Source organism: Bolinopsis microptera, chromosome 7, assembly GCF_026151205.1.
Source record: "Bolinopsis microptera isolate Bmic1 chromosome 7, MBARI_Bmic_1.0, whole genome shotgun sequence".
Lineage (NCBI taxonomy): Eukaryota > Metazoa > Ctenophora > Tentaculata > Lobata > Bolinopsidae > Bolinopsis > Bolinopsis microptera.
Window position 1 is genome coordinate 16747459 of NC_087078.1, and position 285116 is coordinate 17032574.

A 285116-nucleotide genomic window follows, 5' to 3' on the forward strand; every position below is an offset into this window, starting at 1 on the left:
CGGAAGCGGGGAGACTGCCTTTCAATGTTCGTATTGAGAATGACTCGGGCCGAAAATTTTAAACGTATTCCTGGAAACTACTTTTCTCTGCAGTTCATGTCACCCTAATCAATTTATTAGCCGAAAATATTTTTCAGGACATAGCCCTCGAGAATTTGTCCTGGAAATTAATGAAATTATCCGGCCAATCACCTTCTTAACTGCTTACTATAGTCAGATATCCGATCAATTTCTAAATTTTATCACTATCAGAGTGAAATTGAGTGGAATTTCAATTAAAATATTGTCTAATTGTTATTATTCTAGAGGGTAAAAAAGAAAATGTTGATTACGTTATCAACGGCCAAACCCAAAGTATAAATTAAGTATAAAATTCTTAGATGTCTATTTAACTGAACCTTCATACAGTGGACCAACAACCATTAACGTTTACTCTTGTTTCATTTTAATTAGAAGAATCGTAATAAATGAGATTAAAATCAGAAATAAAAAGGGATGATACTAACCTCCCGTTAGAGTCGAATCTTCATCAGCGGCGCATATTGTCCTGAAACAATTAAAATTTTATGTTAGCTAACTTTCGAGCACAGCGATCCTACATTTATTTTTCAAACATACGGTCCATTCTGAATCAGAATTAAGGTGATACAGCTTAAACGGTCGTTTAAAAATTGGGACTAATTTAAATGTGGGAAAATGATCATCATTATATCATCGTGAAGGTAATTAAATTGAGCAAGATAATAATACTAATTAATATTATTGTATAATTTATTAATTAGTATTAATATTATTACTATAATTATACAATATAGGTAACTACTGTATTATGTATGAGAACTCACCCGAGAAGTATGAGTGTTGCCACTATTATCAGCATAATGTCGCCCTGTCTATTGAGATAGAGAAAAAGTTTGAAAACTGGTACTGTTGAATAAAATGGAAATGGTTTTAGAGGCACCAGCCCGTTAAATTAAAGCTGTTTTCCGCTTCGTTTCTAGAATAATGCTCTAGCACGTGCAATTCTTAGAGCTAATGAAAACCCTTTCAATCTTGTTCCAGTCGAGCAAGTTAGAAAAAAAGTATAGTGGAGCTGCACATGCCGGCTTTACAAATTCACTCACCCATTGTTGTTATGAGTCCGGCTATTGAAACAGGCTTATGATCTAATACTTTTTTCGTCTGACTACTTAAGATCTATTTCAGACAATAATCCAGGGTACAGGTGTTTTACCTACCCGTGTTTCTTTATCGGCCATCTGACTACGGTTTACGTATAGAATTTCTATTCCGCCCAATTTTTGCAGGTGCACTCTTTTTTTTGCTGTCTTTGTTAAAGCCAGAACAAGTCATAAATTTCTGGTTTACGAAGCGATTCGTCAATACGGCCACGGCAAAATTTAATTTCCCTGACTGAAGTTCTCTGCCACCAAACTTCTCCTTTAGGAACCAGAACAGATGAGACATTTTAAATGCAGCATCGTCATTTGTGGTCGGATTGACCACCAGGGAAATAGCTGTGCATAACCACTTTCTGCCACTCACTGCATTGCTTAATACGGTCATAGCAAGGATTATGTAATTAAAATCAAGAGAATTAAACATATTATTGGAGCTTTACTGATTCAAATTAATGAAAAACATTGTGTATCCGTTTCAGCGTCTCGTAGTAAATAAAGTAGTAAAACCAAGTGTACAAAACGGAACAATGGACGTCCTGTATTAGGAACTATAAACTCCGGATCAAACTATGAAGTAATTTGTAAAACTAAACAGGGATTTACTTCATCTGGATCCCACTATTGGGCAACTATCATCATTGCCTACCTGCACTGAGAATCCTTGTGACAAACTGCCGATACAAAAAACGGAAAAGTCATCCCAGAAACTGAAACAATAGAGTCAGGGACTGAGTATACAGTGCGCTTCTCTGAGGAATTCAAAATATCAGGACTTGCTACAATCAGGTTCTCTGACAAGATCTATTTACGAAACAAATTGTTGAGGAGGATCTGAATGAAATCGGCGAGAAGCCTTTAGTTCCTCATCAACAGCTCAAATTATATCATGAAACTATACTATATGAAACAAATTGTTGATTGGACTCAAAAAGGATGAGATTCAGTGTCATATGTTTTAATCATGTGTATGCGATGATATTTAGCCGCAAAATCATTGCAACAAAAAGTAATTTATTGATTCAAACCTGCATATCGTTATTTGCGTTATCAATAGCCTAACTATTTTTACTTACAGCTTAGCTTGAATTTATTTTAGACGCACAATCATTGCAAAAAGTGATTTATTGATTTAAACCTGCATATTTTAGGTTATTTGCGTGCATATATCAGGGTGGGCCAAAAGTCAGTGGGCATACGTTGGCCTTAATAGCTCCGCCGTGTTTTATATTTGAGAGCTGTTGCTTTGCAGATGGCATACTGTACTTACTGGTTCAAGGATTCCGTCGTCAAAATTTGAAAATTCGAATATTTTAGACCACGCCCATTCAATATCAAAACACCTATATTGTTTTCTCTGAATATGCTGAACGCCTAATGTTTTCAGATACGGTAGATTATTAAATGTTGCATATGATCTGAAAACATGAGGCAAAACGAATTAGAAATGACGAAGTTATCAAGCATTTTCTGTATCTCGTTAACAAAATTGACTGGGTGATTATGTGACACCGTGACACGACACTTTAATTGGGCACCCTTAACAATTCGCATAATGTTTAACGGGGTCACTTAATCTTGGTTTACTTAATCACGTGATTAGGTAAACCAATCACCTGATCACACGTTTTTTTTTAAATTTTTTAATCTAGACACTTATTTTACTTCGGTGTATTCCAACAGCCACAATGTTACACAAGTGCAACCAGCCAATTACAGGAAGCCGAAGGATCTTTTTGGCCAGTGACGGTTAAGGTAGTGTGTACCATACTTTCTTCGTCCGAGACTTTGCTGCAATGTGCAGCTTCTCATTTAACCCTCACACCCGATTTCTCGAGTATTCGGCTGAGTAGACCGGGGGGCTGCATAGACCACTCATGATCCTTAGCTGAACGTCGACGACGCTCACCCCACGACGATGAATAAACTCGTTATGCTTCATATCTCGGTCATCTGAGAAGCTACAGTTCTAATTTTTTCAGGACAAACGTAATTCGAATGGCCAAATACAATTCAATAAAATTTAGCTCGATCCGACTATCAAAACTATCAAATAAATGCAAAAATGAAAAAAATGAACTCGAATATTTTTCGATTTGACAAATTCCTCGAACCAGTGATGGTAGTAAGTCATACCAGAAAGAATTATTTCAACTAGGCACTCAGTCACTCAGTGACTGAGCTATTAAGGCCAACGTATGCCCACTGACTTTTGTACTATAAGTATATAGGTTATTTGCCTTATCAATAACCAAACAATTTTTATTTAGCTTGAATTTATTATATTTTTTGATGATGTAATTGATAAGTGAATTTATTTTGATTATTGGATTTATTTTATATGAGTAAATTTTGTATACATGATGTTGAAAAGTATGTTCAATTGCATGCCGAATTTTACTAATAATAGATGTGGATTCTGGTGTAGTGTATTACTAGACACAGATGTTATTGTTTGGTTATCATTAATTATTATTATGAGTATTTTAACTAATTATAATGAGTGTAATCATTAAATATTATCAGTATTTTAACTAATTATCTTACTATATATAAAGCGAGACGATATATATATACAGGGTGGGCCAAAAGTCAGTGTGCAAACGTTGGGTCTTATACCTCCGCTGAGTTTTATATTTGAGAGCTGTTGCTTTGCAGATGGCATACTGTACTTACTGGTTCGAGGATTCCGTCGTCAAAATTTGAAAATTCGAATATTTTAGACCACGCCCATTCAATATTAAAACACCTATATTGTTTTCTCTGAATATGCTGAACGCCTAATTTTTTCAGAGACGGTAGATTATCAAATGTTGCATATGATCTGAAAACATGAGGCAAAACGAATTAGAAATGACGAAGTTATCAAGCATTTTCTGTATCTCGTTAACAAAATTGACTGGGTGATTATGTGACACCGTGACACGACACTTTAATTGGGCACCCTTAACAATTCCCATAATGTTTAACGGGGTAGTTAACGGGGTCACCTTATCACGTGATTAGGTAAACCAATCACCTGATCACACGTAATGAACAAGCTTGTTATGCTTCATATCTCGGTCATCTGAGAAGCTAGAACTCTCATTCTTTCAGGGCAAACGTAATTCGAATGGCCAAACACAATTCAATAACATTTAGCTTGATCCGATTATCCAAACTATCAAAAAAATATATATATATATATGGATGGATCCGTACCATTTTACTGACACCACGGCCTCAACTTTAACGCGACTTTCCGCAAAAACCGTAAAAGATATACAATTGAACATTTTTTGACTGGGTCAAATGTTTTAATGGCCTTCAAATCAGCATGAAAAAATAAAAAATAGGCCAAGAAATAGAAGATTTAGAGCCCAAAATTTGGACCCCCAAGTGGTGTCAAAAACGCGAATTAAATAGGTAATATTTATTTTAGTCTCTTGAGTCTTGACACCATTTTACTTTTAGTGTTATACTTGACTTACTTGACTTAAGGCGGGTAGTATTCCCGAAATCCATTGACAACAGTTCTCCACAGCTTTCTGTCCTCCATCAGTCTAGCTATCTCATCTACTGATTTCAGTCCAGTATCTGCTTTTAGGTTATCTAGTAGTGTTAAGTAAGGTCGCCCCCTGTTATTATGCCCATGACTCGGCTTCCAGAGAATCAGTTTGTTCAGTGTCAGCTCCGGATGTCGGTGAGCATGACCTGCAAGTCTGAGCCTTGAGCCTTCGTTGGGTTATCTTGGAGCTGACTTTGGGAAGATCACCGTACAGGCTGTGGTTAATGACATGGTCTCGATATTGATTGATGTTAAGGGCCATTCTTAACATTCGTGTATACTGTATAGCAACCATCAACGATCTTCTCTAGCCTTTTCGTCATAGTCCAAGTCTCGGAACCGTATAGAAGCACCGACTCGACTAGTGCTGTGAACACTCTGGTCTTGATAGACTTTCTAAGGTTAGATTTCCAAAGTTTTTTGAGAGTGCGGCATGCTCCCCATGCTCTTCCTTTCCTAACCCTGATATCACTCTCACTGTCTCTGATTCTAGAACCAAGATAGGTAAAATCTTCCACGTTCTCTATTGTGTTGTTATACGGGGTTATACGGGTTCCTGCTAGTTAATACAAGTCATCATACGTTTTAATCCCTGCAAAATTTCCTCCGTTTCTACGCAACCTACATAACCAGTGGATAATAATTTAAAATCACATCAGACACGAGTAAAAACTAGAGTTATTAACCTGGTTGACAGGTTCAATTAACTGATAAGATATCGGCTCCGGTAACCGCCCCCCCCCCCCCCCCCCTGCATGAAGTATGACCTAAAGGTTTGTGAATACGGGCCTTAAATCACCAATATTTGTAGTTAGAGTTCAGGAAATCTCGGCAGATTTTAATAATCAGGAATTACTAAGTGGAAAGGTCTGAAACTGAAAAACTTTAACCATACGATATTAGAGTTTCATAACTAAATACAATATAATACAGCCTTATCGATTTTCACAGAAACTGCACCAATGGCAGTATGGCACAGTCAAGATCGAACCGATATCTTGCAGTACTATAATTTTATTGATTTCAATGATGAATCATGAAACCTCCTGTACCGTCAATTGCGCTAATCTAAACCTGAATTACCAGACCTCTTATTTTCTCTTCGTTGTAATTGTCGAATAAAACTCAAACATTTTACATTAAGGATGAAAAGAAACTAGAACATAACTGATTTTAAATGTCCTCAAATAAAACTTTCGACTAGCGGGTTTCCCGTTTCTAGTTTTATATACTACGAGTTTCTACTCCTTCTAACTATATATTAACTAAGAATATGTTCATGTTCCGAAACTAAAACATACATATTGCACCATCATGAAACTGTATAACAACTTGGCAGCAGTCCCCATTAAAAGTACCCTCACAAGCAGCTGTAGTACACTCATGTTTTGTGTAGTCCGCAGGGTCAGTCATAACACGGCTACATGTTTCACCCTTTTCACAGGGATCTGGGTCGCAGGGAGTTCTGAAATTTAATAAAAACATCGTTAATTGCTGTTTACAAAACTTAAATATAAAACAAAAGATATTACGAATATTGATTGCAACTATTAGAAGTTAAATGAAATAAAAATTGTGAGTCTCGAAATTTACAATAATCAACGCTATTCAATAAAATGAATACTTGGTGGTTATTGAATAACATGAATTATACTGAATATCAATTTTCAATCACCACCATGTATAAATCTTTACTTACGAGGTAAATTGTTCACATGTATCTCCTTCTGTTCCTTGTGGACAGTCACACACCAGTTCAATATCTCTAACAGAACACTCGCCCCCATATGAGCAGTATTTTTCAGGACAAGTAACCTCCTCACAGACGTTCAAATCATCTTCTCTCTAAAATTATATAGTAAATTGATGATTGGGCGAATTTATTGAACTCAAATTTTGGACAGCACATCTTCGCAGTGTGGACAGCTCAAAAATTAAGAATGACATTTTTGGTGACTCTTCTGCATTTCACAGGGTCTCTCAAAATATACTTACCAGCTTGTAACCTGCACTTGCATCACATTCACATATATTGTAACTATTGCATGTCCCATCAGTACAATCATTATCGTCAGCACACACTGAATGAAGATAAAATAACTTTTAAACGAGTGACCGATTTTATGCTATTCGAATTTCGAATAAATTGATACTACTACATACTAAAGTTTCATTCACCAAATTAAAAGCATATATTAATTGTTGTATACACTATAAATATACATATTATACTTTTAGCATTTTGTACTCACCGACACACGGTTCAAGGAGTGGGTCAAAATACCCTGTACTGCCACAGATCAAAGTTTGTACATTAACATCGTAAGGTCCTCCTGGGACATGATATCCAGCTGTACACGTGACAGTGACCACATCGTCTACATTATACGGTCCGTCCGCACTAGCTTCTTGATTGGAGAGAACAAACGCATCGCACTGAATAATAGTACACAGTCTTGGATCATCGTAAGACTTCTCATAACCATCGTTACATAGGCACTCTCCGTATTCTGTGCATGTTCCACCTACACAGTCCGCTACATTATCAGCACAGGCTGAAGGATACAATTTTTATCAGAATATATTATAAAATATCTTAATTTAAATTTAATATCCAACAAACTAGGACAACTGAAATGTAACATAGTTCTCAAAATCTGTAAGCTTCAACAAACAAAAAAGTATTAATCTAATTCTAAAAGATATCGTACAAATAACGAATCAAAGAACTTTGTGAAAATCGGTTGGGGATATTAAATAGGATTCAGGTCGAAATCCAAAACAGAAGCATCAACTCATTCTTCATCGTATATGGGAAACAACAATATTTTCAAGGCCCTTTCATGGATTGTCTTTATCAAATGCACTTACCCACACAGCTAGCTGTACCGATACCACCTACAGCGGGATCAGGAACAAAATTACCGGCGTCACACTCAATGTTTCCCTCGACATCATTTATTGATGTACCCCAGGAAATGAAGTAGTTCATATTACAATATATTCTTGCTTTATCACCATCTGTGTAACTGAAAGCATAGGGGGATATACTCCTCACGTTTATCCTTTCTATGTCGAAGCCGTCGCACTCTGGATTATCTGAAAATGCAACAGCGATTAGGAACCGGGCCTAACAAAAGCCGCTCTTACTAAATCGCTCGCCCAAATTTTAAGAAAATTCTTGTGAAAAGGCCTTTTAGGGATGAAATTGATCTTATTCGGTGTATTTTTGGACGCTGATTCCGAATCAGCCCCCATGACGTAGGGTAAAAATGCTTCCCTGGAGAGTTATGGGCAAAAAAACCGTTTTGGTCACGTGACAGGCTAGTAAAACATGAATTCGATTGTTTAGGGCTCGGGTTAGGTTACCGGAAAAGTTACCGGCCAGCGGGCGCGCCACCAATATGATAGTTTCGATACAGCTGTAGACACCGCGCGTGTCTGTCAAGTATTTAGCCATTACAATTCATGTTTAGATTGCGCGCGCATAGGAATTCTGTCAAGAATAGTTAAATTTGACCACAAAATGCCATAAATGTATTCACAATGATTGGATAATGATGGTAAAAATTTAATCTTTAAAAGAATTTTTGAATTTTTAGTTTTCGTTCAACAAAACCGATTTTACAGTTCAAAAGCAGAATTTTCAACTTTTTAATAACAATCCCTTCACGCCGCGCCGATATGTGTTTCTGTACTAATTTGCGCTCTTATTTCGCGTTGGATACTTTTACCTATAGATATGTCATTTTATAATTAGGATTGTTTCTGGGGCTCGCTTGCAATATATATATTCAACATTTTCTTTCCTATTTCCGTACATTTTGTATTTTCCTCGTTCGTGGTAATTAGTTTTTATTAGCACAATGAGCAAACGATCACGTACCGAAATAGAAGTTCAATTTCTTAGCGACTGTGTATACTCTGCGTTAGTCAAATCTGGATACTCAAAGCTTCCTTTCTGTAAGTACATTTTGGCACATTTTGTATTGTCAGAATTTGACGGACGCGTAGAAGACCATGTGAATCAATTTCCCCATTATTTTGGTTACGTTCGTAATTACTTGGATTCGCGAAATTTTCGTCGAATTATTGGTCAAGCCAAGTGTATCGCCGATAATAAAGAGGTTTTAGATTCTCTTAAGCAGACTTATAGGAGTGATCAAATTCGCATTTCACATGAAAACAGTAGGCCACAAGTAGAAGGCGTCCCTTGTAGTGTTTGTTTTAATATGTCAAACAATGACGGAGGTGATAATTTGAAAAGTAGATGCAACAAAATTTTATCCGGATTTGCTAATAACGAGTTAGGTCGTGGAAAGAGTTTTAAGGAAATCCATGAATGCATTTGCAGGACTTCCTACGAAATTCTTTCTAGCTACGATAAAAGTGTCGAAAATTTCGAAATATCTTTGAGCGAATTAAAAGTGGAATTTGAGCGGTACAAATCGGAACTAACCATCAATGTTGCAAAATTCAATGATCATTTAACCGAGGCTAGTGCGCTTATCCACTATGGCAGTGGTCTTTCAGGAAGTCAGGTCGAGAATTTAGACCGTACTATATTTTGCACTGAATTTTCTAAAACAGACATCGAGCAACATCTGTCTAATCTACCAGATTATCGCCACATTAAGTCATCCGATCCAAATATTGAGCTTGGGGACCTGTTTAATGAATACTGTTCGCACGTCCTTACGTACCATTTCGAACCAAGTTTCTTTAAACTGGGTACAAAATATAGTTTAACTGGCCCTAAAGGAGGGAAAAGATTGTCCGATTATGCACAATCTGTCTGCTTAAATTACCTTTTACTTCCGAGAAATCATGGTATTTACAGTGAGTTAAGACCCATACTTGCTGTCCACAGTAATGCTCGGACACGCTACAAGCCCCACTCTCTAGTTGACGATCTTTATATCCCAAGAATTCCTCCAGCTAGTGTCGCTGATGAAAAAGTTGAAATACTAAGAGAACTCCAATCAATTTTGCTGGGGACTCCCCAGATACCACTTTTGTATGAAGGTTGGGATTTGGTTAAATCATGTCCTAAACAGGTAGCAGCTAACTCACGATTAGTTGACCTTATGTCAATTAGAGAACATTACCTAAGTTTCCAGTCTGGTAATAATTTCTTGAAGGCCAAACCAAAAGAGCATTACCAAAATTTGTCGATTGACGAGGTGAAATGCACCTTAAAGAGTTATAGTTTGATTTGTGAGAGCGACTTCCAAAAATACGACGAAAGTTTTCTTAGAAAAAAACTTGAAGAAGCTGAGTCTACAAGGAGCTTTGCAATGTGGTATGATCACGCCGTTATTTTAAACAGAAGTTACATCCTTTTTGTCGTTTGGCCTTTATACAGCAAGTCCCTTTACCAATCAAATGATCTATGTGAAGGGGATTTACAAAAAGCTGTCGAGCAAATTTACATCCATTACATAGCTATGTCTCCTTCGACAACCAAAAGCGAAGAGGCATTACAAGAATTTAGAACTAACCAGTTAGCTGCCTTTAAAGTTACAATTAAAACAAACTGCGGAATCGAATTCACGGACAGATTAAAATTTGTGAATGGCGATGCGCCTGTAAGGAGTGTTGAGAATGGTTCAAACAAGAGTGGACCGTATCGTAATCCTACCTTATTAGAATGCTTCCCTATAGATCATTATGAATATTACGAAATTGTAAAATTTGAACACATGACATTCGACAAAACTACAAAACATGCTAATAAAGGTGGGTTCTTCGAAAATCCTGAAAATCGCGGAAAATCGCTACAAGATTTAAAAGATAAACCCGCCTCAGCATTAGAACTAATGAAAATAAGATGGCCACATAAGCGTCTTGATAATATGAATAGCGAACAGATAAAAGAGTTTTTGAAAAATGACTTAGGGGGTATAAGGCGACCCCCTATTCTATTCATGGCTACTCCTGATAAATCACCTGAAGAAATTGGTCTTGAAGGGGCTGAACTTTTGGGAAATGAATGTCTTCATGGTCTCAGAGGCGAAACCCTCAAATCATTCAAACACATTCCAGGACCTCAAGGTGACGGACCATTAAAATTAGTACATGAGATTATATCCAATTGTTGTAATTTTGATTACGGATCAAAACACGAAAAATCTGGCGAGTCAGTTTTTAAGAATTTAATTGAAATTGTCCAGAAACTAGAAATGAAATTATTTCCAGACGGGTTGTCCTGTAATATTTGCGGGGATATTTTTACTTTGTCAATTGTGACCAAATGTCCTAAATGCCTTTATTATACTTACTTCAGAGCACTTCTAGAAATTCATATATTTGGATACAAAGATGAGTCTAAACGGTCAGGTGCCTCCACATTGCTGCTTCATAATATAATTTTTGTATGGTTTAAAACTTTGAAAGAAATACAGATTACGATACCTACTGCTCTTAAAGTTATTAATTCTATTTACTTCCTCGGCATAGTTTACTACATGGGTCCAACATTCGAACTTACTAACTTTTTGTCAGTGCATGCCGGACGCATGGAAGATATTTTTCGGCAACTGAAGGTCTCTGCTCACAGTTTTACCAATCGAAAACACTTTCAAGAGAGTTTCCTGCTTAATGTCCTAAAACGTCAAGAAATCTCCAGATACTTTAAAACTGCAAACAATTTCAAAACTTATCGTAGCACAGTTTCTTCTGCCATCACTGCATTTCATCAAAGAAGTCCTATTCCTGACATTGTTTTTACCAAAGAATTTATAACGTCCAACATCCAAGACTTTGCAGGACACGTTTATCGCATTTCAAATTTTGTCGTTTCCAATACTAATGAACGATATATGAGTTTGTCCTCGGAAAACGACCTTAAATTCTTTTCCTCTAGAGAATGTCGCTCAGAAAACTGTCTGTCATCATGCCCACCATGTTTATCAAAGTTATTTCCTGATTTCCCAATCCACAATATATTGACATCAACGATTGAGATAATTCTAAATACCAAAGCTGCTATCTATCAGAAATTTGCTTGCAACATTTTTGTCAATGGTGGGGTAGATTTCTCCAATTTGCGTAAACTATTAGGTCAGGGCCCACTATTAACACCTGATATCATAACGTCAAGCGAAATAATAGAAAATATTAACATTGATAGGGAAAATCCTAGCAGACAAAAGCTGCCAGCAAACTTTTCGTCAATGTTGAAATTATTGATTGAAATGTTTCCCTCTGATCCTGAAAAATACGATAAGCTTAAACACAGCAACATGGCTAAATGTATTTCCAAAATTCTTAACGCTGTCCCAGATGAAATTATTCATTTAGACAGTAGTAGTCGCAGATTAGCCTTGGCATCATCTAGTTGTATTAAGGATCCAAAAGACAGTAATAATAATAGACAGCATAATGAATTAGCATACTATACAAGTAGGATTACGGACTCAATTGAACTCATAAGCACCAAATTGTTATCTTACCAAAAAGACATCGACAAACTATCAGGTGCCGTAGATAAATTAATTACTAATAGGCAATCAACCGATTCCATTGAGGACAATCAGTTTGTCAAGAAACTTAGAGAAAAACAAAAATTAAAGCTCATAGCTCTCGAAGTCTTGAACAAGCTCACCTATGAAATTAATACTCACAATTATTTTATGTACAGATCACTATAAATATTAGAGCAAGCAAGTCCTTGTAACCTATTTTGTATCATTCAGTATGATTTATTTTGTGTCGATTTCAAGTATTATTTATTTTGTGTCAATTGTTCGGTGTAAGTATTAAATAAGTCAGATTGATTCTATTGCAGTTATTTTATGTATCGTGACAAATTTATTTTATGATTGATTTATTCCAAGTTAAGTCATTGCATTTATATTATTTTTATTACATATTTTTATCTTGACTAAATTCAACAAAATTCAACGAAAATTTGTCGAGCAAAACATGTTTACATGTTTTTGAATCCAAAAAGAGTAGTTGCGAAAATTATTTGTTTATTATATACATTTTTAACATTATTTTTGAGAGAAAGATTGAGAAATTGACTGTTGTGTGAGGAGCCATGAAGTACTCATTGAGTTAAGCTCACCTATTCGATCCTGCTAGTTGTGTGGTTGAAAAACACTGCATTAGGCTAGATTGTGGATCATAGTGTAGAGCTGGCTCAATGACTGCCTTGGAATTCACACCAGGAAGGAAATGAGCTACCAAATTTAGTTATGAAAGATAGGGAAGGGATTTGATGTAGTAACTTACATTTTTACAAAGTAGTTGGGAAGTAGTTGCTAAATAAATGCAGGGTAAAGTTTAGTTGGTGTAGTAAAAGTATCATGTTAAGCTTGTTTTCTTCTGGAAAAGGTCAGTGTCTCGTTTTATTATTATTTTATCGTCTGTTATTGTAATTATAAGAATCATAATTTTGTAACGTTTTAAATCATTTGTAAAAACATAACAAATATCTGATGCTGCTTTAATAGGTAAGACCTCCTCGTTGGTAAGCAGTGGGTGATGCAGATTTTGTTGGCTATGATTAACCGTTTGTGGGATAATGGCAGGGAGTTTATCCTTATTTTCACGTTTCACAGTAATCGAATTAACATTTTGCTCTTAGAACATTCGCTCGAGAAATATATTCCCTGCCATTGCTCATTTAATGCTGTAAAACATCATCTACAAGCTTGATGTTTTACAGTATGTTATTTTTCCAGCTACAATTTTTGTATTAGCAGACTATACCTTATTTTATTTTAAAATATTTTAACTGTATTTTAAGTGTGAGTGCAGAATTGAACTGTGTTGATATGTTCCTACAAGATTACAACTGGTTGTACTGTAAGTCTTCTGAGTACCAGCTCAGTACCCCTCACCTTCCTGGTTATATCGTAGAGAAAATCTGACTTTGCCACAACTACGTTCATATTTTGTACAATACAAGGTGATTTTCATTCAGTTTTAAGTCTGTTTAGTAACATTTTAACGTGAATATGACATCACCTGACTATCAGCTCTGTTCTATGCTCATTGAGAACGTTCAAATCAAATTACAACAAAATTGTCATTTTTTCCGATTCTTGGAATATAGTTTAATATTTCATATCCCTTTTTGAATGGTGATTATGTTATTTAAAATAATCTTATCTTAACTTCAGACAGTGTTTCGGAGGGTGACAGTTCCTTCGCTTAAGTACACCAAGACTTCTTTTGAGATGAGGATAAGAATTAGGACCGGTGTCCAGCTTTCCCTGTACGAAAGGTAAGTTATGTCTATCTCTGAGAGCACGTTTCCTTGATGTGTGTAGTGGATTTTTGTTCCGGGGTAGGTGAGACATGTTTTGGTGGTTTAATAGTTAGCACCTGTCCCAAATGGTGATTATGTTATTTATAATAATGTTATCTTAACTTCAGACAGAAATTCGAAGGGTGACAGTTCCATCTCTTAAATACACCAAAACTTCATTTGAGATGAGGATAAGAATTTCATTTTGGACCGGTGTCCGATGGAAGGGAAGTTATGTTTCTCTGTCAGCTTGCCAAATGTTTTCTATCCTTCACTGCAATCGTCAAAAACACGTAAGTATTAATATGATCTTAAATTAAGAATTCTATAACAGACGCGCGCGGCCCTGAATCTTACAGTGCCTCTATGTCAAGGTGACACCCTTTTCCAGCCATTCCATATAAAAAGAGATAGCTTAATTCACATTCTTCTACTGTTCTAGCAAGTTTTTGACTACTTATGATGTATAAAGCAAATAGCGTCAGTTAAGTAAAACAGAAAGCGCGCGCACATACGCGCATATTTTCTTTTTGGTTGTATTGTCGATATTATGTATTATTTATGTCTACCCAAATTTTTTTCAGGGAGTCTACTTAAAGATCATGAACATTTTCAACATTCGTCTGAATAAACTGAAGGAACTGTAGCGTAAATATATCTGCAAAGACAGAACATTCTAACTTACTCACCGGATTGGATCGAGCTGTTTTGAAATGTGAAACAAATGAGTAACCTATAAATATTTGTTTTATTAGAATTGGTTTAACCCCCCAGTTCCATGGCCAGATATTATGCCAAATTATTAGACGGAGGTCCATTTCCCGTAGATCATCTCCGGAGATGATTCTCCGGCTCCGTCAACTGTATTAGACGGAGATTAAGCTCTGAGCTCTCCGGGAATTTCTCGGAGATTAATTCATACATAATCATACAGAATCAACAAAATTACCGTAGATGGTCTCCGGTCATGGAACTGCAAACCGGAGAAATATCAGTAGACGATCTTCGTCTAATAATTTGGCATAATATCCGGCCGTGGAACTGGGGTGTAAGGAATTGCTTTCTTATGATTTAAATTATTTATAGCGTTGTAGGGCCCTGAAAGTAGATGTTTGGGGCCGTTCACATTACGTAATCGGAGCCCAATCGGAGAGAGAGGCGGTGTTTATATGATAACGTTTGTGTAATTTTAACACAATAACTAACTTGTAACTGTAAAACTGGTTATATAGGGAGTAAGGGAGCTAAAATAGGCTGAAAAGTGATGTCTTAACATATGATCGGAACGACTCTCAGCTGTTTTATTGTAATTGGTGTATCTTGCTCTTATTATTTAAATTTTAGCGTTGTCATGTAGGCCCTGAAAGCAGATGTTTGGGGCCTCGGGCCATTTACATTACGTAATCATTGCGAAGAGAGAGGCGGTCTTCATATAATGTTTGTTTGTGTAATTTTACGAGCCAGATGTTTTGTGTTTGAGTCAAAAGTTCTAAATATTCTGTTACCAGTGCACAGCAAGTTCATCGAGTGTAGTATGAACTTTCAGCACATAAGATAAGAACTACTGAGCAGCTGGATAGTTACTCATTCAGATGTGAAATCATTGTACATTTGTTTAATCGAAAGACGCTTTCAATTTTGTTCAAAACAGTGTTCACTTCAATTAAAATTAATGGGATCCACTTGATTATCCCAAAGCAACAAAATGGACAGAAAAGACTATAACAGTTTTGGAAACTACTTCGTAATAAGTGCTGCAGGCGATCGGCAAAATACGTACTCTTATCACTTATCTTCACGCGCATTTCCAAATATGGTCATGCATGATGACGTCACACGCATAACAACGGGTTTATTTTGCAAAGTTATTTTTCTAGCTTGTTGCGCGCAGCATCAATAACAGTTTTTCTGTAATAACTTTTTAAAATGAGAAGCCCCAATTTTCCTCCTGGGGAGGTAACGTTATTTTTACAAGACGAACATTTTGCAAAAAACCGGAAGTCTCTATCTTTTTTACTTCCGAAGTTAGGCCCCTAACGGTTAGGTTTCCTGGGAACATTGACGACCGTGCCCTCTACGAGCACTCAGCCTTATCAATGCATTGTTACGATGTACACAAGGACACTTTCAGTTTTGACTGTTTCAAATTCGGGATTGTGAAAAAGACTAAACCTTCCCTATTAGATAGGGAAGAGGCTAGATTTTGTGCAAAGTTTAGAACTAATGTTTGGGGTTTAAATAGGATGGAAATTAAAAGGTAGTTTTTTGTGGTTTTTACCAATATCTGTAATTAATTAATTTTAACAATTTTGTGCCAATTTTGCGTCATTTTTCTTTATAAATTTTATCTACCACGCTATCAGTGAAACAATTTTATCGTATTCCAATTTCTGATCGACTTTCATGATATTCTCTAATCATGACCTTTTTATAAATTTTTGAATCTCTTTGACTGAGTATTATGATTGATTTTATCTGACTAATTTATTTCTTTTTTGTAGGCTCTAGCGATGTAATAAACGAAGTTTCCAAGCCAAATTTGTGTGTTTCCCTTCGTGTCCAAAATCAATCATGATATAAATAATAATAGAATAAACATCTCTTTTATTTCCACACTAATTCTCACACCAAGCTTTAATTCACACACCAAAACTTTAAATTTTATCATATTACAAATGTCCTAAAATATACGTATCTTATCTTTAGTTAAAAAGTCACGGGGTGCAGCCGTTGAAACTAAAATAATTGATCACGCCGATGTTATTTTATCAAAATCAGCTGAAAATTTGAAATATATGTTAATCTTAATCGATACCAGTATGCAGTATACACTTCAAGCTGAGCCTCAACAGTCAACACTAACAGATGTCTGACGTCTGTCAAAAACTTATGAATATGATGACGGCTGCACGACTTCCAGGCCCCCCTATTATTAGGGGTCAGATCATATGACGTATAATTAGTGATGTGACGTATAATTAGTGACGTGATCCACCAGCTACGATTTACAGAACATGTGAACTCTACCCTACATCTTTTTTTACCCCTTACTTTTGATTTAAATTAACAAGTCACATTTTTTCGTAGTATAATTAATCAAATCCCTTATGTGATATACGAGTCGAGCAGTCAAATCTTAAAGATCATGTTTACTTCTTAATGAACTGCCATGCTATGATGTACATGTGAATTCTACCCTGTATATAGCCCATTTCTAAGTCAGTTAAATTCTACTGATGGATCACATCACTAATTATACGTCACTAATTAGTGACATGATCTGATCTCCCTGGCCCCCTAATAATGAGGGGGCCTGGAAGTCGGCCTCCCATGATGACAGACGTTCAGAATCCCGGAGGCAGCGCCAAAAATCAAAATGAGTCACCGGGAATAAATAAATATCAGTTTTCCTTGACCATTGACCGAAATGTCAATGCTTTTAAACAATTTTGTCGGAAGTGACAAATTAGTGAGTTTATTATAAACAAGTTGAGGTACTGTGCACTGGAAGCAAATCGGAGACAGATTTGGAAAATTTAAAATCTCTTAAAATTAAATGTCCCATTTTCAATTATAATTATTTGACCAAAACCCATAATCAATTTTATTAAGTTTAACAATGAATTTGAGATAATGATGACGTCCAGGGAATACTTTAAACTTCGTTGTCATTGTCGAATAAAAACTCATACATTTTATATTAAGGATGAAAAGAAACTAGAACATAACTGATTTTAAATTTCCTCGAATAAAACTTTCAACTAGCGGGTTTCCCGTTTCTAGTTTTATATACTACGAGTTTCTACTACTTCTAACTATATATTAACTAAGAATATGTTCATGTTCCGAAACTAAAACATACATATTGCACCATCATGAAACTGTATAACAACTTGGCAGCAGTCCCCATTAAAAGTACCCTCACAAGCAGCTGTAGTACACTCATGTTTTGTGTAGTCCGCAGGGTCAGTCGTAACACGGCTACATGTTTCACCCTTTTCACAGGGATCTGGGTCGCAGGGAGTTCTGAAATTTAATAAAAACATCGTTAATTGCTGTTTTAACGATTTTATTTACAAAACTTAAATATGAAACAAAAAATATTACGAAGAGTGATTGCAACTATTAGAAGTTAGATGAAATAAAAATTGTATAAGTCTCGAAATTTACAATAATCAACGCTATTCAATAAAATGAATACTTGGTGTGTGGTGGTTATTGAATAACATGAATTATATTGAATATCAATTTTCAATCACCACCATGTATAAATCTTTACTTACGATGTAAATTGTTCACATGTATCTCCTTCTGTTCCTTGTGGACAGTCACACTCCAGTTCAACATCTTTAACAGAACACTCGCCCCCATATGAACAGTATTTTTCAGGACAAGTAACCTCCTCACAGACGTTCAAATAATCTTCTTTCTAAAATTATATAGTGAATTGATGATTAGGCGAATTTATTGAACTCAAATTTCGGACAGCACATCTTCGCAGTGTGGACTGCTGAAAAATTACCCACAAAGAAAATTAAAAACGAAATTTGTGGTGACTCTTCATTTCACAAGGTCTCTCAAAAATACACTTAGTCTTACCAGCTTGTAACCTGCACTTGCATCGCATTCACATATATTGTTACTATTGCATTGTCCAAACGTACAATCATCATCTTCAGCACACACTGAATGAAGATAAAATAACTTCTAAACGAGTGACCGATTTTAAGCTATTCGAATAAATTGGTAGCATTAAACTGTCAATCGCTAAATCAAAAGCATATATTTAATTTTATTATTGTATACATATTTTACTTTTAGTATTTTTTCACTAACCGACACAATCTTCAAGGGTTTCGTCAAAATACCCTGTGTTTAGACAGGTCAATGTTTGTACATCCACATCTTTAGGTCCTCCTGAGACATGATATCCATCTGTACATGTGACAGTGACCACATCGTCTACATTATACGGTCCGTCCGCACTAGCTTCTTGATTGGAGAGAACAAACGCATCGCACTGAACAGATGTACTGGTACACAGTCTTGGATCAGTGTTAGACTTCTCATAACCATCGTTACATAGGCACTCTCCGTATTCTGTGCATGTTCCACCTACACAGTCCGCTACATTATCAGCACAGGCTGAAGGATACAATTTTTATCAGATTATATTATAAAATATCTTAATTTAAATTTAATATCCAACAAACTAGGACAACTGAAATGTATTTGGGAAACAACAATCTATTCAAGGCCCTTTCATGGATTGTCTTTATCAAATGCACTTACCAACACAGCCAACTGTACTGACACCACCTACAGCGGGATCAGGAACAAAACTACCGGCGTAACACTCAATGTTTCCTTCGACATCATCTATTGATGTACCCCAGGAAATGAAGTAGTTCGTAGCACAAAATATTGTTGCTTTATCACCATGTTCGTACTTTAAAGCAAAGGGGGATACTCTCCTCGCGTTTATTCCTGTTATGCTGAGGCCGTCGCACGCTGGATAGTCTGAAAATGCAACAGATTAAGAACCGGGCTTATCAAAAGCACTTATTGGGGAAATATGAACTAATTCACATTGTCAATTAATGAATAAATATGGACAAAATAAAATGCTTCAAAAGGCTTTGTAAAAGTTAACAATTTACGCTCCATGTACGTCAAAGCAGTATATTTTTCTTTAAAAAGGTGTTATTAAAAAAAATAATGTGCGGCACCATGAGCGACACTCGAGTGATATGAATAACAGTAAACAGTTCTCTTTACAGGTAGGCTATAAAAAGTTCAGAATGTACAGTTTTGGTAGGACACATCCACAGTCCACCACTCTGTTTTGAAGAAATGAATTAACGAGTGCTATACGCAATACGACACTTCCGCCCGCGAGGTGAGTAGGATATGGATTATTTCAAGCTTCACAGTTCCCAACCTTCGCATTCATAGCATCCAAAAGATTTCAGACAAAAGTTACTGGGCCGCCGCGCTCAGCCTGTCATTCCGCCGAATCTTTATTCGTTTATGAACATAATAGCCTGAGGTCCCCAGGTAAGACAAATTAAGATGTTGCCTCAGGTTTAAGATGCAAAACAGGGCAAAATTACTGATTAGGGATCGTTCACATATTACGTAATCAATATTTAAGCAATTTTTACCCCCCCTCTCCCCCCCCCCCCCCCTCCGTAATCAACCGTAATCAAGACCCAACCGCCCTCCTGACAGCAATATTACGTAATCATGGCCTGACCCCCCCTTTTTGAATTTTTTCTGGAAATAATTTTTCTTTAAGTTTCATGCTACCCTGATCATGATGAGCCGAAATCGTTGTTATACTTAAGATATCCAGCCAATTGCTAAGCACCTTTCAAACTACTTACTTTAGTGCAGACGGGTTAAAGGGGGGGGGGGGGGGGGGGGGGGGGGGCCATGGCATTCGAATTTAGTAAAGGACGAAATAATTCAAATCAAATATTCATCTAGAATCTAAATATCATTTCGAACACCTAAAATACAATAACTAATACTCATCACTCATAAGCGCTGACCTTTGACCACTGACCAGCTATAAATTCGGTTGATTGACGATGTCAACCCTTCCAGATCGTTGCTCTGCAACCATCTTCGATGCGAAACAAGAATGCTAGTTTGCGCGTCGAATCGGCGAAGTCCTCCAATAAATTCGGCTATTTCCATGTAGACACCCCCTTCCCCCTCAAATGTCCTCGAATAAAGCTTTGTACTAAAAACTGTTGACCACGCCCCCCCCCCCCCCTAATTACCTGTATTACCATTATAATCCCCATGTTACTCAGCTCCGTAGTAGAGTGATTAATCATCACTCTTTTGGTGAGGCATATTGATATAGGGACGAATAGAAAAGTTAATATATATATCAATATTTGACTATTTCTTACCTGCGGATTCCGAACTTGAGATTTTGTACTTTCTTACTCCTTCGTCAAAGGAAAAGCTTATCACCTCTTTGTTTTTTTCCCACGTATCTCTCCAAAAAGACGACCATCCCGTGCACACTGCGTCGGAGGGTTCGAAAGTGATCAGCAACTCATCGTTGCAACTGATCTTCAAACCATTTGTTCCATGCATTTCTACTTTGAAGATCCTAAAGCCATCATCATCTTTAGCGGGCAAATCAACAGGAAGGTCTTGACTTGGCTTCATAAAGTCCGTACACAAAAGGAAACCATACTTTGGTGGATCTGAGAATTTTAATACGAAAGATCCCATGTTTTCAAAGTCAGCATTGTTTTCATTATAGTTGATTCTCAAATCTTTGCCACTTCCAATCGCCAGATCAGTCTTCATATATACATCCGCTTGGTTGGGAATGTTGACATCTCGCAGGAACGGTTTGTCGTGCCATTGATCTGAAATATTGGTGTTTTTATTTTTTAAGACACACGACAAAAACATTTTGACACCTAGCCTATAGTGCGATATTCATAGCGAAGGAATAAAGATATCCACACAACACGTGTATATTTGTGGTAAACTGATTTATGCATAAGTTTACCACGAAATACAGAATATGGTATATATAATTGTGTTTAAATAATTGTGCTATAAGTAGTTTAAAAGTTAAGTCGCCCTTGGTGTATTCGTCGTTATTTTATCAGGTTTTAAGTTGTTTAATCTGTATAGTCCTCTTTATTTTTGTAGTATGATGATTAATACACTAGAATAACACGTTCTCTAGATCAAAATGGCCCTGGATAGAAAGATTATTCAAAACCCTAACCCTCTACTAGTACTCTGACCCCAACCCTAACTCTAACACAATCCGTAACCGACGCATATGCTAAAACCCTAACGAGAAATTCGACTAACTTCCTTCATGTATGATCATGCCACGTGAGATCGGTGATATGATAGCGCAACAGAGGAAATAAATCAAAGGTCATTATTGGTACGCTCAATTTTTATACTTCATTTGTCATTGTATAAAATTGTATGAAATTTGATTCTTATTTCGCAAAATATTTAATAAAGTGCTAATGTCGTATATATAAGTAATATTATAACCTGGTTCGACATTGATTGGCGGATCCGCTGCATCACTGACAACCAGACAAAAAGCTGTAAAAACCAAAAACGAGAGGCTCTGCATTTTTATGTCGTCATGAGCTTACTGAAAAGAAAAGGAATAAATACGAATTTATATTTTAAATTTACCTTTTATATTGGATCAGACATTAACATTGTAATTTGAAATTTAAGGAAATCTAGCCTAATAGTAATAGACTCAACTTTCAGAAAATGGAAGAAAAAAATGTAAGTTTCTTGCTTCAAACAGCATTTGATGAGACCGAAATTTTGCCCCATATTTTAAAATATTGTTCGTTAATTATGCTAGCAGGAACCCGTCTAACTCTAAGTCTAACTAAATGTCTAAAATAATTATTACCTATTTAATTCGCGTCAAAAATTTTATTCGAACCCCTGTTTAATTATTCAATACTAAAAGAGGTGAAATAATCAATCACAATCCTCGAAAATTGTAAAAGAAATTTGCATCAAAGTCCTTCCCCGGCCCAGAAAGAAAAACTCTCAGGGCTAAGCCCAAATATCAAACCAAGAGACCCGACACGTATGGATAATTTACGTATAGAATTTCTATTCCGCCCAATTTTTGCAGGTGCTTTTTTTTTTGGTTCGTTTCTAGAATAATGCTATAGCACGTGCAATTCTTAGAGCTCATATGTTCGCTAATGAAAACCCTTTCAATCTTGTTCCAGTCGAGCAAGTTAGACAAAGAGTATAGTGGAGCTGCACATGCCGGCTTTACAAATTCACTCACCAATTGTTGTTATGAGTCCAGCTATTGAAACAGGCTCATGATCTAATAATTTTTTTCGTCTGACTACTCAAGATCTATTTCAGACAATAACCCAGGGTACAGGTGTTTTGCCTACTCGTGTTTCTTTATCAGCCATCTGACTACGGTTTACCCTCCAGTTCAATAGATATATTTCATCCTGGTGGGCGTTTCTAGAATAATGCTCTAGCACGTGCAATTTTTAGAGCTCATATGTTCGCTAATGAAAACCCTTTCAATCTTGTTCCAGTCGAGCAAGTTAGACAAAAAGTATAGTGGAGCTGCACATGCCGGCTTTACAAATTCACTCACCAATTGTTGTTTTGAGTCCGGCTATTGAAACAGGCTCATGATCTAATAACTTTTTTCGTGACCTGACTACTCAAGATCTATTTCAGACAATAACCCAGGGTACAGGTGTTTTGCCTACTCGTGTTTCTTTATCAGCCATCTGACTACGGTTTACCCTCCAGTTCAATAGATATATTTCATCCTGGTGGGCGAGGTTACAATCTAAGTACTGTTCGGTTATTGATTTAGCACGTGCATTTTCCCTCCAACAAAGCATGAGTGAGTAAGCATCGCTGTTCATGACTGCAAGAAGAACCTTAAATTTACGTATAATTTACGTATAGAATTTCTATTCCGCCCAATTTTTGCAGGTGCACTCTTTTTTGCTGTCTTTGTTAAAGCCAGAACAAGTCATAAATTTCTGGTATACGAAGCAATTCGCCAATACGGCCACGGCAAATTTTAATTTCACTGACTAAAGTTCTATGCTACCAAACTTTTCCTATCTTTAGGAACCAGAACAGATGAGAAATTTTATATGCAGCATTGTCTTTTGTGGTCGGATTGACAACCTGGGAAATAGGAATCTAACCACTTTCTGCCACTCACTGCATTGCTTAATACGGTCATAGCAAGATAAATGTAATTAAAATCAAGAGATTCGAACATTTTATTGGAGCTTTACTGATTCAAATTAAAGAAAAACATTGTGTATTCGTTTCAGCGTCTTGTAGTAAATAAAGTAGTAAAACCAAGTGTACAAAACGGAACAATGGACGTCATGTATCAGGAACAATAAACTCCGGATCAAACTATGAAGTAACATGTAAAACTAAACAGGGATTTACTTTATCTGGATCCCACTATTGGGCAATTATCATCATTGCCTACCTGCACTGAGAATCCTTGTGACAAACCGCCGATATAAAAAACGGAAAAGTCATCCCAGAAACTGAAACAATAGAGTCAGGGACTGAGTATACAGTGCGCTTCTCTGAGGAATTCAAAATATCAGGACTTGCTACAATCAGGTTCTCTGACAAGATATTTGCGAAACAAAAATCGAGGGAAACTACGAAAGTAAAATCTTAAAATTTAACCGTTGAGGAGGTTCTGAATGAAATCGGCGAGAAGCCTTTAGTTCCTCATCAACAGCTCAAATTATATCATGAAACTATACTATATCAAACAAATTGTTGATTGGACTCAAAAAGAATGAAATTCGGTGTCATATGTTTTAACTTTTTAATGATGTGTATGCGATGATATTTAGCCGCAAAATCATTGCAACAAAAAGTAATTTATTGATGCAAACCTGCATATCGTTATTTGCGTTATCAATAACCTTACTATTTTTACTCAGCTTGAGTTTATTTTAGACGCACAATCATTGCAAAAAGTGATTTATTGATTTAAACCTGCATATTATAGGTTATTTGCATGCATATATAGGTTATTTGCGTTATCAATAACCAAACAATTTTTATTTAGCTTGAATTTATTATATTTTTTGATGATGTAATTGATGAGTGAATTTATTTTGATTATTAGATTTATTTTATATGAGTAAATTTTTTTTACATGATGTTGAAAAGTATGTTCAATTGCATGCCGGATTCTGGTGTAGTGTATCACTAGACACAGATGTTTGGTTATCATTAATTATTATTATGAGTATTTTAACTAATTATAATGAGTGTAATCATTAAATATTATCAGTATTTTAACTAATCACTAATACAAGTCATCCTTCCTTTAAATCCCTGCAAAAGTTCCTCCGTTTCCACGCAACCTACATAACGAGTGGATAATATTTTAAAATCACATCAGACACGAGTAAAAACTAGAGTTATTAACCTGGTTGACAGGTTCAATTAACTGATAAGATATCTGCTCCGGTAACTGTCCCCCCGCACACACTCGCCCAAAGAACCACTGCTATAGGTTTAATTCAATTCTTATTCGTTTTCAAGTTTTACCTCGTTCCATCATTTAGAGGATTTCAAAGTGTAGTATACAGACAGATCCGTCAGAAAAAATCGATCTACCGCGACCGACACAAGAAGCTTTTTAAGGATTTTTGACGTTTTTGAGTCCCATGAGGTCACGCGATGGTGGTCATTGAAATCAGCTTACTCACATTCGATCGGGCGTTTCTTGGTTAAGACAACTTTGCGGCCAATGGATTTCTTAAGTGGCTGGAGTCGTTTCTGTCGGACCGTCATCAACATGTTGTTCTGAACGGGGTGTCTTCCTTCGCAGCCTTGGTTATCAGTGGTGTCCCCCAAGGAACCGTCCTTGGACCCCTCCTTTTTATACTCTTCATAAATGACATGAAGCTTTGTGTGACTGGTTCAATTATAAGATTCTTTGCTGATGACACCGGCCGTATACTGAAGCACATATATACTCAAACTCAAGCATCTTCTACAAAACTTGCCACTTCTGCTGCAGCTCAGACAGAATCACCATAGACCTCCTGAACGAGCTCCCGTTTAGTGACATCATTAAAGAAGACGAAGTCCATTTGCTTAAAGAATGTCCTGTCTACAAGGAGATCAGACAAAGAAACAGCACAGACCTTCACAACATACTCACAAATAGTCAATTCAGTAAATTATTTAATGAGGATTACATTTTGGAGACCAAAAATTTTGTTTATAATCTATTTCGTGAAAGATTTCCTAAAAGTAAGCTATGACTTAGTATCCTTATTTCGTGCACACTTTGAAACCATTTAATTATTTATTTAAGATATTATGTTTTTTTGTTGTTTGGTTGTGTAACTTTCATTTAACTGATTGGGATCTGACACATGTAATTTTGTAATGATCTTTCTAATTTCTAATTCTAATTCTAATTCTAATTCTAATTCTAATTCTAATTCTAATTCTATAGGCCCTTCACACTTTCTTTCTGTCTAGTTCTAATGTACCGTCACAATAGTGACTTTAATGTATACAAAACAGGATCTGTTATCGTTCCTCAGCAAGATCTCGACCATGTTATTGCTTGGGCCAAACGTAATAACATGGTTTTACATGAGGATAAGTTTGAGCTACTAGTTCACCAGGGGAATGAGAGTCTGTATGAGCTGCCTCATGTCAAACACAAACATACATCTTGACTATTGGCAGTGGCTCAACTCAAAGCACTAAATTTAATTTCGATGCAAAGGAGGAGAGAGAGCGTTAAATTATCATTCACATGTGGAAAATCTTACACCAACGCTGCCCAAATGACCTTGGGATTCATTTTTATACTCCATCAAGACACGGAATCAAGGCCACCATTCCAAGTCTCATCAAGAGCAGTACTCAACGGCAGCAGTCATTGTATGATGGTTCATACTGCTTTTCAAAGCAAAACTATCAGCATTTCTTAAACAGTTTCCAGATAACCCATCGGTGAGCAATTACAGCTGCACTAATGGAAATTCTTTGTTGGACTGGAGTATGAATAAGGCAGCAGCGATGCTGCAAGGGCTGTCCAACTATTCGATGACCCAGTAGAGAAATCTATAAATCTCTCTAAAGTAAGTAAGTGGAAAAGTATTTTCAAGTGTTATGGTAGGTACACGGTAGGTGCATGGTATTGTATGGCCTGTGTAGTGTGTACTGAGTACTCGAGGATGCGGCTGACTTTACAGGTGTCTATAACATCAGCAGAGACGCAGTAAAACAGTTAGTTCTAAAACGAGTGGAATGGAGAATTGTAGTATGTATGTAGCAAGAAACCTCAGTACTCTTTCTAGAGCATTTTAATATTAAACTGTTGCTTGAGATTAAAGTTAAACAATGTTGAATATGTACATTTTTGGAAAAAAAAGGGGGAGTGTTGAGTCACGAGAGTTCTCAGCTATATCCCTTTTATAATAGAGGTGCTCCAGTTTGCTTACATTCACTTGTACTCATGGGACCTTGTGCCTCTGGGATACTGGCGGGGAGGTGACAATTGTTTGTTTACATTAATAGTGAGTACATGTTCAGCAAGCTGAGGAGGTGATAATTGTTTGTTTGCATTTTAGGGCAAGTACATGTTCAGCAGGCTGAAGAGACGCTTATGTAACGCTTTCTTGTAACCCCCCTTTGAGGGCCCCGAATTATTTTCTGAACGAAAGCTCAAAATTTATTCGAAAGATTATCTTTGTATGTACGACCAGTGGCGTAACGAAGGGCACCGCTGACCCACTGTAATTACATGGGGGGTCAATTGTCGGGGGGTCAATTTTCGTACTAAGTAACTAAGCCCTAGATTTCGTGACAATTTACCCCAGTGTAGTTTAGTTACAAGTTAATAACAGGGTGTAACATATTTTATACTTTGCAGACAGGGGATCGTCTAAACATGTAGTGATCATATTTAGTGATATTTATAGGTTTTGTTCACTTTCCCAGTACAATATGGACCACCTCTCACACACGCACACTTCCGCCTTGCATCCAACACACTAACCCTTAACCTCAATCAAACCATATTTGGCTCCCACGTTTCACACTTATCATTGGTCAATACCATTCCCGCCATTTTTGCTCCACACTAAATACATATACCTATAACACACGTCACACTTCACATGATGCACTTGTTCACCGTTGTAGCATTTCATGCTTATGTATCATGTGTAGTATATTTAGTCTTGTAGTAGTTTTAGGACTGTACGGTATTAACTATAAAAGTTTGTCGTCGTATAAACTAATTTTGTTATGAATTTTTGTTATGACTTTTTTGTTACGCAATTTTTGGATAAAGTTGATTGAATTAAAAGTAAATTTTGCCTCAGATATATGTTTTTTACGCTTTGAATTTTTGATAGAAATATTTTTAGATCATGAATACGATGTTGTAACATTGAAACGTTGCAGTAAATTCCTTTCCTGATAAGAGCACTTTTCCTGGTCGCATATTCAAACGGGATCGATACAATTTTACGAGAATACATTAAAGTAAGTAAGTGGAAAAGTATTTTCAAGTGTTATGGTAGGTACACGGTATTGTATGGCCTGTGTAGTGTGTACTCGAGGATGCGGCTGACTTTACAGGTGTCTATAACATCAGCAGAGACGCAGTAAAACGGTTAGCTCTAAAATGAGTGGAATGGAGCATTGTAGTATGTATATAGCAAAAACCTCAGTACTCTTTCTAGAGCATTTTAATATTAAACTGTTGCTTAAGATTAAAGTTAAACAATGTTGAATATGTACATTTTTGGAAAAAAAAGGGGGAGTGTTGAGTCACGAGAGTTCTCAGCTATATCCCTTTTATAATAGAGGTGCTCCAGTTTGCTTACATTCACTTGTACTCATGGGACCTTGTGCCTCTGGGATACTGGCGGGGAGGTGACAATTGTTTGTTTACATTAATAGTGAGTACATGTTCAGCAAGCTGAGGAGGTGATAATTGTTTGTTTGCATTTTAGGGCAAGTACATGTTCAGCAGGCTGAAGAGACGCTTATGTAACGCTTTCTTGTTACCCCCCTTTGAGGGCCCCGAATTATTTTCTGAACGAAAGCTCAAAATTTATTCGAAAGATTATCTTTGTATGTACGACCAGTGGCGTAACGAAGGGCCCCGCTGACCCAGTGTAATTACATGGGAGGTCAATTGTCGGGGTACCTGCAATAATTCCATCGTTTTCTTAGCCAATGCTTGCTAATGAATTGACTTCGATTGATTGAATGTTTGGTAGGTTTGCTTTTTATAATGTATATTGCTGGGTTATTGACAGTTCATCCCCTTTGCAAATTCAATAACAGTTAAATCTTAAGGTTACACTATGAACAACTACAAGAGTGAAGCATCAGACAGTAGTGCTACAGAGCTACTTGAATACCCAACACGTCATGACGATCATGCTCCTCTGATACAGAAAGAAGAGTCAGACACCCAACCTGACCCTCCAAACCACTTCAAAACATCCCTCTTGTGTGTTATCTCACTGACACTTGGCGGAATACAAACCATCCCCCTAGCTATCTTGATACCAGAGTCTCTAAACCTGGGACTCTCAACACAACAAGCCTTCCTTATATTAGCAGCTTGGGCCACCTCCTCTCTGTTAGCGCTCCTCATACAACCAGTAATGAACCGTCTCAACGACTTTTTGTACCTTACTCTCACGGGTCTGGTTAGTTCTGCTGGTTTTTGTTCCTTCTACTACTCGGTTACTGTTCCCCACTATTACCTCTATCTCGCAGTGCTAGCTCAGTTTGCAAGTGGAGCTGCACTCTTTCTCATCAAAAACAAAACAGCAGTAGGGATTACAAATCACCTCCAAGGTAACGTCAGCAAATCTTCTACATTGTGGGAAGCCTTTTTCTCAGGAGGGGAAGCTATCGGAGCATACATAGGGTCCTGGCTTGACGCCAAGATAGGGTTCTCCCTGTCAATGACAGTAGCTGGGATCACACTACTGGTTGCTGTGTCCATATTAGCTTGTTGCTATCCTCGTAACAACAGAAGAACGGAGGAGAGTGATGTAACTTCAACTCGTGATATTTACCTTCTCTACGTGTCTCGTGACCTCTTGGTCTACTGTTGGGGTCCGATGATCTGTATTGGGGCCGTTACAGTGTACACTGAAGGTATCCTCACTGAGTTCTACTTGGAAGAGTTTTCAAAATCCTTGCAATTTGGTGGTGTGATAATCGGCGTGAGTGGTATTGTTTATTGCATTTCTGCGGCCTTTATTGGTATGTTACGAGAAAAGTGGCCCGTACTAACTATAGTAGGTCTAGTATCTGGTCTGTTCGGGTGCGGAGTTGTCCTCCTTTTTATAGGACCCATCATCTGTCCTCCTGGAGGCAACAAACTCGTCCTCTCCATCCTTGCTGCCAACTTGCTACAACTCTGCAGCTGCGCTATTCAGCTCAACTCTCTAACACTAGCAGCTGGTAAACTCACTAAAGTTCTGGATAGTGAACAAGCCATGTCAGTATCTTTAAATGCTGTTAACGTTGCTTACAATCTAGGCTCAATGGTTGGACCTGTTATTGGTGGATCACTTTTAACCAGGTTTCATTTTAAAGAAGTTTTTGCGATGGGGACTCCTTTCTGCATTTTATCAGCACTGGTTGTTGGAGTCTACCATTTGTAGAACAGAAATTTTAAATTTAATTCAAAACTTTTTTGTTTTCCTTCGCCTTACTAATATATGTAACACTAAACTCACTCCAAGCAGATTAACAGGTTATGGACTTAATTGAATCATAACCAACTAAATTGCGAAAATTGAAAAAAAAAACCATCTAACAATCTTTTGAAATTAATTACTAACTTTACTAGTCCCTCTGCTTTTGAGTTATTGAATTAAATGCCTGTAATATCGGGAGTAATGGCAAATAGTTGATACTACTAAAACACGGTCACGATAAAGACCGTATGGTAGAGCATGAACTAAAATTTAACATGAGCTCCTACTAATAAATACAGTGAGGTACTGGTTAGCACAGGCTAACAGGCTGACAGGCTGACAGGCTGACAGGCTGACAGACTGCTTTCTTAGAACTTTTATAGTCCGAAATTCTTGACAAACGTTGCAAAAGGAATATGCAACGTGGAGCAATGAAATTATCATCGTTAATTAGCTCAAAGACGTTATAGCTTAATTCAGCTCTAAAGTCCTTTAGCTAAATAAGTCTTTAGGCTATACAGACCAGAATCCTTCAAGTCTGATTTCGACTCCCTTGACTGACTTTCAGTTCTAGAATTTGTGTCCTGTGACCGACTATTAATATGTCAAGTGGCTCAGACCAACCCACGTAACCGCATTTTAGCACATTTAGGAGAAACTTGATACTGATGAGCCAAGTCTTCTTCAATTTACCATGTGACTCATTTAATCTTTTATATGTTGCTGTTAACTTAACCTTTAGTAGTATTGAGTAGATGGTAGTTAACTTTATGTCAAGTTTGATTCCGCTAAATCACCACCAATAAGTTCCATTTCCTTCTCTGGTGCTTTCGGCTATAGCTAAAAACAATGGAAGGCATTTTTAACTACCATCACGAGTGCAAGGATCCTCATTTTGATAACGTACGACAGAAAATCTACAGGAATCTGGGGGTTCTGTGCTTTACATTCCTGGGAGTATTCACTGCATTTCAGGTAGTCTGAATAGTGGTTAGAGACAATTTGGCTGACAATCAGTAACCAGCAAAACGTTTGATTTTCATCATCTCTTGAAACTTGTTATATTTTACTGTACCTTATATCTCCTCCTATCAGGGAGTGAGTGGTCTACAAAGTACAGGGATAACTGAGGACACTAAGTTCTCTGTAGTCTCTAACAGCATTCCTCCCCTGGTGATATACATCGCTCTTGTTCCTTCCTCTGCATTTCTCACTCACATTGGTTCTGACCGTATTACTTTGTTTGCTATTTACTCTTGCAATCAGTAATTTACAGGAAAACATTTTTAAACCTTATAATTTTTTATGATCGTAACTGCATTTCTAGAGTTTTATCGAGTTTAGGCAAAGCCTTGACACTTGAATAACAAACATCAGGATCTAAAAGAAGGGTATTAAAAGGATTTGTAGAACTGTTTCCTACTGGTCCCAACAGTTCCCTTTTTCAGTTATTGATCGCCTGGGAACCAGATGGACCTTTATATTCTGCCAAATTCCTTACATCCTGTATATCTGTACCTTCTACTACCCACACTTGGCACTCACTGTACCTTTTGGTATACTGCTAGGTACGTGAGAACAACTATCATTATATTACTTTTCGATAAGTGTTCGCTAGAAAATATCTATCTGAATTCTACTACCATCGCGAAAAGAATTACCTCATAATTAATTAATTGATTAATTAATTAATTACCTGCTCATTATTCTCTGATGTCTGCTCCCCCGACCCCCATCCACCTTTACCAGGAATCACTGGAGCACCACTCTGGACAGCAAGTTATCAGTACCTCTGTTACTTGGCAGAGAGGTACGCTCTACTCTTCAAAAGTAACCTCTCCCACTCTTACTCTGTCTTCTTTGGGCTTTACTTCATGGTGTTTTTGTCTACGGGAGCTTGGGGCAACCTTATATATTTCGTCGGTGAGTTTGATTTTGCCTACATAGTGGAAAAATCTTTTGATTTTATTCATTACGGAATTAAAAATCTGACAAAAAAATGCGCATATATTTTTGAATTATAAATAGTTTAAAAACGAAGCAGCCATTAAAGCAACCACTCTATCTCAGTATATACTCTGCAACCACTCTATCTCAGTATATACTCTGTAACCACTCTATCTCAGTATATACTCTGCAACCACTCTATCTCAGTATATACTCTGCAACCACTCTATCTCAGTATATACTCTGCAACCACTCTATCTCAGTATATACTCTGCAACCACTCTATCTCAGTATATACTCTGCAACCACTCTATCTCAGTATATACTCTGCAACCACTCTATCTCAGTATATACTCTGCAACCACTCTATCTCAGTATATACTCTGCAACCACTCTATCTCAGTATATACTCTGCAACCACTCTATCTCAGTATATACTCTGCAACCACTCTATCTCAGTATATACTCTGCAACCACTCTATCTCAGTATATACTCTGCAACCACTCTATCTCAGTATATACTCTGCAACCACTCTATCTCAGTATATACTCTGCAACCACTCTATCTCAGTATATACCTACTCTGCAACCACTTTATCTCAGTATATACTCTGCAACCACTCTATCTGAGTATATACTCTGCAACCACTTTATCTCAGTATATACTCTGCAACCACTTTATCTCAGTATATACTCTGTAACCACTCTATCTCAGTATATACTCTGTAACCACTTTATCTCAGTATATACTCTGCAACCACTTTATCTCAGTATATACTCTGTAACCACTCTATCTCAGTATATACTCTGCAACCACTCTATCTCAGTATATACTCTGCAACCACTCTATCTCAGTATATACTCTGCAACCACTCTATCTCAGTATATACTCTGCAACCACTCTATCTCAGTATATACTCTGCAACCACTCTATCTCAGTATATACTCTGCAACCACTCTATCTCAGTATATACTCTGCAACCACTCTATCTCAGTAAATACTCTGCAACCACTCTATCTCGTATATACTCTGCAACACTCTATCTCAGTCTATACTCTGCAACCACTCTATCTCAGTATATACTCTGCAACCCACTCTATCTCAGTATACTCTGCTAACCACTCTATCTCAGTATATACTCTGCAACCACTCTATCTCAGTATATACTCTGCAACCACTCTATCTCAGTATATACTCTGCAACCACTATCTCAGTATACCTGCAACCCACTCTATCTCAGTATATACTCTGTCAACCCACTCTATCTCAGTATATCTCTGCAACCACTCTATCTCAGTATATACTCTGCAACCACTCTATCTCAGTATATACTCTGCAACCACTCTATCTCAGTATATACTCTGCAATATCTCAGTATATACTCTGCAACCACTCTATCTCAGTATATACTCTGCAACCACTCTATCTCAGTATATACTCTGCAACCACTCTATCTCAGTATATACTCTGCAACCACTCTATCTCAGTATATACTCTGCAACCACTCTATCTCAGTATATACTCTGCAACCACTCTATCTCAGTATATACTCTGCAACCACTCTATCTCAGTATATACTCTGCAACCACTCTATCTCAGTATATACTCTGCAACCACTCTATCTCAGTATATACTCTGCAACCACTCTATCTCAGTATATACTCTGCAACCACTCTATCTCAGTATATACTCTGCAACCACTCTATCTCAGTATATACTCTGCAACCACTCTATCTCAGTATATACTCTGCAACCACTCTATCTCAGTATATACTCTGCAACCACTCTATCTCAGTATATACTCTGCAACCACTCTATCTCAGTATATACTCTGCAACCACTCTATCTCAGTATATACTCTGCAACCACTCTATCTCAGTATATACTCTGCAACCACTCTATCTCAGTATATACTCTGCAACCACTCTATCTCAGTATATACTCTGCAACCACTCTATCTCAGTATATACTCTGCAACCACTCTATCTCAGTATATACTCTGCAACCACTCTATCTCAGTATATACTCTGCAACCACTCTATCTCAGTATATACTCTGCAACCACTCTATCTCAGTATATACTCTGCAACCACTCTATCTCAGTATATACTCTGCAACCACTCTATCTCAGTATATACTCTGCAACCACTCTATCTCAGTATATACTCTGCAACCACTCTATCTCAGTATATACTCTGCAACCACTCTATCTCAGTATATACTCTGCAACCACTCTATCTCAGTATATACTCTGCAACCACTCTATCTCAGTATATACTCTGCAACCACTCTATCTCAGTATATACTCTGCAACCACTCTATCTCAGTATATACTCTGCAACCACTCTATCTCAGTATATACTCTGCAACCACTCTATCTCAGTATATACTCTGCAACCACTCTATCTCAGTATATACTCTGCAACCACTCTATCTCAGTATATACTCTGCAACCACTCTATCTCAGTATATACCCTGCAACCACTCTATCTCAGTATATACTCTGCAACCACTCTATCTCAGTATATACTCTGCAACCACTCTATCTCAGTATATACTCTGCAACCACTCTATCTCAGTATATACTCTGCAACCACTCTATCTCAGTATATACTCTGCAACCACTCTATCTCAGTATATACTCTGCAACCACTCTATCTCAGTATATACTCTGCAACCACTCTATCTCAGTATATACTCTGCAACCACTCTATCTCAGTATATACTCTGCAACCACTCTATCTCAGTATATACTCTGCAACCACTCTATCTCAGTATATACTCTGCAACCACTCTATCTCAGTATATACTCTGCAACCACTCTATCTCAGTATATACTCTGCAACCACTCTATCTCAGTATATACTCTGCAACCACTCTATCTCAGTATATACTCTGCAACCACTCTATCTCAGTATATACTCTGCAACCACTCTATCTCAGTATATACTCTGCAACCACTCTATCTCAGTATATACTCTGCAACCACTCTATCTCAGTATATACTCTGCAACCACTCTATCTCAGTATATACTCTGCAACCACTCTATCTCAGTATATACTCTGCAACCACTCTATCTCAGTATATACTCTGCAACCACTCTATCTCAGTATATACTCTGCAACCACTCTATCTCAGTATATACTCTGCAACCACTCTATCTCAGTATATACTCTGCAACCACTCTATCTCAGTATATACTCTGCAACCACTCTATCTCAGTATATACTCTGCAACCACTCTATCTCAGTATATACTCTGCAACCACTCTATCTCAGTATATACTCTGCAACCACTCTATCTCAGTATATACTCTGCAACCACTCTATCTCAGTATATACTCTGCAACCACTCTATCTCAGTATATACTCTGCAACCACTCTATCTCAGTATATACTCTGCAACCACTCTATCTCAGTATATACTCTGCAACCACTCTATCTCAGTATATACTCTGCAACCACTCTATCTCAGTATATACTCTGCAACCACTCTATCTCAGTATATACTCTGCAACCACTCTATCTCAGTATATACTCTGCAACCACTCTATCTCAGTATATACTCTGCAACCACTCTATCTCAGTATATACTCTGCAACCACTCTATCTCAGTATATACTCTGCAACCACTCTATCTCAGTATATACTCTGCAACCACTCTATCTCAGTATATACTCTGCAACCACTCTATCTCAGTATATACTCTGCAACCACTCTATCTCAGTATATACTCTGCAACCACTCTATCTCAGTATATACTCTGCAACCACTCTATCTCAGTATATACTCTGCAACCACTCTATCTCAGTATATACTCTGCAACCACTCTATCTCAGTATATACTCTGCAACCACTCTATCTCAGTATATACTCTGCAACCACTCTATCTCAGTATATACTCTGCAACCACTCTATCTCAGTATATACTCTGCAACCACTCTATCTCAGTATATACTCTGCAACCACTCTATCTCAGTATATACTCTGCAACCACTCTATCTCAGTATATACTCTGCAACCACTCTATCTCAGTATATACTCTGCAACCACTCTATCTCAGTATATACTCTGCAACCACTCTATCTCAGTATATACTCTGCAACCACTCTATCTCAGTATATACTCTGCAACCACTCTATCTCAGTATATACTCTGCAACCACTCTATCTCAGTATATACTCTGCAACCACTCTATCTCAGTATATACTCTGCAACCACTCTATCTCAGTATATACTCTGCAACCACTCTATCTCAGTATATACTCTGCAACCACTCTATCTCAGTATATACTCTGCAACCACTCTATCTCAGTATATACTCTGCAACCACTCTATCTCAGTATATACTCTGCAACCACTCTATCTCAGTATATACTCTGCAACCACTCTATCTCAGTATATACTCTGCAACCACTCTATCTCAGTATATACTCTGCAACCACTCTATCTCAGTATATACTCTGCAACCACTCTATCTCAGTATATACTCTGCAACCACTCTATCTCAGTATATACTCTGCAACCACTCTATCTCAGTATATACTCTGCAACCACTCTATCTCAGTATATACTCTGCAACCACTCTATCTCAGTATATACTCTGCAACCACTCTATCTCAGTATATACTCTGCAACCACTCTATCTCAGTATATACTCTGCAACCACTCTATCTCAGTATATACTCTGCAACCACTCTATCTCAGTATATACTCTGCAACCACTCTATCTCAGTATATACTCTGCAACCACTCTATCTCAGTATATACTCTGCAACCACTCTATCTCAGTATATACTCTGCAACCACTCTATCTCAGTATATACTCTGCAACCACTCTATCTCAGTATATACTCTGCAACCACTCTATCTCAGTATATACTCTGCAACCACTCTATCTCAGTATATACTCTGCAACCACTCTATCTCAGTATATACTCTGCAACCACTCTATCTCAGTATATACTCTGCAACCACTCTATCTCAGTATATACTCTGCAACCACTCTATCTCAGTATATACTCTGCAACCACTCTATCTCAGTATATACTCTGCAACCACTCTATCTCAGTATATACTCTGCAACCACTCTATCTCAGTATATACTCTGCAACCACTCTATCTCAGTATATACCCTGCAACCACTCTATCTCAGTATATACTCTGCAACCACTCTATCTCAGTATATACTCTGCAACCACTCTATCTCAGTATATACTCTGCAACCACTCTATCTCAGTATATACTCTGCAACCACTCTATCTCAGTATATACTCTGCAACCACTCTATCTCAGTATATACTCTGCAACCACTCTATCTCAGTATATACCCTGCAACCACTCTATCTCAGTATATACTCTGCAACCACTCTATCTCAGTATATACTCTGCAACCACTCTATCTCAGTATATACCCTGCAACCACTCTATCTCAGTATATACTCTGCAACCACTCTATCTCAGTATATACTCTGCAACCACTTTATCTCAGTATATACTCTGCAACCACTCTATCTCAGTATATACTCTGCAACCACTCTATCTCAGTATATACCCTGCAACCACTCTATCTCAGTATATACTCTGCAACCACTCTATCTCAGTATATACCCTGCAACCACTCTATCTCAGTATATACCCTGCAACCACTCTATCTCAGTATATACTCTGCAGCCACTCTATCTCAGTATATACCCTGCAACCACTCTATCTCAGTATATACTCTGCAACCACTCTATCTCAGTATATACCCTGCAACCACTCTATCTCAGTATATACCCTGCAACCACTCTATCTCAGTATATACCCTGCAACCACTCTATCTCAGTATATACTCTGCAACCACCCTATCTCAGTATATACGATTTTCTCAAAATCAACTTCAACCGACGAAGAAGATCTGAATGGAGCTCAGGACACCTGTGGTCTGAACTACGACTACGCTGTGATAAGTAGTGACAATGATTACCTTGGTGGCACCGGCCTCCGCATCAAGTTCAACCTCATATCTTCCTACCTCTCAATTGGTAACCTTCCTTGTGTTCTGCCAAAGTGACTGTTTTATCTTAATTTCTGGCATCACAATAAAAGTGATCATTAGATCAAAAATAAAGTGCGATGTCCACTCCACTTCTTCCTCCCTTAGCGATAGTCTCAGTTATACTACTAGCAATGTACATGGAGGGTAGGGACGATGACGAAGACGATGACGAAGACGATGGCACCTCTGTTATAACTTCACTTCTGAAGACGACAAGCAAGTTAGACCGGAACCAGGGACTCCTTATTCCTTTAACTGTTTGGAGTGGGGTCGAACAGGCTTTTCTTATCTCAGTATTCAGTGGTTAGTGTGGGGAACAGCATACGATTTAGCGACCAACTATTTGATTGTGTTATCGATTAACAATGGTATCTTCATTGGGTCATATTGAAAATGTCAAATAAAGATTCCATTTTCAGTAAATGTTTGTTTCAGAATCATTTGTTGTATGTCACTTTGGATTGAAAACTCACGGGCTGATGATGATAACTTACGGCCTTTCCGGTTCCCTCTCTTCTATTTCTTGTGAGTATTGTGGCTAAAACAAGTGACCGCTGACTGTTTTAAAATTGTATTAGATATTTCACCTGAAGGTGGGTACATCTATATATATTATAGTGGTAAACCTTAGTAGCACTTATATGGTGACTATTATTTGTTTGTTTTGTTTATAGAACCCGTCCCCAATCTCGTATCGGAAAATGACTAAACTCAGGTCTGAGTGTGAATACGGGTGGTACCTGCAAGAGTGTTCATTAAGCATTTAGAGTTCTGTAAAACTGCAGTTACAATTGTGCTAGAGTATTTTTAGTATATGCGATTGGTATCAGATATATATCCCTACATGCTTCCAAAATTTGTGAAGCCGGGGTACATACATATCACATTACACCGGAGCCTACACAGTGCAATCTCCTCCGGTCGATCTGCGCCGCGTATGTTTATATAAGCGCGCGGCGCAGACTGGAGGAAACCACACTCTGCAAGTTCGATCCAGTGCAATGCTACATGTACGTACTACGGCTTCATCTCCAACTTTCTGCACAATGTACTGGAATGTTTTGAAGGAAAAGAAAGAACAAAAAAAGTGATATATATAAATAAAATCAGCGATTTAATGTTAGCCTTAGGAGGGTAAGTGTAACTTTAATTCCCTGGTTTCTAAAATCAGCTTTAAAAAAAATAATAAAGTATGTAACGTCGATACCAAACCGATTATCGAGCGATAATAACTGAGTAGTTGATTCCTGGGTTGCGGAGTCATTCAGATGTTCCAGTTTTCGAATGTGGTTCTTGTTCAATTTTTGACCAGAAGTGTCTAATGAAGTAAGTCAGACAAGCAAACTTTTCCTTAGATGCAGATATAAGTCGTCTCAATCCCAGAAATTATGAATGATGACCCAGTGTAAAAGTGCAGAAATCGGCCGAAAATAACAAAGACTAAAAACAGTTAAAAAGTGACAGGATTCAAACACAAGGAAAATTAATAACTTAGAGCGTAATAAGGAATATCTCCAAACGGAGTTTTTTGAGAGGGTGAGAGATTCTTTAATAAGAGCTAATGATTAAATGAGACCCACTAAAGGTACTAAATTAACCGGATTGCTAGCAAGGAATCGAGAGTGGGAATAAAAATAAAAGCGGAATAAATTTTAAGATAATGAAACAGAAACTGAAAGCTAAAATATATACCGTTCTAGAATGCCTCCGCAAACTATTGCTCCTTTGTAATATGCACGTGTTAGTAAGTGTAGTAAAAATATAAAAATAATAAAGCTGTAAAAATGAACGGAGCGGTGAAAATCTGAGAGGGTGAGAGGTTCTTTAATAAGAGCTAATGATTAAATGAGACCCACTAAAGGTACTAAATTAACCGGACTGCTAGCAAGGAATCGAGAGTGGGAATAAAAATAAAAGCGGAATAAATTTTAAGATAATGAAACAGAAACTGAAAGCTAAAATATATACCGTTCTAGAATGCCTCCGCAAACTATTGCTCCTTTGTAATATGCACGTGTTAGTAAGTGTAGTACTCTGAGAGGGTGAGAGGTTCTTTAATAAGAGCTAATGATTAAATGAGACCCACTAAAGGTACTAAATTAACCGGACTGCTAGCAAGGAATCGAGAGTGGGAATCTGGTGACTATTATAATTACCACAACAAGTTTACTACCTATATAGTAAACACCTTATATCCCACAGTTGGTTTACTGAGGAGATATGTACCAATGAGGATCCTCCTATTTGCTGCTGCTCTTCTCAACTGTGCTGTTCTTGCTCTGTCTCTGTTGGACTGTAAGGGGTAAGTTCACAAGGTAGATACTATCTGAGTAACACTTATCTACTCGTTACTTGGTTTGTTGTGTTAGTTTCCCAGAAAGTTCTTAAATTACATGCAGGATGATTCTAATAACAGTTGAAACAAATGAAATTGGACAACTTTGATCGAGAGTTAGATCTGATATCACTTATGGTTTTACTGTAATGTTTTACGACGATGTAATTTCGTTATATACGTAATAATAATATAATCACAGATCAATGGTAATTCACTTGTGTATAGCAGCCTGGGGAATAGCCGAGGGGATATGGCAGCCTCAAATTGGAGGTAATTCAAGATTTGATAAATTGAATACTTAGATAGAGGTTCAAAATGAATCTTGACAACGTTGGCATACACACTGCAATATACATGAGAAAATTTATTGAACACTTCTTCTATGCTGACCCCACTTTCCCAGTGAACAATTTTTCACAGCTGACCCCACTTCCTCAGTGGTGTACGCCGAGACGTTCCCCGAGGACCAGGTCTCAGCATTTTCCCAGTACAGACTCTGGGAAAGCTTAGGATACATCCTCATCTTCTCTCTGAAGCTAGCTCGAGTTGACGTTGTTGTTATCATCTATATTGTCGTTACAACACTTGCTGCTGGTAATTTATTCCAATATCCAAACACATTGATCCAGATCTTGAGACTATATTTTATTATGAATTGTCAATCTCGTTGAACTACCACTTTGCCCGCACTAATATAATGCTTTTATTGGTTGTTTTATTAAAATATGTACTACAGTCTACAGACGTCAGACAATGATCATTTATAAATTATCGGCTCTATTCAGGTTTGTTTGGCTATAGCACCCTCTTGTGGTGTTGCAGACGGGAGAAACATCTCAACTTCTGTTCATCCATTACGCGGTGAAAGTTAAACTAAGGATGAAGAACTAAAAACAAAACGAACTAAAAACGATCGTTTATCAAGAATATGACACTACCTTGATTGTGAAAACGGTATTTTATTTTTAGATGACATAGAATTAAAATAGCAAAGATTTCGACTCGTAACATGAAATACGAATCATAATTCAATAATATTATAAAAATATATAAATATGTCATTGTTAGTTATGTAAATATACTATGTAGATACTGAAATAGATCATTTGCTTAATTTACCGTATTTTACATTATTTTGTTTCATCCTCTTGTATGTTTAAAAATAGATTGTATTTATTTCAAAACAAAAAGTACGCAGAAAAAATCTCAGCATCTGATATTTCTTCGTTAAACCGTGCCTTTATATTATTATTGAATTAATCATATCTGTTACACATAGAATACTGATGCAATACTGCTGCAGTCTTGCTCATAATTGATTAGTTTGCATTTCAGCGAGCCTGCTTTTGTTTGTGTTCATATTTATATCATAATGATTATTATAATAACTATTGTCAAGATTTTGAGAGGCTAGGTGAAGGATATCGAACTTTTTAGTCGTTTCCTCGGTCATCGCCTGTGTTGCTTTTGGCTTTCGTATTCACTGCGTTGCAGTTTTTCTTTTTTGCGTGTTGATGCTAGGTACGGCCTCTATTAATAGCTGACGGACTATACAATATCAAAAGCTAAACCCAGTCTTATGCTAAAATGAATTTAGCTATGGTCTCATTTTGGCGAAGGCGAGAGTTTTTTTCTTTAAATCAGTCAAGAAGGTCCAGAGAGTAATGTAAGACTTATGTATGGAACTAGAAGCTACTGTACCAACCGTAATATAATAAAGATTATTGGGACGAGGAAGACAAGATTTTATCTGTAACTATTGCAACAACACATTAAGAACCACGCTTTCCATTGGTATTAACGAATGTGAGTGTAATAGTAAACGGATCCTTGACCAAATGCGATATTGAGTAGCAGTGACAGTTTATTTACCAATAATGCAACCTAGATCTTGTTCAGTTGTTAACTGTTTCGTTAAGTGATCGTTACCTGGATTTCTTCCCTTTGCATGAATGTAATAAATTTTGCGATAAAGGTATAACTTCACTGTTTCAGTTTGCGTTAAGAGCCCTTGGCGATATATCGCTTGGTGATACGATCTTAAAGCATTTAACGCATTTCCATAAGCAGTTCACACAAAATTAATAACGAATTGTAACTATCAAATTTTGTCTGTATATTAGATTTTCCACTGTATTAGAATTCTGAACGCAGTAACGCGCAATAATTCCAATTCAAATTATGATATCTTCTAATCTCACATTAAGATCGTGAACGTGAGCCCACTAGAATTTGATTCAAATCAATACACTTTTATTCGGGCTTGCTAGACAGAGACGTCATACGCACATTGTTCATCAAATCACAGTTTTTAGAGTCTGCACCTTCTGCTGCTGGTGACCGTCGCCCACCCAGCTGGTCCAATCACCGTCTGACAAAGCCAGTCTAGCTTTGAATCCTATAAAAGTATTAACGTGTCCTCGAGAAGCGCCCCTTTTGTTTTGTCCGGAACTAGCAAGGTTGTTAGAGTTGTAACTCTACAAACGAGACTGCCGCTCGGCCGTGACGAACCTATCCCGTTAATTGATCCAGGGAAATAGAGGGCACCGGCCAATTAGTTTAGCAGGTTTTATCTTTTGTTAGGAAAATTGCATCAATTTATCATCTTGCTTCCTTGGAAGCGTTGTGGAAATAGCTAAAGGATCGTGAGGTGATCGCTTTTTTGTTATTTTCCAAAATTGTTAATTTCCAAAATTGTTAGATTTAATTTTGGTGGTGTGTACTTCATTGCCTGTAATTTGCCGGGAAGCATTCAACCCGCGACCCTATAATTATATTATGTGGGGTGATTCGGAATCAGCGTAAAAAAATACATCAATCAAAGTTGGTTGACTGCCAAAAAATGTCGAAGTTTCAGTGCAGAGTGATTTAGCACGCTCTAGTTAAGTAGTTAGTTTGCCTCATGGACTTTTATACAGATTACAGGTACACCGCAATCTGATGAGCATTTATTTTTAACATAAATGTTTTTAATAATAACTTATGTTTTATTCATATTATGTTTGACTTTAAGTCACCTTTTGCTTTCGTTTGTGTAACCAAATTTTCTTTCGACCTACCGTAGCCTGTTTGGTATGGGACTGGTTGTGGATAGATGCCGAGTCGCCTGTTAGTGTTAAGCTGTTACCACACTTAATTGTGGTTAAAGTTGAATGAACGTAAAATTTTGTTATTCAAGTAGTAATTTGTGGAATTGAGAAGCAGTAGAGAAGTTATCTGGTTAATATTTTGATAAGAGTGGCAGGTAACAAATTTAGATTCTAATCGAGGACCCCGTCTGGGAAGTGACATGGTTTTATAATTTATTAGTTTGCCCCGTCACTCCACAGCCTTGCTTTTGCTAGCTTTTATCACAATCAACATTTAGCACCTAATAATTAAATAGTTTGCTGTTGAAGAGGCAGGGACTTTTATGAAAGAAAAGTAAGAAGAAGGAACAGCAAAACTAAAATACGCAATAACATTGTTCTGAGCGTTTGATAGAATTAGAAGCTAAAGATTTGGACTTATCAATCATCATGATCATTCCACGAATCTCTAACCGGAACTGGAGCCTACTAGTGATCGGGCTCTGTTCGCTGGGTGGTCATGCAGTAAACCTGATACCTTTCTCGTACGGCATATTGCAGGTAGCTTTTAAACCTTATTTCAATATTTTTTTCAATATTTTTTTCACTCTAATCAATACTCAGACTGACTACTGAGGGATCCTGAAGTTATGATGCGATTGTTTTCTAAACTGAAAGGTTCCATCTGTGATTACATCACGATGCATAAAATCTCCAGGTTTACATTTATTCCTACTTATACGAAGCAGATAACGAGATATTATCTCCAGGTTTACATTTATTCCTACTTATATGAAGCAAATAACGAGATAACGAAAGCTCAAATGCACATGCACGCTCCCTTGGTTCTCGGTATGGCGACTGGAACTGCGTGGTCCTTTGGCTTGTTTGTTGTAAGTAACACAAGAGTTTCACAGTCATGCTACAAACTCTGATTAGTTTATGTAAATTAATTATGGTGGCTGTACCGAGTACATACCTGGTAAAACTGCTGTCCTTAACCTGAGTACTTCAGTTGGCAACGAATAACAGCTCAAGCTAACCTGTTACCAGCAGTTAGTGGTTCAAAACATGTATAATAGCTTTGGTGTAAAAGAGACCCGGTTCCACCAAGTTATTTGTGCGGGAGGCCAACAATAGTTAAATCTCTGGGGCTTGACTGTCGTGCAGCTATTTGTTCTTGCTATTGGTAACTAAACCACCCTCAAAGACTAGCGTCATCAAGAAATTTGTATTGCTAGCCAAATCTATTGCTTACCAGATAACCCTCAGAGGTACGTTCACCCCGTGATATTGCACGTGATCAACGGTGTGGCTCTAAGTGGCTGGATGATTCTCCTCTACTTCTTCACTGACAACTACATCGTTATCACCGTTTCTATGAGTTCGTGCACATTTCTTTTGAAATTTTAACTTTTTTAGTTTTTCCAGTTTTTGTTTGTCTTTAATTGTGGTGGCCATTTTTGTTATTTGCTGTGACTTCTTGAGTTCTAAAATACATGTACATCAATGAAAATTTAATATGATCCACAACCTTGGAAATAATTCTCACAGTTAACATCAATCCCAGCGTTTGTTGGATTCCACCTGGGTCAGTTGCACATCTTCTTCTCCCAACGTGTGACAGAGGAGGGTAAAACTCGCTCCTCCTCAGCTAACGGATTTTACGGCTTCTGGTTTGGTGTGGCTGGAGTGTGGGGTAATCTACTTGGTTTCTTTTATTTCAACCCTAGCAATCTTCCAAGTTCTGACTTTACTGACGCGGATGGAAAAATCGGGTAGGAATATATCATGTATTGTGCGGCTTTATTATTATTGGGCGTTTTCATAGTTTATATTACCGCTTCATTTTAAATCTCCATTCAATAAGTATCATATCAACTTTTTATAACTTTGATTTGTTCCGAATTCTCCCAAATGACTTACCATCGACAGGACGCTGTTCAAACAGGAAGAGATCCTCGACAAAGTACCGACAATGTGGCTCATCCTCGCTGTCGTTTTGTTCTTCTGCTTCCTTCCAGGCTACTTCGTCATCGGTATTAATATTATTTCTAAGTTGGTTGCTTAAAAAAAGTTTCGAAAATTATCGTAACTGAGGCATGAAATCGCCATTATGTCCCATTTTCAGACCCATTTTCAGCGACAATTAACCGCATTTTTAGGAATAACAAGAAAAGGAAGACCTGCCTCGATGAGATCTGCCAGATTCCCTTCTAAAAGGAGAGATAGGTCTAAGAGCATCATTGCTAGGGTTGTAGAGAATTCTTACGGGTTGGAGGAGGAGGACGAACAGGAAGGAACCAGTTCTGCAAATAATACGGGTAATATATTGTGTAATATACACTATGCAGGTGATCTGTGTTATACAGATAATGTGGGTATCATGATTCATGGGATTCTAGAGTCAGATTTGAGTGACAAAAGATTGATAAATAGGTTATATTTTGTAAGCTTATAGTTCTTCCAGATATTTGGAAATAAATGTAAAAATTCTCGGCTGAATTTATTAATTTTCAGCTCCGATACGGATAAGATTAAAGAAAAGAAGCATTGCAACAATCAAAGAAGTGGACGAGCAAGCTAAAGAGTCAAATATCAGCGTTGTATCGGGAGTGGGCTTAGTTCTCTTTACCACAACGGTTATATTTAATCATTTACCTACAGTTCAGTTACAATCTCACTTTCAGTCTTATCTTACAGTTTTAGGGCAAAACTCTCGACTTCTGAGGGTATTGAAGTAAATAATCACGCCTTTATTCGTAGTTCTTACAGTATCATAGTTTCAAATTCCAATATGATAGCTATAAAGTCTATCTATAGTAATTGAGCCAGGAGACTATGCTGACCAGATTTTTCTAAACTGATTCAATCTCAAGGTAGGTATTGGTGTCAGCAGTTTGTGCGCGTTTGAATTGTTCAAAGAGTTCGGCACCAGCGGTGAACACAACGCTTCAGCTGACAAGTTTTATAACCTAGCTGGAATTATCATCCCTGTGGTGGGTGCCCTCGGAAGGATATTGTGGGGGATATTGGGTGACAAGGTCTCGTATAGGATACTGTTTGTAGTGGGGAATGTTCTGAGTGTCATTCTTCAGGTAGGACAGCTCCTTTTTTCTTCAAAAAGTTCGTTAAATTCGATCGCAAAAGTGCATGCAGCTGAAACTAAAAAACGGTATAAGATTAAACGGAATAAGATTAAACGGAACAAATTCCACAAGATTGAGCCTCCAACAATTCCAGGTGAGCATGGCACCAGGTAGAGTAGACAAGTACCTGTATGTAGCGATAGTGTCTGTTCTAGCCATTATGCCGGGGATGATGACTCTTTTACCTCCGGCTATCAAACACTTCATGGGCAATAAAGATATTGGGCTCAAGTTTGGGATGGTACTAACCGGTGAGGTCAGTGTGTAACTTTATATCCACCTGTTAAATGTGGGGATTTCACATCCTTTTTTTTGTTAGAATCCATGGTCATCATGCGATTATATTTATTTATTATTCATCTTGCTACATTCTTCAAAAGATTCTAAATTTAGAAACGCAGCTTATAATTTAATAAGGACGAGAAAGAAATCTCATATGTGGCATTAATTAACCAGCCAAATTAGTAAATTCATGTCATTACTACTCCTAACTTGCCTATACAGGTGTTCGGATGTATGTACTACCTACTGTTTGCGTCCGTACTACGAAAACACATCTCGGACTTGATACTGATGTTAGTTCTAAGTTTACCGAGTGCTCTAGCACTCTTCCCTACACTCTACTTTCTGGGGAGGAGCACAAAGAAGGAGGAGGAGATCACTGTGCTTTCCAACAGGGCTTCCAAATACGATTCTGTTGAAGAAACGAACCACAGCTAAAATCAAATACAATTATAACAATAGTCTGTGGTTATGTACTGTTCTTGCATGTGATTGTACAAGGTGTTTCAAAAGTCTTGCAAGGATGTTCTTTTTGGATAACTTTTAATCCATTTGTCTAAACTTCATTCTATAAAAATGTATCGGTAGTTCTAAGGACTAAGGTTTAATGGTGACTTCTCAAGTTTTTACGTTACCATGACCACCATAGCAACCGCAATCAGTTTGATTCATTTTTATATTATGTGAATTCAACAATACGGTTTTGGATCATTTAACCCCAACCTTTCACTTTTCCCATTCCCTATTTCAAATTTTATCAGAATATTTAGGTGGCAAACCAAATATTGAATACATAAAGATTATTTCATAGGCTGTAGTTTACAATTTTTTCGAATAGAGCGAGTGAAAATATTTGAAATCTAAACAAAAAACATAAAATTGAGTATGTGTAACGGTTTAATTCAATCTGGCGCTCCTACTAAATCGCTCGCCCAAATTTTAAGAAAATTCTTGTGAAAAGGCCCTTTGGGTATGAAATTAATTTCAAACGGTGTATTTTTGGACGCTGATTCCGAATCACCCCCCATGACGTAGGGTAAAAATGCTTTCCTGGAGAGTTATGGGCAAAAAACCGTTTTGGTCACGTGACAGGCTAGTAAAACATGAATTCGATTGTTTAGGGCTCGGGTTAGGGTTAGGGTTGTGGTAAGGGTTATGGATAGCTTCGGGGTTATGGTTAGGGTTAGGGTTGCGGATTAGGGTTTATGTAAAACCGTTTTGTACGGCTGCAAAACCATAAAAACCAAAGTCACGTGAAATTTTTGGGCGAGCGAATTAGTAAAAGCCTCAATCTGGCGCAATACATTTACGAAATAGAACAAAAAAAATAAAAGTGCAGAATTCACAGGTTTGACATGAGAAACAGATTGAGTCTTGTTTAATTCCAGAGTGATCAAATTCCTCAAAACTAATTTAATCATATTGCACTTGCATAAATCTGTACACCAGTTCTTTCAATTTCTGCATTGCTCTTATTTATGCTAGTTCCAAATCACAACTAACAAATATTGTCGGGAACAGTTTGTTGACCACTATAATTACACCATCCGACGATTCAATTTGAAGTGCAAAACTCAATCTCAAATCGATAAAAACTGCTTTGTGAAACATCGTTAAACTCAGATGCACTGCATCTCATTGTGCATCATTTCATGAAATTAGGTTATAAGGCTAAAAGAATAACTTATCTCGATTTGTGCGAGATGCTTTGAGTTACCTTTTATTTCATCTCCTAATTTGATTTTTATTGTTCACAGAAAACAGCGATCCCAAAGACCCTAAAGATCCGATAGAATTCATTGATTTAGTCCTCTTGTTCTTATTTCCCTTGAGGACAATGTTTATATCTTGCCCCTCAGCCGCTTCATAATCCAACATATTCACCGTAAAATTGTACCAACCACTTTCTGCCAACGTGGGATTTTTAATCTTAAACACAAAATACCCGTTGATAAATTTAGGTTGAATTGATAAGAGTTCCTGGTCTTTGTGCAGTCTGATTGAAGCGTTGTTCTTAATGTCCTGGTCTCTGAGTTCAAATCCATGTAGTCGCACTTTGCAAGCGATAGCAAAACTCTTACCTATAACGGGGTCGTATTTAGGCCAATTTGTTTTTAGAAATAGCTTATCTTTTGAGTTGAAAGTGAGATTGGGATCTGTATTCATGGTGGAACCCAAATCATAAGTTCCCAACGAACTTTCGTTTAGAGTTTGAGATCCGGGTGTCTCCTCTGAGTGTCCGTTGGAAGCGATGGTGTGGGGTGTGTCCAGGGTTATTTCATCTGCACTGTGTTGTGTCAGTACGGTGTCTTGACGCGAGGTTTCAGGTACACTCATTGTTCTGTTGTCCATTTCTCTCACATCAACATCCTCGCTGACGACACTGTAAGAGGGAAGGTCAATAATGGGAGGTTCAAGGCTCAAGGTTGGAGGTTCGGGACTTTCTGCTGGAGGTTCAGGGGTTGCTTCTTCATCGATCTCGTCCGGCTCTATAGACGGTGTACTCATGTCATCGGTTAGTTCTACCGAGTGCACTCTCGAATCGTCCGTGGGTTCCGCAGAAGTGGTCCTACTTTCTTCTGTGGTTTCTGAAGGAGGTTCAGGAGTATCACCATCAGCAAAGCCCTCCTCATTCCCTGCAACTGTCGATCTGGAGGATGAGGAAGATAAGGAACGGAGCTCGTCCTCCACCTCATTTTCAGTAACACTGATGGTGCTTCCAGTCATTTGGTCTAGAATTGACTGCATGGCATCCGATTCACAAAATCCTTCTTCTTCAGACAAACTCTCGGAGTCTGAGTCAGTTTCAAGCAGATCCGGGGTATTGATCATCGTAACATAATCTATCATGGGAGACTCTTCTGGAGTATTTACTGATACCATTTTGTCAATTGTTGGAGATTTCTCTAGATCATTTGCCAATGCCATTTTGTCGATCGTTGGAGATTCTTCGGGAGTGTTAACCAAAGTTATTTTGTCGATTGTGGGTGATTCTGCTGATACGGTAACTGCCTGTGGAACATCTATCTCAGCTTCGTCTTCGTAACCCAGTTTTTCTGCCTCAACTAGCTCTGTTACTTCAGTCAGATCAGTTTTACCATCTCCATCAGAACAAGAACTTGCAATGCTAGGCTGAGAGATATTATTTTCAAGAGATAACTTTAGATCAAGGATCGGAGTTTCAGGAGAAATGTCTACCGATGTATCACATTGATTCTCTTCATCTTTATTAGCTGACATAAGATCTGAATTTAAGTTGGGTACGCTTCTTTCTAGCTCTTTTATTTCCTCTGTTACTCTGATGATCTCATTTTCACGATTTTCCGTCTCAGCAGGCATTGATATTTCAACCAGCTTCAGTTCTGTCGTACCATCGACATCAGGACCAGGCGTTTCGTCTGAAGAGGAAGACGAACATGAGATGTTAAGCTGTGACGTATCTTTGTTGAAGTCTGGGGGTTCGGCTAAAACATCCAAACATACAAACGAGAAATGTCTCAATTTGTTATCATCGTCATTATTTGTGGGTTTTTCTTCAGATCCATCTGATGTCTTTAAGGAGAGGCTAGAATCTGAAGATGATTCCAGTTGAGCACTTGTTCCAAACTCAATTGAAGACTCTAACTGCTTTAAAACTGATTCTTCAGTTATCGATTCAGGAGACTGTTCAAGTGATACCACCTTATCTTGAGAGAAATCATATCCTTTAGATCCAAGATGAAGATCTGGAATTTCGCTTTCGTCTCCAGAACTGGAAGCAGATGACTTTCTGCTAACTATTTTGGTCTCAGTGATTGGGATCATTTGAACATCTGGGACATCAGAAAGCATGTTAAAGGTGCTGTTCGTCATGATTATCCGCTGAGATGTTTCTTTACTATCATCTACATTTAATTCTGGGTCGTCGTCCAATTTTAACGTTCTTGCCATGGCTTGTTCTATTTGGGAGTCAACAAAAGCTTTTACATCAATATCTTGAATTGGTTCAGCTGATCTGATACCGATGTCCTTATTGTTTGATTCCGCAATTATAGATGCCGCGAAGGATTCATCAACATCATGTTTCGTTAGTGAAGTTGGCGACTGTATCTCCGGAATTACATAACTGCTTGACGTTGAGGATGAACTGCTAGATTTTCTGCTGGAGTTGCTAGATAGAATTACGGACAAAGGAATATGGAGGTCATCTGGACTAGGGCTGTAGTCTTCGAACGAATCTTTGATAGTAGTGTCTTTTTCAGTCTTTTCAATTCCTACAGTGAGGTCAATGTCCGGAGTTACAGTCTCAAGATCAGCCTCAAAGGTTTTATCATTGTCCTTAACGTAATAATCAACACTGAGGGTCCTCTCATTGTATTGCACCGCTGCATGCTATCTTGTAGATCAGATTCGGAACAAATAGAAGAATCATCACTCTCCATTTCCGCGATAGTTATCGAGTGCTCTACGATATACTCAGAGTGTGATTCTGAACTGGAGTCCGACGAGGATGAAGATGTCGACTCTGCTCGATCTCTTCTCAGAACAGCTTGAGGTGGAGTTATAGGATCGTCGATGCTTGAAACAGTGTGATCTAATTCGGAACTAGGGTCGGTATTTGGAGATGCTTCTTTAACCTCATTAAAAGTTAATTCAGGAGCAAAAGATTTTGTTTGTTCCGCCATTTCAGTATCATCAATCAGAAGATCAGGAGTCCTTTCTCGCTCTGCTCTTCAAATTTAAAGTCATCGTTCAGACAAATCGTTGGAATGATTTGGCCACCAATCTGGCTGATTTCTTGGTCTGTGAAGACTTCGTTAACAGGTTCCTTCGATACTGCTTGGAAGGAAACTAGGTCCTGGTTATCTTGTTCAACTTTATCTAGATCGAAATCTTGGGCCGGGATTGTTGAGGCAGTGTCGCTAACTGTAACGGAGGTAACAACGGGCATATCTTTTTTCTCCGTGCAATTATCTTTCTCGTTGTCGTGATCTGAATCTGAGGAGTTCGAAGATGATGAGGATGCAGAGATTCTTCTCAAGACAACTTCACCTTGCTCCAATTCACTATCGAAAGAAGGAAGGTCATCTTATTAGGTACAATGTCACCAACTTCTACGAGATTAACTATACTATCTCCCTGAATATCATTACTCTCTTGAGCCGACTCCATATTGAATTCAATCTCAACACTAGATAGTGGAACTTTGACTTCTAATTCAGCTTTGTCATCCATTTGATCAAAGAAAACGTTGGGAGTATTTACCGTGGACAATGGTGCATCAGAGATGGGTTCTGTTACATCCTTCTCAGAAACATCTGCAACATCTTTTTCTGTTTCAGTTGGCTGCTCGACAATTGTTTCTTTGCTCTTAGCACTGCTTACATAACTCCCTGTACCCCTTCTTTTCAACTTAATCTTACGACCATCATCTGACGAACTAGATGAAGTGCTTGAAACAGATGATGAGCGAGTGAACTGTTCGTGTTCCGTTATACCTTCCGCTGGCATTTCTGAAGCACCTTGTGAAGGCTGGTCTTTAGTTTCGCCGAAGGTGCTGTCTGTGGGGCTAGAGTTTGACAAGGATAAATCTATATCGACATTCGGAACCTTCTTACTGTTTTTAACGACTTCAGGACTAGAATCCATTTCATCAGGAGTCAGTATAGAGTCGGAGTGGTCTTTTATATCATCATAAGTGCTACCCTTGGTGCTATCTGCAAAAGTATTTTCCCCAGGGTTTGACAAAGAGAAATCAATATCAACTTCTGGAACCTTCCTGCTACTATCAACATTTTCAGGATTAGAATCTACTTCATCAGGAGTCAGCAGAGAGTCTGTAGATGTATCAACTAAATTGTTTTCAACTTTATCTTTTGAAGCAGAGGTTTCTTCAATATCAGGATTAAGTTGGTCTTCCACTCTAAGTGATGTCACAGTTATGGATGACGGAACATCATCCTCATCTCCAGAATTCCTCTCTTGGATATCATCAAGTTGTTTGGGTTCATAACCGTCAGCTTGTTGAGGAGATGGCTGGGTAGTTTCTTCTCGGACAAAAACTCGCCCCAGTTCTGCAAGTATCTCTGCTCTTTTTCCAGGTTCTTCTTCTTCTTCTTCTTCTTCTTCTTTTTCTTCTTGTGTATCTTCCTCTAGTAACCCTGGATGACTTTCTTTTGGGGGATTATCTGTTGCTTCTGGTATGTCTTTTGTCTCTACATTTGAGAGGGGAACAGCAAGTTCATCAGAAGGCTCTAGTTCCAAGATTTGAGAGTTCGTCAGTTCCAAACTATCATTAGAGAGATCCATTCCTTGAACTGCAATGATATGACCAGCATCCACGGTTATATCTATTGTTCCCAAAGATTGATTATCATCCATACTGTGTGCATTCTTAAATCCGGGATCAGTTCCTACCTCGGTTTTATCTGTAAGTGATAACGACAGTAACTCCTCTGTTGAAGAATCATATGGTGTTTTTGACGTTTCTACACCATGATAGGAATTTTGCTCTAAAATCGGAGCAGAATGAACAGCCACCATAGTTTGAGGGGTTATGAGGATAAGAGGTTCAGGATCACTGACCAGAGACTCCGCTGAGAGTTCTTCGCAGGTTTCACAGCCAGTCACTTCTAGAGATATGGTTCCAGTTGTTTCTTCCGTGATCTCATCCTCGTTATTATCCGGCTTCTCCAGTGCGTTTCCACTGTCTTCACCAGACTGAGCTGGCTCTAAAATTAGTTCTACTGGAGAAATCTGAACATCTCCACTATCCAGGTCTAGGATACTAGAAACAGACAATATATCCAGCTCCCGCGAAATATCCGACAGGGACTCACATTCTAATATTATACTCTCTTCTTTCTCTTCTGACTCCATACGATATTCATCGTCTATCAGCTGGAATCCTTCTTGTTCCTCCATTCCAGTCAATAAGTTAGTGATAGAACTCATAGTCTCCACCACCCTATCCGAAAGAGCTTCACTTGACTGCCTCTTAAGTTCCCTTATTTGTGATTCTGGGTCTGTGGGAGGGTTTTATCTCTCCTGAGTAGTAGGACTGGGTGTGGTGGGAGGGGTGTCTGGGTGAGAAAACGTGTTCGTCTCACTTACCACCTGGGGAATATTCTGTCGTTGAAGGAGCTATTTATTCTTACTCAGTAATGTGAGCGATTCAGGTAAATTTACAGTCAATTAATGATGAATTGGATCTGAATTTTGCCTCAATAAGCTGAATATTTACCTGGTAATCACTACTACTGAGGAAGGAGTCAGTGCTACTGTCCCTCAGGTCAGTTATCAAGTTGAACTGTACCATCTCAGTCAGGTTCCTGATGGGAAAGTCCATGTGTTGAAGCGAGTTGGAGTTGTTCAGGGCTCGCTCCTCGTCCGGTGAGAGATCCAGGATAACTTTATCTGGATCAACTGCTGGGTGTATCCTGAGTGAGTGGCAGGTTATACGTTTTATTTTCTGTCCTTCTGCCAGTTTTTGGTTAATTTAAAAGTAAAAGTGAATATTGAGAATTGAAAATAAGTCATACTTATGATATTGAGTTTTGGAGAAGGCAAAATTTCTAAGTCACCCTAAGAAAGTGTATATAAACTACCAAAATATATTTTACAAAATTCGTACTCAAGAAAGAGTCCAAGTTTATCTGTCACCTTCTCCACTGCATCTTCTAAGTCAGAAAGATTGTGATTGTCCGGTTCCATTTCGTCATCTGGTCGGGAACATTTCTTATTTTCTTGTTTAAAGTTGCTAGTGTTTTGCTTGTACATTATTTTATCGACATTCCTTCGATTTATGCAGGGAAATTCACTATTACAGTTAATTTACGGTTTATAAATAAATCCGATTTAAAATACCTGTTATCGGATCTGGGCTTTGCATGTGACCTCCGTTATATTTTGGGAGGGTCTCCGTATTCATATCAGGAATATTTATCCCGGATTCCATTTGGTTGGGCTATCTACATCCTTTTTTCTGATCCTATCTGGATTAGTGAAAAAATCATTAAGTCAGGGACAATTTTCAGGTTGACAATATAAATGAGCGATAGAATGGGGCGTGTAATAAATAATAGTTTTCTTTGAGTGAGTTCTGAAATATATAATGAAATGAAATGAGGTATTTATATCCCGCTCATATGATTAACCAACAACACAAGCAAGGTGGTTAACCATGTCAGAGCGGCTGACTGTGAGTGATGTGAGCAAATGTGTAAAAGTGAACAAAAGTATAAAAAAACTTAATCGTAATATAATTAAAATATGATCTAAACGATATCAAGCTAAAGCAAAACGATTTCAAGCAACATTCGAACTGATACTGGACGGATATAGCTTAACTAAATGGAAACATGACTTAGAGAAACAAAGGGCTTTCAAAGATTGAGCCATCACATGACAAATTTTACAAAAACGAGCGCCAGAAAGACCTTCAATTCAAATAGTTTCCCATAAAATTGATGATAGGTTATTGACAGATCAAATCGCTGCGTGCGTCAATTCTAACAATGCCTTTTTGCTCTGTCAAGCACTTAACTCATTTTACCTGCCTTCGTTCTCTTTAACTTTAAGGAAAGAACAAGTTAGATAACGCTAAAACTAAGAACGCTAGTGCATCCATTAATACGAATACTTGTACGTGCAATATACAGTGCAATATTTTTATTCTATCTTATCTTATATTGATATCCGTCGACATATGGTTTTATATCGTAACGTTTTTTAGTTCTTACCGAGAGTCAACTCTGTGAAGAATTCTTAATGGATTATGCAATGCACGTTCGTTAACAAGTACTGCTTATGGCAACTATAATATAGTACGAGATCGTAACATCTAAGACTAAGAGCGTTAAGATAAATGAACAAATTAGGGCAACTTTGCAGCCTCACATCACTAAAGTTAACGGCGCTAACTTCGTAACTAATAGTTGAACATTGAGTGATGTGCGACTACGAAGTTGCCATAATGATAAATCGTTACTAACATGTAGCAAAGTGACTGTTTCTCGGGTAATGCCCGTTCAAAAGTGACTGTTGCTCGGGTAATGCCCGTTCGTGAGTATGAAATTTTAAGCGAGAGAGCTCAACTCCAGACAAATTACACATAATTTTAGGAGGCTCTGCGACTGTGTAGACTATGTCATATAATTATATGACAACAAAAGTCATACTTATACTTTCAACTTTACTTGTTAGGGTTCGGCTCTGCTCGCTGAAAAGAACAAAGAACAACTCTTGTAAACAACAACATGGACCAACAACTTGGACCAAACCCAGTTACTTGGAGCCAGTAACTTGGACCAATAACTTGGACCAAACCCAGTTACTTGGAGACAGTAACATGGACCAACAACTTGGAGCCAGTAACTTGGAGCCAGTAACTTGGACCAAACCCAGTTACTTGGACCAACTTGTCCCACCTTGTTTACTGGGGGTTTGTTCAGCAGATCAGTAACTGGAACTGGAAGTTCAACGAACATACGGACAGAAAGTTTTGTAGATTTGGTGCTTCGATCGGATACGTATTACGCAACAGGCATACATATTCCAAAGTTACATAAAAGAATTGATAGTCAGATAACAATTATAATGAGTCGTAACACAATACGATGCTCTTACAAAACTAGAATTGTTAAACTTTAATAACTGCATCACAATTCCCTGCGAGAGGCCTGACTATCCAGGGTCTGGCCGTTGGTATCAAATATCAAGGTGCTACTGCTTAACATTAACACACTGTAGTTTGACCATCATGACCAGCTCAGTCAGAAACAAAAGAGCTAGCCACCTGCCACACTCCACCCTGGAGTAGAGCGAGGCTAGCTTAGAAAACTATCTAATTTTAATGGTAGTGGTAAGCTGATCTAATGTGGTACTGTGGTAGTTGAATAGTTCAACATAGAAAACTCGCGACTGACAATTTGTTTGATGAAAATGTTAGGGTATAACCGTCATGACGTCACGACGTGAGCTTGATTTGATGTGGGGAACGGGCGGACAAGTTACGATTTAATTTTAGGGAGTATTGCAACTTCAGGTATAATTATAAAATCGATGCATGATAATTTCGGTTTCACATGAAATCAACTCGCCAGCATTGCGTTTAATTAAAGAGAACCATGAAAAGGACACAGGAGTGAAACCTGTTGGAACCGTGCTACTAAGTTACTAACATGACCAACTACCTGGGTACAATGTAACGAACAGGACAACAACTAAGGAGGTTTATTAGGGAGCCCGAACTGCGGGAGTAATCAGATAAGAGAGTAAGAGAGCGGCCCTGGTGATGTGATCTAGAGAGACACGGTCCCCCCGTACGTAATGGGTCAGTCAGTGTGGTGGAGTTATAATCCTCTAACTTTGTAATAAAGAGAGAAACACCTGCCTGGTAAATCCAACCTGTCATAGGTTGCTGTTGATAATGTTTCTCGAGATGATCTCAAAAAGAATGATCCAGTAGATTTTCGGGAATAGTGGAGGTATGTTATTTCTGACGTTATGTTGCGATTAACAATTTTAGAACAAGAATCAACGAAGAATATCAAGGAATGTGGTTTGTGGGTGGCGGTATGTTCACATGGTTCGGGTCAGGTTACAACTGAGAACATTACTCGATCAAATCTTATCGAGTTTCATAAAAGGAGAACTTCGTGTTATCAAAGGCGACACGGATAGCTGATATTAAGCCGGAAGCCCGTGTTCAGTGGAAAATATCCATTTGCCAAGGACAGGGCGAAATAATGGGAGGAAGCTGAAAGAGAGCCACACTGTATAGTGTATGGTGAAATTGAGTGGACAATAATAAAACGTAGTGGTAGCGAGACACAAAATGCAACCTAGTGCTAATTGGCAAATAGGAGGCCGGAAAACCAGTCAATACTCAGACAAATTAATAAAATTTGAGTGGTGTTTACAAAAGGCGCACCAAGCTGGTTCTATCCACATAATCAATGTTATTATGAGCTGGTTTTACCATGGTGCAACTGTAAAACCAGCTCATAATAACGATGCATCGTTGAATACTTAAAATTATGACCGAACATTTGGAGAAAATAGTTAGAATAGCGTCTAAACTGGTGGCTTGATTCTAACATTTAGCGTAATATGATCTATATCCCCCCGATCAATCGATTTTAACTCCTTGAATTTTAGTATCCTATTAGAGCAATCAATCCTTATATAGCCGTGTGACTATTTAGTACGTCAACTAGCAGCATTACGTGGGAGGATTGAGGAAGTTCTAAGATCTATGAATCCAAGATCCAAGATGATGAGATTATATAAAGCTACTAGAGCAAATATTTGTCATGTTGGAGCCGAAATTTGTCGGGCTAGAGCTGAAATTGGTCAGGTTATAAGAGTCGAGATAAGTAATGCTAAAGCCGAGATTGGTAAATGTAGAGTTAAAATTTGTAATGTTAGAATTCTGATTAGTAATACAAGAGCTAATATTCGTAATTCTAGAATGGAGATTTTCAAAGTTATTTATACTAGGCCCAGAGGCAACATACATGTATATTGTATAAGTGCGGTGGGTGCGGAATCGCACTATTGACCTAATACTGCACTTTATCGCACCATTGTTCGTTATTTGTTCTATCAGATTGAGAATTGCCCATAACTATGATAGTATGGTTAGGGTCGCAGCATCAAAAACATCGGAAAGAAAATATTACTTTAAAAATCAGTAAAACTCTTATAGGACAATTTTCCTCCAGCAAAAATTCGAACGATAATTGAAACAATAAAAGAAGGTGAATTACTCGTCAAGCTGGATTGTAATCTGTCAACAGATTGAAATTGGGTCAGATATATTATTATAATACGAATATAATATTATATAGATATATTATATTAATACAGATATATTATACTTATAGTTAGAGTTATAGTTAGACAATGGCAAGTTATAATATCGAACACTCTGCCTCAATATAATATAACGTTGCATTCAGTTCAACACAACAAATAACCATCTTATTGTAAAAACTAAAAACTAATTGTAAAAACTTGTATGAAGATAATTCTATACGCTGCCTCTGCTAGACTAGTCCTAGATATAGAGCTGAAAATAGAGAGTGTCAGCGTTCCGGTTAAAATATGACCATTTTACTTTTCAGGCCTGAAATTAAAATGAAATGGGTGTGACATTTTCAAATTGTGGTACTACAATACGCATGCGGAAATAACTGTTCAAGAAACTTTAAGTACAAGAATGAAAATAATATGTTAAGCTGCAGTTTCATAGGGCTGGGCTACAGAATATAAATCATATTACCTATGTCAAGAACATTTGCAGGCGTCTGCCGAATATAAGCTTGTGCTAATGGACTATGACTGCAAGCTTGAGCAATATAGAGAGCAAACTGCTGAAAGTGAAAGTTACATCGAATATTGCCTATTTTGTCAGTACAGGGCCTTCGTGTCGCTGATCTAACTTTATTGAGTTCAGCAGAAGAAAGAGAGGAGAGAATTAGGAAAGGTTATTATCACGACACTGAACAATATAAGTATTAATAATGACAACTTGGACCTACTCAACAGGACTGGATCATACACACTACACACTAGTACTACACACTACACACTCTCATTCAGCTAGTGTTGTGAGCAAAAAACAAAACCACTGGTACTGACTACTGGTAATGGAGGGAGTAATTTTATCGGAAAATAGTTACAAAAAAACGGTACTAACTCTAATGAGATAGCAGAAAGTAATTGCCAAACAGCAAACTATACACATTCTCTCTCACTGTGTCTGGCTGAGAAGAAAGTAGAATATATAGTGGTTCAATACATTTATCTCACCGGAGCACTAGAAGGTCGGTGCACTACTAATGCTAATGCCCGCATGGAACAACAACTCATAATTGTGCAAGGCTGGGAGATAATTTGGCTAAGATTCAGGAGCTAAGAACTAAAATTGCAATTTACTAAATTTACTAATGCTCGTTGTTAGTAATTTTACCTTTTAAAAGTTTAAATGACCCACATATTAACTTTATTTACGACTTTTGTAAAATATTAGGACCCTATTTTGTATTTGAGTTCCATTAAAGGGTTAATGGTGGACACCGGCAAGAGAACCACTAGAAAATTATCAACTATTACCATCGCACACGACTTAACGTTAACGGTTCAACAATGTTAATTCCTTTACTTCAAGTGCTATATTATATTTACTAGGCGGCGCTCAGCCTGTAAGTGTAATTCCGCTGAATCTCTATTCGTTTATGAACATAATAGCCTGGGATCCCCAGGTAATATTATATATATATATTATATATATTATATATATTATATATGGACACGTTCATTTGAGTTTGAGGATATTGGTAAATATAAGTGACCCTATTAAAATGCACAGTGTAGTCGAATTTGTCACACTATGAAATTACACAAACCCTTGATGGTTAGGATAATCGTCTCATCCTCTAGGCTAACTTTGTCACATAACGATATCTTAATCAGGTGATAAGATATCGCTTAAATACGGCCGGCACGTAAATGATTACATTGTCACACTATAAACATGTGACGGAGTAAATATGGACCCCTTGCTGCCGTTTTTGACCAAATTTTTGAGTGTCCAGTTGATTGGATGGGTACATATGACCATTACCTACATATTTGACGACTTTTTTCGTTAGATGGTGCACTCAGGTTTACTCTGTCACACATTTAAAAAAATATGTGAAGAATGTTCAGGGCACCCTGGTAAGCAATGCTGAGTAGTGTAGGTTTATTTGATGGCCTGGAAGTGCTAGGAATTGTTATTATATTGCATATAGTCGTAAGGAATTAAAACACAGGAGGCACAAACAAGTTTACTTTGTCACATAATCTTGATGATATCTGAACATGTGTGAAATTGAACAAATAATGATATACCAGCTTAAACCCCTTATATTACGTACTATGGATCAAACAACACTGCTAGTACCATGCGCCAGTCACATAAATCATTATCGGGTGTAATATGTTAACAGTGTCACAATTAAACTACCGCAACATGGTCAAAAATAGGGTAATTTCGTCACAAAAAAATTATTATAACTCTGTTAGCTCCTTGCTGGCAAAATAACTAGTTTATCGAAATTGTTTTGATGATAAAGTTACATAGTATTTTAATAGAGGTATAGATCTTCAAAATAGGGACAAGACATGTTTACTTTGTCACATCAGTTATTATAAGAGTTAGGTAATCGTCATCACCTTAACAGATCTTTTTCGTAGTTTGGATCGATTAATATAGGCAATAAAGCATCCTATGCCAATTTTAACACACTATCTTGATATTTTTGGGGCAGGAAAAGTTAATTTTGTCACATTTTCAGTGACTTTGACAAATTTAACCTAAAATTGTTAAACTTGAGCTCTGATGTTCTGGACAATATTCTACAAATCGTTTCGGAAAGAATGTTGAATTCTAATAGAGTTATAGATATCCAAAATAGGGGCAAGACATGTTTACTTTGTCACATCAGTTATTATTAGAGTTAGGTAATTGTCATCACATTAACATATATTCTTTTGCAGTTTGGATTGATTTATATAGGTAATAAAGCAGCTTATGCTAATTTTTACACACTATCTTGAAATTGTTGGGGCAGGAAAAGTTAATTTTGTCACATTTTTAGTGACTTTGACAAATTTAACCTAAAATTGTTAAACTTGAGCTCTGATGTTCTGGAGAATATTCTACCAATCGTTTCTGAAAGAATGTTGAATTCTAATAGAGTTATAGATATCCAAAATAGGGGCAAGACATGTTTACTTTGTCACATCAGTTATTATTAGAGTTAGGTAATTGTCATCACATTAACATATATTCTTTTGTAGTTTGGATTGATTTATATAGGTAATAAAGCAGCTTATGCTAATTTTTACACACTATCTTGAAATTGTTGGGGCAGGAAAAGTTAATTTTGTCACATTTTTAGTGACTTTGACAAATTTAACCTAAAATTGTTAAACTTGAGCTCTGATGTTCTGGAGAATATTCTACCAATCGTTTCTGAAAGAATGTTGAATTCTAATAGAGTTATAGATATCCAAAATAGGGGCAAGACATGTTTACTTTGTCACATCAGTTATTATTAGAGTTAGGTAATTGTCATCACATTAACATATATTCTTTTGTAGTTTGGATTGATTTATATAGGTAATAAAGCAGCTTATGCTAATTTTTACACACTATCTTGAAATTGTTGGGGCAGGAAAAGTTAATTTTGTCACATTTTTAGTGACTTTGACAAATTTAACCTAAAATTGTTAAACTTGAGCTCTGATGTTCTGGACAATATTCTACCAATTTTTTCTGAAAGAATGTTGAATTCTAATAGAGTTACAGAATATATAGATCTTCAAAATAGGGGCAAGAAATGTTTACTTTGTCACATCAGTTATTATAAGAGTTATTATAAGAGACTATTTCATTCTATAATCATTGTTTTTAACCTATTTACGATTTCGTATCATTTTTTGTGACAATGTAAACATCAACTGATCTTAACTTGCATCAACTGCATTGTCATCATATAAAGTTTTCCCGCCTTTCAAATCAAAATCAGATATAAATAATTCGCCCAAAATTTAAAATTCCATATATTGTGACAGAATTAACCTCATTTCCCAATAACCAAGTGCCTGTATTAGCGAACTATTCGAAAAACATATTTTAGGGCTATGATTGGTAGATCAACCATCAAATAATGAGTTAAAAGGGTTTTGAGGACACCTCACAGAAGAATAGAGGTATGGTATTCTGACTGTGACAAATTTACCCAAATATTGCCTTGTAACCGTTCGATCCGTGCCCTTTAACTAATGTTTTATCATAATTGTTAGATTGACCTAATCTACTATATTTCAGACCAAGGAATGATAATTAGACAACTACAGTTAACTAAGTCACACAAAATGTGACATTTGAAACATTATAGTGCTTAACAACAATAGATTTTCTTTCTGAGCAGTGCATATGGGAGTATGTGTTACGTGGCTAATGTCCAGAACTTCTGAACGTGCTAGGTTAATAGATGTCAAAATTAAGCCACTATCGTCGAAAACGCTATTATTTTTGTTTACCAATATCCTCAAACTCAAATGAACGTGTCCATATATAATATAATATATAATATAATATATATATATTATGAAGTGAACACCTGGTGTTAAATAGAAGCGAATTCAGATAATCAAATTATTCAGGCTCAGCCAGTTTTACGGTTGAACGGTTTTACATGAGGATCTCATTCTTTGTTGCAACTATATAACCACGAGAAACTGGCCGCTAGAGCCTAAAATGTAAAAGCTCGCGAAATTATTAAACAATTGCACTGGAAGCTCGATAGAGAGAGAGAGAGAGAGAGAGAGAGAGAGAGAGAGAGAGAGAGAGAGAGAGAGAGAGAGAGAGAGAGAGAGAGAGAGAGAGAGAGAGAGAGAGATAGAGAGAGAGAGAGAGAGAGAGAGAGAGAGAGAGAGAGAGAGAGAGAGAGAGAGAGAGAGAGAGAGAGAGAGAGAGAGAGAGAAAGAAAGAGAGAGAGAGAGAGAGAGAGAGAGAGAGAGAGAGAGAGAGAGAGAGAGAGAGAGAGAGAGAGAGAGAGAGAGAGAGAGAGAGAGAGAGAGAGAGAGAGAGAGAGAGAGAGAGAGAGAGAGAGAGAGAGAGAGAGAGAGAGAGAGAGAGAGAGAGAGAGAGAGAGAGAGAGAGAGAGAGAGAGAGAGAGAGAGAGAGAGAGAGAGAGAGAGAGAGAGAGAGAGAGAGAGAGAGAGAGAGAGAGAGAGAGAGAGAGAGAGAGAGAGAAGCTGGAGTCGTCAGGTTAAACGGTTTCCGCACAGTTCACCTCGACTGTAGATGTGTCGAATCGTTCAGATTGATGGAACATGAAAGTCACGACACAGGCGCTCACATTACAAACAAATAACTGCTGGCCTACTTGAGGGGACCTGTCTAAATACCAGCTAGTGCACAGTTTACAGTTTCTCACGACCGCCACGTGACATGGTCTAACCAATGAGAACGCTTACCTTCAGGACGTTTAACCAATCGGTTATCAACGTTTGATTACCCGTGCAACGTGAAACTTGATATTTCGTTGATTATAGTTCATCAAACCATGATGGCCATTTACCGATGACGTGTTGTTTAAGTGGTGCAGCTTTTAAGGACAGCGGGGTCAAACAATAGAAACTCGTTGGTCACGGAATATTCGTTTAATTAAACTTAATAAATTAGCATTATAGATTACCAATTATAATACGTATGGTAGCCTTTAGAAAAGAGAACACGAACAAAACAATTATAACTATATAAATATTGAACTCCACCATCCTCAATGGTCATGACAATTATCGTGTTCAAATAATAAGGTTAATAAATGAGGTAATTAAAATAAATATGGAATTGTTCCTCGTTCCAAAAACCGTTTAAAAGTAAAATAGGTCGCACACACTCTTAATTTTAAAACTCGGGTGAAATAAATGTCAAATTTACATCATATCATCAAAAAATATACATGTATTATTAATATGACAACCGCTAAATTACCGATACGAAAAAATAAACATTACCTATTTTCAGTTCTTTATACATATAATACTAAATTTGGCAAAAGATATACTGTATAAATAATATTTAACTAGCGTATCATAGTCAATGAATAGGGGGCAGCGTAAAGAAAGCACTCCTAGCCTAATGGCTCAAAATCAGCGAGAAATTGTCTCCAGCCCTTTTACATAACCAACATGATAAAGTGGAGTAATATCAACCAGTCTGCAAGGAGGAAGACATGTCTCCTGAACTGTTGAGGAGAGAGACAGCTTTGAAGAGAGATGTGTCTCTTATACTGTTTGAAAGACAGTACTATCTCTGATTGAAATTGCTCCAGCTTTTTTCAGTGAGACTCCTACAGCTCCTCATGGAGAATCCTGCCGTAGTCGGTAGCCTGGGACCCAACAAACACTTCGTGGTGCTCAATCACTTCCTGGTAAGACAGAACCCCGTCCTTGTTAGTGTCCGCTTTCTGAAATAGCGACATATTAGTGTCACGTGATATTAGTGTCACGTGATATTAGTGTCACGTGATATTAGTGTCACGTGATATTAGTGTCACGTGATATTAGTGTCATGTGGTATTAGTGTCACGTGATATTAGTGTCATGTGGTATTAGTGTCACGTAATATTAGTGTCGCGTAATATTAGTGTCACGTGATATTAGTGTCACGTGATATTAGTGTCACGTGATATTAGTGTCACGTGATATTAGTGTCATGTGGTATTAGTGTCACGTGATATTAGTGTCATGTGATATTAGTGTCACGTGATATCAGTGTCACGTGATATTAGTGTCACGTGATATTAGTGTCACGTGATATTAGTGTCACGTGATATTAGTGTCACGTGATAATGGAACAGTTTTTACTTCTTTCAAGAAGTATCACTAATTGCGGACTATTTAAGCTACAGAGACCTTTGACCAGCAGATGTTTTAGTAGCAACATTGTCACTGTGGGTGTAGTTCGATACTCGTAGATGCATTCTGGTGTGTCATCTTTGGGTACGCCAGTGTGTAACAGGATCAACTATAATGGCTTCATATACCATCGAATAACCTCTTCATACAAAAATCGGGGGAAAATCTAATTGGTTAAACAGAGAATATATTACCTCTAGCAGTGTTGTGCCTCCTCCAGACTGTAGTTTATCTCAGAGGGCACTATCCAGGCAGCCTACTTCTTCCGTGCTCAGGTAACCATCGTGGTCCTTGTCTTTGTTTTTCCTGGAAACTCTTCTTTCTCGCTCTACCATCTGAAATCATCGATGAGAACCATATCAATTGTACCAGGGGTGATATAGTATAAGGGGCCCAATCATACAGACATTCGTGTGGCTGTATTTAATACAGTGTATTATGCGGTGAATATTTTAAGCGGTTTATGAGGTATTAATTTAAATGGGTCGGTGATAGCTTGACGTTGTTTGAATGAGTATATCTGTCAAAATGCTCGCAGGGAATTTATGGGCGCGCGAATCGTGTTATGCATGATTCATCGACATGTGGATAAAATATCTAACGGATTTAGTTCTGAGATAAATAAGCGGATTAATGTGCAATTTCGCGTGTTATCGCCGCCAATTTGCGTATTATCGCGTTGTTATCGCCTGGAACATGCGTATTATTGCGCACGATTATCTGCCTATACATGGCGAGTATCGTGCTAAAATGCAGTAGCGAGTAATTTCGCCTTATTAGAGATAGTGAGTAATCTGCGTTAAAGATGATATCTGCGGAGTGCTTCACGTGCATTATAGTGGAATTTTATGTAGTGTAATTGTTGACATATGTTGTTGTATATACTGCAGTTCAACTCGATTCTAGATTCACTGCATGAGATCAGAAATTAATGTTTTAGACAGCAAATAAAAAAATTTAGTATTTGGATACCTATATATTAACCTTGAGCCTGACGCGCGACGCAGAGGCGATTCTGCATTTTCATTTTGATGTTTGACCCTTGCCTCACCAGAATATATCTATTTTTTACATCAAACCTAATATAGCCTTAAAGCTTGAATAGTAAGACACAAGCTCAACATTCACTATTTCTATATTTCATTCCTCTTCACCCCTGTTTTAACGGCCGCAAAACTAGCTTATTTACGAATGCTGACCACCTGGCCACTCCTACCGATCAAACCGAAACCATAACATTTAAACCTTCTATTCAATTGTAATTCAGGAAAATTAATCTAGTAATGCCCGCTATGGAAATAATTTTCGTTTCAATGAATAATATATCTGAATCATACACATATGGTTTTCATTCTGTCTGCGATGGCAATTTGTATATCAGATATGATATATTCAAATAGTACACGAGTTTATTACTGTCTCATTTTCAAGTGTTTGACACGCGCGGTGAGCGCGCAGCTTTTGTGGGTGGGATTTGAATTTACGAAATCCCTAGTTATGAATCTGCGCTCTACTAGGCGCTCACTTAGGCTTAGTTACCAGCCAATTGTTACTTGGTTTTGGAGTTTGTACTCTTAGTATGTGGACCTGATTATAGAGTATTTTCTTCGATGCTTTCCGTTTTCAAAAGTGAGAGTGCTGGGATTCGATCATATAGATATTATGCTTCTGTAAGAGTGTATAAGATGTTAGACCTGTGTTACACACAGTGCGTTAATCAGGATGGATCATTAGTCACCAAGTGAACGTGTGTCTATTGTTCGTTTAGCGCAATGGCCCTATCACACTTATTTCACCTGAAGTACCGTAATCATGCTGACCAGCTCTTCGCTCGAAATTAACTGGGAGTTGTCGAATTTGTTGGTTGATATAAGAACGAAGATTAAGTCACGTTATCATATAGGTCTTCTCTAAATAGTGAGCCCGTGAACCCCCTCATGTCAGGACAGAAATGTTCGCAGAGGTTAACGTAACACGACAGTTAAGACCACTTGGTTCCGATGGCTTCCGCAGGAGATGTTGGTTGAAAGTTATTATACATCGAACTTGTTTGTTTCCTCTTACCTACATTTTTGCTGACTCGACCTGCATCTGCAGCGAGTTGTTAAGTGAAATTATATAAATCTTCTAATTGTAGGTATATTAAAGTATATTTAAAAATGTTAGGATTTTTTCCGATTTTGGACCCGGGGATATACTTTAATAGACTTTAATAGGGTTGGCGGGTGGGCCCCCCCCCCCCCCCCCCCCCAAATTTTACTCTTCTGGCACAATGAGAGCCAGGTTCCCTACTCTCGAAGCGGTTCCCGAAATAAAACGAGCTGTGGCACGTTTCTGCCATATCGAGGGTAAATAAGTTTTTATCACTTGCCATTGCCTCACTTCTTATTAGGAACTAGAGAAGTTCTCGCAAAACATCATGGCTTAACAAATGACAACTCTGATCGATATATCTTTTGTAAAAATCGTTCTTTAATCATTAAGGAGATGAATACATTTCAGAAGTGGCGTACACTCTGATTGGGTGAGGGAGGTCCAGCTACGATATAAGAAATATGCTGTTGACAAGAAATGCAAGAGGAAGGGGGCAGCAGTGAAGCAGAGAGCAGCATCGGATCATCCCCCAGTTACTGCTGCTGGTACCCAGACAGATCCACTGCACGCATTGCACTGCAAGGTAAGCTGCACCTGTATCACATATGAACAATCAAATTTCATCTGTCATGATATGAGATCCACTGAATCCCTGTTGAAACAAAGCTGTTAAAATAGTGATATTCAGGATTGTGTGACCAATGCCATGCGGCATGTCCTGGACGAAAAGGCGGCGGAAATTGCGGAGATGAGGACCAATCTCCTCCTCCACCAAGCACCCTCTCCGACCCCAGCACCCGTCAGGTAGCATAGCAGAATAAATATGACCCGGTGTCCAATGTTTTTGAAATGGTTGAAAATCGTCATTTAGTATGCAGTTTAATTCCATTGTAATGTTATTGCCAGGGTTATGTAATATGTTTGTACCCAGGCTAACAATATTTAGTCAAATTTAAAACTGATATATAACACATCTAAATATTGCAGCAGTATCCTGATCAGAACCCCTGACCCCATCCGCTCTCGCTCGCGAACTCCCTCCGTCAGTTCAAATGGGCCAGGGTAAATTTTTAAGCCATAAAAGTAAATGAGTTAATGTATGTGGTGTTTTGGTAAGTCAACTAGTTATTTTATTGATAAGAAAGGACTCTTATGAAGATTGGCGATGCGTTATATCATTTGTGATGAAATCTTAACACCATATTTATTTCAGACCGTCCCGTTCCAGTCACGGTACACCAGTCTGTGCTGTGCAACCACGATCACGGATTAATTCAGCAGCATCCAGGTATTAGGCAGTGAACCCCCCTCCTGGCTCTCCCTCCCTGGCCCTCCCTCCCTGGCTCTCCCTCCCTGGCTCTCCCTCCCTGGCCCTCCCTCCCTGGCTCTCCCTCCCTGGCCCTCCCTCCCTGGCCCTCCCTCCCTGTCCCTGCCTCACTCATTCTAATTTCAGTATCAGTGCGGACAACTGGGGGCCCGAATCTGTCATAGAAGCCAGAGTCCGCATGGCTGCTGAGAGGAAAAAAAAGGCCTCTCAAAAGAAGCTCACTGCGACTGAGATTTTCCGACAGCGTTGGGGAGGTTCAGTTTAACTATAAAACTTGTAAATACACTGAATTTATTATTAATTTTTGAAAAATTATGTGATGTTTGTTCCGTGATACTAACTTTTTTTTGTGACACTAATTCATTAACTCTATTTGTGATACTAATTTATTAACTAATTTTATGATACCAATTTTGTGACACTAATTTTGATAGACTGTGGGATACTGAAGGGAAAAGAAGCAGTTCTAACGAGCTCTTCTCAAACACAAGGATATATCTTGTGAACTTGGCTGGTATATATGAAACATTTGACACGGAGTTGTAGAGTGAGCTATGTGCCTCGCCAGGGCTAAAGTAGTGAATGACCTTGCTGTACGGCAAGTTAAACAAGGATCTGAAACTACTAGGTTCCGTACAGGCTCAACTCTACACCCGTGCCAATATGTTCATATGAAAGCCTCTTGATTTATACTAATAATTCTTTAATTCTTTTTGCTCGCTTTCTTTTCACCCTTCCCCCTCTCTCGATATTTCATCAATTATCACATCCCAACATTTGAAATGTTTTCAAGTAAAGTTTAGCCTCAAGAACTTAACCTTCACGGACATTATAGTAACAAAATGCTTTGCCCGTGTGTTCTCTGTCAACAAGAGAATGAATTGTCCGACCGTACGGTAAAGGAACATCTGCTCTCATTCGGTCACATGAAGAAAACACTGTTGGCTGATTTTATCAAACATACCGATCCGGGAGACAAACTTTTTCACCACGTGCTGAGGTAATTTACTAATAAGACACAGGCTGTCTGCATCTTTGACTATAAAACATCATCAGTCGTAACTTGAGTAGGATCAGAGTGGGTTGAGTGTAGCACTTTAAAAGGATATTTAAGAGCTGAACTTGTGAATATTAAACATCTGAAGGTGATCATCCGTGTAATCCTGCAGGTCGTTACTAGATAAGTGCTTTGAAGAGGGAGCAACCTTTGAGGTGAAGGGTTCACAGGGAAAACCCCTCCTCATCACCACTATCATTAAGCCGCACAAGGAAATAAAAACTCCTGCTGACAGTGTTAAAAGGAAGCACACTCATGTCTTCAAGGATATAGTAGAGAGCCAGGTATCCTGAATAACGTTATCGGTAATAAGTTAAACTGTATATCACTTCCGCAGTTTGCCATCATAGCCATACTGAAACTGAACGAATCCCTACAGGCAATTTAGTTCAATCAACATGAATATTTGCAGGCTGAGTCAAGCTGTTCAAAATCTAATGACTCTGATATCGAATCAGTGACCAAACGGATCCGAACTGCGGAGTTAACATCACTCTCTAAAGAGCAGCGGGAGTATGTACAGGCGTTGGCTGGCGTTGACTGTAAGAAACGAATTGATGCTCTTCATGTTGCTATGTTCAAAGCTGAATGTAAGTTGTTAAGAACGATACAAATTGTCATTATCATTACAACTTAGCGGGTGGAAAAGTTAATTCTTAGTGTGCAATAGATTTCATCGCAATAAATTAAATGCTGACTCAATTTTTAGCTAACACGGGGACAGCCAATGTACGAAACAACCTGCGGCCACTGCTAAAAAAATATGATATAAAAATGGAATCAGAGAAGGAAATCAAGTCAATGGAAGAATTATACACCGTGAGTGCTCAGTTGAACTCAAAACCAATTATATATCATTTTGGTGTCATGGCGTACTAGCATATAGCATAGCACAACCCAGATTTTGAAATATAGAATATATTGTACATCAAAAATTAACATCATTCATGTTTTAAGGTGAACTATATGAGTGCAATGGTTTCTCTTTCCCATAAAGCTGCAGCACATGATAAAAATGAAACTAAAAGTGGTGAGCTGTTAGCAAGACGTACCCCAGTAGCCTACTGTGATGGACAGGAACTGCTAACCAAAACACTTATAACCTTGAAGAATACCGGTATTTCAAATTTCTAGAGATTATAGAGCTGTTTACAAAAAATTAATTTGATTTAAATAGGTCAAGGTGGGCAGTTCTTTTAGCGGTTTTTATCACATAGTTCATTAACAGCCAGCTGAATTCTATATATTCCAGGCCAGTTAGATGTGGGAACTGACAAAACTATACATGTTAAGCTGTTTGTAGACGCAGACACGAGCTCCACTAAAGTGGCAGTCAATGTGCTAAACCAGCCTTCGTGTAACAGCTCGTATGCCCACCCAATGCTGGTGTACACCGAAGCTCCGGACCATCGCAGGAACATGGAGGTCATATTTAAGGTATTTCTTCATGAAATCTAGACTTCAACTTGAGCTTATTTGTATTAACAGCTTACACTTTAAAAACTGGACAGGCATGAGACAGATAACATTACAGGTGGTTAACCGGGACCTACCACAGCTCAAGAACTTTGTCTTCTGTGGAGCACATGTGAAGATGATTCTCTGTGCAGACACAAAGGCACTGTGGGCTATGCTGGGTATGGGCAGCAATGGGACGTTCCCCTGTCCACTGTGCGAGGTACATAAAGACCTGATGCAAGTACCCAGAAGCCAGAGAGCTCTCTGCAAGCCCCGAACTTTTGCGGGAATTATGCAGAACTTTGATGCTAATATGAGTGGTGAGAGTACTCACTCCCTTTTTAAGAATCACGAACACATGACAAGTAAGAAATAACTTGGGCTTTTAGAATTAATTGAGTTTGAGATCAAATTTTGATTTCCACACGTTGAATAGTAGTGTGTAAGGGGTCGTTCATATATTACTTAACCATCGAAGGTGAGGGGGAGTACATAATATGTGGACGACCACCACTTTAATACAGAAATGTAAGCAACATAAATTTTCAGACCATGTTCGTAATGACGAAGACCGAGTTGTGAAAAAGTGCGAGCTAGCAACACGGAAATACCTGTTGAAAGTGAAATCCAAGCTGTGTGACTGAAATGGGTCAATCATGATGGATTTAGTGTTTGGGACAATCTGCTATATGCCTAAAATTGAAAGATTGTTAATTTGGTGATGCTTCACCCTCTGTTCATATTTTCTACTTGATCAATAATGATATTCGCCACATATTATGTAAAACGCCGCTTATGTTTTGCCATTAAAATTTTTTCGTTATAGTAGTGACTGCGACTGAAACCGCGCATCACGCAAGTTTTTGTCGCCGCGCGAGGGTGATTCAATTTTGTCCACTTCGCCATAATTCTCAGAGGATGTAATTTGACGAGTGCGGGACAATTTTGAGCGCAAGGAATCACTTGAATCGAAGATAACGATTGAGCTGACAATTTCTCCGGTAAAAATTAGACCTTAGATAACTGAATTGGGATGACATCGGAAATAACTCTGATGCGAGCAGGAATACACTATGTCATACTCATAGCAGTAATACTTAGACGTGAATATTAATATCCGATGGATCAAATTAGTGTATATGTTATCATTATTATATATATAAAGTGTGCCTCACTGGGGCACCCTTAAGTAACAGTTCCAGCTCGATAGGCCTCGTAACCGGGATGGATAGAGACAAACGAAATACATCATCTCGTCACAAGCAATCAGATCTAAGTTAAACGATAAGGCCAGGACATACTATGAGCATTGAATTAACTGTCAAAATGGTAACCTGAGCCCTAGAGGTGATCACATGCTATAAGCCTAACGGAAAAGTATTCTAAAAATATAAATCTAATCGTTAAGTTAAACACATTTGAAAGCGGCTGTCAGATAATATAAACGGTTCGGGATGATGGCTGTCGAGGTTCGGGCATGACGCGCCCGGCCGCACAATAAGCGGTGACTAGGGAAGTCACAACAAAAAGTCCCCTCTCAGTCTAATCTGAGCTCTCGATATTTTGGAAGAATTCTGGATTCTAGCTAGAAATAGGTAAATTAGTCAACGAACATGAGATGAATCATATATTAACTTAAAGATGAAAACCCGCTAATCAACGTTGACCAAAATTAAATTATGTGGGCTTACAATTGAATCATATAGAGTAACTATTTGATCATTTGACGTAGCCATTTTGTCAACGCAGCATTTTGTCAATTTGTCAACTCTAAATATTCGACTGCTGTTAATCTTTTAACTTTAATTATAAACTTATGTTACCACTGAAAATCTGAAATGGCTCCAGTAGATCTGTAGATGTGGCAGCTAGGTTCTCGTTATATACTGCGATAATCGCAAATTGAGGCGACAATCGCACGATAATCGCATAATGAGGCGATTATCGCACAAGGGGGGGCGATAATCGCAAAATGAGGCGATAACCGCGCGATAATCGCAAAATGAGGCGATAATCGCACAAGGAGTCGATTATCGCGCGATAATCGCGAGGGAGTGCGATTATCGCTGCAAAAATAAAATCTGCGAAATGGCCAACATTTTCCACTGTGTTCTGCGCACTGCGAAATGCTATCAGATTTTAAGGTCCAAAAACTAGTGATAGCTTGCTAGTACTTTTAGAACCTGTTCCGCTATTTAATTACTAAGGCTTTGGATGATATAATTGCAGGCAAATGGTAAAGCTAACGACTGGTGGTTAATACAGGGATGGCGCTTTAGAATCCGTGTAGTAATCGCCTTCTTCGTATTGGCTGAAAAGTGCTAAACGATGCTTCAGACCTGGCAGACATTGATATTCGTAAATAGCTTAAGAAAAAAGATGTTACGATAAATGATTAGATGATAATGGGTCATTAGGTCGATAGCTAGAGAGAGTAAATAAGTGCAGAGTGTCAACTTTCTGGCTGGGTCGATGATAAAATAACATTGTTTGCTACCGCGGTAAGATAAATCATTAGCTCAAAAATGAGGTCCAGATAAGTTGTATTTCAAATCCAATTTGGAGGCTAACATTTTAACAGCTCTGTGCGAATATACAACTTTAACTAAATGGAGATCAGATCTTGCCATGCCATGATTGAGCTTTGAGGCTAATTACACAAAAACTCAAAAGAAAATCAATAATTTGTCAACAAATTTGTCAAACGAATTTGTCAACGAATTTGTCAAACTCGCCTCTAAAATCTATGGAGCAACAAATGAATGATGCCTGAGCGCATATATTTTGATAAATTAATGAATTAAAATGTTGGTAAAAGTCATCACCTTCGTCGTCATCGTCGTCATCGTCGTTTTCCATTTCTCCGACATATTCTGAAAGTGAGATTTTACCATCCTGGTTCTCGTCCATATCCTCCATTGTTTCCGCAATCACGACATCTGAAGAAAATGATTGTTTAATAACATCAAAAAACGGAGTAGTTCGCTGTTTATTAGTCTCATGATTGAAATACTGATATCTGGATATTATCCGGTTGGAAGAGACAAGGACAAGTGAAACAAGGAAGATAGGAGTAAGGGCAAATTTTCGGCGTCAACGCCAGTGGCGTAACGAAAGGCCCTGCTGACCTCGCTGTGCAGGGGGGCGCCGTCTTAGGGGGGCGCCAAATCGTCGTTTGAATGTGGGACAATTTCGAAAACTTAACTAAAGTACTAGCAAAACTGCGCGTTTTGCTCTAGATACACACTTTTTTAGAGATTTTACCGGCGTATTCTCTAAAATCACCTAATTTGTTCAATTTTAGGGAGGGGCACCAAAAGGGGAGGGGGCGCCAACAGGGGGGCGCTTTTTTCGGCAGGGGGGCGCCAACATGCAACGTTACGCCACTGGTCAACGCCATCTTCAGGCTCAATAAATGTATTTAATTGTAGTTGCGAAAAAAGTTTTTAAACTTTTTTCACAACTACAATTAAATACATTTATTGAGCCTGAAGATGGCGTTGACGCCGAAAATTTGCCCTTACTCCTAACTTCCTTGTTTCACTTGTCCTTGTCTCTTCCAACCGGATAATATCCAGATATCAGTGTTTAATAACAGTTCAACATAATTCTGGCATAATTATTAGATAAGCAAGTACCTAATTATTTCGCCATGGGATAAAATTAGATAACCACAATTTTTAGTAAACCGGTCCAGATTGCGTTTGCTACCAGGCCATCTCTAGATTAAGACATATTTCATTGCATCGGAGATACCGATTTTGAAATATATTAAACACGACCTGGCCTGAAGATATAACATTAATCATAACAGTAATCATAACATTAAACTTAATATTAAACATAATATTAAACATTACATTTAAACATAATATTAAACATTATATGTGCAATATTAATAACACACACGTAGAGGGGTGAGGGTGTTTTATTTGGAGTGTGCCGAGTTGTTTGGGACACGGACTGAGGGTTATTGGGATGTGGGGAGCCTTATCATATATAATAGAGGGGTCTTGTATCTCTTGCAACATAGCATCATCATATCACCATATTATACAATTTTCGAATTGAACACGTCATCATTAATTAACGTCTTTCGCAAATTCCGTGTTAAATTAAAGCTAATTACTTATGTACTCATGACATGTGGAACGGAGAGTTGAATATTTCTGAATATTCTGATTCTGAATATTTAAGATACTGTACAGTATTAAAATGCAGCACAGTATTAACTACAGTAAACAATATGTTAAATCAGAGGACAAGCTCCCGAAACTAAATCTCTTATTGGGGTGTATGCACTGTGCAATAAACTGGGGGTAATATCTTAGCGTGGTTATACTAGATATCCCTTCTAATATTACACGAGGTTTAGGGAGTCATTGATCTGTGACACTGTGACACTGTGACACTTGCACTGTGACACTGTGACCAGTAGGCAGTATATACCTAATACCCAAAGACATCACCCTTGTCGAACAAATTGCGTTACAATCTGTAAGAACAGCTGTGATCAGTCCTATAATTAATACCCGAGCACATTACCCCGATTTACCGTACAGTTCGGGGGAAAGGTAAATAGAACGGAAAAATATTGTACAGTAAATCGGGGTTTTGACTTGTGAAACTGGGTCCACTGACTTTTTATCTCATAATAGTCCAGTTGAAATATTAGATATTTACAGATTTAGAGTGTTGAAGAATGTTCCATATGAACATTGAACAGTCATTCTGTGAATGAAACCATTACATAGGATCATGACATTGTGTTTAAACTGCACGTTTCTAATGATGTGTACTGTAAACGATATGTTAAGTTCTGGAGAAACATTGAGCAGCAGTCACACTGTCACCAAGAAACACTGTCACTAAGTAAAACATTAAGAAACACTGTCACTAACTCATCCAACTACAATAGTCTTGATCCTCAAGCGGCCCCTGATACTGTCCGTGATGCTGCAATCATCATTAAAGTTTACACTGACTCTGAGAGATCCGTGTCCACTGTCCATAAATAATAGCAGTTCGCTAAATATAAGTGTAAAAGAACAGAGCACCCCCCCCCCCCCCAGTGAGTGTATTACAAAAGCACAACCCGGAATATGTAGCTTGTCGCTGAGGACTGTGAATTACCAAGATCTTGAATGATGGATCAGTTATTGGGAATATACCAGCATTGTTAACAGAACACAGCGAGTGAGGAAGTTTCTTAACTTACGTGTCCCATGGAATCAGAGTCACTCTTTTGTTGTTTACAAACAGTTACACTAGCTACCCCCCGATTAGCACATATGATACTCTTATAATCTCTACATCCGCCGACATTAATTTAGCTGAAGTGGATATGATACGTGGATAAAATACGTGGATATGATACGTGGATAAAATACGTGGATATGATACGTGGATAAAATACGTGAATAGGATACGTGGATAAAATACGTGGATAGGATACGTGGATATGATACGTGGATATGATACGTGTCCAAACTTTGAGTGCAGCTCTTAAATACAAACTGTTTAAACTCTAGCTTATGAATTACAATTTGAGATGCAAATCAAATTTCAAGAATTTCGATTTCAGATTTCGACACGAATCTTGAAAGAGTCCGTATCTATAGCGGTAAACTTTACTATCCAGCCATACAGTCACTGTGATCTTACTGCATAATAGAGCACTGCAAGAATTACAGTAGATTAGGTATGCAATGTATGATGGTAGGCATTTAATGTATGTCCAGGTCGACTGTCGAGTCTAGAATATTCTAGTTAAGTCCAGGTCTGGTGCTCTGTCTGCATCATCCACGTGCATACAGTACACTAATAACCTCACAGAGCTGCACTCTATTCAATACGATCTGTAGTATATAAACTGACTTTATTCAATATGGTACCTACCCAGTACCCAGTGACCGTACTCAGTACTGATACCATTGAACAGTGGTGATTGGTGAGATTATTATATCGTACTGTTACCTGAATCTTCATCCTTTTATATCTTTAATCATTATAATATGCCAAGTGTGACAGGTTAATGGACCTAGCTGTGACGTCACGTGCTGTATTATATTTTTGTTCGATTAAAGTAATATCTTGACTTGTGATATTAGTAGTACAGTGTACACTCTGTACAGGTTATAGTAGTAGTACTTTAAAGTTATAATAGATATTACGATAACGCCGTGCTACTACAGAGAACTAGTGCTTGGTGCACCAAGCCAGGTTTTAGCTAATAGTGAGTATACGGAGAATAGTGTGAGATACTTACTTACTTACACCATGAAATATGAATAAAGTAAACTAAAAACTTCTGAGTCCTGAGATCTGCCCTAATTCAAAAGTATCCATCGTTTGTGATAATATAAAGTGTGGTTTGTGGTAGATATTTATATAGCGTACTCCACAATCTACCTTATCGGACCTTATTTGGAGGGACATTAAATGGACGCTCGCGCTGGAGGCCCTTACGTTCATCTTAATGTCCGTTCATTTAAGGTCCGTCTAAGTTAAAGTCCGTTGAATTATTTTCAAACATTTTTCCACTTTGAACTTTTTGTCCAAAATATGACAATTATGAGAACTTTATTATGCCTTAAGTTAACGAAGGAAAGGTTCTCCTTGGTCTGCCAGAGGCACAGAAAACCCTACAAGTATATGAGGTTTTCAAGGGTCACTTGGCGGAAAAAGTCAACGGAATTATGGCACTCAACAACATAGTTCATGAGTTAGTCCCCGCCAACATGACAAACTTTTTCCAGCCTCTAGACATTACGGTAAATCGTGTTGCCAAGGACATTGTCCGACGTTGTTATAGTTCATATTACTCAGGGGAGGTAATGAAACAGTGCTAGGAAAACTCCAAGTGATTACGGTTAACCTTAAGTTGTCTAAGATAAAACCACTTCACGCCGAATGGCTTGTAAAAGTTAACACTGAAATGCAGGACCGGGGTAGTTTGATAAAAAAGGTTTCCATAAAGCTAGAAATCACTGATGCTTTAAGCATGGACTATTTCATGCACGAACACCCATTTGATGAAGATGATTATATGTGATATTAGACACTGATCATGTAAACATATTTTAACATTTTTACTGCTTAACGACTGCTATTCTTACTTACTGTATAAAAAATGGATTTAAAAATCGTTTGCTGAAATAAAAAACGTCAAAAAATGAACAAAATTCGGATTTTTGATGGTTTTGAATGCCTTCTAGCGTTCACATTAATGTCCGTTCATAATTATGTCCGATCATTTAATGTTCGTCCGAATAAGGTCTGATTTAAGGTATGTGAATACTGCAACTGGACAATTTTCGTTAATTATGTAATCAAAATTTTCGTTTTTTAAACAAATTTCCGTTTAGTAAGTGTTTTGCAATTACTAATCTTGATTACGTAATATAGGGGGGGGGGGTTCGGTCTTGATTACGGTTGATTACGGAGGGGGGGGGGTAAAAATTGCCAAAATATTGATTACGTAATATGTGAACGACCCCTTAATAGTACAACTTTATTGAAATAATAGAAGAGTATTAAAATATTTTTCTAAGATCAAAATGTTAATAAGTTCCGCGCCGTCTATTGTCCTTTGAACCCGCTAGTACATAATAGTAGCAACAAATGATAAAACTAAGTAAGTAAATTTGATAATACATTTTTGAACTTTTAAAAAGGTTCTATACTGCGGTCGGCTGCCATGCTGTAATGTAATATATTGAGTGTCGAGTATTAAGATGCTTATATTATATGCTATTGTTTTAGTAACAATAAATAGTAGGTTTTCGTAACAAACAAAATTAAAAATTAAAATGGTAGGTTGATTGTTGAACTTAAAACTGTTCTGTATTGCTGTCGGCTGCTGCAATGTAATATATTGAGTATTGAGTATTGAGATTTGAGATGCTTATATTATATATGCTTTATGCTATTGTTTTAGTAACAATAAATATTAGGTTTTAGTAACAATAAAACTACTTACTTGTACTTACTTGATTAGGTCTCCTCAATCATTCGAGTGGCCTGCACCAATGAACTCCCGTTTGTGACGTATCATCTCCCTCCAAAGTTTTCGGTCACTAGCCATCTCGCTCGCTCCTTCTAGGTCTATGTCAGTGTTTCCTGTAAACGATGCAGCATCTTCCAGCAAACATTTCCTCCAGTTCTTTCTTGGACGGCCCCTAGATCTTCTCCCATGGGCAGGGGTCCAGTTAAGCAGGTACTTAGGAAGCCTAGTGTCTGGCATTCTGGTGACATGGCCAAACCAACGCAGGCGGTTTGCTCCTATGTACGTCTCTACTGGATTTATCTTTGCACGCTCCAGCACTTCAGTGTTTCTAACCCGATCGAGCCATCTTATCCTAAGTATTCTCCTCAAGCAACGCTGATGGAACACCTCAAAGCGATGTAGCTGCTTTTTGGTTGTGTTCCAAACCTCACTACCATATAACAATATTGTCAAAACCGCTGCCTTATAAATCCTGATCTTTATAACAATAAAATGTAACAATAAAATGTAAAAATAAAAATTGTACGTTGAACTTAAAACTGTTCTGTATTGCGGTCGGCTGCTGCAATGTAATATTTATATATTGAGTATTGAGTATTGATATGCTTATATTATATGCTATTGTTTTAGTAACAATAAATAGTAGGTTTTCGTAAAAATAAAATGCAAAAATAAAAATTGCACGTTGAACTTAAAACTGTTCTGTATTGCGGTCGGCTGCTGCAATGTAATATATTGAGTATTGAGTATTAAGACGCTTATACTATATGCTATTGTATAAAAAAATGGATTTAAAGAACATTAGCTGGTATAAAAAAACGCCAAAGAAATGAACAAAATTCGGATTTTTGATGGTTTTGAATGCCTTCTAGCGTTCACATTAATGTCCGTTCATAATAATGTCCGTTCATTTAATGTCCGTCCAAATAAGGTCCGATAAGGTAGATCTATAAAACGGAGTACTAGTTATCTCTACGCTAAGTCTACAATTCTGCTAACTAACAATTGAGTCTGAGGTCAAGTAAATGTTCATAGATATGGATTATAGAGATTACGTATAGTACATTCACACATAGTTTATTACATCGTTTATCAGTTATTTGTTGTGCTGTATTTGAGTGGTGATTTCGCTCTGAGAATCAGGGTCAGTAGCTCAATTGGTAGAGCAAGAGACGCGAAATCTCGAGGTTCTGGGATCATTCCCCAGTTGTCCCTAGTTTTTCAGAATTAATCATCACATATAGACAGCATGAGAGTAGGCCTGGCCATCTCGAAGTGATACATCGTTTATAATTAATATAATGACACTACTTTGAAGTTTGACTATTACACGTGTAATCCACTGCTTCTATGCTTTCACATTCTCTTACTTCCTTTTCCCATCAGGCAGTATCTGCATATATTTTAACTCATTAAAGTAATTCTGTGAAACGTCCCCTTCTAGAATTTAGCCTTTAAAACCGCTCCTATTAAATGTTATAATAAACCGTTAAAGTATGAATATGACTTTATGTGCGAAATATTTTCAAAACTAGCTAAATAATGGAAAAACCAAATAGATGGAATGGAAAATGCAAATGGTCTCAAAAAGTCGAATTGTTGCTGACTAAAAATGTGCGAAATTTTTGACTAAAATTATGGTAACCAACATTTTTGTAACCAAATTTATTGGCCTTAAGTTACCTACTTCTCTACTTCAACTGAACAAGTACACGTGTCCCTGTACAGTGTACTGCGTACACTCAAAGTTCACACCAGAGTATACTGTATAGACATGTGTCCCTGTACACTGTACAGTGTACACTCACAGACCACAGTTCACACGAGAGTATAGACATGGTTCACACCAGACATGGACTAGTCCAGGAAGCTACTCACCGCAATGTTTTCTAAAAGCTGGAGTAGTTTGGTTGGGCAGGAGAAAAATGAGAAGTTCATATTAGTTTCAACAGGAAACACAAAAGAATAACCCGGGTTAGCTACTAGCTAGTAAGAATGTCAGTAACTAGGAGCCTCTTAATCAGTTGATAGGCTTACTTGTTACCTGCTGAGCTCACCCCAGCAACCACCCAGGGGGGGGGTAGGTCTAACCCAGGGCCAGGGGGGGGGTGGTAGGTATAACACCTCACAAAGGGTTTTGTAGAGAGCTCCAGTAACTTAGATATACCAAAAAACTTAGATGAGATGTGATTACATACCAATTAGTATGAATCAATCTTACCTGCCATGTGTTCGAATTCCTCAGGGTGGAGGAATGCAGTGAATTCCTCAAATGTCAGCTTCATGTCATCATCCTGATCAGCCAGCTGAAACCTCTGCTTGTCTCGTTTAACGTATCTAGTGGAGCAGTTTCAGAGTTGACAAAAAGCAATTACTTAATATTTGATTACAAGTTAAATCTACACTTTGGATTCATAGTTTTTAGTGCCAGTAAAACTTTATAGTGTAAAGTGATTTACCGGGTTTTTGTGAGTGGTTTTGAGGAGTTTAAGATAAAGTTGTGTGCTTGTGTTCAAATTGTGTATTATAAATTCAATAAACAAGAAACCCCTTCAGATCGAAAATATTTCTAAAGATACCCCAAACTAACCTGGCGTACGTTTCATCGTCATCATCATCATCGTCAACTTTACCGTCATCTTTACCGTCATCTTCACCGGCCTCCCTGTTGAGGTATTGTTCCCCGAATGTGTTTGTAACATATTCCTCCCACGTCACAACACCGTCTTTATCAGTATCTTCATTGGGCAGGGCCTAGATAATTGTGTTGTTGGCATCATGGTTCGTAATAACACCTCAGTACACAATAACGCTATAGTGCACTTTATTCTGCTCATGTTGATTGTTGAATCATCATTAATTGTGTTACGAAGTACGAACTATAATATTTAAGGCTTACATTTTGAGCGTCTTTCTGAACGTAATCCATGATCTGCAACTTGATCCAATTTTTCAGCTCAGTTTCATCAATATCACCATCACCGTCAGCATCAACTCTGAAGGATGTTTTAAAGCTAGAAGGTTTGTGTATAACCCAAAATGAATAGCAAAATATTTAACGGTTGAGTTTACAAAAGGATGGAGTTATCAAAAATCAATCGTAGGTAGATGACTTTTGAAAAACTATATTAATCTTATAATTAGATGGAACTAATGAAATTAATTCGTCTCACTTCGGCAAAAGTGCGGCTAGTTTAGCCTTGCTCTCATCTTCATCCATATCATCGTAGTCATGTCCGTGATCTTTTCCCAGGAATGCTTCATGATCTACATCTGAAATAACCGTTTACATAAAACTTCAATTCAATATTACAGTACATTTTACGTTATGTAAAAAAATTTGGCATCGTGCAGTGTAGATATTATTTTACTTGTGCAAAGTTTGAAGTTAGTGAAAGCTCAAGTTTAGTGAAATGTTTGTCTAAAAAAGGACTAAATATTGTAAATATTCATAAATTTATTTAACGCCTCAAACCAACCTGCTTCATTTTCGTGGTGGCGTCTTTCTTTATCAACGATGTTCTCTCTGTGCTTTTCTTCACCACTCACCAAGATGACAAATAATGCCAGAAATGCAGTACTTTTAAGTAACATCCTGTCGAAATAATTAATCAACTTTTAAACTCGTAAATTAATGACCAAAGTGGTATTGAAAGTGGTAAAGATCCTGGAAGTAACTGCTGAACATTCCCTCTTAGAATTAATTAAAATCGTGCACAATAGGGTTAATATAGGTGGTGTAAAATGAAGTGCCCTACAGACCTTGAGGGGGGGGGGGGGCAACAGAGGGGAACGCTTTTCCCCCCAAATTTTGAACAAAGGGGGGGGGGGGGGGGCAAAATAGCAATGCTACCTCACTGTTACACAAAAATTTCCCTAGATCAATATTTTTAGGGGAGGCGCGGCAGTACACACATGGCACCAGGGGATTGATCTTCAAGAGGGTATGGTCTATGGAAATCCATTATTCTTACAGTTGACAATTGTTGGTAAATTTCAGAAATTTGTAAGATCATTTTCTGTCTATTGGCTGGCATAAAGTAAGTGTTAAACAGATTATTATCAAATCTAACATATCTAATAATTTAACTAATTATTAAATGTCCCTTTCAAGTGGACAATAACATACTCTAAATTATAAAATTATATATGCAAATTCTTGTCTGTTTATTTAATTCTGAAAGTACTGGAAGCACATAATATATTTGTGCACATAATATATTTGTGTACTGCCTACTGTCCCTCAATTCCGTGATCCTCCTTTGAACTGCAATAATTTAACAAGGGCAAAGAGAAGAAAAAATTGTGATAGCCAGTTTATCTAAATTTGTATGTGCTCACTCAAAGTATTGATTCAGCTTCTCATATAAAGGAGGACTAACAAAGCAATTACATTTTAAAGCTTTGCCAGCAAGTGATGATCTGATCTCAGTGGAAGCTATTTTAGAGGGGGTTCTGAATGATCAGTCATCAGACCCATCAATCTCATGTGGTCAACTCAGCTGAATGTTCGGGAAATCTGTGATTGAGGATTTTATGAGGAGGGATCTGCCAAAATATCATGAATTTTGTAAGGGTATCCTTGGCCCTCATCCTTCAGTTTACATACATTGTAGTGCATTGTATAGTACTATTCATATAAGAGGTACTTAAGGTCTTCTAAGAATCACGATATGATGCTCCAAATTAGGAAAAACAAATTTTAGGAAAACAAATTTAAATTTTGGTATTTATTAATAACAATCAAAACATATCATATCATAAAAATAAAGCTGCGCGTTGGTTGACTGCCTCAGTAAGGTGAATAATTTAAGCTTGAGGGTGCCCCGTACATTTACAGAACCTCATGCGGCGATCACATGATCACGAGGACCTGTGAGCGCTAAATTTAATTTAAAGTTTCTAGAAATCATACGTATCACTACGAGTTACTCATGCTTTTGAATTATAGGAGTGCGGATTGTCAGGTATTCCATTCATTCATACTTAGTCGGTTTAAAGCTGTATATTTAGAACTCACTATTGTTTGAACTATGAAAGCAGAACGTGGATAATGGACAATATACCGAAATTTATAAAATATGATTGAGCTTCAGATTTAACCACATTTAATGGATGCCTAAAATGTGGACCTAGATACCTATTCAGTCACCAAGATATACAATGCCCAACGAAGACTGAAGAGGCAGTTTCTGTATTAGATTTGGCTGGAGGATAAAGAATATATCTTTATGCTGTGCGGAAGGATCTAAAAATAGTAATAATTCAAAAGTCGGAATGGCTCCTATTATCAAACTGCACATTAAGACAAATACATCTAAGAGCTGCTGAATGAAAAAAGTATATTCAAGATTAAGATGACTGGGTAAAACAAGTCATTTACTGCTATTATATACGTGTCGTTATTGACTTGATGCACGTTGAATTGCATTTACCTTCACCGCAATTATTGACAGAATTAAGTTATGACACTCATCGGCAGTAGCTAGCGGAAATTTCGGTTATCTAGCGGTAGTTGATAGAGTTGAGACACAGTTAATAAACTGCGGAGTGACTGAAATGCTATACAGCAAAAAACAGAAGGCTCCAACCAAACACTCCACCTACTGATCCTAACCACCCGAACAACTCTAGCTCTCTCTCTCTTCAACCCTCATTCCCTCACTCCCCTTGGTGCACAAAACCATTCTAACCTATGTATGTCCCCCCTACGGGTTCCACAAGCCCAACGGTACATAGTTAGACGAAAAACAGAGAAGCCTTGATTGCCAGATCAAGAACTGCATCAGTAGCAGCGAAATACGGATATACCTTCTCCCTTACAGTCAGCGAGCTGACAACTATCTGACTGTGTCTTTTAGGCCTTGCCACACCACCTTTGCTATATTACATCCGCTCGCCCGTATTCACTGACACATGCCACACCTGGGTTTAGTATGAAGATGTACACATATTCACCCAAGATGCGGAGATGTTTAAGTTTAGCGAGTTGAGATACAACAGCAAAATCATAGGAGCATGGATCAGAATCATCAGTTACCAACCTGACACCGTTTCGGGGCTTTAATCGCAATACGGTTTCCTGTCAGGCGCCCCAGCAGTCCACCCTTGAACCACCATCTGATCCGAGAGTCACTTGAGGAGACCCGTTAGAGCTCGCAATTGGCGACGAGATAACGTTTATGGTACCTTTAGATGTAATAGTGAACTCTCAAGCTCCAACCTTCCTGAACTCCCACTCCCTCCTCCCCGACAACAAGTAGATCCATCTGGAACAGTGAGCTAACTCTTTCCCACTGTCCCGTACCAGCTTCTTCGGCTCTCTTGCTTTAAAACCAATCCTCCTCGCAGCTCTCTCCAAACTCTGCGCAACCACTCCCCTAGCTCCAACTTCGACTGCAGCATTATAACAGCACCAACCTTTCGCCTGAATCTCACTCTGCAGACTTCTGTATCGGTCGAGTTTGTACTCGTGCGATTCAGCGATCCGCTCTTCAGATGGTACTGTTAGCTCCCACCAAATAACTATCTTTGCCGGCCTTGAGAATATCACAAGGTCCGGCCTCAGCCGTGTTTCCACAATCTCACTGGGAAACTTATATTAAGCTGACTTACCTTCACCTTAATTATTTACAGAATTAATTCGGTGGCACGCGCTTCGTGCGCAAAAGTGGCATGCAACATATGTCAAAGCGGTAGCTAGCGGATGACTAGCGGTATACAGTAAGTAAAACAAAATTTTTTTAAGTAAAACAAAATTTAAATTTTATTGCCATTACAATGAATAATGATATCATAATAAATATAAGTAGACATCCGATAATAAACTTGTTACATCCAGTACAACCCAAGATGTCAGCCGACGCGACTTACAAAAATAAAGAAAGCTAGCATGTTATGTTCATTGTTCATAGTTTTTCTAACGAGCATGCTTAGCACTTAGGCTGTACGGAAATAGCTTTAATTCTACGTCATATTAAAAACTTTACATCATTTTTGAGATACAAAAATAAATTTTAAAATAAATAACTCTTTTGCTGTTTAGGCGCGGCACCGCGCTTGACCCACATGCTATACAGTGTGTAGCAACACAGCGCTGAAAACAGAAGCTGAATGAGCTATAACATATAAGCGGCGCGTGCGCCGCGCCTAAACCTAAAACCATAAACTTTAAATATTGTCAAGATATTAAACGAGTTTTGCAAAATAATATAGCATGCTGACTTCGTAGGATATTACAATTATACCAGTGCCAGTTCCAAATGTGAGTCAGCGCTTAAACCAAAAGCAGTTGGCAAAAAGAGCCAGTTGCCTGCAAGAGCTTTACTAGCACCCGATTTACCACTTTTGGAGCACAAACTCAAACCTAAAACCGGCCAAGCACAAAAATATGTTATCGCCACGATTGGGTGGATTGATTCCCAGAATATTTATCAGCACGCGGCACTAATAATATATGAAGTTCATTATCGAATTTTAGATATGCCCTGGATCGTTTAACACATATATAAAAGGTTATTAAAGAATAATTAATGTTTGGTTCGTATATAAATCGATATTAATCAATTATTTAAAATAGTTTTTGTGTTTGTTATTATTAACTATTGAGTTGCGTTCGATTTAAATATTAAAACACTACTACAATACATTTCACAAAACAAAACGACGGGGACACAGAAAGGAGGAGGACAACACATCACACGTAAGGAAACTGCTGCTGTTGACGAGTATCTGATTATATTAATTATGGGTCTTTTGTTCATTAAAATAAGTGTGATCATACTTCTAGGGTATATTGGGCTGACACAGTTGCTGCAAGGTTAACATTGGGGTCCAAAACCGGGAGTGTGATACAACTTAATTGTTAATTTCGCGTTACGTAGTAAAAGATACAAAATATAAAATATAAGTCACTGTAGGTTCACGGATATAGCGCGGCGTCATATCATTATTCTGGCGCGGTAAATCACGCTGGGTAATGAAATGATAGAATTATTGATTATACAATATTTGAGTAGTTAGCAGTTAACTACAAACTAGCAGTAGAACTACGGGAAGAACTACGGGAAGAACGCACAGTCGTACTTTGTACTTATATTAGCGGATTGCTACCGGAAACTATTTGCAATAGATTAATTAATAAATAAAACAAATATTAAAACTCAATAAAACAAACGAAAAAAATACTTGTTAGATAATTTTATACAATTTTGGGGAATTTACTACATAATAAATGTTGTAGGGCTTTTATAAAATTTACTAAGATTTTTTATTGAATTTCATATTGAATTTTTATAAAAATTCAATGTGTATATTGTTTGAATTAATTCGGTAATAATTTGGGGGAATTTTGATTTCTGAGACTAAATATAAACATTAAATTGTGTTTGATAAATATTACGTTTGAAATAATCGCAGCTGGTCCATGGTTTGTAGCGCGATACGTTACTGTGCCGCGCCGCGCACTCAATGAGGCTTCTCACAGCTAGATCGGCGATATCAAATATGCGCTACTGTGCCGCGCCGAGCTGCGATGAATTGACATCGTCAATTAAGTCCATGGTCAAAAACTGCCGTAGAGCTTAAAATATACGCAAAAATTATTTGAGGCATGGCAATTTTGAAAAAAACGACGCACGATCAACAAATAAAAACTTACATCTTTTTACAAAGTTAGTTACCTTATTTGCTGTTTCATAATATTGGCGCAGGTTACAAGTTATATTTCTACCGATATTATTGATACATGTTTCGTATCCCAAATATCAAAGATATTTCGCGCGCGAAAAGTAGCATGCAACGTATGTCATGGTCAACGATATCACATTCTCTAAATTGCGCGCATTGCAGTAACTTCTTTCAAACTTCACAAATCGAGATTAAATCTTTTGCAATGTATTCAGTATCAATTTGTGCAATTATATACGCTAATCTAACTGCGTACAATGCGATTACACTATTAATTGCACGAGGTGCAGCCGAGTGGAAATTGATACAATAATCGCACAAGGCAAAGCCGAGTTCGATTATTGCAGTTATTTCACGAGGCGCAGCCGAGTGCAATAACTGGTGTAATCGTATTATACATGCAGTTGGATTCGCGTACTGTTGGAACCCTGTTCTTGGGTTAATTAAATAACAAATAATACTCAATTATTATAAATACAAATTAGAGGAATAAAGAGGTTATACAAATCTTGTGTCAAAAGTAACCTTGTTACTCTACAATGTACTCTCTTAAATAGTGAATGATTGATATGGTGTGACTCAGTAACTCACACTACTCTGCTCTGACTAATAGTTAAAACACATTTCAATACTAAACTAAACAATGTCTTTTTACTAGAGTCTGGAGTCGACAACGTCACTCCTCTCCCTTCTGCTACGCTAGAGTCTGGAGTCAACTAAACACTGGACACTCCTCTCTCTTCTGTTACTTCAACTAGAGTCTGGAGTCGAGCCTTGTCTGCCTTCTGGAGTCCCTTTACCCCAACACTGTATATACAATCACTGGAACTAAACCTTTGCTAAAGTGAGATACAGGGTTAGTAATATGAAGTACAAAAACAAGCTACAAATAGAATTAAGATTCTAACACGTACAACTCCACGCCTCTGATGTTATAACCAGTGTAATTAATTTATAATCGCACCGACTTTGTTGTTATAAGTAGCTCTCAAGACGATGCGATTATAAACTAATCGCACTGTTTTGAGATGCTGAGCAGCTGATATTTTGATTTCCGGAGTGTACTCTCAAACAAATGAAACAGTCTAGTCATTAGATAAACAAATTTTGAAAGTAGATTAATGTTTCATGTATCTGAAAACGTTTGCATAAACAATTTTAAATCAGTTTAAAAATCTTAAGAACAATTAGATTTACAATTAATAAAATATAGTAACTAAGAAAAAAGCCTTAATACACAATTCAATTAAAGTTAAATGTCATATTGTGTATCACAGCATTGTCTCCGATCAATTTTTTTATCTTCGAGAAAACATTACGGTTTTGCAGGGATGTCAGTCTGTTGTCAGTTTGTGAGGATGTAATTCTGTTCTCACTCTGTGAAGATGACGGTCTGTTGTCAGTTTGTGAGGATGACGGTCTGTTGACAGTTTGTGAGGATGACGGTCTGTTCTCACTCAGTGAAGATGTTAGTTTGTTGTTACAATATTGTGAGGAAGACAGTATGTTGTTTATGTGTGAAGGAGACAGCCTGTTGTGTGAAGATAACAGCCTGTTGCTACTATGTGAAGATGACGGTCTGCTGTCAGTCTCACTCAGTGAGGATATTAATCTGCTAGCAGTCCTCATCTTTTTTGGCGAGATAGTCACTGATATATCCGTAAAGAGTCTTTTCCTTGATTTGGGTGTGAAATCTTCACTGGTATTGTCAGAGGAACCTCTAGCTCTGTTTGCTTGCGGTGGACTTTGAGGTGATCCTACAAATACCGGCGGAGCTGATTGCTTCTCGTATGTGCTGTTTGTCTAGGTTAGATATCTTTGTGCCGACTTCATGATCCATTGTGTCATAGTTTATCAAAGACGTAGCGCTCTTATGACCGGTGTAGGCCATAATTTGCTTTAGCACAACATTTTTCCTCAGCAAACTTGACACCACCATTTTCCTGATGGAGGTATTGGATATTTTGCGATCCCCGACATCAATCTCCGAGACAACAACCATCTTTTTCACAGCTCCTGCTATTTTGTTCACTCCCGAAGGGCTGCTTATGAACCAGGGACCGTCCTTCAGACAAGCTTTACGGGGATCTTTTGACATTGTTCTTGCCAGGTTGAGAAACATGGGCGCATCCGGATCGTCGGCAACCCCTGGTCTCATGGAGGAGTACTTCAAGAAAGTCGCAACGGGACAGAAGTGTAAACAGTCCGGATCAGCAGAAAGAACTCCAACTCCATGTCTCATATTCCGTGGATCTTCCCCCTGCCGTGTTTTACTGAGGCGTTCTTTATCCAACGTGATAAATTGGTTCCCATCAACCACCTCAATTATCAAATCCCCGTATCTGGTTTCTCTCAGCTCAGTTCTTGCCCTCCGTCCCAGCGACAGACATAAGATGACCATTGAATTCCACAGTGCTGCTGGACTGTGTGTTCCCGCCAACTTACGGACAAACAATTCCCTAACCTCTGAGGTGGTAAGCATATTGATAGAATTTTCTAAGTTTCCTTTACCAGATCGCTTACTTAGTTTGCAGGCAGCTCCAAGGTGGGACGACTTTGCCTTCCAGTTATTGACGGATATGACCATCTCACGACTTCATCCTCATCTTTTAAACATTTTTTTTTTTTTTAAACTTTGTCGTGAGATCAAGGAAGCCTGTCACTGCAATCCTTGTAATGATGCCAGGGAAAAGCATGCTAATTTTACTGACAAACGTAGGAGAGTTAAACACGTAATAAGACTAGCTCAACGACTCTACACGTGCAACAAAATTGAGGAGTGTCAGGGTGACAGTAAAAGTAAAACAAAATTTTAAGTAAAACAAAATTTAAATTTTATTGCCATTACAATGAATAATGATATCATAATAAATATAAGTAGACATCCGATAATAAACTTGTTACATCCAGTACAACCCAAGATGTCAGCCGACGCAACTTACAAAAATAAAGAAAGCTAGCATGTTATGTTCATTGTTCATAGTTTTTCTAACGAGCATGCTTAGCACTTAGGCTGTACGGAAATAGCTTTAATTCTACGTCATATTAAAAACTTTACATCATTTTTGAGATACAAAAATAAATAGAAAACTACCGCCCAATTGCAATCTCTACTCTCTCTATATTTGGTAAAATCTTTGAAAAGATCATTTACTCAAGAATATATTCGTTTGCTAGCTCACAGTGTATAATATCTAAAACACAATTTGGCTTCAGGCAGTCACACTCTACTTCACATGCAGTTAATCACTCAGTAAACCTTATAACTGAATCTCTAAAACTTAAGCATCATGTCTTAGGCATATTCATAGACCTTAGCAAAGCTTTTGATACAATAGATCATGGTACATTACTTGTCAAATTACAGGGCTATGGGATACGTGGGGTGGCAAATGATCTTATAAAAAGTTACTTAACAAATAGATCACAATATACTGAAGTTGTTGGTGAGAAATCTGACGCCTTGAAAATACAGTTTGGAGTCCCTCAGGGTTCGATTCTTGGACCTCTCTTATTTCTCCTATATATTAATGATATCGCCAACAGCTCCAGTTTGGGATCATTTGTCACCTTCGCTGATGACACCAATATATTTGTGACTGGGAAATCTAAAAAGGAGGCATATATGCGTGGTAATTCTCTTTTAGCTAGTTTATATTCCTACATGCGAGCAAACAAACTCCATGTCAACTTGTCTAAATGCTGTTTCATTCACTTTAAACCAGCATCGTCCTCCCAGACTGACAATAATTCTGAATATACTCTAACCATTGATAACTTTCCAATAAAACAAGTTGCATCTGCTAAGTTTCTGGGAGTCGTCATCGATGAAAAGCTAACCTGGGAAGAACATATAAAATCACTTAGGCGTTCTCTCAGCCATGCAACATCAACTCTCTGCCGCCTACGCTGCTCCCTCCCAGATTTCTTACACCGCCAGTTGTATTACACTCTATTTGAATCACACCTCTCCTATTGTATCACGGTTTGGGGTGGGGCAGCCAAAACTCGTATAAGTTCTGTATTCAAAGCACAAAAATATTGTCTCAGGGTACTGTTTGGCGACAGGGAGGCATACCTAGATAAATTTAAGACCTGTGCTCGTGCTCGACCGTTTGGCAACCAAAATCTGAACAAAAAATTTTTCTTGAAAGAGCACACGAAACCTTTGTTCAAGGAACACGGAATACTTGCCGTCCAAAACCTGTACACTTACCATTGTTTCCTTGAGCTCTATAAAATCATGAAATTCCGTGCTCCGATTTCCCTCCATGAAAATTTCACCTGCTCAAGTAGGAAACCCACCCTTATACTAAGCCAAGCAGACCCCCCTGACAACTTCAATAGCAGAACGACTCGTATTTGGAACGTAATTGTGCCAAAATCTAAATTTTGACATTAAGTCTACCCTAGGGTCCACACATCCAAAATGATTATCTTGAAATTGAAAATTAGCTGGGTGTGCATTTTCCTTTGTCTTACTAACGTGTGTGAGCGCAGTGTAGTGAGAAAGTGTTTTTAACAGATTTATTATTAGACTTAGGATTATGATTTTTAATATATTACATTGATATAAGATTTGTTTTTGATAGGTACTTAATAAAGTTGATGAATTTCCCTCCCTATTAAAATTTTAAACCCATTTAGTGAAAATTGATAAACGAAGATCTAGATATTGATACATATTATAACCAACATTGCTTATATTCTGCCTTGTAAACAAAGAGCAAATCTTCTTAATGCCTTCTTCCTGTCCTAAAACTAAAACTTCATCCTATTAAAGTAAAGGCCAGTTGTTACCACAAGCTATTATACCGTCCCTCTCAAAAACATGCCTCAGCCTCCATCAAAAACAATTTTAGTTTTCAGTCCTTCTAGTTTCCAAAAATCTACCGAGCTAGTGTTCTGGTGTGCTCAAAAGCCCCTAAGCCCGTGCATTCCTTGCCCCCGCTAGCTGCCAGTCCTTGACAAACTTCCAATAGCAAAGATCAACTAGTCATTTACAAATTGAGCACTATACAATTTTAATTGTTTTAAATATTTGACTTTGTAAAATGAGCTAAAACATTGATTTATTAGTTTCATTGATTTATTAGTTTCATTGAATTTTAAAATAAATAACTCTTTTGCTGCTTAGGCGCGGCACCGCGCTTGATCCACATGCTATACAGTGTGTAGCAACACATCGCTGAAAACAGAAGCTGAATGAGCTATAACATATAAGCGGTGCGCCGCGCCTAAACCTAAATCCATAAACTTTTAATATTGTCAAGATATTGAACGAGTTTTGCAAAATAATATAGCATGCTGACTTCGTAGGATATTACAATTATACCAGTGCCAGTTCCAAATGTGAGTCAGCGCTTAAACCAAAAGCAGTTGGCAAAAGGAGCCAGTTGCCTGCAAGAGCTTTACTAGCACCCGATTTACCACTTTTAGAGCACAAACTCAAACCTAAAACCGGCCAAGCACAAAAATATATTATCGCCACGATTGGGTGGATTGATTCCCAGAATATTTATCAGCACGCGGCACTAATAATATATGAAGTTCATTATCGAATTTTAGATATGCCCTGGATCGTTTAACACATATATAAAAGGTTATTAAAAAATAATTAATGTTTGGTTCGTATAAATCGATATTAATCAATTATTTGAAATAGTATTTGTGTTTGTTATTATTAACTATTGAGTTGCGTTCGATTTAAATATTAAAACACTACTACAATACATTTCACAAAACAAAACGACGGGGACACAGAAAGGAGGAGGACAACACATCACACGGACGGAAACTGCTGCTGTTGACGAGTATCTGATTATATTAATTATGGGTCTTTTGTTCATTAAAATAAGTGTGATCATACTTCTAGAGTATATTGGGCTGACACAGTTGCTGCAAGGTTAACATTGGGGTCCAAAACCGGGAGTGTGATACAACTTAATTTCGCGTTACGTAGTAAGAGATACAAAATATAAAATATAAGATATAAGTGACGGTAGGTTCACGGATATAGCGCGGCGTCATTTCATTAATCTGGCGCGGTAAATCATGCTGGGTAATGAAATGATAGAGTTATACAATATTTAAGTTTCGCGCGCTACGTTTACACAATATATTTGTGAGTCCGTCCCACGTTCCAGACGTACACTCCAGACAAGTCCAGACACTAGTGTAAAGCGGATGAGCTGATCAGTGTTCTCTGTTATATGCGTGAATATATAGTTTCTATGTTTGACTGTGGTGTGTATTGTGTGTGTTATTTTGTGTGTGTAGTATGAAATCTATATGGACTAGTTTGTATGTTCTTATTATAGGCACATGTCATTTCCATCAAAGTTGAGTTCTGACCATTCATCAGTGTTTCCAGCTTTTTGAGCATTGAGTAGCATAGTTTTAATGCGACCTTTAACAAGTGCAATTGGGGACGAGAAGTCAATCTTACTAGAAGGTTTAAGGAATTTATTCCACATATTCGAGGTTTTATATACAAACAAATTGGTTGCAGCGGGGTTAATAAAGTAGTTATCACGTCGGGGTGACTTTTGAAATAAATTGTACATCGGTATTGGAGTGTGAAGTTTGATTATTTTAAACATTTCAAGTAGACAGTAGTACTTATACAAATTATGCACGCAGAGTATTTTGTTTCTGCTGAGAAGGGGTTTACTTGATTCTCGTTTATAGAAGTCGGCTCCAAGTTTTTGGGATCCAATTGGGCGGGTTCTAGCACATGTTTTGAACTTATTACTGTATGCCTCTTGATCACCAAATAGAATACGAGTGCACTTTTTTTGAATTTTAAATATTGGTTCAAGCCTATTGTTCGATATGCCTCCCCACACTGAGATCCCATATCCTAGATGAGATTCGAAGAGGGTGTGGTAGAGGTCATTATACAGCTCTTTAGGTATCTTCTCATACGGCAGAGTTTACCGACTTCACACTTTAATTTAGAACTAAGATATGCAGTATGAGGTTTCCAGTTAAGGTTTTTATCTATAATAACGCCGAGGAATTTAGTTTCATCAACACGTTTAATGACTGTGTTATTCAACGTTAAAATAAGATCATTACTATTACTACTACTACTAGTTACATCCTTCTTTCCTGGTGTAAAGTGAATGTAACAGCATTTCTTGATGTTAATGTGGAGAAGATTGCATTTCATATAATTGTAAACAGAATTCATTATAGTATTAGCTTTTTGGTAGAGATTCTGGACAGATTTGTCAACTACAAATATATTGGTGTCATCAGCGAAAAGTATAAATTTTCCTAGGTCTGATGAGTTATAGATATCGTTTATGTAAATTATAAACAGTAGCGGTCCTAAAACACTACCTTGTGGTACTCCACAAATAACAGGGAGTTTATCAGATTCCTCACCTAAAACTGAAACGTACTGCTGTCTGTTAGATAGGTAACTTCCAATAAGCTCGTTTGCGTTACCTCTTATACCATATTTGTCAAGTTTTATGAGAAGTTTATCGTGACTGATAGTGTCAAATGCCTTTGATAAGTCAATAAAGATACCTAATACATGTTGCTTTTCCTTTATATGGGAGTTTACATAGTCAACTGAGTAATTAAGGGCGTGGTTAGTTGAGTGACTCTTCCTAAAACCAAACTGGTTCTCAAACAGAACGTTCTGCGACACAAGAAAACTGTACAAACGGGAGTAGATTACTTTCTCAAATAACTTTCCGAACACAGCTAGGGTAGATACTGGCCTATAGTTTTCGAGATATTCCATTCTTGAGTTCGCTAATGATTTTCTCTATTTCTTCTGGTGTACAATCGCTGAGAAATATACTTGAGGTATTTGGCCTTGGTAAGTAGTCCGTAAAGCATTGAATTGGACTTAGTCTAATTTGACCGGTTGTACTGTATGATTCATTCAACTTAGGGGCAAGAGATACAAAGTAATTATTAAATTCGTTAGCTATAATTCTACGGTTCATTATTTTTTCATTATTAATAACAAACGGGGGTTTAATTTCTCGTTTCCCTTTGCCGCGTATCTTATTGATTAGTTGCCATGTTTTCTTACTGTCACCTTGAACTTCATTAAATTTACCCATATTGTACGAAGTTTGAGCCTTTTCACGTATAACTTTGAGTTCTTTTCTATAATATTTATAAGTTAAGTACTCACTGCGCTTTTTGTTACATACTGCGCAGTGACAGAAGCCACCTTTTGTGTCAGTATCTCCTAGATTGCACTTGACTTTGCGAGCTTTGACCCAGTTTTCGTATAGTTCGTGACAGTGATTTATTGATGTTATAATTGCTGGTGTAATCCATGGATTGTTTTGCATAGTGCGTTTTGTACATTTCGGGGTTTCTAACTTGAAACATTCGTCAAAAGCAACGTTAAATGTGTCAGCAAAGGTATCAAAACAATTTATTACAGTGTTATCAAGACTATTGGATAGTTTGTCGGTGAACTTATCTACGTTAGAGTTACAGTAGTCATAAAACTGTTCATACTTAATCTTGCAATCGTTCTGGTCAAGGTGTGTGTTGAGTGCTAAGAATATGGGGTGATGATGTGTGATTTTGTCTTTGAATGTGCCAGATGTTATAATGTTGTCTAAATCATTGGTAATGATGTTATCGATGCATGAAGGAATACAGCCGGGTTTTTCATGGGTCATTACAGATATGAGAGGATAGAAGCCTAGACTGTAAAGAACGTGTTCATATTTAGCAACCTTGTTGCTGTCGCCGTGAAGATTGATGTTAAAGTCACCAGCTATATACGAGTGTCTGGGGACTTTGTCCAGAGTGTCGGCTAGTTCACTTAGCGCTGAGTAAAAAAACGTAAGACCATTGATAATACTGAAAATGACTTGAATCTAGAAATTGATGGGATCCCGATCAAACAGGTTACTGAAACGAAATTTCTGGGTGTAATTATTGATGACAAACTGAGTTGGACACCTCATATCGAGAAACTAACTAAGAAATTAAACAGCATATGTGGCCGTATTTATCGAATAAAAAACTCCCTCCCCAGCCAGCTGTACAAACAGATATACCACACTCTTTTTGAATCTCATCTAGGATACGGTATAACTGTATGGGGTGGTGTATCAATTAATAAGCTTTCACCACTATTCCTTGCACAGAAGAAATGTGTCCGAATCTTATTTGGGGACTCGGAAGCATTTAGCGACAAGTTTAAAACTTGTTCTCGTAGCAGGCCAATCCAGTGCAGTATAAACAAGAAAGGTCAAATATCCAATGAATCAACTATACCTCACATTAAACCGTGTTCTATATGTATCAGCTTGAGGAAGACTGGTGATAAACAAGCAAGGCCACATCGCTGCCAAATACTTGGGGCAGAATTCCACTCTAGAGAATCAACAAAACCTATTTTCCAATCTAAGGAACTAATGACAGTACATAACATATATAGATACAGATGCATTACTGAAACAATGAAGATAGTGAAGAGTCATCAGCCCATATCCATGTATTCTCTCTTTAAGAAGTCTGAGCTCAGAGATGACAGATTTGTGACACCACACTCATCTCACAATTTCGCATATAAAGGGGCAAATTTATGGAATAGGTTTCTTGAGCAGTCAAATGCACGTGGTAAAATAGGTTCACTAGGTTCAATTAAATCCCGATTGAAGCTTTCTATCATGAAGGCTCAACACCAACCTGACAATATTAACTGGCAGGACTTAAACTTCAACACTTTCCTATGAAAAGACCCCCATTTATATTTATATATTTTAGATTTTACACCTGTCAATCACATCATATATGCACCACAAAAGAAAAAAGATTCATTCAATCATTACATTATACACTCACTCCACCACACATGCACACAAAACATTAAAGCAGGTTACACGCGGGTGTAACGTTCACTTTATCCGAAGGGAAAAATAATACTTTACGTAACGCGCGATTTACGTCTTGGTAGCTAAATTATTCAAGTGCTATTTGTCAGAGCGACACAAATGCTCGAGCGCTTGCGCGGCTCACCTATCCAACACTCTTGTTTACATCGTATCAGGCAATGGTTCAGTTTAATTATGGTAAGGGCACAGCCTGTCAAAAACCCTTTTCGCATGATCCGTCGACACCGCCTGAAGGTGAATGCATAATAACGGATCATGAACGTACGGAATCATGTATTCAACTTTGTGTCATGCTTGAATTGGTTTTGGACCTCTTCAATGCTTTTAATTTATTTATTATTGTTATTTGGTATTATGAGCTGATATGTATATATACATACGGTATTTAAAATTAAGCGTATAGCGAGCATATTTAACAATTTTTAAGCAATAATGTATTGCGAGCAGCTGTAACTTAAATATCGCATAAAAATCATATAATTATAACACAAAACTAAAATTTTATTGGAATCTAGGTTAAACTAAGATAAAATTAATATCAGCCCCTTCGCCACTCTCAGCAGTCAACCAGGGCTCATAAAAGCTTAACAGCGCCTGGGTCCGTTCACCAACTGTGCTAATGTGAGTGGCGGTGTGGTAAAACCCATTTTAACAGCGTGAATATTTATCAAATATAAGCGCGCTAGCTGCTAGCATACTTGTATCATTTAATTTTTAATCAAATTTATTCGGATATATATTTATTGATTATGTATTGAATTGGTGATAAATAATAAAATTGTCTTTTCTCTCAAAAAATTGTCTTTTCTCTTTAGTGGAGTCAGCAATCCAAGTGCCTCTATCTTGTACTGTTCCAATATAGAGACCCACTGCGTTGTTGACTTAATGGTGTTCTTAGATCGGGTACTTTTAACGAATCCTTGCAGTTCATCCTCGTCCGGTATTTGTTGCTTGAATCTTCTGACATTTCTATTAGACATCCTGTGAGTATGACGATTAACTTAAAATTTAAAACAAGCTAGCAAATACTAGAATTCAACTCCACAATATTATTACATTGACGTTATGACTTAGAATATGGCGCACTTGCAATTAAAATATGAAAATGTATTATTATTTCAAACTATGGATCGTTCACATATATTACGGGTCGTTCACATATTACGAATTCATTTTTTGGAACATTTTTACCCCTCCTCCGTTCAAAAGGGGTTGCAGCGTGTGTCAAGGTAACCGGCTTGACTGGTCAAAGCCTAGGGCGAGTGTAGTTGTTGCAAACAAGGAGTAAGGAACGATGTATCTGTTTGAAACGAGAATCGAGATATGCGCTGATAAATAAGTGACAACTCCCGATGAACAAGGAAATAACACTACTAGAGCTAAAATGAACCTGTATCAAACAAGGTCTAAAACCTACTGGCTGCTCCCGATAAACGAGGAGTTAACAAATAAAGGTGACTGTCTGAAATAAGCTACGGGTGCAGGTGTACCTGTCTAAAACAAGATACAATCTTAATATTTAAACTCCCGATAAACGAGGAGATGAGAAGTCTGTAACTCGCGATGGTTATAGTGACTGTACGAAGCACTGACAGTGAACTCCGGTGAGCTGTAATTCCCCATGTGATGGCTCAGTCAGTTATAAACAAGAAAGGTGGAAGGCTGATGGAGTCTGTATTTAAACAAGTCTTAGACTTAGTGAATTGTACTAAATAAAACGCTCTCGTAACGATAGAAAACTAATAAATCAAGAAGAGCACCAAATCTCGACTAATCCTCGGTGACAATTTCAGAAGTGTCTTATCTCCCAAAAACCTTATCTCTTAAAAAAGGGCTCGTAAAATCTGATAAATATAAAAAAGGCCGAAAAACTTTGGTTCAAATATAAAATAGATGCATGAGATAAAATTAAAATTAAGAAGTGGCAAAAAAACGGTGAATTAAAATATTAAAATGTAAAATCAAAGCCTAGCAATATTGTGGATCTACTAAACTAGTTAACTACACCAAACACGGCAGCAAACAATCAACTTTCAAAATAAAGAGACAACAGCGGGTCGCACAACGCCTCAGGGTCTCAGAGCACTGAATACGTTGGCACACACCGTGTATGCTTGAAGATGATTCGTTCTGGTGACTCGTATGCAGAGGTCAGCATCAGTAGGGAGACCCTTTTTTACATACTTGGACTCTACAGCATCCCAGCTCCTATTATTACCATGCCTCTTCTCTCTGATTCATCTCAGTCAAGAGTTCTAGTCCAGAATGTAGACCGCCTCCCCAACTTTTTAAAAACTAATGGGGCAAGGAATGTGCAGAAAATGTTTGCAAAATGAACACACTGAAACGATTGTCCAGATGAGATTTTGGAGACAAGGCTCACATTTGGCCACACAACAATTGTTGACAGTGATAAAATGTTGTTACTATGGATTACACCATTTTGAAGAATGCCAAATCCCCTCTGAAAGGTCATGTTTCACAATACTGGGATTACACCAGCTGTGATTGTTCTTTAAATGTTTTGTTTTTCTGACTTAGCGGATTCCTTTGTACTATTGGATCATCAGCCAATAAGATCCAAGGCTATGCAACCCTCCCCAGGCAAAGGGCTGTCACAAGGAGCAGAAAAATATTGGTGTACTTTGTAAGATCTATTTTTCAGGTTCCACGAGACTTCTCTCTTCAGGGGGGGGGGCCAATGGATATTTTTTTGTGAAACTTGATTTCGAGATAGCAGTTGACCAACAAACTAGGACCAGTGACCGAACTTTTGAGGGGGTCCCGGACCCTAACCGCCAAACGGTGCCTGCGGGGCAGCCACGCCCATATTTGGTCCAAATTAGGCCCAATTTAGCCAAATACCCTGAACATGCCCAAAACCCAAATTTTAGGTGCTCTACTTGTAGCTAGTGGTCTCCTGAACTCGTATATGAAATTTCATCAAGATTGGACAAAAAATGACTGAGTTATGAGCCAAAAACCATATGCCCATATTTGGGCATACGCACCAAATTTGGTAGATTTCGTCCCATAAATTGGTCAAATATCAATATTTTTCACTGAAACTTACTTTATATGAAAGGTAAGCATAAACTACATATTCTCTGTAAGTTATAGCTTTATATCTGTTTAAATGTGGATACTAAGGCGAAAAGACCACAAAAAATGAACTAAATTGCCCATATCTTGGTTCGCGATATTCGCGGAATTGATCTCATTAAAATTGTAACAACTCAATCAGTTTTCAAAATTTTTCCATGAAATTTTCGGAATCGACTCGAAATCGCATTTCCACCTTAGTTTGAGAACAGATTTTTGATTAAGGCCTCAAAAAAAATTTGGCGGCCAAATTCTGAATTTCTCCGGGAAAATTTTGGAATTTGGCCGCCAAATTTTTTTGGAGGCCTAAATCAAAAATCTGTTCTCAAACTAAGGTGGAAATGCGATTTCGAGTCGATTCCGAAAATTTCATGGAAAAATTTTGAAAACTGATCGAGTTGTTACAATTTTAATGAGATCAATTCCGCGAATATCGCGAACCAAGATATGGGCAATTTAGTTCATTTTTTGTGGTCTTTTCGCCTTAGTATCCACATTTAAACAGATATAAAGCTATAACTTACAGAGAATATGTAGTTTAGGCTTACCTTTCATATAAAGTAAGTTTCAGTGAAAAATATTGATATTTGACCAATTTATGGGACGAAATCTACCAAATTTGGTGCGTATGCCCAAATATGGGCATATGGTTTTTGGCTCATAACTCAGTCATTTTTTGTCCAATCTTGATGAAATTTCATATACGAGTTCAGGAGACCACTAGCTACAAGTAGAGCAACTAAAATTTGGGTTTTGGGCATGTTCAGGGTATTTGGCTAAATTGGGCCTAATTTGGACCAAATATGGGCGTGGCTGCCCCGCAGGCACCGTTTGGCGGTTAGGGTCCGGGACCCCCTCAAAAGTTCGGTCACTGGTCCTAGTTTGTTGGTCAACTGCTATCTCGAAATCAAGTTTCACAAAAAAATATCCATTGGCCCCCCCCCTTAAGTGTCATGGTCATTAGCAAGAAAGCTGGGTATTCAACTTGGTAGAAGATATTAGATAGCTGCAAGGTCTGCACCAATTGAAATATCTGATAACTTAAGGGGGCCGGGGGGTCTTCATCAAAATTCTCTCGAAATTGATTTTATAGTTGTTTCTGATAGAGGGGAGTGACATCTATCAGCTGCTTTTGGTCCCATGGAAAAATATTGTTCCTAGCCGAAATTATCGCTGGTCAAAGGTCAGCGCTCATGTGTAATTGTATTGCGCGAGCGATTTTCAATCGCGCGTCCTGAAAATCGAGTCTAAAAATCTATCTTCTCCTACATTTTTTGAGCAATCACCCTGAAACTTTCAGGATATGTTCTACGGATCATTTAGAAGAGAAGTATCGAGCCGAATTTTGAGATAGGCCTCAGAAAATTTTTAAATCGATTTTGAAAATCTTGGACCTGGAAAAATCGTCAAAAAATGAGGTCCAAGATTTTCAAAATCGAATTAAAAATTTTCTGAGGCCTATCTCAAAAATCGGCTCGATACTTCTCTTCTAAATGATCCCTAGAACATATCCTGAAAGTTTCAGGGTGATTGCTCCAAAAATGTAGGAGAAGATAGATTTTTAGACTCGATTTTCAGGACGCGCGATTGAAAATCGCTCGCGCAATACAATTACACATGAGCGCTGACCTTTGACCAGCGATAATTTCGGCTAGGAACAATATTTTTCCATGGGACCAAAAGCAGCTGATAGATGTCACTCCCCTCTATCAGAAACAACTATAAAATCAATTTCGAGAGAATTTTGATGAAGACCCCCCCCCCCCCCCCCCCCCCGGCCCCCTTAATAGATCAGGTGGTGTATATCAGCTGACCATAAAGTCAATGCTACTTGTAGAGACCCCTGGTCAGGCTTTTGATCAAATGAACACTTCGTCAGGCTGTATAACTAAATTGGGTTTTAAATGGGTAACCAGTCTTCCAAGAAGTGGTCCAGCGTTGTAGTGCCTGGTCCAGTTAGATATGGATTCTAATCAGTCATTTTTGAAGCTATACATTTTCACTATTTCTATTCAGCATAAAAACCTTACATCAAATTGAGTTTTATCTAGTTTTATCTAGAAGTTTTATGTGATCAAATAGTTATACTGTCATTTAACTTTACATTTGTAAACTGTATACAATTCCACCAATATCACGGCAGCTCTAATTTATAGGTCGAAACTGTAAAATGTATGTAGAAAACTTTCGACGAGATTACTTCTCCCATTATTACAAAATTGTATTCAAACATACCATGTATTGTACAGATTTGTCGATTATGATTTTATTAATTGATTTTATTGATTTTTATTGATTTCCTAATGTTATCTCTTATTTAGCCACTAGAGGTCCCAAGTGGCAAGATGTCTATGAGTCCTGAATAGTAAGTACTTTACTCTTATATGGCACCGTTTTCATTACATTTTATGCCCAAATCACACTTGAGGTCCTGAGGACTTGTATTGGACAATTGTACCCACATAATATTATGTTAATTTTCTAATTGCTACTGATCAATGGGTATCTTTTATTGATTTGCCATGAAGGTAGGTATTGTTTTAAAATTAATTTACTAACCTATTTCTTTTTCAGTGATTATCTTTTTAAGTTATTATTGATAGGAGACTCTGGTGTTGGTAAATCTTGCCTGCTTCTTAGATTTGCGGTAAGTATTTAAGTTTTTTACCTTCTAGGCTGATTCGTTGGCCGTTTTTAAGTAGTTTAATTTATGATGTGATTGAATCAAAACTAAATTTAAGAAAATGTATTCTTTGCAAAACTTATCCAGTCGCCATGAAGTGGTATCTAGACAATTCGCTGAAAGAAAATATTAATTATCCTAAGATCTAGAAGATGGACAGGACGTTTCTGTGTATTTTACCCTATGATCAGCTGCTGCTTACCAGTGTATAATTTTCTATTCGACATCGCAAAATCAGCCCAGATGCAGAACCAATGACCAGTTTATTGAGACATGTCAACTCTGGCTCATCCCTGGCTCGCAGCCCAGTGAAATAAAGTAATAAGTCAGTCAGGATGTGTCATGTTGAGTTAGCCACAGAATATGGTCATACAGACCTTGTTTGATTTGATGTGTGACTGAGATTGTCCGCTCAACACACAATACTGACCTATCTTGTCAAAACAAACATGCATCATATCCTATCAAAACCACAATCCTTCAAGAAAATAGCTGTTGAAACTTAGACAAGTTACGAAATGAACATATTATGGATATTGTGTCATCCTGCCTCAAAATGTTCTATTCCTGTACACCCTGCTACAAATTGTTTACGTTCCTGAGCTGTGGACTGTGGTGGTACAATGTAAGCTAGGATTAGGGTTGACCCACTGCACTTTGAGCACAGAAATTTTGAACAACATTTCTGGGCTCGAATTACCCTAATCTTATTATTAGTTGAAGCATGTGGTATTAAGAAGAGAGACAGAAGTGCGGGGGTCCATTTACCCAAGAAATGGTAGTTTAATGCTATGGCAAGATGGCCATAATAATCTCTCGTTTCTACTCTCTCCTTCCCCTACCGTACTTAGCACATTGTGCTCTCATTAATTCTAAAGAAAGTAAAACACATACACAAACCTGAATTATCCCTGAATAGTGAATATGATTTATAACATAGCTTTATAACATAGCTTTATGATATTATAGCTTTATAATATAGTGTAAACATATCAAACATCCGTGTACTTGTCCATAGCTTACTCGGTCTTTGGTAGTTGTACCACCTATAACCTAACTGTGTACTGTAACCTATAAACTAACTGTAACCTATAACCTAATTGTGTACTGCCTTCCTTATGTACAGAGAATAGCATGATTTGGCTCATATTGTAAAGCAATCAAACGACACCCACACGTCTTTCGTAGGATACTTTTATCATTGAATTGAATATAATTCATACTGAAGATTATTCATACTGTGACATAATAAAACAATGCCAACAATCCAACCACAATTCAAACTGTCTGTATTGTGCAAAATATGCACACCAATCTGCTCGCTGTACGATATATTTTAAACGATTCGCTTTGTCAACGTGCGATTGTCCATCCAGAACACATTTTTAATAAAGTTACCACACGATAATTAATTTAATAACTCGTTTCCATAAGAATTAGTGAATTTGCGACCTTTCACTTGGGTACCACTGAAAGGATAAAATGGGGCTTTTGGAAAAACTCTCTTTTGATTTGAGGGGAACAAAAGAACGTAAGTTGACTTCAGATTCCGAAGTAAACGAAGCTCATCTGACCTGGACAATACCTGTGTTAAATCTGTATTATGAAACAATTTGGTGAGACCAGAAACAGCATTGAATAATAAATTGTCAATTCCTATAAAACTATAAAAATAAGCTGTAATTCTATCTATTTCGTTAATCATAAGTTAACAATACTGTGCACCATAATTAACGTCCTAGCATGGCACGAGCTCGTCCTTTGCATCCACACTCTCAACAATTGGGAGTATGGAACATTGTAGCGCAATTAGTTGAAGTTTAAACGTGGATTGAGTTTAGTTTTTTTCAAAAGGTACAATTCTATTAGTGACCATATGGTAGCGCAGCACACAATTCATTGTGCACCAAATGGCAGAGAAACAATAACCAGTAACCACATGATGAATTCTCATAATGGTGACGATTACTCTCATATGATAATGTAACACTACACTTGTACACATTTTCGGATGTGTTAATACACTCCTCCTTCTCCAGTGTATTTATATATTCACTGCTATTATCACCCTGGGGAGGCAGTACATTGATGATAATAATGTTGGATATCTGATGTAATAGAGCTGTCACGTGTTATAACTACGTGTACTTGTTCCCTTACCTTATAGGATGAGGCCACGGCCACGTGGTTATATGACGTCACAGTGTAGTCACATATAATAACCAGAGAATGTCGCAGTAGAATTAATCAAGTCGTTTATGTAGAGTCCGGATACATTTTAAGAATAATGTGAGTCACGCACTTAATATGACTACTTTGATCTTTCTTCTTATCTGCCCGATCTGCCACAGCAATGAGAGACACTAACTAACGGTTAAAATAAAAATGTGTCGCCGAAATTTTATAAATTATTAATTTATGTATATAAGTTGACACCCTGTTGACCAAACACAAGCGTTCACATTTACATTAAATAATGTATTCGTGGTTTTATTAATCTAACTCTTTCAGGACGATACATACACAGAAAGTTATATCAGTACTATTGGAGTTGATTTTGTAAGTTTTCTTGATTTACTTGTTCTAGATAATATAATAGGGAGGGGTTTCATATATATTCTGACACGTGACAGCGTTTAACTAATCAGCAACTCATTAAAACGTCCAATTCTACGTGTCAAAACTGGTGCAGTAAAACCCAGATTATATCTTTATATATCACGCCCCGATTTACCGCAAACCCCGATTTACCGCAGCCATTTCCTTTCCCAAAATAACAAATAAACTAGATTGGAGACTAGAGCTAGGATCTGACTTAGTGATTAAGAATCAATCAACTTTATCTCCAGGGCCTGACCCTGTTTTTGAAGGAAAAAAAGAAAAAAAAATTAGTATTTATACTCTGCCGTACCTGACGTAAATATATATTGCACATTTAGGAAGATGGAGCAATATCTGGTGGATATAAACTGTGGGGCCACCTTACCACAGAAACTTACATAATTAAGTGGGGTCTCATCCGTCCCCAGATTCATATTTTATGATCAAAGCTTGTAAGTTGTAGGACACATAATTGTCACATTCGATTCTGTGGCAATTTTGGGGCGTGTTTAAAAACAAGATAACAAGAATGATTCTGTAGAACATGATTTGATTAAATGGTCTACGTTTCATTTTATTTGATTACTTTAATTTAAAGATATACCCAATCTCTGATCAAAATTCTTTGAATTTTTTCGACTCCACAATCTACTAAACTCTAAACAGTTCAAACAGTATGATGAAAAACCTTATTTAATTGATAACTCAATGTCGAGGAGTGATGAAATTTTCAGATCAGTATCTATGGAATAGATAATGTAATATCTTGAGATAATGTATTTATTTGGGTAGTGGTTATGTAGTTATGTGTGTCTTAGTTTTCAATTTCCGAGGAAACCCTGGCCATGGAGCGGGTTACATAGAAATTTCCACCAAATTTTTGCAACCCCCGACTCAAAAGTTATAAGAAATTGCTCACCCTCTATTCGGTATGGCAGAATAGCAACCTTCCCAATATAGATATGCCCTCAATCTAATGTGCTAATATTCTGTATCTGTTTCATCGCTTTATTGTTCTCCACTATGTGTGTGTAAACATATATTGATAGACTTGTTGCTTCTTTTGACAAAGTTACACATACTACATACAACATAGCTCAAGCTAGAGCTGTTATAATAACTTGTAGACTATTTTATAAACTTCTTTTCTGATCAATTAACCTCTAATTAATTCCCAAAATTAACCTCTAATTAATTCCCAATTATCCTTTAACTGTTCAACAGAAAATAAGGACGATAGAGCAGGATGGTAAGACGATAAAGCTTCAGATTTGGGATACAGCTGGTCAGGAAAGGTTCAGAACTATTACTTCGTCTTATTACAGGGGAGCACATGGCATTATCATCGTATATGACGTCACTGATAAGGTTTGTCCCGTGTGGCTACTAGTATATATTACGTATTACGTAATTCTGTTGAGTCACGCACATGTTTTTTAGAAAACAAAAGTTTACCCCGGGCCCTGGCTTATTCTTCTGTTTGGCCTCCGAAAATAAAATTTACGATCTACATTCCTAAGCTATATTATGACAGCGAGTTTGGAATGTTATTGTTAATGTAAACGATCTTATATGTTTTGACTACACAGTGACTCACTGTTGTTTGACACGTCACATAATGACATCGGTCAATTAGATAATATATTCGGAAATGTCGTGCGAGTTGTGACATATCCTGGCAGATATCCAAGTCTGTTAACACATTATTCAATCTAATTGCATAATGTGCGGTAAATATGTGGTTTGAATACATATTTTAACAATGAAACTACAGTGTAAGTTGTTTCGCACATCAGAACAGCGACTAAATTATATTCGAGAAATAAAAACCTCTGGTACTATGTTAAAGTTAAATAATTTGATACCTCATACCATATTTAACTTTGTAGTATCGCATTGTCCATTAGTTCTCAAGTTAAATAATTAGGCAATCGATTGTATATAACCGTGTAGAATATGTCGAATCTTTATTATATCTTTTAGCGGGTTAACTGTTAATAAATTGATACGACGCCTTTGTAGATCGTGACATTTATTTAAAATATCGCTCGGCCGTTCACGTTGTGTAGGAAAGTAAGCTGTGGAAATTGTATATAATTCAAAAATTCTAAGAAATGTAGCGACCAAAACGTTGTCGATATTTTTTACTCTAATTTTCTTATCTTCTAAGAAGACTTATCACAACGAAATTTTCACGCCATCTAAATTAATCTGTTTGTAACTTGAGATAAGTAACAGTCTCTTGTGACCCCGGCCCCGGTATGTAGTTAAAAAATGTAACTTCTTCCTAACTCTTATAATGTGTTCAAAATTGTTTTCCTTTAGCCTACACTGTGTGTTAAATTCTTTGGAAAGTAGCCTACACAATGTAAGGCTAATTGATATTTTTAACTAATAGTGATCAAAACATTGTGCGCCTCTTCCACTATGTGTTACCACCATCACGTGTGAGACACAGCTAAAAATAGAGATCATATAAAACTTATACTGGCTCTCACAGCTCTATGTAAAAGTTTAAAAACACGTGCCACACAAGTAATAAAACAGACTTATGATAATCATTAATAACCCTGAAGGGCAATGTCAAATATCCTAGATCCCCTCCCAGCGATTATTGCATGCCTTCCCTTATATTTTGTCGTTGCTCAATCTTAAAGTCACGCTGGAAAGTATTAGATCATTCCATTCGAATGCCATTACTTGTATCGAGACCTGGTCTCATATTACATGCCGCATTCATGTAATACTTTATGACGTGTACTATTTCACAGTCACGGTAAATTTTCACATCAATCTATTCTAGGAACTGTTTGTAAATGTCAATTACGGTGAAATGTGCTTGATACTTACCGACGGTGGATTGTGTATTAATAGTATACTGCATGCTCGACCAAAGCTATTTTAGCAAAAATACCAATTTCTTACAACTGTTACGAAGTCAAGTTCCAAATCAAAGTTAGGGTTGAACGTATCTTTCATAAACTAAAGGGTGTTTTATGTAATATTTCACAGTATGGGGTTAATAAAATTTGGGGAAGTTAAGGATTTCGGAGAGTGGTTAAAGAAGTGTTTATAACGAGTTTTTAATAAGTAACGTGGCTTAAGTTTAGTGGTTATTGAGAAGATGGAGTTATCTAAGAGTTCTTGTGTACGATTACAAGAACATTTGTGTGCAAAACACTGGTAACAAGCTATAATTTTTGAAACAAATTTTAAGCACTAAAATAGCGTTTAAATTACTATTTTAAAAACTATGTGTACATCATAGGGCCCTCTTTAGAAGAGGAAATGTTACATTATTATTGAATTTTCACGCTGTCAAATTATTCTATGAATACTTAATCGTTCTACAGCATACTGTATACGTTAAATATCATCTCGTCAATTAATTTAGTATCCATTAACTTGACAGTCATGAATTGTGGCCTGTCGTGATTTTACGAAAAATATGACTGTATATTTGTAATTAAATGGTTATTAAAGCTATAAGTGTGTCACCGACCTTTCGTATGGTCATTGTACCGTGACTTTCTCACGCTGACAGCTGGTCTAAGTAATTTGACTGTCAGGCCGACCAGTCTTGTTCCCGGAAGTACAGTTTTTAGCAGCGAAAATGTCGCGTGAGCGGGACATATCCGCAACATACGCCAAAGTACTAGCAGAAAATTAACGATTTTCTATACAAAGTGCTGCCCGAGAGGCGTTCACAATGCGTACGTAATGGAAGCGCGCGCAACTTATACCCGTACATGTTATCGTTACCTGACACAGATCACCTCATGATAATTCTAAATTTAGTGTCCCTGAAGTTGCATTTCACTAAATGTAATGAACCCCTCAAATCGGCTCATTTTTGATCACCTTCTTTGTAGGAGACGTTTAACAACGTGAAACAGTGGCTGCAAGAGATTGACAGGTACGCATGTGATGGTGTTAATAAACTGCTCGTCGGCAACAAATGCGATCTTACGCCCAAGAAGGTCGTCGATTACACAACAGCTAAGGTACGTGACTTTTTGTTTTTTGCAGTTTCTCTGTATATATAAAGCGATTTTGCTTCTTCGCAGTGTAATATACCTAATGGTGATCTACAGACAACAAATTATGTTTCAACAAATTATGTTTCATTGAGCTGCTGCCTGCTTCCTTATATTAATTCCCAATTGGGAATTGGGAATTGGGAATTTTATTCTTGAATGTTATATGATACTCTGATACAGTAAGTGTACTCTGACGTGTCAGTTCTCCGCTGAAATAGGTCTACTGTTTCTGATATATGGTTTACGAAATACAGGGGATACATATTACATGCCACATGCACATGCACCGGGCACCCCCGCGTCGATATGCCACGTTGCATATTTTATTTTAAATAATAATTTTCAGGAATACGCCGATCAGCTTGAGATACCGTTTTTAGAAACTTCAGCAAAAGACGCCACGAATGTTGAAAGTGCTTTCCTTACGATGGCATCTGAAATCAAAAACAGGTTTGCTAATATGCTGCTACAATTACCAAAAATTTGTTTATTGTATGTACCCCATACTATTTACTACATATGACTATTCATTCTATGCATATTCTTCAATCCAAATTCAGCCCGTATAACTTACGAATTTGTTGAATTTTTATTGGTAGGACGCAGACGAGTAAATTCATCATGTTATTGAATATGAAATAGGCTAAACGTGTGTACTAAGCTGTTCCTGTTGTAAATACGTTTATGATTAACTGGCCTGGCCGAGAAATTTATATTTATCATAATCTGCCTTACATGGCATTAAAACTTACGATATTATTTCTGTCTAGACGACAAACATTTTCCAACAGTGAATGGTCGGCTAAATGTTCCTTTAAATTCAGGGTGGGACCTCCAGTGAGCGCCTCGACTGGTCAAAATACCGTCACAATAAACGATCAATCGAAACCAGTACAGAGCGGTCCTGGGTGTTGCTAGGAGACAGAAGATATTGCGGAGTTACCCTCACTGGTTGAGGAGGCAGTCACGTGTCCAACCCACGTGTCACGTGACCATAGTAACGCGACTCTTAAGATTACATTTTGTAGAGAAATGCTGTTACTCATGATGAGAGCAAATTCTCCAATACCGCCCCCCCCCCCCCCCCCCCCCCTTTAGAGTTCTTATTAACAATACGAGTCATGTTTAGTTGGATTATAACCAAATGTTCCCCCTTGTGAAGCACTTTGAGGGTACTGGTGGTCGTATAGGCAGCCCATTTACCCGAGTCTAAAGTTTAGTTTACTGGATAGAAGAAACCGAGATCTTACAAAATCAAATTCCTCCTGCCAGATTTTTGAGCAACCTTCGAACATCTTTGCCTGGAATCCAGTGTGAGCCCAATTCATGCCAACTGAAGCTATTCGTTCATTGCATGTTATGCGCTTAGCAAACCTGCGAGTAATTGGGCTGGGACTAATATTTCTGATATTAACATTTGTTAAATCTCTATTACTGTTCTCTATGCGGATAATTATAAACTCTTTATAGGTATATGGGTCGCCAGGGACCCCCATGCACCCTTGATGATGATACCCCAATTAGTTATCGTAATTATTGTAAGCTCCTTTTTTATTACCGTAAAAGTGTTGAAGTATTTTAAGCAAGTATTTCGCCTTGATACCAACAATATTACCGAGTCATCAATTTTATTTTTGTCTTAACTTTGCCAGAAGTTGAGTGTAATATATCATACTCCTAATTTTGTGAAAAGTTGTATAGAGAGCCCCCCTATAAAATGAATTTAAAATAAGTAATATTCAGAAACATTATACTACGCCATATATTAATGATTTGTTTTCATTCTTGACGAATATTATGTATGTTAATCATGGGTTTTTAGTAGATATAAGCTTAACTTTAACTTTGCCTCACCATATTTTCACGCCTCCTGTCAGACCTCAGGGTGGAAACTTCCAGGCGATTTTCTAATTGCCGACAATTAACCATGATAATTTAAGATGCTATGAATTACTTATTAATTGCTCGTATAGAATTGACATAAACTTGTCAGTCAGACTGAATATGTCCTGCCTGCCCTTGTTATAAGGTGGTAATTATAGGCGAACCTGGGGCTTTGTTACAAGATTGATTAATTAGTCTAATTGGATTAATTAATTACTTGGTTAGAATGTTAAATTTGTTTGTTTTAATGTTCTGTGCGAGTGTGTTGATCAAAATTTTATAATAATACCTTGGCTCGATAATTAACTTTGTCTATCAATTCGTTATGTGAAGTTTAAAATGTGTTTCATTGTCTACACTCAATAAACTCTCCAGAATGAAATTATCTTTGATATTCTCGGACTATAAAGCTCTCATAGAAATCATAATTAAAGGACTGGATAATCCACATTATGTCAACAACCTTCCCGTCTATTCAAGATCCCGAAGGATCATCCACATGATGTAGGGGTCGTTCACATAATCATATTAGGTTGTCAATTTTAGTTGTAGGTTTCCAACCTACCAGGACGCGCGCCGAGTTGGACTCGTCGACGGTCCAATATATATGGAACAGATATTTTACGAGTATCACCCGTTAAAATTTTAGGTCCTCCGTAATCAGTTTTACACATGAATACGAAATATGTGAACGACCCCTAATCATAAATTTTCAGGAAAAACTTACTGGGCTGCGCTCAGCCTGTCATTCCGCCGAATCTGATATGATCATATCAGATTCGGCGGAATGACAGGCTGCTTTAATGAACATAAATATAATAGCCGGAGGTCCCCAGGTAAGGGAAAACTCGACACTCGAGGGGAGGGCCAAGAAATGGAAAAAATATTTTCGGCCCATAATGACCAGGGTAGTAATAGAGTAATAGGTAGTGGCACCGAGCCACGCGTGCCGATTGTTTGATTGACGATGTCAACACTTCCAGATCGTTGCTCTGCGAATTAACGGAGCAACGATCTAGTCTTCGATGCGAATGGCGAAGTAAAAATGATAGTTAGCGGCGAAGTCCTCCAAGCCGACTGTAGGATGGTTTTCAGCGCTAATTTCGGCCAGCAAAAATTGTATATATAAAATCTTTGTGCTACGATTACGAAGTTGGAACTGGAAGTATTTTAGTAATTTTACCCCCCCCCCCCCCCCCCCCCCGTAATGGATTTTACTAATTCACTCGCCAGCGCGCTATCACGTGTTTTTAATGCCTTGATTTCATTGGTCACCTCTATAACGCGCATTGTTTGTGACAGCACAGTTTTTTCACATAATTTGTCAACCGCGCGTGCAATAAACTCAATTTAAGCTCCGCTTTGTGACCGAAATGGGCCCTAATATGGAATTTATGCAACGCATGGCCGGTAATTAGCTAATTGAATTTTCGGCACAAGGACCAGGTGGCAGGTTGCATATTACATATACTTAAATATAGCATAACATATTTTATGTCAATTAATTATATTAATATTACGTCGCAAGAATGTTATTTGGTTCTTGTACCAGCTAGCTGCATGTTTGAAGAATTAAAACAAAATTTTATGACGACTCGTCAATGAGCTGTTAGAATTATAATAACAACATGTAAAGATGAAAAAATGTAAAGATCGGTAATCTTTAATATAAACGCTACAGTTGATGAAATAAATGAAGGCAAAAAATCATTAACAAAATATATCGCTTATAAAAGTGATAAAATAACTGCAGTTGTTAAATAGAACTCAAAGAGTCTGAATGAAATTAACAATATCGGGAGCAATTAACAGTAACTGACCAATACCACTAATCAATCATTATATTTTGATACTTCAGATTCTGTAATTATACGATTTTCCTCAAACCTATATTATATATATATAATACCGACCATGATCGATATTTAAGTATAAGATGGCTTTATTAAAACTTTTAATCTGTGCAAGTGTGGCTGAACTCCTATTTAATATCACTAAATATCTAAAAATCTCTAAATTACTCTAAATGAAATTATCCATCGCATCATATTATTATTATATTAGTGCAACTATAAGTGCCTAATTCAGTGAGGATTTCTCTATCGCAGTTGGATTGCAAAATAAAACACGTGGCAGAAGCATGAACTCGCTCATCAAAACCGGCCGCATTATATAGTCAATTTAATTCTGAGCGCCAAACACGTATCCGATAGTAGACAACAAAATGTTAACTCTCTGTCTTCTCTGTTCTCTTTACCAAATCCAACGAGGAAAAAGCGGAATCGCAAATCTTAAAGTTTCAAAATTAAAGATATTTTTTGTGCTCAATATAACAGTGCATCATGGATATAATATTAATTATAACGGCAGAATGGCCATAAATTTTTACTCGAAATCACTGTCGCTGTGTTTGGTGTTGACCAGTGTATTTCGGAAATAGTTTCCGCTTTTTCTTCGTTGGCTTTGGTAAAGTGGCTGCAAAATCGTCTCGGCGGATTTGGGCATTTTCTCCTAGCTTCCGAACCCTGAAAGAAATTGATATCTTTAAATTTATTCAATAGATTGATTTAAAATCTTTGGATATGCCGGTTTCGTTTATACCAGTTTATTAGTATAACTAGTGTAACCCGGCCTTCGGCCGGGATTTCACTGCCGCAGTTAAAAAGGGTAGGAGTATTTACCCGCTGAGTCTAAACCCGCATTAGGTGACCCAATAGTTTCTTAAACAATAATCTCATAATCAGTTATTTCTTGTGGATAATTAAGTCATTATTAGCCATGAGGCACCACATTCCATGATCATAAGGTCTGAACACCGAGTATTACACCTAATCACTCCCGTCTTGAACCGCTTTCTATTTTTATTTAAATCGTTATATGTTATAGAAATTAACCCTTGTTAACTCCGCACCACACCCGTCTATTATATTTGAAAACACGCATAACATTGTCGTATGAACTCTCTCTCTCTGCACATGCAGTCCAAACAGACCCCAAACACTAACAGTCCTCCTCCCCTAATAAGCTTATGGTATTACATTACAGCGAATCTTCCCGGGCTAACGCAATTATGACGTTACTTAAATGCAGCTACATATTATACAGTAATGAGATATAGAGAGCAAGCCCCGTAACTCTTGCCGTTCTGCTCAAGCCATTTTATGCAACATTTGTGGTACAAAACCGTCAATTAAACCACTTACCACCGGCCGATTTAAAAAAAATTTGCTTATGGGCTTCATCAGAGTTTTGTCGGCACTATACCGAAAAAACCAGTCACGTAACTCTTACCGTTTTTTTTGTATAACCGTTCGTAAATTACACACAGACAGACAGACACACGCACACACACACATTCTGGTGTTATTAAGTTGATTGTGTGCTGTGACTAGTGAGTGACTACATGCGTTGGTAACATTGTTACTTTTTGTTACTACATTCTCGCTCATTCGCTTGCCTTAACATTATCACATGAATTTGGTTTTAATGGTTTTGCAGCCGAACAAAACGGTTTCAAAATTCACATTAACCCTAATCCAAATCCTAACCATAACCCTGAAGCTATATCCGTGACCCTAACTATAAACCTAAACCTATAACCCGAGCCCTAAACATTCGAATTCGTGCTTAACTATAATGTCACGTGACCAAAACAAGTTTTTGCCTATAAATTTCCAGGGAAGCGTTTTTACCCTACGGGAAGTGATTCGAAATCAGCGTCCAAAAATATACCGATTTAGGTTACTTTCACACCTTAGGGCCTTTTCTCAAGATTTTTTAATAGTATTATTAATGCTAGAATATGACATCTGAATTCAAAAGGAAGTAGTTAAATTTTAAAGACTTACGAGGGTATAAGCTGGTCTCTAACAGTGTCTTCCATAAGTTTGAGGAGTTCTCCCCTTTTAGATGCAGGAATCCTGTAGATATATTTTGAAAGGTTTTGCGTATCTGATTATTGTGGTTTTGATCCATTCGGTTGATTATCAAATGATTGGTTCGATTATCTTAAAATTTATTCCGCTTTTATTTTTATTCCCAATCTCGATTCCTTGCTAGCAGTCCGGTTAATTTAGTACCTTTAGTGGGTATCTTTTAATCATTAGCTCTAATTAAAGAACCTCTCACCCTCTCAGAATTATTTTTATCTTTTTACTACACTTACTAACACGTGTGCATTACAATAACAAAGGAGCAATAGTTTGCGGAGGCATTCTAGAACGGTATATATTTTAGCTTTCAGTTTCTGTTTCATTATCTTAAAATTTATTCCGCTTTTATTTTTATTCCCAATCTCGATTCCTTGCTAGCAGTCCGGTTAATTTAGTACCTTTAGTGGGTCTCTTTTAATCATTAGCTCTAATTAAAGAACCTCTCACCCTCTCAGAAAATTACGTTAGGAGATATTCCTTATTATGCTCTAAGTTATTAATTTTCCTTGTGTTTGAATCCTGTCACTTTTTAACTGTTTTTAGTCTTTGTTATTTTCGGCCGATTTCTGCACTTTTACACTGGGTCATCATTCATAATTTCTGGGATTGAGACGACTTATATCAGCATTTAAGGAAGAGTTTGCTTGTCTGACTTACTTCATTAGACACTTCTGGTCAAGAACTGAACAAGAACCACATTAAAAAACTGGAACATCTGAATGACTCCGCAACCCAGGAATCAACTACTCAGTTATTATCGCTCAATAATCGGTTTGGTATCGACGTTACATACTTTATAATTTTTTTTAAAAAGCTGATTTTAGAAACCAGGGAATTAAAGTTACCCTCCTAAAGCTAACATTAAATCGCTGATTTTATTTATATATATCATTTTTGTTGTTCTTTCTTTTCCTTCAAAACATTCCAGTACATTGTGCAGAAAGTTGGAGATGAAGCCGTAGTACGTACATGTAGCATTGCACTGGATCGAACTTGCAGAGTGTGGTTTCCTCCAGTCTGCGCCGCGCGCTTATATAAACATACGCGGCGCAGATCGACTGGAGGAGATTGCACTGTGTAGGCTCCGGTGTAATATAATATGTATGTACTACGGCTTTACAAATTTTGGAAGCATGTAGGGATATAAATCTGATACCAATCGTATATACTAAAAATACTCTAGCACAATTGTAACTGCAGTTTTACAGAACTCTAAATGCTTACTGAACACTCTTGCAGGTACCACCCGTATTCACACTCAGACCTGAGTTTAGTCATTTTCCGATACGAGATTGGGGACGGGTTCAAACAAACAAACAACAAATGATTGGTTCGATTGATTGATAACCATTTTTTGCAATGATTGTGAGTACAATGATTGAAATCGAGTTCAATTCATGAGGCTATGTCTGAGACAGTGATCTTTATAGAAGCAAATTACGTTAAAATAAGGATTCCTTGTAGTGATACTATGTTAATGACTCATTTATTCAATCAAATTACATTTTTGTTAAGTGAACCAATATTTTGAATGATCGAGGAGGAATCAGGAATAAAATTTCCCCTTAGAGAGCTTATGCTAATTATAATATATAATATTACCTGAACATTTGAGTCTTGAGGTCACTTAAGATGCTAAATGACTTGTTAAAGTCAAGATCCATATCTGCAGTACTGGGGCCTGGTACCTCCTCACTAGAACACGATTGATCGATTACTTCGATTGGTTCATTAGTGCATGATCCCTCATCTTCATCCGGCAGCTGATGGTCACGGTCGGGGCCAAAATAAACTTGCTGAGGTAACTCAGTAGAAACGTTTCTACCTAGAGTGCTGTCGACGCTGAGATGAGGACTTAGTCTGAATGCAGACGTCAATATTATTCTTTAATTTGCTAAAAATTGTTAACAGAAAATATAAAACTATTATTAAAACTGTTTCTTCTCACTAGCTCACTAGCAATTTGTAACTTAAAGTTTTGGCTATCAGCTGTCATCCTATAAATACAAATTATTGTTAAAAGTTGACCAAGATGTTTTCATGATGAAATTAATTCACTAAGATTGATGCATGATCAGCAGCCGTTTCAGCAAGCAACCAACAATATTGAAAATATCCGGAAATTTTTACATTCGCTGTTCCGAATCAAGTTCTAAAACTTCGGTTTAAAGCTTTGGTTCATTACAAATTAGGGTTTAAATACGAGGCTAAGTTTTACTACAGTTCAGAGATACAACAATGAAGTAAACGGATGCGGGCACACTTTTTATAACCATTACATTTTGATCTCGATTGAATTCGAGAGCAATGTGATTTGAGAGGGGGTGATCCGAAAATCTGCGATTTTTGGCGGACGTCCTCAGTCAATATTTCACCCTGATCATGGAACCTTGATCATGATAGCTTCAATTTAAATTCAAGGCCAAACTTTGAACTCGACAAGGTTGCCCAGGTTATCGAAATGGTTCATGGGTTCGCCGACAGGAAATAACCTATTGACTTTATCGTGAGGCCAATCATGTTAAACAAAAAAAAGTTTTACCTGAATGTGGTCGGGAGTTGCGTCCAGTCAATTTCATATATTCTCAAAATCGCTAGCACATGTTTGCACGGTAACGTCGGTGTGCCACGGAATTTTATGCAGTCACACCTGACTTCTTCCGACAGAGATACCTAAGATTTTTGCAAGTTTAGAAAGGAATTTAGAAAGGATTCTAGTATCTGACCATGATGTTAGCTCATGGTAAATTACTTCATAAACTGTGGTCTGCAATAGTTATTGGTCAGCTAATGGTGAAACTATCATTCAGTAAATTTATGAATGTTTCTGAATAGGCTCAATAATTACAGTTTCTGTTACTTTTATCAAAAACTGTCATCAATGATTCTATTCAGAAAAAAAGTAGAAATTGCTTGAAAGATAATCAAAGTGCGAGACTCAATAACGATTAAATCAGATTATTGGAGACAAGTTGCAACAAATCCTAGTCTATTAAGTATTAATTACCTTGTACGCGAAGGGATTTCCTTCAGAATCCTTTGTCCTGACAACATATTGGTCACCCAGTTTCCTGATGTCGTCTTTAGTTTTTTCGAAGGATCGAAAATAACTTTCCTGAAAATTACAAAGTTCATATCCTGAACAATAACTTTGTAGTGACATACATTTGGGTTGAAAAATGTCGTCAGTCCTCCTCCTCCTCAGTCCTCCCCAGTCCCCCTCCTCCTCCTCCTATTCAGTCTTACTCCTCCTATTCAGTCCTCCTCCTTCTCATTCCTCCTAAGTCCTCCTCCTGAGTCCTCCTCCTCTTCCTCCTGAGTCCTCCTCCTGGTTCATCCTCCTCCTAGTTCCTCCACCTTCTCCTCCTCAGTCCTTCTCATCCTGCTCCTCTTCCTCAGTCATCCTCTTCAGTACTCCTCAGTCCTCCTCCTTCTCAGTCTTCCTCAGTCCTCTTCCTGAGTTCTCCTCCTCCTCCTGAGTCCTCCTTCTGGGTCCTCCTCCTAGGTCATCCTCCTTCTCCTCCTCAGTCCTACTCCTCCTCCTCAGTCCTCTCCCTCCTCCTCCTCCTCCTCCCTCTCAGTCAACCTCCTCAGCCATTCTCCTCAGCCATCCTCCTCAGTCCTCCTCCTCCTGGGTCTTCCTCCTCTTCATCCTCCCCAGTCCTCAGTCCTCCTCCTCATCCTTCTCGTCAGTCTTCTTCATCCTCAGTCCTCCCCAGTCCCCCTCCTCCTCCTCCTATTCAGTCCTCCTCCTCCTCAGTTCTCCTCAGTCCTCTTCCTTTTCAGTCCCCCTGAGTCCTCCTCCTCCTCTTCCTCCTGAGTCCTCCTCCTGGGTCCTCATCCTTCTAGGTCTTCCTCCTTCTCCTTCTCCTCAGTCCTTCTTCTCCATCTCCTCCCTATCAGTCATCCTCCTCAGTCATCATCCTCAGCCATCCTCCTCAGTACTCCTCAGTTTTCCTCCTTCTCTGTCCTTCTCAGTCCTCTTCCTGAGTCCTCCTCCTCCTCCTCCTCAGTCCTCCTCCTGGGTCCTCCTCCTCCTGGATCCTCCTCCTCCTAGGTCCTCCTCCTCAGTCATCCTCCTCAGCCATCCTCCTCAGCCATCCTCCACAGCAATCCTCCTCAGCCATCCTCCTCAGTACTCCTAAGTCCTCCTCCTTCTCAGTCCTCCTCAGTCCTCTTCCTGAGTCCTCCTCCTGAGTCCTCATCCTCCTCCTTCTCCTCCTGAGTCCTCCTCCTGGGTCATCCTCCTCCTAGATCCTCCTCCTTCTCCAATCATACATCTACGTCTCCAGTGTCTCCAATGTCTCCAATGTCTCCAAAAGCTTTGTCTCCAATGTCTCCAATGTCTCCAATGTCTCCAATGTCTCCAATGTCTCCAAAAGCTGTGTCTCCAATGTCTCCAATGTCTCCAGGACATGTCTCTGCACCCTATCTTTTCAAAAAAGACAAAAGACATTGGAGACATTGGAGACATTGGAGACATTGGAGACATGTCACCCCCCCCCCCCCCATCAAATGACAGGTGATCAGTGTTAGAGACGTGTGTAGTACCTCAGAACTAGAAGTTAAGTTGAACCCCAGTATGCTGCGTTAGTAGTAATTAGATTTGTAAATATACCTTATCGGACCTTATTTGGACGGACATTACATGAACGGACACAATTATGAACGGACATTAATATGAACGCTCGAAGGCATTCAAAACCATCAAAAACCGAATTTTGTTCAATATTTTTTTCAACGTTTTTTAAATTTCAGCAAATGATTTTTAAATCCATTTTTTATACAGTAAGTAAGAAAAGCAGTCATTAAGCAGTAAAAATGTTAAAATATTTGTACATGATCAGTGTCTAATATCACATATCATCTTCATCAAATGGGTTTCGTGCTTGAAATAGTCCATGCTTAAAACATCAGTGATTTTTAGCTTTATGGAAACCTTTTTTAAAAATCAAACTACCCCGGTCCTGCATTTCAGTGTTACTGTTAACTTTTACAAGCCATTCGGCGTGAAGTGATTTTATCTTAGACAACTTAAGGTTAACCTTAACATCACGTGGAGCTTTCCTAGCATTGTTTCATTACCGCCCCCGAGTAATATGAACTATAACAACGTCGGACAATGTCCTTGGCATCACGATTTACCGTGATATCTAGAGGCTGGAGCAAGTTTGTCATGTTGGCGGGGACTAGTTCATGAACTTTGTTGTTGAGTGCCATAATTTCGTTGACTTTTTTCCGCCAAGTGACCCTTGAAAACATCATATACTAGTAGTTTTCTGTGCCTTCGGCAGACCAAGGAGAACCTTTCCGTCGTTAACTTACGGCACAATAAAGTTCTCAAAGTTGTCATATTTTGGACAAAAAGTTCGAAATGGAAAAATTTTTGAAAAAATTTCAACGGACTTTAACTTGGACGGACATTAATTGAACGGACTTTATTTGAACGGACATTAAGATGAACGCTAGGGCCTCCAGCGTTCAAGTAATGTCCGTCCAAATAAGGTCCGATAAGGTATGTGGATTAAAATGGTAAATAAACCATGTAAATTTGCAAATATTCACCGTAACATAAAGTGTCATAAAGATGAATTAGGTGAGAACTTATATGATTAAGATGAATTAAGTGATCATTTATATGATTAAGATCTGATTGGAGAGATTTGCAGAGCACTGCAGCCATTGGCCAGAAAGGACATCTAGTTTTATTAGAATTATTTATAACGAAATTATTGGATTAACAGAGTTATTGAATTCATCAATTAGTGGAACGGTATTTTAACCAGTTTTAAAAACCGGGATTTGTATTAATAATCTGTTTGTTTGCAATAACCTGTTCGTAATAACCTGTTTGTTGCTACCTGGATAACGCGCTATACCGCCTCATCCACTGGAACTCCCCTTCCACGGAACACTCTAGGATTACAAAAGGATGGAAGACAAGTTTATCACTGCCTTTTTCTTCTGCCATCGCTCTTTCTTCGGCAAACCCGGCCCGGGGTGATTTAGTGTGCTGCCTCTCTCTCCCATGTCACTAGTCCATTAGGAAGAAGTCGCCAGAACATTGCAATTGGTTCCCGTCACTTCCGTAAATTCCCGCTAAGCTAGGAAGTTTGTTGCTCGAGGTATTGTTCTATTATTATGTAACCCATTCCTTAGATGTTGTTCATTGCAATGTTATTCCCAAATTATTGTTTCACATTGTTCGTAATACTAAGGTCATTCCCGATTGGTTATTATTTAGTTCCTAATAGTTTATCATTTCCTAGGTAATATTGTGGGTGAGCCCTATCCTAACCTGCCTGCTTGTCCCAAACCTTAGCAGCACCTACCTTATTATCTCGTAAGTCATTGAGCATTAATTGATACGTTCTATATATTTCGTATTCTACCGTTTACTCTATTTAACTTTATCTTGTTTAATTTTATCCTAGTTAGTATATTATTGTCATTAATTAATCCGTCACTTGCTTATAATTTGTCCGTTTTCAGGACAAACCCCTCCCGCAGATTGTGCCTCGTTCCCAGCCGTTAGAAAGAATGTAGTAGAGAACGAGGGCAAATCACGGTTAGTCACTAGACTTATTTACATTGTGTAATTAATTATTATTTGTCATTATATTACGTATCACTTTATTATATGTTGATTTATCCGACCTAACGTGTCATTAGATTCTTAATTAATTATATGTCCACTTTACGTTCTCTTACCAATTCCATTTCGCAGTGATCCTAGAAGCTACCTGTCCATCGTCCAGAGAGAGAGTCAGCCAGCGGCCAGCCCCGTTATAATACACACCAGTTCCCATTGATCACCCAGCTACCCAACTGATTTAGGGTAACGGACTTTACCATGAGATTGAACACTTATTTTATGTACTATTGGATTGGTCTTGCATTATTTTACAATTCTTATTAACTTCTTTTTATTGGTTATCTTCCAGATATAAATTCATCTAAAAAGTTCGAAGTTAAGACTCTAGACATAAATTAACCTAAAAGTTCGAAGTCCATAATTATAACATAAATTCCTGTCACAAATCTACCATTGTACACTGAGAGTTTGGGTTTGAACTATGCCCTGAGTGAGTCTCAAGCCGGGAGGTATTCCATAATATCGGAACCTGAATATCCATACTCTAGTTAAAAGGAGCCCATTATACGTAGTTAAATTAATACCATCACAATTTAATGAAATATAATAAATAAATAATCTCTAGAAGTCATGGAAAATTGGAGCATTAAATAGGCCGTTAAGTAAGTTGCCGTGCTGAAATCCGAGTACGCCTCTTAACAATCAGCAATTAGCACTGACCTGTTTTCCCACACCGAATAAATTTAACTCTTTGAACAATTGGAGTTCTTTTGGACACCAGACTATTCGGAAATCGGACCTGAAAGAGTTTTAACCTTACAAATTGAACAAAAAAATTAACAAAGGATTGAAAGCTTAACTCAACCTTTCGGGAACAGCTAAGCAACAGTCATAGATGTTCGTGGAGTATCAGAAAATCACTAGTTAAAATTTGTAATTGTATCGAATAAGAGAAGATATCGATTTGACAAGAAAAGATTTATCGCAGACACGCGCCACGCGGTTTACTTAGACGCTTATCCAATGCGAAATTCAAATATGGCTCTTTTTGTGAAATTGATGGCGAGTGAATTAGTAGCGCCGAACCAAGAGAACGTGTTTAAAAAGTCACGTGACAGTCGAGTGTAGAGTGATTAATCATCATCCACCGGCTAGGCATAGTGCATAGGGTCTATTTGATTCACAATGTCAATCCTTTGCAGCTCGGCGAGGCCCAGTGGTGCATTTCGCCGATCTACCGAGAAGAATTATTTGATGCGCGGCGCGGCCCAGTAGTGCATCGCGCTACAAAGGGTACAAAGGGTCTAACTCCGTAAATAAACTAAAATTAAATATCGACCTCCGGTTTTCACCAAAATCTTCGTCTCGTGAAACTTAAGTTTGGGACAACGTAGGTTTTGAGTTATCCCAAAAAGTCTTATTTTGGGCCGATCAAAAGTTTATAACTTTAACTTTGCGGATTCCTGACGACCTGACCTCTGATTTGTGATTATTGACTGAATTGTGTCATACCAGTACCACATACGTCAGGGGCGTGCATTGTGCAACCAGTGTACTTACTGGGCGGCGCTCAGCCTGTCCATGTCATATATTCCGCCTAATATCTATAAATATAATGTTTATGAACATTATAGCCTGGGGTCCCCAGGTGAGCAGTGTACTTATATTTATAATGTTGCGCGCAAGCTCAAACCGGCTGTTTAAAAAAGAGCACCCCTAGCGAGCCCGCAAGCCGGTAATAAGGTTTTCTGGGTATTTGTGCTCTTCTTAAAGCAACCAGAGTTTGGACTATGACTATATCTTGATTGACGATGCCAACCCTTCCAGATCGTTGCTCTGCGAAGCAGAGCAACGATGCTCTGCGATTGCTCTGCAAAGCAAGAATACTAGTTTGCGCGGCGAAGTCCTCCAAGACTATATCATTAATTTGCAATATATAACATTTATTTGCAGAATAATCAAAATGGGCCTTTGCGATATTTTGTTATTTTATTCCCTCTGATCAGATCAAGAAGGTGGATGGATCTCGAAAACTGGATGTATAAAAGAGGAGATTAAAGATAAGAATTTGAGCTTGGAGGACTTCGCCGCTTCGACGCGCTGCGCAAACTAGCATTCTTGCTTCGCATCGTCGATCGTTGCTCTGCTTCGCAGAGCAACGATCTCGATGGGTTGACACCGTCAATCAAAATTTGAGCGAGATTGTTATACCTGGGAGCCATGACTCTGGGAATTACTGTATCAACCGCAAGTCAAAGTATAAGTTATTTTACTGTTGATTTTACCAATTCCTATCAAGTCTCTGCCACTCTTCTGGGCTCATTTTAAAAACTGACGTAATTATTGTTGGACACCTGACCCAAATTAATTTTATCCACAGGAGAACATACCTCTTACCGAACTTGTTTTGCCTGAACCCTGTTGTTGACAGAGTCGGATCAGTTTGGTCCAGATCCCAATAATATTCCATTGCTAACAGTGCTATTCCATTGCTAACAGTGCTATTTTTCCATTGCTAACAGTGCTATTTTTCCATTGCTAACAGTGCTGCAGCGATGGAATTATTTTATTCACATTTTTAGACAACGTTTGGTACAAAATTTATCAACATCGGGAAAAAAACATTCTGTGCCAACTCATGGCGCTTATAGTTATAGTTATAAATATAATACATCTGACTAAATGGCCAAATCAAAATGCAACGTGTGTCAATGATTGACAGAACTGAGAACGAAAACATTGGCTTCAACAATTCGAACAAATGTAATCAGAAGTCAATAACAGTAACACGCATATAAAAACTAAAATGAAACATTTACAAATAACGTTAGCTCGACGTTTGTATATGCTGATTAGTAAAATTCTGGAATTAACGGCACAGTCAACTTCAAGCACATGCGCAAGACATATATCCAATATCGTATTATCAATTATGCAATATGACATGTTATAATAACCAATTTTAATAACATCACTTAAACTATGTATATCATTTTTCAGTCCATCTCTTTTAAATGCGTCACAGATACTTTGAGTGGATAAACTCAGGGAAGATTATAATTTTAACTTGATTTTATTCCTAATATTTATCTAAACTCCTGGTCAACGTTGAGACTAAAGTAGAGATAAAATGGTAGCGTAGGAATATTACATTTTCTTATCTATGATTTCACCTCAGCATAATTAAAAATAAACATTGAAATGCGAAAATCCTATCAAGCTAAAATTCAAAAATTCAAAAAGTAAACTGAATCTTATTTCAAGGCTACTGTTCCTGAAAATACTCGCTAATCAGATCTATTTCTAAACGGCACAAATTAGCAACGAAAATGTAATTCAATAAACTTTCTCTCCGAACAATAACAAGCAGCAGGAAAAAAAAGCTAATCCCTAAATATGAAGGTTATAGATGCTGGTTTACTATCAAAAACATAACCAATATCATGATAATTTACCTCTCCATTAAATTTAAAGACCATGTCATTCAAAAAAATAGTACAGTATTAGTAACAAGTTGACTGTAACAGTGTAAATTATAAACTAGCTCTAACTAGCCCTCTTCTCACTCCGCAACTCATTCTTAAACTGAAACCCGTACCTCTTAAATACCAACTAACAGATATCTCGACGTCAAGAACAACAATTTGTCGTTTTTAGGAACAACTAATCGTCATCGCCAAGAGAAATAAGTTGTCCGACGTTAACCTCATTTTGGGAATTGTTAGTGTTCTGATGAGGAGGAGGAGGCTTGGAAGGGAGGTTTCGAGGGATGGAAAGTGAGCCGTGGTGGGAGAGTGGTCGAGGTGGCACTGCTCTGGACTGAACAGGAACCTGGCGACTTATTGTGGCAGAGCGTCTCATTTCAACCTGATCCAATGAGCAGTGATCACATTGGGTGTTTTTCCAGAAAATCAATTAAATCGCTTCCACTAAATCGCTCACCCAAATTAAAAAAATTCTTGTGAAAAGGCCCTGAGGGTGTGAAAGTAGTTTGATTTTGTGTATTTTATTTTTGGAAACTGATTCCGAATCACCCCTCGTGATGTAAGGTAAAAATGCTTCCCTGGAGAGTTATGGGCAAAAAACTATTTTGGTCACGTGACACGCTTGTAAAACACGAATTCGATTATTTAGGGCTCATGTTAGGGTTATGGTTAGGGTTATGGATAGCTCCGGGGTTATGGTTATGCCTATGGTTAGGATTGGGATTACATGTAAAACCGTTTTTTCGGCTGCAAAACCGTTAAAAAAAAGTCACGTGATAATGTTTGGGCGAGCGAATTAGTAAGAGCCCAATAAAATAGATCCGTTAGAACGAAAAGTAAACATTGCCTATTCCTCTATAAAAAAATGCGAATCAGATATTTTCTTATTGATAATATCCCAGTATAATCGGCCCACATACCTGTCCAGTTTGTTTGTTGGAATTAATGGAAGGGTTGGAATTAATATGATCCAGGTTTCCTATCATCAAGTTAAACAACTTCTCATCAATGGTCGGAGGTGGAAGTGTGTTGTCCCTAAGAAAGGCAGGAAGGTTCAGTAACGTATTCTTGTATAAATGCCACGGCATTGGTTTGGTGGGAGCAGTTCTGGTCACGGGCATTTCCTTTCCGGTGTTCATTTTTGGACTGGAAACTCTAGTTCCACTGTTCATATCGGACATGAAACCTTGGATGGCAAAGGCCCCGTTGTTTATCCTTGCTATCTGAGGGTTCCACTCTTTCTGAAGCGGAAATTGTTTAGACAACTGAAATCGGGCAAAAACTTTAGCTCAAGACGAAGAAAAATACGATCTCTACACGGCTACACCACATAAGTTACAATAAATGCGTTTTCTATGATTGCCAGGAAGCTTCCGGGATTCATTACGGTCCCAATCTTTAAATAGAAAAACGTCATACGTAGTGAGATGCTTTGCTGAGCATTTCCGCAAACTGGTCATAATAACCCCAGTAAATTATATTGGATCAAGATTCGATAAAGAAACTTAAAACTTACAGCGATCTCGTCATTTATCCACGATTTGAGGTAGTTTTTATGAGATCCGGTCTGATAGTAGTCAACTGAGAGTTCCTCGTACGCGTCACGTGGTTTCACCCCCTGGATTATTTGCAGCCTCTCCTAAAAGTAGGAATATTATTAAGAATAATTCAAAACATAATAATTATGAATTTAATATGTATTAAACACAATTTCCGGAGCCTATAGAATTTTGGATATACAAACTGTAACTTACAATCTTTGAATGATAAAATAATAAATACTAATAACATCCGCAAGTCTCAACTTTTGAAGGCTAACTTCAAAATCAAACCTGAATGAACTCATCAAAGTGCTGGCATTGCAGAAGTTTGGTTACAATTTCTTGTAAATTGGCTGGTCTGGAGTGAAGGAAATTATCATGGTCGAAGGAGAAAGTTTTACTCTTTGTATTGTCAAATCTGCACGAGCCTCTGTAGTTTCCTACAATTGCTACCAGCGTGACGCAGAACTGAAATAGAAAGAGTGACCAATAGTCATATGTGATCCACTGAGTCAATCATAGGAATAAATAGTTAATATATATTTTGAGGACCTTGGGTATCAAAGTTTCGCCGGCCATAACGAAATGCAAGAAAAGGAGAGGAAATGGTAACCATGGTAAACCATTTTAGATAGCTTATCTCCTATCTTTTTCCTCGTTTCATCATTCTCGTACATTTTCTTGATTCCCTTGATCCCCTCCATGACACTTTCCTCAATGCTGTGAGGTATTTTCAGCATGTCTTCGTTCAGCAATGAAGGAGGCACCTGAAATATGTGGAGAATAAAAATGTATTAGTTATAGTATCACATAAATAAAATCAAGAAAGATAAATTTGAGCGGCCGTCATTCAGTTCAAATGCTAGAGAAGGTATATTCTGTACCCATTACATAATATTCAGTATTCACTAGATGGAAGCTTTCTGCTGAAGTAAAATAATATTTGGATAATTATTCAATCCCTTAATAAATTAATATCCGTGAAATAAAATATTAGTTAAAGCTCTTTCTCCGTCCTTTTCAACCACTTAATTGTGCACAACCACACATCTTCTAAGCACAACCACACATCTTCTGGGCTGGCTCTCGCAAGCAACATCTTCTGGAGAACTACAGATATTTTCCAACTTTGGTCTTTTGCGTCACCAAAATGCTTTTAGTAACATACTAAAAGCAATTTGACCCATTTTAAACATATTTTATATAATTACCGCTGGCTTTTAAATTTATCCGAGACAAGTTTCAAAGGTGTGGTGAACAAGGCGTTCAAGACAGGACTTTATTAAAAATTCCGGTGCTTGTAAAATGCTGGCTAATTGCAGCCATACCGAACAACTTCACCAAATCATGGTCTAGTAACAAAGCCGGGAATAACGCTTTAAGTACCCAATTCTCCAGAAGGAAGATTAAACCGTTCTGTTTGCTACTGACACCTGGTTGACCAGCTACCTCGGCGCTCAGTTTCAGCAGTTCATCACCCTAGTAGGCTGGCAGGCGTCAGCTTCTCTGACCATCTCATCCACTGACTTGCCTTCCCAAGGCCTTCTCCATACAATATGGGCAACTGTTTGGGTGGTACCACTGCCACTGCGGGTGGCTGCAGAATTCTGCGTGGATGTCCTGGCGTTGCCATAGATGACTGTCAGAATCCAGCTTCACGTGGCGCCGTAACGTACCATGGCTGTGAGCTTTAACCAAGGGTTCACTTCACAAGCCGAAGCCTCTGTTTTGAGCAGGAGTACTATTACTAATCACGCTAGCGTGCGATACAGTGCAGCTTGGTGAATGGCTAACACATGGATCCAACCCTTAAAACCAACGAAAATAATGCTTTAAGTTCCAAACTATCGAAAAGATCTTTTATTTTGCCAATTGCCAGTGTTCGGTACGGAGATGTGAAGCAAACACTTGACAGTGATTTTAGGTTTTGATTGCACAATCACTTTTTTGTGTCAAAACAAATGTTTCACCTCCACACCAGAATACACATCTGGATTCTTCCTTCCGTCGATTCTTCAGATTTTGTTACTTCCAAAAACTGGGATTTGAATATTTTTAACATTTTAAAATCTCAGCTTCTGTGTTTGTTAAAAAATCAGTCTGAGATTCTACCAAATTATTCTCTAAAAATAACCCAATAAATTTCAATACAGCCCAGATTTTTCACTACAGATAACTCTTTTCATTCAGGAATTCATGTTGAGAACTATCTGCATTTTCCTGCTTTTTATTCACTATGCTAGTTGTACCTCGGTCAAAAGGGATGTAGAGTCAAAGAAAGAGAAAAGGAAATCGAAGCGAAAAAAAGATAAATCTGTAAAGAAGAAGAAATCTGTAAAAAGAGGAGAAAGCTGCAGAAATAGAACAAGCGAAAACTATCGCAAAATGCTATGAGTACGAAAGCAAATTGGACGTCTGTTTATCATCGGGTACGTAGTGAATTAAAAAATAATTTGCTCAAAATTAATCATTATTGATCGCAAGAAAAAGTAGCAAACTTGATCTTCTTGAAAGCGTCCAACAAGATTATACTATTTTCTAAGTAAAATATAGCTCCATTCGATCTCCACAAGTTGAATTTCAACTTATAATTCCTCAAACTCACAGATTACAAGCCCAAGTGGATCAAGTGTGCTGAAAAGTTTCACAAGATAGCAAACGAAGGCTTATCATTAGAAATAGAGAAGGAAAAAACCCGCAGAAAGCCAGTAAAAGCCAGACAGGTTGGTGACAACACTCGTGTTGGGGTAATGAGTAAGAAGAAACGGCAAAAGAGACAAGTTCGTGGGAGTACACTGTCAAAGAAGGAGGAAAAAGGGTGCCGACAGAGCGAAAGGAAGATACACAAAACTTGTGTAAAGTCGAAGTACGATTGTGCAGCAATAAATGAGGCAGTTTTGGAAAGGCGAGAGAATGTAGCATGGCTAACTGGCAATATACCAGGTATTCGGAGAGTCACACATTTAATTTTATATTAGTTTAATGCAATAAGGTAATAGTATTATTATTATATCGGGTCTCTATAAGAGGTCTCGACTACCTAGGCATCAAACGTTGGCAGTCGGTAATTTCCTCCGCCCGGAGTCAGCTAACCATAAGGATCAGAGGATGATTATTATTATTGTTTACTTCTGTTTCTTTATTCGGAGAATTGTTACCTAAATTCGAAATTAGACCTCATAAACATGTTATGTAATTTGACAACAGATAAACATTTCATTTTAATGATTTCAGGAGGAATAACCCCAGCCGACATGTCTGACGAATTGACTATTGAAGCGTTGGAGCAAATCCTGATGGAGTTTAAGCGGAGGGCATACACTCTAGGAAACATGAAACCTCGGGATACCATATTGGTCGGAGACGTTCTTAACATAGACGAACAGGTGAGCATCACTTAAAAAGACCAAATTTATTCACACTACTATGTTTTTGTGTAGTTGGGAGGGGGAGGGAGGGGGTGTCGTATTTTACATAATATGATACCCAAGATACTGTGGCAGTGTGGCTCTTTACAAAGTACACCATTACAGGCCGTAAGTGGACACAAATTCGAGGTTACGCTAGAGCTGGGGATCACAAACAATCCTAGGTGCAAAAGACTATCTCGGAATGGCATTGTGGGCACCAAAGTCTGCGATGATCGTGAAAATGTGAGTTTATTTACAAAAATCGGTGATTTAGATAAATAAATGTAGATTGTGGTGGGGAGGTGAAGCATATTTTTTCCACGTGACAGTAAGCTTTCACTATTTCCCAATCAAAACCAGGAATCACTGTAGGGACTACCGGTGGAAGATGAATAATTAAAATTCCAACAACATCTTGTTCTCTTCATTGTGCTGATTCCGGGAAGCATTCTCTTTACGCTCTCATCATACTGTAGAATGAGATATCGTTCATTTAAAATAGGGTAATATAGGTCTGCCAAGGATTGCAGCCCGATTAAGAGCTGATAAATTGCAGCTACTCGTGCCATATAAAAAATATTCTCCAAATCCCCACCACAATCCAAATATATTAGTTTTTATATTATTTGGAGGGGGCGCGGGGGCGGGGAGGGGGGGGGGGGGGCTGACTATATTAAAGTATATTAAAATGGAGGTTTTCCCGATTTAGGGGCGGGATATACTTTAATATATCCCTATCTTTTTGGAGGCCTAAATCAAAAATTCGCTGCACAAAATAAGCTTGAAATGCAATTCTTAATCGATTCCGAAAATTTCATGCAAAAATATTGAAAACTGATGAAGTTATTTCAATTTTAATGAAGTCATTTTGGCTAGTATCCCGAACCGAGATATTATGTGCAATTTTGTTTATGGAGGTATTTTTACTTAGTATCCAGTATTCAACAGATATTGAGCTATATCTTTCACATAAAGTTAGTCTCATTCAAAAATATTGAAATTTGATCGAATTTTGGGCGAAAGCTTTCAAATTTGGTGCTTATGCCCAAATATGGGCATATGGTTAAATTCATGTACTAGTCCAAAAACAGGCTTATCTTGCAAATCTAAACGAAGAATATAGCTCGACTAATTTTGGGTATTAGGGTTACTGAAAAGGAGATAAGCACCTCAGGCCATCCCAACGTTCAGGAGAGACCTGCCCTTGTGTCTTGTTTGTTGTAATTTTGGGTATATTAAAGTACATTGAAAGTATATTAAAATTTCGGCTTTTTTAGGTGCGGGGATATACTTTAATATGGTCAGCCCCTCCCCCCCCCCATTATTGTTAACGCCTGCGGTTTTCTTGTTTGAAAACGTGCAAAATCCTCATGTAGTGACTTTTATTAACTCCCTATATCATATTTTATGGTAGAAAAGCACACATGATCAATTATGATAACTTACGGCCACGGAACTATACATCAAAATAGGGTTTTTAGCGTCCAGCCAAAATGATTTCAAGGGAAGAATCTCACCATTTCCACCAAAAATCCTTTTGAGAACACGCATTTCTGTAATCGAGCATTTCCTGATTTAAATCATGTCTCGAAACAAGCTATTTCTTTGATATTTCTTGTGATACTGATAGTTGGATAATATCCGGTTGGAAGAGACAAGGACAAATAAAACAGGAAGTTAGGAATGTAAATTTCTAACTAAGTATTAAAACTTTCAACACTGTACTATATATCAAATAATTTGAGCCTGAAGATGGCGTTGACGCCGAAAATTTGCCTACATTCCTAACTTCCTGTTTCATTTGTCCTTGTCTCTTCCAACCGGATATTATCCAATTGTCAGTATTTCAATCATGAAACTAATAAACAGCTAACTACTCCATCATTTGATATTTCTTGTGATATCGAACTAAAACTGCGCACGAAGATTTTCAACGTGTTGTTCTACATGTGTAAAGAAATTCTATATCAAGAGAAATAGCTGAGTTACTGCCTCTCAATCAAGCAAATAGCTTGCTTCGAGAAATGATTTAAATCAGGAAATGCTCGATTACAGAAATGCGTGTTCTAAAAAGATTTTTGTTGTGGAAGTGGTGCGCAAATGAAGTTCCTGCGAAGTCATTTCAGCTGTTAATATTTGGTGTATCGACCCTAATAGGGCGGAAAATTTAGCTTCCACCCACATTAAATTCTGAAAATGGTCAATGGTGTGATCGAAAATTTTCATCCAATCTCAAATTTAAAGGAAGTAGTGCCGTAGTAAGTGCCGTCCGCCACTTTCCATTTCCTGTTTTGGATTATTCAGATTCGTGACGAAACTTGTTTCGTCATTATCACTTTTTTGTTCCGGCGAAAAAAAGGAAATGGCGAACGGTGGTGACACCCCTGAAGACTGCTTATAAACTGTTTTCTCGGCAGATCGGCATAGGAATCCTATCGGCAGTCCACTCACCTTGGAAGCAACCACCATGGCTCTACTTCGAATACCAAGATACTGTAGGTACAAGCCCCTCGAAAGAACTCTACTGGGGTGAAGACCAAGACATATCCGTGAATGACGAATATACCGAAGAGAGTAACTTTTACGTGGGGCCAACAAGTGAACTCGATGATGAATGGATATTATTTTTGGACGAATATAGTACTGCCGACGATTATGCTTTTAATATTGATGAATTCGATGATGAATGGATATTTTTTTTACAAGAATATGGTGATGAATATGGGTTTGGTGATTTATTTGGAACTTCGAATTATGATAATTTTGATACAAACGATGATGAATACCATTTTGATAATAATTCTGAATGGGGTGATTTTATGCTTGGAGTTTCCCCTAGTGATAATTTTGATACAAATGATGATAAATACAATATCGATAATAATTCTGAATGGGGTGATTTTATGCTTGGAGCTTCCCCTAGTGATAATGTTGATATAAAAGATGATGAATACAATATTGATAATGATTCTGAATGGGATGATTTTATGCTTGGAGCTTCGCCATTTCGCAATTTTGGATGAATACATTAAATACTGGTGCACAATGCGTTTACGTTCATTTTATCTATTCATGTACCGTGTAGTATTTATTAGTCTTGTATCTAGAAATGTAAGTCGTCGCATTTTATTTTGTTTAATAATCAGGCTGAGATTCCACCCAATTATCCACTTAAAATAACCCAATACATTCTAATATACAGCCCATATATTTCACTACAGATAACTCTTTCCATTCAGGAATTCATGTTGAGAACTATCTGCATTTTCCTACTTTTAATTCACTATGCTAGTTGTACCTCGGTCAAAAGGGATGCAGAGTCAAAGAAAGAGAAAAAGAAATCGAAGCGAAAAAAGGAGAAATCTGTAAAAAAGGAGAATTCTGTAAAAGATTATTTGGGAAATAGCATGGAATGCTATAAGTACGAAAGCAAATTGGACGTCTGTTTATCATCGGGTACATATTGAATTAAGAAATAGTTTTAGATTATCGGGGACGAAATGAGTCTCCACTCAGTGTAAAACAAAATATTTGATGTATTGTCGACTTTTCGGCTATATTTTTGATATATACATAGCTGCAACACACAATTGGTACAAAAATCTATATACTATTAAATAATGTCAACCGATAAAATTTGGAGATATTTCACGTTATTGTTTTTCATTTCATGTAAAATAAAGCTCCATTCAATCTCCACAAGTTGAATTTTCAACTTATAATTCCTCAAACTCACAGATTACAAGCCCAAGTGGATCAAGTGTGCTGAAAAGTTTTACAAGATAGCAAACGAAGGCTTATCATTAGAAATAGAGAAGGAAAAAAACCGCAGAAAGCCGGTAAAAGCCAGCCAGGTTGGTGACAACACTCGTGTCGGGTTCAACAGCAGGAAGGAACGGCAAAAGAGACAAGTTCAAGGGAGCACAAGTAAACTAACAAAAAAGGAGGAAAAAGGGTGCCGGCAGAGCGAAAGAAAGATACAGAAAAATTGCATAAAGTCGAAGTACGATTGTGCAAAAATAAGTGAGGCAGTTTTGGAAAGGCGATTAAATAAAGCAATGCTTTCTGGCAAGATACCAGGTACTCCAGAGATTCGCACATTTAATTGTATATTAGCATTATTATTATTATCAATTACTTCTGTTACTTAACTTCTGTTTCTTTATTCGGAGGTTTGTTACCTAAATTTCAAATTGGATCTCATAAACCTGGCGTGTAATAATGTAATTAGACAGCATAATTACGGCTTTCAAACTAAATACAATAACTGTTATATTAAGTAATAACGCCACAAAGTAGAAGATCGAATTAACAACAGATAAACATTTCATTTCAATGATATCAGGAGGGATAACCCCAGCCGACATGGCTGACAAATGGACTATTGAAGCGTTGAAGACACTCCTGATGGAGTTTAAGCGGAGGGCATACACTCTAGGAAACATGAAACCTCGGGATACCATATTGGTCGGGGACGTTCTAAACATAGACGAACAAGTGAGCATCACTTAAAAAGACCAAATTGATTCACACTACTATTTCTTTGTGTAGTTGGGAAGGGGGAGGGAGGGGGTGTCGTATTTTACATAATATGATACCCAAGATACTGTGGCAGTGTGGTTCGTTACAAACTACAACATTACAGACCGTAGCTGGAATAAGGTACGAGGTTACGCTAGAGCTCGGCATCTCAAACAGTCCCATGTGCAAAAGACTATCTCGGAATGGCGTTGTGAGCACCAAAGCCTGCGATGATCGTGAAAATGTGAGTTGATTTTAAAACATCAGGGGTTTAAATAAATACACGATACCTGGGCATATTAAAGTATATTAAAATGTAGGTTTTTTTTCCAATTTTGACCCGGAGATATACTTTAATATACAACAATTCTCACCAAGTTCCTGTGAAGTCATTTCGGCTGGATATATTTGGTTTATGGGCCCTTATGTGGCGGGAAATTTAACTTTCGCCCACATTTTGAAGATAGTATGATTTAAAATGTTCACTCAATCTCAGATTAAAAGGCAGTAGTGCCATCGCCATTTTCTGTTTTGGATTAATCAGGAATCCCGGATAATTTGCGAAACATGATTCGTCATTCTCGCTTATTTTTGTTCCGGCGAAAAAAAGGAAATTGCGAACGGTGAAGACTGCTTATAAACTGTTTTCCCGGCAGATCGGCATAGCAATCCTATCCGCAGTCAACACAGCTTGGATGGACCCACCATGGCACTACTTCCGTTACACAGATACTGGAGGTAGCCCCTCGAAAGAACTCTTCTGGGGAGAAGATGATCCCATTTTCGTGAATGACGACGAATATACCGAAGAGTCTCTATTCTACGTGGACAATGAGGACAATGAGTATAATGGCAACAAAACAACAACACCTAATAATAATGATGGATATGAATATGGTGGTGGTTTGCTTGGATCTTCGCCTTATGCTATTGGTAATGAGAACGATGATGATAATAATGATGGTTATGAATATGGTGTTGGTTTGCTTGGATCTTCGCCTTATGGTATTGGTAATGAGAACGATGATGATTATAATGATGGTTATGAATATGGCGGTGGTTTGCTTGGATCTTCGCCTTATGGTATTGGTAATGAGAACGATGATGATTATAATGATGGTTATGAATATGGTGGTGGTTTGCTTGGATCTTCGCCTTATGGCGGTGGTTTGCTTGGATCTTCGCCTTATGGTATTGGTAATGAAAACGATGATGATAATAGTGATGGATATGAATATGGCGGTGGTTTGCTTGGATCTTCGCCTTATGCTATTGGTAATGAGAACGATAATGATTATAATGATGGTTATGAATATGGTGGTGGTTTGCTTGGATCTTCGCCTTATGGCGGTGGTTTGCTTGTATCTCCGCCTTATGCTATTGGTAATGAGAACGATGATGATTATAATGATGGATATGAATATGGCGGTGGTTTGCTTGGATCTTCGCCTTATGCTATTGGTAATGAGAACGATGATGATTATAATGATGGTTATGAATATGGTGGTGGTTTGCTTGGATCTTCGCCTTATGGCGGTGGTTTGCTTGTATCTCCGCCTTATGGTATTGTTAATGAGAACGATGATGATTATAATGATGGATATGAATATGGCGGTGGTTTGTTTGGATCTTCGCCTTATGGTATTGTATGAATACATTAAAAACTGCTAGACAATCACAATGCATGTCATGTTCATTTTTTGTATTAATTTACCGTACAGTATTTATTAGTCTTGTATTTACTTAGCGTTGTATGTTCATTGGAGAACGGACTGATTTTGGTATGATTTTTGTGTCAAGACTGCAAGGATTTAGTTATTTGAATTGAAAGTTTATAATTTATACACTATTTTTGCGTTGAACAATTTCCTTTACCTAAAAAAAGCAGTTTCCCTTGGTCGCATATACGGAATTATCAGAAATTTTGAAACATTAAAGACTCTCACTTGTGCAGTGGCGTAACGTATGTACCACCTTATCGGACCTTATTTGGACGGACATTAATTGAACGCTGGAGGCCTTAACGTTCATTTTAATGTCCGTTCAAATAAAGTCCGTTCATTTAAGGTCCGTCCAAGTTAAAGTCCGTTGAATTTTTTTCAAAAATTCGAACTTTTTGTCCAGAATATGACAACTATATACTATGAGAACTTTATTGTGCCGTAAGTTAACGACGGAAAGGTTCTCCTTGGTATGCCGGAGGCACAGAAAACTCTACTAGTATATGATGTTTTCAAGGGGCACTTTGCGGAAAAAGTCAACTAAATTATGGCACTCAACAACATAGTTCATGAGCTAGTCCCCGCCAACATTACAAACTTGTTCCAGCCTCTACATATATTACGGTAAATCGTGTTGCCAAGGATATTGTCTATTAGACGAGACTAAAGAGTTTCTCCAATATAAAATTGAAGCGCTTGGTACATCGACTTTAATTCTATTTTAAGTCTATATAATTATCTGCACCCGGGAATTAAAAACTGCAAAATCTTGCAGCTTCGGGAAATTATATTACCACATTCCACAATGATATCAGAGTTCAGACTATGTAATTCAACGAAAATAAATCCCATGGAAAAAGCGCTCTTGATGAATCGCTAATGAGAGCAGGAACTGGAAAAAGGACGGTCAAGCAAAACCCTTGCAAATCTGATCGAAGATATTCCCTCTAAGAGTTACTCCCAAGCTCCCACACTGTGAAACACTAAATCATGTCGAGTCCTAAATAATGGTGATCAGCGCAGACCAAACAGCAAAGCCAAAAAAAAGAAAAGGGGGGACCGGGGAACCCCCAACCCATATGTAGGCGTAGCTGAGACACCTCACAGCAATTAGACCAAAGTGGCTCTTGCTTGTGAAAGGTGTATCAACTCCCCGCTTGGTTCAGCTAGGGCCTAGGCCTGATGGAGTTCTTTTCCAATTATTCAATTAGACAGTTATATATAGTATAGCCTTCTGAAGCAGTCCAAAGGTGAGCCAGAAAGGAGGTTAACTTATTTTGCCAGCTGTTGTGAGCCTAATGATCATTATGAAAGTCTAGAAATAGAGATCAAGTTTCTAGCTGACTCATTGAAACTGAAAAGACGTTGAAACTGGGATAAAAAACATTACACGAACGCCCAAAAAGATGAACCAATTGATATGAGCAACGTTTAAAATTGAACAGCGTTTTAACGTTGTATTCAAATTTAGATTGTGAATGAAAAGTTCTTAAACGTTTTATAGGCCATCGTTGGTTAATTTTAAAGGTTAATTTTTTAACGTTGAACTATTTCATGCACGAAAACCCATTTGATGAAGATGATATGCGATATTAAACATTGATCATGTACACTTCTTTTACTGCTAAAAATCATTTTCTGAAATAAAAAAAAGTTTTAAAAAATGAAAAAAATTCGGATTTTTAATGGTTTTGAGTGCCTTCTAGCGTTCATATTAATGTCCGTTCATAATTATGTCCGTTCATATAATGTCCGTCCAAATAACTATAAGGTCTGATAAGGTATGTATGGGTATATTCAAATCATTAACTAAAACGTGCAGCTTAGGTAGTCGTGCAGTAAATATTGCAAAATTGTCAACACTCATTATTTGATTTTGAACAAACCTGCATTTCATCGTTATCAAGATCCACTAGAACTAGCTCTTCACCCCATATTCTTCTAGCTCGTTCTTCAAGTGACTTGTGGAGACCTATCAACAGAGGCATTGGAGCCGCAACGTAGTCTATCAGAGCTGAAATTGGGTTCAAACTTCAAATCTTCCCAAGACTCCGGAGTTTGATAATTAACATTTTCGAATCATGTACTATACGTCGTCCTCAATAGTAAATATAGTACACAAAGCACATACCACTGTGTATTTAAACACATTAGTGCTGTGGAGTGTGGAGCGCTTCTCTAAGAAATAATGTACTAAAAGCTCATCACTTGTATTATAAGAATTCCTACATATTACTTAACCGTACTACTAAAGAAGTGGATTCCATTGTGCCACATTGTACAAGTGTTACTAATACTGGTAACCCGACACACATAGGTCCAAGTCGTTATTAACACGCGGATTTTTATTTTTACTATATATGGTTACAGTGTGAGTTTTGAAGCGTAAGTAATTCGGTTACAGTTCAGCCGTTCTTCTGTGAAACAGATAACGACAAGTAGTATTCTGGGAGTATAAATACGCCCATATTTTGACGGTGTGAATTTTATTAAATTTGTGAGAGGACAGCAATTTGTTACACACTAAGAAACGCCATATTCAGGGTTTCGAGTAATAAGGGATCAGACATGGGGTCAAGGAGCACTTGATGTAATCAAATAAATATTCTCAAGAAATTCTACTCCTTACAGTAAATTTGATTAATTGGGTTTGCTCATCATGAACCTTCAATTTCAGGTTATAATTATGTTAACGAAACTTTATTATAATATGTAAAACATGGCATCATGCGGTCACAGAATAGGTATGATTAGAAAGCCATTGCACAATGACGTATCGATGTGATATGAGTTCCTACAAAATCGGTATTAATGAATCCAGAATCGCATATTTTATAAATTTTTGAATAACAAGTGGGTTTTTGTGGTATAAAAAAGAGGGGTACTGACTGACTGACTGACTGACTGACTGACTGACTGACTGACTGACTGACTGACTGACTGACTGACTGACTGATTGACTGACTTGACTGACTGACTGACTGACTGACCTTCAGGGAGAACAGGTATGAAGACATGTTGCCAGTACATGGGAAATAACAAATCCCGGGCAGCGTATACCTGAAAATGAGTAATTAAAACACTTCCCTCGCAGAAATTTTGTCGGATTTTCAATGACTATCTTTGAATATGAAAAAATACTGAACCAGTACCTGTTTCCAAAGCTAGGGACATGAGGAATTTCCAATCACGGAGTATCCCGCCCATAATTTGCTATTTACATAGTTAACATTCCAGATAAAAGTACGTGAAATCTTCAGGAAAGTCTATCAAACTATTAAGAGATTTAATCTAATTTGAGCACCAGATAGATTAATATATACGTTCCCCATCATACATTTGTCATGAAATATGGGGACAAGATATTACACTGTCATCGGGGATCAAGTTGGTATTTGCGCATCATTCATCACACCAAGGTATAACTATCACAATAATACGTCATGTTCTTTGATATCTTATCAAGTATGGACTATAATTAACATGGAATTTATGTTAGTTACTAGTTATATATAGTAATAACTAATCAGTAATACACTTGAACGCTGTCAAACGTAATGACCGAAAGCAAAGTGCGTTATAAATTATGTAAGAGACATAAATAACACTTTGCTACATTTCTCACAGATATCATTTGTTATTCTACGTCATCATCTATCACATAGAGAGAAGCCGTTATCTATTGTCATTACCTGTGCTTTACTAAATCGTCATTAACAACACCCCGCCCCGCCCCGCCCCGCCCCGACACTTCACACTTTCTTCATCCAAAACAATGTGCATATCCCATCACTTCACCAGTCATCCGTGACACGTCGGTTTAAAAAAGCTTGCACTTTCGTCAGCATATCTTGGCTATTTGCAAGTCAAGCGCCGCAAGCTAGAGTTGCATAGCTGGGGCATGACTCACTGCATGCCACCGCTGGTTCGTCAAGCAGGTGGCAGGACGCATGTGTCAGCTGATACGAATTAGTAAAAATGCTCTACCATACTTTTAGGTTGATAACGGTTAAACCACAACTCAACGAATCAACAACTTACTGGGGAGTGAGAGCCAAATCTAGTGCAAATCGATCAACAAAAGCCCATACTTTGGCTATATTTAGAAAGTTACATCACCCACTCCGCACAGCTCTACAGCTATAATATGATACTTTGCAATTTGATTACGCGCTGCGCACGTGAGACCACGAGGGCGTCACGTGATAGACTAAGTGAGATGTCGTGAGAGCACGTGCGTACTGCGTATTACAGCACGCTGAGCCGCAGCTCGGTCACGTGGGCAGCCCAGCGTTTTCATTGGTGCGACGCGCGTCACGAGGGGGCCTCGTGACAGCACGGCCCACTTCCAAATAAGGCGTATTTGGGAGTAACTAGGAGGCGGAGTGCTGACGTATGTTAGTGCGTAATGCCAAGGCAAGGCATGTGGGCCTATATTAGGAAGCCTGCACATCAGCACAGATTATTTAAAGAGCTTGCAAAGACTTTGCAGTCATTCGTAATCTTGTCGTTTGTGTTTCGTGTAACTTGTGCAGTGTAGACAGTTTTTTTTATCATTCGACCTAGAAGTCTACCCCTGGAAAAGCCTAATCAACCCGAAAAACAGTCAGAACAGCTGAAAAAGACCTCAGAAGAATCAGAAAAAGTCAGTACTAAATCAAGTAAGCAGAAAATGGCACTAGCAATGGTCAGTACACCAGACGCCGCAAAGGAATTGTTCGGTGGATTATGGGACCAAAACACAGACCTTTATCAGGCTTATCAGAATTTGACCACAACCAAACCAGAAAAAACTTCCAGTTTCTCCTACCATGACTCTCGACCCTCATCCAGCTGTGGGATCCGGGGGACTCAAATGCCATACATTCCAGTCACAACATCCTACATACCAGTAACCTGTGCTCCGTCTACATCCTACATTCCCATCGCTAGCAGCACCCCGTCCTACGTTCCCGCCGCGTGTCCTACCCCTCCTACCTACATACCCCCTACCAGCGTCTCTCACGCTAGCCCCATCTCATGTGGAAGCAGCACCTGCAGCGACACCAGTAAAACTGAAAGCATGGACAGTTCCAGCAGTTTTAGCGGGGCACCCGGACCTATTACTGGCGCTTCTGTTAACGACTCTATCAACATGGCCCTCCTACTTCTTCATCACTCTCAAAAGAAAGTGAGTACAGTTTCATATCATGTTCTAGACTTTACACTGTCTTATCAAGCCAGTTTCTTTAATAATTTAACATGCTAGAACTCTCATTGTCCTGGTGAGAGGGGTCTAAACAAATAACTAAAAGTAGCTCCTCCGTGTGTAACAAGGAGTATTGACATTTTGGTCACGAATATATGCGAATAGCATATTACATAATTATGAGTGTACACATATTTTATATTTTCTGAGTCACTTGTCCATTGCCGTATGGCACTGGCATGTTATAATACCAAAGTTTTTAGAATCCGTTTAAACCATGTTTATTCACTTATCAAATATCTCGAGCCATTCTAACCGACCTGATTTTTTCAGATTCTATCGAAAGATGAAGAAGAGAAGCGTAGGATAAGGAGAGAAAGGAATAAGATCGCAGCGACTAAGTGTCGGCAGAAAAGACGAGCACATAGCACCAATGTGGACAGCGAATATAACCAGGTATGTTTAGTACTTAATTCTAATTAATTCCTATTGTAATCATGCAGATAGGATTTCTTTTATATATCCGTGCGATTTCTCTAGATATTTGATCCTTCGTTCAGTTTTTACTTTCGAAACTCCTGCCTGCTCATAACAAAATGTGGTTTTGACTTTTGACCACTGCACCACGTTTCCTAAATTGAATTTCCTGTTTATTTCTTAATCTGACTTGTAAACTCACCAAACTTTCTACCCCAGGTTATCGCTAAAACGAAGCACCTGGAAGAGCAAATCGGGGCTTTACAGAGAGAAAAAGAAGAGCTGAAACAGCTGCTGGAGACCCACTACTGCCACAAACCCACCACCCCGGGCTTCTCACAAGATCTCCCTCCCTCCACCTTCGCTGAACTATTCGTCAAAAGAGAGCCTGAGACGCCCAGTATGAAGCAAGAGCTGGATCCTTTCAACTGACGGACTATTATTTGAGCTGTTTTTAATAGCTGTTTTCGGGTTGGAAATAGGCTTTTTCTTCAGATTACTTCAAGTCGAGTGTTTTTATGATATCAGTGTTAATACTTAAGAACGCTGGTTTTGTACTCAGAATCTGTACCCTTTATTGGTGTTGGGACAGAGATTTTTATGGAACACGAGGGAGTTTAACTGAAATGGAGGTTGTATGCTACTAAAAATAATACTTGGATTCTTGGACACTTATAAACTGACTATGTCGAACAATTGTTAGCGTACTCTAGTGGTTACCATGGTAACGTGGCTCTAGTCCTCCTCATCTTAGTAGGGTATATTTTTGGGGTTTTTAATCTAAAAAAGGAATAATTACGATGTGTTACTTGTTAGTTATTTAGATTTAACTGAGTGTTTTATGACTGTTTGACCAATGATTTGTTAAGTTTCCTACTTATTTTTACGGTTAAATTCACTTCAAATTTTAAACTTCCGGATGGGTGACATAGGTTAAAGTTTTGTAAAATTTTTACATGTTTTTCAGCATTTATATGGTCCGCATGTAGGATGCGGATTCACCCTGTGTTTTTTTTTCTAATCTGCTTATTTAAGATTATCAAGTAATTTATTTTTGTTTTGAAATACCCTGTATTATTTGTGCTCTCTTCTGTTACATCTACCAAACCGTAGCTGGACTATAGTAGCTAGTAGCTACCATATCCAAGTAAACACAGAAACCAACAAAATATTACACATAGATAGTGTCATATTACCCCACACACGCACACACACACAACTAACTACGAGACTTACACAAAGTATGTGAGTTGAGCCGCGCGTGAAAAACAGAATGCTGAAATTTCTCACGCTACTCTCTAACCTGACACCCGACAACTTACGGCTGCTGAGCACCTATCCAGCGAATCAGACACCAGAATAATTCTCCTCTCCATGATGAGGGCCATGTAGAGTGTGTAGAGGCACCGTGTGTTGAGCAGAGGAAGGAGGGTAGACTGGTTCCTGTTTTCTGAGAGGGACACCAGCCCTTGGTGATCTGGTACAGACAGCTTGCAGAGCTGGGGAGTGAGGATATTAGTTGTTAGGAGTGGGTATGGAGCAGCCTGATTGTTTTGTGGCTGTCTCATTTTGGGGCTAAAAATGGTAATGATGGAGGTGGTAGTTTCACTGGGTAGGGTTTGGAGTGAATATAAGTGCGACATTTCTGAAGAATCTAACGCTCTGACTTTATTTATATTCATTATTGATGTTGCTTAAGAAGGTTGGGAGTCCATTTATAAGGGTGACCTAGCAAAGTGTCAGATTTTCATTTTATAAGGGGGAGCTAGCAAGGAGGTAAAGTATAGCTGCAAGTCATGGCTATTTTTGGAGTGTTAGCATTGTAAGGGTGAGAATCCGTAACATCGCCGCTTCAACTAGAGAGAGAGAGAGAGAGAGAGAGAGAGAGAGAGAGTACATTTCCGTTGTACATGACGCGTGTGTCGAGTGTAAGTGCGATTAAAAGAGTGTGTACATTCAGAGTGTTTACAATTTGCTGGTGTTATTCCCCTCATCACACTTGACTGAGGACGGTCTACTTCGTCATTATGCCAAGTTATGTGAGAGTGCTAATAATTGTCCTCACTTGCCGGCAGGCAGATAGCGTAATGTTTGCACATGTCTAGCTTCACAAGTTAGATCATCGCAAATACGAGGCTTCCATACTGAGCTCAGCAAGAAATTTTTCTTACATACAAGCTGATTTTTTTAACACTTTTATATAAGGCTCGTTATTTACCGTAATATTGTGCAATATAAGATAAATGGGTAAACTTGTAATTTAATCAGTACGTAAATATCCGTTACGGAGGTGATGAACATGATAAAGGGTAAAATAGTGGCTAAATAAAGATTTGGCCTCAATTCGATAAATTAGGCAGTGTTGGTGATTTTGGTGTCGCCGTGAGATTGTGGTCGTTACTAATCGGGACACACTAATTTCACGCCCTCTGTATGATTACTCATGGGAGGTAATCAGTCACGTGCTATCTAATTTGGCTATGTGTTTTGAATCCTCAAGAAAGGTTGGGCTCCAGCCAAGGTGCTTAAATTGTATCAAATTAGGTCCATGAGATATATCAGGCAGGCGGCAGCTTTCCAAAGGCTGACTCACCATAGATCCGGCATCAAAAGAAAAGGGTCCAGGAGGTGGTACAGGGGAGCGGTAGAGAGTGCCGACAATTTCGTGAGCGTTCCTTTTGTATTGGGCTACGTTCATTATCTTCTCCACCATCAGCACAAATCGGTGGAAGAAGTCGTGCCAAGGGAGGTAGCTGAAAAGAAACTGTCAAACCAGACCATTATGTGAAACCAATATAATTCATAAGGTTAACCCTTAACCTAGTATCCAAAATCTAGGACTAGTCTCTCTGATTGTAGTGTAGTGTAGTGTAGTGCAGTGTAGTGTAGTGTAGTGTAGTGTAGTGTAGTGTAGTGTAGTGTAGTGTAGTGTAGTGTAGTGTAGTGTAGTGACTAGTGTAGTGTAGAGCGGTATGGTACAGTAAAGTGTAATGTAGATTAACAGTACCTGACTACGCATATAGCTGTAGTGGCTGATGTAGTATAGCAGTAGCCAAAAGAGAACATTGACTCCGCACAGTTCGTTATAGTAAAACCAAAATACTTGCCCGCCTGCCTGAGTGAGCTTAACATTAGACTTACTCATTTAATGAACTTCTAAGTAAAATTGGTTTTATGTAGTATTGATGACTCTATATGAAATATAAAGGTGGATTTAATTTCCAAGAAATCAAGTTGTTATGCATTTAAGTTGATACGATCGCCTAGCAACGATTTCAAAATCTATGATAAATCCAGAATCCGTACAATTTATGGGTTATCCGACCCATTTACTTCCATGAGAGGCGAGAGCTAATACTCCAATATTGAGGCACAATGTACTTCATGGCTCACTAACATGTGACAATACTCTGGAATGTTTCGAAATTGAAAGTGTTGAATTTCAATGAGAATATTTCCGTGGAATCGATAAAAATAAAAAATTCACACAGCGACACTTCCTATCACTTAATACATGCTAATATACAGAGATAAGGTTGCTAACAACTAAAACAATTTGTATTCTGATAATATAATTACAATGCCAATCGTCAGTAGATTGTTAGGTCATTATCACAGAGAACATTAATTGTCTGTAAATTAAAAGGCTCCAGCACTTTCTAGGAAACCAGAACAACTCATTAGTTGAGATAAGGTTATATTATGTAATATTATAAAACGTCAAACAGGTAATACGTTGTAAATGTGTAATACTAATACGGTGCGAACTCAAGTCATCGTCTATTAGATACTGGTGTTATTCCCAGAGGAACTGTGTTCATCTACTTATAATAAACAATATGGTAGAAGGTACAAAAGTGCACTGTTCAGTGTGGTAGCAATATGGGAGTTATATAATTAGAGTGTTAGAGTGCAGACGCGCCCCGGGTCTATCAGGACTACATTGTTCCTCATTCTAGTCAAAGCTATGTTCATTACCCGAAGTAAGTCTCCTCTCTCCTGTATTACAGGATGGAAATGATTGACAAATTACGGTGCGGGAGTAGTACAAGTGTGCAGACAGGACAACAAGGTGACATTGCACCTGTGGGCTGTGTTTAATGGATTACTTAATAAACAAACAAATTAATTCCCTTAATTAATTAATTAATTACCAAATTACTCTATAAAATTGTTCATACTCACATGTTGGTGATCGGGAAACAGAACACCGGAACATTGTGCAGAATATCCTGAAATGGGATTCATTTAGAGGACTAATTACATCATTTACTTGAGTGTATGTGCCGTTTAGTTGGAGTCTTATTTTCAGTTCCTCTCCGAGTTTGGGCACGAAACCCGGGGTGAAACTGATGAAATTACTAGGTCATTAGGGAGGAAGGAAGGTTAAACTCTAGAATGTGGGTTGGTTTAATAATCGGTGCTACTGCCGGTGATACCCTGCTGCCGGGTATCACCATACTTTTGGCATAGGTGAGTTCTATTAGTAATACAAGAAGCTGAATACAGTATGAATATTAATTTCTTACTTAGAGTCATTGTCAGTCAGAGGCAAAAGATTGATACTGCAATTGTGGTTGTACCAGGATCAATGTCGCTTTTGTGACAAAAAAGCCCCCCAAGCAACCGAGACGTATCAATTCCGTCGAGCTTCCGACAACTAACTTTTTTGTCGGGACTATTTTATTGCCACCTTTATGACTTCTAGCCACCTAAGCAACGTTTTGTCGGCTCTTAAGATCTATTTTCTATTATTCGGTAGACACTGAGACGGGAGAGGCAAAGCTGTGTAAATTGTAATTCGAGAACAAAAACAGATATCTTCCCTTTAGTGCTGTTCTCTGTATAGCAGAAGCAGTGGGGAATCATTCCCCAGTTCTTAGCTTTGATATCGTCAATTTAAAAACCGGGTAATTGTATATGGTACAGATATTACGGTAATACATGATTGAAAATTGGAACTATGCCGCCACAGTGCCACGAGAGTGCTGCGACAGTGCTGTCGGGATCCGGATGTATGACCGATATAATAACGTAGCCAGATTTTGGCCATATTAGACCCCCTCTACCCTCTTCGAGCCACCTTTTACTTATCCTCCATCTGATATTCCCTGATAGTTAATAGTTAATAATAGTACTATGTTTACAGTATGTACTGAAGGGGTATCCTAGGAAGTTTCTTGAACTTTTAACAGGTACCCCTCCTCATTTAACCCTCAATTAAGTTTCCTATCATTCGGCTGAGTCGACCGAGGAGATCGCATAGATCCAATGTATCCTTAGCTACTCCCTAGACTAGGTGACACTGATACAAAGTACACCAAAATTTTACATACCACCGATCTAGGAATGTTCCCAACCGTTGTCCATTTGTGTGCAAACCATTAATTATCGTCTGTCATTGACGGAATTCCATCTGTGTTATAAAATGTAGCCCCTCCAATATCGACATTTTTCGATTACAAAAAATGATATGCATTGCAAAAAAGAACAGACACCAAAGATAGAATAATTAGACCCTATTTTATTCTTATTCCAAGAGAAATCACATATCTGTGAATCAGCATACCAATCGGAAGTGTGCTAAAAAAGGAAAAAAGGTTTCCAAAATTGGGCTCACTTATAGGAAATTTCAAAGGAAAAATAGACCAATTTTCTACCCGTGCAAATCACTATTAGGGATGGCAGTTATACAACTGGCTGTATATAGAATTGAGTGACTTTAAAGGTGATCGATGGTAATGAGCACACATGGGCAACGTTTCCGAACATATCACATACGATTATTTTGGTTCCTTTCGATTTTAACATCATTTGTGTTACTTTGTATTCATTGTGTAACTTCGTATCAGGTAGCAGCAGTTATAGTGTAGCTTCTGGGTAGAAATAACCCTTGGGCATAGTGTGGCTATTGTGTAGAAATGGGGACCTTGTTCAACTTTAGACCAGCTGTATAGTATGTAACATGTGAACTATCCCCCCCCCCCCCCCCCCCCCCCCCCCTTAGTATATAAGAACGCAGCATGTTGCCAGCTGTATAGTATGTAACATGTGAACTATCCCCCCCCCCCCCCTTAGTATATAAGAACGCAGCATGTTGCCAGCTGTATAGTATGTAACATGTGAACTATCCCCCCCCCCCCCCCCCCCCCCCTTAGTATATAAGAACGCAGCATGTTGCCAGCTGGCCTCGAAATGGCATATTCAAATAGTAAGGGTGCATTTAAAGTGTAATAACGAGGATCCAATTTAGTAAACGGTGGGCGTTACAATGAGACATCATAGTACACAACCAGTTTCAAACAGGAACAAATTAAGCACATTTTAAAAAGCTAATCTGTATAAACACCACCGTGCAACTATTTTAAGGCCTCTTTCAGCATGCAAAAATTCTGAAAACAAAATTAACATGTGTCGGATAATTGGAAGATGGGGACCACTACCCTCTAGTAAATGGATCATTTGCAACTAACTATGTTGTAGGACAGGGCTTCCCCGATGCGTCATACGAAATAAATGTAATTATAAAAGAAAACCCTTTAATAAATGCGATCAACGAGTTACTAATATGAGAAAGAATTTGGTGTAAACCTGCGCTTGTGGTAGCCCAAGTGCTATGACTTTTCCTTCATGCCCAAAGTTAAAACTTAATGCACATTAATGATTAAGATATGTTTTAAGTGATTTCAGCCAGTCTAAAGTTACTAAAACAAAAATCGCGCGATCCAAGTTATCCTAAATTCAACGCGTTTTACAAATAAAACGCTTGTGCCGAAAAACCGGCGCAGCTAAGTCAAATCTATTGTTTAAGCGCGCGCCAATTTTATTTTTAGTAGACCTTATTGGTTACAGTTTTTATGAAGTCGTAACCAAATCGAAATTCGATAGGAATAATAAGGAAAAAGACTGGTTGTAATGAATCCAAAACAAAAACATGAACTCACCTGATTGTCGAAATTGTCAGGATACTTGTATGTAACCGTCTTTTCTGAAATTCAATAAATTGTTGCTTGAGACTAACGACTAACTTTTATGTACATCCTTTTAGGAATGCGAAGAATCTAACAATATAATATCATTGTCATTGAAATCAGTATAAACGCTTCCAAGTCACAAAACAAAATGACTAACTTCCATCGACAACTTCGAGCTGTAAATAACATTCAAATATCCTGTCCGCTTTTTCCCTGAGGGATTATTAAAATCGTTAAACAACGCAACATACATGTTAAAAGTTTGTTGTACTAAATGATTGTCATTTGTCTCTGAACTATATGTTTATTATATATCTTCATCATTTCAGAAAACAAGAGGAATATCAACACATCTAATATAATAACTGAACAAACTGATATATGGATGCATAACATCGATGTTGCGGAAATGAATGTCTCTTGCAGTATCATGTTTTGAGATATGAACCCTAACCAGTGAAATCTTGTGCTTTGAACCAAATCTTATCCCACTATCACTTGAAATTAATCGAAACTGCTCTTGGAATTTGAAATATACGGTCTGGATATTAATCAGAATTGAACTGAGTCATCATGAGTTATGACATGATTTCCGGTCTTGTAAGGTGGTGAGAGGTGGGGCAGACAGATTAAAATAAGGTGTCAGATATCACATTCTAACAGTATACCACTTATCTACAGTAGATAACGTATCAAGGACCTGTCATTTTCATTAAAAGCGAAATTTAAATTACTTTCTTATGCAAACCCTGTCGCGAAATGATTTTTAAATTTATAATTTGATTTAAGTTTAATAACGTTTTTAATGGTTTAATCGCTACAAGTAAGCGGAATGGGGCAAGGTTAAATGATCTTCAATTTACTGTACAGTTTTTAAATGATAGGAACGTATATCCTGAAGTTTAAATGTGACAGAGAAATGTCCATTGACTGGAAATTTCTTTAATCTATTAGCGAAACTATAAAACTATAAAACCGAATCAATTTTGATATATCCCCTCTCATCGAGGAGAGTTGTAAGCTGCGCCTTTCTCTCAGGATTCCTATACCGTCACATCCTCCAGTCGGGGAATCATACCCCAGTTTCCGTGTACTGCAAGCGGGTTCCAAACCTGTACACTGTACAGTGTACAGCGTATTCAACATGCAGTCTGATGAGACTTTTTTGAAATTAAGCATGACGAATATGTTTCAGCATGAGCGTTCTTTTGACCCACCCTACAACTCATTAGTCATTAGGCTTTGTTGACAGCTTTGTCAATGTTAGACGTCCACTGGAGGTCAAGACTTATAAGTCTTTCATTTCGCAACTTTTAAGTCTTTTATTTTCCCAACTGGGCTCTCTCCATGAAGTAGGGTTGCTCTTTCCAATTTACCATACCTTGTGTTACTGTTCTTAACAATAAAGCGAGAAAGCCGTTCCTGCTCCCAAATAATCTAATACCTACCTGGACAAGCGTATGGTGTTGCCAGCGAACATTAGGTTAACAGTTTTCAGATTCATCGAGTAGTTGTTTTTTAAAGTATAACAAGTAATGAACTGCATATTACTTATTATACTTGTCACTTACCACCTATTATTATGGGTGTCTAACCTTATAGCTGGACAATGACCATTGCTGTAATTATCTGTGTGTAACAAATTACACATCAATATCCGCTGACCTTACAAGAACAAAGATGAACTATCTGATATCATGCTTGCTGTTGTACTGCTGAGATCATGTCATCTCTACAAATCATACTTACTGAATCACGCTCTAATTTGACTATATTAGATTAACCGACAACATTACTACAGTCAGTAAATATTTACATTAAATAATAAGTGAGGAATACTGAGAATTGCATCATTGTGTTATTCATTGTGCGAGCTACTTGGAATGTTGTATTCCAAAAAGAAAATATCTTAATAATCATTATATTCACCCACAGAAATAATGAGGTGAATGAGGTGTTATTATTATCCTGTACCTGAAGCCAGAACAGTACCAGGTGAAAAAACACGTACACTACGTGACACAAAATTCATTTAATAATATGTAGAGGATACAATTAAACTTTAAATGAAATTTCATATCATCACTCGTACTGTGATAAGTAATAAGAAATATTACGTGATCTAATTCGTTTAAAATGTACTCCACATTGGATGTATGCAGGCCTGTCTTCTGGAATTATATGTTATTAGATATTGGAAGTATAGCAACACGAGATAGTTACACAAGTTACCATTAAATAATCTCATTGTGTCAAGGACATGCTGAGTAAATTTTGTTCTAATTCTAAATAATACTGTCGGCAAGAGAAATAAAACATGTATCTTTTTTAAAACTACTGCTTTTCTGAAAAATCAAACCCAGTTTAATTAGTCCTACCATTCTCTTGATATTATTTAAGTATCGTGACTTTTTAATCGGAGGACCAAATGGCCGCGTGAATAACGAAACTTTTATTCTAAAGGGTCGGATAGTTTAGCTTTTCCGATTTTCGTTTTTGCCCTTAGATGCATAAGCTTATTGGGAATCAACATATTTAGAATATGGTGGGAAGATTAAGAACATACAAGCTAGGGTGTCCAAAGCTTCATAGCACTTGACTTGCGAATTTTTAAGACGTAAGGGCTATTAAATAAGTCACGTGGTCGCTTGGTCACGTGGTCGCCCTTTTTAGGACACCCTGTACTTAACACTTTAACAGATACACATAAGTACAGAACTGTGTAAATTATAAAAGCATTTTATTCATATTTTATGCGCTATTTTTAGCGGTAAGTACTAAGTAAGTGTTACCGTGTTATCCCCTATCAAGATTCTAAAAAAAGTGCGATGAGATTGGATTTTGAGACTAAAAGTGCGATTTTCACGTGTCACGTGCAGTGGCGAAATGTACTCCCCACCAACCCCCCCCCCCCCCCCCAGCCTGCAAGATTTCTTGCCCCACAAATTATTTTCTATTTAAAAAGATTTCGCGAGTCCCTTTGTAAGCGAAATTGTAAGTAAGTTGCTTTATGTCGCTCGATGTTTATTTCTCAGAATTGTAAGTATGTCGCTGTTATTGGATCCATAAATAACGAACAATTTACGTGCGTATTTTTATGAATTATATTATGTTACATATTGTAAACGTGGTAAGCCTCTCGTAGCACGATGGTTCCCAGTGACATAAATTTAAAAAGGGACTAGGAATCCAGTCTGGAAAGAAAAAACGGCTACCATATATTTTTAAAACGACTACCATAAATTTTTCGGCCGCTCCGCGGCCGGATAACAATTTCATTTCACTTTGCTAATTATATGCTAATTATATTACAGAGGTTTAGTTATTCATTAGTATAGTTATTAGTTCATTAGTATAGTTATTCATAATTGCCAAAAGAGTGGAAAAAATTATCCTTTCCGGGACTCGAACTCGCAATCTGCTCATCAGGAAACGATGAATTAACCAACTAGGCCACGATTCCATACATACCGTTGTAATATTTACATATAGATATTCGCGCGTTCCTGCAACTTCAGGTAGTACTATACTAGAATTTAGAATGGAATCAATGTGATAAGGATCCAGAGTTAATTACCTGCTAGGATTAATAAGTCAGTTCTCCAGTTGAAGAGACCCTCTCTCAAACTTTTAATGAAGAAATATTCACTATGCCTATGGCAGTATCAAGTATATTCTGAGAAAGATGGAGTAGACTGTAGCCAGGAATAGTACCTCCTTTAATGGTAACCATGGTAACTATAGTAACCACTGTGAATCTTGATCTTATAACAACTAGTATCCTTTAAGACTTAGACAGTATATAGTACATTGAATAAACACGCTGAAAAGCGATGAAAATGCAAGCGCGCGACCGAATATGTAGTGCTGAAAGAGGATGCCGAAATCTCGCGGAGAATCTCACGATATCGTGAGCCTAGCTATGAGATTTAAACGAAACTCGCAAAAATCTGGCAAAAATCTCGCGCGCGTTACGTCGAAGTTTTCACGCTATAAACAAGTGATAAAATACACGTTAACTTTAAGAGTATAAAATACATGTTAAGTTCCTAATTCCCTCAACTTTTAAGTTAAACTTTTTCTGTTTCCTCATTTATTTACAAATTTTGTGTGATGAGTCTGGCTCGCAATCTCGCATAAATCTTGACCTGGGCGTGTTATGTAGGACCATAACTAGGTTTTAAAAAGTTATACAAACTTAAAGAAGATGTATTAATATGTAGTCACAATCCTCGATAAAACTCTTGATCTTATTGAGCTGGAAATATGTCATTTGAACAAGCATAAGGCTCTGTGGCCATAACGGAAAAGTTTTATTTTTGACGATGAACAATATTGAGACATGATCATGGCCGAATGAACAAGTTAAAGGATGAGGGGAGAAAAAGTTTTTTTCTCGTGCAAATCCTTTTATTACATTAATCGTATAAACCACTTTAGTAATATCCGCAAAGTTGAATTTCATTCGCGCGCCGAGATATCCAGCCAAAACAATTTGAACCTGTGACGTCAATTATGTGAGTTGCTCTGATCCGCGCATATAGAAATACAGGTAAAATGAGCGTGCGGGCCGACTAAATTACTAATTAAGAACAAATTAACAATTTACGATACTAACGAGCCTATAACCAATCGAGAGGAGACTTTTTATGACCGGTTGAAAAAAGAATTATCACCCTACGATAACCATGAGCCGAGATACACCTGGAATAAGATTGAAGTCACACAGAAAGGCATGTAAATTATGTATATTTATAGCTCCCAACGCAACACCTAGCAACTCCCTGTTTCGTTATACCACAGTTGATATATCAACATGTCATATCAACACAACACGGTCCTAATAAAAATGGATCGGGTAGGTATGAAATGCATGTCTTCATTCCAGTTGGACAAGCACCAAGCACCAAGCTTTTAAGTTCTAACTCACTATGTGACACTACTTATAACGTAAGCAAGATTTGCAACTATTTACACCAAGCAATATTATACCAAGCATAGCAGACGAACACATCCACATTCGTTACGCTTTACACTCAAGTCACAGCAAACTAAAACGGTAAATTATAAATGAGTGTACAACTAAAGGCCGGTACAAGCGCAGTGTCAAACCGCACGTGCGTACTCAGATAGGACTAGAGGCGCCAAGGGCCAGCTAGTAAAATGTCTTCTACTACATCATACATTCTTTTTAATTGTGTCCATATCGGGTTTCAAACAAGTCAAAACAAAATAGCAGTTTGTGGTTTAGTTAGCGGATGCTACTTATCTTAGCTATTTATAAATAGAAATACCTACTACAACTACAAGAAAGCCTTTCTGAGTTACATTTAACTATTATTATTAAAGAGAATTATTCGTAACTTAGACTAATTCAGTGCAACCAAAGATACCGCTCTCGCAAACGCCAAAGGTAACACGACGTAATTAAAACAGAACAGAACAAAATGTTGACACGAGCAAAGGGTGCGCGCGCACGTTGCATAGTGTGCCCAGAGGCTGCAAAAAGTATTTTGGGTGATATTTGCTTTCCAGATAAGTTTAGCCTGATCTGATCAGAAATAATCTGAATTTTCTAACAAAAAAAGAATTAAGGGGCTATCATTTTTAGTTTTTGAGATATTTTGAATCATATACACCAAATTGGTATGAAATTTATGAATAAAATTCAATAGGATAAGAATTAATGGATGAATTGGTCGCATATAAACTAGAATAATAATCTCTAAACATGTCTAAAACCATAAACATTGTTTTTCATCATTATTATATGGAGTTAGGGGCCAGATCCAATAAAAATTGGGTTAAAAATACGAAATTTCGATTTTTGCAGGCAAAATTCGATGTTTTCATCATTTTTGAAGGAAAAAAATTTCGTTCGCATGGTACCAAAGTGCAGAATCAACTTCCAGATCGCAGTTTTGGGAACTATTAACTAAGTTATTTGTTATGCCTGATACCTTACATTGACAGAAAAAACATAATGGGGAACCCAAATTTGTCATCTGACACCTTCCCATGGCCATTTAAAGTACCCCCAGCCTCCCTCAAAAAATTTGACTGCCAAAATATGGGGATATCACTATTTTACCCTTAACTAATCTTGGGGGCAGTTTTAGAGTCTCCACATGTGTTTTAAAGTAACCTTTAGGTATGGTTATGCCTAAGAATGACTATTTGGGAACTATTTTCAGCTACTGCCCTAAAATGTTGGTAATTTTATTGAAATTAGGGTCCTTTAAAGTTAAAAAAGGGCTAAATGTACCATTTTTAGACCTTAAATTGCAAAAATAATGATTTCTGAACTGTTTGAGAGCATCAAGATTGCTTTTTAAGTGTTTTTGGTCATTGTAAGGTCCGGAAACACTTGTTGAGGTGATTTAAAGGCTTTAAAAAAGAAAATATCAGCAATTTGGGGCTAAATTACCTTATTTTGTAAGCGCGTAACTCAATTTAGCTCAAAATAACATTGTTTTTGTCCCAGAAAATTCGAATTTTGATCAAAAGCCATGTATGGAGGTATCAAATGAAAGCTCTTGATAACCTCTTTCCATTTAAAACACAAAGAAGTAGTTTATAATTGATATAAGTGATAAAATGGTCTAAAAATGGAATCAAAAAGTCCTAAAATTCACAAAATTTCTGTATAATCTTAAACCTTTGATGGCCCATAAAAAAATCATGCCACAATATCACACTGTAAATTTTTCTGAGATTACTCTAAATGTCCTATACTAACAGATAGCGTAAATTATGGATGCTCACCAAAGTGAATTTGTCACTTATTTTTGTAATTTGTTCAAAAATATGGCAAAAAACGGCAAAAAAATGTAATTTTACACAAAAAATCAGGTTAAATCAATATATGAGGTCAAAAATCCTTCTAATCATCTTTAAAACCCCTTTAAACGATTTCTTATGCAATTTTAGGTTGGATAGGGTGGTTTTAAATTGAAAATAGGCTGGTTGAAGAAAAAAACTGACTTTTTGCAGAAAATTGGGCTCGCGGGCACACTGTGCGTTGGTCTTAACACATAAGTGACGTCACAGCCCAAAATTGCTATCAGCCAATAGGAGCGCGGCGTGATATTGCACGAATTATCGATTTCACAGTCCGGCGTATTTTTTGATTCTACACACTTTCACAGGACTTAAACGCGAATATTTGGAAGTAAATTCTAAGGTCCCCTCATCCTTTAATTCATTCAGAATGAGATATTGAATATAATTATTGTAGTGTTTAGTAGGGGGCATCACAGCTCTCGAAGGACAAAGTGAAACAAGGCAAATGACTCCAGTGCTATTTTTTGCGGTAAGTATCGCTATTAAATAACTTAATATTTTAACCCCTTTTTTGGATGTATTATTTTTAGAACCTGAGCATATTATTTTTAATTACCATGTATGTTTAGCCAAGTTAGGGATCGCCTTACTTGCTTGTTTTAGTTCCTATAGACTATAGTTGGGATCTCCTAATTAAGTCAGTAATCTTAGTTAAAGGACAATGAGTGCCGAAACTTTGATTATTTTTATTTAGTAACCAGTTATTTGCCTTGTTTCACTTTGTCTGTCGATGCTCCTTTCTAGCCCTACTATGTTAAAAACTCATGCTTGGTACTACAAAATGAATGAAATTAAATCATCTTCAGGAAAGCTTCAAGACTTTAGCAAGCCAGTTTATATTTCAGTTCGGGATTTAAACCTTTAATTTCAGCATCAAATATCAAGAACATAAAAACATTCTACATCACAACAAATACTCAATATTATTATTATTAGTATTGTATTCAGTGGTCGACCGGGGGCAGGATTCTGACCGGGGCCGGGGAGCCCCAATATAGCCGGGGCCGGGGAGCCCCAATATAGCTGGGGCTGACCACTGAGAATTGGCCGGGAAATCTTCCATTTTTCCATATTATTAGTATTGTATTCAGTGGTCGACCGGGGGCAGGATTCTGACCGGGGCCGGGGAGCCCCAATATAGCCGGGGCGGGGGCTGACCACTGAGAATTGGCCGGGCCGGGAAATCTTCCATTTTGTCGGGGCCGGGGGTAGTCAAACTGAAGCCAGAAATTGAAACATGAATTTGATAATAATTTAGGCTGGTGTGATGCAATCGGGAAGGATTAAACTCAAGGTGCGGCTTATCCTCACCGACTTGAGGATTAAACCGCAACTTCGTGCTGTGAACCAACTCAGGATAATCCTCATTATCCTGAGATCCATACTTAATTTCTAATCCTCAACTCGGAACTGAGGATAACCCTCAGCTGCTACTTTATCTGGAACTCGGGATTTAAAAGTAATCCCACATCCAAATACGGCTCGGTTCACAAAAATTTACCATAAATGTTAGGCTCTGTAGTTTACGTTGAGCCGTAGTTTTAGCTGCAGTGCAGTATTTTTACTTTATAGTTTCTACATATGTTTTATCGGGAAGGGCCGGGAGTTGTGATTTTGGCCGGGGCCCCAGTTGACCACTGATTTTATTACTGTACACTCATGACTCATGAATCTATGAGACACCATTGTTTTGGTGTTACCTTTTTTCACTTGTAAGGAGAGAAAGTAAAGACCTTTGTAATTGTTGTCTTCATTTTGGAGAGCCGCTCTAACATGAGCATTTTTTGTTCAATTTTGATAGTTATTTCTAGACAGAATCTTTGTTGTATATGATAATGGGTGTGGTATTGATTAGTGTGTTTCCTTTCTTCTCCAATATATACTAAAAGCTGAACAAAACTCTTACTTACTTGACTCTGCTTACAGTCATCTTTCACTGCAGCCTCACATCACATTGCCTTTGCTGAGAGGATTTAAGATATATTAATCTAAGATGAAATAACTGTTTTTAGCCAAAAAGGGCTCCTTTAATTCAAATTGAATCAAATATTCATGAAAAACATCATCACAAATATTTTTAACAAGTTAACAAACTAATCTACTGTGTACAAAGAACTTATCCACGTATTATGTAAGCCAGTCTAGAGAGATGGGATTTGTAAAAGCAGTTTAATCATTGAACAATAGCTAGGTGTAAAGAAATTCTTGGAAAGGGTCTAAAATGCCCAGAATCTGGCTTATATAATATGTGAATTATTTTTAATCTTCTATATAATGAGGAGTGTGCATTAAAGCAGTTGTTCCTTCTCTATCAAAGTTGAGTTCGATGAGAAACCAGACACTGTACGATAGCTCGTTCGCAGTAAAAGGATCCAAACTGTGGAATAAGGTGCCGAGTGAAGTGAAAGCCGAGAAAACGTTTGCCAGCTTCAAAGTCAGTTTGTCGCAGTTTCTTGCTTTGATACCGGATAACCCTCCGGTTTCCGGTTATACGTGCAGCTGGTCGAATTCCTTGGTAGACTACACGCCATCACGGTGGTCAGACATCTGATGACCCTTCCTGCTACGAGGATAAACCTTACCAAGTTACCAAGTTAGTTAACTGATCAAGTGGTTAGAAGGTCCGCCTCTAAAGCAACAAGTCTGGGTTTGAAACACACAAGTTTAGGAATTGAGCGCTGAGCTATGGACTCTGCTAGATGATCTACGAAAAAGATCTAAAACTTCTTTCACTTTGTGAAATCTCCTTGGTTGACTCGACCGGGATGATCAGGAAATCATGATTGAAGGGTAAATCTCAATTTTAGCGTACTGTAAATATAGCTACTATATTATACAACAGTAAACCACGATTCATTGCAAGGAAACAGTCACAGTTAAATAGGGTCCACAGTAAATCAGGGCTTTACTTATCCACGTTATGGATTTTAAGCTCTATTGGAAGGAATGCAAATGGCTGCAGGGTTTGTGGTTAGTCAGGGTACAGTTAATAGGGCACTGTATATCAACGGCCCAGTATATTGGTGTTTGACTATATGTAGCAGGGTTTCACAGCAAAACAGTCACAAGCAGGAAAACAAAAACTACGAAAGAATCAGAAGCTTGGATCAAACAAGGGTCATAACTGTAAATAAAGACATGCTGCACTCTAGATACTGAATATATCTACATGTGCAGTGGACTACATAAATTGAATATTGCAGCTAAATGATGTTTTAGCATAAATTTTAGCTAAAACTCAAAGGAATCACAATATACATCACAATGATGATTGTAAAATCCGGATTGGAGTATTATTTATGAGTCGCATTGTTGTAATGTATTCTGAATACGATGTAGTTACATTGAAACGTCGAGTAAACTCCTTTCCCTAATAAGAGCATTTTTACTTGTCGCAACAACCGGGAGAAAGATAATTTTACACAGAATACACAATGATGATTGTTCGATCATGTAAAGGTGGTGACATTGGATCCAAAATTGTTGCCAAACATAATTGGCTTTAACGAGCAAATAAGGTCAAGTAACGACATCCGAAGTCAGATGACCGTTTTCAGTATTGATAAGTGAAAATATTGTATTTAAGATCAATAAAAAGAGCTCGATTTTTGTTAAATCTTGTCCATATTTTTAATCGCGCGCGGTGTGTCAAAATTCTAAAATTTTACAGAAAAATTTTAAAACAAAATCGTTTTATATTATATACATCGATCATCCGTATAGTAGTAAAACAAGATTGCAATTGTACGATGGTGGTTTAATAATTAATTAAATGAATTAGCTGAAGCATTCAACAATTTTATTACTGGGCCGCGCTCAGCCTGTCATTCCGCCTTCACATAGCCATGTGCCTACGCGTACTGCGTGACCTACGGCGGTCGCGCGCTACTGCAAGCGAGAGGGCTCTGGTTAGAGCAACATTCCGCCTAATCTCTATATGTTTATGAACATGATAGCCTGAGGTCCCAGGTAACAATATTACAGACCATATTGTATTTAACGGGTGATACTCTTGTAGCGCGGCGCTACTAATTCACTCGCCATCAATTTCACAAAAAGAGCCATATTTGAATTTCGCATTGGATAAGCGTCTAAGTAAACCGCGTGGCGCGTGTCTGCGATAAATCTTTTCTTGTCAAATCGATATCTTCTCTTATTCGATACAAATTTTAACTAGTGATTTTCTGATACTCCACGAACATCTATGACTGTTGCTTTTGTTCCCGAAAGGTCGAGTTAAGCTTTTAATCCTTTGTTAATTTTTTTGTTCAATTTGTAAGGTTAAAACTCTTTCAGGTCCGATTTCCGAATAGTCTGGTGTCCAAAAGAACTCCAATTGTTCAAGGAGTTAAATTTATCCACAAGAAATAACTGATTATGAGATTATTGTTTAAGAAACTATTGGGTCACCTAATGCGGGTTTAGACTCAGCGGGTAAATACTCCTACCCTTTTTAACTGCGGCAGTGAAATCCCGGCCGAAGGCCGGGTTACACTAGTTATACTAATAAACTGGTATAAACGAAACCGGCATATCCAAAGATTTTAAATCAATCTATTGAATAAATTTAAAGATATCAATTTCTTTCAGGGTTCAGAAGCTAGGAGAAAATGCCCAAATCCGCCGAGACGATTTTGCAGCCACTTTACCAAAGCCAACGAAGAAAAAGCGGAAACTATTTCCGAAATACACTGGTCAAGTGTCAACACAGCGACAGTGATTTCGAGTAAAAATTTATGGCCATTCTGCCGTTATAATTAATATTATATCCATGATGCACTGTTATATTGATCACAAAAAATATCTTTAATTTTGAAACTTTAAGATTTGCGATTCCGCTTTTTCCTCGTTGGATTTGGTAAAGAGAACAGAGAAGACAGAGAGTTAACATTTTGTTGTTTACTATCGGATGCGTGTTTGGCGCTCAGAATTAAATTGACTATATAATGCGGCCGGTTTTGATGAGCGAGTTCATGCTTCTGCCACGTGTTTTATTTTGCAATCCAACTGCGATAGAGAAATCCTCACTGAATTAGGCACTTATAGTTGCACTAATATAATAATAATATGATGCGATGGATAATTTCATTTAGAGTAATTTAGAGATTTTTAGATATTTAGTGATATTAAAGTTGTCACATAGGAGTTCAGCCACACTTGCACAGATTAAAAGTTTTAATAAAGCCATTTTATACTTAAATATCGATCATGGTCGGTATTATATATATATAATATAGGTTTGAGGAAAATCGTATAATTACAGAATCTGAAGTATCAAAATATAATGATTGATTAGTGGTATTGGTCAGTTACTGTTAATTGCTCCCGATATTGTTAATTTCATTCAGACTCTTTGAGTTCTATTTAACAACTGCAGTTATTTTATCACTTTTATAAGGCGATAAGCGATATATTTTGTTAATGATTTTTTGCCTTCATTTATTTCATCAACTGTAGCGTTTATATTAAAGATTACCGATCTTTACATTTTTACATCTTTACATGTTGTTATTATAATTCTAACAGCTCATTGACGAGTCGTCATAAAATTTTGTTTTAATTCTTCAAACATGCAGCTAGCTGGTACAAGAACCAAATAACATTCTTGCGACGTAATTAATATAATTAATTGACATAAAATATATGTTATGCTATATTTAAGTATATGTAATATGCAACCTGCCACCTGGTCCTTGTGCCGAAAATTCAATTAGCTAATTACCGGCCATGCGTTGCATAAATTCCATATTAGGGCCCATTTCGGTCACAAAGCGGAGCTTAAATTGAGTTTATTGCACGCGCGGTTGACAAATTATGTGAAAAAACTGTGCTGTCACAAACAATGCGCGTTATAGAGGTGACCAATGAAATCAAGGCATTAAAAACACGTGATAGCGCGCTGGCGAGTGAATTAGTAAAATCCCTTGTAGCGCGATGCACTACTGGGTCGCGCGCGCGTCAAATAATGCTCCTCGCAAGATCGGCGAGATGCACCACTGTGCCTCACCGAGCTACGAAGGATTGACATCGTGAATCAAGTGATACTCGTAAAATATTTGTTCCAACTCGGCGCGCGTCCTGGTAGGTTGTAAACCTACAATATCGTATAAATTCATTTAGTCTAACCATCGTGCTTTCGCGCCACTGCGTTGTTGCGCGATGCACTACTGGGCCGCGCGCGGATCCAATAATGCTTTTCGAACCACGTATGCAGATCGCAACCACGTATGCAGATCGGCGAGATGCGAATGATTGACATCGTGGCTGGCGGCGCGGTGGTACTAGAGTTGGTTCAATTTAAACAAACGGCTTGACCTCCCAGCTCAGCAAACCCTACCGGCTGGGGTACGGTATACCTCCAAACGTAAAATAAATAAAACCTTCCCGCGGTTTTTAACAAAATTTCCGTCTTGTAAATTTAAAGTTAGCTCCCCAAAAGCAAAATTTGGGACAATTTAGATTCTGAATAAAACCGAAAAGTTTTATTTTGGACTAAATAAAAGATCACAGTTTTTTGCGCCGTGCAAAAAGTAAACTTGACGTGTCGCGCGATGACTAACGTTGAACGTGCTGTTGAAAATGATCACCTCTAGCGTTTTCATACGTTGTATGACCCGCCGCGCACGAGTGCGCGGCTCCCCCTGTATCGTCAGGACGTGGGGGTCACTTAACGTGATACAACTCTAGCGAGCCCGGTATGGCAGGCGCCAGGCGGTAAGGTTTTTTGGGTGTTGAAGTAGTGAGTAGCTGCGGCGCGCTTATAATATATATTACGTATAGTGCCTTACAGAAACTCTCAGGCGTGCACGGAGTAGAAGGATTGGTGCCGAGAAGATCGCAGACGTCGAGTTTGCAGATGATGTTGCCCTTATCACTGATACCATTGAAGGGGCAAAACTACTCCTGGACAGGCTTGAGAAAGCAGCACTGAGTGTTGGGCTAGCCATGAACGGCTCTAAAACTAAGTTCATGACTCTGAACATGACAGAGGAGGCGAGTAGTCTTAATAGCTGTTCTGGAAACCAGCTGGAAAAGGTGACAGACTTTGTTTACCTTGGAGCTTGGATAGCAACAACAGAAAGGGACCTGCGGTTCAGAAAAGCTAAGGTTTGGGCAGCCTGCCACAAGCTAAAGAAGATGTGGAAGTCTGACCTTAGAAGAGGACTAAAGATCCGTCTATTTATTGCTACTGTGGAGTCAATACTTCTTTATGGTTCTGAAACGTGGACGTTGACAGAGCAATTGAAGAAACGCATTGATGGCTGCTACACTAGAATGCTAAGGATGGCACTTATAATGTGGATTGGAAGCAGCGAAAAACCAACAAAGAAGTCTATGGCAACCTACCGAGAGCAACCATGAAGATCCAAGAGCGCAGGATGCGACTAGCAGGCCATATCAACCGGCACCCAGAACTAGTCGCAAACCGCTTGCTACTCTGGGAACCAACTCATGGGGTGCGGAGTAGGGGGAGACCAGCCATGACCTATGTTGATAGCCTACGAGCTGACACGGGTCTCAACGACGTCGACACTGGTTGTCATACGTTGTATGACCCGCCGCGCACGAAGTGCGCGGCTCCCCCTGTAGCGTCGAAGACACTATAGTGAAACGACCGTGGGGGTCACCACGTGATACAAGACACTGGAGAAATGGGCGGACTTATGGCGGATAGAGTTTTATGGAGACAGCGCATCAATACTCGGACGCTGAAGCCGCCTTAAGTCAAGTCAAGTAAGTCAAGTCTTACAGAAACGGCAATATTTGAGTATTTAAATATTTGTTTACATAAATTCCACGTATTTATCTTAATCTAGCATGGCCCAAAACTGTTAAAGTTGTCATTTTGCCAGTTATTATCGAACCTGCTTTGGGCATCTAAAAGGGATCGGTTTAGCCTTGAGAAAAGACAATTTTTTGAGAAAAGACAATTTTATTATTTATCACTTAATTGACGATGTCAATTCATGGCAGCTCGGCGCGGCACAGTAGCGCATTTCGCCGATCAGTAGTGCATGTCGCTGTGAGAAGCCTCATTGAGTGCGCGGCGCGGCACAGTAACGCATCGCGCTACAATTTATCACCAATTCAATACACAATCAATAAATATGTATCCGATTAAACTTGATTTAAAATTGAATGATACAAGTATGCTTATATCAGCTAATTAGCGCGCTTGTATTATATTTAATCAATATCAAATATACACGCTGTTAAAATGGGTCTTACCGCGCCACTCACATTAGCACAGTTGGTAAAAGGACCCAGGCGCTGAGGCGCTGTTAGTGTTAAGCTTTTATGAGCCCTGGTTGACTGCTGAGAGTGGCGACTTACCTGGGGACCTCAGGCTATTATGTTCATAAACAGAATAGAGATTCGGCGGAATGACAGGCTGAGCGCGGCCCAGTAAGTGGCGACGAGTCTGACATTAATTTTGTATTAGTTTTTCTTATGTTCCAGTAAAATTTAAGTTTTGAGTTATATGAATTTCATGCAATATTTAAGTCACAGCTGCTCACAATACATTATTGCTAAAAAAATTGTTAAATATCCTCGCTATACACTTAACTTTTAAACTTTTAGATACCGCATATATATGTACATATTAGTTCATGATACCGAATAACAGTAATAAATAAATTAAAAGCATGAAGAGGTCCAAAACCAACTCAAGCATGATACCAGATTAGAACCAACATTGAACACATTGTCATCGGAAGCTGCAAGCTTATTATCGTTTTATTCCACGTTAATCCGTTATTATGCAGTCACCTTCAAGCGGTGTCGACGGATTATGTGAAAAGGCTTTTTGACAGGCTGTGCCCTTACAATAATTAAACTAAACCATTGCCTGTTAAGATGTAAATATGAGTGTTGGATAAGAGTTGATTTGATTGAGTTGCAGGATGTGTTAACAAAGTCAGGTTTATTCTGTGGGTTGGAGTCCTTGAATTGATTCCAAAGCCAAGAAGATTTATAAATAAAGTTATGGCTTGGCTTTGGTGGTATAAGACGGTTATCCCTCAGTTCAGACATGTTAAGTAAAGAGTAGAGAGATATGGGTACCCTATAATTATATTTCACTATTTAAAAAAGTTCAGTTATAGTACGAAGTCAGTCAAGATTATGAACAGTAAGGAGTTTATGGCTGTTAAATAATGGTTTGGTTAGAATTCAGCTCCTAGTTTTTGACAACATAAAGGTCTAACAAGTTTATTATGAACTACCGATTTAGAGCGGACACACTTGTCACATGGTTTAACACGTGGATTAACAGAGTTATCAGCATTAGACTCATGTTTACTCAGTATTTCACATTGGATAGGTCTAGAACGGGCACATGTTTTGAATTTGTTTTGGTATGAGTTTGCATCACCACAAATTATTCTAATACACGGGCACAAAGAAGCACTACTAGCAATTGTGTCCTTTACCCTCCTACATAATTTGAACATTTTTGTGGCTAACTCATTGAACAACATCTGAATTAAAATGTGTCTAGTACTAAAAGATTCAGTAAGTAATTTTTTCATGTACGCTGTACACTGTAGTTAGTAAATCAAATCAAACTTTTTCGATCAGCCGCGCGCTGAACCAGTGTTGCACTAGGTAAAAATTGTGTATATTTTGTTCATTTTTGAGTGTAAATTAATTTATTAATTTATCACAAATTATTTTATTATAATATAACCACTTATGTGAAATGGTTATTTTGACTTTAAATATTTGAACTAAATATGAATTGATTGTGGGTATAAAATAAAATTTGTTTTACTAAAAAAATTTGTTTTACTACATCTCTTCTGTGTTAAGAATACAGGGTTGGTAACTTGGTTAGAGACACCGCCCCATACTGAGATGGCGAGCGAAAGGTGTGATTCAAATAGCGTGTGATATATCTGCTTGTAAAATATTTTAGGTAGACAGTTTTTTATGCGGTAAATACGTCCACAAGCACCTCTTAGTTTCTTATTTAGTGATTCGATGTGAGGTTTCCAGTTCATTTTATCATCAATCAGCACACCTAGAAACTTAGTTGTTTTAACACGTATTATTATGGAGCCGTCTATTTAAATCATCGGATGTACTGCTTGTAGACGCTACATTTTCACGTTTATTTGGGGAAAAATACATATAACAGCTCTTTTTAGCACTAATATGTAGTAGATTACATTTCATGTATCTAGAAATAGACGAAAGAATTTTAGTAGGAAGCAGCAGGGCAAACATAAACAAAACATTTAGGGTTCAGCAGCTTAATTTCCTTTATTTTTGTTAACAGTGAACTACGTAAATTTCTGACGTCACTTTAAGGTTGTTTAATATCATTTATGCCGCACATGATAACGACATTGCTGTAGGCTGGACAGCAGTAAGGGTCAATGGAGTTTATTATAGGCGCCCATACTTTAAGGCCAGGCATGAGTTCACCAAATGTATTACGTTTATTAGTCCCAAACTTGAGCATTCCTGTATTGGAATCTCCTATCAGAATTGTAGAGTTCTTGTTCTTCCAGTTTACGGATCTGAATGTGAGGCTATATCTGATGTCCTGGTTGACGTTACCTTCTGGAATTGAATGAGTGAAAAAGTCTTGTGATTTTCTGGTCATATGATAGAGCGATCGGTGGGTGGATGCTAGGCCAGACTTGACACCAGACTTCTTGTCAAGGAACTGGATGGAGAATTATTGGCCGAGGGACAGTGTGAAAATGGATGATTCGACATCAATAGTAGGCTCGTCATCGGAGTGGCTGGGAAATGAGCTATTGGGCACTATCTTCACCTAACCATGTGCTTTCGCGCCACTGCGGGCGCGCTTGTTTCACAAGTCAAACACGGCGGGCGCGCGCTACTGCAAGCGCAAGGGCTCTGGATAGAGCAAGGCACTATCCGTCGCGGAGTAGAGTCCGCGGCGGAGCCGCCGGACTCCGAGCGGAGTCCGGCGGTGCTCCGCCAAAATGTATTTACACTGGACTCGAATACATTTTGGCGGACTCCGAGCGGACTTTAAAGTCCGCCGCGGACTCCGAGCGGCTCGGCAGCGGCTCGGCGGAGTGTCCGCCGCGGACTAAGCCACTAGGCGGACTCCGGTCCGCCGCGGACTCCGGCGGAGTGCTTGGCGGACTCCGGCGGACCTCTCCGGCGAACTTGAATCCGGTGGAGTCCGGCGGAGCTTGGCGGAGTCCACCAGCTCGGCGGACTCCGCTCGGAGTCCGCCGAACTCCAACAGAGTCCACTGACTTCCGACCTCCGACTTCTGACCCTCGGCTAAATTTGTCACGTGACATACAACATAGCATTTTGCAATATTGTTCACAAGATAGTACCACAACTGTAACTGACGACTGGGATCTCTGCATGAATTCGAACGACAGTACAGAAGTAGATTTGGAAGTGACAATCCGTCCTGACGAGTCCAGTATACTAAACAAGTTTCAATCCTACATCCAAGAAAGCAACAGCCCCCGAAAGTCCAGGCCCCTAGAATGGTGGGGGGTTAACCACAGTAAATATCCTCACCTTTCTGGCCTGGCTCGTAGATACCTCTCGGCGCCCATGGCTTCTATCGCCTCTGACCGAGAATTCAAAATAGCCAAAAGAGTAACTACAAATCGTTGCAATTTAAAGCCGGGGAACGTTGAAATGCTATTATTTTTAAAGTACAATCTGAGAATGATAAATTTTAAATATTTAACTGCTGAAAATTCAATTTCATATTTGAAGCTGATCCTGAAATCGAGTTTGATTTTGTTGTTCCTAAGTTTAACGACATGGTATAATATATTGTATATCTAGATACTATATTCGGAATTATCGTGCAGCAACTGTTTGAAATACGGTAAAATCCGGCGAGCCTTTAAATAAAAGCCCGAATCCGGTATCCGGTCCGGTCCGGTCCGGCTTGCCGGATTTTTTATTGAGATCCGGTCCGGTCCGGTCCGGCAGCAAAAAAGCCGTTCCGGTCGGTTCCTAGTATTAATATTATTGTTAAATCCAAAGAGTTACTTTAAGGATAAAACTCATTAGTATAAATATAATTGAGGGTCACAAATACATTCGGTATACATTTTCCACTTACTGATCTACCGTTCTGTGATGAAGCAGAATGTAACCACTTGAATGCAGCTCAACACAAAAGTAACTATCACAGCTTGGTGACTGCTCAGGAACGAGGCTACAATAGCGCCGACTGCAGCGCCCATCATGGCACATCCAGACATCACCCCCGCCCCCAGAACAAGCCGCTCGATCCGTCCCAAAGTAATGCTTATCAAACTCCATGAGCGTCAGTTCACACCTCGTTACACAAAAAAACATGTTACATATCCCCATAGCAACTACTGTTACAATTAGGCTGTTGTCCAGGAAAATGAGACTCGGGTAGCAGGATGCTATGATAACAGAAAGAAGAGGCTGCAGGATTCGGAAACTCACGTACTTTAAAAGGAAGTTGCCGAGAATCCCGCCAATTAGTTTGGCTGCTCCGTAGTCCGTAAAGAAAGACGAGAATAAGAAGTTCCTGATCCATAGTGAGCTTACTTTCTTTATTATCAAACACGTTGAGCAATGCTGGTATTAAGAAGAGGCTGCAGGATTCGGAAACTCACGTACTTTAAAAGGAAGTTGCCGAGAATCCTGCCAATTAGTTTGGCTGCTCCGTAGTCCGTAAAGAAAGACGAGAATAAGAAGTTCCTGATCCATAGTGAGCTTACTTTCTTTATTATCAAACACGTTGAGCAATGCTGGTATTAAGAACACATTTCATAAAAATCTGAACATGATTATCGTTGATTTTTATCATCTTTAACATTTAATTAGATTGGATTAAATGTAAACCTGCTGAACGACTTTCCATGAGTCGAAATAAAAAAGCAAAAAGTAAAGGGGGTGTAAGCCGTAAGGACTGACGGTCGTGCTTGCAAGCAGTGTGACACAAACCTCCCCATTAAATAATCTACTTGTTAATACGTATAAACTAGTGTACTGCTGATAGTTTAATAAAAATAATAGGGATTCGAGTGCTTATTATGTGAAAAGTTTTAGAATTAGAACGAGCGATCTGGAAGAATCATATTCGTTTTGGTATTATATCTTAGTGCCATGTGATTCCGCAGAATATTCCACATTTTTCACAAAGGTTCCACTGAATTTTCCTCCGTCGTGTTATTCTCAGTTTCAAATTATCCCGGAGTTAAAAAGATAATCAGAATAATGTGGTGAAAAAGAGAAGAAACTAAAAAACTTAATTTTGTACAGCACTGATCGTCTGATCCAGGACCCGAGTTAGGAAAATTTCGGAATTAAAACCAAATCAGGTAAGGAAAAAACCAGTCATGCAACAAAATAAAACACTGAATTTTTCAAAAGTAGCGGAATAGGGAGGAATAAAACTAAGAAAATAATCAAATATAATTCATATCATACACAATATTATACATATGCATATCACGATAGTTACAGTTTCTATGATATCCAAACAAGCGTACTAATACTACTTGGAAATGAGCTTTAAACTTTTTCGAGGATTGGAATAATCAGCTGACTTAAAATAAGAACTTGATTTTTATTGCTCATTAAAGCGATCCATCAATCAACTCAAATTAAATCATTTACATCAGTTTATCTGTTATGATAAAACTGAATATCTAAATCTTCAAGAGATTTATAAAATCGTCTACACAATAAAATAATTGAATAACAAATAAATAATTATATGGAATTAAAATTACAAATTTAGCATATTTCTTAAACGGTATTCCATAAATTCCCATTGAGTTTTTTCCGAATGTCTTGACATCAGAACTCACATCTAAATATAATCGAATATCGCACTTATACTTGCAGTGAAGCACTTACATGTACAGTGAACCAAAAATATATCACAGTACAAAATGTTTATACCGCGAACCTCTATACAATTACACCGTGCTTATTTCTTTCCCCGATCTGTAGCCTGTATAATTGGAGAATTCGTGATTAGTGAGAGCTCACATCGCTATTATTGATGATGTGAGTGCATACTACATATCGAATTGTATTCCATTGCAAAACTAGACTTGATATCTTATTTGAGAGGTTGACAATTATGATCATGGAACTCTCTATACCAAGTTTTTGCTGTACCGTTCTATTTGCGTTTCTCCCTATAAGCCCAATATAAAGAGGTTTCACTGCATAAGTTCATACATTTTACTATTCTTACAGTTTCAGTTAACATAAACGAAAAATTCATCTCAAGCTATCAATATACACAAATATATTCTCCACTTAAATTCGAAACTATACCTCGAGGTTAACTCTGATGAAGATCTTAAATCTCAGCTTCTTTGTCCATGATTTGAGGGCAAATTTCATATTCGTTTCTGTGTTGCACCTCCTCAGAATGGACATTAGCAATAAAGTCTTCCGTTAGTCGCAGCTCTAAACCTTCGACATCGCTGATATCTTTTGGGACCTCTGCATCTGTATTGATAGTTTAGATGATAAATTCGGGATCTAGTCTCTGCTCATGCTGGCCTTCCTGAAGATGCACCTCGGCAATAACGTCTTGTGTTACTTCCGACTCTAAAACCCCACCCTTATTTGTACCTTTGTGAATCTCTGGATCTTTGTTGATGGTTTGAGAGATTAATTCGGGATCTTGTCTCTGCTCATACTGGCCTTCCTGAAGGTGCACCTCAGCAATAACGTCTTGTGTTACCTCCGACTCTAAAACCCCACCCTTATTTGTACCTTTGTGAATCTCTGGATCTTTGTTGATGGTTTGAGAGATAAATTCGGGATCTTGTCTCTGCTCATGCTGCCCTTCCTGAAGGTGAACCTCGGCAATATCGTCTTGTGTTACTTCCGACTCTAAAACCCCAACCTTATTTGTACCTTTGTGAATCTCTGGATCTTTGTTGATGGTTTGAGAGATAAATTCGGGATCTTGTCTCTGCTCATGCTGCCCTTCCTGAAGGTCCACCTCGGCAATAACGTCTTGTGTTACTTCCGACTCTAAAACCCCACCCTTATTTGTACCTTTGTGAATCTCTGGATCTTTGTTGATGATTTGCGAGATAAATTCAGGATTTTGTCTCTGCTGCACAGATGGATCATGTACCTCAACTATCACGTCACCATCTGTTCTGTTCAACCAAACACATCCGTCCTCGCCTGTAATTATTGCTGAAGATGATTCTGCTCCTTTATCTCTAGCTTGGTTCTGGAGACAAGAAACTCTAATATCTAGATCTGCTGTTGTTTTCGGTCCGTCAGCTTCTTTATGCTTTGTACCGAGGACACTACCAGTAGAGCATCCAGGTTCTCCTCTTCGAACTTCTATCTGCTCCATCTCGATAACTTCAGGTTGAGCAGAACTAAAACGTGCGATGATAGTTTGGTGAATGGCTGAGTTGGCAATTCAGACTGAGAGTGGTAGACTATGTGGAATCAGACGCTGTGTACCTAAAACACTCTATAAGGACCTGTACCACACCCTTTTTGAATCACACCTATGTTATGGAATATCTGTTTGGGGAGGTGTATCAAATAATAAACTAGAAGCCTTATTTAAAACACAAAAGAAATGCATAAGAATTCTCTTTGGTGATAATGATGCGTACTTCAATAAGTTCAAAACATGTGCCAGAGTAAGGCCTATCACTAGGGATAAGACCGGTAAAGTTATCAAGCAGATGTTAGGCAAAGATTTCTTTGAACTAGAACACAGTAAACCAATCTGTAACGAGTATAACTTCCTGACTGTCCACAATCTTCATAAGTTGCACTGTTTACTGGAAATGTTTAAAATTAATAAGTTCCAATCACCAGTCTCAATGTTCTCTTTATTCAACAGGTCACCAAGACGAGACAACTACTTCATCCCACCCACTCCGTCCTCACTATTCATCTACCAATCAACCAGTATTTGGAATCACTGCCGTAAGTCAACGAGTGAAATAGACTTCTCCACTCCTATCAGTATATTCAAGAATAATCTTAAGAAAGCTTTGTTAGAACTACAATCTAAATATGACAGACAACTATGGTGCAGTTACAACTTTGATGCAAATGAATTATCATTGAAATAGGTTAATTAACTAAACTTAATCATATGAGTAAACCACGGTGTTATTGCAAAGAACCATGACAAGGGTATCAGACCTATATATTAATCTAAGAGACGAAACAAAACGAATCATCATACAACAAATTTTAAAATCCTGCGGCACAGGATCCTGTTGTTTTCCTACTCTGCCTCTCCCAAACCCCTCTCCTTCCCCTTTCTTCAGGTTTATTCTTCAATTTTTAAATTAGATAGCAGATATATTTTCTTTCGAATTAGTAATGGCATTATACATTATTTGGTATCGTATGTATGTTGTGTTTAGTGTTTGCTAACTAGGTATGTGCTGTATATTTTGAAGAATTTTGAGGCTCACGACGTCTCGTCCCATGGGTTGAGTTGTAAGCTGAGTATATGTTCAAATCGCCTTACTTCGTATGGTGAAACATCGACAGGTTTGCCTTGACCTTTCGGACGAGTGTTTGCCCACCGGGGATCAAAAAATATGATCACCATGAACATTACTTTGACACGTGAACTTATCAAACGACTGTAATGATTCCATTAAATTTTCTTAGTATATTTAGCTAGTTTATAGTAGATACACACGATCACAGAATAGAAGAGCACAATTGGGCTCTTTGTTCTGCGACCGTGTTTCCTCGGTGGGCCGACAGGTTTTTGTTGTGTAGTAGTGCTGGGGAAAAAACACGCTTTAAATATCAATGAATGTAAATATTGTTAATTGACATTAGTGCCACAGTTTATGTGGTAAAAACAAATTTATGGTCAAACATTATATATCGTAGAAGGGCATGATTTACCCACATCACTAAGCATCTGGATGGATAATTAGCACACAAGGATAAACTGACCTTTAAACATGACCACCAGCTATACCACGTAATCATAGCTCCAAAATAAATAAATTGCTCTACATAGAAACATCTGGCCTGATCTTATCACATTGTGGTCCCCTGGGGTTCGGTAAAGCCCTTACAGGCAACTGGGTCCTTTTACCAGCCACAATAAAACTAGTCATGCCAGTACTGTCATAAACTGTAACCAACTATTTAAAAATAAGATATCTTTTGCTAGAATTTTACATTTTAAGCCATAGAGCAATCTTCTCAATTTTAAAATTTAAAAATAACATTTTACCCTAACTATGATGTGGTGGCATTTCATACTTAACTAAAATTCAACTTTGAAAGTCAATAGATTATTAGTCACAATGAAATTATAGTTTAAGACATCCATTTTGCATTGTGTTTCCAATATTAGAATTTATGATATGTATTGATTGAATAATTGGTAATAAATTTAACTTTTGTTTTATTAACTTTTGTTTTATTAGTGATCGAAAAGGTGCACTGAGTGATTCTGTGACAAAATTGTCATAAAGGAATGGGTTTATCACAGAATTTATTGGCAGGATGATCATTGAGAATATGCCGTACCATGGAGTTGCATCAAGAACTTCTAGGGAGTGCAACACACAGATAACGATGAAAGGCACCCAACAACAGAAGTCAGTAGTGATGATGATCGTTATCCTTCTACTCATTTTTCGGTTTCGGTCACTAATTTGTCGATTGTTCTGCGAATTAGTAAGACCTTTTGAGGACTCTCTGGAGACAATAGCTATCAGAATGTAGGATATTGAAATGAATAGGAAGCAGACAAAGTTTACGGCGAGTATCGCCCAAACGAAGTTCCTCTGGGGGTCGTTGTTGTCGGCAAAATACTTAAACAGGCACACACCGTCATTTCCGTAGAAATCAAGCTTTGTGACCGTATCGGTGTGGTCTGGATATCCTACATCATGAGAGAACATGCCACGGTACATCTTTAGGATCGTCTCCCAACTCATGTTTTTGCCTTTCATCCGTCCATAGTAAGCTTCAAGGACTGCAAGGACTTCTTGTTTGTTTTGGGTTCCGATGAAAAGTTTAAGCTCTTCAGCAAATTTGTATCCATTTACAAAAAAGTTTTCAAATGAACCAATTATTGGTGTGATAGCAATTGCTGCAGATGTCATGAAGATGCTTAGAACCCCTTGTGCAACCTTAAGAGATTTTACAATGTTGACTTCGCCTGGGACTCTGAGTGAACCCTGTATTCCATTTAGCCTAATGGTGCTCAATCCCGCCATAGCAAACAAAGATATCTGGGATCCTATGGTACTGACAACACCTATCGTGGAGCACTGAAAGCTAGTCATCCATTCGATTTGACTTTTACAGTAGTCTTTTTTGAAAATAACCGCGTCATATATTACTATCACCAATAAATAGCAACCTACTAAGAAGTCTCCCAAAGATATCAAGATTATTAAGGATTTGTTAGCCAAGGCAACAGATGTTCTGCACTGTTTTAGAGATCCTACGTTCTTTACCATTACGATCAGGTTTGCCACAATAGCTAGCCCCCCTATGATCAATGAGCTTACTTTCAGAGCTAAATTTTCAAGTATCTGTTTTGAGCACTCCAGATTACATTCGTCAGACATGTCGAAGCAATCGAATTTCCCATTACATGTTTTATCTTTTGTAATGTTACGAGGGCTGCCAGACTTTGGGGCCGGAGTGATATGATCCACCATATACGTCATCAAGTAATTAACATGCAAGCTTGAAGCTTGTGGCGTATAATTAGTGATGTGATCCATGGATTGAATATAATTGACCTAGAAATGGGCTAGATCTGGGGTAGAGTTCATATGACAACTCTGTACATAGTTGTATCACGTTGCGACCCCCACGGTCGTTTCACTATGGTCCTGACGATACAGGGGAGCCGCGCACTTCGTGCAAAATACCAAAGTATTTTGCAACAGCGAACAAGTACTCAATCTTTGTTGAGTATGTCGTGTAGAAAGAACAAAGGTCGTACAGAACACTGCTTGAAATCCTCTTCTTTTTGGAAGGAGTCTTTCCAACAGCAAGCCGATCGAGATTATAGTCTGTAACAACCTGTTGCTCCTTAATAGCACGAAAATATTCTTGAACAGAGGGTTGTTGGACAATTCTGGTCAAAGAAATACTTAATCACACTCAAAACATAACTATAGGTGTCGCCTTTCTTATCACCAGTCAAAATATAAACTAATGGTAGACATTTGTTTTCTATCACCGAATGAATGGTGTAACTTTGGGGACAATCCAATTGTTGTGTTCTGCGAGGGTGTGAAGGTTCCTGTTGGTGGCAAAGGCTATGATTCTCACATCTCGGTCGTTTGTGAACATTTTGCGCGAGGGATCGCTAAGGGGATGATATTTTGTTAGTAATATAGTAGTAAATTTTAAAAAGATATAAGTTCACTCGAAAACTATGAAAATGAGTTTAAAATCCGGTTCTGGCTAAAATCAGCATTAAAACCGGACCGGATCAAAAACGGCCGGATACCGGACCGGACCGGACCGGATTTCCGGTCGGTTCTTAAGTCATGGCAGGACATTTAAGGGATTTGTTCTTCTGGCAACGCCAAGCAGAGGAGATGACGGTGTCATCATATTTCTTGCCGCTGTAGATATATCCGTCAGAATCAAGCATGATCTGTTGACATCGTCTGAAACCATTGAGGAACTTGGAGAAGGTAGGCATGACTGTTGATAGAATGCGATACTACTACCTTCTATCACCCAATATTTATACCTAGAACACTAGATCGGCTCAATCCCCTTGCATGCCTTTGACACGTACGTCTCACATCCCTTGATACGAGAACCCCCCCTTTAGCAAGAGCTCCCGTCCCTTATGTGATCTACGAGTCGAGCAGTCAGATCATGTTTAATTCTTAATGTACAGCTATGATTTACAGAATTGACATGTGAACTCTACCCCAGATCTAGCCCATTTCTATGTCAATTAAATTCAATCCATGGATCACATCACTAATTATACGTCACTAATTGGAGACGTGATCTGACCCCTCTTTGGGGGCCGGATCAGTTTCCGGTCCCAAAGTCTCCCAGTGGATACGAGCAGAGTCGCATGTGAAACCATTGGTACATGCCAACTCATCCGATCGGTCGCCGCAATTATCAATCAAGTCACATACTTGAGAATAATTTATGCATGTGAAATTGTTATCGCACACGAAATATTCATTCGTGAATAAGTTTTCTCGTGATTTGGTGAAGAAAACCAGATATTTGTTGTTAGCAAGGGTTCCTATCCTATTAGGGTATTGATTGGGACAGGCATCGTATTTTGGCAGGTTCTTCAGTGGGCAAGCTGAGTTTTTACATTTTTCTGTGCAGCTAGTAAAGACATATTGTTCCCCGAACATATGCTCACAATTCTGTGTACTTTCAGGGAGATGCAACTCTGTTTTCGTGTCCACTCCAAAAAAGTGATGATCTGGAAAAACGAAAAGCTTTTGTGTGCAATGATCCTTTTTGAGATTTTTGATACTCCTAAGACCTTTCATGCAAAATGATAGCTGCTTGACGAAGCCATTTCTTTTGCTTGAGACTGAAGTGAAGATTGTCGAGGAATGTTGGGATAATGAGCACATTTGTTTCTCATTACCACATGTTTCAAGTCCATCACATAGATCGTTACATTCGACGTAGCCAGGATCTCCAGAGGGGCACAGGAGAACGTTTTCGCACGTTATATTGCTGGTTACTAATCTTCGGGACTTACCTTTTCCACATGTTGGCCAGATTTCCAGTTCATCAATACCATTTACACAGTCCTCTATACCGTCGCGTATCCAGGTTAAAGGTAACGTCAATTCGCCTGCTGCTGCTTTCCCAACTTTTCTTTGGCAGGTGTTTTCAGTTTGAATGCGACATATTGAGAGTGTTTCATCAGATCTGTCATTGCAATCCGGAAAGTTATCACACATCACGTGTTTGTGCATATTTACACATGATTTTGAGATGTCCTGACATTGACTTTCTAGGTGATCATCGCAAATTTGAACATTCTTGTCTTTGTAGCAAATCACATATTTAGAAATAGTTGACTTGTATCCATTTATAGTGCACGATCCTCCTTCCCTAGCTTGGTCTGTACAATTTGTTTGGTATTTCTTTAGATCTTCGTCTGCACAATACTTATTCCGATGTTGATTAATGCTTAGTACCCCGCACTTGGTGAAGTTGTGGACCGGTCTATTTAAAAGTTTACCACTCCATTGACCTTTACAATTATTCTTTTCTTGGTCAGTAGTAGTGCAGTTGAACTCATCCTCTCTATCATCACAATCATTATCACTATTACATATATAACCAGGAGGTAGGTTATGGTTGAGATTTAGTTTATTATATGTGTATTTACAATACATTCCATAAGTCAGACCATTACAATTCGCTTCGTCCTCACAGGAAATAGTTTCACATATATCATTACATATAAAACGAGGATCTACTGCTAGTCCACTGCGTAATGTTGTTTTATCTGCATAATTTTGTTCATCCATGTTATTCTCACAGTGTTGTTGACCATCACAAAGATATCCGTATTTTCTTAGCTCTGTAAGTGAAATTATTATTAATCTATCACTCGCTCTGATACGACACAAATAATTCTCACATAATATATTATCACTACTACTTATCATGTAACCAGCCATCCTCAGTAGATATAATATAGTAACAGTTCTCGTCACTTAATCAAATAAGTAACGGTCCCCGTTGTGCAAGTGCTGTGGGTAACTCGAGTACGTTCAGTGTTAAATTTTGTACAGTTCCCCAGGTTTATGAAAGTGCTGTGGGCGTACATGGGTAAGTTGAGTACGTACAGTGCTAAATTTTGGACAGTTTCCCAGGTTTATGATATAACTATTTATTTTGTTAAAAATGTGTTTTAAGAATTGTTTAGAATCTGAAACTGAAAGCTAGATTATAAACGGTTCAAAATTATGTCATGAAATGAGCCAAATGACATCCAGGTGTTCACCAAGAATTCATAGATCTTATCTAATCACTGTAGGTTTACCATTGAAAGCACAGGTCCTAGGCCGTTAATATTTCAATCTCAAGAACTGAAAGCTAAATTATAAACGGTTCAAAATTATCTCATTAAATGAGCCAAATGACATGATATAGGTGTTCACCAAGAATTCAATGTTAGATAGATCATAGAACTTATCCAACCACTGTATACCATTGAAAGCACGGGTCCTAAGCCGTTGATATTTTAATCATCATTTACCAACTTACAAGCCTTCCAGGTGTTCATCGAACGAGTGATATCATAAATCTTCTCCAATCAGCGTATACGAGCGAAATCACGTGAACCAACGCCCTAAAACAGCTCTGAACAGGTGGCATGTAAATAATGATAATAACGTGGCAGATAAACTATATTTCATAGTGACATGCACTAGATTTTAGTATAAATAGTGTCCTCTTTTTCAAACAGCCTCATTTTCAATGGAGCTACCACAGCTCCGGAACTCTTTTGAGATCCACTCACCCCCTCCCCCCCTCCCTCCCTCATCCTAGTTTGTGTTTACAAAACTCAAAAATATTCTAAAAATTGCTGTGGTATGGCTGATGCTGACGGTTCGTTTAGCGGGATCTGAGCCTATCTCCAGTGCCATGAGTCAGCTTTATCACAGATTGGGGTTGGCTCTCAAGAAAAGACGGAATCAGGAGAGTATTCTCTCCAACCTTGTCAAATGTATGTGGGGACTCCCACTAAAATGAGTTATGTGACGCACAGTTGGGGACTAAAACACCCCGGATCTCAATGATCGCTCTTTATTCTATAATGAGCTGCTGATCTTAGAGATCCACTCACCCCCTCCCTTTATCCCTCCCTCATCTTAGTTTGCGTTTACAAAACTCAAAAATATTTAAAATTGCTGTGGTATGGCTGATGCTGACGGTTCGTTTAGCGAGATCTAAGCCTATCTACAGTGCCATGAGTCAGTTATATCACAAATTTGGGGTTGGCTCTCAAGAAAAGACGGAATCAGGAGAGCATTCTCTCCACTCTTGTTAAATATATGTGGGGACTCCCACTAAAATGTGTTATGTAAACGGCTTAGTGACTCAGTTGGTAAATCGGCCTGGCATTTCTCGAGGTACCAGGTTCGATTCCCGACTCTGTCACTAGCCGTGGGGTGAGCGTCATCGACGCTCAGCTAAGGATCCTGAGTGGTCTATGCAGCCCCCCCGGTCCACTCAGCCTAATACTCGAGAAATCGGGTGTGAGGGTTAAATGAGGAGCTGCCCATTGCAGCAAAGTCTTGGGCGAAGAAAGTATGGCACACGCTTACCTTAAATGTCTGAAATAAAATAGGTGTTGAGCGAACGTACACTGTACAGTGATGATTTTAGAGACTTTTTCTATGTCCATCTGTAATTGTACACTAGGTGCTAGCTTCACTCTCTATCAGAGTAAAAGTCTATAAGGATAAAACTCTGATAATTATAGTTCACTGTAGAGTTAGATTTCCTGAAGAATATCTAGGTATACTAAGTCGAGAAAACAAACAAGTGATACACAGTGTTTGATGATGAAGCTAAACAAATATCTAGTATACATCACAAAATAAACTGTAATATTTCACAAACGTTAGATTAATAGAAAAATGATCGCTTAATTTATAATCTAAATCCATCAAGTCTTTGAATCAAATATCTAGCTTTTGCAAGAGAACAGTTTCTGTAACGATGTAATTTAAAACAGTTCGGATTATCGAGTTGTGTTGGGTAGTTGAAGTCAATCAGAGAATAAACATCGATAACTTTACTATCTGGTAGGTTTGTAGCAAAGAAACAACGTTCAATTTCTCCTGCGCAGTAAATTCTACAATACTGTATCTCTTCAAGTATTTTAGGATATACCGCTGCAGGGAGACAAAAACTCTCGTTATCGGTTGGTGAAAAGCCATTCAAATGTCGCTGAGAGAACTTTGCTATTTTCATCTCATCTGGATTCAGGTACATGTTCTCTGGATTCTTGAATTGAAAATGCTGCTCCTGCTCATTGGGAAATATGAGAGTGAGTTCTCTGACTATAAATCCTCCATTCTGAGTAGTGAAACCCTCGATAGCTGCGATAACGAATTCAAAGTTCATATTTTAGAAATGACACAATTTATCCACGACAGAGCTTTTATTGAATGTGACATGTGATAATCATGTGACAGGGAGCTCATTACTAGGATTAACATGTCTTGAGCGACTGGGGAAGTATCGGCGCAAATTCATGAGGCGATATCCGATGTTCCGTTCAGATTCTTGCAGCCCCATCTTTTTTCACTTTCTTAAAAGCTCTGTCTATGAATGAATGGTTGAATTCGTTAATGTATCGTCCGTAGAATACAATTTCTGCAGAACACATTTGTAACCACAGACGAGCAGCGTTGATATAATTATTTTTGTCTTTCGAATGGTTATCACTATGAGGTAAAAGCTCCTGTACCTGATCGTAATAAACTTCGATATCCGTTAACATGGGTCCTCTTACTTCCTCAAAGTGAATTTGCAGCTTCTCTAAAAGTCCACGTTGATGACAAATGTGTAACAGAGGGCTCTTTATTTTTGATTCACACGCTGAGCACTTGAGAGCAGACATTTGTTCACATTGTCGAGCAATCTGCTCAGCAAGAAATCCCAAGTATACATCATGAAAATAATTCATAGCTACAGATTCTAAAGTGTTGATCAAGAAATGAGCACTGTTAACAGATTCATCTGTTTTTAAAACTCATAGTCATAAATGTAATAGACGAGATTTTGATATAAAATTGAGTCGATATTGCTACAGTTTGCAAATAGATGTTCTTGAACAATAGTTAACTTACAGTTGTGGTATAGGTCCAGGTAACAACATGGCTGAGTGTCCAAGAAAACACGCTTGAAAAATGATTCCATAATAAATTCATAAACATATTTTCCAGGGCAAATATGTCTTATGCTGCTTTTTTGCAAACAGTATCGGCAAAGCTTGTTCTTTTTGGTGTTGGCATTGTGATGTTGTGTGTAGTTTCTTGTGTTCACGACTTTGATCTTTGCACTTTGAGCATCTGCATCCATTTTTTGAGTAGAATCCATACATTGACAACACAATGAGAGAAGCAGCAAAGTCCATTATGAATTTTAAGAAATGAAGCTGTTTCCCACTTCTCCTGCTTATATATCCATTTTTATTTGAATCTCAGAAACAATTAAAACACAACTCTACTGAATAGACTTGTAAAATTCATACACAATCTTATCATTTTTTTCAAAATCTTTGGTATATTCATTTAAAAAATCCTCATAATCTAAACCCAAAGATTTAACATAAAGAAAATGAATACAGAAAAAGCCACATGCAACGCTATTCCATCCTTGTACTCTAGTCGTACTATAAGTTATTTGTTCAAATGGTTCAACAATGTCTCTATAATGTTTTGGTAGGGTAGCATCCTCCCAATCACGTCCAAAGCTGTCAAAGAATGAGATCTTTTCTCCTTCAACAAACCATGCATTCCAGTGCTGTCCCGTTTTATCGTGTTCATCAGTATTTGTAATAAAAGCGTATGTTTTCTTTTTGGTTCTTAGAGCAATACATGAGGGGTAGGTTCCAATATAATATTTTTTAGCCACACTGTTTTCTTCAAGGATTCTGTTTATTTCCAATGTTGATAGAGGCTTCATATCACAAGTAGAAACAACACTGACAAGTATATGCAAGAAATGATAGACTGTTGAATCTCTAGCTGCTTTTATTACTCGATTATTCTGACCATACGATCGGCATCAATTTGAAGTTGACGGTCAAAGACTGCATATACTATGAGAATTAGATCCTCTGGTATATCCTCAATTCCCAGATCAATTTCAAGGTAGGTCGATGCTTTCTCTTGGAGATTTAAATGTCTCTCTGTCAAGCTGCTTCTGTCAGCACCAAAACTCATTCCAACCATAAAGTTCAGATGAAAGTTTGTGCTATCAATCAGACAATTTCCCTTTGAGTCCTTTCCAATGGTGCGATAAAGCTGTCTAAAATATTCTCCAGAGTCACTATATACATAATTGTGATCCCCAAGCTTATCGATAGAACCCACCTCCAGTGGGTCATTAAAGTAGGGCACACCATTGCGGTAAAATTGGAATTTCTTGAATCCATGGAATATAAATGGATTTGTGTTTGACCGTCCATCAAAATCTCTGCTCCGTTGTAGTGTAAAAAATGCATATGGAGGAAGAGTGTCAGAGAAAACATCAGACATTCTGATAATTTTACTGCTCTGTGTTACAGGTCTGATTATTATTTCAGGCCTTGAAATGAAATATGGAATAGGCTCTTTCTGAAGTCTCTCTTCAATGAGACTGTGTATTTCATCTCGTACTCTGTAGTATGTTGCGAGTATGTAGCAATCTTCAAGCACAATACTATAGCCATGACTATCATCACCACAAAGAAGCAAAAACTCATCTTTGTTTTTTGTTAAACTTAACCGTAACTTCATATTGGTCGGAAGACACTTCAGAGTATTAAGCAGAGGGCATTGGAATTTAGAATTCAGAGTAAGACTCTGTCCTCGATTGACTAGAGTACTGCGTTTGCTTGCAGCAGGGTTCACATCAGTTGGAATCCAATTATTTACTGTGTTGGATATAAAATCCTCCAAAGCCAACTCCAAATTATTGCCAGACAATCCCGAAGAAGCTAACACAGTTCTTTGCGCTTTTACCAACAAAGCTTTTGGAAGGGATGCAGCACTCCAATAGGCTTCTTTTTTCTTCTCCTTTTCTCCCTCTCCGTTATCCTCCGATTCTTCAAATACCATGTTATCCAATACTGCATTCTTATGACTTTCATCCCACTTCCAAAACAATCGTAAGTCTTCTTCAGACTTTTTAGACACCCCCTCATCCATTAGAAACGCTTCATTATACAAAAGAAAATCTTCCCGATTTTTTTCCGAATTAAGAGCGGTGTTGAAAAATGTTTGATAGGCATATGCATTCTTCATACTCTGACATAGCTCCGTACGATCAGAACAGATTACAGATACTTCACCCCAGAGACTGTTTGCGAGATTATTTATTATGGAAACATTCTTTTGCGGTATTGAAAAGTCCTCACCATCTTTCTGTAGTTTTAACTTGGTAACGATATGCAGATCTGTGAGGAGACCCTTTGGTTGAGGAGGGAGAGTAAAATTGATGGGTCCATCATTGAATAAATTAGTAACTGGCCATACTTTCAAATCATAGGTTTCTTCGATAGAAACCTGTGTAGGACGATCGTTCCATAGTAGCAAGGAAGATGAAATAGATTCAGAACTATTTACAAACTTTGCCATTTCTTTGATTTTCTTCTCTTTTTGTGGGGTCTATGGACAACAGTATTTTTTATTTCCGTTGGATTGATACGATTGGAAAGTTCAGTAAGCTCTTTTGCTCCACGTTTTGCTCCAGCAGTGATTAACTCTTTTCCAGCAGCTATAGCGATTGGTTTTGAGGCCTTGGCTATTCCTTTTATACCACTGCTTATCAGGGGTAAAGCTTGTTTCATGAGGGCGCCGAACCAATTTCCCAACCCCTCGCCTTGCATTCCGTAAATGTAGCGATCCATTTCAACAGCACCACCCTTTTGCACGAATACAGAGCGATATGCTCCACTTTTTAGAGTTTCTGGTTTGAAAATTTCCATGGTTGTAAACTGTGTAGAAGTATCAAGATCTGATTTTATCACCTTTTATAGCTCGGATGCTGAGCGAAATAACAGTCTTGAAATTTGGGTTGAACTTGATGAACTGTCCTTTTATATCTCGAAGCTCAATCAAAATTGTCGAAAATTGCTTTATGTTGATTGGTACATAGTTTGGGTGTGTTGGTTCATAGAGTGACCACTGAGGCGCAGTTTTAATCGGTACCAAACCCAGGTTTCGAGACAATCTACCATTAATGTAGGAATTCTCAATAATGTTTGCATAAACAAATCCAGGAAAATCGCTGCAGTGAAAGTTGCTATCATTTATCGTAAATCGCTCTGAATATTGATCTTCATGCACACCCATTAGCATCCAAGGAGTGTTCTTTACCTCCTCGATAACCATGTATAGATTAGTGATTTCGATATTGATAATACCATATTGCTTGTCTATAGTGGCAATCATTCCATCTCTTTTCTTTGCAAGTCGTAGCTTTTCTCTTATCAAGTTGGAAATCACCCAACACAATGTAAATACTGAGCTGTAGCTTCCTTCAGGAACAATTACCATTGAAGGTTCAGGTAATTGCAAATCCGTCAATGTACTCGACATTGCGCTAGGAATTAGAGTCTCAGATTTCCCCTTTTTATGTTTCAATGCCTCCATAGAGAGCTCACGAGATGTATAATAAAAATAAACTTTATTATTTCCATCGTGAATGTTGTACACCTCACCATGGTATAAAGAAGTTAAAGCCATTTCACAGTCCTCAGTAAGTTTGACAGGCTCAACTTGCGAAATAAAGCGTGATGGATTTCCATCTTGGCCTCCAATAATAACAATCTTGCGTATGTTCTCCATCTTATTCATTGGATGCAGAAAAATTTCTTTGCTTTTATAGACAATTGATACTCGGGTGTTTAAAACGTAATACCATTTTTACGAAGTAAACAATACATTTCTTCATAACATTTGGAAAACTCACCATTGCAACAATCTAAAACAAAATCATCAAATTTAGCGTCCATTACTCTACTTCCCACCGTTACCAATCCATCCTTGTTCCGTACAATGTTGGCTTTGGCAATTTTCATCATAAGTTTGTCCAAAATCTTCTTTGACTCTGCATTATGCACATTGTCTAATCGTGGAATAAGACCCGATGGTAGTTCAATAATTTTATTTGGCTCACTGAGTCCTTCTGTTGGAAGGAGCAAAACAACATCTTCACCATTGGTTGACGCACCGTCTCTAGGAGCCAAGATAAATCGTGACATTTAAAGAATTGATTGAACTAGTCCAGCAATAACAGGTAAAACTGTAGACAGAATAGTTGACAGTGTACCACCGCTTTGTCCAGAAAATCTCCTTTTTATATGCGTACCCTTAAGACCACTCGTGGATCGAATAAGTCTTCTATGCTCCCCAATTGTTTTGTCTTGGAGACTTGAAAGGTGTAACTTTTCATCAGCTAGAAGTTTGAATATCATATTGAGAACTTTAAATAATTCAGATGGAGCATTCCGTAAAATCTTGAGTCTGTCTTTTTTACTACTAGATGATAGTTTTTCTAAAATGTAGCGGTGTTGTCTCAATGAATTGGCTTGTTTCACAGATAAACGCTTGGAAACCATTGCCACCAGTCTGTTAGCACTGTTAATTCTTTGGAAGTTCAGGGGCAAAACTCAAAACAATAAATCCTCTGGGTTGCTTTGAACTCCTTAAATAGGCATTGGTTATCCTCTTTAAATCCTTTCCACAGAAAATCTGCCTTGCCAACGTGTTTACTTGTCTCAAATGACGCTGACTATTGAAAAGCACAAAATAATGTGCATTTGAGCTCATCATCCTGAACAAAGGACAGTTTGGAAATAAGTTCTGTGTTATGAAGAAAGTGGAGATTGAACGGTGATGAGAACCGAGAATGAAACAGTTCGCCATTTCCTTGTTATCTCCGCTTAAGATCAAGTCATCCACCACAAGGAGACTGGGTTCTGAAGTGTTCATTTTATCAAAATCAAGACCCTGGATAAAAGTAATTGCTTGTTCTTCAGTTTCATTCCATGTTTTCATAAAGTCTTGTTCAATGCTATACATGTAATATATATTTTTAGGCATCGGATGTACTAGCTTTTGTCTTATTACCTCTAGCATGAACTGGGTTTTCCCTGCCCGAGAGGGTCCGAAAATGATGCAGTTGTGGGAAGCAAGGAATTTCACAGGCATGGTTTATGTGTTGAACAGATCTTGCTGAGTTATCCAACTGTTTGCTTCGCTAGGATATCCTAGAAATTTCACAAGGTATTCAGTCTGCCCGTTTCTTTTACGAGTGCTAACAATCCTCTCTATTGGCCATATACCATCAGATTTGTCAACCAATTGAATTTCACTGGTGTAAAATGAACCTTTAATCTCCTCGCCTTTATAGTCCTTCAATCCATATGTAACAGGATATGTAGATTTCACTATACTTACTTCAAAGATTTCATATGAAAATGTCATTTCATAACCTTTTTGAAAGATACCCTTCTTTCTAGTTATTCTAACAGAGTCACCCACTTTTAATAATGCTTTGGTGTGCTTTTTCTCCTTTACAACTCTGGGAAAAAGATTCTGCCTAACTTCCCTCTCATTAGCTAGACTTACATTGTTTGGAGCGAATAATGTAGAGCTATGTTTGGTTTTATTATAACCGTCGATAAGATCCTGTAAAATATCAATCCACCTGTGAGATCCTCGAGCAGTGAAATATCTAAACATTCGAGTTTTTAGAGTTCTGCAAAATCGCTCAATGATTGCAGCTTTTTGTTCACTATAGACACTATAGTGTTTGATTTTATGTTTCCTTAGCAGTTTGAGAAAAGCAGCATTGTAAAATTCAGAACCTTGATCGAATTGAATCTTTTCAGGGGTGTGTAGGCGAAAAAATGGTTTCATAACCCCAACTATTGTGTTTGCACTCTTGTTTTTCATCTTGAAACCCCATGCTTTCTTGCTAAAAGTGTCTATGATGACTATTATCCACTTGAATCCATCATTATCATGTTGGAGACTTGAAAGGTCTATAAGATCCGCTTGATAAAGATATTTTATCCTTTTGGTATAAACTCTTCTGTACAATGTAGGCTTCCTGGTTGGCTTGTGTAAGGTATAACTGTCTATAGACTTCAAATTTGTTTTTACCTGCTCCCCTGCTCACACGTTGGTTATCTTGTTGCAATGCACGGAAAAATCGTTCTTGACCAGCAAAAGATGCTGAAAATTTAGGATTTTCATAAAGCTGCTTCAAATCCATCTTACTTTACCCTTGAAAGATGACTATAAATAGAGCTCCTAAAAACATATCTTAGACATGGCTCTTTTATGTGAACACTGCCAAAAAGCTTTTCCGACAAATGCCTCCTTATACAAACATAAGTATAGAGAGCACAATAAATCTAGTTTAGTACTAGTTAGTCACAATCATAGAAATATGGATAGCAACATGGCATCTAATCCAAAAAAGAGGGTTTACCCTCCCGATGATCCGAATGCAGTGAGATTGCCTCCAAAAAGATATAGGAGTAACAACAGACCTAGAAGCGATAAGAAAAAATCACCGACAAAAGATCCACAATATGATGATGGGTTAGTAGACATCGATCAGTATAAAGATCCAGGAGAAAAACCAAGAGATTCTGATCCACGCAAACTTCCTAATTATGATTCACAGTCAGATGATGGACTAGAAATTATTGACAGGTATAAGGATCTTGGGGAGAAGGCAAAAGATTCTGATCCTCCAAAGTCTCCAAAAATTAATCCACAACGTAATGACGGGTTAAAAATAGTTGATGAATACAAAGCAGATGATGAAAGCGATAATCAGCTTAGCGTTGTTGATAGCTATGATGATGATGGGCAGTCCGATGGAGGTTTAACAGTTATCGATGAATATGATGATAGAGATCAGGCTAGAATTAAACCTAGTGTTGGTTATAAGAAAAAATATCTGGACTGTCTTGAAGCCCACGAAAAACAGGAATCTAAGTTTTTGAAAAAGATTGACAGAATGGATGTTTCTCATAAAAAGGACCATGAGCGTACAAAGAGGGAATATCGAAAGGAGTGCTATGACGAAATTGAGAAGATCAAAAACTTTCATCGACGTCAAATGTCTGATCTTGATGAGTTGCTGAAGGGTGAGTGTAGTGATAAGATACAATCTTTAAGGGCAGCTCACAATGAGCTAATACAGAATATGGCAAATGATCATAAAAAACAATTGGACGAAAATGAAGAAGATTGCGAAAGAAAACTTCGCACATTGAATGATCAAATAAAAGCTATGCAGAAAGATGATGAAGATCTGAGTAGTTTATCAAAGGCAATATTTAATTGTACAACTATGGAGGAGATTTTTGAAATTCAAAAACTCATCAAAAACCATCAGTTGGACATCGTGGTGCAGAATCATCTTCCAACCCTACAGAACCTGTTCCTTAGTTTGTCTTATGGTGTGTTGCCAATATGTCAACCTCAGCGTGAGCAGGTTACCGATGATCAAAGAAGAGTGGTAGAGAAAATACAATCTGCCTCAGGTACTTCAGCTAAGAGAATACTTAAAGAGAAACACTCTGAAATTGTTAACCTGTTTACTATAATCAAGGTTTCAATTAAACTTGCTCGAGATTCGTATAATCGATATGGCATCGTACCATAGGGTATAAAAGCAATGAAATCTAACACCTCACAGTCTTTAAAAATGAATTTCAATTTTTTATTTAGTGTAGTTTCTGCACTGTCCTTTGTCGTTGAATTTCCAGTCAATTCAAACAACACACAGGACTACTTTTTCTTTGAGGGAAATAACCAAACAGCACACCTATACCGTGAAAACAAAACACTGTTTTTACATTTGAATCACAACCATGGTAAGATGTTCTCATTCTTCAACACAACTATAAAAAGGGAAACTTTTCTGTTTTCCTGGAAAGGATTCAAGGTAGATGGAGTGGATATGCTGCTACAAAGATCTAATGGAGATATTCAACATACTATATTTGAACACTTTACTTTTGTTTCTCCGATAGTCAATGTTTTAGACATACAATCTCCCACCATGCCTGTTTACAATTTGGAAAAAGATGTAAATTATTGGTATTTTTTCCTTTTAACGTTTGCAGCAGGAATTTTACTTGAATCTAAAACAAAGGGTTTTAGCATATTCAAACAACTTGTACAGTCATCTAATAACAATTTGTATGTAACCACAGAACCTGATTGTAACCAAGGTCTCGGGATGGAAGAGGGTGATTCTTTAACTAAAATATAAAAGTGTTGCACTGTCACAGCAAAATAGCTGACGCTGTAAATTATTAAGTTTTAAGTCTGATATTGATGTTTAATATTCTGTTACGAAATCAAAATATTTCATGAAAGTTATTTCATTGTTTTACTGTCTCAACACACTCATTTTTGTTTAAAAAGAGTCAAAAAAACATTTGAAACATGAAAGTTTAAGAGAACAGCTGTTAAACCTTAGATCAGGGGTGGTTTTTCAAGCAGATCATCATAAAGGATCCCAGTCTGTTTCGACTAGTTTACGTCTTGCATTTAAAAATCGCCGTTTCTAGCGGACCGTGAACTAAGAGAGAAGTTAAGAGAATATCTAGCACTCAACCTGGACCTATAACTGGAACTACCAGGAAAGAGATGCAACTCTTGAACCTTAGTAGCCAAGTCTGATCTTCTGGATCAATTCTTAAAACACATTTTAAACAAAATAAATAGTTATATCATAAACCTGGGAAACTGTCCAAAATTTAGCACTGTACGTACTCAACTTACCCACGTACGCCCACAGCACTTTCATAAACCTGGGGAACTGTACAAAATTTAACACTGAACGTACTCGAGTTACCCACAGCACTTTCATAAACCTGGGGAACTGTACAAAATTTAACACTGAACGTACTCGAGTTACCCACAGCACTTGCACAACGGGGACCGTTACTTATTTGATTAAGTGACGAGAACTGTTACTATATATCTACTACTATCCTCGTGTCACAAGCCTGATAGTAGTAGGGGTCCTCAGAGCATAACAATTGCTCAACAAATGACATAAAAATTGATGTATAGTAAAACTCTTCCGTGTTGTGACACTTGAACTTCTCTTTGTTGTCTCCTGGGCGAGGGCATTTGTACTTGAGGAACCCGCCATATTCTTCAATGTAGCATACTGGTTCTGAATGATATTATAAAAGCTAGCTACAATATTTCTCAACAATACATTTTAAAGCTGACACCCTTGAGAGGGCGTAATACTAATAATACTGTTACACGGACTTTGACTTGGACGGACTTTATTTGAACGGACATTATTTAAACGGACATTAAAATGAACGCTATTGGGTTCCTATAGGGCTCCGTTCAAATAAAGTCCGATAATTATGCCATGATTATTTTCATGAATAATCCTACGATGTACCTTTGCATTGCAGCCAGATAGCATAACTGTGATCACAGTAATAGAGATGTCTGACGCTAACTCTACAGTCCGAGATGTTCTTATCACCTTTGTCACACTCCACTAAAAACATTGGTACATCGTTCAAATCTAACCAATTCCTGTAACATTGATTAAGTAAATCTATCGGACTTCATGCATTTCAAAATCAAATCGTTCAAGCTTTCATATATTTCCTCAGATTTCTGATAATCATAGTAACTTAACTAAAAACTTACTTTGAAACAAATTCGTAGCTCGTTCTACTCCCAAAATTTCCCTCTTTTACAGGGTATCCAATGTTCTGACAGAATAGACGAACTGTCTGCGTGTTTAAATAATTACTGCCACATACTGTCCCTGTCTTCTCCTCTCCAGTTTGTTTGCTAACGAGTGTAACATACAACAGTCCCTCATCTCCGGACGGAGTTACAGTTCCGTTATCATGTTGTCGAACTAGAGTCGCGTCCTTAAACTCCAAATCTGAAACAATTCATGATATTATGCGAAGTTTTCCAAATGTACGTCTAAAAAACTGAAAGGTTTTATGGTTGCAACGTATGCTTAGTTTTGGAAAAATTTGGAATATAAATGCTAGTTGCTACACAATGAAATGGTTGTTCTAAAAGAGGTCGGAATAATGAAGGAAGGTTGTCCATGCTTGTTTTTCATGCACGTACAGTGATTGGTTGGCCAATGCTGGAGTTTGATCATCGTCACGTGTCAAATAAGATATGGTTCTCCTCCATTGTGGCGAGAATCACATATTATGGGATTATAAAGATTTATTGGCTGATGAATTGAGCCATAATTCAAACATTTTTAAAAGCTGTAATCATAATCATAATCATAGCTACTATATAATCTTTATCGGACGTTATTTACCCGGACATTACGTGAACGGACATAATTTTTAACGGACATTAAAATGAGCGCTCGAAGGCATTCATGATCAGTATTTAGTTTAACTACCTTATCAGAATTTATTTGAACGGACATTCGAATGAACGCAAGGGCCTCCATTGTCCAATTAATGTCCGCTCAAATAAAGTCTGATAAGGTATACCAATTTCAGGAGAAGTAGTAGTACTATTACTAGTATGGTATTTCCAAGAAGTCACTGGAGTAATTTAGTATTATGATCTTCGTGCCAGTGATCCGCAGAATATTCCACCTTTTTCAAAAAGGTTCCACTGAATCTTTCATCCGTCGTGTTATTCTCAGTTTCAAATTATTCCCGGAGTTAAAAAGATAATCAGAAATTTTGTTGTGAAAAAAGAGAAGAAACTAAAAAAACTTAGTTTTGTACAGCACTGATCGTCTGATCCAGGACCCGAGTTCGGAAAATTTCAGAATTAAAACCAAATCAGGTAAGGAAAAAGCCAGTCATGTAACAAAATAGAACACTGAATTTTTCAAAAGTAGCGGAATAGGGAGGAATAAAATTAAGAAATAAATCCAATATAATTCATATCAGACACAATATTATACATCTGCATATCACGATAGTTACAGTTTCTATGATAAGCGTACTAATACTACTTGGAAATGAGCTTTAAACTTTTTCGAGGATTGGAATAATCAGCTAACTTAAAATAATTAGAACTTGATTTTAATTATTGCTCATTAAGCGATCCATCAATCAAGTCAAATAAAATCATTTACATCAGTTTATCTTTTATGATAAAACTAAATATCTAAATCTTCAAGAGATTTATAAAATCGTCTACACAATAAAATAATTAGATAACAAATAATAAATTATATAGAATTCAAATTACTAATTTTGTTAGCATATTTCTTAAACGGTATTCCATAAATTCCAATTGAGTTTTTTTCCGAATGTCTCATGACATCAGGACTCATATTTATTTGTAATTGAATATCGCACTTATACTTGCAGTGAAGCACTTACATGTACAGTGAACAGAAAATATATCACAGTAAAAAATGTCTATACCGCGAACCTCTATACAATTACACCGTGCTCATTCCTTTCCCCGATCTGAAGCCTGTGTTTGGAGAATTCGTGATTCGTGAGAGCTCACATCGCTATTATTGACGATGTGAGTGCATACTGCATATCGAATTGTATTCCATAGCAAAACTAGACTTAATATCTTATTTGAGAGGTTGAGGATTAGGATCATGGAACTCTCTATATAATAATATCAAGTTTTTGATGTACCGTGCATTTTTTGTTTCTCCCTATAAGCCCAATATAAAGAGGTTTCACTGCATAAGTTCATACATTTTACTTTTCTTACAGTTTCAGTTAACATAAACGAAAAACTCATCTCAAGCAATCAATATACACAAATATAATATCCACAAAAGTTCGAAACTATATCACGAGGTTAACTCTGATTAAGATCTTAAATCTCAGATTCTTTGACCATGATTTGAGGGCAAATTAAGAAAATAATCAAATATAATTCATATCATACACAATATTATACATCTGCGCATCACAATAGTTACAGTTTCCATGATATATGCAAGCAAGCGAGCTAATACTATTATACTTGGAAATGATCAGCTTTAAACTTTTTTGAGGATTGGAGTAATCAGCTGACTTAAAATAAGTTTCAATGAATGTGTCCTGGTATTAAACAATAGAACTTGATTTTTATTGCTCATTAAAGCGATCCATCAATTAAGTCAAATAAAATCATTTACATCAGTTTATCTTTTATGATAAAACTGAATATTTAAATCTTCAATAGATTTATAAAATCGTCTACACAATAAAATAATTGAATAACAAATAATAAATTATATAGAATTCAAATTACTAATTTTAATAGCATATTTCTTAAACGGTATTCCTTAAATTCTCATTGAGTTTTTTTTCGAATGTCTTGACATCAGAACTCATATCTATTTGTAATTGAATATCTCACGTACACGTGCAGTGAAGCACTTACATGTACAGTGAACCAAAAATATATCACAGTAAAAAATGTCTAGACCGCGAACCTCTTATACAGTATAGTACACCGTGCTTATTTCTTTCCCCGATCTGTAGCCTGTGTTTGGAGAATTCGTGACTCGTGAGAGCTCACATCGCTATTATTGATGATGTGAGTGCATACTGCATATCGAATTTTATTCCATTGCAAAACTAGGCTTGTTATCTTATTTGAGAGGTTGAGGATTAGGATCATGAAACTCTCTATACCAAGTTTTTGCTGTACCGTGCATTTTTTGTTTCTCCCTATAAGCCCAATAGAAAGAGGTTTCACTGCATAAGTTCATACATTTTACTTTTCTTACAGTTTCAGTTAACATAAACGGAAAACTCATCTCAAGCTATCAATATACACAAATATAATATCCACAAAAGTTCGAAACTATACCACGAGGTTAACTCTGATTAAGATCTTAAATCTCAGATTCTTTGTCCATGATTTGAGGGCAAATTAAGAAAATAATCAAATATAATTCATATCATACACAATATTATACATCTGCACATAACGATAGTTACAGTTTCCATGATATATGCAAGCAAGCGTACTAATACTACTATACTTGGAAATGATCATATCAGCTTTAAACTTTTTTGAGGATTGGAGTAATCAGCTGACTTAAAATAAGTTTCAATGATGGGGTCCTGGTATTAAACAATAGAACTTGATTTTTATTGCTCATTAAAGCGATCCAATAATTAAGTCAAATAAAATCATTTACATCAGTTTATCTTTTATGATAAAACTGAATACCTAAATCTTCAATAACTTTATATAATCGTCTACATTTTTAACAATCAAATAATTGAATTACAAATAATAAATTATGCGGAATTCAAATTACTAATTTTTTAAGCATATTTCTTAAACGGTATTCCATAAATTCCCATTGAGTTTTTTCCGAATGTCTTGACATCAGAACTCATATCTAAATATAATTGAATATCGCACTTATACGTGCAGTGAAGCACTTACATAGTAATTACATGTACAGTGAACCAAAAATATATCGCAGTACAAAATGTCTATACCGCGAACCTCTATACAATTACACCGTGCTCATTTCTTTCCCCGATCTGTAGCCTGTATTTGGAGAATTCGTGATTCATCAGAGCTCACATCGCTATTATTGATGATGTGAGTGCATACTGCATATCGAATTTTATTCCATTGCAAAACTAGGCTTGTTATCTTATTTGAGAGGTTGAGGATTAGGATCATGGAACTCTCTATACCAAGTTTTTGCTGTACCGTTCTATTTTCGTTTCTCCCTATAAGCCCAATATAAAGAGGTTTCACTGCATAAGTTCTTACATTTTACTTTTCTTACAGTTTCAGTTAACATAAACGAAAAATTCATCTCAAGCTATCAATATACACAAATATAATATCCACTAAAGTTCGAAACTATACCTCGAGGTTAACTCTGATGAAGATCTTAAATCTCAGATTCTTTGTCCATGATTTAAGGGCAAATTTCATATTCGTTTCTGTGTTGCACCTCCTCAGAATGCACATTAGCAATAAAGTCTTCCGTTAGTCGCAGCTCTAAACCTTCGACATCGCTGATATCTTTTGAGACCTCTGCATCTGTATTGATAGTTTGAATGATAAATTCAGGATCTAGTCTCTGCTCATGCTGGCCTTCCTGAAGATGCACCTCGGCAATAACGTCTTGTGTTACTTCCGACTCTAAAACCCCACCCTTATTTGTACCTTTGTGAATCTCTGGATCTTTGTTGATGGTTTGAGAGATAAATTCGGGATCTTGTCTCTGCTCATGCTGCCCTTCCTGAAGGTGCACCTCGGCAATATCGTCTTGTGTTACTTCCGACTCTAAAACCCCACCCTTATTTGTACCTTTGTGAATCTCTGGATCTTTGTTGATGGTTTGAGAGATAACTTCAGGATTTTGTCTTACAGATGGATCATGTACCTCAACTATCACGTCACCATCTGTTCTGTTCAACCAAGCACATCCGTCCTCGCCTGTAACTATTGCTGAAGATGATTCTGCTCCTTTATCTCTAGCTTGGTTCTGGAGACAAGAAACTCGAATATCTAGATCTGCTGTTGTTTTCGGTCCGTCAGCTTCTTTATGCTTTGTACCGAGGACACTACCAGTAGAGCATCCAGGTTCTCCTCTTCGAACTTCTATCTGCTCCATCTCGATAACTTCAGGTTGAGCAGTACTGAAACGTGCGATGATAGTTTGGTGAATGGCTGAGTTGGCAATTCTGGCTGAGAGTGATCGAAAAGGTGCACTGAGTGATTCTGTGACAAAATTGTCGTAAAGGAATGGGTTTATCACAGAATTTATTGGCAGGATGATCATTGAGAATATGCCGTACCATGGAGTTGCATCAAGAACTTCTAGGGAGTGCAACACACAGATAACGATGAAAGGCACCCAACAACAGAAGTCAGTAGTGATGATGATCGTTATCCTTCTACTCATTTTTCGGTTTCGGTCACTAATTTGTCGATTGTTCTGCGAATTAGTAAGACCTTTTGAGGACTCTCTGGAGACAATAGCTATCAGAATGTAGGATATTGAAATGAATAGGAAGCAGACAAAGTTTACGGCGAGTATTGCCCAAACGAAGTTCCTCTGGGGGTCGTTGTTGTCGGCAAAATACTTAAACAGGCACACACCGTCATTTCCGTAGAAATAAAGCTTTGTGACCGTATCGGTGTGGTCTGGATATCCTACATCATGAGAGAACATGCCACGGTACATCTTTAGGATCGTCTCCCAACTCATGTTTTTTCCTTTCATCCGTCCATAGTAAGCTTCAAGGACTGCAAGGACTTCTTGTTTGTTTTGGGTTCCGATGAAAAGTTTAAGCTCATCAGCAAATTTGTATCCATTTACAAAAAAGTTTTCAAATGAACTAATTATTGGTGTGATAGCAATGGCTGCAGATGTCATGAAGATGCTTAGAACCCCTAGTCACTAGTGCAACCTTAAAAGATTTTACAATGTTGACTTCGCCTGGGACTCTGAGTGAACCCTGTATTCCATTTAGCCTAATGGTGCTCAATCCCGCCATAGCGAACAAAGATATCTGGGATCCTATGGTACTGACAACACCTATCGTGGAGCACTGAAAGCTAGTCATCCATTCGATTTGACTTTTACAGTAGTCTTTCTTGAAAATAACCGCGTCATATATTGCTATCACCAATAAATAGCAACCTACTAAGAAGTCTCCCAAAGATATCAAGATTATTAAGGATTTGTTAGCCAAGGCAACAGATGTTCTGCAGTGTTTTAGAGATCCTACGTTCTTTACCAATACGATCAGGTTTGCCACAACAGCTAGCCCCCCTATGATCAATGAGCTTACTTTCAGAGCTAAATTTTCCAGTATCTGTTTTGAGCACTCCAGATTACATTCGTCAGACATGTCGAAGCAATCGAATTTCCCATTACATGTTTTATCTTTTGTAATGATACGAGCAGAGTCGCATGTGAAACCATTGGTACATGCCAACTCATCCGATCGGTCGCCGCAATTATCAATCAAGTCACATACTTGAGAATAATTTATGCATGTGACATTGTTATCGCACACGAAATATTCATTCGTGAATAAGTTTTCTCGTGATTTGGTGAAGAAAACCAGATATTTGTTGTTAGCAAGGGTTCCTATCCTATTAGGGTATTGATTGGGACAGGCATCGTATTTTGGCAGGTTCTTCAGTGGGCAAGCTGAGTTTTTACATTTTTCTGTGCAGCTAGTAAAGACATATCGTTCCCCGAACATATGCTCACAATTCTGTGTACTTTCAGGGAGATGCAACTCTGTTTTTGTGTCCACTCCAAAAAAGTGATGATCTGGAAATATGAAACGCTCTTGTGTGCAGTTATCCTTTTTGAGATTTTTGATACTCCTAAGACCTTTCATGCAAAATGATAGCTGCTTGACGAAACCATTTCCTTTGCTTGAGACTGAAGTGAAGATTGTCGAGGAATGTTGAGATAATGAACACATTTGTTTCTCATTACCACATGTTTCAATTCCGTCACATAGATCGTTCAATTCGACGTAGCCAGGATCTCCTGAGGGGCACAGGAGAACGTTATCGCACGTTTTATTGCTGGTTACTAATCTTCGGGACTTACCTTTTCCACATGTTGGCCAGATTTCCAGTTCATCAATACCATTTACACAGTCCTCTATACCGTCGCGTATCCAGGTTAAAGGTAACGTCAATTCGCCTGCTTTAGCTTTTCCAACTTTTCTTTGGCAGGTGATTTCAGTTTGAATACGACATATTGGGAGTGTTTCATCAGATCTGTCATTGCAATCCGGAAAGTTATCACACATCACGTGTTTGTGCATATTTTCACATGATTTTGAGATGTCCTGACATTGACTTTCTAGGTGATCATCGCAAATTTGAACATTCTTGTCTTTGTAGCAAATCACATATTTAGAAATAGTTGACTTGTATCCATTTATAGTGCACGATCCTCCCTCCCTAGCTTGGTCTGTACAATTTGTTTGATATTTCTTTAGATCTTCGTCTGTACAATACTTATTCTGATGTTGATTAATGCTTAGTACTCCGCACTTGGTGAAGTTGTGAACCGGTCTATTTAAAAGTTTACCACTCCATTGACCTTTACAATTATTCTTTTCTTCGTCAGTAGTAGTGCAGTTGAACTCATCCTCTCCATCGTCACAAACATCATAACTACCACATATGAAACGAGGGGGTAAGTAATAGTTGAGATAAACAAGTTGTGTATAATCTGTGTATTTACAATACATTCCATAAGTCAGACCATTACAATATGCTTCATCCTCACATTTATTAGTTTCACATATATCATTACATATAAAATTAAGATCTACTTTTAGTCCACTGCGTAATGTTGTTTTATCTGCACAATTTTGTTCATCCATGTTATTTTCACAGTGTTGTTTACCATCACAAAGCCATCCTTCATATCTTAGATTTGTAAGTGAAATTATTCCAAATCTATCAAACGCTCTCCGACACAAATAATTCTCACATAATATATTATCACTACTACTTATCATGAAACCAGCCAACCTCGTGTCACAAGCCTGATAGTAGTAGGGGTCCTCAGAGCATAACGATCGCTCAAAAATGGTATCACTATAAATACTAAATGGGGACACAATACTAGATGTATAGTAAAACTCTTCCGTGTTGTGACACTTGAATTTCTCTTTGTGTTCTCCTGGACGAGGGCATTTGTACTTGAGGAACCCGCCATGTTCTTCAATGTAGCATACCTTACTCGGGAATATTATAACCGGGATAAAGTGGTGGGTTTTGGAAGATTCCGCCATATTTTTCCCGGTCAAAAATTTTACCAGTCATAAAAAAACCCGCCGACTCAGATTATGGGGTTCCAAGGGGGTGGTGATCATCATATTTTACCTGAAGTCTCATAGGCCGAACCTACAACCTAGGCGCGTTTAAAAGAATTTGCGCTTCATTTTAAAACGTTCACTTTGACAAACCATAACTCTCCACCAATCAAGTCAAATTTCAATTTTAAAATATCAAAAGAAAGTAGAGAATTTCGCCAACAAGAAAGGGGATTCCTGGATGGGTAGGTAAAAACGCGATCTTCGCCCTTAAAATCGACTTTTAAAACTTCATACATTTTCCGCCGAAATTAAGTCTTATATCGCAAAACATCCCCCTATACTACCTCCCTGCAACTCCCCCCCCCCCCCCCTTCCACTTCTCCCCCCCCCCCCCCTTCCTTCTGCTTTCTTTTGCAGCTGAAATATGAATTCTCAGCTCTCTCGCCTACCCAGAAAACCTTACCGCCTGCTGGGCTTGCTAGAGGTGATAGATTTTCAACAGCACGTTTGGCGTCGCGCGTCACATCGAGTTTACCTTTCACACGCTGCATTTTAGTCTATGTAATAAGCGCCATGAGTTGGCACAGAATTTTTTGTCTCTGATTTTGATAAATTTGGTACCAAAAGTTGCCTCTAAGTGTGAATAATGCAAATTCACCGTGTAGCAAAATAACGTCGAGCTATATGTGGGCCTCCTGTGCATTACAAGAATGTACAAAGGACGAAAAATGGGTAATTTATTGCTTAAAATGCCTATAACTCCTAAAATATTGAATATTTTGAAATAATTATTACAGTATCGTAATGAGCTTAGTCAGACGCAACTTTTGGTACCAAAATTATAATATTTGAAGCACCAAATTTTTTAAAAATTTGTTCAAAATTTCACCCTTGTGTTCAGATTGAAAAATTTTGAAAATAATTTTCCTTTAAATCTTAAAATATTAGTACTAAAAGTTTCGTCTCGATGAGCTGATTACGATGCCATAATAATTATGTGATAATAACCGAAAATGTGAAAGTTATAGGCCAAAAACTAAAAATTTGCGCGAAAAAAGCACGCGCGGCGAACAAGCGCCGTGTAGCATTTTTTCCGAAAATTGCTACACGGTGGATTTATTTTATTCACATTTTTAGACAAATTTTGGTACCAAATTTATCGAAATCGGAGAAAAAAAGTTTTGTGCTCGCGCTTGGCGCTTATTACACTGACTATTTAGTTTAGTAGTCATGACAACGACATGACTTTGCAAAGTTTAAAAGCTGCGATCTTTAATTTAGCCGAAAATCAAACTTTTCGGTTTAATTCAAAATCTAAGTTGTCCCCAATTGTGCTCCTGGGGAGCACCCTTTAAATTTACGAGACGGACATTTTGTTGAAAACCGGAAGGTTCTATCTATTTTACTTTTGGAGATATTCCCCGGCCGGTAGGGTTTGCTGGGTGGAATTAAACTGGAATTAAAACTGGAATTAAACTTAAATAGTCAGGGGGAACACTAACGAACCCGTCGTGACAATACATCAATGAAATAAATAAGATAATTTTAAAGAAAATCATAAATAAGACCCAAAACACGTAAAAAAAATTAACTTCACTACAATCTGTACGAAAGAGAAATAAGATCAAATATAATAATTTAACCGGATTAAAGTGGATAATGCACCGACAAGGTAATAAATTATGCAGGAATGGTTCATAAAATTCACAAAATTACTCCAAAAGTCAAAAATACACTATCAGGAAAGATTACACACAAACTCAAAGACGGGCGTAAATTATGCAACTGAAACTCCAAATGAAAACAGTTCGAACACTCGTTTAAGGGCCACTGGGGTAGTTAAAATGTCCTTAAGACAGTGACTCGGAATCGTTACCGGATGTGTTAGATCGAGTGGAAGACGATGTTGGTGTCTTTTTCGGATTTCTGATGCGATGACAGCTGCTGAGAAACTTGCCCAGTTCTTCTATGTGGGCTGAATTCATCATGTCTTTGTAGTTCCTGAGAAGTAAAAGCCCTTTAAGGTCATCTGAGAGAGAAGATCGTACTGAGTGGTACATGGGGCACTCAGTAAGGCAGTGTTCCTCGTCTTCAATAATCGTGCCTTCAAAGAAGGGAAGGTATTCGAAGCCGAGAACGTGATCCCTATCGCAGCAGAATCTGCATGCTCTTGGCCAGACTCCGGCCTCCTTCGTGTAACGCCCTCTTTCTATCATCAGGTCGTGGCTGCTGGAGCGGATTTTAGCTGTATTCGTTCGGAATTGCCTGCTCTTCAGATTGAGGTACTGCTCTTCTCCAAATTCCTCCTTGATTTGGTTGTAGAACTGCATCTTGGTTTGCGATCCCAGGTCCACCCTCCAGTCATTGATAAAGACATCCCTCATGGTGCCATGAGCTGCTTCTGTTTCATAATGAGCCACAGAGCTAAGTTTCTCGTACCAGGAGAGGTTAAGATTTTTCTGTTCCTGAAACGCTTGAGATACTAAAAAATTGACACTGTTCGTCTCAGAAGAAGCTCCGGAAAGTCTTCTAAAGTATCTGAGGCATTGTGGCAGAACTGAGAGGGCCCAGGGCATCCTTCCTGTATCCCCGTAGCAGAAGTTGTTGTTAGTTTTCTTGTGCACACCCAGTACCCATTTGAGCATTTTGAGGTGTGTTGTCTCAAGAGTGTCTTTTGCTGCAACTTTTGATAGGTTGTGTCTTTGGCTGGGTTCACGCGCCATTTCTTTCATGAGGTGAGTCGAGGGTAGCCATATCTGACAGGCGTAAGTTGCTACCGGTTTCACCAGACAGTCAATTAGCTTTAGCATGGTTTTGGTGGTCAGAGCTCTGGTGTCTACCATGCGTTTTATCGAAAAGAATGCTCGAAGCGCCTTCTTCCTCAGTTCGTTCATGGCGCATTTAAAAGATCCATTGAGGCTGAGCTGGATACCTAGATAGCAGTAGGACCTTGTTGGAGAGATGTCGAGCTGTCCAAGCTTGAACCCGTACGAGCAGTTTAGCACCCGCGAGCTTGAGTTGAAGACCATTATTTTAGTCTTATCAATGTTGATAGATAGCTCCCATTTGTTTGCAAAATCATTTAGGCAGTCAAGCTCTTTCTGAAGGCTTTGGTGGTCAAGAGCTAAAAGGATGAGATCGTCGGCCCAGAGCAGGTGGTTGACTGGGAAGCCATTAAGTTCAGGGACAGAGAGATCTTCTAGGGCTGCTAGATGGATGGAGAGGTCGTAGATGTATATCTTAAACAATTCCGGAGACATTGGATGCCCCTGCTCTGTTCCAATGGTGACATCAATGGTCTCCGATAGTTTTTGGATCAGTTTGATGCGGGTCACCGAGTTGCTGTACATGTTCTTAAGGCAAGCGAAGAAGTTCCCTCCGATACCAAGGTGATTGAGCTTATACATGAGTGCTTCTCTGCACACCGTATCAAACGCTTTCCGGTAGTCAACAAAACAACCAAACACTCTCTTTTTGAGCTTTTTCGTGTATTTCTCAATGATTGTGGTAATTGTAAGGATGTGATCCGAGCACTGTGCACCAGCTCTGAAGCCAAGTTGGTGGGGGAAATCGGGGCAGATAACTTTGCGGAAGTCGATAAGTCTTTCAAGGAGAAGAGAAGCAAATAGCTTCCCTAGACAGCTTCCAACAGTTATCGCCCTGTAGTTGTCAGGGTTCTGGGTGTGCTAGAGAAGACTTTTGAAGCAGTGGATGGAGGGCTGTAACTTTATTGGCGGTTGCTACCATAATTTCGTTATAAAAATCACAATTTGGTTATAGAAATCGGATTTCAGGGTGGACCGTGATTCTCACTTGCCCATGAATCAGTGAACCGTAGAGAAGAAAACAATTTATATGTTATAGAAGAAAACGAAAATAATAATAATATATAATATATATAATAATAATGTCTCTAAAGATTGATCGCTTCTCGTGTGCAGTGTGTAGACTAAAGAAAGAGGGAGTTTTTCCCGTTAAAGTAACTTGTGGCCACATCCCGCTAGAAGTGAGTAAACTGTGCCACTATTTCATGGTATGGTCCACGGTGGATTGATTACTGGAGCAGTTGAAGATGCAAAGCCAAGACGTTCCCCAATACCAAGCGGTGGGCAGGAAATTAAGCTCCGGCTGACCTTCATAGCAGTAGCCCCATTAGCGGACAAAATGAAAGTCTTGTTAAGACAACAATAATACAACTTCGAATTTGACGGTCAGCAGCTCAGGGGGATATCAATAATGATAATGGCGGGGACATTATCGATAATGAGAATGAGAATACGCTTTAATGAAGATTTGACTTATTATTGCTTAGATTTATTTTCCTTTGAATAGACGTGTCTTTTTTTTCTATTTCTGAGTAATATCAATAACTGTAAATTGAAATAACTTCTTTAACCTTTTAACAAGTAACAAATAGAAATTTCGGTTGAAAATTTGTTGACCTCTGAAAAAAAACTTGAAAGGTCGGCCACCGGTAAATACATGACCGGGATAATTTGGCGGGTTTTGGGAAAGTCCGCCATATTTTTCCCGGTCATTAATTTTCCCAGTCATAAATTAACCCGCTATAATATTCCCGAGTAAGGTACTGGATCTGAATGTTATTATATAAGCTAGCTACAATATTTCTCAACAATAAATTTTGAATCTGACACCTTTGAGAGGGTGTGATACTAATATAATGACCGATACTGTTACACGGACTTTATTTTAACGGACTTTATTTGAACGGACATTAAAATTAACGCTATTGGGTCCCTATAGGGCTCCGTTCAAATAAAGTCCGATAATTATGCCATGATTATTTTCATGAATAATACTACGATGTACCTTTGCATTGCAGCCAGAAATCTTTTCTGTGATCACAGTAGAAGGGTATTCTGAAGCTAGCAATACATTCCGAGATGTTCTTATCACCTTCGTAACACTCCACAGAAGGCATTACAGTAGGTACATCGTTCAAATCTAACCAACTCCTGTAACATTGATTAAATAAATCTATCAGACTTTCAATCGCAAATCGTTGAAGCTTTCCTCAAATTTCTGATAAACATAATAACTTAACTAAAAACTTACTTGGAAACAAATTTGTAGCTCGGTCTACTCCCATAATCTCCCTCTTTAACAGTGTATCCAATGTTCTGACAGAATAGACGAACTGTCTGCGTGTTTAAATAATTACTGCCACATACTGTCCCTGTCCTTTCCTCCCCAGTTTGTTTGTTAACGATTGTAACATACAACAGTCCCTCATCTCCTGACGGAGTTACAGTTCCGTTATCATGTTGTCGAACTAGAGTCGCGTCCTTAAACTCCCAATCTGAAACAATTCATGATATTATGCGAAGTTTTCCTAATGTACGTCTAAAAAACTGAAAGGTTTTATGGTTGCAACGTATGCTTAGTTTTGAATAGCTTAGTTTTGGAAAAATTTGGAATATAAATGCTACACAATGAAGTGTTTGTTCTAAAAGAGATCGGAATAATGATGGAAGGTTGTCCATGCTTGTTTTTCATACCCGTACAGTGATCGTACAGTGATCCCAGATATTGGTTGGCCAATACTGGAGTTTGATAATTGTCACGTGTCAAATAAGATATGGTTCCCCTCCATTGTGGCGAGAATCACATATGGCATTATAAAGATTTAATGGCTGACAAATTGAGCCATAATTCAAACATTTTTAAAAGCTGTAATCATAATCATAATCATAGCTACTATATAAACCTTATCGGACCTTATTTAACCGGACATTATTTAACGGACATAATTTTTAACGGACATTAAAATGAGCGCTCGAAGGCATTCATGATCAGTATCTAATTTAACTACCTTATCAGAATTTATTTGAACGGACATTCAAATGAACGCAAGGGCCTCCAGCGTCCAATTAATGTCCGTTCAAATAAAGTCCGATAAGATATACCCTTTTCAGGAGAAGGAGTCAGACTATATTTGATGTAAGTCACTGGAGTAGAGGTCGATGACTGTTCTGTTCTGCGAGCAGATGTCACTGATTGATCTGTTGGAGAGCTAGATGGCTGTTCTGTTCTGTGAGCAGTTGTCACTGATTGATCTGTTGGAGAGCTATATGACTGTTCTGTTCTGCGAGCAGATGTCACTGATTGAACTGTTGGAGAGCTATATGACTGTTCTGTTCTGCGAGCAGATGTCACTGATTGATCTGTTGGAGAGCTAGAAACGAGTTGGAATAATATCAATAGCAAAACGTACATTTTAACAATTCACTACGCCTTGCGTAGCATGACAACTGTAAAGCTCGTGAAATAAAACCAAAATCCAGCTCTCACAAGTTCGTGGCGTCGATATGACTGAGCACAATGTCCATAGTTTGTCTAATCCTTAGTATAAGGAAAGTTAGCTGTACCAAAGCATCAAAAAAAGAAGAGAGTGCCCAATAATCTGGCAACTCCTGGGTGATAGTACACTCTCAATTCATAGTAAACGGGAGTTGCTTAAATTATGGGTACAAGTACACTGTACCGCCTAGATTTAATCGGCAGAGCTGTCGCCTCAAAATTAAAGCTGGTGTGATAGGGAAAATACAGGGTGGCCCGAATTAACACAATTCAGTGATCACGAACCAAGCTGAAGCAAAGCACTGTAGCATAGGATCTGCTCACATCAAAATTAATTTTCACCATCCTGAACTTAAGCCAGGTGTTGCTTAGCAGCTCAGCAAGTCAGCACAAAAAAACATAAATCGACTCAGAGTCGTGAAACAAATAAAATTGAGTTAGCAACGGGTTTGCTTGCCACAATGAAGCACATTCTGCTGACGATCAGACAAAACTACGTTTCTCCTGTACCTGGTGGCGTCAGTAACAGACATAGTGACCTGCCTCTGCTGTCTCCCCTCTGCTATCAGCAGGGTATACAGCAGGGACCCTGTCCTTCTCTCCAGCCCCCCGCTGTTGACTTTTTGTGTTCACGTACCTTTTGTCTTCAAGTACGTTCATTCTGAATAGTTCGTCCCATTTTTACAAGACAATTTCCGGCGAACTATTTTTATTTATATTTTTTGGATGTTAAAATTGTTGTGTTAAAATGAATAACCTTTATTTCTCAGTAGAAAAATGACATTTACAGACGAAATATTCGGGGCAATAGAAATTAGTTCCTGTCTTATAAGCTTATAGGTGAGACATAACCATTATTTTATCCCAAGAAACATATTACTGCAAATAAATTACTGGCAGTTGGTCAGCTAAAAATTATAAGTAATGAGTTGAAGTTTTTGCTATGAGACAAAACATTGAATAAAGATTAGATTTGAAACAGAAAATTTCCCAGGCCTGGCGCTGAATTCGTTGTGTCTCCCGTCATTCTACAGACGATCAGACAAAGCTACGTTTCTCCTGTACCTGGTGGCGTCAGTAACAGACATAGTGACATGCCTCTGCTGTCTCCCCTCTGCTATCAGCATGGTATACAGCAGGGACCCTGTCCTTCTCTCCAGCCCCCCGCTTTGTATCCTCACCGGATTTCTCTTCAATGTGTCCTCTAGAATGTCTGTGTTTGGGGTAGCCACACTAAGTGTGGTCAGATGGATGACTATCTGTGATCTGGTACCTCGTCCCACGAACCGCAATATTCTTCTCTCCGTCTTCTTCTATCTCCTCTTCCAAGTAGCCCAGGCAGCCCTTCCCCTCTTCTTCAGCACCAAGTCTCCCCCCATCTACTTTGCTCCCCAGATAGGGGCCTGTTCCTGGGGCCTACCTGATCTTAACTTCCTGGATTACAACACAGCAGCATACAATGTAGTGTCCTACTCCCTGGTTATAATAACCTGGGTCCTACCTGCAGTCCCTGTCTTTATCTGCAGCGGATATATCCTGATGATCACTATCAAGCACCGGAGCCGGATGAGTAGGTACCAGAAACCTTCCATTTCCTGTAACCCAGGCTCCCATCTTCAGCAGCTCTCTGCCTCTGTAAACCCAGGAAGCTGGACGGAGAGAGCTGCTGCTATGAGCAAGGCTTCCATAACCATCGTCCTCTACACAGTCACATACGCTGTCTTCAATGTCCCTATCTGGCTCTGCATCTTGGTGGTTCTCCTGAGCATTGACGATCACATAACTTTCATTGGCAAAGTGGTGTACGTCAACATATTCCTCTCTCGGCTTAGTGTCGTTATGAACGCTGCTGTGAATCCTGTCATCTACATTTTGAGACTTTCTGAAGTGATGGAAGACTTAGCTGGGCTGGTCTCAAATATCACCCAGCAAGATGAAGGACCCAAAAATGGGGATTCCAGAGACAAAACCCTCGCCGATAAGAAAAGACCGAGGGCTACGAGAACTAAATTGTGATGAACAGCATTGGTAACGTCTTGAAATGAATCTGTGCTGTTAATGTATGTTTAACTGTGACACCAACTGTTATCATTACATTGTCATTAGAGTATTAGGCCTGATCAGTGATCATTGTAGCTTTCTTGTTTGTGCTTTAAAAATCTAACATTTTTGAATGGTTATTTTCTAAAAAATACGTCATTGTTTTGAATATATCATTAGATCTGTATGTTGGTCTGGAAAACATTGAAAGTTGAAGAGTTTTTCGGGACTCAAAAAACTTATTGTTATTGATAGTGTGGAAAAATTGGTGAATTAAAACATCTGGTCAAGAATCTTGACCACCCTGCAAATTTCATTATCAATAATTAGTTGTTGTTCAATGAATCACCGTTCTTGTTATACTTTTAACAGTTGATACTTGTTATTATTTAAATCATAAATGATCGAAGTTTTAATCTAGATTAAATTAGTATAATAGATTGTTCTGCAAAAAACATGAACATTTATGTCCCCTCATTGAAAAGGGGTAAAAACATTAACAAGTGAAAGGATCTAAAATTATGTACTCAAAATCACGATAAAAGCGACTAACGATGAGCTTTAATTACTGGTAATTGATAATCCTAATCTGCAAAGACTACCGAGTCCATGAATCCGATGCCTATGGGCATGGCGATCCCTCCTTCGCTGTTTGCAACTCATGGGTTCATTTCACAGTGCTGTCATGTATTTACACACATTTCATAAAAATCTTAACATGATTATCGTTGATTCTTGTCATCTTTAACATTGAATTAGATAGTTTGGATAAATGTAAACCTGCTGAACGACTTTCCGTGAGTCTAAATAAAAAAGCAAAAAGTAAAGGGGGTGTAAGGACTGACAGTCGTGCTTGCAAGCACTGTGACACAAACCTCCCCCTTAAATAATCTACTTGTTAATACGTGTAAACTAGTGTACTGCTGATAGTTTAATAAAAATAATAGGGATTCGAGTGCTTATTATGTGAAAAGTTCTAGAATTAGAACGAGCGATCTGGAAGAATCATATTCGTTTTAGTATTATTACTTAGTGCCATGTGATTCCGCAGAATAGTCCACCATTTTCAAAAAAGTTCCACTGAATTGTCCTCCGTCGTGTTATTCTCAGTTTCAAACTATCCCGGAGTTAAAAAGATAATCAGAATAATGTGGTGAAAAAGAGAAGAAACTAAAAAAACTTAGTTTTGTACAACACTGATCGTCTGATCCAGGACCCGAGTTAGGAAAATTTCGGAATTAAAACCAAATCAGGTAAGGAAAAAGCCAGTCATGTAACAAAATAAAACACTGAATTTTTCAAGAGTAGCGGAATAGGGAGGAATAAAATTAAGAAAATAATCAAATATAATTCATATCATACACAATATTATACATATGCATATCACGATAGTTACAGTTTCTATGATATTCAAACAAGCGTACTAATACTACTTGGAAATGAGCTTTAAACTTTTACGAGGATTGAATAATCAGCTGACTTAAAATAAGAACTTGATTTTAATTATTGCTCATTAAAGCGATCCATCAATCAAGTCAAATAAAATCATTAACATCAGTTTATCTTTAATGAAAAAATTGAATATCGAAATCTTCAATAGATTTATAAAATCGTCGTCTACACAATAAAATAATTAGATAACAAATAATAAATTATATAGAATTCAAATTACTAATTTTTTAGCATATTTCTTAAACGGTATTCCATAAATTCCCATTGAGTTTTTCCGAATGTCTTGACATCAGAACTCATATCTATTTGTAATTGAATATCGCACGTATACTTGCAGTGAAGCACTTACATGTACAGTGAACCAAAAATATATCACAGTAAAAAATGTCTATACCGCGAACCTCTATACAATTACACCGTGCTCATTTCTTTCCCCGATCTGAAGCCTGTGTTTGGAGAATTCGTGATTTGTGAGAGCTCACATCGCTATTATTGATGATGTGAGTGCATACTGCATATCGAATTGTATTCCATTGCAAAACTAGACTTGATATGTTATTTGAGAGGTTGACGATTAGGATCATGGAACTCTCTATTCCAAGTTTTTGCTGTACCGTGCATTTTTCGTTTCTCCCTATAAGCCCATATAAAGAGGTTTCACTGCATAAGTTCATACATTTTACTTTTCTTACAGTTTCAGTTAACATAAACGAAAAACTCATCTCAAGCTATCAATATACACAAATATAATATCCACAAAAGTTCGAAACTATACCACGAGGTTAACTCTGATTAAGATCTTAAATCTCAGATTCTTTGTCCATGATTTGAGGGCAAATTTCAGATTCGTTTCTGTGTTGCACCTCCTCAGAATGCACATTAGCAATAACGTCTTCCGTTAGTCGCAGCTCTAAACCTTCGACATCGCTGATATCTTTTGGGACCTCTGCATCTGTATTGATAGTTTGAATGATAAATTCGGGATCTTGTCTCTGCTCATGCTGCCCTTCCTGAAGGTGCACCTCGGCAATAACGTCTTGTGTTAGTTCCGACTCTAAAACCCCACCCTTATTTGTACCTTTGTGAATCTCTGGATCTTTGATGATGGTTTGAGAGATAACTTCAGGCTTTTGTCTCTGCTGCACAGATGGATCATGTACCTCAACTATCACGTCACCATCTGTTCTGTTCAACCAAGCACATCCGTCCTCGCCTGTAACTATTGCTGAAGATGATTCTGCTCCTTTATCTCTAGCTTGGTTCTGAAGACAGGTAACTCGAATATCTAGATCTGCTGTTGTTTTCGGTCCGTCAGCTTCTTTATGCTTTGTACCGAGGACACTACCAGTAGTGCATCCAGGTTCTCCTCTTCGAACTTCTATCTGCTCCATCTCGATAACTTCAGGTTGAGCAGTACTGAGACGTGCGATGATAGTTTGGTGAATGGCTGAGTTGACAATTCTGGCTGAGAGTGATTGAAATAGTGCTTTGAATAATTCGGTGACAAAATCGTCATAAAGGAATGGGTTTATCACAGAATTTATTGGCAGGATGATCATTGAGAATATGCCGTACCATGGAGTTGCATCAAGAACTTCTAGGGAGTGCAACACACAGATAACGATGAAAGGCACCCAACAACAGAAGTCAGTAGTGATGATGATTGTTATCCTTCTACTAATTTTTCGGTTTCGGTCACTAATTTGTCGATTGTTCTGCGAATTAGTAAGACCTTTTGAGGACTCTCTGGAGACAATAGCTATCAGAATGTAGGATATTGAAATGAATAGGAAGCAGACAAAGTTTACGGCGAGTATCGCCCAAACGAAGTTTCTCTGGGGGTCGTTGTTGTCGACAAAATACTTAAACAGGCAGACGCCGTCATTTCCGAAGAAATCAAGCTTTGTGACCGTATCGGTGTGGTCTGGATATCCTACATCATGAGAGAACATGCCACGGTACATCTTTAGGATCGTCTCCCAACTCAGGTTTTTTCCTTTCATCCGTCCATAGTAAGCTTCAAGGACTGCGAGGACTTCTTGTTTGTTTTGGGTTCCGATGAAAAGTTTAAGCTCATCAGCAAATTTGTATCCATTTACAAAAAAGTTCTCAAATGAACTAATTATTGGTGTAATAGCAATGGCTGCAGATGTCATGAAGATGCTAAGAACCCCTAGTGCAACCTTAAGAGATTTTACAATGTTGACTTCGCCTGGGACTCTGAGTGAACCCTGTATTCCATTTAGCCTAATGGTGCTCAATCCCGCCATAGCAAACAAAGATATCTGGGATCCTATGGTACTGACAACACCTATCGTGGAGCACTGAAAGCTAGTCATCCATTCGATTTGACTTTTACAGTAGTCTTTCTTGAAAATAACCGCGTCATATATTACTATCACCAATAAATAGCAACCTACTAAGAAGTCTCCCAAAGATATCAAGATTATTAAGGATTTGTTAGCCAAGGCAACAGATGTTCTGCAGTGTTTTAGAGATCCTACGTTCTTTACCATTACGATCAGGTTTGCCACAACAGCTAGCCCCCCTATGATCAATGAGCTTACTTTCAGAGCTACATTTTCCAGTATCTGTTTTGAGCACTCCAGATTACATTCGTCAGACATGTCGAAGCAATCGAATTTCCCATTACATGTTTTATCTTTTGTAATGATACGAGCAGAGTCGCATGTGAAACCATTGGTACATGCCAACTCATCCGATCGGTCGCCGCAATTATCAATCAAGTCACATACTTGAGAATAATTTATGCATGTGACATTGTTATCGCACACGAAATATTCATTCGTGAATAAGTTTTCTCGTGATTTGGTGAAGAAAACCAGATATTTGTTGTTAGCAAGGGTTCCTATCCTATTAGGGTATTGATTGGGACAGGCATCGTATTTTGGCAGGTTCTTCAGTGGGCAAGCTGAGTTTTTACATTTTTCTGTGCAGCTAGTAAAGACATATTGTTCCCCGAACATATGCTCACAATTCTGTGTACTTTCAGGGAGATGCAACTCTGTTTTTGTGTCCACTCCAAAAAAGTGATGATCTGGAAAGATGAAACGCTCTTGTGTGCAGTTATCCTTTTTGAGATTTTTGATACTCCTAAGACCTTTCATGCAAAATGATAGCTGCTTGACGAAACCATTTCCTTTGCTTGAGACTGAAGTGAAGATTGTCGAGGAATGTTGGGATAATGAACACATTTGTTTCTCATTACCACATGTTTCAATTCCGTCACATAGATCGTTCAATTCGACGTAGCCAGGATCTCCTGAGGGGCACAGGAGAACGTTTTCGCACGTTTTATTGCTGGTTACTAATCTTCGGGACTTACCTTTTCCACATGTTGGCCAGATTTCCAGTTCATCAATACCATTTACACAGTCCTCTATACCGTCGCGTATCCAGGTTAAAGGTAACGTCAATTCGCCTGCTGCTGCTTTCCCAACTTTTCTTTGGCAGGTGATTTCAGTTTGATTACGACATATTGGAGTGTTTCATCAGATCTGTCATTGCAATCCGGAAAGTTATCACACATCACGTGTTTGTGCATATTTACACATGATTTTGAGATGTCTGACATTGACTTTCTAGGTGATCATCGCAAATTTGAACATTCTTGTCTTTGTAGCAAATCACATATTTAGAAATAGTTGACTTGTATCCATTTATAGTGCACGATCCTCCTTCCCTAGCTTGGTCTGTACAATTTGTTTGATATTTCTTTAGATCTTCGTCTGTACAATATTCATTCTGATTTTGATTAATGCTTAGTACTCCGCACTTGGTGAAGTTGTGAACCGGTCTATTTAAAAGTTTACCACTCCATTGACCTTTACAATTATTCTTTTCTTGGTCAGTAGTAGTGCAGTTGAACTCATCCTCTCCATCATCACAATCATCATAACTATCACATATGAAACGAGGGGGTATGTAAGAGTTGATATTAACAAGTTGTGTATAACCTGTGTATTTACAATACATTCCATAAGTCAGACCATTACAATATGCTTCATCCTCACATTTATTAGTTTCACATATATCATTACATATAAAATTAAGATCTACTTTTAGTCCACTGCGTAATGTTGTTTTATCTGCACAATTTTGTTCATCCATGTTATTTTCACAGTGTTGTGTACCATCACAAAGCCATCCGTATTTTCTTAGCTGTGTAAGTGAAATTATATTTAATATTTCACCCGCTCTCCAACACAAATAATTCTCACATAATATATTATCACTACTACTTATCATGAAACCAGCCAACCTCGTGTCACAAGCCTGATAGTAGTAGGGGTCCTCAGAGCATAACGATCGCTCAAAAATGGTATCACTATAAATACTAAATGGGGACAAAATACTAGTTGTATAGTAAAACTCTTCCGTGTTGTGACACTTGAACTTTTCTTCGTCTGTTCCTGGACGAGGGCATTTGTACTTGAGTAACCCGCCATGTTCTTCAATGTAGCATACTGGTTCTGAATGATATTATATAAGCTAGCTACAATATTTCTCAACAATACATTTTGAAGCTGACACATTTGAGAGGGTGTGATACTAATATAATGACCGATACTGTTACACGGACTTTATTTTAACGGACTTTATTTGAACGGACATTAAAATTAACGCTATTGGGTCCCTATAGGGCTCCGTTCAAATAAAGTCCGATAATTATGCCATGATTATTTTCATGAATAATACTACGATGTACCTTTGCATTGCAGCCAGATATCATTTCTGTGATCAAAGTAGAAGGGTATTCTGAAGCTAGCAATACAGTCCGAGATGTTCTTATCACCTTCGTCACACTCCACAGAGTCAGAAGACATTACAGAAGGTACATCGTTCAAATCTAACCAACTCCTGTAACATTGATTAAATAAATCTATCAGACTTTCAAAAGCAAATCGTTGAAGCTTTCCTCAAATTTCTGATAAATATAATAACTTACTTACTTGGGTTACTTGGGGTTGCTTCATAGATCCTCTATCGGGTCATCAGAACGGCTGACCACCCGTGCAGCGAAGTTGCTGTCTTTTCTGCGCTCCAGTTCAATAACGAATTCCCGTTCTGGCAACAATATCCAGTAACAGGAGGTTCGTCCGGAATAGATGTAACAAACTCCGTCAACAATGACTTGAAACGTAGGGGGTCCTCGATAAGGTGCAAGTTTGCGGGAATGATGTTCCACAATCGAGGCCCCATCACTACAAATGAGCTGTCAAAGATCGATTGATTCCTTTGGCTACTGGACGTTGACAAGCTAGGGACTACTGCTTTCTGGCCATAACGGAGTGTATCTGTAAACTGAACGTTGACATCATTAGGACACTTCTTGTGTAGGATCTTCCACATATGAATGATAGTGTAACGTTCTCTCCTCCGTTGAAGTGACATCAATTTTAAGGCCTTCAGTCTCTGCCAATAGTTCAGATGTTGCACACCATGTATTTTGGACGTAAATGTACGTTGTACTCCCTCTAGCTCAGCGATATCAGCTTGCTTAGTTGAATTCCAGAGGGGACAACAGTACTCGAGATGGCTTCTGACTAATGACTTGTAGAGGGTCAGCATAGTGATCTTGTTTCTCGATCTAAAAGCGCTCAGAACCCAAGAGGCAACTTTACGGGCACGATCTGCTATCATAGTAACATGTGAGCTCCAAGACAAGTCCGCCGAGATCAAAACCCCCAGGTCTTTGACTGCATCCGTAGGGTACATTATGTTACCATGCGAAACTTGATAAGTTTGCGTCAGGATGGCAAACGGGAGGTCTTGCAAGCTGTTTCGGGGACAGTGTTTGTGCACGAGTATCTCAAATTTATCCTCATGCAATGACATGTTATTGCATCTTGCCCAGTCAATGACAGAGTTGAGATCATTTTGTAGTATACTTGCATCATCAAGTGTATAGATGTGCCTCAAAATCCGTGTATCGTCAGCAAAGAATCTAATGACACATCCTGTGATGCACAGCTTCATGTCATTAATGAACAAAATGAAAAGCAGCGGGCCCAAAACTGTACCCTGTGGCACTCCGCTTATGATTGCTGCAGCAAGTGATGACATCCCGTCCAACACAACACACTGTGTGCGGTCACTTAAGAAGGATTCAATCCACGACACCACCTTTTCGTGAATTCCCATTCTTCTAAGTTTCTTAATAAGCAGCCGGTGATCCACTTTATCAAATGCTTTCGCAAAGTCAAGGTATATGGCGTCAGTATCAGCGTTTTTCACCAATCCTTGAACAATGTCATCAACGTGACTGAGCAGTTGGGTGAGACAGCTCCGCCCAGATCGAAAGCCATGTTGATTATCACAGAGTAATCCGTTCTTCTCTATGAAGCTAACCATCTTGCCACGCAGTATGCGTTCGTACACTTTTATAACGTGAGATGTGAGCGCCACCGGCCGGTAGTTGACAGCTCTCGCCCGATCACCCTTTTTGTATAGAGGAGTGATGTAGGTATCTTTGTAGAACTTAGGTACTTCACCACGCTCAAAGGATTCGCTCCAGATGAGCCGTATCGGCTCGCACATCTCTTTTGCACAGCTCTTTAAGAGGATAGCAGGTATTCCATCAGGTCCGCTAGCAGAGTTAGGAGGAATATTCCCAATTGCAGATATGATATCGTCATCCATGATGCAAAAATCTTCAAGAGTTTGCGGATGTTCGATCATAGGTAACGGGAAATCTGGGTCCTTGATATCAGGAGAGCTTGGATCACTGAACACGGAGCTGAACTGCTCCTGAAGTAAGTCCGCCATCTGCTTTGTGTCAGTAGTGATCTCCTGGTTTGCATCAAATAGCATGTTAATACTGGATTTGATAGTTGAGAGGGATCGGGCATAACTATAGAAGAACTTCGGATTACTTTTAATCTTCTCGATGGCTCTGTTCTCCTTCTCATCCAGTTTCTTGGTATGTGCAGTCATGATGTCGTACTGTAAGAGTGCAACTTTATTCCTGACTGCCTTGATCTGGTCTTCTGAAGCATTCTTGTCAATTAATGCTTGGAGTCGTGCTTTTTGCCGGTTGCATTTCCGTCTCAACGCGTTGCTGTGCTTAGGACGTCCAGAGGGCACCGATTTCTGAGGAACACACGAACAGCAAATCTGGAACAGGGTCTCCGTAAAAAGAGCAGGAAACTCCTCAAAGGAGCATGAGTCACGAAGCTGAGACCAGTTAACTTCCTGTAACTCCTCCTTTAGTGCATCAAAATCCGCCTTAAAAAAGTCAAGAGACCTGAAGCTACTTTCGTCAAACTTAGGGATGGTAGCCTCCTTTCGGGATAGCGGATTGGTAGCGAGCATAACATCCACCAGATGATGGTCAGACAGTGAGGTAGCTTGTGCCTGAACATTAGTAACAAGTCTGCTGTTATTCGTGATGAACAAGTCTAGAACATTGTTACCCCTGGTTGGACAAAGGACGTATTGACTCAGCAGATGCTTGGCCATGAAGTTGAGAAGGGAGTGAGCTGATAGCTGAGTCTCACTGGAACCTCCTGACGACACGGATACAGTCTGCCAGTCTATTGAGGGTAAGTTGTAGTCACCTGTGAGCATAATATCGTAGCTTTCATCATTAACACGGTGAATACACGTGGAGATAAACTCCAAAAGTGAGTTGAAACTGCTGAGGGGGGCATTTGGGGGTCGATAAGCCACTACAACACATGTATTAATCGTGCTGAATCTGCAAAATAAACCCTCGCAGGTACCATCATCAAACGTATCACACTCACTTACAGGTATGTTGATGTGGGAATAGAGCAAAACTCCGCCTCCGACCCGCCCACTTCGGTCACATCGGGAAACTGTATACCCTGGAACATGTAGTTGGGCATCAGCCATATAGGGTTTGAGCCAAGTCTCAGTGAGCGCTACAAAAGGTAAGGAATGATTTCTCGCTCGTTCATCGTTAATGTAAGCGGAAATATCGGGCACCTTCCAACGGCTTGTACTTGAAGCGCTCGGATTCATGGACTGCACGTTTAAGACAAGGCATGAGGAATAGTGGGCACGTTCTGCATCATCTGGGCATGGGTAGGGAGCAGAGGTGTCGGGTAGGGGTACTGGTGCTGTGGGTACGCCAATCCTGACTGAAGGTGTGGTGGGGGAAACTGGTATTGAGGGTTGGGGCGGAGACTGGCACGGATTTCCGAGATTTCCCGAGTGAAGCAGGTTTGCATCCTGCCCATCAGTCTCGCTAACTCTAAAAAAGAAGCCCCATAATCAGCAACTGAGGTAGAATCCTGGGTAGTTGTAGGGGCGGGGGCAGCTTTATCACCTTTCTTGGGCCGAGGAGCATCACCATTCTCCTTTCTCCGGGTCCCTTTCAGGTGGATAAATGTGCACTCTGAGCTAGTACACAGCTTGTTCTTGACAGAGAACTTACAGAGCACGGGGTGAAAGAACTTGCAGCTGGAACCCTTATTGCACCCGAAGTTACGCTGAGTACCAAAGCGGCAGTACTTATCACAGTATCTAGGGTGTTCGAACTCACAGACACGTCCTTCATGTTTTTTCTTCCCCCTTAAACCATGCGGACATTTTCCTCGCTTATACTTCTCACACACCCGTTCTCTGACAACTTTATCCAGTTTTGAGTTGAGATCATTAAGGTTTAACTTCTCCTGGTTCTGCTTGAAAGATTCCGATGTTTCGTTGTGAGGCGAGGAAACTTGCGAAGAGGATATAGTGTCAGCATTAAGTCTCGCAAGGATAGCGGGGTCCGTGATACTCACGCTATCATGGGGAGTTTTCCTCTTTCTAGACACAATAGGCAAACTAGACTCGTTGCAAGATTTGCACAGCCAAACGTAGCTAGAAGGTAGGTCTATCGAAGCCTGAGTTAAAACATCATGTAAACCAGATACAACAGCACAATCGTGAGATCCCCGAAAACACATATGGCAGTGCTGATAGTTTAATAAAAATAATATGGATTGGAGTGCTTATTATGTGAAAAGTTCTAGAATTAGAACGAGCGATCTGGAAGAATCATATTCGTTTTAGTATTATATCTTAGTGCCATATGATTCCGAAGAATAGTCCACCATTTTCAAAAAGGTTCCACTGAATTGTCCTCCGTCGTGTTATTCTCAGTTTCAAATTATCCTGGAGTTAAAAAGATAATCAGAATAATGTGGTGAAAAAGAGAAGAAACTAAAAAAACTTAGTTTTGTACAGCACTGATCGTCTGATCCAGGACCCGAGTTAGGAAAATTTCGGAATTAAAACCAAATCAGGTAAGGAAAAAGCCAGTCATGTAATTGTAACAAAATAAAACACTGAATTTTTCAAAAGTAGCGGAATAGGGAGGAATGAAATTAAGATATAAATCCAATATAATTCATATCATACACAATATTATACATCTGCATATCACGATAGTTACAGTTTCTATGATAAGCGTACTAATACTACTTGGAAATGAGCTTCAAACTTTTACGAGGATTGGAATAATCAGCTGACTTAAAATAAGAACTTGATTTTTATTGCTCATTAAAGCGATCCATCAATCAAGTCAAATAAAATCATTTACATCAGTTTATCTTTTATGATAAAACTGAATACCTTACAAGACATATTTATGTGGATCAAAATGAGCGGGGATCGAAATTATGGAGGAACGAAAATATGGGGATTTTTTTCAGAAATACAGTAATTCAGTACGAAATTTCAGAAATTCAGTACGAAAATATGGGGATTTTTTCCCATTTTTTCCAAAAATCCCCAAATTTCGTACCATATAAATATGTCTCGTAAGGTATTTAAATCTTCAATAGATTTATAAAATCGTCTACACAATAAAATAATTGAATAACAAATAATAAATTATATAGAATTCAAATTACTAATTTTATTAGCATATTTCTTAAACGGTATTCCTTAAATTCTCATCGATTTTTTCCGAATGTCTTGACATCAGAACCCATATCTATTTGTAATTGAATATCTCACTTATACGTGCAGTGAAGCACTTACATGTACAGTGAACCAAAAATATATCACAGTAAAAAATGTCTATACCGCGAACCTCTATACAATTATGAATTACACCGTGCTTATTTCTTTCCCCGATCTGTAGCCTGTGTTTGAAGAATTCGTGATTCGTGAGAGCTCACATCGTTATTATTGACGATGTGAGTGCATACTGCATATCGAATTGTATTCCATTGCAAAACTAGACTTGATATGTTATTTGAGATGTTGAGGATTAGGATCATGGAACTCTCTATACCAAGTTTTTGCTGTACCGTGCATTTTTCGTTTCTCCCTATAAGCCCAGTATAAAGAGGTTTCACTGCATAAGTTCATACATTTTAATTTTTTACAGTTTCAGGTAACATAAACGAAAAACTCATCTCAAACTATCAATATTCACAAATATAATATCCACAAAAGTTCGAAACTATACCACGAGGTTAACTCTGATTAAGATCTTAAATCTCAGATTCTTTGACCATGATTTGAGGGCAAATATCAGATTCGTTTCTGTGTTGCACCTCCTCAGAATGCACATTAGCAATAACATCTTCCGTTAGTCGCAGCTCTAAACCTTTGATATCGCTGATATCTTTTGGGACCTCTGCATCTGTATTGATAGTTTGAATGATAAATTCGGGATCTTGTCTCTGCTCATGCTGGCCTTCCTGAAGGTGCACCTCGGCAATAACGTCTTGTGTTACTTCCGACTCTAAAACCCCACCCTTATTTGTACCTTTGTGAATCTCTAGATCTTTGTGGATAGTTTGAGAGATAAATTCGGGATCTTGTCTCTGCTCATGCTGGCCTTCCTGAAGGTCCACCTCGGCAATAACGTCTTCTGTTACTTCCGACTCTAAAACCCCACCCTTATTTTTACCTTTGTGAATCTCTGGATCTTTGTTGATGGTTTGAGAGATATCTTTAGGCTTTTGTCTCTGCTGCACAGATGGATCATGTACCTCAACTATCACGTCACAATCTGTTCTGTTCAACCGAGCACATTCGTCCTCGCCTGTAACTATCGCTGAAGATAATTTTGCTCCTTTATCTCTAGCTTGGTTCTGAAGACAGGTTACTCGAATATCTAGATCTGCTGTTGTTTTCGGTCCGTCAGCTTCTTTATGCTTTGTACCGAGGACACTACCAGTAGTGCATCCAGGTTCTCCTCTTCGAGCTTCTATCTGCTCCATCTCGATAACTTCAGGTTGAGCAGTACTGAGACGTAGGATGATAGTTTGGCGAATGGCTGAGTTGGCAATTCTGGCTGAGAGTGATTGAAATAGTGCTTTGAATAATTCGGTGACAAAATCGTCATAAAGGAATGGGTTTATCACAGAATTTATTGGCAGGATGATCATTGAGAATATGCCGTACCATGGAGTTGCATCAAGAACTTCTAGGGAGTGCAACACACAGATAACGATGAAAGGCACCCAACAACAGAAGTCAGTAGTGATGATGATTGTTATCCTTCTACTCATTTTTCGGTTTCGGTCACTAATTTGTCGATTGTTCTGCGAATTAGTAAGACCTTTTGAGGACTCTCTAGAGACAATAGCTATCAGAATGTAGGATATTGAAATGAATAGGAAGCAGACAAAGTTTACTGCGAGTATCGTCCAAACGAAGTTTCTCTGGGGGTCGTTGTTGTCGACAAAATACTTAAACAGGCAGACGCCGTCATTTCCGTAGAAATCAAGCTTTGTGACCGTATTGGTGTGGTCTGGATATCCTACATCATGGGAGAACATGCCACGGTACATCTTTAGGATTGTTTGCCAACTCATGTTTTTTCCTTTCATCCGTCCATAGTAAGCTTCAAGGACTGCGAGGACTTCATGTTTGTTTTGGGTTCCGATGAAAAGTTTGAGCTCATCAGCAAATTTGTATCCATTTACAAAAAAGTTTTCAAATAAACTAATTATTGGTGTGATAGCAATGGCTGCAGATGTCATGAAGATGCTAAGAACCCCTAGTGCAACCTTAAGAGATTTTACAATGTTGACTTCGCCTGGGACTCTGAGTGAACCCTGTATTCCATTTAACCTAATAGTGCTCAATCCCGCCATAGCAAACAAAGATATCTGGGATCCTATGGTACTGACAACACCTATCGTGGAGCACTGAAAGCTAGTCATCCATTCGATTTGACTTTTACAGTAGTCTTTCTTGAAAATAACTGCGTCATATATTACTATCACCAATAAATAGCAACCTACTAAGAAGTCTCCCAAAGATATCAAGATTATTAGGGATTTGTTAGCCAAGGCTACAGATGTTTTGCATTGTTTTAGAGATCCTACGTTCTTTACCATTACGATCAGGTTTGCCACAACAGCTAGCCCCCCTATGATCAATGAGCTTACTTTCAGAGCTAAATTTTCCAGTATCTGTTTTGAGCACTCCAGATTACATTCGTCAGACATGTCGAAGCAATCGTATTTCCCATTACATGTTTTATCTTTTGTAATGATACGAGCAGAGTCGCACGTGAAACCATTGGTACATGCCAACTCATCCGATCGGTCGCCGCAATTATCAATCAAGTCACATACTTGAGAATAATTTATGCATGTGACATTATTATCGCACACGAAATATTTATTCGTGAATAAGTTTTCACGTGATTTGGTGAAGAAAACCAAATATTTGTTGTCAGCAAGGGTTCCTATCCTATTAGGGTATTGATTGGGACAGGCATCGTATTTTGGCAGGTTCTTCAGTGGGCAAGCTGAGTTTTTACATTTTTCTGTGCAGCTAGTAAAGACATATTGTTCCCCGAACATATGCTCACAATTCTGTGTACTTTCAGGGAGATGCAACTCTGTTTTCGTGTCCACTCCAAAAAAGTGATGATCTGGAAAGATGAAAAGCTTTTGTGTGCAGTGATCCTTTTTGAGATCTTTGATACTCCTAAGACCTTTTATGCAAAATGACAGCTGCTTGACAAAGCCATTTCCTTTGCTTGAGACTGAAGTGAAGATTGTCGAGGAATGTTGGGATAATGAACACATTTGTTTCTCATTACCACATGTTTCAAGTCCGTCACATAGATCGTTCAATTCGACATAGCCAGGATCTCCTGAGGGGCAAAGGAGAACGTTTTCGCACGTTTTATTGCTGGTTACTAATCTTCGGAACTTACCTTTTCCACATGTTGGCCAGATTTCAAGTTCATCAATACCATTTATACAGTCCTCTATACCGTCGCGTATCCAGGTTAAAGGTAACGTCAATTCGCCTGCTGCTGCTTTCCCAACTTTTCTTTGGCACGTGTTTTCAGTTTGAATACGACATATTGGGAGTGTTTCATCAGATCTGTCATTGCAATCCGGAAAGTTATCACACATCACGTGTTTGTGTATATTTACACATGATTTTGAGATGTCCTGACATTGACTTTCTAGGTGATCATCGCAAATTTGAACATTCTTGTCTTTGTAGCAAATCATATATTTAGAAATAGTTGACTTGTATCCATTTATAGTGCACGATCCTCCCTCCCTAGCTTGGTCTGTACAATTTGTTTGATATTTCTTTAGATCATTGTCTGCACAATACCTATTCTGATGTTGATTAATGCTTAGTACTCCGCACTTGGTGAAGTTGTGAACCGGTACATCATAACCATTTGATGTATAGATATCGCGTTGTCTACAGGTGCTCTTTGTTTGCTCAGTAGTTGTGCAGTTGAACTCATCCTCTCTATCATCATGACAATCTTTATGTTTGTCACATATATAACCAGGAGGTACGTAATAGTTGAGATTTAGTTTATTATATGACGTGTATTTACAATACATTCCATAAGTCAGACCATTACAATTCGCTTCGTCCTCACAGGAAATAGTTTCACATATATCATTACATATAAAACGAGGATCTACTTCTAGTCCACTGCGTAATGTTGTTTTATCTGCACAATTCTTTTCATCCATGTTATTCTCACAGTGTTGTTGACCATCACAAAGATATCCGTATTTTCTTAGCTTTGTAAGTGAAATTATTCCAAATCTATCACTCGCTCTGATCCGACACAAATAATTCTCACATAATATATTATCACTATTACTTATCATGAAACCAGCCATCCTCGTGTCACAAGCCTGATAGTAGTAGGGGTCCTCAGAGCATAACGATTGCTGAAAAACGGACATAATACTATATGTATAGTAAAACTCTTCCGTGTTGTGACACTTGAACTTCTCTTTGTCTCCTCCTGGGCGAGGGCATTTGTACTTGAGGAACCCGCCATGTTCTTCAATGTAGCATACTGGTTCTGAATGATATTATATAAGCTAGCTACAATATTTCTCAATAACACATTTTGAGGCTGACACCCTTGAGAGGGTGTAATACTAATGATACTGTTACACGGACTTTGACTTGGACGGACTTTGACTTGGACGGACTTCATTTGAACGGACATTAAAACGCAATATATAGGGTTCCTTTAGGGCTCCTTTCAAATATAAGTATAACGTCCGATAATTATAAAGCAATGAAAGGCATTAGACATGATTATTTTCATGAATAATACTACGATGTACCTTTGCATTGCAGCCAGATATCATTTCTGTGATCACAGTCGGAGGTTGTTCTGAGGCTAAATGCTCTACAGTCCGAGATGTTCTTATCACCTTCGTCACACTCCACAAAAAGTAATATAATAGGTACATCGTTCAAATCTAACCAACTCCTGTAACATTGATGATTGATTAATGATTAAGTAAATCTATCAGACTTGATGCATTTCAAAATCAAATCGTTCAAGCTTTCCTCAAATATCTGATAATCATAGTAACTTAACTAAAACCTTACTTTGAAACAAATTTGTAGCTCGGTCTACTCCCATAATCCCCCTCTTTAACAGGGTATCCAATGTTTTGACAGAATAGACGAACTGTCTGCGTGTTTAAATAATAACCGCCACATACTGTCGCTGTCTTCTCCTCTCCAGTTTGTTTGCTAACGATTGTAACATACAACAGTCCCTCATCTCCGGACGGAGTTACTGTTCCGTTATCATGTTGTCGAACTAGAGTCGCGTCCTTAAACTCCCAATCTGAAACAATTCATGATTATGCGAAGTTTTCCTAATGTACGTCTAAACAACTGAAAGGTTTTATGGTTGCAACGTATGCTTAGTTTTGGAATGCTTAGTTTTGGAAAAATTGGAATATAAATGCTACATAATGAAGTGTTTGTCCAAAAAAAGATCGGAATATTGATGGAAGGTTGTCCAATGTCCATGCTTGTTTTTCATGCGCGTACAGTGATTGATTGGCCAATATTGGAGTTTGATAATTGTCACGTGTCAAATAAGATATGGTTCTCCTCCATTGTGGCGAGAATCACATATTATGGCATTATAAAGATTTATTGGCTGACGAATTGAGCCATAATTCAAACATTTTTAAAAGCTGTCATCATAATCATAATCATAGCTACCCTATCAGACATTATTTAACCGGACATTACGTGCGAACGGACATAATTTTTAACGGACATAAAAATGAACGCTCGAAGGCATTCATGATCAGTATTTAATTTAACTACCTTATCAGAATTTATTTGAACGGACATTCAAATAAAATCCGATAAGGTATATATAGTACTATAGTACTATAGTAGTATACCAATTTCAGGAGAAGTAGTACTAGTTTAATTGATATTCCTGTTTTAATATATTACTATTTGAAGTCACTCAGGCACGTAGCCAGGATTTTTCTTTGGGGGTGCCTCTTTGAGAAATAGGGTGTTTTAGACGACATTTGGCATTAAAGAAATTTGTAGGACAGCAATAAACTGGGACTGAAAAGAATCAAGTACTTACGTAAATTTGGTAACTTCACAACAGCAATTTGCATTCTTCAATCAAAATTTACGACTTACTCAGGCCTCATCGATCCTACGGTCTAGGAGACAATTGCCTGCGGCCGTTTAAACAGTACAGACTACAGTCATAAACACAGCCCAGTTACCAGGCGACCCCCCCCCTGGCTACGTGCCTGAAAATACTGTTCTGCGAGCAGATGTCACTGATTGATCTGTTGGAGAGCTAGATGACTGTTCTGTTCTGCGAGCAGTTGTCACTGATTGATCTGTTGGAGAGCTAGATGGCTGTTCTTTTCTGCGAGCAGATGTCACTGATTGATCTGTTGGAGGGATAGATGGCTGTTCTTTTCTGCGAGCAGATGTCACTGATTGATCTGTTGGAGGGATAGATGGCTGTTCTTTTCTGCGAGCAGATGTCACTGATTGATCTGTTGGAGGGATAGATGGCTGTTCTTTTCTGCGAGCAGATGTCACTGATTGATCTGTTGGAGGGATAAATAGCTGTTCTTTTCTGCGAGCAGATGTCACTGATTGATCTGTTGGAGGGATAGATGGCTGTTCTTTTCTGCGAGCAGATGTCACTGATTGATCTGTTGGAGGGATAAATGGCTGTTCTTTTCTGCGAGCAGATGTCACTGATTGATCTGTTGGAGGGATAAATGGCTGTTCTTTTCTGCGAGCAGATGTCACTGATTGATCTGTTGGAGGGATAGATGGCTGTTCTTTTCTGCGAGCAGATGTCACTGATTGATCTGTTGGAGAGCTAGAAACGAGTTGGAATAATATCAATAGCAAAACGTACATTTAAGAATTCACTACGCCTTTCGTAGCACAACTGTAAAGATTGTGAAATAAAACCAAAATCCAGCTCTCACAAGTTCGTGGCGTCGATATGACTGAGCACAATGTCCATAGTTTTCTAATCTCATAATGGCCTTTGTTTTAATCCTTGGTATAAGGGGAGTTAGCAACGGGTTTGCTTGCCACAATGAAGCAGGAACCCTCTGCTTGCAATGCTCATGAATAAAGCTTTGTTTTGTCATTGGTCTGGGTACCTGCTTTGACCCCTATCTTGATGTTACATTGAAAAGATCTCACATGAGGAGTCTTTAACATTCTCTGACAGATTACAAGCTTCTCTTAGGTACACAGAACAGCACAGAGAATTAGAGAATTTGCTGGCAAAGCCCTTTAAAAATATATAAGCCCAAAAGTTTAGGTTTATTTTTCACAGAGGCTAAAAAAATGTCAAATTGAACCGTCACGGTGCAATTGGTTTCTGGAGAAGAATTCTTTCAAAAGTCAAAACTGTAAAACTTCGGTCCAGGAAGTATTAAATATTATATTTTCAATACGACCAAATACAGAATTTAATGGCAGTTTCAAAGTCAGTGCACCTCTTCATCCTAACTTTTGATTCAAAGAAATAGCTCATTTTACTTGTTGTTAGTTGTTACTCATACTTTAATTTATTAAACATGATTAACCTGGAATAAATATTTAATAAATTTAAAACACGTTACGTTTTTTTTGCTATCTAAAATATATTGCTTACTAACTGAGTAATAACTGAGGGTCAGAAATAATTTCAATTACAAGTGTTTTCAAGTTTAATTGACTATCGTTCTGTAATAAAGATGAATCAAGTTAGAATGAATCACAAAATTGTGAATATCACGGTGTACTGAGTCCTGCTCATTTAGAAATGATTAAAATTAAAATAAATATGGTATGTAGATATTAATATTATTGTTAAATCCAAAGAGTTACTTTAAGGATAATTCTCACTAATATAATTGAGGGTCACAAATACATTCGGTATACATTTTCCATTTACTGTTCTACCGTTCTGTGATGAAGCAGAATGTAACCACTTGAATGCAGCTCAACACAAAAGTAACTATCACAGCTTGGTGACTGCTCAGGAACGAGGCTACAATAGCGCCGACTGCAGCGCCCACCATGGCGCATCCAGACATCACCCCCGCCCCCAGAACTAGCCGCTCCGTCCCAAAGTAGTGCTTATCAAACTCCATGAGCGTCAGTTCACACCTCGTTACACAGAAACACATGTTACATATCCCCATAGCAACCACTGTGACAATCAGGCTGTGGTCCAGGAAAATGAGACTCAGGTAGCAGGATGCTATGATAACAGAAAGAAGAGGCTGCAGGATTCGGAAACTCACGTACTTTAAAAGGAAGATGCCGAGAATCCTGCCAATTAGTTTGGCTACTCCGTAAAGAAGGGCCAGAATAAGAAGTTCCTGATCCATGGTGAGCTTACTTTCTTTATTATTAAACACGTTGAGCAATGCTGGTATCAGCAATATACTTCCCCAACCCTGGAGTGTATTTATAAAATTGGCCACACAACCTTTAATCAAACGACCCCAGAATCCCTTAACTTCAATGACTTCTTGTTCCAATGCGGACTGAAGCCCCTCTCTACCCCCTCCTGGTGTGTCTGTTAGAACAAAGTGCAGGATAAAAATAGGAACTATGAATCACCGTTCTTGTTATACTTTTTACAGTTGATACTTGTTATCATTTAAATAATCGAAGTTTTAATCTAGATTAAATTAGTATAATATATTGTTCTGCAACAAACATAAACATTTATGTCCCCTCATATCATTGAAAAAAACATTAAAAAAGGGAAGGATCTAAAATTATGTACTCAAAATTACTAAACGGATTAAACGGATTAAACGGATTAAACGTTAATTGGTCAAGAGAAGCCCTAACACTCCTGGCTTGACAATACAAGAATGAAATCATAACCTAGAAATCAGATACGAAAACCGTGAAAAAACAAATATCATAATTTAAGCTAAGTCTCTCGGGAAACGAAGTGAATCTATATTAACTAAAAATTTAGCAATCTCTTTTAAAAGCTTTGGTTGAGTGAATATGAGATCCATTCCCTCGAAGAGGTTGGTTTTAGCTTCAGGGCTAAGGCGGTCCCTGTTGTCTTGGTAGAGGGGGCAGGTTCTAAGCACATGAACCTCATCTTCAATTATGGGATCAAAGAAGGGTAACTCTGCCATGTACTCCAGAGTGTTCTTGTCCTTAGTGGAACATGTAGGACAGATACGATTTAGGATGTTGTTTCTTCTGTCTTGTCCATGGCGTCCCGTTTCAATATTTAGGCGGTGAGAGCTAGTCCTTATTTGGGCTAGTCTTTTTGACTGGTTATATGGAAGATAGAGAGAGAGGTATTTTTCACAACCAAAACTTGATTTAATCGAATTGTAAAATCCAAGCTTTCTGTTGAGCTGTCTCTCTTCATCCCATTGCGTTCTAAAGCAAGAACGGAGAACATCTCGTTTCTGAATGGGTGATAGTTGCCTTTCGTTCGTTTCTGCCAGAAATTGATTCATCGACGTAATGCCGGAGTACCATGATAGGCCCATTTTCTTTTGTTCTGTGAAAGCATGTCGAACAAGGGCGTCCGATCCGGAAGTTTCCATGCTTTCTAGTCTTCGAACATAGTTAAATACTTGGGGACTGGCCTCAATAGCAAGAGGGTATCGACCCGTATCGCCCCACACTCCTGCATTGGAGGTTCTTTTGCCGACGCTTATAGTCCACTTTAGGAAGGAGAGGTGAACTTTCTCGATCTGATCTTCGGCAATTTCCTTGAGTTGAGGGAACTTGTTCCGGGAAGAGAATGCCGTCGTGAATTTGGTCTGGGGTAACCATATCTGACAACCGTAAGAGGCGATAGGGAGAACTAAGGCGTCGAAAAGCTTAAATATCACAGTTTTCTTAATTGACTGTAGGTCAATCATACTTTTGAGTGAGAAGTAGCTTCTGATAGCTTTCTGCTTCAATTTCACTTGTGCTAGCTTCAGACTTCCAGTAAGAGTAAATGTTATGCCGAGGTAGGTATATTCTCGGACAGAGGAGATGGATATTTGGCCGTAAGTGAAGTTTTTGCTTTCTTTTAGTATCCTCCCAGCACGGTTGAAAACCATGATAGCTGTTTTAGATATGTTAACTGACAAGCCCCACTCAAGGCAGTAGGATTCGAGAGTGTTGAGCATTTTCTGGAGACTCATCGAATTTAGGGCAAGCAGTATTAGATCATCAGCCCAGAGTAAGTGAGTTACTCGTGTCGAATTGATGATAGGCACTTCAACTTCTTCCAGCTCGTTAAGGTCTTTAGAGAGCTGATGGATAAATATCTTAAAGAGTTCAGGAGACATTGGGTGACCCTGTTCTGTGCCACAAAGAACATCAATCCTTTCTGACAGTTTGTTCAAGAGTTTAATTTTCGCTGATGAGTTAGTATACATGTGTTTCAAACAGCTGAAGAATCGGCCTTGTATTCCTAAGTGCCAAATCTTGTATAAGAGAGCTTCTCTGCAAACTGTGTCGAAAGCTTTGGCATAGTCGACGAAGCACGCGTAGACTCGCTCTTTCTTCTTTGATATATACTTCTCTACACATGTTGAAAGGGTTAGCATATGGTCAGCAGTTTGTGCTCCTTTGCAGAACCCTAGTTGATTCGAGGTGTCAGGACAAGCAAGATTTCTGAAACTGATCAGGCGCTGTAGAAGTATACCAGAAAATAGCTTCCCGATATTACTAGCAACAGCAATTGCTCTGTAGTTGTTTGGGTCGTATATACTACCTTTTTTGTGCAGCGGGGTTACGACTGAGGTGCTCCAGGGGTAGACACCAAAAGAGAGGCACTGATTGAACAAGTGTAAGATAGCGGTCTGCATGTTCATGTTCGAAGATTTAAGAAATTCGTTCAGGACACAATCCTCGGAAACCGCTTTGCCTCTTTTAAGGGAGTTGATGCATCTAAGGAGTTCTTCGTGTGTTATGTTTTGATCGAGAGATTCAGAGAGTTCCGACTGCAAATTACTCCTAGTCATCCCGTTCTGCAGTTGCTCGATTCTAGTTTCATCGATTGAAGGTTTGCCATATAGATCTTTAAAGAATTTGCAGAAGTTTAGCATGTCAAAGACGTCAAGTTTGCTACCTTCTGTCTTCAGTTCTTTAAGTTTCTTGAATCTTGCCCAATTAATATTGTCACCTGATTCAATATCACTACACAGTTCTTTAAAGAAGGATGACTTCTTAAGTTTGATGAGTTTTCTGTGAAGACGACGTTTCTCATAGTAGCTGTTTCTAAGGTATTGGCTTGCCGGGTTTTTTCCGTATGACTTGGCGAGACGATTCAGTTCTCGCTTGCTATTGATGCACGCAGCATCAAACCAGGGTGCTTTGGGTTTCATCCGAGCCTTTTTTCCTCGGTATTTTTGGCGCTTTTTCCTATTTTGTTTTGTTTTATTATTAGGAGTCATTTTGTCGGCAACATCATTTAGAATCTTAACAATACCTTGACTTAGACGTATCACGTCTTCTTTGTTATAACATTCAGTTCCTATTATACTTTCAATTTGGTCTGCAAACTGAGGGGTATTTTGTACTGCAATATAGCGATACCGGTTCGCTTCATTTTCAGCCCCGTTCCATTTATGTTTTTGGGGTGCATCTTCCAGGGTTTCTGTTAGCGCTTCCGCGTCGGAGATAACACTTTTACATTTTAGTTTGCAGAAACACGGTTTGTGGTCAGAGAACTTGGTGAGTTCTAGGATTTGGAATGAAGATACTCTCTCGCGGGTATTAGGAGTAGCAGCAAAATAATCGACTACACTGCTTCCGTTGTAGTTAACCGAGGTGAAATCTCCGAATATATCTCCAAGTGTACACCCATTTAGGATTTGTAGATTGTTGCATGCTAAGAAGTCCAGAAAAAGCGCTCCCCTTGAGTTGTGTATTTGGTCCTTACTAATTCTCTCGACCGACTCAGGAAAACTTATAGGGTAATTTACTTCCGGTTCATGTTCATCACTGAGCTCTTCTGGTGTGGTGTTTTTACCGGCAGTTCTTGCATTCAGATCACCTACCAGGAGTGTTTCTCCTAAATTGGGGGTTTTGGCCCTAAATTCCAATAAGAGATCTAATGTACTCGGTTCTGACAATCCTTTTCGTCGTGCTTTGTAAGAGGATTGTTCAGGGGAGTCATACACATTTATAATAGTGAATTTCCGACTATCATCTTGGGGGAATACAGTGATGGCCTGGAGATCCGGACATCCCGTTCTTAACAGCTTGACGTTCGAAGTGAGGGAACGGTGTACACCAATACATATGCCACCAGAGCGAGAGTCAGCTCTTAAGCTATTGAAACACTCGTAATTGGGAAGCGAGAAGTTTTGTTTGGTTTCTTGGAGACAGAAAATCAAGCTTTGCTGCAGGATTTCCACAAAATCACTGTCATTTGTTTTAAGGCCCTCTTCGCTCATCACGGTGTCGTGGATGTTCCAAGATAAGATCGGGAGTTCCGAGAGGATTTTGGTTTCCAGTCTAACATTGGGCTGCGATATGTTAAGAACGGAGGAGCAAGACTCGATTGTGCTAGTCATTGTCTCTGTCCTTATTTGTGTATCTTGAGATATTGAGTTTTCTTACTCTATCTCTATTAAGTCCAAGGGTTCTTTGCAAGGAATCCTTAACTAGCAGCCAGATTTTCCTTTTACCCTCAGGCGATAGGGTTAGTTCAATTCCATGACTTCCAACAGCCCTTGTGATAAGGTTAGCTAAATTGTCATTGCAGGAAGTGAAGATACGTTTTTTGTACTCATAAGTAAGCCTGATCGAGCTTATCAGGGAGGACATCATTTCATTGACTTGTTGTATCCTTTCGTTCAGGTACGGATATCCCTTGATGGGGATGATTTGAGAAACACAGATTCTGGTATTAGTTGTTTCTAGGAGTTTATAAATAAGCTGTTTGTACTTATCGTGTAGATCTTCAGGGGTTGTCTTAAGCCAGTGTAGATCTTGGAGTCCCACATGGAGAAAGACTGTGTCGTATGAGACATTCTTTATTTTTGCTACCAGGCCGCCTCTTGACAGGATATCATTTACAGAAAACACCTTGTATGTGTTGATATCAAACTGTTTACTGAATTTATCACTTTCGAATTCGTTCAGCTGGTCGTCAAAAACAAGAAGGCATCGTGGCTTTTTATTAGTGTCATTTGTGCTACGTGGTGGTGTCGTCTCTTTATTTTTCTCCTGGTGACTACTAATAGAACCATCACGGTGGCTGTAGTTTTTATCATACTGGTTATCTTTTTTGGAGCCGTCTTGCTTGGCAGTCTTTTTTCCAGCATGTTGGTCGTGAGCTTTCTTAGCGACGAATGGTGTAGGTAAAAGAACTTTGTTCGCTTGTGATGGAGTACTGATTTGGGGTTTTTCTTCAGTTTGGTCAGCTCCGCTGGGAGGAGTTTCTTTGTTTTCCGGCTGTCGTTCAATCTTGTTAGCTGTAGCTAATACAACTTTGTTCGCTTGTGATGGAGTACTAGTTTGGGTTTTTTCTTCAGTTTGGTCAGCTCCGCTGGGAGGAATTTCTTTATTTTCCGGCTGTTGTTCAATATTGTTAGCTGTAGCCCTACAAGTGGTAGATCTCTGGTTTGGCGAGGGCGCTTCTCTGATCATAAGGATGGTCTGGGTTTCTTTGCTTTCAATCAGAGATGGTGATGTATTATAAGCTGGTTGATCTGTTTGACATGATGTTTCGGTATGAGTCCCTCTGTCATTTATTTTGTGATCATGGGGGTTTGTAGTTTGGGTTTTTCTGTACTATAAAAGCGATTAACGATGAGATTTAATTACTGGTAATTGATAATCCTAATCTGCAAAGACTACCGAGTCCATGACTCCGATGCCTATGAGCATGGCGATCCCTCCTTCGTTGTTTGCAGCTGGCTTCGTTTCACAGTGCTGTCATGTATTTACATGCATTTCATAAGAATCTTATTATGATTATCGTTGATTTCTGTCATCTTTAAAATTGAATTAGGATAGTTTGGATTAAATGTAAACCTGCTGAACGACTTTCCGTGAGTCTAAATAAAAAAACAAAAAGTAAAGGGGGTGTAAGGACTGACAGTCGTGCTTGCAAGCACTGTGACACAAACCTCCCCCTTAAATAATCTACTTGTTAATACGTGTAAACTAGTGTACTGCTGATAGTTTAATAAAAATAATAGGGATTCGAGTGCTTATTATGTGAAAAGTTCTAGAATTAGAATTAGCGATCTGGAAGAATCATATTCGTTTTAGTATTATATCTTAGTGCCATGTGATTCCGCAGAAATAGTCCACCATTTTCAAAAAGGTTGCACCGAATTGTCTTCCGTCGTGTTATTCTCAGTTTCAAACTATCCCGGAGTTAAAAAGATAATCAGAATAATGTGGTGAAAAAGAGAAGAAACTAAAAATACTTAGTTTTGTACAGCACTGATCGTCTGATCCAGGACCCGAGTTAGGAAAGTTTCGGAATTAAAACCAAATCAAGTAAGGAAAAAGCCAGTCATGTAACAATATAAAACACTGAATTTTTCAAAAGTAGCGGAATATAGGGAGGAATAAAATTAAGAAATAAATCAAATATAATTCATATCATACACAATATTATACATCTGCATATCATAGTTACAGTTTCTATGATATCCAAACAAGCGTTCTAATACTACTTGGAAATGAGCTTTAAACTTTTACGAGGATTGGAATAATCAGCTGACTTAAAAAAGAACTTGATTTTTATTGCTCATTAAAGCGATCCATCAATCAAGTCAAATAAAATCATTTACATCAGTTTATCTTTTATGATAAAACTGAATATCTAAATCTTCAATAGATTTATAAAATCGTCTACACAATAAAATAATTGAATTACAAATAATCAATTATATGGAATTCAAATTACTAATTTTTTAAGCATATTTCTTAAACGGTATACCATAAATTCCCATCAAGTTTTTTCCGAATGTCTTGACATCAGAACTCATATCTATTTGTAATTGAATATCGCACGTATACTTGCAGTGAAGCACTTACATGTACAGTGAACCAAAACTATATCACAGTAAAAATGTCTATACCAGATACCTTGAACCTCTATACAATTACACCGTGCTCATTCCTTTCCCCGATCTGAAGCCTGTGTTTGGAGAATTCGTGATTCGTGAGAGCTCACATCGCTATTATTGATGATGTGAGTGCATACTGCATATCGAATTGTATTCCATTGCAAAACTAGACTTGATATGTTATTTGAGAGGTTGAGGATTAGGATCATGAAACTCTCTATACCAAGTTTTTGCTGTACCGTGCATTTTTCGTTTCTCCCTATAAGCCCAGTATAAAGAGGTTTCACTGTATAAGTTCATACATTTTACTTTTCTTACAGTTTCAGTTAATATGAACGAAAAACTCATGTCAAGCTATCAATATACACAAATATAATATCCACAAAAGTTCAAAACTATACCACGAGGTTAACTCTGATTAAGATCTTAAATCTCAGATTCTTTGTCCATGATTTGAGGGCAAATTTCAGATTCGTTTCTGTGTTGCACCTCCTCAGAATGCACATTAGCAATAACGTCTTCCGTTAGTCGCAGCTCTAAACCTTCGACATCGCTGATATCTTTAGGGACCTCTGCATCTGTATTGATAGTTTGAATGATAAATTCGGGATCTTGTCTCTGCTCATGCTGCCCTTCCTGAAGATGCACCTCGGCAATAACGTCTTGTGTTAGTTCCGACTCTAAAACCCCACCCTTATTTGTACCTTTGTGAATCTCTGGATCTTTGATGATGGTTTGAGAGATAACATCAGGATTTTGTCTCTGCTGCACAGGTGGATCATGTACCTCAACTATCACGTCACCATCTGTTCTGTTCAACCAAGCACATCCGTCCTCGCCTGTAACTATTGCTGAAGATGATTCTGCTCCTTTATCTCTAGCTTGGTTCTGAAGACCAGTAACTCGAATATCTAGATCTGCTGTTGTTTTCGGTCCGTCAGCTTCTTTATGCTTTGTACCGAGGACACTACCAGTAGTGCATCCAGGTTCTCCTCTTCGAACTTCTATCTGCTCCATCTCGATAACTTCAGGTTGAGCAGTACTGAGACGTGCGATGATAGTTTGGTAAATGGCTGAGTTGACAATTCTGGCTGAGAGTGATTGAAATAGTGCTTTGAATAATTCGGTGACAAAATCGTCATAAAGGAATGGGTTTATCACAGAATTTATTGGCAGGATGATCATTGAGAATATGCCGTACCACGGAGTTGCCAAAATTGCTTCTAGGGAGGCAACACAAGATAACGATTGAAAGGGCCACCCACAACACGAAGGTCAGTAGTGATGATGATTGTTATCTTCGACTAAATTTTTCGGTTTCGGTCACTAATTTGTCCGATTGTTCTGCGAATTAGTAAGACCTTTGAGGACTCACTGGGAGACATAGCTATCAGAATGTAGGAGATTGAAATGAATAGGAAGCAGACAAGTTTACGGCGAGTATCGCCCAAAACGAGTATCTTCTGGGGGTCGTTGTTGTCGGCAACTACTTAAAACAGGACACACCGTTCATTTCCGTAGAAATCAAGCTTTGTGACCGTATCGGTGTGGTCTGGATATCTTACTCATGAGAGATACATGCCACGGTACATCTTTAGGATCGTCTCCCAATTCAGTTTTTTCCTTTCATCGTCCATAGTAGCTTCAAGGGACTGCAAGGACTTCTGTTTGTTTTGGGTTCCGAGAAAAGTTAAGCTCATCAGCAAATTTGTATCCATTTACTCAAAAAAGTTTTCAAAATGAACTAATTATTGGTGTGTAATAGCAATGACTGCAGATGTCATGAAGATGCTTAGAACCCCTAGTGCAACCTTAGAGATTTTACAATGTATGACTTCGCCTGGGACTCTGATGAAACCCGGTATTCCATTAAGGCTATGGTGCGCAATCCCGCCATAGCAACAAAGATATCTGGGCTCCTATGGTACTGACAACACCTATCGTGGAGCATGCACCAGCTAGTCTTCCATTCGATTTGACTTTTGCAGATTCTTCTTGAAGAAATAACGCGTCATATATTACTATCACCATACATAGCAACCTACTAATAAGTCTCCCAAAGATATCAAGTTTATTTGGGATTTGTTAGCAAGGCAACAGCTGTTCTGCAGTGTTTTAGAGAATCCTACGTTCTTTACCATTACGAGCAGGTTTGCCACAACAGCTAGCCCCCCGCTATGATCAATGAGCCCCCTTACTTTCAGAGCTACATTTTCCAGTATCGTTTTGAAGCATTCAGATTTGCATTTGCGTCAGACATGTCGAAGCAATCGAATTTCCCACTACCATGTTTTATCTTTAGTAATGATGACGAGCAGAGCGCATGTTGAAACCATTGGTACATGCCAACTCATCCGATCGGTCGCCGCAATTATAATCAGTACATACGTTGAGAATAAGTTAAGCATGTGACATGTTATCGCACACGAAAAATATTCATCGTGAATAAGTTTTCTCGTGATTTGGTGAAGAAAACCAGAATATTTGTTGTTAGCAAGGGTTCCTATTCTATTAGGTATTGATTGGGACAGGCATCGTATTTATGCAGGTATTCTTCAGTGGGCAAGCTGAGTTTTTACATTTTTCTGTGCAGCTAGTTAAAGACATATTGTTCCCCGAACCATATGCTCACCATATTCTGTGTACTTTCAGGAGAGCTACCAACTCTGTTTTTGTGTCCTCAAAAAAGTGATGATCTGGAAAAGATGAAACGCTCTTGTGTTTGCAGTTAATCCTTTTTGAGGAATTTTTGATACTCTAAGACCTTTCATGCAAAATGATAGCTGCTTGACGAATTCGAACCAATTCCTTTGCTTGAGGACTGAAGTGAAGATTGTCGCGGAATGTTGGGATATTGAACACATTTGTTTTCTCTACCACCTGTTTCAATTCCGTCACATAGAGCGTTCAATTCGACGTAGCCAGGATCTCTGAGGGGAACAGGAGAACGTTTTCGACGTTTTATTGTGGTTTACTACCTTCGGGACTTACTTTTCCACATGTTGGGCCAGATTTCAGTTCATCAATACCATTAACACAGTCCTCTATACGTCGCCTTGGCAGGTTAAAGGTAACGTCAATTCGCCTCTTTAGCCTTTTCCAACTTTTCTTTGGAAGTGGATTTCAGTTTGATTACGACATATCTGGATGTGTTTCATCAGATCTGTCATTGCAATCCGAGAAAAGTTATCACACATCACGTGTTTGTGCATATTTACACAAGATTTGAGATAGTCCTGGACATTGCTTTTAGGTGATCATCGCAAATTTTGTGCATTCTGGTGTTCGGTGAAATCACATATTTAGAATTAGTGACTTGTATCACATTATAGTGCACAGATCCACCTTCCCTAGTCTGGGCTGTACAATTTGTTTGATATTTTTTTAGATCTGCGTCGCACAATAATGATTCACTCTTTCGGCTATATTGATAATCTTCTCTGCTTAGTACTCCGCACTTGGTGAAGTTGTGAACCGGTCTATCACGACCATTTATTATATTGCTATAGCGTGGTCTACAGGTGCTCTTTGTTTGCTCAGTAGTTGTGCAGTTGAATTCATCCTCTCCATCAATACACTCTTTTCTACTATTACATATAGAATTAGGAGGTACGTAATAGTTGAGATTGAGTTTATAAAAACCTGCTTTTTTACAATACATTCCATAAGTCAGACTATTACAATTCGCTTCGTCCTCACAGTATTCTGCTTCACATATATCATTACATATAAAACGAGGATCTACTGCTAGTCCACTGCGTAATGTGGTATATGCACAATTTGATCATTCCATGTTATTCTCAAGTGTTGTTTACCATCTCAAGGATATCCGTTTTTTCTAGATTTGTGAGTGACATTTTTTCATATCTTTACCCGTCTCCGACACAAATAATTCTCACATAATATATTATCACTACTACTTATCATGAAAACCAGCCAACCTCGTGCACAAGCCTGATAGTAGTGGGTGTCCTCAGAGCATAACGATTGCTGAACACGGATCGGATGAAAGTATGGGAATTCTAAGATGTAAGTAAAACTCCTTCCGTGTTGTGGCACTTGAACTTCTGTTCTTTTCTCTTGGACGAGTGGCATTTGTTTGGGGAACCCGCCATGTTCATCAGTGTAGCATACTGGCCTGAATGATATTATATAACGCTAGCTACATATTTCTCAACAATACATTTGAAATCTGACACCTTTTGAGAGGGTGTGATACTAATATAATGACCGATACTGTTAACACGGACTTTATTTGAACGGACTTTATTGAATGGACTGTATTTGAACAGACATTAAAATCAAACAAAAACGCTGTAGGGTTCCTATGAAGGCTCCGTTCAAAAAAAGTCCGCTATTATGCCATGCATTATTTCCATGAATAATACTACGGTGTGTACTTTGCATCGCAGCCAGATATCCATCTGTGATCACAGTCGAGGAAATCGCTGAAGTAGCAACTACAGTTTCTGGGATGTTCTTATCACCTTCGTCACTCACTCACAAAATTCATTACCAAAAAGGTACTCGTTCAAATCTAACCAACTCCTGTAACAGTATTAAGGTTAAATCTATCAGACTTGACGCATTTTTAAAATCAAATTGTTCAAGCTTTTCTCAAAATTTTGATAATCATAGTAACTTAACTAGAAAACTTACCTAGAAACAACATTTGTAGCTCTTACTTTTACCCAAACTCTCCCTTTTTAACAGGGTATCCAATGTTCTGACAGAATAGACGAACTGTCTGCGTGTTTAAATGATAACCGCCACATACTGTCCCTGTCCTCTCCTCTCCAGTTTGTTTGCTAACGATTGTAACATACAACAGCCCCTTATCTCCAGATGGAGCAACAGTTCCGTTATCATGTTGTCGAACTAGAGTCGCGTCCTTAAACTCCCAATCTGAAACAATTCATGATTATGCGAAGTCTTCCTAATGTACGTCTAAAAACTTAAAGGTTTTATGGTTGCAACGTATGCTTAGTTTTGGAATGCTTAGTTTTGGAAAAATTTGGAATATAAATGCTACACAATGAAGTGTTTGTTCTAAAAGAGGTCGGAATAATGAAGGAAGGTTGTCCATGCTTGTTTTTCATGCACGTACAGTGATCCCAGATATTGGTTGGCCAATACTGGAGTTTGATCATTGTCACGTCGCGTGTCAAATAAGATATGGTTCTCCTCCATTGTGGCGAGAATCACATATTATGGCATTATAAAGATTTATTGGCTGACGAATTGAGCCATAATTCAAACATTTTTAAAAGCTGTAATCATAATCATAATCATAGTTAATATATAAACCTTATCGGACGTTACTCAACCGGACATTACGTGAACGGAAATCATTTTTAACGGACATTAAAATGAACGCTCAAAGGCATTCATGATCAGTATCTAATTTAAGTACCTTATCAGAATTTATTTGAACGGACATTCAAATGAACGCAAGGGCCTCCAGCGTCCAATTAATGTCCGTTCAAATAAAGTCCGATAAGATATACCCTTTTCAGGAGAAGGAGTCAGACTATATTTGATGTAAGTCACTGAAGTAAAGGTCGATGGCTGTTCTGTTCTGCGAGCAGATGTCACTGATTGATCTGTTGGAGAGCTAGATGGCTGTTCTGTTCTGCGAGCAGATGTCACTGATTGATCTGTTGAAGAGCTAGAAACGAGTTGGAATGATATTAACAGCAAAACGTACATTTCAAGAATTCACTACGCCATGTGTAGCACAACTGTAAAGATTGTGAAATAAAACCAAAATCCAGCTCTCACAAGTTCGTGGCGTCGATATGACTGAGCACAATGTCCATAGTTTTTCTAATCTCATAATGGCCTTTGTTTTAATCCTTGGTATATGGGGAGTTAACAACGGGTTTGCTTGCCACAATGAAGCAGGAACCCTCTGCTTGCAATGCTCATGAATAAAGCTTTGTTTTGTCATTGGTCTGGGTACCTGCTTTGACCCCTATCTTGATGTTACATTGAAAAGATCTCACAGGAGGAGTCTTTAACATTCTCTGACAGATTACAAGCTTCTCTTAGGTACACAGAACGGCACAGAGAATTAGAGAATTTGCTGGTAAAGCCCTTTGAAAAATATAGAGGCCCAACAGATTAGGTTTATTTCTCACAGAGGCTACAAAAATGTCAAATTGAACCTTCACGGTGCAATTGGTTTCTGGAGAAGAATTCTTTCAAAAGTCAAAACTGTAAAACTTCGGTCCAGGAAGTATCAAATATTATATTTTCAATACGACCAAATACAGAATTTAATGGCAGTTTCAAAGTCAGTGCACCTCTTCAATCTTCATCCTAACTTTTGATTCAAAGAAATAGCTCATTTTACTTGTTGTTAGTTGTTACTCATACTTTAATTTATTAAACATGATTAACCTGGAATAAATATTTAATAAAATTTAAAACACGTTACGTTTTTTTTGCTATCTAAAATATATTGCTTACTAACTGAGTAATAACTGAGGGTCAGAAATAATTTCAATTACAAGTGTTTTCAAGTTTAATTATTTATCGTTCATTCGGTCTGTAATAAAGCAGAATCAAGTTAGAATGAATCACAAAATTGTGAATATCACGGTGTACTGAGTCCTGCTCATTTAGAAATGATTAAAATTAAAATAAATATGGTATGTAGGTATTAATACTATTGTTAAATCCAAAGAGTTACTTTATGGATAAAACTCACTAGTACAAATATAATTGAGGGTCACAAATACATTCGGTATACATTTTCCATTTACTGTTCTACCGTTCTGTGATGAAGCAGAATGTAACCACTTGAATGCAGCTCAACACAAAAGTAACTATCACAGCTTGGTGACTGCTCAGGAACGAGGGCTACAATAGCGCCGACTGCAGCGCCCAAACCAAAGGCGCATCCAACTTCCCCCCCCGCCCCCAAAACTAGTTTGCTCCCGCCCAAAGTATTGCTTAAAAACCCCCAAGAGGGGCCATTTTTCCCCTCGTTACACAAAAAAACATTTTACAATCCCCAAAAAACCCCCCCTTTAAATCAGGCTGGGGTCCGGGAAAATAAAAACCAGTACAGGTTTGAAATTGGTAACAAAAAAAAAAGAGCCCCGGGTTTTCCCGGAAACTCACTCCTTTAAAAGGGAAATCCCGGGAAAATCCCCCAATTGGGTTTGGCAACTCGAAAAAAAGGGGCCCCGAAAAAGAAGTTCCTAAATCCAGGGGAGCTTACTTTTTTTTAAATTTTTAAAACCACGTTGAGAAAATTGCAAGGAAACACAATAAATTTCCCCCAACCAAAGTTTCTTAAAAATTTGGGGCCACCCCAACCCTTTTAAATCAAACCCCCCAAATCCCTTCTTTTTTTCTCTTTTTCCAATCCCGGTTAAAACCCCCCCCCACCCCCCCGGGTGTTTCTTTTAAACAAACGGGAAAAAAAAAAGGGAACTATAAAATCACCTTTCTTTTAAAAATTTTTTACAGTTGATACTTGTTACTTTAAAAATAATCGAAGTTTTAAAACCAAATTAAAATTTAGAATAAAATTGTTCTGCAACAAACATAAACTTTAGTCCCCTCATATCTTTAAAAAATGGGAAAAAACCCATTAACAAAGAAATGTTTCAAAAATTATGAACTCAAAATCCCAGACGCGTTTAAACGTTTAAAATTTTAAATTTTACTGGAAATTTGATATAAATCTTAATCTGAAAAACTACCCCGAGCCAGGACCCCAAACCCCCAATGGGAATCCCCCCGTTTTTGGCAACGGGTTTTCGTTTCACTTGCTTTGTTGTTTTAACACATTTTTCAAAAAACCCCCTTAAACATGTTTTACTTGATTTTTTGGCCCATTTTAAAACATTGAATTAGAATAATTTGGATAAAGGTAAACCTGCTAAACGATTTTCCGGGAGTCAAAAAAAAAAAAGGCAAAAAAAAAAGGGGGTGAAGGACGACTTTCGGCTTACCCCCTGGACACAAACCCCCCCCTTTAAATAATCTTTTGTAAATACTTTTAAACCCTAGTATACGGTTTGAAAATTTTTTAATAAAAAAAAAAGGGGATTCGAGGCTTTTTTAGAAATTTTAAAATTAGAAACGAGCCGAAAATAAATTTCTTTTATTATTACTAGCGGGAACCCCCCAAACCTTTAAAAACGGTGTAAAGGGTTTTTGGGGGCCCGGGAAATTTTCCTCCCCAAAGTCTCCCAGGAAAATTTTTTAAAAACCCTTTTTTTAATTCGCGTTTTTGACCCCATTTTGGGGTTTCCTTTTTTTTGGGAACAAAATTTTCTTTTTTCCTTTTGGCCAAATTTTCGTTTTTTTAAAGCAAAATTGGGGCCATTAAAGCATTTGAAAAAGTTAAAAAAGTTTCAGTTTTTAATCTTTACGGTTTTTGGGGAAACCCTTTTTAAAAGTTGACCCGGGTTTGGCAAAAAAGGGTGGGGAAAAATTAAATAAAATATATAGAAATATAATTCCTCGCTTTAAAATTTTGTAAGTTTTATTTAGTGCCATTGTTTTTCCCGCAGAAAACCACCATTTTAAAAAAAATTCCACTGAATTTCCTCCGCCCGTGTTTTTTTCCCATTTTTAAAAACTACCCGATTTAAAAAAGTAATCAGAATAAGGGTGGGGAAAAAGAAAAAAAACAAAAAAAAACTTATTTTGACAGCACGGGATGGGGCGGCCCCAAATTCCCCGGGGGACCCATTTGGGAAAAAATTTGGGAAATTAAAACCAAATCAGGAAAGGGAAAAAGGGCCATCATTAACAAAAAAAAAACCGGATTTTTTCAAGAGTGGGGAAAAAGGATTGAAAAAATAAAAAAATAAACTAATTTAATTCATACAAACAAAATATTATACAAAAGCTTTCACGATATTTAAACTTTTTTCTATGAATTCAAACAACGTACAAAATACTACTTGGAAATAAACCCTTTAAACAATTACGAGGTTTGAAAAACATTGACTTAAAATAAAAAACAAAAATTTTAATTTTTGGGCCCCTTTAAAGCGTTCCTAAAATAAATTTCAAAAAAAATTTCTTTAACATCATTTTATCTTTAATAAAAAATTTTGAAATCAAAAATCTCAATAGTTAAATAAAATCGTCTACAAAATAAAATAAAGAAAACAAATAAAAAAATTATTAGAATTAAAATTAAATAATTTTGTTACAAATTTTTAAACGGTTTTCCCATAAATTCCCATTGAGTTTTTCCCGAAGGGTTTTTGACATCAGAACCAATCTATTGGGAATTTGAAAAACGCATTTAAACTTCATGAAGTACCCCATGAAACAGTGAACAGAAAATAAAAATCACCGTAAAAAGTCAAATTCCGCAAACCCCTATAACTTTAAATACAATTACACCTTGCTCAACCCTTTTTCCCCGATTTTAAGTTTGTTTTTGGGAAAATTCGGATTTTTGGAAAACCCCCCGGGGCAAATTAAAAGGGAGTGATTTGCATACGCATATCTTTTTGGGTACCCCTTCAAAAATAGATTTGATATTTATTTGAGAGTTGCCCAATGGGACTTTGGAACTCTCAAATTCCCAATTTTTTGCTGAACCGTCTTTTTTCTTTTTCCCCCCTTTTAAGCCCAAAAAAGGGGTTTCACTGCTTAATTTCCATACATTATTATTTTTAAACATTTATTAAATTAATATAAAAACAAAAATGTAAAGCTATAAAAAAAACCCCAAATAAAATATCCAAAAAAGGGTTCGAAACTATACCACGAGGAAAACTCTGTTTAAGTTTCTTAAACCCAAAATTTCTTTGTCCATAAATTTGGGGGGCAAAAATTCAGATTTTTTTCCCGGTTTTTCCCCCTCAAATTTCCCTTTGGGGCAAAACGTTTTTCCGTTATCCCAGCTCAAAACCCCATCGACAAGCTGATATCTTTTGGTCCTCTGCATCGTTTTTGATAGTTTAAAATGAAAAAATTCGGATTTTTGCTCGCTCATGCCCCCCCTTCCTAAAGGTGCCCCCTCGGCAATAACGCTTGTTTTAATTTTCCGGGCTCAAAAAATCCCCCCCCTTATTTTTTCCTTTTGGTGAATCTCTGGACCTTTGTGAGGGGTTTGGGAAAAATAATTTCGGGATTTGTCTCTGCTGCACGGGTATCATGTCCCCTCAACAACACTCCCCCTCTTTCTTTTTCAACCCAGCACACCCCGTCCTCGCCTGTAAAAATTGCGAAGATGTTCCCTGCTTTTTTAACCAAATTTTTTTCCCAGAAGACAGGTAACTCGAATACTAATCGCGTTGTTTTTGGGGGTCCGTCAGCCCTTTAGGTTTGGAAAAACCCGGGAACAAACCGGGTGGCAGGGCCGGTTTCTCCCTTCGTTCCCTTCAACGGCTCCTCCGAAACCCCTTTTAGCAACGGGAAAACGGCTTGATGGGGTTTGGTAAATGGCGGATTTGGGACAATTCTGGTGAGATTTTTAAAAAATAGTGCGGGAAATTGGGAAAAAATTTCGCAAAAGGGAAGGGGGTTAATAACAAATTTTTTGGGCGGGATACTTTGGGAAAAATCCGGGCCCAAAGGATTTTGAAATCAAAAACCTTCAAGGATTTGAAACACCCGATAAGGGTTAAAAGGGCACCCAAAAAACAAATCATTTAAAAGTTTAATTGTTAGCCTTTCAACCTTTTGGGTTTTGGGCCCTTTTTGGGGCGAGGGTTTCCCAATTAGAATTTTTTGGGATTTACTCGGTAGACAAGCAAATTCAGAATGGGGGAATTGAAAAAAAATGGGTAATTTTTCAAATTTTACGGGGGAAAATCCCCCAAAACGAATTTTTTTCGGGGGGCCCTTTTTGTCGACAAAATAACGTAAACACAGACCCCGCCCATTTCCTTTAAAATCAACCCTTTTGGACCTTTATCGGGGCATTTCCAACTTCATGGAAACATCCCAAACGGTACTTTTTTGGGATCGCCCCCAACTCGGGGTTTTTTTCCTTTAAATTCCTTTCCATAGAATTTTAAAAGGGGCCGGGCCGGGGGACTTCTTGTTTGTTTTGGGGTTCCCCGGATGAAAATTTTAAAGGGCCAAAATCACCCAATTTTTTGTATCCTTTCCAAAACTTTAAAAAAGAACTAATTATGGTTAAAGAAAAGGCGGCGGGGTCCTGAAGATGCAAAGAACCCTATTGAAACCCTTTAAAGATTTTTTTAAACCAAGGGGGACTTAAACCCGGGCGGGGGGGGAACCCTTTCCTTTTTAGCCTAAGGGTTTTCCCCAATCCCCCAAATAGCAAACCCAAATTTATCTTGGGGTTCCTAGTATTTTGGAAAAAACACCCTTCGTTGACATTTGAAAGCCAGTCATTTTTTCCCGTTTTTGATTTTTACATAGTTTTTTCTTAAAAAAACCCGGGCCCATATTTTAAAAAACCCCAAAAAAAATTAGCAACCTACTAAGAAGTCCCCCCCAAAAACAAGAAAATTAAGGATTTTTTTACCCCAGGCAACGATTTTCGCAGTTTTTTTAAAAGTTTCCTAAAATTTTTTAAACCAAAAGACAGGTTTGCCCAACAGCTACCCCCCAATGATCAATGAGCATTTTTCAGACAAAATTTTTCCCATACTTTTTTGAGCACTCCAGATTACATTGGGTCAACTTGTCAACAATAAAAATTTCCCATTTTTTTTTTATCTTTTGTAATGATACGAAACCCGATCCATGTAAAACCTTTTGGGACATGCCAACTCACCGAAACGGGCGCCGCAATTACAACAAGTCCCCAACTTTAGAAAAAAATTTGCATGTACATTATTATCGCACCAAAAATTAAGCGTTAAATTTTTACTTTTTTTGGGGGAAAAAAAAACCGATATTTTTTTGGTTTTCAATTTTTCCCCCACCTATTTGGGGGATTTATTGGGGCACCGTTTTTGGGAGGTTTTTTCAGTGGGGAAAGGATTTTCCCTTTTTCTTGCAGCTAGTAAAGACATATTTTTCCCCCCCCATATGCTCCAATTTTGTGGGACTTTTTAGGGGGATGCAACTCGTTTTCCGGGGTTTCCCCCTCCAAAAAAATTTTACTGGAAAGATGGAAAAACTTTGGGGGGGCAATGGGTCCTTTTTGAGAAATTTTTTTACTCCCCAAGACCTTTTTTAAAGCAAAATGACAGCGCTTGAAAAAAAGCCAATTTTCCCTTGGGTTGAGACTTGGGGTGAAATTTTTCCCAGAATGTTTTTGGGAAAAAAACACATTTTTTCTCATTTCCACATGTTTTAATCCGTCGCAAAGATCGTTCAAATTTGACGTAGCCAGAACCCTGATGGGCCCAGGAGAAACAATTTTGCACGTTGTATTGCATTTTTCTAACTTGGGGACTTACCCTTTTTCCCGGGTTTGGGCCTTTTTTCCCGTTCATCAATACCCCTTTTCAATTCCCCTATACCGTTTGCGAAACCAGGGTTTAAAATTTCTCAATTTTTGCCTCCTGCTTTTTTCCCAAATTTTCTTTGGGGAGGTGAAAATTTTAGTTTTAAACGACATATTTAAGGGTTTTTAAACAGAAACGTCATTGCAAAACCCGGAAAAATTTAACACACAAACAAAGTGTTTTGCCCTATTTAAAACATGATTTTGAGAAATTTCCCACCCTTGACTTTCTAGGGGATCATTTGCAAATTTGAACATTCTTGGCTTCGGCAAACAAAATTTTTAAAAAATTTTTAAAGGAAACCATTTATAGTGCACGAAACCTCCTCCCCGCTTTTTTCTGAAAAATTTTTTTTTTTGAATTTCTTCCCGATCCTCGCTACACAAACTTTTTCTTTATGTTGTTTAAACTTGGGGACTCCACCTTGGGGGAAGTTTTTGAAAAAGGGCTAAACAAGAACAATTTTAAAGTAAAGGTGGGCTTCATTTCCTTTGTTTCTCAGTATTTTGGGATTGAACTCAACCTCCCCTTTAAAACAATCATTATCACTAACACATATTTTAAAGAGGGCTATGTAATAGATTTAGGGCTAGTTTATAACTTTGGGGTTTACAAACAAGCCATAAATCCCATTACAATAAACCCTTTGTCCCAAAAATAAATAGTTTTCACATATATCATACATATAAAACAGGGGCTACGCAGCCCCCTGCGTTAAAAGTTGTTTTATCCCACAATTTTGTTCATCCATGTTATTCCACAGTTTTGGGAAAACCTTTTTTAAAAAACCGTATTTTTTTTAGCTTTGTAAGTGAAATTAAAAACAAATTTTCACCCAGCTCCGCCAAATAATTCTCACATAAAATTTAAAAACACTAATTCTTATCAGGGAAAACCCGCCCCCTCGTGTCACAAGCCCGATAGTATAAAGGGGCCCCCAGGCCCAAACAATCGTTTAAAAAGGCCCTAAAAAATTTATGGAAAAAAAACTCTTTCCCTGTTGTGACCTTTAACCTCTTTTTCGTCTTTCCCGGGGAGGGTTTTTTAAATTAAGAACCCCCATGGGTTCCCTTTTAAATTTTTATACCGGGGTTTTGGGGAAAGAAATTTTATAACTACTGCAAAAAATTTTTCGACATCCCTTTTGAAAACTGACACCCTTTAAGGGGGGTTTTAATAAAAAAGGGCCCGGGTACAAGGGTTTCACGGGCTTGGGCTTGGACGGAAATTTTTTAACGGACTTTATTTGAACGGACTATTTTGGGAAACCATTTGGGTTTTTTAAGGGTCCGTTTAAATAAACCCCCGAGATTATGACATGATTTTTTTTCATGATAAAACTTTCGATTACCTTTGCATTGGGAAGGCCCAAAACATCCCGTGGTCACAATTAAAGAAGAGCTTTGTGAATCCAGCCCAACAACCAGATGTTCCCTTTTCACCTTTTCACACTCCACCCCCCAAAAATTCAATTGTTAAAATTTGTTCCAAAACAAAAAAACTCCGAACATTGGGTTAAAAAATCAAACAACTTGGGGTCAATTCAAAATCAAAACGTTCAACTTTCCCCCAAATTTCGGTAATCATAAATTTAAAAAACAAAACCTTAACCTTTGGGAAAAAAATTTGTAGCTTCCCCAAAACCCAAAATTTTCCCCCTTTAAAAATATCCCCGGGGTTCAGAAAGAAAAAACGTCTGCGTGGTTTTAAAAGATTTTCCGCCGGGCCCATCGTCCCCCCGTCCTCTCCTCTCCATTTTGTTGTTAAAAGATTGAAAAATACAACATTCCCCCATCCCCCGGGCGGGGTTTTCATGAGTTCCCTTAACTTTTTTGTCGAAATAGAGTCCTCCTTTAAAACCCCCTTAAACCTTCATGATTATCGAAATTTTCCAATTAAAGTCTAAACAAAATGAAAGGTTTTATGGGGTTTCAACGAGGGTAGGGGTTTTTAATTTCTTTAATTTTGGGGAAAATTTTTAAAAAAAAACAAAACCCCCAAAGAAAAAGGGTTTTTTCCCAAAAAAATCGGAAAAAAGATGGAAGGTTTTCCATGATTTTTTCATGACACCTTAACCCCCGGGTTTCGGGGGTTTGGTTGGGCCCAAAACGGAATTTTATCATTGGGCAATTCCCAAAAAAGAATGGTTTTTCCTTTCCCTTGTGGGAACAATCACTATGGGAATTTTAAAATTAAAAACGACAAAATTGGGGCCAAATTCAAACATTCTTAAAAAAACTGCAATCATAAAACATAAAACATTCCCACTAAAATAAACCTTTTCGGGGCTTAAATTTTAAACCGGGCATTAAAGGGAAAAACATAATTTTTTTAAAGGCATTAAAAAAACGCTCGAAAGGGATTTTAGGTCATGTTTTTGTTTTTAACCCCAATTTTAGAATTTAAAAAAAAAGGGGCATTAAAAAAAACACAAAATTTTGGGCCTTCATGTCCCCTTTTAATTTCCCCCAAAAAAGGCCAAAAAGGTTACCAATTTTCATGAAAAAAGGGGGTATTTTTAATAGGCCCATGGGGTTGGTTTCCAATGCTGGGTTTGGGGCATTGGGGGGACGGTCAAAAAATTTAATTGGGTTTTCCTCCTTTTTGGTGAGAACACATAAGGGAATAAAAGATTTATTTGGGTTACAAACTGAGGCCTTTTTTTTTAAAAATTTTAAAAACGGGAAACCAAAAATCATAAACAAACCCTTTTCCCGGGCGTTTTTAAACTGCTTACCCGGAAAAGGGCATAATTTTTTTTTAAAGGAAAATTAAAAAAAACCTCGAAGGGATTCGTATCAGTATTTTTTTTTTTACCCACCTTTCCAAAAATTTTTTGAAAGGACATTTAAAATGAAAAGCCTCCAGCGTCCAATAATTCCGCTCAAAAAAATCCGGAAAGGGAAACCAAAAAGGAAAATATACTATATGGGATTTTATAGAAGTCACGGGGTAGAGGGCGATGGCTTTCTGTTCGCAAGCAAAATGCACTGATTGAAATTTTTTTGAGACTAAAACGAATTTTGGGAAAAATATCAAAGCAAAACGTACTTTCCCGAATTCAAACGCCTTTTCAAACCCAACCTTAAAGATTGTGAAAATAACCAAAGCCCGCCCCACAATTTTTGGGGGTCCCATAAAACGACACAAGCCCAAATTTTCCCCAATGGTTTAAAAAGGGCCTTTTTTTTAAAACGGGTTGGGATAAGGTATTACAACGGGTTTTGCTGCCCCCAAAGAATCCGGAAACCCCCTCTTTCAAAGCTTTTTAATAAGCTTTTTTTTTTATTTGGGCCCGGGTACCGCTTTTAAATTCCTATCTTTGGTTACATTGGAGGAGACACAAAGATCTCACATGAGGAGTCTTTAACATTGTCAGACAGATTACAAGCTTCTCTTAGGTACACAGAACAGCACAGAGAATTGGAGAATTTGCTGGCAAAGCCCTTTGAAAAGTATAAAGGGGTGGGCGACAATTGACCCCCCGACAATTGACCCCCGACAATTGACCCCCCGACCCTGACCCTGACCCTGAACCCTGACCCTGACCCTGACCTGACCCTGACCCTGACCCTGACCCTGACCCTGACCCTGACCCTGACCCTGACCCTGACCCTGACCCTGACCCTGACCATGACCCAGACCCTGACCCTGACCCTGACCCTGACCCTGACCCTGACCCTGACCCTGACCCTGATCCTGACCCTGACCTGACCCTGACCCTGGACCTGACCCTGACCCTGACCCTGACCCTGACCCTGACCCTGACCCTGACCCCTGACCCTGACCCTGACCCTGACCCTGACCCTGACCCTGACCCTGACCCTGACCCTGACCCTGACCCTGACCCTGACCCTGACCCTGACCCTGACCCTGACCCTGACCCTGACCCTGACCCTGACCCTGACCCTGACCCTGACCCTGACCCTGACCCTGACCCTGACCCTGACCCTGACCCTGACCCTGACCCTGACCCTGACCCTGACCCTGACCCTGACCCTGACCCTGACCCTGACCCTGACCCTGACCCTGACCCTGACCCTAATATAATTGAGGGTCACAAATACATTCGGTATACATTTTCCATTTACTGTTCTACCGTTCTGTGATGAAACAGAATGTAACCACTTGAATGCAGCTCAACACAAAAGTAACCATCACAGCTTGGTGACTGCTCAGGAACGAGGCTACAATAGCGCCGACTGCAGCGCCCACCATGGCGCATCCAGACATCACCCCCGCCCCCAGAACAAGCCGCTCCGTCCCAAAGTAGTGCTTATCAAACTCCATGAGCGTCAGTTCACACCTCGTTACACAAAAACACATGTTACATATCCCCATAGCAACCACTGTGACAATCAGGCTGTGGTCCAGGAAAATGAGACTCAGGTAGCAGGATGCAATGATAACAGAAAGAAGAGGCTGCAGGATTCGGAAACTCACGTACTTTAAAAGGAAGATGCCGAGAATCCTGCCAATTAGTTTGGCTACTCCGTAAAGAAGGGCCAGAATAAGAAGTTCCTGATCCATAGTGAGCTTACTTTCTTTATTATTAAACACGTTGAGCAATGCTGGTATCAGCAATATACTTTCCCAACCCTGGAGTGTATTTATAAAATTTGCCACACAACCTTTAATCAAGCGACCCCAGAATCCCTTAACTTCAATGACTTCTTGTTCCAATGCGGACTGAAGCCCCTCTCTACCCCCTCCTGAGGTGTATTTTAGAACCAAGTGCAGGATAAAAATAGGAACTATGAATCGCCGTTCTTGTTATACTTTTTACAGTTGATCCTTGTTATCATTTAAATAATCGAAGTTTTAATCTAGATTAAATTAGTATAATATATTGTTCTGCAACAAACATAAACATTTATGTCCCCTCAATTCATTGAAAATGGGTAAAAACATTAACAAGTGAAATGATCTAAAATTATGTACTCAAAATCCCTATGACAGCGATTAACGATTAGATTTAATTACTGGTAATTGATATAAATCTTAATCTGCAAAGACTACCCGCGAGTCCATGACTCCAATGCCTATGGCGATCCCTCCCTCGTTGTTTGCAACTGGCTTCGTTTCACATTGCTGTTGTGTATTAAGCACACATTTCATAAAAATCTTAACATGATTATCGTTGATTCTTGTCATCTTTAACATTGAATTAGGATAGTTTGGATAAATGTAAACCTGCTGAACGACTTTCCGTGAGTCTAAATAAAAAAGCAAAAAGTAAAGGGGGTGTAAGGACTGACAGTCGTGCTTGCAAGCACTGTGACACAAACCTCCCCCTTTAATAATCTACTTGTTAATACGTGTAAACTAGTGTACTGCTGATAGTTTAATAAAAATAATAGAGATTCGAGTGCTTATTATGTGAAAAGTTCTACAATTAGAAAGAGCGATCTGGAAGAATCGTATTCGTTTTAGTATTATATCTTAGTGCCATGTGATTCCGCAGAATAGTCCACCTTTTTCAAAAAGGTTCCACTGAATTTTCCTCCGTCGTGTTATTTTCAGTTTCAAACTATCCCGGAGTTAAAAAGATAATCAGAATAATGTGGTGAAAAAGAGAAGAAACTAAAAAAACTTAGTTTTGTACAGCACTGATCGTCTGATCCAGGACCCGAGTTAGGAAAATTTCGGAATTAAAACCAAATCAGGTAAGGAAAAAGCCAGTCATGTAACAAAATGAAACACTGAATTTTTCAAAAGTAGCGGAATAGGGAGGAATAAAATTAAGAAAATGATCAAATATAATTCATATCATACACAATATTATACATCTGCATATCACGATAGTTACAGTTTCTATAATATCCAAACAAGCGCACTAATACTACTTGGAAATGAGCTTTAAACTTTTTCGAGGATTGGAATAATCAGCTGACTTAAAATAAGAACTTGATTTTAATTATTGCTCATTAAAGCGATCCATCAATCAAGTCAAATAAAATCATTTACATCAGTTTATCTTTAATGATAAAACTGAATATCGAAATCTTCAATAGATTTATAAAATCGTCTCGGTCTACACAATAAAATAATTGAATAACAAATTATCAATTATATGGAATTCGAATTACTAATTTTTTAGCATATTTCTTAAACGGTATTCCATATATTCCCATTGAGTTTTTCCGAAGGTCTTGACATCAGAACTCATATCTATTTGTAATCGAATATCGCACTTATACTTGCAGTGAAGCACTTTATACATGTACAGTGAACCAAAAATTAAAATATATCACAGTAAAAAATGTCTATACCGCGAACCTCTATGCAATTACACCGAGCTTATTTCTTTCCCCGATCTGAAGCCTGTGTTTGGAGAATTCGTGATTCGTGAGAGCTCACATCGCTATTATTGATGATGTGAGTGCATACTGCATATCGAATTGTATTCCATTGCAAAACTAAACTTGATATGTTATTTGAGAGGTTGAGGATTAGGATCATGAAACTCTCTATACCAAGTTTTTGCTGTACCGTGCATTGTTCGTTTCTCCCTATAACTGTAAGCCCAGTATAAATAGGTTTCACTGTATAAGTTCATACATTTTACTTTTCTTACAGTTTCAGTTAACATAAACGAAAAACTCATCTCAAGCTATCAATATACACAAATATAATATCCACACAAGTTCGAAACTATACCACGAGGTTAACTCTGATTAAGATCTTAAATCTCAGATTCTTTGTCATGATTTGAGGGCAAATTTCAGATTCGTTTCTGTGTTGCACCTCCTCAGAATGCACATTAGCAATAACGTCTTCCGTTAGTCGCAGCTCTAAACCTTCGACATCGCTGATATCTTTTGGGACCTCTGCATCTGTATTGATAGTTTGAATGATAAATTCGGGATCTTGTCTCTGCTCATGCTGCCCTTCCTGAAGGTGCACCTCGGCAATAACGTCTTGTGTTAGTTTCGACTCTAAAACCCCACCCTTATTTGTACCTTTGTGAATCTCTGGATCTTTGATGATGGTTTGAGAGATAACTTCAGGATTTTGTCTCTGCTGCACAGGTGGATCATGTACCTCAACTATCACGTCACCATCTGTTCTGTTCAACCAAGCACATCCGTCCTCGCCTGTAACGATTGCTGAAGAAGATTCTGCTCCTTTATCTTTAGCTTGGTTCTGAAGACCGGTAACTCGAATATCTAGATCTGCTGTTGTTTTTGGTCCGTCAGCTTCTGTATGCTTTGTACAGAGGACACTACCAGTAGTGCATCCGGGTTCTCCTCTTCGAGCTTCTATCTGCTCTATCTCGATAACTTCAGATTGAGCAGTACTGAGACGTGCGATGATAGTTTGGTGAATGGCTGAGTTGACAATTCTGGCTGAGAGTGATTGAAATAGTGCTTTGAATAATTCGTTGACAAAATCGTCATAAAGGAATGGGTTTATCACAGAATTTATTGGCAGGATGATCATTGAGAATATGCCGTACCATGGAGTTGCATCAAGAACTTCTAGGAGTGCAACACACAGATAACGATGAAAGGCACCCAACAACAGAAGTCAGTAGTGATGATGATTGTTATCCTTCTACTCATTTTTCGGTTTCGGTCACTAATTTGTCGATTGTTCTGCGAATTAGTAAGACCTTTTGAGGACTCTCTGGAGACAATAGCTATCAGAATGTAGGATATTGAAATGAATAGGAAGCAAACAAAGTTTACGGCGAGTATCGCCCAAACGAAGTTTCTCTGGGGGTCGTTGTTGTCGACAAAATACTTAAACAGGCAGACGCCGTCATTTCCGTAGAAATCAAGCTTTGTGACCGTATCGGTGTGGTCTGGATATCCTACATCATGGGAGAACATGCCGCGGTACATCTTTAGGATCGTCTCCCAACTCAGGTTTTTTCCTTTCATCCGTCCATAGTAAGCTTCAAGGACTGCGAGGACTTCTTGTTTGTTTTGGGTTCCGATGAAAAGTTTAAGCTCATCAGCAAATTTGTATCCATTTACAAAAAAGTTCTCAAATGAACTAATTATTGGTGTAATAGCAATGGCTGCAGATGTCATGAAGATGCTAAGAACCCCAAGTGCAACCTTAAAAGATTTTACAATGTTGACTTCACCTGGGACTCTGAGTGAACCCTGTATTCCGTTTAGCCTAATGGTGCTCAATCCCGCCATAGCAAACAAAGATATCTGGGATCCTATGGTACTGACAACACCTATCGTGGAGCACTGAAAGCTAGTCATCCATTCGATTTGACTTTTACAGTAGTCTTTCTTGAAAATAACCGCGTCATATATTACTATTACCAATAAATAGCAACCTACTAAGAAATCTCCCAAAGATATCAAGATTATTAAGGATTTGTTAGCCAAGGCAACAGATGTTCTGCAGTGTTTTAGAGATCCTACGTTCTTTACCAATACGATCAGGTTTGCCACAACAGCTAGCCCCCCTATAATCAATGAGCTTACTTTCAGAGCTAAATTTTCCAGTATCTGTTTTGAGCACTCCAGATTACATTCGTCAGACATGTCGAAGCAATCGAATTTCCCATTACAAGTTTTATCTTTTGTAATGATACGAGCAGAGTCGCACGTGAAACCATTGGTACATGCAAACTCATCCGATCGGTCGCCGCAATTATCAATCAAGTCACATACTTGAGAATAATTTATGCATGTGACATTATTATCGCACACGAAATATTTATTCGTGAATAAGTTTTCACGTGATTTGGTGAAGAAAACCAGATATTTGTTGTTAGCAAGGGTTCCTATCCTATTAGGGTATTGATTGGGACAGGCATCGTATTTTGGCAGGTTCTTCAGTGGGCAAGCTGAGTTTTTACATTTTTCTGTGCAGCTAGTAAAGACATATTGTTCCCCGAACATATGCTCACAATTCTGTGTACTTTCAGGGAGATGCAACTCTGTTTTCGTGTCCACTCCAAAAAAATGATCATCTGGAAAGATGAAAAGCTTTTGTGTGCAGTGATCCTTTTTGAGATTTTTGATACTCCTAAGACCTTTTATGCAAAATGACAGCTGCTTGACAAAGCCATTTCCTTTGCTTGAGACTGAAGTGAAGATTGTCGAGGAATGTTGGGATAATGAACACATTTGTTTCTCATTACCACATGTTTCAAGTCCGTCACATAGATCGTTCAATTCGACGTAGCCAGGATCTCCTGAGGGGCACAGGAGAACATTTTCGCACGTTTTATTGCTGGTTACTAATCTTCGGGACTTACCTTTTCCACATGTTGGCCAGATTTCCAGTTCATCAATACCATTTACACAGTCCTCTATACCGTCGCGTATCCAGGTTAAAGGTAACGTCAATTCGCCTGCTGCTGCTTTTCCAACTTTTCTTTGGCAGGTGATTTCAGTTTGAATACGACATATTGGGTGTGTTTCATCAGATCTGTCATTGCAATCCGGAAAGTTATCACACATCACGTGTTTGTGCATATTTACACATGATTTTGAGATGTCCTGACATTGACTTTCTAGGTGATCATCGCAAATTTGAACATTCTTGTCTTTGTAGCAAATCACATATTTAGAAATAGTTGACTTGTATCCATTTATAGTGCACGATCCTCCCTCCCTAGCTTGGTCTGTACAATTTGTTTGATATTTCTTTAGATCCTCGTCTGCACAATACCTATTCTGATCTTGATCAATGCTTAGTACTCCGCACTTGGTGAAGTTGTGGATCGGTCTATCATGAACATTTAATATATTCCAATATAAGCGTGGTCTACAGGTGCTCTTTGTTTGCTCAGTAGTTGTGCAGTTGAACTCATCCTCTCTATCATCACAATCATTACGACTATTACATATGTAATCAGGAGGTCGGTAATAGTTGAGATTTAGTTTATAAAATGTATTTTTACAATAAATTCCATAAGTCAGACCATTACAATTCGCTTCGTCCTCACAGGTACTAGTTTCACATATATCATTACATATAAAACGAGGATCTACTGCTAGTCCACTGCGTAATGTTGTTTTATCTGCACAATTTTGTTCATCCATATTATCCTCACAGTGTTTTGTACCATCACAAAGATATCCGTATTCTCTTAGCTTTGTAAGTGAAATTATTCCAAATGTATAATCACTCACGCTCCGACACAAATAATTCTCACATAATATATTATCATTACTACTTATCATGAAACCAGCCATCCTCGTGTCGCAAGCCTGATAGTAGTAGGGGTCCTCAGAGCATAACGATTGCTGAAAAACGGTATCACTATAAATACTATATGTATTATAGTAAAACTCTTCCGTGTTGTGACACTTGAACTTCTCTTTGTCTTCTCCTGGGCGTGGGCATTTGTACTTGAGGAATCCGCCATGTTCTTCAATGTAGCATACTGGTTCTGAATGATATTATATAAGCTAGCTACAATATTTCTCAACAACACATTTTGAGGCTGACACCCTTGAGAGGGCGTAATACTAATGATACTGTTACACGGACTTTGACTTGGACGGACTTCATTTGAACGGACATTAAAACGCAATATATAGGGTTCCTATAGGGCTCCTTTCAAATATAAGTATAACGTCCGATAATTATGCCATGATTATTTTCATGAATAATACTACGATGTACCTTTGCATTGCAGCCAAATATCATTTCTGTGATCACAGTCGGAGGGTGTTCTGAGTCTAAATGCTCTACAGTCCGAGATGTTCTTATCACCTTCGTCACACTCCATAAAAAGCATTATAATAGGTACATCGTTCAAATCTAACCAACTCCTGTAACATTGATGATTGATTAATGATTAAGTAAATCTATCAGACTTGATGCATTTCAAAATCAAATCGTTCAAGCTTTCCTCAAATATCTGATAATCATAGTAACTTAACTAAAACCTTACTTTGAAACAAATTTGTAGCTCGGTCTACTCCCATAATCTCCCTCTTTAACAGGGTATCCAATGTTCTGACAGAATAGACGAACTGTCTGTGCGTTTAAATACATTTCAAAATAACAGCCATGTACTGTCCCTGTCTTCTCCTCTCCAGTTTGTTTGCCAACGAGTGTAACATACAACAGTCCCACTCCCTCATCTCCGGACGGAGTTACAGTTCCGTTATCATGTTGTCGAACTAGAGTCGCGTCCTTAAACTCCCAATCTGAAACAATTCATGATTATGCGAAGTTTTCCTAATGTACGTCTAAAAAACTAAAAGGTTTTATGGTTTTAACGTATGCTTAGTTTTGGAATGCTTAGTTTTGGAAAAATTTGGAATATTAATGCTACACAATGAAGTGTTTGTTCTAAAAGAGATCGGAATAATGATGGAAGGTTGTCCATGCTTGTTTTTCATGCACGTACAGTGATCCCAGGTATTGCTTGACCAATGCTGGAGTTTGATCATCGTCACATGTCAAATAAGATATGGTTCTCCTCCATTGTGGCGAGAATCACATATTATGGCATTATAAAGATTTATTGGCTGACGAATTGAGCCATAATTCAAACATTTTCAAAAGCTGTAATCATAATCATAATCATAGTTACTATATAAACCTTATCGGACGTTACTCGGCAGTATCGAGATAGCCCGACCACTGTCCGCGGACAACTGTCCACGGTCAACTGTCCACGGACAACTGTCCGCGGACACCTGTCTACCAGATCATATAACTGTATAATAACAGTATCCCCTGAATCAAGCAACAGGTGTTTGTGAATAGTTGATTGGTTACCAGATCATATGAATGGTATGTATAATTAATATTATAATTAATTGTAGCGTAGTAAATTACTGGATCAAACTATTGATTACGATTCAAATGTGGTCTCTCGGATATAATTAGAAGTACAAGAATATTAGAACAGACAGCATCCTCTCTGGACAGAAGCTCGCTCTCAAGACCTTCATACAACTGCTGTTCTGTTTGAGTATAAAAGGACTAGCTGGCATTGCGGTATCACAGATGACTGCAAACCCTTGTCCTCTTGGTGAACCCTGCTTGATTCAGGGGATACTGTTATTATGCAGTAATATGATCTGGTAGACAGCTGTTCGTGGACAGTTGTCCGCGGACAGTTGTCCGCGGACAGTGGTCGGGCTATCTCGATACTGCCCGTTACTCAACCGGACATTGCGTGAACGGACATGATTTTTAACGGACATTAAAATGAACGCTCGAAGGCATTCATGATCAGTATTTAATTTAACAACTTATCAGAATTTATTTAAACAGACCTGTTGGCGAGCTAGAAACGAGTTGGAATGATATTAACAGCAAAACGTACATTTCAAGAATTCACTACGCCTTGTGTAGCACAACTGTAAAGATTGCGAAATAAAACCAAAATCCAGCTCTCACAAGTTCGTGGCGTCGATATGACTGAGCACAATGACCATAGTTTTCTTAATCTCATAATGGCCTTTGTTTTAATCCTTGGTAAATGGTATAAGGGGAGTTAGCAACGGGTTTGTTTGCCACAATGAAGCAGGAACCCTCTGCTTGCAATGCTTATGAATAAAGCTTTGTTTTGTCATTGGTCTGGGTACCTGATTTTACCTCTATCTTAATGTTACATTGAAAAGATCTCACATGAGGAGTCTTTAACATTCTCTGACAGATTACAAGCTTCTCTTAGGTACACAGAACAGCACAGAGAATTGGAAAATTTGCTGGCAAAGCCCTTTGAAAAATATAAAGACCCAAAAGATTAGGTTTATTTCTCACAGAGGCTAAAAAAATGTCAAATTGAACCGTCACGACTCACGGTGCAATTGGTTTCTGGAGAAGAATTCTTTCAAAAGTCAAAACTGTAAAACTTCGATCCAGAAAGTGATAAATATTATATTCTAAATACGACCAAATACAGAATTTAATGGCAGTTTCAAAGTCAGTGCACCTCTTCATTTTAACTTTTGATTCAAAGAAATAGCTCATTTTACTTGTTGTTAGTTGTTACTCATACTTTAAACATGATTAACCTGGAATAAATATTTAATTAAAACACGTTACGTTTTTTTTGCTATTCAAAATATATTGCCTACTAACTGAATAGTAACTGAGGGTCAGAAATAATTTCAATTACAAGTGTTTTCAAGTTTAATTGTTCATTCGTTCTGTAATAAAGCAGAATCAAGTTAGAATGAATCACAAAATTGTGAATATCACGGTGTACTGAGTCCTGCTCATTTAGAAATGATTAAAATTAACATAAATATGGTATGTAGATATTAATATTATTGTTAAATCCAAAGAGTTACTTTAAGGATAAAACTCACTAATATAAATATAATTAAGGGTCACATATACATTCGGTATACATTTTCCATTTACTGTTCTACCGTTCTGTGATGAAGCAGAATGTAACCACTTGAATACAGCTCAACACAAAAGTAACTATCACAGCTTGTTGACTGCTCAGGAACGAGGCTACAATAGCGCCGACTGCAGCGCCCATCATGGCGCATCCAGACATCACCCCCGCCCCCAGAACAAGCCGCTCCGTCCCAAAGTAGTGCTTATCAAACTCCATGAGGGTCAGTTCACACCTCGTTACACAAAAACACATGTTACATATCCCCATAGCAACCACTGTGACAATCAGGCTGTGGTCCAGGAAAATGAGACTCAGGTAGCAGGATGCTATGATAACAGAAAGAAGAGGCTGCAGGATTCGGAAACTCACGTACTTTAAAAGGAAGATGCCGAGAATCCTGCCAATTAGTTTGGCTACTCCGTAAAAAAGGGCCAGAATAAGAAGTTCCTGATCCATAGTGAGCTTACTTTCTTTATTATTAAACACGTTGAGGAATGCTGGTATCAGCAATATACTTCCCCAACCCTGGAGTGTATTTATAAAATTAGCCACACAACCTTTAATCAAGCGACCCCAGAATCCCTTAACTTCAATGACTTCTTGTTCCAATGCGGACTGAAGCCCCTCTCTACCCCTCCTGGAGTGTCTGTTAGAACAAAGTGCAGGATAAAAATAGGAACTATGAATCACCGTTCTTGTTATACTTTTTACAGTTGATACTTGTTATCATTTAAATAATCGAAGTTTTAATCTAGATTAAATTAGTATAATATATTGTTCTGCAACAAACATAAACATTTATGTCCCCTCATATCATTGAAAATGGGTAAAAACATTAAAAAGGGAAGGATCTAAAATTTTGTACTCAAAATTACGATTAAAACGATCAACGATGAGATTTAATTACTGGTAATTGATAATCCTAATCTGCAAAGACTACCGAGTCCATGACTCCGATGCCTATGGGCATGGCGATCCCTCCTTCGTTGTTTGCAGCTGGCTTCGTTTCACAGTGCTGTCATGTATTTACACGCATTTCATAAGAATCTTAACATGATTATCATTTATTTCTGTCATCTTTAACATTGATGAGGTCTGATCGTCATCTTCTTACAGCGTTCGATGTCTGTGTGAAGGTAAAATGGTGATATCCTCTGGATCAGGCAGAGGTTGAGTGTTATCGGGATTATTTCTTTAGTAGTGGAACAGCAATACTAAGGTAATGGGACTACTGCAACTAAATTATTCGAGATTCTTCTCGAATAATTTTCAAGACTTGATGTCAACTTATTATCGGAGAAAAAGACGATTTATAAAGGAGCAACCCAACATTCTACCTACTCCTCATTTCTTAAGACGTCCACTACATGATGTTGCTCTACCAATTTGACTTATGTCCCTTAAGCGCTTTTAACTACCGTTCACCGAACCTTGACTGCGGCTTTGTTAACAAGGTTTGGCCGGTAGAGGGTCCGCAGTAGTCCCATTACCTTAGTATTGCTGTTCCACTACTAAATAAAAATCTTTAACATTGAATTAGAATAGTTTGGATTAAATGTAAACCTGCTGAACGACTTTCCGTGAGTCTAAATGAAAAAGCAAAAAGTAAAGGGGGTGTAAGGACTGACGGTTGTGCTTGCAGGCACTGTGACACAAACCTCCCCCTTAAATAATCTACTTGTTAATACGTGTAAACTAGTGTACTGCTGATAGTTTAATAAAAATAATAGGGATTCGAGTGCTTATTATGTGAAAAGTTCTATAATTAGAACGAGCGATCTGGAAGAATCATATTCGTTTTAGTATTATATCTTAGTGCCATGTGATTCCGCAGAAATAGTCCACCATTTTCAAAAAGGTTGCACCGAATTGTCTTCCGTCGTGTTATTCTCAGTTTCAAACTATCCCGGAGTTAAAAAGATAATCAGAATAATGTGGTGAAAAAGAGAAGAAACTAAAAAAACTTAGTTTTGTACAGCACTGATCGTCTGATCCAGGACCCGAGTTAGGAAAATTTCGGAATTAAAACCGAATCAGGTAAGGAAAAAGCCAGTCATGTAACAAAATAAAACACTGAATTTTTCAAGAGTAGCGGAATAGGGAGGAATAAAATTAAGAAAATAATAAAATATAATTCATATCATACACAATATTATACATATGCATACCACGATAGTTACAGTTTCTATGATATTTAAACAAGCGTACCAATACTACTTGGAAATGAGCTTTAAACTATTACGAGGATTGGAATAATCAGCTAACTTAAAATAAGAACTTGATTTTTATTGCTCATTAAAGCGATCCATCAATCAAGTCAAATAAAATCATTTACATCAGTTTATCTTTTATGATAAAACTGAATATCTAAATCTTCAATAGATTTATAAAATCGTCTACACAATAAAATAATTGAATAACAAATAATCAATTATATGGAATTCAAATTACTAATTTTTTAAGCATATTTCTTAAACGGTATTCCATAAAATACCATTGAGTTTTTTCCGAATGTCTTGACATCAGAACTCATATCTATTTGTAATTGAATATCTCACGTACACGTGCAGTGAAGCACTTACATGTACAGTGAACCAAAAATATAGCACAGTAAAAAATGTCTATATCGCGAACCTCTATACAATTATGAATTACACCGTGCTTATTTCTTTCCCCGATCTGTAGCCTGTGTTTGGAGAATTCGTGATTCGTGAGAGCTCACATCGTTATTATTGACGATGTGAGTGCATACTGCATATCGAATTGTATTCCATTGCAAAACTAGACTTGATATGTTATTTGAAAGGTTATGGATTAGGATCATGGAACTCTCTATACCAAGTTTTTGCTGTACCGTGCATTTTTCGTTTCTCCCTATAAGCCCAGTAGAAAGAGGTTTCACTGGATAAGTTCATACATTTTACTTTTTTACAGTTTCAGTTAACATAAACGAAAAACTCATCTCAAACTATCAATATTCACAAATATTATATCCACAAAAGTTCGAAACTATACCACGAGGTTAACTCTGATTAGGATCTTAAATCTCAGATTCTTTGACAATGATTTGAGGGCAAATTTCAGATTCGTTTCTGTGTTGCACCTCCTCAGAATGCACATTAGCAATAACATCTTCCGATAGTCGCAGCTCTAAACTTTTGACATCGCTGATATCTTTTGGGACCTCTGCATCTGTATTGATAGTTTGAATGATAAATTCGGGATCTTGTCTCTGCTCATGCTGGCCTTCCTGAAGGTGCACCTCGGCAATAACGTCTTGTGTTACTTCCGACTCTAAAACCCCACCCTTATTTTTACTTTTGTGAATCTCTGGATCTTTGTTGATGGTTTGAGAGATATCTTCAGGCTTTTGTCTCTGCTGCACAGATGGATCATGTACCTCAACTATCATGTCACCATCTGTTCTGTTCAACCAAGCACATCCGTCCTCGCCTGTAACTATCGCTGAAGATAATTCTGCTCCTTTATCTCTAGCTTGGTTCTGAAGACAGGTAACTCGAATATCTAGATCTGCTGTTGTTTTCGGTCCGTCAGCTTCTTTATGCTTTGTACCGAGGACACTACCAGTAGTGCATCCAGGTTCTCCTCTTCGAACTTCTATCTGCTCCATCTCGATAACTTCAGATTGAGCAGTACTGAGACGTGCGATGATAGTTTGGTAAATGGCTGAGTTGACAATTCTGGCTGAGAGTGATTGAAATAGTGCTTTGAATAATTCGGTGACAAAATCGTCATAAAGGAATTGGTTTATCACTGAATTTATTGGCAGGATGATCATTGAGAATATGCCGTACCACGGAGTTGCATCAAGAACTTCTAGGGAGTGCAACACACAGATAACGATGAAAGGCACCCAACAACAGAAGTCAGTAGTGATGATGATTGTTATCCTTCGACTAATTTTTCGGTTTCGGTCACTAATTTGTCGATTGTTCTGCGAATTAGTAAGACCTTTTGAGGACTCTCTGGAGACAATAGCTATCAGAATGTAGGATATTGAAATGAATAGGAAGCAAACAAAGTTTACGGCGAGTATCGCCCAAACGAAGTTTCTCTGGGGGTCGTTGTTGTCGACAAAATACTTAAACAGGCACACACCGTCATTTCCGTAGAAATCAAGCTTTGTGACCGTATCGGTATGGTCTGGATATCCTACATCATGAGAGAACATGCCACGGTACATCTTTAGGATCGTCTCCCAACTCAGGTTTTTTCCTTTCATCCGTCCATAGTAAGCTTCAAGGACTGCAAGGACTTCTTGTTTGTTTTGGGTTCCGATGAAAAGTTTAAGCTCATCAGCAAATTTGTATCCATTTACAAAAAAGTTCTCAAATGAACTAATTATTGGTGTAATAGCAATGGCTGCAGATGTCATGAAGATGCTAAGAACCCCTAGTGCAACCTTAAGAGATTTTACAATGTTGACTTCGCCTGGGACTCTGAGTGAACCCTGTATTCCATTTAGCCTAATGGTGCTCAATCCCGCCATAGCAAACAAAGATATCTGGGATCCTATGGTACTGACAACACCTATCGTGGAGCACTGAAAGCTAGTCATCCATTCGATTTGACTTTTACAGTAGTCTTTCTTGAAAATAACCGCGTCATATATTGCTATCACCAATAAATAGCAACCTACTAAGAAGTCTCCCAAAGATATCAAGATTATTAAGGATTTGTTAGCCAAGGCAACAGATGTTCTGCAGTGTTTTAGAGATCCTACGTTCTTTACCATTACGATCAGGTTTGCCACAACAGCTAGCCCCCCTATGATCAATGAGCTTACTTTCAGAGCTACATTTTCCAGTATCTGTTTTGAGCACTCCAGATTACATTCGTCAGACATGTCGAAGCAATCGAATTTCCCATTACTTGTTTTATCTTTTGTAATGATACGAGCAGAGTCGCATGTGAAACCATTGGTACATGCCAACTCATCCGATCGGTCGCCGCAATTATCAATCAAGTCACATACTTGAGAATAATTTATGCATGTGACATTATTATCGCACACGAAATATTTATTCGTGAATAAGTTTTTACGTGATTTGGTGAAGAAAACCAGATATTTGTTGTTAGCAATGGTTCCTATTCTATTAGGGTATTGATTGGGACAGGCATCGTATTTTGGCAGGTTCTTCAGTGGGCAAGCTGAGTTTTTACATTTTTCTGTGCAGCTAGTAAAGACATATTGTTCCCCGAACATATGCTCACAATTCTGTGTACTTTCAGGGAGATGCAACTCTGTTTTCGTGTCCACTCCATAAAAGTGATGATCTGGAAAGATGAAAAACTTTTGTGTGCAGTTATCCTTTTTGAGATTTTTGATACTCCTAAGACCTTTCATGCAAAATGATAGCTGCTTGACGAAGCCATTTCCTTTGCTTGAGACTGAAGTGAAGATTGTCGAGGAATGTTGGGACAATGAACACATTTGTTTCTCATTACCACATGTTTCAAGTCCGTCACATAGATCGTTCAATTCGACGTAGCCAGGATCTCCTGAGGGGCACAGGAGAACGTTTTCGCACGTTTTATTGCTGGTTACTAATCTTCGGGACTTACCTTTTCCACATGTTGGCCAGATTTCCAGTTCATCAATACCATTTACACAGTCCTCTATACCGTCGCCTAGCCAGGTTAAAGGTAACGTCAATTCGCCTGCTTTAGCTTTTCCAACTTTTCTTTGGCAGGTGATTTCAGTTTGAATACGACATATTGGGTGTGTTTCATCAGATCTGTCATTGCAATCCGGAAAGTTATCACACATCACGTGTTTGTGTATATTTACACATGATTTTGAGATGTCCTGACATTGACTTTCTAGGTGATCATCGCAAATTTGAGCATTCTGGTTTTCGGTGCAAATCACATATTTAGAAATAGTTGACTTGTATCCATTTATAGTGCACGATCCACCTTCCCTAGCTTGGTCTGTACAATTTGTTTGATATTTTTTTAGATCTTCGTCTGCACAATACTTATTCCGATGTTGATTTAGATTAATGCTTAGTACTCCGCACTTGGTGAAGTTGTGAACCGGTATATCATAAACATATGATGAAGAGATATCGCCTTGTCTACAGGTGCTCTTTGTTTGCTCAGTAGTTGTGCAGTTGGACTCATCCTCTCCATCATCACAATCATTATAAATATTACATATATAACCAGGAGGTAGGTAATAGCCGAGATTTAGTTTATTACCTAATTTACAATGCATTCCATAAGTCAGACCATTACAATACGATTCGTCCTCACAGGTACTAGTGTCACATATATCATTACATATAAAACGAGGATCTACTTCTAGTCCACTGCGTAATGTTGTTCTGTCTGCACAATTTTGTTCATCCATGTTATTTTCACAGTATTGTTTACCATCACAAAGATATCCGTATTTTCTTAGCTTTGTAAGTGAAATTATTCTTAATCTTTCACTCACGCTCCGACACAAATAATTCTCACATAATATATTATCACTACTACTTATCATGTAATCAGCCATCCCCGTGTCACAAGCCTGATAGTAGTAGGGGTCCTCAGAGCATAACGATTGCTGAAACTCGGATCGATGAAGTAAGGGTATTCTAGATGTATAGTAAAACTCTTCCGTGTTGTGGCACTTGAACTTCTGTTCCTTTTCTCTTGGACGAGGGCATTTGTACTTGAGGAACCCGCCATGTTCTTCAATGTAGCATACTGGATCTGAATGATATTATATAAGCTAGCTACAATATTTCTCAACAATACATTTGAATCTGACACCTTTGAGAGGGTGTGATACTAATATAATGACCGATACTGTTACACGGACTTTATTTGAACGGACTTTATTTGAATGGACTTTATTTGAACAGACATTAAAATTAACGCTGTAGGGTTCCTATGAGGCTCCGTTCAAAAAAAGTCCGATAATTATGCCATGATTATTTCCATGAATAATACTACGGTGTACCTTTGCATCGCAGCCAGATATCATTTCTGTGATCACAGTAGAAGGGTATTCTGAAGCTAGCCCTGCAGTCCGCGATGTTCTTATCACCTTCGTAACACTCCACAGAAGACATTACAGTAGGTACATCGTTCAAATCTAACCAACTCCTGTAACATTGATTAAGTAAATCTATCAGACTTTCAAAAGCAAATCGTTGAAGCTTTCCTCAAATTTCTGATAAACATAATAACTTAACTAAAAACTTACCTGGAAACAAATTTGTAGCTCGGTCTACTCCCAAAATCTCCCTCTTTAACAGGGTATCCAATGTTCTGACAGAATAAACGAACTGTCTGCGTGTTTAAATAATAACCGCTACCGCCACATACTGTCCCTGTCCTCTCCTCTCCAGTTTGTTTGTTAACGATTGTAACATACAACAGTCCCTCATCTCCTGACGGAGTTATTGTTCCGTTATCATGTTGTCGAACTAGAGTCGCGTCCTTAAACTCCCAATCTGAAACAATTCATGATTATGCGAAGTCTTCCTAATGTACGTCTAAAAACTTAAAGGTTTTATGGTTGCAACGTATGCTTAGTTTTGGAATGCTTAGTTTTGGAAAAATTTGGAATATAAATGCTACACAATGAAGTGTTTGTTCTAAAAGAGGTCGGAATAATGAAGGAAGGTTGTCCATGCTTGTTTTTCATGCACGTACAGTGATCCCAGATATTGGTTGGCCAATACTGGAGTTTGATCATTGTCACGTCGCGTGTCAAATAAGATATGGTTCTCCTCCATTGTGGCGAGAATCACATATTATGGCATTATAAAGATTTATTGGCTGACGAATTGAGCCATAATTCAAACATTTTTAAAAGCTGTAATCATAATCATAATCATAGTTAATATATAAACCTTATCGGACGTTACTCAACCGGACATTACGTGAACGGAAATAATTTTTAACGGACATTAAAATGAACGCTCAAAGGCATTCATAATCAGTATCTAATTTAAGTACCTTATCAGAATTTATTTGAACGGACATTCAAATGAACGCAAGGGCCTCCAGCGTCCAATTAATGTCCGTTCAAATAAAGTCCGATAAGATATACCCTTTTCAGGAGAAGGAGTCAGACTATATTTGATGTAAGTCACTGGAGTAGAGGTCGATGACTGTTCTGTTCTGCGAGCAGATGTCACTGATTGATCTGTTGGAGAGCTAGATGGCTGTTCTGTTCTGTGAGCAGATGTCACTGATTGATTTGTTGGAGAGCTAGATGACTGTTCTGTTCTGCGAGCAGATGTCACTGATTGAACTGTTGTAGAGCTAGAAACGAGTTGGAATAATATTAACAGCAAAACGTACATTTTAAGAATTCACTACGCCTTCCGTTGCACAACTGTAAAGATTGTGAAATAAAACCAAAATCCAGCTCTCACAAGTTCTTGGCGTCGATAATCGATATGACTGAGCACAATGTCATAATGGCCATTGTAACAATCCTTAGTATAAGGAAAGTTAGCTGTACCAAAGCATCAAAAACAGAAGAGAGTGCCCGATAATCTGGCAACTTCTGGGTGATAGTACACTCTCAAATCATAGTAAACGGGAGTTGCTTAAATTATGGGTACAAGTACACTGTACCGCCTAGATTTAATCGGCAGAGCTGTCGCCTCAAAACTAAAGCTGGTGTGATAGGGAAAATACAGGGTGGCCCGAATTAACACAATTCAGTAATCACGAACCAAGCTGAAGCAGAGCACTGTAGCATAGGATCTGCTGACATCAAAATTAATTTTCTCCACCCTGAACTTAAGCCAGGTGTTGCTTAGCAGCTCAGCGCAAAAAAACATAAATCGACTCGAAGTCGTGATACAAAAACAATTGAGTTAGCAACGGGTTTGCTTGCCACAATGAAGCACATTCTACAGGCGATCAGACAAAGCTACGTTTCTCCTGTACCTGGTGGCGTCAGTAACAGACATAGTGACCTGCCTCTGCTGTCTCCCCTCTGCTATCAGCATGGTATACAGCAGGGACCCTGTCCTTCTCTCCAGCCCCCCGCTTTGTATCCTCACCGGATTTCTCTTCAATGGACAATGTGTCCTCTAGAATGTTTGTGTTTGTGGTAGCCACACTTAGTGTGGTCAGATGGATGACTATCTGTGATCTGGTACCTCGTCCCACGAACCGCAATATTCTTCTCTCCGTCTTCTTATATCTCCTCTTCCAATTAGCCCAGGCAGCCCTCCCCCTCTTCTTCAGCACCAAGTCTCCCCCCATTTACTTTGCTCCCCAGATAGGGGCCTGTTCCTGGGGCCTACCTGATCTTAACTTCCTAGATTACAACACAGCAGCATACAATGTAGTGTCCTACTCCCTTGTTATAATAACCTGGGTCCTACCTGCAGTCCCTGTATTTATCTGCAGCGGATATATCCTGATGATCACCATCAAGCACCGGAGCCGGATGAGTAGGTACCAGAAACCTTCCATTTCCTGTAACCCAGGCTCCCATCTTCAGCAGCTCTCTGCCTCTGTAAACCCAGGAAGCTGGACGGAGAGAGCTGCTGCTATGAGCAAGGCTTCCATAACCATCGTCCTCTACACAGTCACATACGCTGTCTTCAATGTCCCTATCTGGCTCTGCATCTTGGTGGTTCTCCTGAGCATTGACGATCACATTACTTTCATTGGCAAAGTGGTGTACGTCAACATATTCCTCTCTCGGCTTAGTGTCGTTATGAACGCTGCTGTGAATCCTGTCATCTACATTTTGAGACTTTCTGAAGTGAAGGAAGACTTAGCTGGGCTGGTCTCAATTGTCACCCAGCAAGATGAAGGACCCAAAAATGGGGATTCCAGAGACAAAACCCTCACCGTTAAGAAAAGACCGAGGGCTACGAAAACCAAATTGTGATGAACAGCATTGGTATAACGTCTTGAAATGAACATGTGCTGTTAATTTATGTTTAACTGTGACACCAACTGTTATCATTACATTGTCATTAGAGCATTAGGCCTGATCAGTGATCATTATAGCTTTCCTGTTTGTGCTTTAAAAATATAACATTTTAGAATGGTTATTTTCTAAAAAATACGTCATTGTTTTGAATATTATTAGATCTGTATGTTGGTCTGGAAAACATTGAAAGTTGAAGAGTTTTTCGAGACTCAAAAAGTTTACTGTTATCATTTGGTCAAGAATGTTGACCACCCTACAAATTTCATTATCAATAATTATTTTTTGTTCAATAAATCACCGTTCTTGTTATACTTTTAACAGTTGATACTTGTTATCATTTAAATCATAAATGATCGAAGTTTTAATCTAGATTAAATTAGTATAATAGATTGTTCTGCAACAAACATGAACATTTATGTCCCTTCATTGAAAAGGGGTAAAAAAATTAACAAGTGAAAGGATCTAAAATTATGTACTCAAAATCACGATAAAAGCCACTAACGATGAGATTTAATTACTGGTAATTGATAATCCTAATCTGCAAAGACTACCGAGTCCATGACTCCGATGCCTATGGGCATGGCGATCCCTCCTTCGTTGTTTGCAACTCATGGGTTCATTTCACAGTGCTGTCATGTATTTACACACATTTCATAACAATCTTAACATGATTATCGTTGATTTCTGTCATCTTTAACATTGAATTAGAATAGCTTAGATAAATGTAAACCTGCTGAACGACTTTCCGTGAGTCTAAATAAAAAAGCAAAAGTAAAGGGGGTGTAAGGACTGACAGTCGTGCTTGCAAGCACTGTGACACAAACCTCCCCCTTAAATAATCTACTTGTTGATACGTGTAAACTAGTGTACTGCTGATAGTTTAATAAAAATAATAGGGATTCGAGTGCTTATTATGTGAAAAGTTCGAGAATTAGAACGAGCGATCTGGAAGAATCATATTTGTTTTAGTATTATATCTTAGTGCCATGTGATTCCGAAGAATAGTCCACCTTTTTCAAAAAGGTTGCACTGAATTGTCCTCCGTCGTGTTATTCTCAGTTTCAAACTATCCCGGAGTTAAAAAGATAATCAGAATAATGTGGTGAAAAAGAGAAGAAACTAAAAAAACTTAGTTTTGTACAGCACTGATCGTCTGATCCACTTCCAGGACCCGAGTTAGGAAAATTTCAGAATTAAAACCAAATCAGGTAAGGAAAAAGCCAGTCATGTAATTGTAACAAAATAAAACACTGAATTTTTCAAAAGTAGCGAAATAGGGAGGATTGAGGAATGAAATTAAAAAATAAATCCAATATAATTCATATCATACACAATATTATACATCTGCATATCACGATAGTTACAGTTTCTATGATAAGCGTACTAATACTACTTGGAAATGAGCTTTAAACTTTTACGAGGATTGGAAGAATCAGCTGACTTAAAATAATAACTTGATTTTTATTGCTCATTAAAGCGATCCATCAATCAAGTCAAATAAAATCATTAACATCAGTTTATCTTTTATGACAAAACTGAATATCTAAATCTTCAATAGATTTATAAAATCGTCTACACAATAAAATAATTGAATAACAAATAATAAATTATATAGAATTCAAATTAATAATTTTATTAGCATATTTCTTAAAAGGTATTCCTTAAATTCTCATTGAGTTTTTTCCGAATGTCTTGACATCAGAACTCATATCTATTTGTAATTGAATATCTCACGTATACGTGCAGTGAAGCACTTACATGTACAGTGAACCAAAAATATAGCACAGTAAAAAATGTCTATACCGCGAACCTCTATACGATTACACCGTGCTCATTTCTTTCCCCGATCTGAAGCCTGTGTTTGGAGAATTCGTGATTCGTGAGAGCTCACATCGCTATTATTGATGATGTGAGTGCATACTACATATCGAATTGTATTCCATTGCAAAACTAGACTTGATATCTTATTTGAGAGGTTGACAGATTAGGATCATGGAACTCTCTATACCAAGTTTTTGCTGTACCGTTCTATTTTCGTTTCTCCCTATAAGCCCAATATAAAGAGGTTTCACTGCATAAGTTCATACATTTTACTTTTCTTACAGTTTCAGTTAACATAAACGAAAAATTCATCTCAAGCTATCAATATACACAAATATAATCTCCACTTAAGTTCGAAACTATACCTCGAGGTTAACTCTGATGAAGATCTTAAATCTCAGATTCTTTGTCCATGATTTGAGGGCAAATTTCATATTCGTTTCTGTGTTGCACCTCCTCAGAATGGACATTAGCAATAAAGTCTTCCGTTAGTCACAGCTCTAAACCTTCGACATCGCTGATATCTTTTGGGACCTCTGCATCTGTATTGATAGTTTGAATGATAAATTCGGGATCTAGTCTCTGCTCATGCTGGCCTTCCTGAAGATGCACCTCGGCAATAACGTCTTGTGTTACTTCCGACTCTAAAACCCCACCCTCATTTGTACCTTTGTGAATCTCTGGATCTTTGTTGATGGTTTGAGAGATAAATTCGGGATTTTGTCTCTGCTCATGCTGCCCTTCCTGAAGGTGAACCTCGGCAATATCGTTTTGTGTTACTTCCGACTCTAAAACCCCACCCTTATTTGTACCTTTGTGAATCTCTGGATCTTTGTTGATGGTTTGAGAGATAAATTCGGGATCTTGTCTCTGCTCATACTGGCCTTCCTGAAGGTGCACCTCAGCAATAACGTCTTGTGTTAGTTCCGACTCTAAAACCCCACCCGTATTTGTACCTTTGTGAATCTCTGGATCTTTGATGATGGTTTCAGAGATAACATCAGGATTTTGTCTCTGCTGCACAGGTGGATCATGTACCTCAACTATCACGTCACCATCTGTTCTGTTCAACCAAGCACATCCGTCCTCGCCTGTAACTATTGCTGAAGACGATTCTGCTCCTTTATCTCTAGCTTGGTTCTGAATACCGGTAACTCGAATATCTAGATCTGCTGTTGTTTTCGGTCCGTCAGCTTCTTTATGCTTTGTACCGAGGACACTAGAAGTAGTGTATCCAGGTTCTCCTCTTCGAACTTCTATCTGCTCCATCTCGATAACTTCAGGTTGAGCAGTACTGAAACGTGCGATGATAGTTTGGTGAATGGCTGAATTGACAATTCTGGCTGAGAGTGATCGAAATAGTGCTTTGAATAATTCGGTGACAAAATCGTCATAAAGGAATGGGTTTATCACAGAATTTATTGGCAGGATGATCATTGAGAATATGCCGTACCATGGAGTTGCATCAAGAACTTCTAGGGAGTGCAACACACAGATAACGATGAAAGGCACCCAACAACAGAAGTCAGTAGTGATGATGATTGTTATCCTTCTACTAATTTTTCGGTTACGGTCACTAATTTGTCGATTGTTCTGCGAATTAGTAAGACCTTTTGAGGACTCTCTGGAGACAATAGCTATCAGAATGTAGAATATTGAAATGAATAGGAAGCAGACAAAGTTTACGGCGAGTATCGCCCAAACGAAGTTTCTCTGGGGGTCGTTGTTGTCGACAAAATACTTAAACAGGCAGACACCGTCATTTCCGTAGAAATCAAGCTTTGTGACCGTATCGGTGTGGTCTGGATATCCTATATCATGGGAGAACATGCCACGGTACATCTTTAGGATCGTCTCCCAACTCAGATTTTTTCCTTTCATCCGTCCATAGTAAGCTTCAAGGACTGCGAGGACTTCTTGCTTGTTTTGGGTTCCGATGAAAAGTTTAAGCTCATCAGCAAATTTGTATCCATTTACAAAAAAGTTTTCAAATGAACTAATTATTGGTGTAATAGCAATGGCTGCAGATGTCATGAAGATGCTAAGAACCCCTAGTGCAACCTTGAGAGATTTTACAATGTTGACTTCACCTGGGACTCTGAGTGAACCCTGTATTCCATTTAGCCTAATGGTGCTCAATCCCGCCATAGCAAACAAAGATATCTGGGATCCTATGGTACTGACAACACCTATCGTGGAGCACTGAAAGCTAGTCATCCATTCGATTTGACTTTTACAGTAGTCTTTCTTGAAAATAACTGCGTCATATATTGCTATCACCAATAAATAGCAACCTACTAAGAAGTCTCCCAAAGATATCAATATTATTAGGGATTTGTTAGCCAAGGCAACAGATGTTCTGCACTGTTTTAGAGATCCTACGTTCTTTACCAGTACAATCAGGTTTGCCACAACAGCTAGCCCCCCTATGATCAATGAGCTTACTTTCAGAGCTACATTTTCCAGTATCTGTTTTGAGCACTCCAGATTACATTCGTCAGACATGTCGAAGCAATCGAATTTCCCATTACATGTTTTATCTTTTGTAATGATACGAGCAGAGTCGCATGTGAAACCATTGGTACATGCCAACTCATCCGATCGGTCGCCGCAATTGTCAATCAAGTCACATACTTGAGAATAATTTATGCATGTGACATTATTATCGCACACGAAATAGCTATTCGTGAATAAGTTTTCTCGTGATTTGGTGAAGAAAACCAGATATTTGTTGTTAGCAATGGTTCCTATCCTATTAGGGTATTGATTGGGACAGGCATCGTATTTTGGCAGGTTCTTCAGTGGGCAAGCTGAGTTTTTACATTTTTCTGTGCAGCTAGTAAAGACATATTGTTCCCCGAACATATGCTCACAATTCTGTGTACTTTCAGGGAGATGCAACTCTGTTTTCGTGTCCACTCCAAAAAAGTGATGATCTGGAAAGATAAAAAGCTTTTGTGTGCAGTGATCCTTTTTGAGATTTTTGATACTCCTAAGACCTTTCATGCAAAATGATAGCTGCTTGAAAAAGCCGTTTCCTTTGCTCGAGACTGAAGTGAAGATTGTCGAGGAATGTTGGGATAATGAACACATTTGTTTCTCATTACCACATGTTTCAAGTCCGTCACATAGATCGTTTAATTCGACGTAGCCAGGATCTCCTGAAGGGCACAGGAGAACGTTTTCGCACGTTTTATTGCTGGTTACTAATCTTCGGGACTTACCTTCTCCACATGTTGGCCAGATTTCCAGTTCATCAATACCATTTACACAGTCCTCTATACCGTCGCGTATCCAGGTTAAAGGTAACGTCAATTCGCCTGCTGCTGCTTTCCCAACTTTTCTTTGGCAGGTGATTTCAGTTTGAATACGACATATTGAGAGTGTTTCATCAGATCTGTCATTGCAATCCGGAAAGTTATCACACATCACGTGTTTGTGTATATTTACACATGATTTTGAGATGTCCTGACATTGACTTTCTAGGTGATCATCGCAAATTTGAACATTCTTGTCTTTGTAGCAAATCACATATTTAGAAATAGTTGACTTGTATCCATTTATAGTGCAAGATCCTCCTTCCCTAGCTTGGTCTGTACAATTTGTTTGATATTTCTTTAGATCTTCGTCTGCACAATACCTATTCTGATCTTGATCAATGCTTAGTACTCCGCACTTGGTGAAGTTGTGAACCGGTCTATCACGAAAATCTAATCTATTGGTTTGTCTACAGGTGCTCTTTGTTTGCTCAGTAGTTGTGCAGTTGAACTCATCCTCTCCATCATCACAATCATTATCACTATCACATATATAACCAGGAGGTAGGTAATGGTTGAGATTTAGTTTTAAATATAAAAATGTGTATTTACAATACATTCCATAAGTCAGACCATTACAATACGCTTCGTCCTCACAGGTACTAGTTTCACATATATCATTACATATAAAACGAGGATCTACTTCTAGTCCACTGCGTAATGTTGTTTTATCAGCACAATTTTGTTCATCCATGTTATTCTCACAGTGTTGTTTACCATCACAAAGATATCCGTATTTTCTTAGATTTGTGAGTGAAATTATTCTTAATCTTTCACCCGCTCTCCGACACAAATAATTCTCACATAAAATATTATCACTACTACTTATCATGAAACCAGCCATCCTCGTGTCACAAGCCTGATAGTAGTAGGGGTCCTCAGAGCATAACGATTGCTGAAAAACGGATCGATAAAGAAAGGACATACTAGATGTATAGTAAAACTCGTCCGTGTTGTGACACTTGAACTTCTCTTCGTCTCCTCCTGGGCGAGGGCATTTGTACTTGAGGAACCCGCCATGTTCTTCAATGTAGCATACTGGTTCTGAATGATATTATATAAGCTAGCTACAATATTTCTCAACAATACATTTTGAAGCTGACACCCTTGAGAGGCTTTAATATTAATGATACTGTTACACGGACTTTGACTTGGACGGACTTTATTTAAACGAACTTTATTTTAACGAACATTAAAATGAACGCTATATTACCGATAATTATGCCATGATTATTTTCATGGATAATACTACGATGTACCTTTGCATTGCAGCCAGATATCATCTCCGTGATCATAGTCGGAGGGTTTTCTGAGGCTAGAAGCTCTACAGTCCGAGATGTTCTTATCACCTTCGTCACACTCCACAAAAAGCATTGTACTAGGTACATCGTTCAAATCTAACCAACTCCTGTAACATTGATGATTCATTAATGATTAAGTAAATCTATCAGACTTGATGCATTTCAAAATCAAATCGTTCAAGGTTTCCTCAAATATCTGATAATCATAGTAACTTAACTAAAACCTTACTTTGAAACAAATTTGTAGCTCGGTTTACTCCCATAATCTCCCTCTTTAACAGGGTATCCAATGTTCTGACAGAATAGACGAACTGTCTGTGCGTTGAAATGCATTTCAATAATACCGCCATGTACTGTCTCTCTCCTCTCCTCTCCAGTTTGTTTGTTAACGAGTGTAACATACAATAGTCCCTCATCTCCGGACAGAGTTACAGTTCCGTTATCATGTTGTCGAACTAGAGTCGCGTCCTTAAACTCCCAATCTGAAACAATCCATGATTATGCGAAGTTTTCCTAATGTACGTTTAAAAAACTGAAAGATTTTATGGTTGCAACGTATGCTTAGTTTTGGAATGCTTAGTTTTGGAGAAATTTGGAAATGCTACACAATGAAGTGTTTTTTCTGAAAGAGATCGGAATAATGATGAAAGGTTGTCCATGATTGTTTTTCATGCACGTACAGTGATCCGAGGTATTACTGTATTGGTTGGCCAATGCTGGAGTTTCATCTTTGTCACATGTCAAATAAAATATGGTTCTCCTCCGTTGTGGCGAGAATCACATATTATGGCATTATATAAAGATTTATTGGCTGACGAATTGAGCCATAATTCAAACATTTTCAAAAGCTGTAATCATAATCATAATCATAGCTACCTTATCGGACGTTATTTAACCGGACATTACGTGAACGGACATAATTTTTAACGGACATTAAAATTAACGCTCGAAGGCATTCATATTTTATGATCAGTATCTAATTTATTTACCTTATCAGAATTTATTTGAACAGACATTAAAATGAACGCAAGGGCATCCAGCGTCCAATTAATGTCCGTTCAAATAAAGTCCGATAAGGTATACCAATTTCATGAGAAGTAGTAGAATGGAATTTCATAGTATGGTATTTCATAGAAGTCACTGGAGTAGAGGTCGATGGCTGTTCTGTTCTGCGAGCAGATGTCACTGATTGATCTGTTGAAGAGCTAGAAACGAGTTGTAATAATATTAACAGCAAAACGTACATTTCAAGAATTCACTACGCCTTGTGTAGCACAACTGTAAAGATTGTGAAATAAAACCAAACTCCAGCTCTCACAAGTTCGTGGCGTCGATATGACTGAACACAATGTCTATAGTTTTTCTAATGGCATAATGGCCTTTGTTTTAATCCTTGGTATAACTTGGTTAGCAACGGGTCTGCTTGCCACAATGAAGCATGAATCCTTTATTTGCGATGCCTATGAATAAAGCTTTGTTATGTCATTGGTCTGGGTACCTGCTTTGACTTCTATCTTTGTGTTACATTGAAAAGATCTCACATGAGGAGTCTTTAACATTCTCTGACAGATTACAAGCTTCTAATTTTAGGTACACAGAACAGCACAGAGAATTGGAGAATTTGCTGGCAAAGCCCTTTGAAAAATGTAGAGGCCCAAAAGTTTAGGTTTATTTCTCACAGAGGCTAAAAAATGTCAAATTGAACAGTCACGGTGCAATTGGTTTCTGGAGAAGAATTCTTTCAAAAGTCAAAACTGTAAAACTTCGGTCCAGGAAATGTCATATTTTCAATACGACCAAACACATAATTTAATGGCAGTTTCAAAGTCAGTGCACCTCTTCATCCTAACTTTTGATTCAAAGAAATAGCTAATTTTACTTGTTGTTACTCATACTTTAAACATGATTAACCTGAAATAAATATTTAATTAAAACACGTTACGTTTTTTTTTGCTATTCAAAATATATTGCCTACTAACAGAAGAAATAATTTCAATTACAAGTGTTTTCAAGTTTAATTGTTCATTCGTTCTGTAATAAAGCAGAATCAAGTTAGAATGAATCACAAAATTGTGAATATCACGGTGTACTGAGTCCTGCTCATTTAGAAACATGATTAAAATAAAAATAAAAATATGGTATGTAGGTATTAATATTATTGTTAAATCCAAAGAGTTACTTTAAGGATAAAACTCACTAGTATAAATATAATTGAGGGTCACAAATACATTTTCCATTTACTGATCTACCGTTCTGTGATGAAGCAGAATGTAACCACTTGAATACAGCTCAACACAAAAGTAACTATCACAGCTTGGTGACTGCTCAGGAACGAGGCTACAATAGCGCCGACTGCAGCGCCCATCATGGCGCATCCAGACATCACCCCCGCCCCCAGAACTAGCCGCTCCGTCCCAAAGTAGTGCTTATCAAACTCCATGAGCGTCAGTTCACACCTCGTTACACAGAAACACATGTTACATATCCCCATAGCAACCACTGTGACAATCAGGCTGTGGTCCAGGAAAATGAGACTCAGGTAGCAGGATGCAATGATAACAGAAAGAAGAGGCTGCAGGATTCGGAAACTCACGTACTTTAAAAGGAAGATTCCGAGAATCCTGCCAATTAGTTTGGCTACTCCGTAAAGGAGGGCGAGAATAAGAAGTTCCTGATCCATAGTGAGCTTACTTTCTTTATTATTAAACACGTTGAGCAATGCTGGTATCAGCAATATACTTCCCCAACCCTGGAGTGTATTTATAAAATTAGCCACACAACCTTTAATCAAACGACCCCAGAATCCCTTAACTTCAATGGCTTCTTGTTCTAATGCGGACTGAAGCCCCTCTCTACCCCCTCCTGGTGTGTCTGTTAGAACAAAGTGCAGGATAAAAATAGGAACTATGAAGATAGGGATTGAAGTGCAGACAATGAAGTATCTCCAGCCGATCCTACCTAACAGAAGGTATCCTAAAATAGCCACCCAGCCTCCGCCCAGAGTGAAACCAAACATTCCTGATAGTTTGCCCACATTATACATATCATCAGTTGAAATATTCTCAACGAAGTACACGCCCACCATCGCCATGTTCAGTCCGATACAGAGACCAAGCAAGGCTCTAGAGGTTAAAAGAGTCCAGAAGCTTGGGACCAGGGAGCAAAGTACTGTAGCTACGATGGATATATAGAGGGATGCTAGTAGCGTTACTTTTCTTCCTAACTTATTCTTGATAGCTGGGAGGACGAAGTAAGAGAGAGCCAGACAGAGATAGAGGATGATGCCGAGTAGTCCCTCCTGGATCTTAGACACTTTCAACTCAGTAGAAGCAGCCTGGGTGATCACTCCGGGGAGGTAGATCTCCACTGCATCTCCAAGTGTTATCAGAGTCAATAGAGCGATCAGGTGAACGTCTCTCCGGTTCCCTTTCATGTTTTTGAAATCAAGTGTTGCTAATCCAGATTTTTTGGTACCTTTCATCAGAGGGGTCTGCTCGTCAGATTTTGTTGTCGTCATTCCTCGTTGCACTGCACCCTCAGCTACTTCTGATTCCATATCAAAATCTTATTCAAATATGATTGAGACCTGCAGTTATTAGTAATTATTGAAAATAATTTAATCAATGAAAATATATAAAGTGGCAGTTAATATTCCGAATAGGTTCGGTTAAGAGTCAGGGTGCTATCCAGAGAGTAAAAGCAGTATTGATGATTTGTCTCTGCCGGCTGTTTATCACTATCAGTTATCACTCACAGGTCACAAGTCACAACCGACGCGACAACTGAACAATAAACCTGATCTGGCTCTTTATACATACAATTCAAAAGTTCAAAGAGGAACTCAAAATGGTTGTAAAAAACATTGCTAGCTATCCGCACTGACTAAACTACGAAGTTTAGTGGAAGATTACCAGTAGTTCCAATTATCAGGTTGCTGTTTGTTAACCTTAATAATATAAAAACAGTACCAACGAGAAGGTCGAAGACAAGAAAACGGTAAAAAAATAATTGGGGAGTAGAGGAGAGAACAGTAATAACGAACAGTAATAACGACTACATAAAGGATTAAATGGTGGAAAACCTCCAATTAGATGAGGACCATTGTTCATGTTGATTACATTAAACTGCATAACTATTTACTGAAACTAACCAATTCTATGTACAATTAAAATGATTCATTACTCCTCGAGGTATATTTTACGCTAGATAAGAATTAAAAGGTGAAGTGTTGAGTTGCGCTGAAATAGTACGTTGCAGTGTTTCACTTTTAGTGAGTACATGTGTTCGAATATTTAGAAAGAAGAAATCAATAGAATTTAGAAATGGGCATAAAAACCTAAGATGAGAAGTACGTACGGTACCCGGCTTAAAGCACGTACGGTGTAACCTTTCCTAAAGGTACGTACCGTACCTTTCCTCTTGCGGTACAAAAATGGGAAACTTTTTAATTTTGTATTTTATCTTTGTTGCTGAATTAGGCAAAATATTGTGAAAGTCGACACAGCAAATAAATATGAGTGACGAACGTATAATACTGCATAAAACTAATAGCTTATTTTGTAATCTCGTGATTAAACAAATGCCAGCGTCATGGCAGTTAAATAATTTTGGATCAGAGTAAAAATTCAGAACAGCAAACAATTTTTAACTCGCCGCGAATTTCAAAATTTTGCTCGATTTCAAAATTTTGCTAAATTGTGGCTTTTGTAACTTATGGTTCAGTTTTAAAGGTACGTACTGTACGTACTTCTCTTCTTAGATAAAAACAAGTGCTGAAAAGAAAGCATGAGGAAAGTTCACGTGTTTAAATCACGTGAAAGACTGGAGGATTAAGGAAAGGAGAGTGATAATAATAGGGGTTAATTGCCAATTGAAATTACCAAACGATTCGGATAAAAATATTGAAAGCTTTGTGAATAACCATGTGTTAATAAGAGGTACGTGGTGGACACAGGTAGTATAATCAATAATAGCGGAGGAGTAATAGCTGGGGCGGTAAGAATATCATGGGTATGTAAGTCCTAGTTCCTACTAGCATGCAAATGAACCATGCCAGCAACTTATCAGGTACTGTTATCAGTTACCACGTACAGCTGGCCACGTACAATCTCATTTTGTACTTTGGGGACCTTTGGAGCAGAGCAAGCTAATATTTCAATTTACGTAACAATTTGCGTAACAGATAATCCAATTTACAACCTTTTTACTTTATCAGATAAATCAGAAAAGCATTTACAACCAACTTGATACAAAATGACTATACAAATATTACAGTGGAACTGGTGATAGTAGCTTATCTCCTGAACGATAAATTATGTCCATCGGGATTTCGGAGAAAGGGTCAAGCAGGACAAGAAACGACGAGGATCACGCGACAAGCTGGGAACTGATAAAAAGGAGTAACTCGAAGCGAAATTTAGACCATACCTTCTATCACCCCCGCCCGTCACATCATCACCCTCGATTGATAAGTTCATATGAACACAAATTTCGATGATCCTCTTCCCGCAACACAGATTTGCATATTGTATTCTTGCCATCAATCCTTTCCATACTCTATAGATTCTCATCCTTACTTGATACTACCCTAATGTTCCAGTTAGCCTGATTCGAATCCTATACCAGACACTCCGACATCCTTTACCCTAACCAACACCAAAGTTGCTGCTTAATCCTTGGCATGGTTATCTTCGAACGTTCATTTACCCGTCTGCTTAGAGTGTTTGATGATGTATCTACCCAAAAAGTTACCTTCATGTCGGACGTTATTTAACCGGATATTGCGTGAACGGACATAATTTTGAACGGACATTAAAATGGACACCCGAATGCATTCATTTAATTTAAATTTAATGTATTTAATTGAACTACCTTATCGGACTTTATATTTAACGGGCATTAAAATGAATGCTAGGGCCTCAAGCTTCCAATTAATGACCGTTCAAATAAAGTCCGATAAGGTATAAGTTCAGGATGCATCAACCAGTACCTCGACCAGGTGAGCACAAGGTCAAAAGGAAATCGCGGCACGTGCGGAATCGCGATTTTTTTCAATTCTCCGCGACAAATTGTGCATTTTTCTTTAAATCTGAGGACCAAATTTGTGCATTTTCCTTTAAATCCGAAGGCCAAATATCACGTTCTTTATAAAGTTATAACTATAAGTATATGGAACCATGAACAAAAGTAGTTTCAGGAAAAACTTCCAAAATCGTATATCGAGAGGTAGGTACTACTATACTAGGTACGGACTTCAGAAAACCGAAAAAAACATGTTAGGATCATATAATGATCAGGAGGAAGCGATCTTTTGAACCCTCTCAAAATCAGCGAGGCTATGAAAACCCTTTTTGTTCAACAATGGAACAAAGAGCGAAAACTCAAAAGAAAATTGGGATTCTACAACTTCATCAAGACAATCTTCGGTTGCGAAACATACCTGTCGATCAACCTACGGCCACATATTCAGACTAGGAGACTTGAACGAACACCGATGGGACATTAAGACAACATTAAGACAACAATAAGACAACAATAAGACAACATTAAGACAACAACAATACAACAATAAGACAACAATAAGACAACAATAAGACAACATTAAGACAACAAACACCGATAATCCCTCAACAGATTGAAATGTAGTCACTTTAGCTTGTAGTTATACATATTATAATGTACCTGAATGTGGACAATGGTTTGAAATCTAATGGTCTAAAACACCTTAAATAAAATAAATAATAACTTACAGATTTATACTTATAGGGATCATTATCCAAGGTTTATCAATTCGATGGGCGGGTTGCTTGGGGCTAGTTGAGCTGGTGAGTCTTGGCGTATGACTTGTCGAGCTGGATTGCAATCCCTCATCAGATTGAATTGTAATGTAGGTAGTCAATAGATTCTACACACAATTTGCTTGAATGTGGATTTAAACATGCCGCCACCTTTAAGTCGTCCACATGAAATGCCACCGAGCTGCAAAATTTTTCCACTACTCGATAGAATTAAAGATTTAAACCTCATTCTGTCCGATAACCATAATGATAATATTATGCCATAGGACTACTTGTTCCAGAACCACGTGCCTAAGACCAACTTGTTCACTTGAAGAACCGTGGAAATTTCTGCGAATTCGCCGCGATGTTTGGCCTAAATAATCGCGATTTTCTTTTGTCCTTGGGTGAGCATATGAGTCAGAAATTTTAAAACGATACTGAACAATCGATTCCAATTTCCATCTTGCCAACCAATTTTATCAAACAATTTTAAGCAGTTATAAAGTTATAATGATAGTTATTGTGATGAACCTTGGAATTAATCTAAAGACAATTATCCATAGCGCTATAACATCTACAGAACGATCTGGAGGTACAACTGTACAAGGAGTGGCTCGACCAGAATTTGAGCCATGAAGAAAAAGCCTTAAATTACGAGTTACGAAGTTCAGAGAGCTTCCAACGCGATGAAGAGTGGTGTGTCGTTAAGCAGGACTTGTACCTGAAGCCTAACTGTGCCCACACCCAAACAGAAAGGGAGATTGTAACTACTTTTCCTTCTCCCGGAACTCTGCGACGGTACTGTGAACGGTACTGAGAACGGTACTGTGAACGGTACTGTGAACGGTACTGTGAACGACACTGTGAACGGTACTGTGAACGGTACTGTGAACGGTACTGTGAACGGTACTGTAAACGGTACTGTGAACGGTACTGTGAACGGTACTGTAAACGGTACTGTGAACGGTACTGTAAACGGTACTGTGAACGGTACTGTGAACGGTACTGTGAACGGTACTGTGAACGGTACTGTGAACGGTGCTGTGAACGGTACTGTGAACGGTACTGTGAACGGTACTGTGAACGGTACTGTGAACGGTACTGTGAACGGTACTGTGAACGGTACTGTGAACGGTACTGTGAACGGTACTGTGAACGGTACTGTGAACGGTACTGTGAACGGTACTGTGAACGGTACTGTGAACGGTACTGTGAACGGTACTGTGAACGGTACTGTGAACAGTACTGTGAACGGTACTGTGAACGGTACTGTGAACGGTACTAGAAACGGTACTGTGAACGGTACTGTGAACAGTACTGTGAACGGTACTGTGAACAGTACTATGAACGGTACTGTGAACGGTACAGTAAACGGTACTGTGAAAGGTACTGTGAACGGTACTGCTGCACAATCGTTGATTGTGCCGAGATTTTTTTCCAATGTTTCACTTTGTCATTGGCACATTAGCACGTGTTGCGATGTTCCTATATACAATTACAAAGAAAATGACCCGTTGTAACACAGTTGCTAAACAAGGAATATAATCGGTGACTCGATCTCTTTATGAAGTTTATGATGCCAATCATGGAACTGGAAGATTAGAAGAGTGACGTCGACTGATTAGAAGAGCTGAGACTGATTAGAAGAGAGACTGATTTCATTTTCTTTATCATATCTGTGCTATTAGTATTTCATGGTAACGGTCATATGATTTAATTAAATTTATCAGGTGGAAGGGGGGAGGGACTAACTTGCATACACATACGGTTCACGTACTCTACCCGATATTTGGGTTTTGGTAAATATAATATTGGTTAATTGGAATCTGGTATCATTTCTTTTAGTTTTTGTTTAAAAGAAGGAGACATTATAAACACTGTTCATTATACCTACCTATTGGGGTATTAATTAACATCATTTATTGTACGGTAAGCTGTGAATGGTATGGTGATTTTTTGTTATTCATTATTGTTATTGATAATATTATTCAAAAAAAGCAGAAAAGAACAAAAGAGAAAAAATGTTTCTTATCATGTTGCGATTTTCTTATCTTATAAAAAGATAAGACCCGTTGTAACACAGGCTAAACAAAGGAAACACA

At 38.1% G+C, this 285116-nt stretch overlaps 10 protein-coding genes and 2 long non-coding RNA genes across 16 annotated transcripts; 7 read left to right on the plus strand and 5 right to left on the minus strand.

Annotated features, from left to right (window-relative positions):
• Positions 1-5862: 5862 nt before the first annotated feature.
• LOC134818398 (neurogenic locus notch homolog protein 1-like) lies at positions 5863-21335 on the minus strand. The gene is made up of 6 exons (XM_063827924.1): positions 20908-21335; positions 7597-7824; positions 6978-7280; positions 6721-6806; positions 6425-6570; positions 5863-6190 (listed from the first exon to the last, which is right to left on the minus strand). Exons 1-6 carry the CDS (start codon positions 21314-21316, stop codon positions 6016-6018), a joined length of 1347 nt encoding a protein of 448 aa, XP_063683994.1. The 5' UTR covers positions 21317-21335; the 3' UTR covers positions 5863-6015.
• On the plus strand, positions 7681-15632 carry LOC134818399 (uncharacterized). 3 transcript variants are annotated; one of them, XR_010160646.1, is made up of 5 exons: positions 7681-7691; positions 13481-13642; positions 13857-13960; positions 14113-14277; positions 14569-14964. It is a non-coding gene; the product is annotated as an uncharacterized LOC134818399 (long non-coding RNA). The 3 variants fall into 3 exon arrangements; XR_010160647.1 differs by lacking the exons at positions 7681-7691; positions 13481-13642 and adding an exon at positions 8490-8688 and having other exon boundaries at positions 14569-15632; XR_010160645.1 differs by lacking the exon at positions 7681-7691 and having other exon boundaries at positions 12902-13642; positions 14569-14963.
• Positions 17722-18664, minus strand: LOC134818400 (uncharacterized). Its single transcript, XR_010160648.1, has 3 exons — positions 18584-18664; positions 18268-18413; positions 17722-18010 (listed from the first exon to the last, which is right to left on the minus strand). It is a non-coding gene; the product is annotated as an uncharacterized LOC134818400 (long non-coding RNA).
• Positions 21336-31962: 10627 nt separating the features above from the next.
• LOC134818033 (protein unc-93 homolog A-like) lies at positions 31963-41701 on the plus strand. The gene is made up of 8 exons (XM_063827444.1): positions 31963-32059; positions 38053-38223; positions 38343-38540; positions 38673-38762; positions 40440-40539; positions 40775-40845; positions 41014-41169; positions 41361-41701. Exons 1-8 carry the CDS (start codon positions 31963-31965, stop codon positions 41438-41440), a joined length of 963 nt encoding a protein of 320 aa, XP_063683514.1. The 3' UTR covers positions 41441-41701.
• Positions 41702-43936: 2235 nt separating this feature from the next.
• Positions 43937-47788, plus strand: LOC134818210 (uncharacterized). 2 transcript variants are annotated; one of them, XM_063827656.1, is made up of 10 exons: positions 43937-44204; positions 44414-44536; positions 44916-45027; positions 45214-45421; positions 45579-45682; positions 45809-45967; positions 46164-46285; positions 46523-46741; positions 46887-47048; positions 47297-47788. In XM_063827656.1, the coding sequence occupies exons 1-10, from the start codon at positions 44094-44096 to the stop codon at positions 47510-47512; spliced, it is 1536 nt and encodes a 511-aa protein (XP_063683726.1). In that variant the 5' UTR covers positions 43937-44093; the 3' UTR covers positions 47513-47788. The 2 variants fall into 2 exon arrangements, with proteins under 2 accessions (XP_063683726.1, XP_063683725.1); XM_063827655.1 differs by lacking the exon at positions 43937-44204 and having other exon boundaries at positions 44237-44536; positions 47297-47609.
• Positions 47789-52001: 4213 nt separating this feature from the next.
• On the minus strand, positions 52002-57684 carry LOC134818442 (uncharacterized protein DDB_G0286299-like). Its single transcript, XM_063828005.1, has 4 exons — positions 54920-57684; positions 54687-54774; positions 54297-54492; positions 52002-54169 (listed from the first exon to the last, which is right to left on the minus strand). Exon 4 carries the CDS (start codon positions 54005-54007, stop codon positions 52091-52093), a length of 1917 nt encoding a protein of 638 aa, XP_063684075.1. The 5' UTR covers positions 54008-54169; positions 54297-54492; positions 54687-54774; positions 54920-57684; the 3' UTR covers positions 52002-52090.
• A 6577-nt stretch (positions 57685-64261) lies between these two features.
• Positions 64262-153155, minus strand: LOC134818452 (calumenin-A-like). The gene is made up of 9 exons (XM_063828020.1): positions 153152-153155; positions 82960-83077; positions 82654-82753; positions 82380-82476; positions 82071-82234; positions 81702-81817; positions 74298-74411; positions 65731-65871; positions 64262-65085 (listed from the first exon to the last, which is right to left on the minus strand). Exons 2-8 carry the CDS (start codon positions 83072-83074, stop codon positions 65780-65782), a joined length of 798 nt encoding a protein of 265 aa, XP_063684090.1. The 5' UTR covers positions 83075-83077; positions 153152-153155; the 3' UTR covers positions 64262-65085; positions 65731-65779.
• On the plus strand, positions 68134-69311 carry LOC134818458 (uncharacterized). Its single transcript, XM_063828027.1, has 5 exons — positions 68134-68213; positions 68319-68434; positions 68618-68692; positions 68844-68918; positions 69084-69311. Exons 2-5 carry the CDS (start codon positions 68337-68339, stop codon positions 69220-69222), a joined length of 387 nt encoding a protein of 128 aa, XP_063684097.1. The 5' UTR covers positions 68134-68213; positions 68319-68336; the 3' UTR covers positions 69223-69311.
• LOC134817751 (ras-related protein ORAB-1-like) lies at positions 103471-112705 on the plus strand. Its single transcript, XM_063827045.1, has 7 exons — positions 103471-103522; positions 103732-103804; positions 106352-106399; positions 107666-107809; positions 110314-110445; positions 110828-110931; positions 111306-112705. The coding sequence occupies exons 1-7, from the start codon at positions 103503-103505 to the stop codon at positions 111397-111399; spliced, it is 615 nt and encodes a 204-aa protein (XP_063683115.1). The 5' UTR covers positions 103471-103502; the 3' UTR covers positions 111400-112705.
• On the minus strand, positions 125637-159042 carry LOC134818444 (DENN domain-containing protein 1A-like). Its single transcript, XM_063828007.1, has 14 exons — positions 158963-159042; positions 150367-150422; positions 150180-150223; positions 147421-147467; positions 146243-146350; positions 145829-145988; positions 144558-144734; positions 140561-140630; positions 139457-139584; positions 128542-128685; positions 128210-128386; positions 127894-128016; positions 127298-127618; positions 125637-126759 (listed from the first exon to the last, which is right to left on the minus strand). Exons 1-14 carry the CDS (start codon positions 158980-158982, stop codon positions 126556-126558), a joined length of 1779 nt encoding a protein of 592 aa, XP_063684077.1. The 5' UTR covers positions 158983-159042; the 3' UTR covers positions 125637-126555.
• Positions 129810-134438, plus strand: LOC134818481 (uncharacterized). 2 transcript variants are annotated; one of them, XM_063828067.1, is made up of 5 exons: positions 129810-130347; positions 130526-130861; positions 131153-131304; positions 131452-131571; positions 133746-134438. In XM_063828067.1, the coding sequence occupies exons 2-5, from the start codon at positions 130669-130671 to the stop codon at positions 134349-134351; spliced, it is 1071 nt and encodes a 356-aa protein (XP_063684137.1). In that variant the 5' UTR covers positions 129810-130347; positions 130526-130668; the 3' UTR covers positions 134352-134438. The 2 variants fall into 2 exon arrangements, with proteins under 2 accessions (XP_063684137.1, XP_063684136.1); XM_063828066.1 differs by having other exon boundaries at positions 129810-130861.
• Positions 141942-144300, plus strand: LOC134818397 (protein FosB-like). The gene is made up of 3 exons (XM_063827923.1): positions 141942-142740; positions 143092-143214; positions 143455-144300. The coding sequence occupies exons 1-3, from the start codon at positions 142243-142245 to the stop codon at positions 143665-143667; spliced, it is 834 nt and encodes a 277-aa protein (XP_063683993.1). The 5' UTR covers positions 141942-142242; the 3' UTR covers positions 143668-144300.
• Positions 159043-285116: the final 126074 nt, after the last annotated feature.

Bases quoted from the DNA above. Each gene is read 5' to 3' on its own strand.
- LOC134818458 (XM_063828027.1), top strand. From the start codon at position 68,337: ATGCGGCATGTCCTGGACGAAAAGGCGGCGGAAATTGCGGAGATGAGG. The intron at 68,435-68,617 runs GTAGCATAGCAG...TAAATATTGCAG, and splicing joins CCGACCCCAGCACCCGTCAG to CAGTATCCTGATCAGAACCC. The intron at 68,693-68,843 runs GTAAATTTTTAA...TATTTATTTCAG, and splicing joins GTCAGTTCAAATGGGCCAGG to ACCGTCCCGTTCCAGTCACG.
- LOC134817751 (XM_063827045.1), top strand. From the start codon at position 103,503: ATGTCTATGAGTCCTGAATA. The intron at 107,810-110,313 runs GTTTGTCCCGTG...CCTTCTTTGTAG, and splicing joins TATATGACGTCACTGATAAG to GAGACGTTTAACAACGTGAA. The intron at 110,446-110,827 runs GTACGTGACTTT...AATAATTTTCAG, and splicing joins TCGATTACACAACAGCTAAG to GAATACGCCGATCAGCTTGA.
- LOC134818452 (XM_063828020.1), bottom strand. From the start codon at position 83,074: ATGTTACTTAAAAGTACTGCATTTCTGGCATTATTTGTCATCTTGGTG. The intron at 82,477-82,653 runs GTGAGACGAATT...AACATCCTTCAG, and splicing joins CTAGCCGCACTTTTGCCGAA to AGTTGATGCTGACGGTGATG. The intron at 81,818-82,070 runs GTTAGTTTGGGG...CTGCTCCACTAG, and splicing joins GACGATGAAACGTACGCCAG to ATACGTTAAACGAGACAAGC.
- LOC134818210 (XM_063827655.1), top strand. From the start codon at position 44,294: ATGATGCGATTGTTTTCTAAACTGAAAGGTTCCATCTGTGATTACATC. The intron at 45,968-46,163 runs GTAATATATTGT...ATTAATTTTCAG, and splicing joins CAGTTCTGCAAATAATACGG to CTCCGATACGGATAAGATTA. The intron at 46,742-46,886 runs GTAGGACAGCTC...CAACAATTCCAG, and splicing joins TTCTGAGTGTCATTCTTCAG to GTGAGCATGGCACCAGGTAG.
- LOC134818033 (XM_063827444.1), top strand. From the start codon at position 31,963: ATGTCTGCTCCCCCGACCCCCATCCACCTTTACCAGGAATCACTGGAG. The intron at 38,541-38,672 runs GTTAGTGTGGGG...TGTTTGTTTCAG, and splicing joins TCTTATCTCAGTATTCAGTG to AATCATTTGTTGTATGTCAC. The intron at 40,846-41,013 runs GTAATTCAAGAT...CCACTTCCTCAG, and splicing joins ATGGCAGCCTCAAATTGGAG to TGGTGTACGCCGAGACGTTC.
- LOC134818398 (XM_063827924.1), bottom strand. From the start codon at position 21,316: ATGAAGACTGATCTGGCGATTGGAAGTGGCAAAGATTTGAGAATCAAC. The intron at 7,281-7,596 runs GTAAGTGCATTT...TGTATCCTTCAG, and splicing joins CGGTACAGCTAGCTGTGTGG to CCTGTGCTGATAATGTAGCG. The intron at 6,807-6,977 runs GTGAGTACAAAA...ATCTTCATTCAG, and splicing joins ACTCCTTGAACCGTGTGTCG to TGTGTGCTGACGATAATGAT.
- LOC134818397 (XM_063827923.1), top strand. From the start codon at position 142,243: ATGGCACTAGCAATGGTCAGTACACCAGACGCCGCAAAGGAATTGTTC. The intron at 142,741-143,091 runs GTGAGTACAGTT...TGATTTTTTCAG, and splicing joins TTCATCACTCTCAAAAGAAA to ATTCTATCGAAAGATGAAGA. The intron at 143,215-143,454 runs GTATGTTTAGTA...TTTCTACCCCAG, and splicing joins TGGACAGCGAATATAACCAG to GTTATCGCTAAAACGAAGCA.
- LOC134818444 (XM_063828007.1), bottom strand. From the start codon at position 158,982: ATGACTGTAAGCAGAGTCAA. The intron at 144,735-145,828 runs GTGAGTCAGCCT...CTCACTCCCCAG, and splicing joins CTTTTGATGCCGGATCTATG to CTCTGCAAGCTGTCTGTACC. The intron at 139,585-140,560 runs GTCAGTCAGTCA...ACCCAATTTCAG, and splicing joins CATACCTGTTCTCCCTGAAG to CTCTGATAGACTACGTTGCG.
- LOC134818442 (XM_063828005.1), bottom strand. From the start codon at position 54,007: ATGAGTTCTATCACTAACTTATTGACTGGAATGGAGGAACAAGAAGGA.
- LOC134818481 (XM_063828066.1), top strand. From the start codon at position 130,669: ATGAGTAAGAAGAAACGGCAAAAGAGACAAGTTCGTGGGAGTACACTG. The intron at 130,862-131,152 runs GTATTCGGAGAG...TAATGATTTCAG, and splicing joins GCTAACTGGCAATATACCAG to GAGGAATAACCCCAGCCGAC. The intron at 131,305-131,451 runs GTGAGCATCACT...ACACCATTACAG, and splicing joins TTCTTAACATAGACGAACAG to GCCGTAAGTGGACACAAATT.